The 266,482-nt window shown below is 51.4% G+C and overlaps 13 protein-coding genes and 1 pseudogene across 26 annotated transcripts; 6 read left to right on the top strand and 8 right to left on the bottom strand.

The window, feature by feature from the left end:
- Nucleotides 1–26,734: 26,734 nt before the first annotated feature.
- Nucleotides 26,735–35,557, top strand: LRFN3 (leucine rich repeat and fibronectin type III domain containing 3). Its single transcript, XM_030820094.1, has 3 exons — nucleotides 26,735–27,949; nucleotides 29,751–31,181; nucleotides 34,914–35,557. The coding sequence occupies exons 2-3, from the start codon at nucleotides 29,767–29,769 to the stop codon at nucleotides 35,383–35,385; spliced, it is 1,887 nt and encodes a 628-aa protein (XP_030675954.1). The 5' UTR covers nucleotides 26,735–27,949; nucleotides 29,751–29,766; the 3' UTR covers nucleotides 35,386–35,557.
- Nucleotides 35,558–41,093: 5,536 nt separating this feature from the next.
- On the bottom strand, nucleotides 41,094–41,267 carry LOC115837180 (annotated as a pseudogene).
- Nucleotides 41,268–47,557: 6,290 nt separating this feature from the next.
- LOC100585475 (LYR motif-containing protein 2-like) lies at nucleotides 47,558–48,138 on the bottom strand. Its single transcript, XM_003280067.3, has 2 exons — nucleotides 47,954–48,138; nucleotides 47,558–47,651 (listed from the first exon to the last, which is right to left on the bottom strand). The coding sequence occupies exons 1-2, from the start codon at nucleotides 48,136–48,138 to the stop codon at nucleotides 47,558–47,560; spliced, it is 279 nt and encodes a 92-aa protein (XP_003280115.1).
- A 36,539-nt stretch (nucleotides 48,139–84,677) lies between these two features.
- SDHAF1 (succinate dehydrogenase complex assembly factor 1) lies at nucleotides 84,678–85,849 on the top strand. The gene has a single exon (XM_003280068.4). It carries the CDS (start codon nucleotides 84,805–84,807, stop codon nucleotides 85,150–85,152), a length of 348 nt encoding a protein of 115 aa, XP_003280116.1. The 5' UTR covers nucleotides 84,678–84,804; the 3' UTR covers nucleotides 85,153–85,849.
- A 6,992-nt stretch (nucleotides 85,850–92,841) lies between these two features.
- On the bottom strand, nucleotides 92,842–98,278 carry SYNE4 (spectrin repeat containing nuclear envelope family member 4). 3 transcript variants are annotated; one of them, XM_003280069.3, is made up of 8 exons: nucleotides 98,056–98,278; nucleotides 97,719–97,869; nucleotides 96,637–96,780; nucleotides 96,259–96,453; nucleotides 95,931–96,179; nucleotides 94,847–94,951; nucleotides 93,146–93,204; nucleotides 92,842–93,053 (listed from the first exon to the last, which is right to left on the bottom strand). In XM_003280069.3, the coding sequence occupies exons 1-8, from the start codon at nucleotides 98,181–98,183 to the stop codon at nucleotides 92,879–92,881; spliced, it is 1,206 nt and encodes a 401-aa protein (XP_003280117.1). In that variant the 5' UTR covers nucleotides 98,184–98,278; the 3' UTR covers nucleotides 92,842–92,878. The 3 variants fall into 3 exon arrangements, with proteins under 3 accessions (XP_003280117.1, XP_030675952.1, XP_030675953.1); XM_030820092.1 differs by lacking the exon at nucleotides 97,719–97,869 and having other exon boundaries at nucleotides 98,019–98,278; XM_030820093.1 differs by lacking the exon at nucleotides 97,719–97,869.
- A 340-nt stretch (nucleotides 98,279–98,618) lies between these two features.
- On the bottom strand, nucleotides 98,619–103,761 carry ALKBH6 (alkB homolog 6). Of its 5 annotated transcripts, none has more exons than XM_003280070.4 (7): nucleotides 103,654–103,759; nucleotides 102,823–102,901; nucleotides 102,500–102,568; nucleotides 100,880–100,940; nucleotides 100,389–100,540; nucleotides 100,063–100,179; nucleotides 98,622–99,054 (listed from the first exon to the last, which is right to left on the bottom strand). In XM_003280070.4, exons 1-7 carry the CDS (start codon nucleotides 103,710–103,712, stop codon nucleotides 98,791–98,793), a joined length of 801 nt encoding a protein of 266 aa, XP_003280118.2. In that variant the 5' UTR covers nucleotides 103,713–103,759; the 3' UTR covers nucleotides 98,622–98,790. The 5 variants fall into 5 exon arrangements, with proteins under 5 accessions (XP_030675950.1, XP_003280118.2, XP_003280120.1 ...); XM_003280072.3 differs by having other exon boundaries at nucleotides 100,063–100,141; XM_030820091.1 differs by having other exon boundaries at nucleotides 98,963–99,151; nucleotides 100,063–100,141.
- Nucleotides 103,762–104,143: 382 nt separating this feature from the next.
- Nucleotides 104,144–122,536, bottom strand: CLIP3 (CAP-Gly domain containing linker protein 3). Its single transcript, XM_030820085.1, has 14 exons — nucleotides 122,366–122,536; nucleotides 121,834–122,057; nucleotides 116,098–116,237; nucleotides 115,920–116,013; nucleotides 115,552–115,713; nucleotides 115,112–115,230; nucleotides 113,357–113,593; nucleotides 108,610–108,745; nucleotides 108,336–108,464; nucleotides 107,295–107,438; nucleotides 107,102–107,225; nucleotides 106,833–106,897; nucleotides 106,354–106,426; nucleotides 104,144–105,694 (listed from the first exon to the last, which is right to left on the bottom strand). Exons 2-14 carry the CDS (start codon nucleotides 121,997–121,999, stop codon nucleotides 105,640–105,642), a joined length of 1,644 nt encoding a protein of 547 aa, XP_030675945.1. The 5' UTR covers nucleotides 122,000–122,057; nucleotides 122,366–122,536; the 3' UTR covers nucleotides 104,144–105,639.
- A 2,069-nt stretch (nucleotides 122,537–124,605) lies between these two features.
- THAP8 (THAP domain containing 8) lies at nucleotides 124,606–146,928 on the bottom strand. 4 transcript variants are annotated; one of them, XM_003280073.4, is made up of 4 exons: nucleotides 146,304–146,928; nucleotides 129,491–129,683; nucleotides 128,870–129,265; nucleotides 124,606–125,214 (listed from the first exon to the last, which is right to left on the bottom strand). In XM_003280073.4, exons 1-4 carry the CDS (start codon nucleotides 146,384–146,386, stop codon nucleotides 125,062–125,064), a joined length of 825 nt encoding a protein of 274 aa, XP_003280121.1. In that variant the 5' UTR covers nucleotides 146,387–146,928; the 3' UTR covers nucleotides 124,606–125,061. The 4 variants fall into 4 exon arrangements, with proteins under 4 accessions (XP_003280121.1, XP_012355573.1, XP_030675948.1 ...); XM_012500119.2 differs by having other exon boundaries at nucleotides 146,318–146,928; XM_030820088.1 differs by lacking the exon at nucleotides 146,304–146,928 and adding an exon at nucleotides 135,732–135,756.
- A 209-nt stretch (nucleotides 146,929–147,137) lies between these two features.
- Nucleotides 147,138–196,810, top strand: WDR62 (WD repeat domain 62). The gene is made up of 32 exons (XM_030820084.1): nucleotides 147,138–147,314; nucleotides 150,971–151,062; nucleotides 152,169–152,231; nucleotides 158,438–158,495; nucleotides 158,738–158,908; nucleotides 159,790–159,927; nucleotides 160,331–160,513; nucleotides 162,374–162,534; nucleotides 164,164–164,353; nucleotides 172,277–172,414; nucleotides 173,900–174,078; nucleotides 175,478–175,569; nucleotides 178,034–178,159; nucleotides 180,445–180,512; nucleotides 180,592–180,713; nucleotides 181,875–181,950; nucleotides 182,620–182,731; nucleotides 182,820–182,883; nucleotides 184,396–184,515; nucleotides 185,742–185,875; nucleotides 188,710–188,762; nucleotides 191,072–191,290; nucleotides 192,447–192,574; nucleotides 192,913–193,016; nucleotides 193,363–193,473; nucleotides 193,713–193,850; nucleotides 194,440–194,554; nucleotides 194,651–194,777; nucleotides 194,859–194,910; nucleotides 195,047–195,685; nucleotides 196,220–196,377; nucleotides 196,470–196,810. The coding sequence occupies exons 1-32, from the start codon at nucleotides 147,138–147,140 to the stop codon at nucleotides 196,728–196,730; spliced, it is 4,569 nt and encodes a 1,522-aa protein (XP_030675944.1). The 3' UTR covers nucleotides 196,731–196,810.
- Nucleotides 196,811–202,997: 6,187 nt separating this feature from the next.
- OVOL3 (ovo like zinc finger 3) lies at nucleotides 202,998–205,697 on the top strand. Its single transcript, XM_012500070.2, has 4 exons — nucleotides 202,998–203,092; nucleotides 203,167–203,231; nucleotides 204,732–204,936; nucleotides 205,424–205,697. The coding sequence occupies exons 1-4, from the start codon at nucleotides 202,999–203,001 to the stop codon at nucleotides 205,630–205,632; spliced, it is 573 nt and encodes a 190-aa protein (XP_012355524.1). The 5' UTR covers nucleotide 202,998; the 3' UTR covers nucleotides 205,633–205,697.
- Nucleotides 205,680–207,316, bottom strand: POLR2I (RNA polymerase II subunit I). Of its 2 annotated transcripts, none has more exons than XM_003280074.4 (6): nucleotides 206,771–207,312; nucleotides 206,632–206,686; nucleotides 206,312–206,385; nucleotides 206,150–206,224; nucleotides 205,988–206,039; nucleotides 205,680–205,788 (listed from the first exon to the last, which is right to left on the bottom strand). In XM_003280074.4, the coding sequence occupies exons 1-6, from the start codon at nucleotides 206,827–206,829 to the stop codon at nucleotides 205,726–205,728; spliced, it is 378 nt and encodes a 125-aa protein (XP_003280122.1). In that variant the 5' UTR covers nucleotides 206,830–207,312; the 3' UTR covers nucleotides 205,680–205,725. The 2 variants fall into 2 exon arrangements, with proteins under 2 accessions (XP_003280122.1, XP_030675943.1); XM_030820083.1 differs by having other exon boundaries at nucleotides 205,682–205,788; nucleotides 207,230–207,316.
- Nucleotides 206,959–217,922, top strand: TBCB (tubulin folding cofactor B). Of its 2 annotated transcripts, none has more exons than XR_004031953.1 (6): nucleotides 206,959–207,652; nucleotides 208,014–208,157; nucleotides 212,683–212,779; nucleotides 213,504–214,154; nucleotides 217,428–217,500; nucleotides 217,645–217,918. XR_004031953.1 is itself a non-coding variant. In XM_030820081.1 (6 exons), the coding sequence occupies exons 1-6, from the start codon at nucleotides 207,539–207,541 to the stop codon at nucleotides 217,757–217,759; spliced, it is 735 nt and encodes a 244-aa protein (XP_030675941.1). In that variant the 5' UTR covers nucleotides 207,265–207,538; the 3' UTR covers nucleotides 217,760–217,922. The 2 variants fall into 2 exon arrangements, 1 of the variants encoding a protein (XP_030675941.1); XM_030820081.1 differs by having other exon boundaries at nucleotides 207,265–207,652; nucleotides 213,504–213,695; nucleotides 217,645–217,922.
- A 14,313-nt stretch (nucleotides 217,923–232,235) lies between these two features.
- Nucleotides 232,236–241,931, top strand: CAPNS1 (calpain small subunit 1). Of its 3 annotated transcripts, none has more exons than XM_030820079.1 (11): nucleotides 232,236–232,406; nucleotides 233,238–233,449; nucleotides 234,536–234,569; nucleotides 234,882–234,971; nucleotides 235,139–235,196; nucleotides 235,294–235,358; nucleotides 237,377–237,445; nucleotides 237,547–237,625; nucleotides 237,767–237,883; nucleotides 241,157–241,215; nucleotides 241,391–241,931. In XM_030820079.1, the coding sequence occupies exons 2-11, from the start codon at nucleotides 233,253–233,255 to the stop codon at nucleotides 241,415–241,417; spliced, it is 795 nt and encodes a 264-aa protein (XP_030675939.1). In that variant the 5' UTR covers nucleotides 232,236–232,406; nucleotides 233,238–233,252; the 3' UTR covers nucleotides 241,418–241,931. The 3 variants fall into 3 exon arrangements, with proteins under 3 accessions (XP_030675939.1, XP_012355519.1, XP_030675940.1); XM_012500065.2 differs by having other exon boundaries at nucleotides 232,284–232,406; nucleotides 233,241–233,449; XM_030820080.1 differs by lacking the exons at nucleotides 235,139–235,196; nucleotides 235,294–235,358 and having other exon boundaries at nucleotides 232,317–232,406.
- A 566-nt stretch (nucleotides 241,932–242,497) lies between these two features.
- LOC100596832 (cytochrome c oxidase subunit 7A1, mitochondrial) lies at nucleotides 242,498–244,468 on the bottom strand. Its single transcript, XM_030820082.1, has 4 exons — nucleotides 244,003–244,468; nucleotides 243,256–243,342; nucleotides 243,050–243,134; nucleotides 242,498–242,612 (listed from the first exon to the last, which is right to left on the bottom strand). Exons 1-4 carry the CDS (start codon nucleotides 244,195–244,197, stop codon nucleotides 242,560–242,562), a joined length of 420 nt encoding a protein of 139 aa, XP_030675942.1. The 5' UTR covers nucleotides 244,198–244,468; the 3' UTR covers nucleotides 242,498–242,559.
- Between the last annotated feature and the right edge of the window lie 22,014 nt (nucleotides 244,469–266,482).

Below are 266,482 nucleotides of genomic sequence, written 5' to 3'. Positions count from 1 at the left end.
TTAAAAGCCTCAGCTATGATGATGATTATTTAATCATCAGAACCTTGTGCTGTTTAAAGGATATTAAAAGAGCCATCAGCATGTGGGCACTAATGACATGCAGGCACTCTGTCCAAAGCGTTAAATCATTCAGTCCCCGCAATGCCCTTCTAGGGCACATGCTCTTATCATCCCCATTGTTCAGAGAGGTAGAGACACTTGCCTAAGGCTGCACAGCAAATCAAGGTGGAAATGGAACCCAAGACCCAAAAGCAGGTTTTTGACTAGGGGAGAGTCAGGGGGAAAAACAAAGATGAAAGATGGGGAAGGAGAAAACAGCGGCAAAGCTGAGAAAGAAGGTGAGAGTAAGGCAGTGACACAGACACAGAGGCGCGGCTGGCGGCTTGGGGAGAGGCAGGTGGCTGGCTCTCCCGCTGAATGAGGAAGTGGCTGGGAGCAAGGCCCAAGGGAGGCCACCCCAAGGAGACGGGGACTTCTAGCCCCCAGCTGGAGCCTGGGGCTGGGGAAGGAGGAACCTGAGGTTAGGGTGCTGGGGGATGAGACAGCTGCAGGAAGCTCCCCTCCCCCATCCACATGTCACCACCACCACCCCACCCCCACCCCCTGCTCCTTGGGCCTGGGCTTAGGAGAAAAAAGGGGAAACTGGATTCTGGTCACAGGGCAGATGCCCAGTGGCCCGTGGGGGAGGGGAGGAGAAGAGATTTGGAGCCTAGAGGAGGGTCAGGTCCCACCTCAGCCAACGGTCACCACTGTTCAGGCCTGGCTGAGTCCCGTCCCTTAAAAACCCAAGCCTCTCCCATTGTGTCTAGAGCAAGCATGGAGGGAACAGACCCTGTAGGTCCTCCTGGGCACACCGGGCCACCCAAGGTGTTGGAGCTGAGTGGGCGAGGGGGCAGTCAGAGACCAGAGCAGGGCTCTGAGCCAGGAGGGCCCTGACCTGACTCAGGGATTCACACGTTTCCTCCGGCCGCAGGTGGGGAGCAGACTGTGGAGGCAGGGACTGGAGCAGGGAGGCCAGGCTGCTGGGATATTTGTGAGGATTTTGTGAGGTCTATTAGAATAATGCCTGGTTGAGTTCAAGACCAGCCCAGCCAACATGGTAAAACCCCGTCTCTACTAAAAATTAGGCTGGGCACGGTGGCTCATGCCTGTAATCCCAGCACTTTGGGAGGCTGAGGTGGGCGGATCACGAGGTCAGGAGATCGAGACCATCTTGGCCAACATGGTGAAACCCCATCTCTACTAAAAATACAAAAAATTACCTGGGCATGGTGGCGGGCGCCTGTAGTCCCAGCTACTCAGGAGGCTGAGGCAAGACAATATCTTGAACCGGGGAGGTGGAAGTTGCAGTGAGCTGAGATCGCGCCACTGCACTCCAGCCTGGGCAACACGGCAAGACTCTGTCTCAAAATAATAATAATAATAATAATAATAATAATAATAATAATAAAGGGCCAAGTGCGGTGGATCACGCCTGTAATCCAGCACTTTGGGAGACCGAGGTGGGCGGATCCCCTGAGGTCGGCAGTTCGAGACCAGCCTGACCAATATGGAGAAACTCTGTCTCTACTAAAAAATACAAAATTAGCCTGGCGTGGTGGTGCATGCCTATAATTCCAGCTACTCAGGAGCCTGAGGCTGGAGAATCGCTTGAACCCAGGAGGCAGAGGTTGCAGCGAGCAGAGATTGCGCCATTGCACTCCAGCCTGGGCAACAAAAGTGAAACTCAGTCTCAAAAAAATAATAATAATAATAAACTTTCACTCCTGCTCTAAAACTTACCTTGGTTTCTCACTCTGCCTTATGCCCCTTGGTCAAATTCTTTTTTGAGGTGGCAAGGATTGAGGTTGCTGCAGACCCCTATGGATTCACTGCTGCGAACATACTTCGGTACTGTGTGACTACTGCTAAAAATTAGTATGTCCAGTCTCAAGTTCTGGGCTCAGTTTGATAAAAATCCTCCCTCGGCCAGGTGCAGTGTCTCACGCCTATAATCCCAGGCGTGATTTTCAATTTGGGGACTTTAGGAGGCCGAGGCACGTGGATCACCTGAGGTCAGGAGTTCGAGACCAGCCTGGCCAACATGGTGAAACCCTGTCTCTACTAAAGATACAAAAAGTAGCTGGATGTGGTGGCAGGTGCCTGTAATACCAGCTACTTGGGAGGCTGAGGCAGGAGAATCGCTTGAACCTGGGAGGCAGAGGTTGCAGTGAGTCAAGATCGCACCATTGCACTCCAGCCTGGATGACAAGAGTGAGACTTTGTCTCAGAAAAAAAAAAAATTCTCCCTCAGTCCTTCAGCATCAGCCTCCTAGTCTCATCCTCCCCACTTCAGCCAGGCCTGGGCTGTCCCCAGAAGATATTCCCCAAGCACCATCCAGTCATACGGATGTGGCCATAGGGGCTGGAGTCAAGGTCCTAGAGCCCCACCTTTAGTTGCTGAGATGTGGGAAAGTCCAGGGGGTCCCCAAGGAATTGACTCGGGTGGTAGCAGACATCTGTGGGCTATGTGGGCTCTTTACTAACCAGAAGTGGAATATTTCAACATTTTAGCAACCAATACAACTGTGCTGATGCAGACCACAGGTGGCAGGTCTGGGCTGGCCTCTGGGCTAGAGGACAGATAAAACACTCTCTTTGGCTGGGCATAGTGGCTCACACCCGTAATCCCACCACTTTGGGAGACTGAGGCCGGTGGATCACTTGAGGTCAGGAGTTTGAGACCAGCCGGGCCAACATGGTGAAACCCCGTCCCTACTAAAAAATACAAAAATTAGCCAGGCGTGGTGGTACACATCTGTAATCCCAGCTACTCAGGAGGCTGAGGCAGGAGAATCGCTTGAACCTGGGAGGCAGAGGTTGCAGTGAACTGAGATCGCACCACTGCACTCAAGCCTGGGCAACAGAGCAAGATTCTGTCTCAAAACAAAACAAAACAAAACAAAACCCTCCCTCTTTGGATGAAGGAAGAAGCTGAGATTCAGGGCACCCAGCAACGAGGCGCTGCTCCAAAACACTGCCAGACTCCTGGAAGCTGAGCTGAGGGCCTCCACACAAGATCAAGAGGTGAGTGTCTCACCTTTCTAGGCGGCAGGCCAAGAGCTGGGGAAGCCAACGCTGACTTTCCCAGAAACCAGGCAGTGTGTCGGCCTGTGACCAGCTCACTTCTGTGGAAGCTACAGTCCCTCCCCACTCTCCCAGCTTCCACACTGGCCCCTCCACAGCCTTTCCTCCTCAAAGCAGCTGGAAGCTTTGTAAAACATCAGATGAATAGAGGCCAAGGCAGAAGGATCGCTTGAGGCTACGAATTCAAAACCAACCTGGGCAACATAGCGAGACCCTGTCTCTAATTCTTCTTGTTTTTTTTTTTTTTTTTTGAGATGGAGTTTTGCTCTTGTTGCCCAGACTGGAGTGCAGTGGCACAATCTCCACTCACCGCAACCTCCACCTCCCGGGTTCAAGCAATTCTCCTGCCTCAGCCTCCCAAGTAGCTGGGATTACAGGCATGAGCCACCACATCTGGCTAATTTTGTATTTTTAGTAGAGACGGGGTTTCTCCATGTTGGTCAGGCTGGTCTCCAACTCACAACCTCAGATGATCCACCTGCCTCGGCCTCGCAAAGTGCTGGGATTACAGGTGTGAGCCACCGTGCCCCGCTCTAATTCTATTTTTAAAAATAGGCCGGGTACGGTGGCTCACGCCTGTCATGCCAACACTTTGGGACACCAAGGCAGGCATATTAAGTGACCTCAGGATTTCAAGGCCAGCCTGGGGGCCAGGTGTGATGGCTCAAGCCTGTAAATCCCAGCACTTTGGGAAGCTGAGGCAGGCGAATTGCTTGAGCCCAGAAGTTTGAGACCAGCCTGAGCAACAGGGCAAAATCCCATTTCTACAAAAAATACAAAAATTAACCCAGCATGGTGGCAGCCACCTGTAGTCCTACCTACTCCGGAGGCTGAGGTGGGAGGATCACCTGAGCCTGGGGAGGCAGAAGCTACAGTGAGCTTTGATTGCACCACAGCAGTCCAGCCTGGGCCACAGAGTGAGACCCTGTCTCAAAAAAGAAAAAAATTAATTAATTAATTTAATTTAAGAATCAGAAAAATAGCCTAATTTTTAAATGGCCAAAAGATTTGAACAGACACTTCACTAAAGATAAGACGTGAAGGCTGGGCGCGGTGGCTCACTCCTGTAATTCCAGCACTTTGGGAGGCCGAGGTGGGCGGATCACCTGAGGTAAAGAGTTCGAGACCAGCCTGGCAAATAGGGTGAAACCACATTTCTATTAAAAACACAAAAATTATCTGGGAGTGGTGGCAGCTTCCTGTAATTCCATATACTCAGGAAGCTGAAGCAGAAGAATCCCTTGAACCCAGGAGACAGAGGTTTCAGTGAGCCGAGATTGCACCACTGCATTCCAGCCTGGGCGACAGAGCAAGACTCCATCAAAAAAAAAAAAAAAAAAAGGCCAGCGTGGTGGCTCACGCCTATAATCCCAGCACTTTGGGAGGCCAAGACGGGCGGATCACCTGAGGTCAGGAGTTCACAACCAGCCTGGCCAACATGGTGAAACCCCATCTCTACTAAAAATACAAAAATTAGCCAGGCACGGTGGCAGGCATCTGTAATCCCAGCTACTTGGGAGGCTGAGGCAGGGGAATCACTTGAACCCGGGAGGCAGAGGTTGTAGTGAGCTGAGATCAAGTAATTGCACTCCAGCCTGGACGACAAAAGTGAGACTCCATCTCAGAAAAAAAAAAAGAAGAAGAAGAGACGTGAATGGCCAGGAAGGCTGTGAAAAAGTGCTCAGCACTATTAGTCATTAGGGAAATACAAACGAAACCTCAATGAAATGTCACTGCACACCCACTCAAATGACTAAAATTAAAAAGACTGACCCTATCAAGTGTCAGCAGAAATGTGGAGCAGTTGGAAATCTCAGACACTGCCGGTGGAAATGCAAAATAGAGCAACCGCTTTGGAAAATAGTTGGTTGTTTCCTTTAAACATTCTGTAGTAGCTCACACCTGTCATCTCAGTGCCTTAGGGGACTAAGGTGAGAGGATCACGTGAGGCCAGAAGTTCAAGATCAGCCTGAGCAACATAGCAAGATACCATATTTACAAAAATTGTTCTTTTTTTTTTTTTTTTTTGAGACAGAGTCTCTTTCTGTTACCTAGGCTGGAGTGCAGTGGCACGATCTCAGCTCACTGCAACCTCCGCCTCCTGGGTTCAAGCAATTTTCATGCCTCAGCCTCCCGAGTAGCTGGGATTACAGGCACCCACCACCACGCCCGGCTAGTTTTTTGTGTTTTTAGTACAGGCGGGCTTTCACCATGTTGGTCAGGCTGTTCTCAAAGTCCTGACCTCAGGTGATCCACCCTCCTTGGCCCCCCAAAGTGCTGGGATTACAGGCGTGAGCCATTGTGCCTGGCCTAATTTTTCTATTTTTCATACAGATGGGCTTTCACCGTGTTGGTCAGGCTGATCTTGAACTCCTGACCTCAACTGATCGGCCTGCCTTGGCCTCACAAAGTGCTGAGATTACAGGTATGAGCCACCCTGCCTGGCCCAAAATTTTTTCTTTTTTTTTTTTTTTTTTTTTTTGAGATGGAGTCTCTCTCTGTCACCCAGGCTGAAGTGCAGTGGCTCGATCTTGGCTCACTGCAGCCTCCCCATCCCAGATTCAAGCTATTCTCCTGCCTCAGCCTCCCGAGTTGCTGGGATTACAGGCATGAGCAACCACACCTGGCTAATTTTTGTATTTTTTTAGTAGGGACAGGGTTTCGCCATGTTGGCCAGGCTGTTCTCACACTCCTGGCCTCAAGCGATCCTTCCACCTCAGCCTCCTAAAGTTCTGAGATTACAGGCATCAGCCACCATGCCCGGCCCCCAAAATTGTTTTAAATTAGCTAGGCGTGGTGGAGCGCACTTGTGGTCCCAGCTACTCGGGAGTCTGAAGCAGGAAGGTTGCCTGAACCCAGGGATTGGAGGTTGCAGTGAGCTATCATGGCACCACTGCACTCCAGCCTGGTTGACAGAAGGAGACCCTGTCTCAAGAGAAAGAAGAAAGGAAGGAGGAAGGAAGGGACAGAGAGAGAGGGAAGGAAAGAAAGGAGGAAAGAAAAGAAAGAAGAAAGAAAGAGAGACAAAAAGAAAGAAAAGAAAAAAGAAAAGAAAAGAAAAAGAAAAGAGGCTGGGGGCGGTGGCTCACGCCTGTAATCCCAGCACTTTGGGAGGGCAAGGTGGGTGGATCACGAGGTCAGGAGATCCAGACCATCCTGGCTAACACAGTGAAACCCTGTCTCTACTAAAAATACAAAAATATTAGCTGGGCGTGGTGGCGGGTGCCTGTAGTCCCAGCTACTCGGGAGGCTGAGGCAGGAGAATGGCGTGAACCCAGGAGGCAGAGCTTGCAGTGAGCCGAGATTGCGCCACTGCACTACAGCCTGGGCAACAGAGTGAGACTCCGTCTCAAAAAAAAAAAAAAAAAAAAAAAAAAGGAGGGGATATGTGATGTGTTCAATGATATTAGGGAACCCACTGAATCTCTAGGAGGGCCAAGAAATCAGTCCCGGAGCTACACAGATCAGATCCTACTCCTGCCTTGGGGAGGAAACACCTCAGCTCCACTGCCAAAGCGATCTGGGACCTTCTGTGAAGACTTCTGTCATTTGCATCAGACACTGGGGGAAGTTTGGCAGTTTCTAAGAAATTTAAACATAAACACACCATACAACCCAACACTCCCACTCCTAGGTATTTACCAAAGAGAAGTGAAAACGTGAGTTTATACAAAAACTAGTACCATATATGAATAGTGGCTTTGTTCATAATTGCCCCAAACTGGAAACAACCGAACGTTCTTCAGTGGGTGAATGGATAAACAAGTTGTTTATCCATTTTTTTGAGATCCACACGGTGGAATACTACTCAGCAATAAAAAGGAATGAACTGTTTTTACTTATCTTTTTATTGGAGAAAGGGTCTTGCTCTGTTACCCAAGCTGGAGTGCAGTGGTGCAATCATGGCTCACTATAGCCTCAACTTATTGCGCTCAAGCGATCCTCCCATTTCAGCTTCCCAAGTAGCTGGGACTATAGGTGCGCACCACCATGCCCAGCTAATTTTCATATTTTTCGTAGAGATGATGTTTCGCTATGTTGCCCAGGCTGGTCTTGAACTCCTGGCCTCAAGCCATCCTCCCGCCTCATTCTCCCAAAGCCCTGGAATTACAGGTATGAGTCACTGCACCTGGCCCCACCAATATTTTTTTCTCCCCTTCTTCTTCTATAGGTGTGAGCCACCACGTCTGGATTTTTTTTTTTTTTTTTTTGAGACGAAGTGGTCTCACTCTGTCACTGAGGCTGCAGTGTAGTAGCAGGAACATAGCTCACTGCAGCCTCGACCTCCCAGGCTCAAACAATTCTCCCACCTCAGCTCTGCAAGTAGCAGGGACTACAGGCAGGCACCACCATGCTGGCTAATTTTTTAAATTTTTTGTAGAGATAGTGTTTCACCACCTTGCCCAGGCTGGTCTCAAACTCCTGAGCTCAGGCGATCCACCTGCCTTGGCTTCCAAAAGTGCTGGGATTACAGGTGTGAGTCCCCTTGCCCGGCCACCCCTTCTTTTATTGAAACAGAATTTGTAGTTGGGCATGAGATTCCCTAGCCAAGAAGGTGTCTCTCATCCTCTTTGGAGCCTGGTAGGGCCATGTATCTGTTTTCTGGCAAATGGAACTTGGGAAGAAGTGATGCGGGCAACTTCCAGATTGTGTCCCTGAAGTCAAAGAGTGTGCTCTCTCCTTTTCTACTCTTCCTATTGGCTGGAATGTGGCCCTTATTCTGGCTGTGGGCACCCACTTTAACCACAACAGCTAACATTTTAAAGGCTTTTTAAGTAGAATCCAAGTAATGTTTGATGGTTTCATCAGTTGTGGTTCATCCATAACATAAATGCAGTCATGGCCAAGGGTGGTGGCTCAAGCCTATAATCCCAGCACTTTGGGAGGCTGAATTAGGAGCCTCACTTGTGGCCAGGAGATCAAGACCAGTCTGGGCAACATAGCGAGACCCTGTCTACGGAAAAAAAAAAAAATATTAGCCCTGTGTGATGGTGCATGCCTGTAGTTCCAGCTACTTGGGAGGCTGAGATGGGAGGATCACTTGAGCCCAGGAGGTTGAGGCTACAGTGAGTCATGATTTGATTGGGCCACTGCACTCCAGCCTGGGCAACAAGGACAGAGCAAGACTCTGTCTCAAGGAAAAAAAAAAAATTAAGAACTTGCCACAGTGGCTCATGCCTGTAATCCCAGCACTTTGTGGGGCCAAGGCAGGAGGATTGCTTGAGGTCAGGAGGTGTAGACCGGCCTGGGCAACATAGAGAGACACTCTCTCTACAAAAAAATTTAAAATTAGCCAAGTGTGGTGGCACACACCTGTAGTCTGAGCTACTCGGGGGGCTGAGGTGAGAAGATCACTTGAGCCCTGGAGGTCGGGGCTACAGTGAGCCAAGATCACACCACTGCACTCCAGCCTGGGTGACAGAGCAAGACTCTCTGCCAAAAACAAGGATTAACATTCACCAAAAGATATCTTAGAATGATAATGTGGCTGTATATTTAGATCCATATTTTGAAAGGTCATTATTACTTAGAGATACGTACTTCCTACAAATTTGAGAGGTGAAATAATAAGACATCTGGAATGTGTTAAAAGCAATCCAATAAAGAAGAAGTAGGTTCAGATAGAGAGGGAATAAGATTAGCCATGAATCAACAATAATCAAAGCTGGCAATAAGTCTATGGGAATTCATCATACAGTTCTCTCTACTTTTGTGTATGTTTGAGATTTTTTATTTAAAATGAAGATAACCATTAGAAAATGGTTACAGAGCAGGAGAAGAAATTTGTAACACATAATACAATGAATCTGAACATATCCTGCAAACATAAGTAACTCCTTAAAAACAAACAGCACCCCCCAGAAGAAAAATTGGCAAACTCTCAAGTAGATACTTAATTAATTAATTTATTTTATTTTATTTTATTTTTTGGAGACAGTCTCACTCTGTCACCCAAGCTGGGATGAAGTGGCCGATCTTGGCTCATTGCAACCTCTGCCTCCCAGGTTTAAGTGATTCTGCTGCCTCAGTGTCCCGAGTAGCTGGAATTACAGGCACGTGCCACCACACCTGGTTAATCTTTGTATTTTTTTTCTTTTTTTTTCTCTTTTTGAGACGGAGTCTCGCTCTGTCCCCCAGGCCGGAGTGCAGTGGCGCGACCTCGGCTCACTGCAAGCTCCACCTCCTGGGTTCATGCCATTCTCCTGCCTCAGCCTCCCGAGTAGCTGGGACTACAGGCACCCGCCACCACGCCCAGCTAATTTTTTGTATTTTTAGTAGAGACGGGGTTTCACCTTGTTAGCCAGGATGGTCTCGATCTCCTGACCTCGTGATCCACCCGCCTTGGCCTCCCAAAGTGCTGGGATTACAGGCATGAGCCAATGCGCCCGGCCTAATCTTTGTATTTTTAGTAGAGACGGGGTTTCGCCATGTTGACCAGGTTGTTTTCAAACTCCTGAGCTCAGGCAATTGGCCTGCCTTGGCCTCCCAAAGTGCTAGGATTACAAGCATGAGCCACTGCATCTGGCCAATTAATTAATTTATTTGAAACAGGGTCTCACTCTGTTACCCAGGCTGGAGTAGAGTGGCATAATCCTAGCTCACTGCAGCCTCAACCGCCCTGGCCTAAGCCATCCTCCCACCTCAGCCTCCCAAGTAACTAAGACCGTAAGTATGGGCTACTATGCCCAGCTAATTTTTAAATTTTTTTAGAAACAGGATCTTGCCCAGGCTGGTCTCAAACTCCTGGGCTCAAGGCGTCCTCTGGCCTTGGCCTCCCAAATTTCGGAGACTGCAGGCATGAGCCACTTCAAGCAAGCACCAGAAAAGAGGAACTCTAAATGGGAATAAAGGTATGAAAAGGTGCTCATCCTCAGAAGGAGAACGAACATTAAAACAATGCAGGGCCTGGTGCGGTGATTCACGCCTGTAATCCCAGCACTTTGGGAGGCTGAGGTGGAAGGATCATCTGAGGTCAGTAGTTCAAGACCAGCCTGGCCAACATGGCGAAACCCTGTCTCTACTAAAAATACAAAAATAGCCGGGCATGGTGGCACATGCCTGTAATCCCAGTTACGAGGCCAAGGCAGGAGAATCGCCTGAACCCAGTAGGCAAAGGTTGCGGTGAGCCAAGATTGCACCACTGCACGCCAGCATGGGCGACAAGAGTGAGACTCCATCTCAAAAAACAAACAAAACTAGTAGCGCAAAACCACTCCACACCTTTCCCTCTACCCTTAGAAATTTCAAAATTTTCAAAATCTGACACTACCAGATGTGGTGAAATGTGGAGCAACAGAAAATCTCATACACTCTGAAGGACGCAGAGGGGTTGAACCACTTTGAAAAACTTCTGCCCCATCTGTATCTGAGAGAGATGGGTGCAACAGATACCAGGAGCCTTGTGTAAGGATTGTCACCCTATTTGTAAGGCCATCCTATTTGTAACACCTTTCAAAGGAAACAACCCAAATGCCCATCGCAGGAGAAAGGATACACACCTTGGGGCATATCACGCAATGGAATACCGTGCAACCATGGGAATACATACCCTAGATCCATTTGCCGCAACATGGACTTATCTCTCAAAGATAATGTTGAGTGGAAGAAGAAAGAAGCAGCGGATGGGCGCGGTGATTCACACCTTTAATCCCAGCACTTTGGGAGGCCAAGGCGAGTGGATCACGAGGTCAGGAGATGGAGACCATCCTGGTTAACACGGTGAAACCCCATCTCTACTAAAAACACAAAAAATTAGCTGGGCATGGTGGCGGGCCCATGTAGTCCCAGCTACCCGGGAGGCTGAGGCGGGAGAATGGCGTGAACCCGGAGGCAGAACTTGCAGTGAGCTGAGATTGCGCCACTGCACTCCAGCCTGGGCGACAGAGCGAGACTCCGTCTCAAAAAAAAAAAAAAAAAAAGCCTCATACAAGAGTATATACAATATGGTTCCTTCTTACCTAGAGTTAAAAAATAGTCCAAATTAGGCTACACTGTTTTAGGAAGCATACATAGGTGGCAACATTATTATTATTATTTTATTTTTGAGACGGTGTCTTTCTATTGCCCAGGCTGGAGTGCAGTGGCTCGATCTCAGCTCACTGCAAGCTCTGCCTCCCGGGTTCACGCCATTCTCCTGCCTCAGCCTCCCGAGTAGCTGGGACTGCAGGCGCCCGCCACCACGCCCGGCTAATTTTTTTTTTGTATTTTTAGTAGAGACGGGGTTTCACCATGTTAGCCAGGACCATCTCCGTCTCCTGACTTCGTGATCCACCCGCCTCGCCCTCCCAAAGTGCTGGGATTACAGGCGTGAGCCACCGCGCCTGGCTTATTATTATTATTATTATTATTATTATTATTATTGGAGACAGGGTCTGGCTCTGTCACCCAGGCTGGAGTGCAATGGCGCAATCACTGCAGCCTCAAATTCCCAGGCTCCAGTAATCCTCCCACCTCAGCCTCCCGAGTAGCTGGTACTACAGGTGCATGCCACCATTCCTGGATAATTTTTTTTTTTTTTTTTTGTAGAGATGAGGTTCTCACTATGTTGCCCAGGCTGGTCTTGAACTTCTGTGCTCAAGGGATCCTCTTGTTTCAGCCTCCCCAAGTGCTGGAGTAACAGGCGTGAGTCACCTCGCCCCGCTATAGGTGGCAAAATTATTAAGAAAATCAGAAGTGTTCCGTCAGAACCAACATGGTGGTTGCTTTTCAGGGGACAGTACACTTTGTGAATAAAAAGGAACAAAAGAGGAATGTTCTAGAATACATCAATTACATTTATTTACTTATTTTTAAGACAGGGTCCCCCTCTGTCACCCAGGCTGGAGTGCAATGGCACAATCTCAGCTCACTGCAGCCTCGACCTCCCAGGCTCAAGTGATCCTCCCACCTCAGCTTTCCAAGTAGCTGGGACTACAGGCACGCGCTACCACGCCCAGCTAATTTTTTGTATTTTCTGTAGAGCTGGGGTTTCTTCACATTGCCCAGGCTGGTCTCAAACTCCTGAGCTCAGGTGATCTGCCCACCTCTGACCTCTTTCTTCATGTGGAAGTAGATGCCTGAATAATTTTACTCAATGATTCACTGTGCTGTGCATTTGCCTTCATCCATAGGCATTCTGTATGTCACAACAGATAAAGTTTAAAAGATCTAGCCAGGCATGGTGGCTCATTACCTGTGATCCCAGCACTTTGGGAGGCTGAGGTGGGAGAGTCACTTAAGCCCACAAGTTCAAGACCAGCCTGGGCAACATAGCAAGACCCTGTCTCTACAAAAAATTTAAAAAATTAGCCAAGCATGGTGATGTGCACCTGAGACATCAGCTATACAGCAGGCTGAGGCAGGAGGATCCCTTGAGCCCAAGAGGTTGAGGTTGCAGTGAGCCATGTTTGTGCCACTGCACTCCAATCTGGGTGACAAAGTGAGACCCTGTCTAAAAAAAAAAAAAACTATGCAAAAATTAGCTGAGCATGGTGGTGTGCACCTGTAATCCCAGCTACTTGTGAGGCTGAGGCAGGAGAATTGCTTGAACCCGGGAGGCAGAGGTTGCAATGAGGCAAGATTGTGCCATTGCACTCCAGCCTGGGCAACGGAGAGACTCCGTCTCAAAAAAAAAAAAAAAAAAAAACACCTAACTAATAATGCTTGCTCATTATAAAAAATTTGAAAAATGCAGCAAAATAAAAAAAAAACACAGAAAAAGAAAATTCACTTACCTCTAAGAGGCAGCTTCTATTAATGTTTCATTATATTTCCTGTCTTTTACTGGGCATATTTGTATGTATTCTGACCATCCTGTATATGCAAATTTGCATCTTGACCGTACTCTATATGCAAATTTGCATCCAGCACATTTTTGCGAACAATTTTTATTAACTTGGAATGAACAGCTATATTTCCTTCAACTGCTCAAATATGACCTGACCTCACTGTTGTACACCACCTTTTTGCTCTGGAAAGTAAACAAAGAGATGATCCTCACAGTCCTTAGGGCAGAATAAATTATGTTTTTTCTTTTTTTTTCACTCTGTTGCCTACGCTGGAGTGCAGTGGTGCAATCTTGGCTCACTGCAACCTCTCACTCCCGGGTTCAAGTGATTCTTCTGCCTCAGTCTCCCCAGTAGCTGGGGTTATAGGCGTGTGCCACCACACCCGGCTAATTTTTGTATTTTTAGTAGAGACAGGGTTTTGCCATGTTGCCCGGGCTGATCTCAAAGCCCTGGACTCAAGTGATCCACCTGCCTCAGCCTCCCAAAGTGCTGGAATTGCAGGTGTGAGTCACCACACCTGGCCAGGGCACAATAAATTTTTTGTTTTGTTTTGTTTTGTTTTTTGTTTTTTGAGATGGAGTATCGCTCTGTTGCCCAGGCTGGAATGCAATGGTGTGAAAGTGGCTCACTGCAACCTCCACCTCCCAGGTTCGAATGATCCTCCTGCCTCAGCCCCGCTAGTAGCTGGGATTACAGGCATGCGCCACTATTCCAGTTAATTTTTGTATTTTTAGTAGAGATGGGGTTTTGCCATGTTGGCCAGGCTGGTCTCAAACTCCTGACCTCAGGTGATCCGCCCGCCTCGGCCTCCCAAAGTGCTGGGATTACAGGCATGAGCCACCACACCCGGCCTTTTTTTTTTTTTTTTTTTTTTTTTTGAGACAGAGTCTCTCTCCGTTGCCAGGCTGGAGTGCAGTGGCACGATCTCGGCTCACTGCAACCTCTGCCTCCTGGGTTGAAGCGATTCTCCTGCCTCAGCCTCCCGAGGAGCTGGGACTACAGGCACATGCCACCACGCCCAGCTAATTTTTGTATTTTTAGTAGAGACAGGGTTTCACCATGTTGGCCAGGATGGTCTCGATCTCTTGACCTCGTGATCTACCCACCTCGGCCTCCCAAAGTCCTGGGATTACAGGCGTAAGCCACCGTGCCCAGCCCAGAATAAATTAAACACTAAAGCTTAGATTTCATTTCTCAGTTCACTTGTATTTAGAAAGAGCTGTGGGGGCAAATCTGTTTCCCTTTTCCTCTTCCCCCTGCCTGGGAGCCATCCTGGATCTTTCAGGCCAGTGCTCTCCCAGGGATAGTAGCACAAACCTGGAAGCCACCTGGATCTCTGACTCCATGAAGCCTTCACACCAATTCTGCGTTCTTTATGTTTGGTCAATTTGTAGGAGAGAAATAAAGTTCGATTTTGCTTAAGCCACTATTATATTGAGTTCTGTTTCAGGGTTCATATCCTACCATTCCTGTATCTTGTCTAACAAACAATGCTCTTGAAACATGATCCATTTCTCATATTCTTGAATCTCTTTAGAAACACCAGTCTTGAGGTTGGGTTCAGTGGAAGGCCAACGCAAGAGAATCACTTGAGGCCAAGATCCCCATCTCAACATACATGAAATAAAAAAATTACGAGGTGGATGGATCATCTGAGGTCAGGAGTTTGAAACCAGCCTGGTCAATATAGTGAAACCCCGTCTCTACCAAAAATACAAAAATTAGCCGGACATGGTGGTGCACACCTGTAATCCCAGCTACTCAGGACGCTGAAATGGGAGAATCGCTTGAACCTGGGAAGTGGAGGTTGCAGTAAGTGGAGATCACGCCATGGCACTCTAGCCTGGGTGACAGAGTGAGACCCTGTCTCAAAAAAATACTTAAATAAATAATTTATGGCGTCATAAAAATTCTTGTAGTGAAATCTTTTCCCACTTGCTGGAGTACTTCCAGAAAGTAAATTCCTAGAAGTAGAAATAGTGGGTCAACAGATGTGCACATTTTCAGGTTTTGGATGAATGCTGCCCAGTTCTTCTTCAGAAAGGTCATCCTTGTTTGCAGCCAGCAATGGGAGTGGGGTCTCCCATGTCCCTGTGCTCTCCTTGGCTATAGGGAACCAGATTTCTAATATCTTTGCTGATTTGACAGGCAAAGAGGAGGGTTTCAGTACTTCAAGTTCAGTTATTACTGGGGGTAAACTTGGCTTTGATCAATTTCAGCTATTTGTATTTCTTTTGTGAATTGTCTTTTCCTGTCATTTGCCCATTTCTCTTTTGGCTGATTGGCTTCTCATATTAAATTTATTAATGTTTTCATTACCTTAAGGATGTTAACTACTTTTCTTCTTTTCTTTAAAAAAAATTTTTTTTTGAAGAGACAGTCTCACCCTATCACCCAGGCTGGAGTATAGTGACAGATCACAGCTCACTGTAATCTCCTGGGCACAAGAGATCTTCCTCTCCCAGCTCCCCGAGTAGCTGGGACTACAAGCATGCACCACCACACCCGGCTAATTTTCGTATTTTTTTTTTAGAGACAGGGTTTCACCATGTTTCCCAGGCTGGTCTTGAACTCCTGAGCTCAAGGGATCCTCTTGCCTTGGCTTCCCAAAATGCTGGAATTACAGGTGTAGGCCACCACACCCAGCCTCTTCCCACATTTTACTCTAGTCCAATTGGAATTTATTTTCATTTATCAGTCTCCAAATTAATATCTGGACTTCAAATGGCTAAGACAGAAATCCAACTGCTGTGACATTATGCTTCTGTTCTACAATGCATTCTTGCTCTTCTGCTCTGTCTTTGGCTAGTCATTCTGGTACATTACCCATCAAGATTGTTCTTACACTGAAACACACTTCAAATTATGTGAGCTTCATGATGTTACTATCTTGTCACCAGGCTCTATCCACAGCACCTAGAGCCTGGCACATGACAGGATCTCAAGAAATATGCAAAAGAATGAATTAGTGAATGAATAAGTGGGAAAATAAATGAATAAATATAATACGCAGATGGGCGTAGTGGCTCACACCTGTAATCCCAGCACTTTGGGAGGCCAAAGCAGGAGGATTGCTCAGCCAATTCTGGCCCAGGTCAACAGCCCAGCTGAACTCGAAACCAACAGCCAGTGACATTGCCAACCATGGACATCTGCCACCTTGGACATCAGCCTGGTTGAACTTTCACATGACTCCAGCTCCCTCCAACATCTGACTTTACCACATGAGTAACGCCAAGCAAGAACCACCCTGCTGAGCCCTTCCTAAATTCCTGACCCAAAAACTCAGAGGGAAACTAAAATAAGCCACTTAACTTGGGGATAATTTGTTACACAGCAATAGACAACTGAAACACTGGGTTTGCAAACTCGACCCTCACTCTAACCCTACAGCATCCAGATGTTTAATGTAAACAGTGAGTTGGGCCTGGTGCAGGTGAGCAGGTGCAGTGGGAGCTCTGAGGCACTGGTGAACCCGTGCGGCACTGCCCTGAGCTGTATGTGTCCCTAGATTTGTTCCTTGCCCTCCCCTTTCTTCCTGCATCCTACGCTGCTATTTCCAGTCTTCCCTCCAGCTGAGATTTGACCAATGGGAAGCTCAGGTAGGAGGTTGGAGGACCAGAACAAGCAGCTGGGGTCATTCCACTCCCCAAGGGTCATTCTCCCCCTTCTCCTGGTAGTTATGCCTCCTCCAGAGGCCCAGCTCCTGCCAGCCAGACAATCCCACTGTGTTCCCAGCTTCTACTAGGAAATCTTATCTCTGGGCTCCGGTGACACCACCTCCTCCCTTTGTTCCTCCAACCTACAGTGGAGGCAGCTTCCCTCTGCTGCTAATTTCCAGTTTCTTCACTGACTCCCACTGGGCCCCTCAGCTCCTCCTTCCCTACTTAACCATCTCCATCTCCAGGTGTTCTTGTCCCTCTGTGTTTTTGTCATTGTTGTTGTTGTTTATTTATTTATTATGGACGGTTTCGTTCAGTTATCCAGGTTGGAATGCAGTGGTGCAATCATAGCTCACTGCAGCCTCTAACTCCTAGGCTCAAGTGATCGTCCTGCCTCAGTCTTCTGAGTAGCTGGGACTACAGGCACAGGCCACCACACCCAGGTATTTCTATTTATTTTACTTATTAATTTATTTTGTAGAGACAGGGTTTCACTATGTTGCCCTGGCTGGTCTCCAACTCCTGGCCTCGAGTGATCCTCCCACCTTGGCCTCCCAAAGTGCTGGGATTACAGGCATGAGCCACCACGCCCAGGCTGCAAATCCCAATGAAGAGGAAGAACAGGATGTGGGACGTGCCATGCAGAGAATGAAAGGCGGGTGCTGTGTGAACGTGGGTACGGGGAAGTTGGGCTTTCATTGGGGTGGCACAATGGCAGCTCTGAGGCGAAGGCATCAGAGCAAAAGAGAAGGAAGAGAGGGAGCCTGCCCTGCAAAGATCTGGGAGAACTGTGTTCTCAGAAGAGGAATGGCTATCACAAAGACCCAAGGCAGGAAAGAGCTGGGAGTGCCTGAGGAACAGGGAGAAGGTTGACGGGGCTGGGGCAAAAAGAGCAGGATCATGGGGAGATGATATGAGGATGGAGAAGTTGCTGTGGTCACAGGATGGAGGACCACGGGGGCCATGGGAACCACGGGCAGGAGTTTGTACAACCAGTTTGTCCATTACCCGATGCACACAGCAAATCAAGACAGCCAGCTGCAGCTGAGAAAGAGGATTAGTTGTAGGGTCAACAAATAAAAACACGGGAGAGAAGCTCAAATTCATCTCCCTCAGGAATCTGGAGCAAGGATTTTTTTTTTTTTTTTGAGGTGGAGTCTCACTCTCGCCAAGGCTGGAGTGCAGTGGCGCCATCTCGGCTCACTGCAAGCTCCGCCTCCTGGGTTCACATCATTCTCCTTCCTCAGCCTCCCGAGCAGCTGGGACCACAGGCACCTGCCACCACGCCCGCCTAATTTTTTTGTATTTTTAGCAGAGACGGGGTTTCACCGCGTTAGCCAGGATGGTCTCGATCTCCTGACCTGGTGATCCGCCCCGCCCCCTCCCCGGCCTCCCAAAGTGCTGGGATTACAGGCGTGAGTCACCGCGTGGGGCAAGGATTTTTAAAGATTTTGGGGTGAGACAAAGTGTGGATATCGTTGTTGGAAGACTGCAGGTTGAAGTTTCGGAACATGGAGAGGAAGAAGCAGTATTCTCATATTACTCGCAGTCCTCTGTGGGGGTCTTCACACTGGTTGCTGGAATTTGGGGGTCTGAAAAACAACTCAAGTGATCTTTTTTTTTTTTTTTTTTTGAGATGGAGTCTCGCTCTGTCGCCCAGGCTGGAGTGCAGTGGCGCGATCAGGGCTCACTGCAAGCTCCGCCTCCCGGGTTTTGCGCCATTCTCCTGCCTCAGCCTCCTGAGTAGCTGGGACTACAGGCACCCGCCACCACGCCCGGCTAATTTTTTGTATTTTTAGTAGAGACGGGGTTTCACCATGTTGGCCAGGATGGTCTCGGTTTCCTGACCTCGTGATCCACCAAAAAAGCCTTAAGATTCTAATGTCAGAGATCCCATCTGTGGGAACAATGCAGATGCAAGTCAATTAAACGATCTTATGATCCTAATGTCAGAAATCCTATCTATAGGCCAGGCACAGTGGCTCACCCCTGTAATCCCAGCACACTGGGAGGCCGAACCGGGTAGATCACCTGAGGTCAGGAGTTTGAGACCAGCCTGGACAACATGGTGAAACCCCGTCTCTACTAAAAATACAAAAATTAGCTGGGCGTGGTGGCAGACGCCTGTAATCTCAGCTACTCAGGAGGCTGAGGCAGGAGAATTGCTTGAACCCGGGAGGGGGAGGTTGTAGTGAGCTGACATTATGCCAATGCACTCCAGCCTAGGCAACAAGAGCAAAACTCTGTCAAAAAAGGAAGGAAGGAAGGAAGGAAGGAAGGAAGGGAGGGAGGGAGGGAGGGAGGGAGGGAGGGAGGGAGGGAAAGAAAGGAAGGAAGGAGGAAAAGAAAGAAAAGAAAGAGAAAGAAAGAAATCCTATCTATGGGAACAATGAGGGTCTAGTACCACCTGACTTTTAGCAACAAGGAAGTGGACCAAAGTGCAGCCTGATTATGTTTAATTATAACTACATTTCTGGGGCTCGATGGCTCACGCCTGTAATCCCAGCACTTTGGGAGGCTGAGGCGGGTGGATCATTTGAGGTCAGGAGTTTGAGACCAGCCTGGCCAACATGGTGAAACCCCGTCTCTACTAAAAATATAAAAATTAGCCAGGCATGGTGGTGTGCACCTGTAATCCCAGCTACTTGGGAGGCTGAGGCAGGAGGATCACTTGAACCTGGGAGTTGGAGGTTGCAGTAAGCGGAGATCGCACTACTGCACTCCAGCCTGGGTGACAGAGTGAGACTCAAAAAAAAAGACAGGCATGATCGACTTGTTAACATGCAGACTGCTGGGTCCCCCAGAGATTCTGGTTCAGTAGGTCTACAACAACAGATAATTTGCATTTCTGACAAATTGTCATGTGATGCTAATGCTGCTGGCAGAGGTCACACTTTGAAAACCACTGGTCTAGAAAAACACCCTTTTTTTTGAGACAGGGTCTTGTTGTCTCACCCACGCTGCAGTGCAGTGGTGCAATCATGGCTCACCGTAGCCTCAATCTCCTGGGCTCAAGTGATCATCCTGCTTCACCCTTCTGAGTAGCTGGGACTACAGGGTGCACCACCCCACCTGGCTAATTTTTTAAAGTTTTTTTTGTATATATGAGGTCTCACTAAGTTGCTCAGGCTGGTGTCAAATTCCTAGACTCAAGCGATCCTCCTGTCTGAGACTCCCAAAGTGCTAGGATTACAGTTGTGAGCCACCGTGTCCAGCCACAAATGAAAGTAATTTAATAAAATATTTCACTTGAACTTAATTATTTTGCTAATAATTAAGAGACATGCCGGGCACGGTGGCTCACACCTGTAATCCCAGTACTTTGGGAGCCCGAGCCGGGCGGATCACCTGAGGCTGGGAATTCAAGACCAGTCTGACCAACATGGAGAAACCTCGTCTCTACTAAAAATACAAAAAATTAGCCGGGCGTGGTGTCACATGCCTGTAATCCCAGCTATTCGGGAGGCTGAGGCAGGAGAATCGCTTGAACCCAGGAGGCGGAGGTTGCGGTGAGCCGAGATTGTGCCATTGCACTCCAGCCTGGGCAACAAGAGTGAAACTCCGTCTCAAAATAATAATAATAATAATAAATAGATAATATTTATATAAACGTATCCAAAATACTATTTCAACATGTTATCAATATTTTATAAATGACTAATGAGCTACTTTCTATTATTTTTTTCTTTTCATTTGAGACCGAGTTGCTCTGTAGCCCAAGCTGGAGTGCAGTGGCATGATCTTGGCTCACTGCAACCTCTGCCTCCTGGGTTCAAGTTATTCTCCTGCCTCAGCCTCCTGAGTAGCTGGGATTACAGGCACATGCCATCACGCCCAGCTAATTTCTGTATTTTCAGTAGAGTCAGGGTTTCACCATGTTGGCCAGGCTAGTCTTGAACTCCTGACCTCAAATGTCCACCCGCCTTGGCCTCCCAAAGTGCTAGGATCACAGGCATGAGCCGCCCCACCCGGCCTACATTCTTTTTTCCTACTAAGTCTTCGAAATACCTGTGTATATTTTATATTTGCAACACATCGCAATTAGGACTTGTCTTCAATAGCCACCTGTGTGGCTAGTGGCTACCATACTGGACAGCACAGGACAGGCCTGGAATGGTGGCTGCTGTTGCGGGGATAGTGAGTTGAAAGTGGAGACTTGCCTCTTGAATTTAGCAACAAGGATTGGCAATAAAAAGTTTCATTTTTGTGAAGTAGAGGGAGAGGAATGGAGAGAGAGTATATGAACACTTCCTTCTTGAAGTTTGGCTGTGGTTTTAACACCAATAGAGAGATCTAACAAAACTCAAAACCAACACCAGATATTAGCAGCACAAAAAAAGACAACTACATATTATGTCCCTTCTGATAGGAGATCTTAATATTATCCCTAAAGTATACTTAACCCCAAACTGAACATGAATCTGACTCAGCTTCTAGATCTACCAGTTTGCAAGACATACAGAGGATGGCAGAACATATTAAAGGACACCAAGAGGGGAAACCAGTCAAATCAGACTGAGAAGAGATTATTTGCAGGTGGATAGTGTCAAAAAGAAAGGAAAAAATTAGAATTTGTAAAAAAAAAAAAATCACACTTTGGGAGGCCAAGGCAGGAGGATTGCTTGAGCTCAAGAGTTTGAGACCAGCCTGGGCAACACAGTGAGACCCTGTCTCTATTAAAAAAAAAAAAAAGTATAAAATTTTGGCCAGGTGTGGTGGCTTACACCTGTAATTCTAGCACTTTGGGAGGGCAAGGCCAGAGAATCACCTGAAGCCAGGAGTTCGAGACCAGCCTGGCCAACATGGTGAAACCCTGGTGTGGTGGCGCGTGCCTGTAATCCCAGCTACTCAGGAGGCTGAGGCAGGAGAATCGCTTGAACCTGGGAGGTGGAGGTTGCAGTGAGCCAAGATTGTGCCATTGCACTCCAGCCTGGGTGACAAAAGCAAGACTCCATCTTAAAAAAAAAAAAAAAGTATAAAATTAAAAAATTAAAAAATTAAACTGAGATGAATGAGAGGGAGAGGGAACAGTTATAAAAGACTTAAAGAGGTAACAAATACAATGCAGGCAGCCTGGTCGGATTCTAATTTGAACAAGCCAACAGTTTAAAGGCATTTCTATGACACTTAGGGAAATTTGGAGACAGGATGAATGTTAAGACACTACTAAGGATTTGTTTTTTTTTTTAGATGCGATAAAAATGTTATAGTAATTTTTTTAAGAACCTATATTTTAGAGATACATAATGGATGAAATCATGTGATGTCTGGGATTTGCTTTAAACTAACTTTGGGGGAGGTGGAATAAATAAAACAAGATTGGCCATATGATGATAATTGTTGAAACTGGGTGATGGGTACTTAGAGGATCATTATATTATTCTATTTCTGTGTAGGACTGAACATTACCGTAATAAGGCTTTAAAAGGGGGACTGCTGTGAAAAAGAGAAAATAGTAGGGAAATTGTGTGTGTTTTTTCCCCCAAGATCGAAGCGCCTTTAACAGGATCCAGAGCTGACAAGGACGTTGGAATGCAAGAAAGTGAGAAGGCACCAGGGTGGCTGCAGGGCACATTCAATAGTCGGTCTCGCTCTTGCTCCCGCGGCTGCCTTCTCTGCAGCTCCGGAGGCTGCAGCTTCTCGTCCTGGACCCGGACTTGGGTCCCCCCTACGCGCTGAAGTCGTGCGGACTCAGCGGCCTCCCGCGCCTGCGCAGCACCGCCCTTTTCGGGCGCGGCGCCCAGTCCCTTCACCCCACAATCCCTCGCGCCGTTCCGGAGGCGCGCTAGGAGTGGGTGTGGCCTCTGCTTTCACATTGGAACAAGGTGAGGCAGAGGGTGTCGCGTCGTCTTCTGGGAAATGTAGTTCGTCTGTCAGGCCGGAACCACCGCTCACTGGCTCGCGAGACTATGCACCCCACAATGCGCCGCGCGCGCAGCGGCTGAGCGATGCGTTGCTGCCTCCACGTGGTGACTGAGCGATCCTGCTCCGGTTTGGGAATGGTGCCCAGAAGGGTAGGGGTAGGGGCGGGGACGGTGCTGGGGATGCTGAGGGTCGCCCTGGAAACCTCTGGGAAGATTTTCCAGAGGGTAAGTCCCCTGGACCTGGCCCAAGAAAGGGTAGTAGTAATGAAGAAATTGGAGGTGGGGCCCGCTATGAGGACTGAATGACAGAGCAGCACCTGTTGGCTGCATATGATAATCAGGCTACTGTTACACCTAAGACTTACACAGTAGGCACTTCCTAGGCCACGTACCGCTCCCTGCAATTCAGGTGTCTTAGCCTATTCAATCCTCCCAGCCACCATTCGAGATATTATCAGCCCTCCTTTCTAGGAGTGAAGCTGAAGCCCAGAAAATCGAATCACTTGCTCAGAGTTATTCAACATGTCAATGGCAGAGCTGGGATTTGAACTAGGCTGTCGGGCTACCAAGTCTGTGCTCTTCTTCATATGAATATCTGATCGCCCTATTCAGTTATCCTAAAATTGTAATTAGCACATGAATCAAGTCAAGATGGTCATTAACGTGTGAATCTCTTTGAGTCGCTGATTACCAGCGCTTGTTCCTGCCCAAATTTGTGACTTAGACCTGCTTCAGGACAAAGTTGACAATCAACATAGATTTATAGTTAGCACATGAATCAGCACAGGTTTCTGTTCACAGGGATCAGATTTCTGATTAGCACTTGAATCAGCAGTGGTTTGTGTCAAGAGCTGGAGTCTTTAGGTTCCTGATTTGCACCGGGATCTCCACCCAGGGATTATTTTCTTGCCTAAATAGGCCTGTTCCTTTATGTCCAGGTGACCTTCTCCTCAAATGTTGTCCCAGCTGGGTGCAGTGGCTCACACCTGTAATCCCAACGCTTTGGGAGGCTGAGGCAGGAAGATTGCTTGGGTCCAGGAGTTTGAGACCAACCTGGGCAACATAGCGAGACCCCCTGTCTCTATGAAAAATAAGACAATCAGCCTGGCATGGTGGCATGCTCCTGTAGTCCCAGCTACTTGAGAGGCTGAGGTGGGAGGATCCCTTGAGCCCAAGAGTTTGAGGCTGCAGGGAGCTATGATTGTGCCACTGCATGGCAGCCTCAGCGACAAAGCAAGATCATTTCTCTTAAAGAAAAAAAAAAAGAAAAAATGGCCGGGCGCAGTGGTTCATGCCTGTAATCTCAGCACTGTAATCCCAGCCTGAGGTGGGCGGATCAACTGAGGTCAGGAGTTTCAGACCAGTCTGGCCAACACAGTGAAACTTTCCATCTGTACTAAAAATTTTTTTAAAAATGGCCAGGCATAGTGGCTCACGCCTGTAATCCCAGCACTTTGGGAGGCTGAGGTGGGTGGATCATCTGAGGTCAGGAGTTCGAGACCAGCCTGGCCTACATGGTGAAACCCCGTATCTACTAAAAATACAAAAATTAGCCAGGCATGGTGTTACATGCCTGTAATCCCAGCTACTCGGGAGGCTGAGGCAGAAGAATCACTTGAACCTGGAAGGTGGAGGTTGCAGTGAGCCAAGATCGCACCACTGAACTCCAGCCTGGGTGACAGAGCGAGACTCCATCTCAAAAAAAAAAAAAAAATTAGCCAAGCGTGGTGGTGCATGCCCGTAATCCCAGCTACTCAGGAGGCTGAGGCAGGAGAATAGCTTGAACCCAAGAGGTGGAGGTTGCAGTGAGCTGAGATCGTGCCACTGCACTCCAGCCTGGGCAACACAGCAGGACTCTGTCTTAAAAAAAAAGAGATGGGGGCCAGGCGTGGTGGCTCACACCTATAATCCCAGCACTTTGGGAGGCTAAGGTGGGGGGATCACCTGAGGTCAGGAGTTCAAGACCAGCCTTGCCAACATGGCAAAACCCCATCTCTACTAAAAATACAAAAATTAGCCGGGTGTGGTGGTAGGCGCCTGTTATCCCAGCTACTTGGGAGGCTGAGGCAGGAGAATCACTTGAATTAAGGAGGCAGAGGTTGCAGTGAGCCAAGATTGTGCCACTGCACTACAGCCTGGGCAACAAAGTAAGACTCTGTCTCAAAAAAATAAATAAATAGGCTGGGTGCTGTGGCTCACGCCTGTAATCCCAGCACTTTGGGAGGCTGAGGCGGGCAGATCATGAGGTCAGCAGATCGAGACCATCCTGGCTAACATGGTGAAACCCTGTCTCTAATAAAAATACAAAAAAGAAAATTAGCCGGGCATGGTGGCAGACGCCTGTAGTCCCAGCCACTCGGGAGGCTGAGGCAGTAGAATGGCGTGAACCCGGGAGGTGGAGCTTGCAGTGAGCCAAGATCACGCCACTGCACTCCAGCCTGGGCAACAGAGCAAGACTCCATCTCAAAAATAAATAAATAAATAAAATAACAATTAAATGGGGTTATTTGTTTTTTCCTTGTTGCATTGTTTAAGTCCCTTATAGACTGAATTCCTCTTTATGTCTCTAAATACGTTTATCTCTTTGGTACACATCTGGGGTGCTACATCCCCTCAACCCACAAGGTGTTAGCATAGCTGTTGCGGTAGACAGTTCCATGTGCAGTGCAGATAGTCCTGGTTTAGCCCAGCTGTTCTCAAAATGTGGTCCCTGACTGGATGTAGTGGCTCATGCCTGTAATCACAACACTTTGGGAGGCCTGGGAGGGAGGATTGCCTGAGGCCAAGAGTTCAAGACCAGCCTGGGCAGCATATTGAGACCCTGTCTCTACAAGAAATTTTAAAAATTAGCTGGATATGGCGACGCATGCCTGTAGTCCCAGTTACTCTGAAGCCTGAGGTGGGAGGATTGCTTGAGCCCAGGAATTTGAGGTTGCAGTCAGTTATGATTACACCAATGTACTCCAGCCTGGGTGACAAAGAAAGACCCTGTCTCAAAAAAAAAGTGTGGTCTTTGAAACATCACATTAGCATCACCTGGGTACTTGTTAAAAATGCAAATGTTCGGGTCCCACCTCAGACCCACTGAAACAGAAACTCTGAGGTTGGGACCTGGAGATCTATGGTGCCCCCGGGTGATCCTGGTGGGCTACACTGCAAGGACACCTGGCCTGGCTCCTGCAAGGCAAGGCATCCCTCTCTGCTTTTCTTTCTTTCTTTCTTTCTTTCTTTCTTTCTTTCTTTCTTTCTTTCTTTCTTTCTGTCTTCTTTCTTTCTTTCTTTCTTCTTTCTTTCTTTCTGTCTGTTGTTCTTTCTTTCTTTCTTTCCTTTTCTTTTCTTTTCTTTTATTTTCTTTCTAAGACAGAGTCTCACTCTGTCACCCTGGCTGGAGTGCAATGGCTGGATCTTGGATCACTACAATCTCCACCTCCTGGGTTCAAGCAATTCTCTTGCCTCAGCCTCCCGAGTAGCTGGGATTACAGGCGCCCACTACCACACCCGGCTAATTTTTGTATTTTTAGTAGAGACGGGGTTTCTCCATGTTGGCCAGGCTGGTCTCCAACGCCTGACCTCAAGTGATCCGCCCGCCTTGGCCTCCCAAAGAGCCGGGATTACAGGCGTGAGCCACCGCCCCCGGCTGTCAGTGTGTCTTGAGGTCTTTCCCTAATCCCAGATGGCACAAGTTTTCCCTCTTGCAGCCAGAGAAAGGAGCCTTGGGAAGGAGCCCCTCTGGCCTGAAAGGTCAAGCCTGTTGCTGGGCATGGCCAGGTGAGGAAACTCCAACCGTGGAAAGGACATTCCAGGGAGGTGGTGCTGAGATAGGGGGGAAGAAAGAGACACGTTTGGGGGGCGGTGGCTCTGGAATGAAGCGCTACACTCGAGGCTAGGAATGGTTACTGAATGCACATACACACACACCATTCTCACAGCCCAGGTGCTGCGTCTTAGAGCGTGTGAGTGTGTGTGTGTCTGTGTGTGCGCGCGCACGCACGTCTCTATCTCTGTCTTTCTCTGACTTGTCCTTATCTCTTGTCTCTCCATAGCTCTGTGTCTCGCTGTCTCTGTGCATTTCCATGCCTCAAATATGTGTGTGTTTCAATCTCTCTCTCTGCCTCTTTCCATTTACTCCTCTCTGTCCATCAATCTAAGCCTGCCCATCTTTTTGTCTGCCTCTCTGTATCTCTGTTCTTCTCTGTCTCTCTGTCTCAGTCTCTCTGTATCCAGGGATTCTCGTTCCCAGCACCGCCAGGGCGACTCCATGGGAGGTGGGGCCGGGGCGCGTCTTTGAGAGAAGGGGCGGGTGCCTACGCCTTTAAGCGCGGGTGCGCGCGGAGCCTGCGCCTTTAAGCGCGGGTGCGCGCGCGGCCCTGGGTTCCCGGCGAGGAGGCCGCGGGAGCGCCTGGACCCGGCCCGCCAGCCCGGCCCCCGCCTCGGCCCCGGCGGGGGAGGGGTCTCTGAGCGCGGCCCCTCCCCCCTGCGCCCCCGCCTGCGCTGCGGTGCCCCCATCCCGCGTGTCCCAGTCTGTCTGTCCGTCCCTGCGCTCCCAGGCCTCGCCCCACCCGGCCCTGGGGCCGCCCGGTTGCCCCCCTCCCCACCGCAGCCGGTCCCCTCCCTCCCAGTCAGCCTCCGCCGCAGCCCAGGAAGCCAGCCGGGACGCCGCCGCCCCGGACCCCGCGCCCTAACCTCCACCTCGGGGGCCTGCACCCCGAGATTGAATCGGGAATTCCGGAAACCCGAGCCTGGAACCCTGATCTGGGACCAGCACCCCGAGATCCGGCCGTGGAACCCCAAGATCTGGAGCCTGAACCCCAATATATGGGGCTGGAATCTCAACATCGGTCACTGGGACCTCAATATTTGGAGCCGGAACCCCACAATTTGGAACACAGACCCCAATATTTGGAGCAGAACCCCAAGATTTGACATCTAAAACCTCAAGCCTGGAGCTGAACTCTGAATTCTGGGCCTGGGACCTTGAAATCTGGGACTGGATTTCCAGTACTGTACCCTGGAACCCACTCTTGGGGACCTGAACCCTGGGATTGAGTCCTCAAATTCCAAGATCTGGACTGTGAGATTCCAAAGGGCCTGAACCCGAGTTTGGGCCTGAAGTCCTTGCTGCAGACCTGAATGCTTAAATCTGGGGCTTGAGACCTCCCAATCTTGACTCAGCACCCCAATATCTGAATGCAGAACTCTGGGATCGGATCTCAGACTCTAAACCCCACCATTTGGCTGCTTAGCATCCCAAGACTGGACCTGAGAGACCCTGACCTGAGAGACCCTGACCCTGAACAATCCAAACTGGACCCCTAAAACTGGACCCTAGAGGCCCAATATTTAGGTGTCTGGAACCCCGAGTATTAAGGTCTGGAGACTCCGTTGCCACAGATTTGAGCCGAGTCAGGACACAGTCCCTCTACAGAAGCCTTGGGGACAGGAAAGGCATGACCAGATGCTCCCTCCAGAACCCTGACCTCTGACTCCCCTGGAGCTAGAACTCTGCTCCCTGGGGCTGCTTCTAGCTCAGGTAAGGCTGCTGAAACCTCAAGGTGGGGAGGGGCTGGGAGGAGCATTGTGGCTTCGGGTTACAGTACCAGGTACCCTTTGGCACTCTTGAGATTTCTCCAGAAAAAAAGACATTCCCCCATGGGTCTGCCTTCAGCTCCTGCTCTGCTCCAAACACCCTCTGGACACTGGCCAGCCCTGCCCCTCTCTGACCTCGCCTGCCCCAGTTGATGGGACCTCCAGGTCTCTGACCCCTGCAACCCTTACAGCCTCTTGCTGTCTATCCTGTCCGACCGTCTCCACCACCTCTCTTGTCTACCACTCCTCTCTCTGGTCTCCTTTCTCCACCTGTCCTCTCAATGGCCATCTCTGTTCCCTTTTTCTCTCTCTGATCATCTTTGTGACACCCCTGTCCACAGGTCCTCTCTCCAGTCGCCTCTGCCTGCTGCTTCTCAGTGACCATCGCTGATATCTGTGTCCACTGTGCCTCTCTCTAATCATCATTCACCAGCTCTCTTGCTCTTTCTCCACCCCTGAATCTAAGCCTGGGTCTGTGACCGTCCCCATCCATCTTTGACATTGCTGTCCACCACTCTTCTCTCCAGCAGCCTCTGTCCATCTCTCCTCTCTAGCTTCCTCTGGCCACCTTTCCCTTTCTCTGGCCATCTCTCCCACTGCTCTTGCCCTCCTCCCACCCCTGACCCTAACTCCCAGTCTGCAACCGTCTGACCATCTCTGGCCACCTCTCCTCTCTCTCTCACTCACCGATGCCCTCTGATCATCTCTGGCCACCTCTTCTCTCTCTCTCACTCACTGATGCCCTCTGATCATCTCTGGCCACCTCTTCTCTCTCTCTCACTCACTGCTGCCCCCTTGATCATCTCTGGCCACCTCTTTTCTCTCACTCGCTGATGCCCTCTGATCATCTCTGGCCACCTCTCCTCTCTCTCACTCGCTGATGCCCTCTGATCATCTCGAACATGTCTGCTGCCTTTCCTCTCTCCGATGACCTCTCCCCGCACCATCCTCCTGAGCAGCTGTCCTGGGCTCCCACTGACTCTGCCATGTCTGTCCTTTTCCTCCTCTCTGACCACCTTGCTGGCTTTGGGCCGTTTCTGACCACGTGTCTCTGACATGGTCATCTCCGCCAGATCTGAGTCCAACCCATGCCCTCCCTTCTCTTTGTCTACCGCTCATCTTCCTGACCATCTGTAACCCCTTCTCTTCTCTAGTCATATCTGACCACTTCTGATCATTGTTGCCACCCTGGCTGCCCCGTCTCCCCATGGCCAGCTTTGACCATCTCTGACCACATCTAAAGCCCTCTGGTTTTCCTGCCACTCACCCAGACCAGCTGTCATTTCTCTGACCATTTCTTTTTTCTTTTGGAGAGACAGAGTTACGCTCTGTTGCCCAGGCTGGAGTGTGGTGGCGCAATCATAGCTCACTGCAGCCTCAAATTCTTGGGCTCAAATCGATCCTCCCACCTCAGTGTCCCACGTAGCTAGGACCACAGGTGGGTGCCACCATGCCCAGCTAATTTTTAAAAATTTTTGTATAATAGATACACGGTCTCACTTTGTTGCCCAGGCTGGTCTTGAACTCCTGGCCTCAAGCCATCCTGCTGCCTCAGCCTCCCCAAATGCTGGGATTACATGTGTGAGCCACCGCGCCTGGCCTTCCTCTGGCTTTTGGTCACATCTGATGGTCTTTGACCAGCCCTTCTGCCCTCAGCCCACTGTGACCTTCTCTCCTGGTCTCAGACCACCCCCAGCCCCTGTGGAACCCCTCTTCTGCCCTCACGCCTCCCCTCTTCTCCACAGGACACCCCTGCCCGCGATGGCCATCCTCCCATTGCTCCTGTGCCTGCTGCCGCTGGCCCCTGCCTCATCTCCACCCCAGTCAGCCACACCCAGCCCATGTCCCCGCCGCTGCCGCTGCCAGACACAGTCGCTGCCCCTAAGCGTGCTGTGCCCAGGGGCAGGCCTCCTGTTCGTGCCACCCTCGCTGGACCGCCGGGCAGCCGAGCTGCGGCTGGCAGACAACTTCATCGCCTCCGTGCGCCGCCGCGACCTGGCCAACATGACGGGCCTGCTGCATCTGAGCCTGTCGCGGAACACCATCCGCCACGTGGCTGCCGGCGCCTTCGCCGACCTGCGGGCCCTGCGTGCCCTGCACCTGGATGGCAACCGGCTGACCTCACTGGGCGAGGGCCAGCTGCGCGGCCTGGTCAACTTGCGCCACCTCATCCTCAGCAACAACCAGCTGGCGGCGCTGGCGGCCAGCGCCCTGGATGATTGTGCCGAGACGCTGGAGGACCTCGACCTCTCCTACAACAACCTCGAGCAGCTGCCCTGGGAGGCCCTGGGCCGCCTGGGCAATGTCAACACGTTGGGCCTTGACCACAACCTGCTGGCTTCTGTGCCCGCCGGCGCCTTTTCCCGCCTGCACAAGCTGGCCCGGCTGGACATGACCTCCAACCGCCTGACCACAATCCCACCTGACCCACTCTTCTCCCGCCTGCCCCTGCTCGCCAGGCCCCGGGGCTCACCCGCCTCTGCCCTGGTGCTGGCCTTTGGCGGGAACCCCCTGCACTGCAACTGCGAGCTGGTGTGGCTGCGTCGCCTGGCGCGGGAGGACGACCTTGAGGCCTGCGCGTCCCCACCTGCTCTGGGCGGCCGCTACTTCTGGGCAGTGGGCGAGGAGGAGTTTGTCTGCGAGCCACCCGTGGTGACTCACCGCTCGCCGCCTCTGGCTGTGCCCGCAGGTCGGCCAGCTGCCCTGCGCTGCCGGGCAGTGGGGGACCCAGAGCCCCATGTGCGTTGGGTGTCACCCCAGGGCCGGCTGCTGGGCAACTCAAGCCGTGCCCGCGCCTTCCCCAATGGGACGCTGGAGCTGCTGGTCACCAAGCCGGGTGATGGTGGCATCTTCACCTGCATTGCAGCCAATGCAGCTGGCGAGGCCACAGCTGCTGTGGAGCTGACTGTGGGTCCCCCACCACCTCCTCAGCTAGCCAACAGCACCAGCTGTGACCCCCCGCGGGACGGGGATCCTGATGCTCTCACCCCACCCTCCGCTGCCTCTGCTTCTGCCAAGGTGGCCGACACTGGGCCCCCTACCGACCGTGGCGTCCAGGTGACTGAGCACGGGGCCACAGCTGCTCTCGTCCAGTGGCCGGATCAGCGGCCTATCCCGGGCATCCGCATGTACCAGATCCAGTACAACAGCTCAGCTGATGACATCCTCGTCTACAGGTGCAGGGTCCAGGCACTGGGGTAGCTTGGGTGGGGGAGTGAGGCAAGGGGAGGGTTCAGGGTACACCTACTAATACCCTACACCAAAGCACAACTGATAAGTGATGCTGGAAGGTTCCAAAAGAAATCAGAGAGCAAAAGTAAAAGAAATCAGGCAGCAAGGATAACAAGAATATGGCAGAAAGGGTCAATGAAATCTGACAGCAGTGATAAAAAGAAGTCAGACAAGAAGAACGAAGTAAATGAGACAGCAAATGTTAAAATATATCAGGCTACAGGGCTAAAAAAGATCAAGCAATAAGGATAAAAGAAATCAGCCTGCATGGGTAAGAAGAAATTAGGCAGCAAGAATAAATAGTAGTAGCAAACATAAAAAGGAAACCAGGAAGCGGGAGGAGAAAGTAATCAGGGCAGAAGAATAAAATGTTAATGGGCAAGGGTGGGTGGGGGAGATAAGGGAATAAAAATAAATTTAAGTTGTAAAGATAAAGAGAGAAACACCAGCTTTTCCAGATGACAGGACTAGATACTAGCTGGGCCGCAGGAAGAAAAGGAGATCAAACAGGAAAGCACAGGGAGCCCAGAAAAAATGAAATAAGCAGCTCTGTTAGAAAAAGAAATCAGGCCAGAGGTTAGAAGGAAAATTGCAGGGAGGAGGTTCGATGGAGACTGGGCGTTGGGTGTGTGTGGTGTGAACTATTCCACGTTTCAAGTTCTAATATAGTGACATCCAGATTTTTTTTTTTTTTTTTTTTTTTTGAGACAGGGTCTCATTTTGTCGCCCAGGCTGGAGTGCAGTGGCGCATCTCGGCTCACTACAACCTCCACTTCCCTGGTTCAAGCGATTCTTCTGCCTCAGCCTCCCGAGTAGCTGGGATTACAGGCGTGCACCACCACGCTCAGCTAATGTTTGCATTTTATTTTTAGTAGAGACGGCGTTTTGCCATGTTGGCCAGGCTGGTCTCGAAGTCCTGACCTCAGGTGATCCACCTGCCTCAGCCTCCCAAAGTGCTGGGATTACAGCTGTGAACCACCGCACTCAGCGTAGATTTTTTCTTTTCTTTCTTTTTTTTTTTTTATTTGAGACAGAGTCTCGCTGTGTTGCCCAGGCTAGAGTGAGTGCAGTGGCTCGATCTTGACTCACTGCAAGCTCCGCCTCCCGGGTTCACGCCATTCTCCTGCCTCAGCCTCCCAAGTAGCTGGGACAAGTAGTGGTGCCCGTCACCACGCCCGGCTAATTTTTTGTATTTTTAGTAGAGACGGGGTTTCACCATGTTAGCCAGGATGGTCTTGATCTCCTGACCTCGTGATCCGCCCGCCTCAGCCTCCCAAAGTGCTAGGATTACAGGCCTGAGCCACTGAGCCCGGCAGATTTTTTATTTTCTAAATCAAATCAAACCTAGTTCAGGTTCCTTTTGTCAGGTGAACAGAAATATCCAGTTTGCCACACTTGTGGGGGATTCTCTTCTCTCTCCTGTTGTTGCAAACACAGAACCTGGGGTTTACACACTCCAAGAGGTGGCTCAGTCCAACTTGTCCCCCCAAGCTGGAGAGCACTCAGCACATCTGCGGTGACCGCATGTGGTCAGCAGTGGTGGCTGCTGACCCAGGTGCTGTTGACACCTCTTACCAAAGTCCAACCTTGCATGGATGGACTGCGGCTGTGGGTGAGTCCCTGTCCTCACGGCCAGGCTGGGCCAAGGGTGCAGTCCCAAGGCTGACTGTAAAGACTGGACCTCCCCAGGGCTGAGGACTGTGCCTTGGGGACCTAGTAGTATCTGGATGTCCTTTCCCTCCCTTGGGGCCAACACCTCAAGAAAAGGCCACTTGATTTCCATTTCAGTCCTGACAACCCACTGAGCTCATTCTACTCCCTTTCTCAGACATGACTCGGAAGATTCCACGGAATTCCTGCCCCTGACAATCACACAAGTCGGCTGGGCATGGTGGCTCACGCCTGTAATCCCAGCACTTTGGGAGGCCGAGGCGGGTGGATCACCGGTTCAGGAGTTTGAGACCATCCTGGCTAACACAGTGAAACCTCATGTCTACTAAAAATACAAAAAGTTAGCCGAGTGTGGTGGCACGCGCCTGTAGTCCCAGCTACTCAGGAGGCTGAGGCAGGAGAATTGCTTGAACCTGGGAGGCGGAGGTTGCAGTGAGCCGACACTGCACCACTGCACTCCAGCCTGGGTGACAGAGTGAGACTCCATCTCAAAAAAAAAAAGTCACACAAGTCCTGGCCACCTTGCCAGGTGGGGAATGGGATGAATGCTGTCCTAGACAGTCACCCTGCCCCAGGCGGCCACGGAGTTCCCTGTACCTCTCTCATTAGAATAGCCTAGGAATAAAACAGGTGATAAGACCAGTCAACTCTCCAACAGCATGCCTAACTACAAAAGAAACTATAGTGAAATTGGGTGGTAAGGATTAAAAGGAAACAAGAAAGAAAAAGATAAATAGAAACCACCCAACAGAGATAAAAGAGAAGCAGGTGACAGAGCTGGAAAAAAATAAGGCAACAGGGAGATAAAGAAAGCAGTAGTGACGGAGACACATTAGTTTAATGAAAAGGGAATCAGATGACAGGACTCATTAGAAAACAGGCTATCGATAGTCATAATAATAGGGCAGTAGGGCTAGGGGGACATTTATTGGCAGGTTACAAGGAAATTGGGCAACAGGGGTACAGGGAGATCAGGTGGTTTGATTGGAGAGAATCCTAGCTGTACGCTAGAGGAAAATCAGGCAGCTGGAAAAGGGAAATTTGGCATAGGCTGCAGGAAATAGGGGAACCAGAGGGAAATTGGCAAGGGTCTGGAGGAGACTGGGAGGTAAAATATGGGGGAAATTGGATGGGGGTGGCTAGAAGACAAAAGGATTAAATTAGAGGGAAATTGGACAGGGTTAGAGCAGAATTCGGTGGCGAACTGGAGAGATGACTGGCAGTGGGGCCGGAGTGAAATCAGGCAGAGGACTGGGGCAGAATTGGGCAGGGAGGCTACAGCAGAGCTGGGCTGCAGTCTGGAGGGAAATTGAGTGGGCAGTGCAAAAGGGAAATTGGGCAGTTAGGTATAAAATGAAACCAGCAATGTGTGGTGGTTTACGCCTGTAATCCCAACACTTAAGGAGGCCAAGGCAGGAGGCTGGACTGCCTTGAGGCCAGGAGTTTGAGACCAGCCTGGGCAATATAACAAGAGCCCGTCTACAAAAAATTTTAAAATTAGCTGGGCATGGTAGTGCACGCCTGTAGTTCCAGCTACTCAGGAGGCTGAGGCAGGAGGATGGCTTGAGTCCAGGAATTAAAGGCTGCAGTGAGCCGTGATCATGCCACTGCACTCCAGCTTGGGCAACAGAGCAAGACCCTGTCTCTAAGAAAACAAAGAAAGAAAGAAAGAAAAGAAACAGGATGGATCGGAAGAACTCACGTGGTGAGCTGTTAGAGAAATTGGGTGGTGGGACTAGAGTGAAATTGGGCAGCAGGCTATGAGGACGTGTGAGAAGGTGGGCTAGAGTGAAATTGGCCAACAGACTGGAGGGGTATCAGTCAGGTGGCTGAATGGGATGTCAGACCAAAGGGAATTGGGATGGTGGTGAGAGGGAGCTCACTGGGTAGAATGAAATGAAGCAGTGGACTGGTGGGAAGTCTAGCCCCGCAGGGAGTTTGGTGGGGGAAGCACAGGATGGGGGCTGGGCAGCCTGAGACCTGACCCCCACCTGCCTGCCCTGCAGGATGATCCCGGCGGACAGCCGCTCGTTCCTGCTGACGGACCTGGCGTCAGGCCGGACCTACGATCTGTGCGTACTCGCCGTGTACGAGGACAGCGCCACGGGGCTCACGGCCACACGGCCTGTGGGCTGCGCCCGCTTCTCCACCGAACCTGCGCTGCGGCCATGCGGGGCGCCGCACGCTCCCTTCCTGGGCGGCACGATGATCATTGCGCTGGGCGGCGTCATCGTGGCCTCGGTACTGGTCTTCATCTTCGTGCTGCTAATGCGCTACAAGGTGCACGGCGGCCAGCCCCCCGGCAAGGCCAAGACTCCCGCGCCTGTTAGCAGCGTTTGCTCCCAGACCAACGGCGCCCTGGGCCCCACGCCCACGCCCGCTCCGCCCGCCCCGGAGCCCGCAGCGCTCAGGGCCCACACCGTGGTCCAGCTGGACTGCGAGCCCTGGGGGCCCGGCCACGAACCTGTGGGACCCTAGCCAGGCGCCCCCCCTCTAAGGGTCCTCTGGCCCCACGGACAGCAGGACCCGGACACCCTGTGGGACCTGGCCTCAGACTCACCAAATTGCTCATGGTTTTTAAAACACTGATGGGGAGGGTGTCGGGGACACCAGGGCACAACAAGAAAGTCCTATTTTTCTAAGCTTGGGCCTAGACCCTTGCCCTCGTCTCTGTCTATGGGGGTTGGGGGACGGAGCAGGGGTCTGGAGCTGGGGAATGCCTCCTTTGGGGAGACACCCCCTCCCCGCCCAGTTCAGTCTGAGGACCCTGGAGGAGGCTGAGGATGGCGATCCATTCAGACAATAGATGTTCCCTGCGTGTCGGCTCTGGGCATCCCCTGGGTTGGGGGATGCTATGGTGATCCAGATAGCCCTGAGCCCTGCCCGCAGGGGCCTAAAGTCAAATGGGAGACAGACACATCCCCAGACAGTGATAGCACAGAGTGACCAGGGATGTGGGGATGAGGGAAGCCTGGGGGATTGTGACAGTCCAGAAGAGGTACCCTGCTCAGCCCCAGGTGTGGTCAGGGAGTGCTTCCTGGAGGAGGACACATGTGATCTGAGAATGACATATGAAGGAGATAACTGGGCAAAGAGCAGAAGGAAAGCTCTTTCAGGCAGAAGGCACAGCACAAGCAAGGTGGTGGTGTGCCCTGGGCACTGGGGGTGCTATGGTAGAGGTGAGGCAGGAGGGTTGAGCAGGGTCTAGAACTTCCAGGCTGAGGAGCTCAGACTATGGCCTGATGGTACTGGGGAGCCATGGAGGGTTGTATGCAAGGGAGGGATGGGGTCAGGTTGGGGCTTTAGGAAGATCCTTCTAGTGCTATGAGGAGGGTGGACCCAAGGGGAAGACTGAAGCTGGGAGCCCCAGGGGAAGCTGGGGCAGGGACCTGGGTGGGTGAGGACAAAGTTGGACCAGCTGGGCTAGGGAACAAGAAAAGGGAGTGGGTTGATAGAGACACTCGGGAAGCCGTGGGAAGCTGAGGCGGTGGGTTATGGAGCTGCGGGGCCATGGGGTGGGGCGGGAAGATGGTGGGGACTGCCCTGATATAGGACCAGGGAGGAGGAGCAGGTTTGGGAAAGATGATATGGCCAGTGGGGAGCTTGGTAGGTGTAGGGGGCCCTGAGGATGTCCAGGATGTGGCATTCAGGAGGCTGCAGGACCCCTGGTCTGAGGCTGAAGCTGGGAATAGAAATGAGGGCTTTGTCAGCAGAGATGGGAACTGACGCTGCTGGGGTTAAGATGGCTTCTAGTGGGGGGTGGTTCCAAGTCCCCACTATGGGACATTTTTTTCTTTTTTCTTTTTTTTTTCAGAGATGGGGTCTCGCTATATTGCCCAGGCTGATCCCAAACTGGCCTCAAGTGATCCTCCCGTGTCAGCCTCCCAAAGTGCTGGGATTACAGGCGTGAGCCACTGCCCCGGCTAGGGACTTTCCATATTTAAGGGTGACGCAAAGAAAAACCTAACGAAGACTAACAGGAACAGCAGGCAGAGGGGCAGGGGGAAGAAGACCAAGCAATTCAGACCCAAGAGACTCTTGTGTTCGATGATATAAATAAAGGCTGTGGTGACCCCCCAGAGAGCAGTGTTAGGGGGTCAGTTGGGGCAGATGGCAGATTCAGCTGATTTGAGAGGAGGGGGTAAGAAAATGTAGCTAGAGGGTGCAGCCCCTGTCAACTTGTGGACCTGGAGTCTGGGCTGATCTGGAACTTTTGGCCCCATGTCTCTGCAGGGCGGGTCCTTACTCTGTCTTGGGCTGCCCTAGGCCCCATGAGACACCAAGCCTGGAGGTTTGTAGAACCAAACCCCGGTCTAGGAGATGTTGAGCCTCCTTGGAGATCCAGGAACGGGGTTGGCAGTAAGAGGAATAGCACCCTCTGAACTCAGGGCTTCACTAATGATGTCCCCAGAGGCAGGAGAGTGCAGGGAACCTGGGTCCTGTCACCTGGAAGGACCCTGGTGTGAGGGCATGGTAGAGAGAGCCCAAGACTGAACTGGCCCTTCTCATGACCTGGGGGCACATGACTGTGACCTCATGGGATGAGAAATCCTAGATTCTGCCACAGCTTTTCTGGGGGGTCTAGGCCTTGAATATAGTATGCCATGAGTCATGGGACCAGCCTGAGTCCTGGGGGATCTGGTCTGACCACACCCCACTCCCCAAGTCCCCAGCAGCATCATGAGGTCCTTCTTTTTGTTCATTAGCCTTGGGTAGCTGAAGTCAGGTGAGGTCATCAAGAAGAGTGAGGGCATGAGTCTTGGGGAAAGGGGCCTAGGAGCAGGGGCATGGTGGCTCAAGCCTGTGGTCCCAGCTACTCGAGAGGCTAAGGCGGGAGGATCGCTTGAGCCCAGGAGTTCGAGGCTGCAGTGAGCTAGGATTGCACCACTGCACTCCAGCCTGGGCCACAGAGCGTCACCCTGTCTCCAAAAAAATAGTAAAGGAGCCTAGGAAGTGAGGATACTGGGGGCCTAGTGCTGGCTACAATTATCAGTTGCTCCCATGAGGGGGAGCCAGAGGGCACTGTTCCTAAATCCTCTTTTTTTATATATTTTTATTTTTTTATTTTTTTTGAGACGAAGTCTCGCTCTTGTTGCCTAGGCTGGAGTGCATGGCGCGATCTCAGCTCACTGCAACCCCCGCCTCCTGGGTTCAAGCGATTCTCCTGCCTCAGCCTCTTGAGTAGCTGGGATTACAGGCACCTGCCACCACGCCCAACTAATTTTTTTATTTCTCCATGTTGGCCAGGATGGTCTTGATCTCTTGACCTCGTGATCCGCCTGCCTCAGCCTCCCAAAGTGCTGGGATTACAGGCGTGAGCCACCACGCCTGGCCCTAAACCCTCATTTTTAAATGTGAGCAATCCTTGCTGTGTGCAGTGTGCTGGGGATTCATTGCGGAACAAATACAGCACAGGTGCTGCCTTCACGGGGCTCACCATTTGGTGGGAACACAAATGTTTTCTGAGTTTTTGTTTTTTTTTTTTTAAGACACAGTCTCGATGTCACCCAGGCTGTAGTGCAGTAGTGCAATCATGGCTCACTGCAGCCTCCACCTCCCAGGCTCAAGTGATCCTCCCACCTCAGCCTCCCAAGTAGCTGGGATTACAGGCATGTGCCACCACACCCAGCTAATTTTTGTATTTTTGTAGAGATGGGGGTCTCACTGTGTTCCCATACTGGTCTTGAACTCCTGACCTCAAGTGGTCCTCCTGCCTTGGCCTCCCACAGTGCTGGGATTACAGATCTGACCATAGATGTTAAATAATCACACCAGCAAGTGTAAGCATCTGCAGTGACCAAGGGGCGCCATGCAGGAGACACAGAAGTGCTCGACCCTGTAACCAGGGGCCCTGACCCAACAAGAGAGATTGAGGAAGGCTTCCTAGAGGAGGGGAGGCCTGGCGGAGACCTGAAGGATGTGCAGGTTGGAGTTAACCACGAAAGGAGTGGGAAGGATATTCCGTGCAAATGGAACAGCCTGTGCTGAGGGAAGCATGAGTGAAAGAGCTGAGGCCAGGGGGCTGAAGTAGGGGAGAGAAGGGAAGAGAGTGATCTTGGGTTGAGGCTGGAAAGCAGGAAGGGAGCTGATGGCGCAGGACCCCATAGGCTGCTGAGAGGAGTCTGGACTGTCCTCTAAGTGGCATGAGAAGCCGTTGAAGGGTTTTTTGTTTTTGTTTGTTTGTTTGTTTGTTTTGAGACGGAGTCTCGCTGTCGCCCAGGCTGGAGTGCAGTGGCACAATCTTGGCTCATTGCAACCTCTGCTACTTGGGTTCAAGTGATTCTCCTGCCTCAGCTTCCCGAGTAGCTGAGATTACAGGTGCCCCGCCATGACGCCCAGCTAATTTTTGTATTTTTAGTAGAGACTGCTTCACCATGTTGGCCAGGCTGGTCTCGAACTCCTGACCTCGTGATCTACCTGCCTCGGCCTCTCAAAGTGTTGGGATTACAGGTGGCGTGAGCCACCCCGACTGGCCCATTGAAGGGTTTTGAGGTCTAATGAGAGTAGCAGTCCCTGATCTCAAGGAGGCTCTGGGGGGGAGGAGGATACTGCAATAGTCCAAGCAAAAGGGCGATCTGGACCAAGTTAGGGCCTGAAGTGGTTGAAGAGAGATTTGAGATGACCTTACCAGAGGCCTCCACCTCCCACCCAGCAGACAATGTGCCCTACTCTACAGCTACCCAGTTCTCCAGCAAGATTGCGGAGACGGGAAGAAGAGTTGTAAGACACTGGGCTCTGATATTCATGGCTCCACCCCTTAGATGGGGGAGGGACTTCTGTGTAGCAAGGGAATGACGGACCTTTTCCAGGCTCAAGTAGCAGGCAGACAGTGGATGGAGGCTGGGAGGCAGTGGCCGTGGGTGGTCAGGGGGAATGTGGACACAGGAAATGCAGGGCTGGAAGGGGGACACACACTTGGTAGTAGCTTATTACAAATTTGGAAGCAGGAAGGATGGGAGGAGGGCAGGCTGGTCTCTCTAGCATGGGTCCCCCATGTTCCCCCACAGCGTGCCTGGACCACCCCCACGCCTGCAGAAACACACAATCACATGTGTCTAGGATTTAAAGTTAAAATTTTGCTTGTCAGCCAGGCACAGTGGCCCATGCCTGTAATCCCAGTGCTTTGAGAGGCCACCCTCAGGGAGGATTGCTTGAGCCCAGGAGTTCAAGACCAGCCTGTTTTCAATTCCGTGGACCTCTGAGGCACACTTCACTCTCCCCAGCCCTTTGGATAAAACAGCAGTTCCTTAGGAACTTTAACTTCCCCCAAAATGCTGTGGCCTCCCAGGCAACATAGCCATACCCCATCTCTACAAATAATAGTAATAATAATTAGCTTGTCCAGCTGCCCAGCTAAGTCCATCAATTTCCTGAGCTCAGGGAGTACGACGACTACTGCTGTCAATTCCTCATCAATTCCTCATCTGCCTTTGGCCCCGCACATTTTTTAGACCAAAGCTCCGGCTGCTGGAGCATTTTCTTGATGTGACTGTAGTCCCGATACTAGGATTCTGCCCTGTCTGTGTACTGCCAGGTCCAACCCATGTGTCTTGGGGTGGCTAAATCTGACAAAGGCCCTGAGTGTCTGGGGGCATCTGTGATCTCCTGCAAGGCTGAGGCTAATGCCATGCTTTTGTAGCTCTTTGCATGGGCACATATGTGAGAGAATCAGATAAAAGGTGTTCCCAAAAAGGATGTTTCTGTTTAGGGTGGAACCTGGGCCTGCCTCCTGCCTTTGGGTCCTCCCTGATGGCTGTACCCTCTCATACCTCGCAAAAGCAAGGATAGGTATCAGTGCTTCCTGTTGTCCTGACCTGTGCGGAGTGACGCTGGGAACATTGTGGTGACCAACACAGCCCTCGCCCTTGCCCTCAGAGTTCTAGTTCAAGGCTGGGAGCAGTGGCTCGCGCCTGTAATCTCAACACTTTGGGAGGCCAAGGCAGGCAGGTCACTTGAGGTCAGGAGTTCGCAACCAGCCTGGCCGACATGGTGAAACCCCAACTCTACTAAAAATACAAAAATTAGCTGGGTGTGATGGCGGGCACCTATAATCCCAGCTACCTGGAAGGCTGAGGCAGGAGAATCTCTTGAACCCGGGAGGCGGAGGTTGCAGTGAGCCGAGATTGGGCCACTGTACTCTAGCCTGGGCAACAGAGCGAGACTCCGTCCCAAAACAAGCCAACAAAAAAGAGTTCTATTTCTAGTGGAGGAAATAGATAATCACCAAACAATGGCATCCCAGAGTGGTCGGGGATGGGAAAAGAACAGGCAAGAATGATCAGGGCTTTTGCAGAAGCCCAGGGGACTCCCAGAGCCAGAGGATTCTACACTTGATCTTAGCCAAAAGGCCAAGAAGCAATCTGAGGGGTTCTAACTGGGCCTGGGATGGGAGGTGGGGAGACAGTCCAAGATTTCCTGAGGCAGGGCCAGCTTTATGGCAGTGTGACTGTGGGGTTGCACCATGCCCCAAACTTAGAAGGACTCTATGCTTGCTTTAATGCCCTGCTGTCACTATCTTGAAATTATTAATGATTTTTGAACAAGGGCCCCACATTTTGATTTTGCACTGTGCCTGGCAAATTATGTAGCCAGTCCTGCCTGGAGGAGCAAACACTTGAGAGATTTACAGAGAGAGCCGAGGCAGAGAGGATCTTCCCAGGAGAGAGAGCATTGGGTACAAAAGAGAGGGCCAGGCGCAGTGGCTTATGCCTGTAATCCCAATACTTTGGGAGGCTGAAGCGGGCGAATCACCTGAGGTCAGGAGTTCGAAACCAGCCTGGCAAACATGGCAAAAACCTATCTCTACTAAAAATACAAAAAATTACCCGGACATGGTGGCAGGAACCTGTAATCCCAGCTACTTCAGAGGCTGAGGCAGGAGAATCGCTTGAACTTGGAAGGCGGAGGTTGCAGTGAGCCCAGATCCTGCCACCGCACTCTAGCCTGGCTGACAGACTGAGACTCCATCTCAAAAAAAGAAAAAAAAGAAAAGAAAAGCCAGAGGAAGGGAGAGGACTGCACGCTCAAAGAATGAGCCAGAGTTCAGTGTGGCTGGAGCACCATGGGAGAAGGGCACTGTGGGGCCATGGAGGGTGAAGGGTGATAAGGTGGAGAGACAGGGTCAGGTTTGCACTTTAGAAAAATCCATCTGGCAGCTGGGCGCAGTGGCTCACACCTGTAATCCCAGCACTTTGGGAGGCTGAGACGGGCGGATCACCTGAGGTCGGGAGTTCGAGACCAGCCTCACCAACATGGAGAAACCTTGTCTCTACTAAAAACACAAAATTAGCTGGGCATGGTGGCACATACCTGTAATCCCAGCTACTCGGGAGGCTGAGGCAGGAGAATCGCTTGAACCCAGGAGGCAAAGGTTGCGGTGAGCCAAAATTGCACCATTACACTACAGCCTGGGCAACAAAAGCGAAACTCCATCTCAAAAAAAGAAAGAGAAAGAAAGAAAGAAAGAAAGAAAGAAAGAAAGAAAGAAAGAAAGAAAGAAAGAAAGAAAGAAAGAAAGAAAGAAAGAAAGAGAAAAAAAGAAAGATCCATCTAGCTATCATGGGGAGGGTGGATGGGGGCACATGGCCAGGGAGAAGATGGGGGACTCGGCTGCCTGTGGAAGGGGCTGGGAGTGTCGGTGATTCTGAGGAGGAGAGGCCAGCATGGGCAGGTTTACCAGAACCTTAAATGCTTGAGTGATAGACATCCCAATGCCGGAGACGGGCTGGGAGACCCCAAAACCACGGAATGAACCCAGAGTCTCATTTTCACTTGCAAATTTTTACCGTGGCTGGCGGGGGATGCAGAAGGGTAGGTTACAGAATGTCACTCACTGGTAAGTACTTGAAAATCTTTTTATATGAAAACTCGCATGGATAGACTGATGGAGGTGAATGCAAAATTGGCAAGAATTTCGAGTATAAAATGTGAGATTTCAAAGGACTTTCTTCTGGGTATGTTCTGGCTTCAACTCCATAGATCCCCGGAGCGCACTTCACTCTCCCCAGCCCTCTGGGTAAAACGGCAGTTCCTTGGGAACTTCCTCTTCAGCTTCCCCCTAAATGTTGTGGCCTCGGGGAGCTGGGAATGAGCCCCTTCCTGCCTCTCTACTCACATTCAGGGACATCGACCCCTAACACCTGTTTTTTTTCTCTGTTGGCAACCTTCATATTTCTTTTCTTTTCTTTTTTTTTTTGAGATGAAGTCTTGCTCTGTTGTCCAAGCTGGATTGCAATGGCGAGATCTCGGCTCACCACAACCTCCACCTCCCTGGTTCAAGTGATTCTCCTGCCTCAGCCTCCCGAGTAGGTGGGACTACAGACGTGTGCCACCACGCCTGGCTAATTTTTGTATTTTTAGTAGAGACGGGGTTTCACCATGTTGGCCAGGGTGGTCTCAAACTCCTGACCTTGTGATCCACCCACCTCAGCCTCCTAAAGTGTTGCAATTACAGGCCTGAGCCACCTCACCGGGCTACAACCTCCATATTTCCATCCTCAACCCCAGCATCTCTCCTAAGTCCAGACCTGGCTTACCTCAGCTTCCCGGATCCCTCTTCCTGGACATCCCCCAGGGCCCCTCACACCCACTGGATCCCACACCCGCCTCAGCTTCTTCCCAGACCCATGCCTCCTCCTAGGTCTTGTCTGGGAGAGCAACCCCCATTCAGCCTCCTGAATGTCCCCCACCTCCCCTTCCTCCTTGCCCCAGCCCCATCCTGGGCTAGCTCTGGCCTCACCCATCTGGGTCCTTGCACTGGGCTCCTGGCCTCAGTCACTTCTCTGGTCCAGGATCTTCCTAAAGCCAAACCCTCCTCTGCATAGACACCCCCATGGCTCCCCAGGGTTCCTGGGACAGTCTGAGCTCCTCAGCCTCTAGCGTCCACAGCCCTTCCCACGCCATCCCTCTTCCCCAGCTCTGTTTCTAGCACATATGTTTGTTCCCCACCTCAGGCAGGAAGGAAACACTAACCACATCCTCTGCTTGTGATGAAGGAGGATCTTAAGCAAGTGACAGATGAAGCTATTGAAGGAAAGTGGGTTCTGGCTGGGCGTGGCGGCTCATGCCTGTAATCCCTGCACTTTGGGAGGCCGGGTTGGATAGATCACTTGAGGCCAGGAGTTTGAGACCAGCCTGGCCAACATGGTGAAACTCTGTCTCTACTAAAAATACAAAAATTAGCCGGGCGTGGTGGCACGTGCCTGTGGTTCCAGCTACTCCGGAGGCTGAGGTAGGAGAATCGCTTGAACCCAGGAGGCGGAGGGTGTAGTGAGCCGAGATCGCCCCATTGCACTCCAGCCTGGGCAACAGAGTGAGACTCTGTCTCAAGAGAAAAAAAAAAAGAAAGAACATGGGTTCCTTCTTGAATGCTCCCCTTATTCCCCCCACCAAGGGTAACGTTCTGGGGGAGAAGGAGACCTGGGTGCAGCTCCTAGCATCTGGGGGAGAGGCAGTTGGAAACAGTACCCAGGGTCCCTTGCTTCTCCATTTCTGGAAATCCAGCCTGACCTCCTCTCCGAGATCCTCCTAGAAGGCTGTAGCTCCATTGTTCTCAGCTTCCGGGAAGCTGAGAGGACGTTCTGGGAAGAAGAAAGTGATGTATAGGCCATTGTTTTCCCACGAGAACCTCCGTACCCAAATCCTCCAGACCTCCACATCCGGGCACCTGGCCCTCTCCTGCCTCTGTCTCTGGTCACTTCCACAATCCAGGAGCCCAGGCCTCTAGCTTCCTCCTTCCCCAAACTCAGGAGTTCAAGTCTGCAGTCCCCTCCTTCCTCAGGCACAGAAGCCCCATCTCCACTCCCCTCCGTCCTCAGAACACAGGCTCCCGGCCCCCTTCCTAGGATCCTCAAGTTCAAAAGAGACTGAAAACCTCTCTCGGCCAGGTGCGGTGGCTCACGCCTGTAATCCCAGCACTTTGGGAGGCCGAGGCAGGCAGATCATGAGGTCAGGAGATCGAGACCATCCTGGCTAACTCGGTGAAACTCTGTCTCTACTAAAAATACAAAAAAATTAGCCGGGCGTGGTGACGGACGCCTGTAGTCCCAGCTACTCCGGAGGCTGAGGCAGGAGAATGGCGTGAACCCCGGAGGCTGAGCTTGCAGTGAGCGGAGATCGCGCCACTGCACTCCAGCCTGGGCGACAGAGCGAGACTCTGTCTCAAAAAAAAAAAAAAACTTCTCTCTCAGCAGGCTCAGGAGTCCTGCCCCTCCCCCCACTGGCCCAGCCGCCTCTTTTCTAATTTATTTATTTTTTATTTTTCTTGAGGCAGAGTCTCGCTCTGTCACCCAGGCTGGAGTGCAGTGGCACAATTTCAGTTCACTGCAACCTCTGCCAGGTTCAAGCAATTCTCCTGCCTCAGCCTTCCTAGTAGCTGGAACTACAGGCACCTGCTACCATGCCCGGCTAATTTTTTTGTATTTTTAGTGGAGACGGGGTTTCACCATCTTAGCCAGGATGGTCTCGATCTCCTGACCTCATGATCCACCCGCCTCGGCCTCCCAAAGTGCTAGGATTACAGGCGTGAGCCACCACGCCTGGCATTACTTTTTTATTTTTAGAGACTGGGCCTCACTCTGTCACCCGGGCCAGAGTCCAGTGGCACCATCTCAGTTCACTGCAGCCTTGATCTCCCTGGGTCAAGCGATCCTCCCACCTCAGCCTCCTGAGTAGCCGGGACCACAGGTGTGTGCCACCACACCTGGCTCTGCCCCTCTTGTCTTAGGATGGTCTTCAGGTCTCAGCTTCTCCACCTTGCGCCTTCAATCCCTTATTCTGTCTGAGAAACTTAGATCCCTCACTCTCTCCAAATACAAACACTTCCTCAATATTCAAAGGGCTTCTTCCGATGCTGGGCGCGGTGGCTCATGCCTGTAATCACAGCACTTTGGGAGGCTGAGGAGGGTGGATCACCTGAAGTCAGGAGTTCGAGACTAGCCTGGCCAACATGTGAAACCCCGTCTCTACTAAAAATACAAATATTAGCTGGGCATGGTGGCACCTGCCTGTAGTCTCAGCTACTTGGAAAGCTGAGGCAGGAGAATTGCTTGAACCCGGGAGGCAGAGGTTGCAGTGAGCCGAGATTTCGCCACTGAACTCCAGCCTGGGCAACAGAGCGAGATTCCATCTCAAAAAAAAAAAAAAAAAAAAGATCCAGGCGCGGTGGCTCACACCTGTATTCCTAGCACTTTGGGAGGCTGAGGCGGGCGGATCACCTGAGGTCAGGAGTTCGAGACCAGCCTGACCAATATGGAGAAACCCCATCTCTACTAAAAATACAATTAGCCAGGCGTCGTGGTGCATGCCTGTAATTCCAGCTACTCAGGAGGCTGAGGCAGGAGAATCGTTTGAACCCGGGAGGCAGAGGTTGGGGTGAGCTGAGATTGCACCATTGCACACTCCAGCCTGGTCAACAAGAGTGAAACTCCACCTAAAAAAAAAAAAAAAAAAAAGGCTTTCCTGTAATAAATTACTTTCTTGTCTGTCTTTGGTCTTTTTTTTTTTCACCTTTATTGAGATACAATTCTATGGATTTGAGTATATTCAGAGTCATGCAACCTAACACCACAAGCTAACTGCAGGATATTTTCATCACCCTGAAAAGAAACCCTACACCCATTAACAGTTAATCCATTCCACCTACAGCCAGCCTAGGCAACCGCTAATCTTTCTGCCTATTCTGGACACTTCATATGAATGGAATCATCATGTGATCTTTTGTGACTGGCTTCTTTCACTTAACGTTTTCAAGGTTTATCCATGTTTAGCATACATCAGTATATCAGTCCTTCCTTCTTTTCACTGCCAAATAATGGTTATGGGCCTAGGGGTAGAATTGCTAAATCACGCAGCAGCTGTGTTTCATCTTTTGAGGAGCTGACAGTCTGTTTCCTGAAGTGGCTGCACCATTTTACATTCCCACCAACAATGTATGAGGGTTCCAATTGCTGCACATCTTCACCAACACTTGTTATTATTTCTCCTTTTAATTACAGCCATTCTAGTGAATGTGAAGTGATATCTCACAGTTTTTTTGTTTGTTTGTTTGTTTGTTTGTTGTTTTTTGGAGACAGAGTCTCACTCTGTCATCCAGGCTGGAGTGCAGTAGGCACAATCACAGCTCACTGCAACCTCCGCTTCCTGGGTTCAAGTGATTCTCCTGCCTCAGCCTCCCGAGTAGCTGAGGCTACAAGCATGCACCACCACACCTGGTTAATTTTTGCATTTTTGGTAGAGATGAGGTTTCACCATGTTGGCCAGGCTGGTCTCTAACTCCTGACCTCAAGTGATCCACCTACCTTGGCCTCCTAAAGTACTGGGATTACAAGCGTGAGCCATTGTGCCTGGCCTCATAGTAGTTTTGATTTACACTTCCCTAATGATTGTGTCCAGCATCTTTTCATGTGCGAACTGGCCATTTGTTAGTGGTTTTTGCTTCTTTTAAAAACTGCTGAACCATCTATAAACATTTTCAAAATGCAGGGTATGTTTTTCAGTGTTAAGGCAACTGTTTTGATGTGTTTTCCTTTGCTCTCTATCACCAAATACTGTACATACAAATAGTAAGACTGGGCTTTGTGTTGTCCATTGTTAATCCTAAATGCAACAAAACACATGGAGACTTTGAAAATCCTTCAGAATAATGCTGTAGTTAAGATTTTGCTAAAGCAAGTGTTTTTTCTAACTCCTTGAGCTGCATATTGCCTTGAGTAATCATCATCCGAATTGTATCCTCTTTGGTGGCACTTTTTTTTTTTTTTTTTTGAGATGGAGTCTCACTCTGTCACCCAGGCTGGAGTGCAGTGGCATGATCTTGGCTCACTGCAAGCTCTGCCTCCTGGGTTCACGCCATTCTCCTGCCTCAGCCTCCTGAGTAGCTGGGACTACAGGCGTCCACCACCACACCCGACTAATTTTTTGTATTTTTAGTAGAGACGGGATTTCACCGTATTAGCCAGGATGGCCTTGATCTCCTGACCTCGTGATCCGCCTGCCTCGGCCTCCCAAAGTGCTGGGATTACAGGTGTGAGCCACTGCGCCCGGCCACTGCCTAGTGGCACTTTTGTTTCTTTTGAATTCTTCCCTTGCCCAATCCTTTAGGTATTTGCGATCAGAATCATTTGGAACTTGCTGAATTGTTTGGAAAATCCTTCTGTAGAGGAGAAGAACTTGTTGCCTTCTGATGAACTGTTTTAACATTAGTGTTGCTGGGGGTAAGTGGGGAGCGGCCATGTGTGCCAGCGTTCCGCCAGAGCCTCAGCTGGTCTTTTTCCTTCTCTCTCTCTCCATTCCTTACCCTGTATGTCCCTCTCCCCTCGTCCATCTCTTCATCTCACCATAACCCCTTTTTTTTTTGAAACGGAGTTTCGCTCAGGCTGGAGTGCAATGGCATGATCTCAGCTCACTGCAACCTCCACCTCCCCGGTTCAAGCAATTCTCCTGCCTCACCCTCCAGAGTAGCTGGAGTAGCTGGGATTACAGGCGCACGCCACCACGCCTGGCTAATTTTTGTGTCCTTAGTAGAGATGGTGCTTTACCATGTTGCCCAGGCTGGTCTCAAACTGCTGACCTCAGATGATCCACTCGCCTCGGCCTTCCTAAATGCTAGGCGTGAGCCACTATGCCTAGCCTTCACTGTAACTTTTGTGTATCTTTCCCTCTCCCACTTTTACTCTCTGTGCAGATCTCTGTCCCCACCTCCCCATATCTGTCTTTCCTTTCTCTGTCCCTCCATCTGCCCTCTTTTCCCCAGCCAGCACCCCCATACTTAGGCCTCTGTATGATCAGTGGCACCAGGTCAGGCTGGAGCCAGTACTAATGAGCACATCTGTGTGCAGACCCAGGGTGGGTGCTGAGGGCCAGGCCCAGGCACCTAGGACTATAAATGCCCCTGCAATGTGGCTGGCCTCAGCCCTGCTCTGGCAGGTGCCCCCCGGGCCCTGGGCTCTGAGGCCGATCCCTTCTCTGAGGTCTCCCTTGTGCCCCCTACTGCCCCTGCAGTGGGAGGCCTGGAGGGAAGGCTAACAGGAGGAACCACACTAACCAGTCTATCTCCGTCTACCCCCAGCTGTGCCTTGGTGCCTTGGGTTTCCTATGGGGTAAGTGCCCCAGAAGGAACTCAGAAAGCTGGTGAGTTGGTCTGGATTTGCAGCAGAGTGTAGGGTAGGGAGGGGCTGGTTGTGCTGGCTCAGGTTGGGAGGCTGTCTGGCATGGCTCTGTGACAGGGGATTGGCCACACTGGAACTTCTTGGGACAGGGCCCTGGCCAGCTGGGACAAGGGGCTATTTGGGCAGACTGTGTGCCAGGAGATTGGCAAAACTAGTTCTGAGGAGGCTGGGCAGGCCTTTGGGGACAGATGGTGCAAAAGAAGCAAGTTTAAGCTAATATTGATATAGCTGACTTCATGCCATGGCTTTGACATCAAGCTCGCCATCGTTCTGTGAAGTGTGCACCAATACCCCCTTTACAGACACAGCAGCTGAAGCCCCAAGAAAGGAGGTGACTTGCCCAAGTTCACTTGGCTAGAAAGTGGCCGAGTAGGCTGGGCAAGGTGGCTTACGCCTGTAAGTAATCCCAGCACTTTGGGAGGCCAAGGTGGGAGGATCGCGTGAGCCTGGGAGACCAGCTTTGGCAACAGAGTTAGTCTCCTCTCTAAAACAGAAAAAGAAAAGGAAGGAAGGGAGGGAGAGAGGGAGGGAGAGAAGGAGGGAGAGAGAGAGGGAGAGAAAGTGGCAGAGTCAGAATTAGAATCTGACGCATTTAGCTTCCAAATCCACTGGATTATTCTTGACTGCCTCCTCTGGGCTCCTGGTTCCCTCAAGCCCGACGGACGTCTGCGTTTTATGTTTCCAGGGCTGCCGCTTCATCACGGCTTTCTCGGAAAACGGGGGCGCTGAGAAGCCCGACTTCCAGCTATATATGTCGCCACCGCCCACGGGGCCCCCGACGGCGATGCTGGTGACAGCGCTCCCTGCGTGGGCGCCACTCTCTCCGTGCGCCCCGAGCCTGCAGCCAGGCACGACGGTGTGGGTGCGCCCGCCCAGCGCAGAGGAGCTGCAGGGCTCGCGGCAGGCGGCGCTGTGTAAACAGCGACGTCGCGACCCAAGGGAGTGGAGGCGGTGAACGCACGTGGGCGCGCCTCCCGGGACACGGCGCTGGCTCTGCGGCGCTACCTGCTGGGCACCCCCTACTCGATGGTGACGCCGTCGCTGCCGCCTGGCGACCGGCACAAGGAATTTGCGGTGGTGGCGGGCGCTGGGCCCACGCTCTTGAGGCGCCTCACGCCCTCTGAGCCTGTTCTGCCGGACCGCGTAGACCACCCTGCCCGCTGGCCCCATCTGTTGAGCCTTGAAGGCTTCTAGACGCGCTGCAGTTGCAGAGAGCAGGAGACCTATCCGGCACCCGCGTCGTGGCCGCCCATCCTGTCGTGCTGCTGGCTGGCCTCAGTTGTCTGCAAGCGAGAAGCAAGGCCTATGGCCACGCGTTCGGACAACCGCCACCCCAGGATCCCTGGAGTGTTCTCCACACGGTGCCCCACTTTGCCCCCAGAGCATCCCAGGCGCCGAGACTGCGTGTTCCTGGAGGCTAGTGGCCCGGGTAGCCTGTGCTTCTGGTGCTGCGACGCCGACGGGGCGTGGGCTCTGCGCCCTGGCACGGTGCTGCGCTCTGTCTGTGGTGGACCAGTGCACCCTCTGGCTTTGCGCTTTTCGGCTGGCGTGCAGATGTTTTTCCCCCACACCGAGGCCGCCGCGGCCCACGGGAGTTGACACCTAAGATCCCTCCTTTGCGCTTATGCCATGGTGGGCGCGTTCAGCTGCAGCTTCGCAAGCATGGCGCAGCCAAACTTTTCCAACGTGGAATTTGCACCTGCCCCGGTGCTCCTGGACTGCCGGCCACTACCCGGCCTGCACTGGCGCCCAGTCCCTGCTGGCCCCGAGCGGCGTCATGAGCAGCATTCTGACCAAAGGCTGGTCCCGGCTCAGGGCTTCGCCTGGACTGAGGTGGCGCAGGTGCAGGGCAGTGCACGACCTGGAGAGGAGCGGGGCGCTCATGGGCATGTTTAGCTTCGGTATCGCCCAAGGCGCAGGCTTCGGGACCCAGGCCGTGGGGCAGCCAGCGGCAGATGAGCAGCCCTGAGGGCCCAAGGGTTTGGGGAGGTGAACCGGCAATGGGATTCATGGATATTAGAATTGGAGAAAATCATAACACTACATTCCATTGCTTATATAACAATCAGAGAGGCAGTTTATTTTTGTTTTTGTTTTTGTTATTGTTTGGTGGTTTTTTGTTGTTGTTGTTTTGTTTTGTTTTGTTTTGTTTTTGCTTTGCACCCCACCCGACACCCAATTTTTGTATTTGTACTAGAGACGGGGTATCACCATGTTGGCCAGGCTGGTCTTGAGCTCCTGACGTTAGGTGATCCACCTGCCTCGGCTTTCCAAAGTGCTGGGATTACAGGCCTGAGCTACTGCGCCCGTCCCAGAGAGGTAGTTTTAAAATAAAAGTCTGTCCCTCCTCCACTCAAAATCTCCTAGGCAATTGTCCCATCTCCCAGCAAAAGCAGTCCTTACAGTGGTTTAAGAGTTCCTACATGATGTGTTCCCAGCACACTGCTCACCTCGTCTCTCTCCCCTGCCTCACTGTACTCCAGCCACACTGGTTGCCTTACTTTCTTTTTCCTACCCCAGGGCCTTTGCACTGGCTGTCCCCATGATATCCCTGTGGATCACTCTCTCACCTCCTTCAAGCCTTTGCTCAAATGTCACCTCTCACTGAGGCCAACCTGACTGCCCAATTTAAAATTGCAATCCCCAGGCCACACATGGTGGTTCACGCCTGTAATCCCACCACTTTGGGATGCCGAGGTGGGTGAATCACTTGACAAGGTCAGGAGTTCAAGACCAGCCTGGTCAACATGGAGAAACCTCATCTCTACCAAAATATATAAAAATTAGCCGGGTGTGGTGGCACGTGCCTGTAATCCCAGCTACTCGGGAGGCTGAGGCAGAAGAATCACTTGAACCCAGGAGGCAGAGGTTGCAGTGAGTAGAGATGGTGCCACTGCATTCCAGCCTAGGTGACAGAGTGAGACTCCGTCTCAAAATAAAATAAATTATAATCCCCCACCCCCAACATTACCTAGCCCTTTCCCAGAATTTTTTCACAGACTATATCACTTTCTGTATAATTACTTTTTCTATTATCTGTCTACAACGCATACATTCCTCAAGGGCAATGATTTTTTTTAACCGTTTAATAACCTTTAAAAAAAAAAAAACTGAGGCAGAGTCTCCGTATGTCACCTAGGCTGATTTTGAACTCCTGGGCTCAAGGGATCCTCCAGCCTCCTCCCCCAAAAGTGCTGGAATTTCAGGTGTGAGCCACCGTGTTTGGCCTGTTGTCAAGTTTTTGTTTGTTTGTTTGTTGTTATTTTGTGATGGAGTTTTGCTCTTGTTGCCCAAGCTGGAGCGCAATGGCGTAATCTTGGCTCACTGCAACCTACGCCTCCCAGGTTCAAGCGATTCTCCTGCCTCAGCCTCCCAAGTAGCTGGGGTTACAGGCATGCATCACCACACCTGGCTAATTTTTTGTATTTAGTAGAGATGGGGCTTCACCATGTTAGTCAGGCTAGTCTCGAACTCCTAACCTCAGGTGATCCACCTGCCTCGGCCTTCCAAAGTGCTGGGATTATAGGCGTGAGCCACTGTGCCCGGCCTGGCATGTTGTAAGTTTTAAGATACAGTTAACTGAACAATTTAAAGTTTCCAACCTGAATGAATTTTCACATATATTCACCTGTGTAACCCTCACTTAAATGAAGCTATTAGAACACTTCTATCACCCCATATAGTTTCATGAGGTCAGATTCTTACAAAAAGATTTTGTGCACTATTAAATCTCCAGCACCTGTGACAGTGCCCAGCTCTCAGCAAACATTTGTGGAAGGAATAGTAATGGTTGTAATTTGTTAAATGTGCACCACATCATATGCCAGGCACTGGGCTCAGAGAGGAAATTATTGCCCAAGGTCACACCTTTTTATTACAGTGTAAAATGTGAACAGTGGGGTGGGAGAAGGGATAAAATAATAATAGCTAGTACTGAGTGCATAACTCTGTGCATTATTTCTTTTTACCTTCCCGCTTGTCTTTGAGGTTGACTGTTTAATAATATTGTGGGTGGTTTTTTGTTGTTACTGTTGTTGTTGTTTCCTTTCTTTTTTTTTTTTTTTTTTTCTGAGAAGGGGTCTCCCTCTGTCACCCAGGCTGGAGTGCAGTGGCACTATCTCAGCTCACTGCAACCTCAGCCTTCCAGGTTTAAGCGATTCTCCTTCCTCAGCCTCCCGAGTAGCTGGGATTACAGGCGCATGCCACCACGCCCAGCTAATTTTTGTAGTTTTAGTATAAACAGGGTTTTGCCATGTTAGCCAGGCTGGTCTCGAACTCCTGACCTCAGGTGATCCGCCCACCTTGGCCTCCCAAAATGCTGGAATTACAGGCATGAGCCACTGCGCCCGGCCTGCTTTTTGTTTTTGTTTTTTTTCTTTTTAAGACATAGTCTCGCTCTGTTGCCTAGGCTGGAGTACGGTGGCGTGATCTAGGCTTACTGCAACCTCCGTCTCCCAGGTTCAAGCGATTCTTGTGCCTCAGCCTCCTGAGTAGCTGGGATTACAGACGCGCAGCACCACCACGCCTGGCTAATATTTTTGTATTTTTTTTTTGGTAGAGACAGGGTTTCACCATGTTGGCCAGGCTGGTCTCGAACTCCTGACCTCAGATGATCTGTCCACCTCAGCCTCCCAAAGTGCGGGGATTATAGGTGTGAGCCACTGTGCCCGGCCAATTTATTTTGTTTTGTTTGAGACAGGGTCCTTTTCTTTCACCCAGGCTGATGTGCAGTGGCGCAACTGTGGTTCACTACAGCCTTGACCTCTGGGCTCCAGTGATCCTCTAGCCTCAGCCTCCGAAGTACCTGGGACTACAGGCATGCACCACCATGCCTGGCTAATTTTTATTTTTTATACAGATAGGGTCTTGCTATGTTGCCCGAGCTGGCCTCAAATTCCTGGGATCAAGAAATTCACCTGCCTCAGCCTCCCAGAGTGTTGGGATTATAAGTGAAAACCACCACCCCCAGCCTATAATAATATTGTAATGATAGCTTTTCCCTGGGGAGAGGGGCCGAGCCCAGAGCTCAAGTCTCTTGCCAAGCTCACACAGCTAGAAAGTGGCAGCGTCTGGATTTGAACCTAGGTCTGTCTGCGTCCACAGTGCAAGCTTTTAGCCACCTTTTTGGTTGTGGGGGTTTTGTTTTGTTTTGTGTTTTGTACCACCTTACAAAGACTTATAAAGTAGTCTAGACTTATGTGCTAAGTGGCAAGTGCTTTTATAAATAATGTACATACATTATATAATGTTCTCCTTACAGTCATCCTGGAGATGGGTCTTAATGTTATCCTCATTTCACAGAGAAGGCAGTTGAAGGTTTAAGGCGTGAAATCACTGCCCAAGGCCACACCCTGAACAGATGTCAACTTTGAATCCCAAGCCTGCTTGGGCTGCTGGGAAACAGGCATGTTGTCTCAGAGGGCGCCGCGTTTGACGAAGACTCAGCAAAACTGGACGCTGACCATGGTTCTGAACACACTGCCGTGGGACCTGGGCTTTTCCTGTAACCCTGAAATCCCATTCAACCTCTTCCGGTCCTGAGAAACAGTGGGAGACCAGGGAGATGAGAGAAAAGTGAGGGAATGCTCAGAGAGAGAGGCTGGGTTTCTTAGAAATGAAGACAAGGACTTCAATTCATTTATTTATAACAGGTCAGAGCTGGACTCTGGAGCCAAGAGTCCTGGATGCAAATCCTGCTCCAAGCTGTGGGATTCTGCACAAGTCACTTCATTTCCCTGACTATCTACTTCCCCTCTATTAAAGGTTGATAATAGTATGAACATCATAAGGTTGTTGTGGCATTTTAAATTAAATTATTTATTATTCCTATTATTATTTAATAGACATAGAGATGGGGTCTTGCTATGTTGCCAGGCTGGTCTCAAACTCCTGGGCTTAAGCAATCCACCCACCTTGGCCTACCAACACGCTTGGATTACAGGCATGAGCCACCACACCTGGCTCTAATTTTTTATTTTTATTTATTTATTTATTTTATTATTATTATTTTTTGATATGGAGTCTCACTCTGTCGCCCAGGCTGTAGTGCAGTGGCACAACCTCGGCTCACTGCAACCTCTGCCTCCCAGGTTCAAGCAATCTTTCCATTTCAGCTTCTCTAGTAGCTGGAACTACAGGTGCCTGTCATCACTCCTGGCTAATTTTTGTATTCTCAGTAGAGATGAGGTTTCATCATGTTGGCCAGGCTGGTCTTGAACTCCTGACCTCAAGTAACGCACCTGCCTCAGCCTCCCAAAGTGCTGGGATCACAGGCATGAGCAACCGTGCCTGGCCATTTATTTATTTATTTATTTATTTTGAGATGGAGTTTCATTCTTGTTGCCCAGGCTGGAGTGCAATGGCAAGATCTTGGCTCACTGCACCTTCACCTCCCAGGTTCAAGTGGTTCTCCTGCCTCAGCCTCCCAAGTAGCTGGGACTACAGGCACATGCCAGCACACCCACCTAATTTTTGTATTTTTAGTAGAAATGGGGTTTCCCCATGTTGGCCAGGGTGGTCTTGAACTCCTGACCTCAGGTGATCCGCCCACCTCAGCCTCCTAGAGTGCTGGGATTACAGGCATGAGCCACCACACCTAGCTTTTTTTTTTTTTAATTAAAAAAATAAAGTAGAGATGGGGCCTCACCATCTTGCCCAGGCTAGTCTCGAACTCCTGGGCTTGAGTGATCCTCCTGTCTTGACCTCAGAAAGTGCTGGGAGTACAGGCGTGAGCCACTGCACCCTGCCAGCACTTTTTAGATGATTTAATAGAACAATGTCTGGCATGCAGTAAATATTTGCCAGTATTATTTTGCAACAATTTTTTTTTTCATTTTCTTCAGGCTAGGCCTGTTCTAGGCACTGCAGATGCAACAGTGAAACAACACAGACAACATCCCTGCCCTCAGGGAGCTGACACTCTAGCTCAGTCCATACGAAAACTCTATATTCCATCTTTTTTTTTCTGTATTCCATTGTGATAGAAAATATGCAAAGCTCTACAGAACACAAGATTATTCTTAAAAGTTCACTTTGGGGTCAGGTGCGGCGGCTCATGCCTGTAATCCCAGCACTTTGGGAGGCCAAGGTGGGCAGATCACTGGAGGTCAGAGTTCGAGACCAACCTGAGCAACATGGCAAAACCTCATTTCTACTAAAAATACAAAAATTAGTCAGGTGTGGTGGTGCATGTCTGTAATCCCAGCTACTTAGGAGGCTGAGGCATGAGAATCTCTTGAACCCGGGAGGTGGAGTCTGCAGTGAGCTGAGATCACACCACTGCACCCCAGCCTGGGTGACAGAGCAAGACTCTGTCTCAAAAAAAAAAAAAAGTTCACTTTGTAGGTGGCTAGCTTCATGCACTGATAGCAATGAATAAATAACATCCCTTCCTGGGAAGAAGGAAGGAATATATGTCTCCAGTTCCCCACAGCATACCAGCATACACACATGCGCGCGCGCGCACACACACACACACACACACACTCTCTCTCACATCCTACCCTCAAGTCTGCTTAATGTGGCCAGTTGAAGTCCTCGATGGCCAGAATCAATGCATGGTACATTTGCACTGGCATAGAGATACTCACATAATTGAATCTGGCTGTCTTCAGATGCAGCCTGTGCTCTTGAGCTCCCTGCAGACCTATTCTACACCCAGGCTGTGCTGATCATTTTGTCCCTCAGTCCCACTCTTTTCTTTCTGCTGATACATACAGACTCAGTTTATTTTAAATTGGGAACACTGATAGCTTCTGAATGTTGAGTTTCCAGTGCCAGGGACCCTGGAGGCCTGGGGTATGAAGGAAGGTCGGGGATGAGGCTAAATTCCAGGATCCAGTTATAGTGCATCCTTCCCTCATCTCATCTCCAAATATTCTGACTGAGGAGGAAGTGAGCCCTTTCACAGAGTCCCATCCCCTCCTAGAGTCTTCTCTGGTGATGCCACTCCAGTTCCAGGTCTCCTGTGAGGGCCATACACGCTCTGGTGGGACCACATGTCAGCTTGTGAAGCACAGACTTAAGTGTGTGGCTGGGAACAGTGGCTCACACTTGTAATCCCAGCACTTTGGAAGGCAGAGATGGGCGGATCGCTTAAGCTCAGGATTTGGAGACCACCATGGGCAAAATGGCAAAACCCTGACTCTACAAGAAATACAAAAATTAGCCAGGTGGCATGCACCTGTAGTCCCAGCTACTTAGGAGGCTGAGGTGGGAAGATGGCTTCAGTCCAGGAGGTGGAGGTTGCAGTGAGCTGAGATCACACCACTGCACCTCAGCCTGGGCAACAGAGCCAGACCCTGCCTCAAAATAAAAAAGAAAAAGAAAACAGAAAAAAACAAAAATTTAAAATATAAATAAATAAATAAATGAAAAAAGTCTAAATGTGTGCCCACCACTCAGGTCACATGTGAGTCTGAGACCTCGTCCAGTTCCAAGATGGCAGGACTCCAAAACACCGTCCATCTGCAGCTCTAAGACCATGGCAGTGGCTGCATCAGGACCAAACAACACACCTGAAGCTGAGCCAAGGCTTGTGCCTGTGCTCCTGGGGGGACCTGAGCCTGAACCTGTGGCCGTGGCTCATCTGGGGCTTGCACAAGTGACCATAAATGAACCCTGCCCTGAACCTGTAGCTGCAGCCGCACCAGTGCCTCGACTTGTGACTGTGAAAGAACCACTTCCTGCAGCTCTGGCTGTGGCTGAACCAGCACCTATACCACCTACCGAACCCATAACTAAACATTGTCTACAACCATGTCCAAAACCAAGACAGTATCTGTGTCTGGGTCAGAACTGTCTCGTGGCCAAGCTGGGGCTCAAGGTGGTGACAGTGACTAAACCAAGCTTAAAGACTCTGGCTGTGGCAAAATTAGGACTTGTCTGTAGCAAAGGACAGGGGGCCATCACAGGGGCCACCAGCTGGGCCTCTGGGCTACCATGCATCTAGACTTTTTTTCTTTCTTTCTTTCTTTTTTTTTTTTTTTTTTGAGAAGGAGTTTTGCTCTTGTTGCCCAGGCTGGAGTGCAATGGCTCGATCTTGGCTCATTGCAACCTCCAACTCCCGGGTTCAAGCAATTCTCCTGCCTCAGCCTCTCGAGTAGCTGGGATTACAGGCATGTGCCATTACACCTGGCTAATTTTGTATTTTTAGTAGAGATGGGGTTTCTCCATGTTGGTCAGGCTGGTCTTGAACTCCCAACCTCAGGTGATCCACCCACCTCAGCCTTCCAAAGCTCTGGGATTACAGGCATGAGCCACCACACCTGGCCTGATTTTTTTTTTTTTTTTTTTTAAAGACAGGGTCGGGCCTGGCGTGGTGGCTCATTTCTGTAATCCCAGCACTTTGGCAGGCCGAGGCGGGCAGATCACAAGGTTAGGAGTTTGAGACCAGCCTGGCCAATAATGGTGAAACCCCGTTTCTACTAAAAATACAAAAAAATTAGCCGGGCATGGTGGCACATCCCTGTAATCCCAGCTACTCGGGAGGCTGAGGCAGGAGAACGCTTGAACCCAGGAGGCGGAGGTTGCAGTGAGCCGAGATCACACCACTGCACTCCAGCCTGGGCGACAGAACAACACTGCATCTAAAAAAAAAAAAAAAAAAAAAAAAGACAGGGTCTTGCTGTCACCCACACTGGAGTACAATGTTGCAGTCTCAGCTCCCTGCAGCCTCTGCCTCCCAAGCTCAAGCAATTCTCTTGCCTCAATTTCCCGAGTACCTGGGATTACAGGAGTGTACCACCGCGCCTGGCTAATTTCTGTATTTTTAGAGACAGGGTGTCATCATGTTGGCCAGGCTGGTCTCAAACTCCTGGCCTCAAGTGATCTGCTTACCTCAGCCTCCTAAAGTGCCAGGATCACAGACGTGAGCCATCGTTTCTGGCCAGTATACATCTAGATTTTCAATGGCCACTCGTTCCCCATGCCTGGGATCTGCACCTACATGCTTAGCTGATGCCCCCAGTCCCTCCTCAGCAGCCTCCCTGCCTCCTAACTGTAGGTTCCCTGTCCTGAAGGGAGGCAACCCATGTGTTTTGTCACAGGGTGCATCTTTGGTATTACCGTCACTGCTGTCAAGCACGAGTGTGGCTCTATCCAGATAAGAATCACAATGTATGGGATCTTGGGAGAACCCATCCTTCTCTGTCCATCAGTTTTGGGAGCTTTTTTCTTTTTCGAGACAGGGTCTTGTTTAGTCGCCCAGGCTGGAGTGCAGTGGTGCCATCATAGCTCACCGTAGCCTCAACCTCCTGAGCTCAAGTGATCCTCCCACCTCAGCCTCCCAAGTAGCTAGGACAACAGGCACACACTACCATGCCTGGCTCTTTAAATTTTTTTGTAGAGACAGGGTCTCGCTATGTTGTCCAGGCTGGTCTCAAACTCCTGGCCTCAAGCAATCTTCCATCCTCAGCCTCCCAAAGCACTAGAATCACAGGCATGTGAGCCACCATGCCTGGCAGGTCATTTTTGTCACCTCTAAAATAGAAGCAATGATATAGGCCGGGGCGGTGGCTCACATCTGTAATCCTAGAACTTTGGGAGGCCGAGGCAGGTGGATCACCTGAAGTCAGGAGTTCGAGACCAGCCTGGCCAACATGGTGAAACCCCATCTCCACTAAAAATACAAAAATTTGCTGGGCCTGGTGGCGCTCACCTGTAGTTTCAGCTACTAGAGAGGCTGAGGTGGGAGGATCACTTGAACCCAAGAGGCAGAGGTTGCAGTGAACAGAGTGTGCCACTGCACTCCAGCCTGAGTGACAGAGCAAGACTGTGTCTCAAAGAAAAAAAAAAATTGTTTACCGGGCATAGTGGCTCATGCCCGTAATCCCAGCACTTTGGGAGGCCAAGGCAGGCAGATCACCTGAGGTCAGGAGTTCAAGACCAGCCTGGCCAACATGGTGAAACCCCATCCCTACTAAAAATACAAAAATTAGCTGGGCGTGGTGGTGGGTGCCTGTAATCCCAGCTACTGGGGATGCTAAAGAAGGAGAATCACTTGAACCTGGGAGGCAGAAGTTGCAGTGAGCTGAGATCGCACCACCGAACTCCAGCCTGGGGGACACAGTGAGAGTCTGTCTCAAAAAAAAAAAAAAAAGATGCAATTATACAGGTCCGAAGTCCCTTATCTAAAACGTCTGGGGCCAGGTGCATTTCAGATTTTGGAATTTAGAATGGTCATACCAGGCAAATGCCACATATTATATAACACTCCCAGTGTGTGTTACATAATCACAAACATTAATATCTCTGCAATGAAATGTCTGAATAGTCACACAAAGCAGGATAAATTAAGACTATAGCAGCCACACATGAGTTCAGGTTAGCTTTTGCTAATAATTGAGTTTTAACATCAAACACACAAAACATCTTCAGTCTTCAGGTCTTTTTGTTGTTGTTGTTGTTTGCATTTGTAGATGGTAGATAAGGGATTGTGGCTCTCTAGCTCCTCCCTCAGCAGGTTCCTGTGAGGTGAGAATGAGTTAACACAGGAAAAGCATTTGGAACAGAGTCCAACTCATGATAAGTGTCATATGAGGGGGTGTTTGCTGTGTTTATCATTTCCTGACACAGGCATCTGAAGCTTCCAAATTCCCCATATCCTAGGACCACATGCAGCCACTAGCATGTCCCAAATCTCTCCTCCAGGAAGGTTTAGGGGCTCTGCTCTGGTTAGAAGGTTGTGGGGGCTAGAGTATGTTTAATCCGGGTTGCTGGTTGAGGGGACCTGATGAAGGTTATGATGTACTAGTGTACCCAGACCAAACCGAGGGTTGGGCTGCTTATTCTCACAGCCTAATAATGAGATGCAAATAAACTGGGAAAGAAGAGAATTTTTATTTCTGTAACTGATTACAGGGAGAAGGCTTGGAAATTATCCCCAGATCAACTCAAAATTATAAAGTTTTCCAGAGCTTATATACCTTCTAGGCTATATTAGAAGAAATTAGTCACTTATGTCTTTAGATGAATGCACACTTACATGAGTAAATTTACTTCATCTAAATGAGTCCAGGTGCTGGGGTGATTACCCTTATCTTGTCTCCTGCTAAATCATGGAGGCTTGGGGAGTTCCTTTAGTCTCCAATAAAGCTTGTTTGTGAAGGTCTGAGGAGTTCCTTCAGACCCCCAATAAAACTTGTTTAATCTTAAATGGGAACTGTTAAGGATTCCTTCGTGAGGCTTGGCGTGGTGGCTCACGCCTGTAATACCAGCACTTTGGGAGGCCAAGGCGGGAGGATCACCTGAGGTTGAGAGTTTGAGACCAGCCTGACCAACATGGAGAAACCCCATCTCTACTAAAAATACAAAATTAGCCGGGTGTGGTGGCGCATGCCTGTAATCCCAGCTACTCGGGAGGCTGAGGCAAGAGAATCGCTTGAACCTGGGAAGTAGAGGTTGTGGTGAGCTGAGATCGTGCCATTGCGCTCCAGCCTGGGCAACAAGAGTGAAACTCTGTCTCAAAAAAAAAAAAAAAAAAGGAATTCCTTCATGATCTTGTCATGCCTCAAGACCCAGGAAAGGCCTGGCCTAAACTCTTGGTGGGCTTTTGTTACATTCCAGCCTTTGTATGGACGCCGGCTCTACTAGCGTTTTTGTTTGTTTGTTTGTTTGTTTTTTCGTTTTTGAGACGGAGTCTCATTCTGTTGTCCAGGCTGGAGCACAGTGGCGCCATCTCAACTTACTGCAACCTCCTCCTTCCAGGTTCACTCTCCCAAGTAGCTGGGATTACAGATGTGCGCCACCATGCCCAGCTAATTTTTTTTGTATTTTTAGTAGAGATGGGGCTTCACTATATTGGCCAGGCTGGTCTCGAACTCCCGACCTCAGATGATCCTCCTGCCGCAGCCTCCCAAAGTGCTGGGCTTACAGGCGTGAGCCACTGCTCCTGGCCTCTATCAGCTTTTAGTATTTAACCCAACCACACAGTCAGTGCTAAAACAGTTGTTATGGAGGCCTGCGTTCGTGAGACGTGGCTTGCCACACTAGGCCACCCCTCAGCACCGCTATAGAAAAACAATGGTGGCCTGGGTTCAAATTCCAGTTTGGCATTTGATATCTATGTGACCTTGGATAAATTATTTAACCTCTCTGGGCTTCAATTTCTTCATATGTGAAATGAGAATGATGAAAAGATCTGATTCATAGGGCTGCAGTGAGGATTAAATGAGCTAATATATAGAAAGCACAGAAAATATGCGAAGCTAGGATCCAAGACACGAAGCCGTGATGCTGCATACCCGCCTCCACACTGCCTGGGAGCTCACCCTGCCACTCAGGGGTCAGGACGCCCCCCAGTGCTCTTAAGGCTCCCCAGCATCCAGCAACCCCCACCCCAGGTATCCAGAACCTTCAGATTCTCAGGGCTCCAGACTTACACTCTCACCAACATGATCCCTCTTTTCCCAAGGACTTGACACTCCTGTGTTCCTTCCTCAATTAATTGGAATTTTATAAATTTTTTTTTTTTTTTTTGAGATTCAGTCTCGCTCTGTTGCCCAGGCTGGAGTACAGTGGTGAGATCTTGGCTCACTGCAACCTCTGCCTCCCAGGTTCAAGCAGTTGTCCTGCCTCAGCCTCCCAAGTAGCTGGGACTACAGGCATATGCCAACCACACTTGGATAATTTTTGTGTTTTTAGTAGACACAGAGTTTCACTATGATGGCCAGGCTGGTCTCGAACTCCTGACCTCAGGTGATCCACCTGCCTCAGCCTCCCAAAGTGCTGGGATTACAGGCATGAGCCACCGTGCCTGGCCAAGATTTGGGCAGGGACAAATAGCCAAACTATATCAGACACTAACAAGATCCCTGTGGCTGCCAGTTGAGAACAGATTACAGGGCTTGTGAAGGAATGAGGCCTGGAGGAACAGTGAGGAGGCTGCTGCAGTAGTCCCGGCAGGAGATGCTGGGGCTTGGGCCAGGGTGGGGGCGGCAAACGCAGGAGAAACGTGGGCTGGGAACCACCAAGTGAGGCAAAATAAGGAAATCATGGACTGGGAGAAAGGAGGTACCCCTTGATCTGGAAGGACAGGTGGAGGCTCTTGGTAATGGGGGAATCCCTTGGGTCCTGTCTGGAGGCTCTCCTGCTTACTGGATGAGGTGGGCACACCTGGCTCCTCGGTAGGATTACTCATCTAGATTCCTGAGAAGAGGACTTGCAAGTACTGTGTTAGGACAAATCTGGATATTGGAATCAAGACTCCCAGTTTTAAAAAAAAAAAAAAAAAAAAAAAAAAGGCCGGGCATGGTGGCTCACACCTGTAATCCCAACACTTTGGGAGGCCGAGGCGGGTGGATCACGAGGTCAGGAGTTCAAAACCAGCCTGACCAACATGGTGAAACCCTGTCTCTACTAAAAATACAAAAATTAGCTTGGCCTGGTGGTGCACACCTGTAATCCCAGCTACTCAGGAGGCTGAGGCAGGAGAATCACTTGAACCTGGGAGGTGGAGGTTGCAGTGAGCCAAGATCTCGCCACTGCACTCCAGCCTGGAAGACAGAGCGAGACGCTGTCTCAAAAAAAAAAAAAAGATTCCCGGTTAGAGGCTGGGCATGGTGGCTCACACCTACAATCCCAGCAATTTAGGAGGCCAACAAGGTGGGCAGATTGCTTGAGCTCAGGAGTTCCAGACCAGCCTGGGCAACATGGCGAAACCTCGTCTCTACTTAAACACACACACACACACACACACACACACACACACACACACAGAGAGAGAGAGAAAGATTCTTGGTTAGCTGGGCGCGGTGGCTCACACCTGTAATCACAGCACTTTGGGAGGCCGAGGTGGGCGGATCATGTGGTCAGGAGATCGAGACCATCCTGGCTAACACGGTGAAACCCCATCTCTACTAAAAATACAAAAAATTAGCCAGGTGTGGCCACAGGCGCCTATAGTCCCAGCTACTGGGGAGGCTGAGGCAGGAGAATGGCATGAACCCGGGAGGCGGAGCTTGCAGTGAGCTGAGACCGTGCCACTGCACTGCAGCCTGGGCAGCAGAATGATACTCTTTCTCAAAAAAAGAAGAAAAGAAGAAGAAGAAGAAGAAGAAGGAGAAGGAGAAGGAGAAGGAGAAGGAGAAGGAGAAGGAGAAGAGAAGAAGAAGAAGAAGAAGAAGAAGAAGAAGAAGAAGAAGAAGAAGAAGAAGAAGAAGAAGAAGAAGAAGAAGAAGAAGAAGAAGAAGAAGAAGAAGAAGAAGAAGAAGAAGAAGAAGAAGAAGAAAAAGAAGAAGAAAAAGAAGAAGAAGAATTCTTGGTTAGTAGACGAGGGTGGGGCATCCTAGATCTGCAAAGGCCCCACTCTCAATATCCCAGAATCCAACCCTCTAAACCTCCTTATCGTCCACCCCTCCCCAGATGCTCAGGAATTCAGCCCCTCTGGAGACCCCAGCTCTTGGTCACCCCTGCAGGTGAACCCACAGCAGCTGGGCCTGTCAGTTATCCTGGGCGACAGATGGCTGTGGTTGTACTTCCGCACCTCAGAACCATGGGCAGAGGCAGGTCTGGAGCAAGAACCTCCCACACTGCATCTCTTTTACAACCAGCAGCACGCACGTCACTGCACGTGGCTGAAGGTTGCCACTTACACAAGGCAGACTGTGCAGTGACGTCAGTCAGGCAGGACCATGACATGGGCAGTCCAGATCCACTGGTCTTCATGCATTTGGGTCCCGCAGCCACCTGATACCCTGAGCCAAGCCTTAGTCCCCACAGGAGACTGGGGGACCTGTGCTGTCCCTGTAGCCCCAAAAGGGCCCCTTAGCCACTGCCACCAAGTGTGACACCTACATCCTTCGAGGCCAGCGCTGTGCCTGGATATGCCCCTTCCCCAGCTCCCTGCCTGCGCTTTGGGTGTGCTTCCATGTCTGTGAGCACCCTGTCAGGCCTCAGTGTCAACACTGAGCCCTCGAGCTCCTGGGCTGGTGGCTGTGAGTGACCCTTCAAGGGAAAGGATTACAGGCTGCTGGGAAAAGGGGATTCTGGGACTTAGGAATGACACTCCTTAGTTCTGGAGGCTGATTCCTGGGGCAAGGGTGTAGGGTCCCTGGAATGGGACAGCCTCTGGGTCCTGGGGGTAGGACTGCTGAGTTGGGGGGTGTGGGGAAAATAATTCTAGGGCCCGGAGACAGGGCTCTTTGGGTCTGGGGCCAGGGCTTCTGGGTCCTGTGCATGGGAACAACTTGGCTATAGGGCTGGGACTGCTGGGTTCTCAGGTTCTAGAGACTAGAGCACCTAGGTCCATTCTAGGTGGTGACAACTCCAGTATCTGGGGTGAGCGCTCTGAGTCCCAGAGCCAGACTTATTTATTTATTTAGACAGGGTGTCACTCTGTTATTTATTTAGACAGGGTATCACTCTGTTGCCAAGGCTGGAGTGCAGTAGTACTATCATAGCTCACTGCAGCCTCAACCTCCCAGACTCAAGCCATCCTCCCTCCTCAGCTTCCCAAGTATCTGGGACCACGGGCATGTGCCACTATGCCCAGATAATTTTTTAATTTTTTTTTTTGTAAAGATGAGGTCTTCCTATGTTGCCCAGGCTGGTCTCTAATTCCTGAGCTCAAGTGATCCTCCCACCTTGGCCTCCCAAAATGCTGGGATTACAGATGTGAGCCACTACGCCTGTCCCAGAGCCAGACTTCTATGTTCTGGGGAGTGGACTTCTGGTTTCTTAGCACAGAGACTTCTTTACTCTGTGAGGCGGGGATTGCTGGGTCTGTTGCTTGGAGAGCTCCATTCTAGGGGGTGAGGACCACAGGATACTGGTAAGGATTCCTGGAAGCTGAGAGCAGGGACATTTGCATTATAGGGGTGGCCAAATGCTTGGGTCTCGGAAAACAGACCTGGGAGTCCTGATGTGAATACCTTCTCCTTCCTGTCTTTCTCCATCCCCACTCCTGCCCCTGCAGCTATTGAGTGCCCCAAAAACAGTCACTATGAGCCATGTGGCTTATCCTGTCCAGAGGCCCACCACAGGCAGGCCCACTGGGGGTCACCACTGCCCTGCAGGCATACTTTTGCTTGCAACACAGGCTGCTTCTTCCTTTTTTAAGAGACAGGGTCCTGCCAGGCACGGTGGCTCATGCCTGTAATCCCAGCACTTTGGGAGGCCGAGGCAGGCGGATAATCTGAGGTCAGGAGTTTGAGACCAGCCTGACCAATATGATGAAACCCCGTCTCTACTAAAAATACAAAAATTAGTTGGGTGTGGTGGCAGGTGCCTGTAATCCCAGAATCTAGGGAGGCTGAGGCAGGAGTATCACTTGAACCCGGGAGATGGAGATTGCAGTGAGCCGAGATTGTGCCACTGCACTCCAGCCTGGGCGACAGAGCAAGACTCTGTCAAAAACAAAATCCTAGAATCTCGAGGGCAAGCCCCAGTATACCAGAGGTGTCAGACTCTGGGATCTAAGAACCCAGTTCTGAGCTAATAATTCCATTTCCTCATTCAACAACCGTATATTGAGTATCTACTGTGTTCCAGGCACTATTTGAAGTGCTTCTTTAAGTATGTTAACTGAATTTCAGAACACACTTTCAGTCCAGGTCCTGGGCACCCCCATATAGGATCCAGGAGTTCTAAAGTCCCAATCCCCAATGTTTGCAAACCCTCACACACCCCCAAATCCTAGATGCCAAACACAACTGCTGTGGACAACAACGATCAGAACCATGGACAGCAGTTCAGGTATTTGTAGCTGCTGTGGGCCCACCCCCTGCCCAGTACCAGTCACCACAGTACCCTGGAACCCCTGCCATTACTTAGAAAGTCCAGCATCCTTGGAATGCTTATAGCCCAGCATCACCTATGAACCTCATTCATTTATTCATTCATGCATTAGTTAGACAAATATTTATTGAGCACCAACTATGTGCTGAGAACTGTTCTATTTTATACGTGTGTGTGTGTGCGCGCGTGTGTGTGTGTGTGTGTATTTGAGACAGAGTCTCACTCTTGCCCAGGCTGGAATGCAGTGGTGAGAAAACAGCTCACCGTAGCCTCGACCACTTGGACTTAAGCAATCCTCTCACCTCTTGCCCCTGTAGCCTCTCTAGTAGCTGGGACTACAGGTGCAAGTCAATATGTATGTTCATTTTTTGTAGAGACAGGGTCTTACTGTGTTGTCCAGGCTGGTCTTGAACTCCAGGATTCAAGCAATTGGCCTGCCTTGGCCTCCCAAATTGCTGAGATTAAAGCATCACCTACTGCACCCAGCCTATTTTGCACATATATTATATCAATTCCAATTCAGGAATACTATAGCCCCAACCTCCAGAATCCATAATTCTTACCCCTCAAGATTTGTTGAAAAGGGTGGTCAGGGTCATCAACAGCAGTCCAAGCATTTCTAGGTGTTGTGGACAGACCCCTAGCCCCTCAACCGGCCCCCCAGAACCCCTGCTAAAAGCAGGGATCCAGGCATCCTTGGTACTGACACTGGGCCCCCAAGCTCTAGCTTGACCTGCCCTCTCCCCACAGGTGAATGGTGACTGCAAGAATCTGCACTTCCAGGCTCCAGGCAACAGTCTTCTGCCAGGGCTGGGACTCATCTTCTGCCTGGGCTGGGACACCATGGCCGGCTGCTCCTTTGACCCGTGTGGGACCTACACCCTGGGATCCATGCGACACTGACACTACCAGCAGCAATAGGGGCGGGGCTAGGTGCTAACTACACTGGAGGGTCCCTGGGTGCTCAGAGTTGAGGCAAGCACCAAGCTGCCTGAGGACATATTGGCTTGGGCCTGTGGCTGCTTGGTGGGCTGTCTGGGTGTCCAAATGCTTCTGGCAAGACGCCATCATGACCACCATCCTGTGCCACCCTGCCAATCACTAGCACCCTGGCCCACTTTGTTCACATCCTCCTGGATGCCCTGGGGCCCTTCCAGCTGTGTCATGAGTTGCTGGCACCAGGTCCCTATTTCCAACACTGAGTGATGGAGATGTGTCTGGGTGCTGGACCCTGCCACATGCTCATCCAGGTTTGCTCATCTGGGGAGCCTGGCTCCACTCCCGACTGGAGTTCAGCTCCTCAGCTCTTGCCTATCCCAGGATGGCAGATCTTCACTGCACCATTTAATCCCTGAGACCTTGTACTTCCCATGATGCCGGCCTCACCCCCTCCCCAGTCATGGTCCAGACTTGACCTCGACCATTGCCCATCCTAAAGTGTCAGCCCTACTCTGATTAAAGCCAGCCCCCAGCTCATATGCTTCCCCAATCTCAGCCCTGATTATGGCCCAGCCCTTCAGCCCTTATCTCTTCAGGGACTCAGAACCTGATCATGGCCCAGCCCCCAAGCCCTCACCCATCACAGAGACCCATCAGTGCCTCTGAACCACGGTCAGCCACCTGGGCTTTACTGATCTGAGGTTCCAGCTTCAGTTCTGTCTAAGCTGAGCTCTCCAGCCCCACCCCTGCAGTGCACCAGATGACAGATCCTAGCGCCCCCTGCATGGAGGGTGGGCCCACGGCAGCCACTTGCCCGCCATCTGGTGCTGCTGCCTACCAATGTTGGTGGCTTGCAAACCCTGCCACATCCCCTAGGAGGCCCCAGGCCTCTGCACAGCCTCAGGCAACTCCATGATAGCACCTTTGGGAGCACCACATTTGGGCTCCTGGGTGTCTGCATAGTTTTGGGCTGCCTGTGGGGTGTGCGGCCCTTCGAGGTGGTGCTGGAGAGAGACCTGGGACCGTCCGGCCTCTGCCGTGTGCTGCTGCTGTGTGTGCATGGCCACCACTTTGGTGTGGACCTCGGTAACCAGGGACAGTCAAGAGAGCCCTTGTCCTGTCATTCACCTCATTTTAGCACCTTCGTGGCTCTGTTCTGGTGGGCAAGATCTCTGTATATGGCTCTCTGATGGCCTCCTTCCCTTCCCCTTGCCAACACCCTAATTTCCACTCTTCTCCTCCCTTCTCCCGTCTGCACTTCTGTATCTCTCTCCTTCCCTTTCCCTTTCCTTATTTCTTTCTTTTTTTTTTTTCTTGATGGAGTCTCACTCTGTTGCCCAGACTGGAGTGCAATGGCATGATCTCGGCTCACTGCAACCTCTGCCTACTGGGATCAAGCAGTTCTCCTGCTTCAGCCTCCTGAGTAGCTGGGATTACAGATGTGCACCACCACACCCAGCTAAGTTTTATATTTTTAGTAGAGATGGGGTTTCACCATATTGGCCAGGCTGGTCTCAAACTCCTGACCACAGCTCATCCACTGGCCTCCCATAGTGCTGGGATTACAGGCATGAGCTGCCGTGCCTAGCCCTCATGGTCCACATTGGACCTTAACCTATCCTAAAGTGCCAGCCCTGCTCTGATTAAAGCCAGTCCCCTGCTGGCCGCACCTCCTGCTCCATGCAGCCCAGTCTCACTGTGTCTCCCCCACTCCCCTCCTCCCTCGCTTCACCACGCCAGCATGCCCCACCACTCTCTCCTGCCCCAAGTCTTCATCTCCCCGTTCTTTCTCCTCCTCTTAGATCTGGAAGTGACCCCTCTCCCCAACAGCTGCCATTGTCTCCTCCCCAAACCCTTCCCTGCCTGACCCTCCCTCACCACCAACTCTTCCTCTCAGAATAGCCCCTTGTCCTCTTAGTCTCTCCAGACTCCTCCCTGGCTCTAGATCCCTCCCCTGTCCCTAATGCTAATCCCTGTTTCTCCCCCACACCGCCCTGCCCACCCTACTACTCTCTCTCCTCCTCCCTTGGTCTCCATGCCCCTCCCCTGTCTTCCTGCCGTGGTGCTGGTCATACTCCACAATGCCCATCCTGAGTGTTGCCTACAACTCCCTCACCCCGGCTCTCCCCTCCTCCACAGTCCCGTGTCTCTTCATACCTCACCCCCAAGTTCCTTCTCACATGCATCTGATCCCCCTCCACTCTTCCCGCACCAGTCCTGGCACACCGCCTCTGACCTCTGATTCCCCGTGGCCTCCATGGCAACTGCAAAGGTAAGACAGCAGCTGGATGATTTGGCAACTGCTGAGGCCCGAGCCCTGCGCCCCGCCACGTCCTTGCCCAAGGTCAGGCTGTCCGGTGGCCACTGAGGACCCTGGCACAGACACGATGTGGTCCAGTGCCTGCAGCCTCTTGCCTAGCCAGGGACCCACTGGCACCCTGTCACACACACCTGTCACCAGACAGCCCTTCTTCCAGGCCTGCATGGCCGAAGTGGATCACATCCCTGGGGATCACAAAGTGCCCCATGCCTGCCTGTGAGCTGATGGCTGGTACCAGTGTGCTGTGCTGGAGGGCCTGGGCCTCTGCCATGAGTCTCCACCCAAGAGCAGACAGAGCCAGCATGAGGCAGGGCCCGCAAGGGACCTGGGTCTGGTCTGTCGTGACTCCACAGGTATGGGTTGAGGACCTACTAAGTGCTGGGCATAGGCTGGAGATAGAGCACCAACAGAGTAGAGTCCTGCACATATCTTTTTTTTTCTTTTTTTTTTTTTTTTTTTTGAGATAGTCTTGCTCTGTCGCCCAGGCTGGAGTGCAGTGGCACAATCTCGGCTCACTGCAACCTCCACCTCCTGGGTTCAAGTGATTCTCCAGCCTCAGCCTCCCGAGTAGCTGGGACTACAGGCACTCACCACCACGTCTGGCTAATTTTTGTATTTTTAGTAGAGATGGGGTTTCACCATGGTGGCCAGGCTGGTCTCAAACTCCTGACCTCAGGTGATCTGCCTGCCTCAGCTTCCCAAAGTGCTGGGATTACAGGTGTGAGCCACTGCGCCCAGCTGAGTACTGCACATATTCTTGTGGGGAAGACAGATTTGATTTTCTTTCTTAGCTAACACTTACAGGGCACATAACCTACCTCAGGGGCTATTTGAAGACAGCATTTCTTAAAGTCCCCCAGCAGCATTAGCAACCCCCAGAGCTTATTGAAAATGCAAAATCTGGCCAGGTGCAGTGGCTCATGCCTGTAATCCCAACACTTTGGGAATTGCTTGAACGCAGGAGTTCAAGACCAGCCTGGGCAACATGGCAAGACCCTGTCTCTGCAAAAAAATTAAACAATTAGCCAGGTGTGGTGGCGTGTGCCTGTGGTCCCAACCACAGCTCTGGAGGCTGAGTAGGGAGGATCACTGGAGCCCAGGATTTGGAGGCTGCAGTGAGTTATTATGGCACTACTGCACTCCAGCCTAGGTGACAAAGTGAGACCCTGTCTCAAAAAAAAAAAAAAGGTCAGGCACAGTGGCTCACACTGTGATCCCAGCACTTTGGGAAGCCAAGATGGGTGGATCACAGGGGGCCAGGAGTTTGAGACCAGCCTGGACAACATGGCAAAACCCTGTCCCTACTAGAAAGATAAAAATTAGCCAGAGGCCGGGGACAGTGGCTCATGCCTGTAATCCCAGCACTTTAGGAGGCAGAGGCGGGCGGATCATGAGGTCAGGAGATCGAGACCACGGTGAAACCCCGTCTCTACTAAAAATACAAAAAATTAGCCGGGAATGGTGGCGGGTGCCTATAGTTCCAGCTACTTGGAAGGCTGAGACAGGAGAATGGCATGAACTCAGAGGTGGAGCTTGCAGTGAGCCGAGATCGCGCCACTGCCGAACTCCAGCCCAAGTGACGGAGCGAGACTCTGCCTCAAAAAAAAAAAAAAAGAGGGTGGGGAAGGAAGGCAAAAAAGGCATTCATTACTAGAGATCCCTGGCAGGTTCCCCACAGACCCATGATGCTGGGTGGGACCACATGGCTCCCTGTCAGCAGAGGCTGGGAATAGTAGGCAAGACCCCTCCAAAAAAAGAGCAAGGAAGCCATGTTTATCATATCCAGGGCACATGAAAGTAGCTAGCACACTGCATGGTATGCAGACACTGCCCAGTCAATGCCGGTTGTTATTATTGCTGCTATAATTAATCCAAGGTGGAGGGTTCCTGGGAGGATGCCGTCTGGGGGTGCTGGTTGAATAGAGGGTTGGTTCCTGGCTTGCTTGAGCCTCTCAAGCCACCTCTCCAAAGCCAGGCTGTGTTCCTGGCACAGCCACCACAGCCTGTGTGTGAACCCAGGTGTGCAAGAGGTGATAGGGCTCCCCACTCCCCATGCTGAGGGCTACAAGTGTAAGGATGGAGTTTTCCCGGCTGGGGGTGACTGCATCCCTGTTCCTGCTTCTGCAATGGCCAGTACTTCCCTGCAAGCATTCTCTCTGGTCTTTGTTAAGAGTCTCGCTTGGGTCATCCCACTGATCCCCCGTACTCATCCTTATACGGGTCTTATCTCAGAACCCATAGCTGCACCCTCCCTCAATGACCACCTCACCATCCCCACACCATCCCCAACCCCCGTTCCTCCTCAGCCTGTCCAGACCATCCTCATCAAGGTCCTTTCCTCCTCCTGTACCTGCTGGCTAGGAGAGGCTATGACCCATGTCCCTGTCGGCTGCCCTAGAGGGGAGGTATGTGGCATCACAGATGGAGTCCTAGGCTGTCAATTCTGAGGTAACCATGGCTGTGGCTTTGGTGCAATTGTGTGGTCACAGAAGCGGAGTCAAAGATTGGGGCATGAGGCCGGGCATGGTGGCTCACACCTGTAATACCAGCACTTTGGGAGGCCAAGGCAGGTGGATCACTTAAGGTCAGGAGTTCAAGACCAGCCTGGTCAACATGGTGAAACCTGTCTCTACTAAAAATACAAAAATTGGTCAGATGTGGTGGTGGGTGCCTGTAATCCCAGCTATTTGGGAAGCTGAGACTGGAGAATCACTTGAACTCAGGAGGCAAAGGTTGCAGTGAGCCGAGATCGCGCCATTGCACTCCAGTCTGGGCGAAAGAGTGAGTCTCTCTCTCTCTCTCACACACACATACTCATGCACGTGCACACACACACACACACACACACACAGATTGGGGCGTGACTTCTGGATTCTGAGAAAGAAGGGACTGAGGACCTTGTCTTCATGGGTCCCTGATCCCTCTTCCTCTGACAGTCCCCCGCCTCAACCCCTGCCCTGAGTCCTGTGACCCCACCACTTGTTTTCCCACCTTTGTGTCCCAGCCCCAGTCCCCAGTGCCCAGAATACTCCTGCTTTGTTGCACATGGCTCTGCATGTCCAGCCACATGTGCCAACCTCATCAGCCCCAGTGTACTGCAGCCACCCTGTAGCGCTACTTTCAAAGCCTGACTGGCTGCCTGCTGCAGAAGGGCCGCTGCCCAGCCCTTGGGGCCCTGGTAACCAGGGTGCCCCAGTGCTGACCTGACAAGTGCCAAGATCACTGCAAGGCCTCCACAGGTAGCTGGCACAGCTGCCTGTCAACCCAGTCCCCGTCCAGCCCCATTGTCCTGGAGGAATCACTGGTCTGCACTGCCATGGGAGCTGTCTGTTTCCACACATTTGGAGGAGCTCACTATGAATTCCTCATCTCTTGTGTCCACCGCCTAGCGCGTCTCTGTGGCGCAGCCCATGCCTTCAGCCTGGATCCGCTCCCACTTCTGTGGCCACACAGCTGCCCCAAGGCCTTGACCCTCTCAGCCTGTGGCCCGAGGACATGAGCCCAAAAGACCTCGACCACAGCCAGGTGAGGCTCCAAAGGCCACACTGACCCACTCTTCCTCACTGTCCCATCTACTCCCCAGTCACCCATGATGACTCATCTTTTCCTACTGATGCCCCCTCTAGTAGCTCTGCCCCTGGCCCTTAAAGATGTCCACTCCAATTTCCTAGTGACCCTGCTCACTAGGCACTGCTAGCTACTCAGCCCCTTCCCCTTGACTTGTTTGTTGATCCCTCCCCATGACTCTCCACTTCTCATTATTATTATTATTGAGACAGAGTCTCACTCTGCTGCCCAGGCTGGAGTGCAATGGTGTGATCTCAGCTCACTGCAACCTCCACCTCCCAGGTTCAAGTGATTCTCCTGCCTCAGCCTCCCAAGTAACTGGGACTACAGGCACGTGCCACCACGCCTGGCTAATTTTTGTATTTTTAGTAGAGACGGGGTTTCACCATACAGCCCAGGTTGGTCTCTAACTCCTGACGTCAAGTGATCCACCTGCCTCTGCCTCCCAAAGTGCTGGAATGACAGGGGACCACCATGCCCGGCATCCACTTGTCATTATTAAGCGCCATTGAGATTCCACTTACCCTCCCATTGACTCTCCACTGAGTCCTCAGTAGTCATCCTATTAACTCCCTAATTGAATCCCCTCAACCCACAGGCTCAGCCCTCATCTCTGCATTGACCCTCCCTGTCATTGGACATCCCATTAATTATTTCATTGAGTCATCCATTGCCCTCCCCCAGCTGATCCCACTATGTTTGTTTGTTTTTTTGTTTGTTTGTTTGTTTGTTGAGACAGAGTCTCTCTGTTGTCCAGGCTGGAGTCCAGTGGCGTGATCCCAGCTCACTGCAGCCTCAACCTTCTGGGCTCAAGCAATCCTCTCACCTCAGCCTCCTGAGTAGTTGGGTCTATAAGCACACGCCACCACACCTGGCTAATTTTTAAAATTTTTTGTAGACAGGGTGTCTCGCTATGTTGCCCAGGCTCGTCTTGAATTCCTGGGCTCAAATGATCTTCCTGCCTTGGCCTCCCAAAGTGCTGGGATTAGAGGCATGAGCCACCATACCTGACCAATCCTACTGCTGTTATATTGACTTGCCCATTAATCCCATTTACTGTCCTATTGACCCCACCCGCCACTGTCCCGACCTCCCACACTGATGCTTTCTGAGCAGTCTGTTGACCTTCCCAGTGATCCATTGACTGGCCCATTAATGTCCTCATTTACCCCCTGTGGACCTGCCCATCAAGCCCCCACCCCTGCCATCTACTGATTCTCTACTGAGCTTCCTATACTGGATATGACTAACTCCTGCACTGTATTCCCCTGCTTTTCTATTATCCCTCTAATTGAGCCTCTCTTTCACTCATGTTCTCACCCTGTTGAGTTTTCTATAGAGTGTCCCATTCATTCATTGGCACACCTTCTCCTAGAGCACTGTCCAAGTCTCACTAGGCCGTCATTGATCACAGAGGCATCCTTCCCAGTAGGATGTTGCCCATTAACCTTGAACTGCCATCCACAAACCCAGCAGTGTTTGTCAGTCACTGACTACCCTTCTAACTCCACCCCCATTTACTTTCCAGAGGAGCCCCCATTATCGCCCAAAGCCACTAAGCCTTGGTCCTCAGTGATCCACAGAATTGTCCATCCCTTCCTCCATTGCCCTTTTCTAGATCCTCCCCTTGCCCCCCGCTGCTGGCCCCTCTTCACTGACTCTTATCCATTCTCTTATTGCCCCTCATTGAACTTCCACTGACCTCTCATCAACTCTGGCCATCCAACCACCCTGCCATGGATCCCCCTTTGAATCCTATACTGACCCCCATCGAGCCCCAAGCTTACCTCCCACCAAATCCTCCTATGATCCCTAATGACTCCCCCCATTAGCCAGCCACTAAGGTTCTCTTTGACCCCTCTCTGATCCTTTCTGCTGACTCCCCCACTACTCAGTGACCATCTCCTGCTGCTGTTCAACCTGCCTGCATGCCCTCTGTGAAGGCAGATGGAATTTGGGAATCGCTGCCCTTCTCTTATGGCTCCACACCCAACTTTGGGGCTGCCAGCTGTACATGGACACAGACTTTGGCCTCTTGCTATGACTGGGACAGCCTGGCACTTGTGATGCTGCCATGGCCATATGGACCCTAGCTGTGTAGACTCTGGCCCCAGTGACCCTATTACATCCTTGCCCAATGCCCAGAAGGTTGCTAAGTTGCCAGGTTGCAGCCAGGTCTGTGGGCCCCTCTGCCCTGGATTTTGCCAGATGGCCATGCATGCCCTATTCACCAGGAATGGGCAGTGAGTGTGGCTGGCACTGGCAGTAGATCCCTTGGAGCCCGGCTATGCAGCACTGTGACCAGGCCCATTCCTCAGCAAGTGCCTGGCCCACTGTGTGCCACCATCACAGTGCCCACTGAACCATATACTGGGCCCTGGCTGCCTATACTGTGGCTTGCAGGGCTCTGGGCATCTGCCTTCTGTCGTGAGTGTGCTTTCAAGAGAGGAGTAAGCTCTGAAGAGCCCTGACTTGGGCCACCAGGGGAGGTCGTATCAGGACCAACAGAGTTCAGGCCTGGGCAGTGGAGCCAGGCGAGCAAGGGTGGGTACTGGAGAACAGCTAGGATCAGATTAGATGCGGCAAGACAGGCAAGTGTATGACTTGATTTGATTGGTCCGGTTTGATTAATAAGGTCTTTTTAAAATTTTTAACAATTTTTGTAGAGACAGGGGTCTCACTATGCTGCCCAAGCTTGTCTCGAACCCTTGGGCGCAAGCTACTCTCCCTCCTCAGCCTCTTAAAGTGCTGAGATTACAGGCGTGAGCCACAGCGCCCGGCCTGATTAACAAGGTCTTTCTGTCTTTTATGCCTCTTTTTTCAGTGTCTCTATGTCTCCTCCGTGCCGCTGGCTCTCTGCATGTCTCTCTTTCTGGACCTCCCTCTGCCCCTCCCCTTCCCCGTTCCCCCGTTCCCCTTCTCTCGGTTCCTCGTTGTTTCTTCCCCGGGCACCCCCCGTGCTGCTCTCAGCGGGCATCCTCCATCTCCGCCTCCCCCATCCGACCCTGGCTATGTCTCCCCTGCCTCTCTCTGTCTCTGTCCCTGACCCTCCACCCCCGCGGCCCGCCCCAGCTTTGCGGTGCCCGCTGCGTTCGCGCTGAGCTGCGCACCACCTGGCCACATGCGCGGGTGACAGCCCTGCCGGGAGCGCTGAGTATGTGGCCAGGGCTTCCCGCTGAGCGGCGCCTCTGAGTGCCCGCAGCCGAATGCGGCTGCTTCCTTGCAGGCGGACACCAACCGCTGGGCACCGTCTGGTACCCTGCCCCTGCGCCGCCCCCACCTCCGCTCCCGTGCTCTCCCTGGACTTGCTGGGCCGCACCATTGCCGGGCTCAAAAAAAAAATTAAAAATTAGGGGGCGTGGTGGTGCGCGCCTGTCTTCCCAGCTGCTCAAGAGACTGAGGTAGGAAGATCCTTAAGGAGGTCGAGGCTGCAGTGAGCCATGGTGGCGCCACTGCACTCCAGCCTAGGCAACAGAGCCAGACCTCGTCTCTAAAAAAAAATTAAATAAAATTAAAAAGTGTATGTCTTTAAAAGATAAGGGTGTTTAGGCCAGGCACGGTGGCTCATGCCAGTGATCCCAACACTTTGGGAGGCCGAGGCCGGCGGATCACTTGAGGTCAGGAGTTCGAGGACAGCCTGGGCCAACATGGTGAAACCCCGTCTCTATTAAAAATACAAAAATTAGCCGGGAGTGGTGGTGCATGCCTGTAGTACCAGCTATTCAGGAGGCTGAGGCAGGAGAATTGCTTGAGCCCAGGAGGTGGAGGTTGCAGTGAGCCGAGATCATGCCACTGCACTCCAGCCTGGGCAACAGAGCAAGAGTCTGTCTAAAAAAAATAAGAAAAAAGAAAGAAAAGACAAAAAAAAAGATAAGGGTGTTTAGCAGAGTTAGCTAGATGGTGGGGATGGAGTATAGGAAGGACAGGCATGGCTGAGTAGAGACAAGATAAGGGGTTATGGCCTGGTGCAGTGGCCCACGCCTGTAATCCCAGCACTTTGGGAGGCCGAGGCAGGTGGATCATGAGGTCAGGTGTTCAAGACCAGACTGGCCAAGATGGTGAAACCCCGTCTCTACTAAAAATACAAAAATTAGCCGGGCATGGTGGCGCGTGCCTGTAACCCCAGCTACTTGGGAGGCTGAGGCAGAGAACTGCTTGAACCTAGGAGGCGGAGGTTGCAGTGAGCCAAGACTGCACCTCTGCACTCCAGCCTGGGCAACAGAGCGAGACTCTGTCTCAAAAAAAAAAAAAAAAAAGATAAGAGGTTATTAGCGGGGTCAGGAAATGAATGATGGCAATCTAGACTCTTGATGGTTACAAAGCAGAGATAAGTGATCATTTAAGCAATAGAGAGAAGATGGAATTGATACTTTGGTAAGTCATTCCTTTCTAGAGGAATTCTAGAATGTTGGACACATATTACCAATGTGCTAGTGACTGGCTACGATGTTTTTTGTTTGGTTGGTTTTTGTCTTGTTTTGTTTTTGGAGACAGAATCTTACTCTGTCACCCAGGCTGGAGTGTAGTCATGTGATCACAGCTCACTGCAGCCTCAAATTCCTGGGCTCAAGTGATCCCCCCGCTTCAGCTTCTGGAGTAGCTGTGACTACAGGCGTGCCCCACCATGCCATGCTAATTTTTGTAGAGATGGGGTCTCAGTATGCTGCTCAGGCTGGTCTCAAACTTCTGGGCTCAAGGGATCCTCCTGCCTCAGCCTCCCAAAGTGCTGGGATTACAGATGTGAGCCACCATGCCTGGCCAATTTAGTGTTTTATTTAGTGCTTTTCGTGTGCTCAGCACTGTTCTGAGCAATTTTCATGAATCATCTCATCTAATCTTTATTGCAACTGTATCAGTCAGCTAATGCTGCATAACAAACAACCTCAAAATCTTAGTGACTTAACCCCAGGCAGCTTCCTAACTCATGTGTCTATGGGTTGGTTGGCATTGGCCGATCTTATCAGGGGTCATGAAGCACTTACCATATGCCTAGCATAGGTACTCTTAGGTACTCTTTTTTTTTTTGAGATGGAGTCTCGCTCTGTCGCCCAGGCAGTGCAATGGCACCATCTTGGCTCACTGCAACCTCCGCCTCCCAGGTTCAAGCGATTCTTCTGCCTCAGCCTCCTGAGCAGCTGGGACTACAGGCCTGCACCACCACACCTGGCTAATTTTTGAGTTTTTAGTAGAGATGGGGTTTCACCATGTTGGCCAAGATGGTCTCGAACTCCTGGCCTCAAGTGACCTGCCCACCTCAACCTCCCAAAGTGCTGGGATTGCAGGCACGAGCCACTGCACCAGGCCTGAAGTAGGTACTCTTGTCCTTCCATGTTACAAACACAGAAACTGAAGTTCAGAAAGGCTAAGTCCCTTGTCCAAGTCTCACCCTCATTTGTGGCACAATGAGGAGGGACATCCGGGTTTCGGGGAGGCACAGGAGCAGGTTCAGCCTCCTCAGCCCCGGTCCTGACCCCTTACATCCACCTGCAGGTGGATGGTGAGCACTGCTGGCTGCCCTGGGCACTGCCAGGCGGCTGGGGTTGGCCGCCTTGGAGGGCCACCATGCCATGGTGCACATGGCCTGTGGGCTGTATCTCATGTACACCTGGGGAAGCTCATGGTGCCTTCTGAATTCTAAGGCCAGCTGGTGGGGCTCCGTGGGTCCTTTGGAGGCAATGTTGGCCTACTTGACCTGCCTCTGAATACCATGTCCTGGTCCAAGGGCCTGATCACTATCCACTGCCCACTGACCCAGCCCAACCATGGCTTTCATGTCAGCTGCCCACATGACTTGCCCAGATCTTCAAGGCTCCCAAACTGAACCTAGGAGGCGGCCTCCTGCAGGTGCCGGATGGCCCCTTTGACCACTGTGTGGCCCACATCAATGAGCCCTTCCTTAGGATATGCCTGCAGGATACGTGTCATCCCAGTGGCCAACACCGTGGTCTCTGTGACACTCTCACAGCCCATACTGCAGCAGCCAGGAGCCTGGGAACCCTGTGATGCCCTGGAAGGGCCCCAAGCATTGCCATAAGTGCTCTAGCTTGGTCTGGGATGCAGGCAGGGCAGACTATGGGTTGGCTGGAAGAGCCCCCGCCCCTGGTGGGAGTCCAGGAAGAATTCCTGGCATAGGTGGAATTGGTGGAGGAGAATGCATGGGAACAGGATCCAAGGGAAAGGAAACTGCAGCTACAAAGGCGTGGAGGTGGGGAAATACCAATGGGAAGCCAGGTTGACTAGGGGCAGAGGCGATGAGATTGGAAAGAAGAATTTGAGGCCGGGCGCGGTAGTTCCTGCCTGTAATCCCAGCACTTTGGGAGGCTGAGGTGGGTGGATCACCTGAGGTCAGGAGTTCAAAACCAGCCTGGCCAACACAGTGAAACGGTGTCTGTATTAAAAATACAAAAATTAGCCGGGTGTGGTGGCACACACCTGTAGTCCCAGCTACTCGAGAGGCTGAGGGTGGAGAATTGCTTGAACCTGGAGGTGGAGGTTGCAGTGAATGGAGATCACGCCACTGCACTCGAGCCTGGGAGACAGAGGGAGACTCCATCTCAAAAAAAAAAAAAAAAGAAGAAGAAGAAAGGAAGAAGAAGGAAGAAGGAAGAAGAAGAAGGAGGAGGAGGAGGAGGAGAAGGAGGAGGAAGGAAGAAGGAGGAAGAACAAGGAAGAAGAAGAAGAAAAGAAATTTGAGCCCTAGGCATTTATCTTTGCCAACTGCCTGCAGCACAGACCTGCCCACCCCAAGGCCATTACAGCATCTGTAATACAGACGTATGATTGGGGGTGTGTCCTGCCTGCCAACCTCGCTCACTGTTCCTCCCAATGCTATGACAGCTATGAGCGTGGCCTCACCATTGATGGCACAGACTGTGTGTCCCAGGACCATTGCTTCCACAATGAATGCTACCTTCTGGTGAGAGGGATCTCCAGGCCTGGAAGGTGAGGACAAGTCTCCCAAACCTCATCATAAGATGTTCCCTGAATCACCAGTATATCAGTCAGCATTTTCAGTTGTAAATGACAGAAAATGATGCCAGCTGTCTTAAATACAGATGAGAATTTGTCTACTTTTACTTATCTGTAAAGATGAGGCCTTCGGGTCTGGCTGGTTCAAGGACTCAAATGATGTTGCTAAGAACTTAGCCTCCCAAGTAGCTAGGACTACAGTTATGTGCCACCATGCCTGGCCAATTTTTTTTTTTTTTTTTTTTTTTTTAGAGACAAGGTCTTGTTGTGTTGCCAGGCTGGTCCTGAACTCCTAGGTGCAAGCAATCCTTGCATCTCAGCCTCCCAATGTGCTAGGATTACAGGCGTGAGCCAATACGCTCAGCCTACAGTGGCTTAAACTTGATAGAAGCTTAATTATCTCTCACAGGCAGTCCAAGTATAACCAGTTTGCCTCCTCCAACACAGGCTCCATCTGTCATGTGGCTCTGCCTCCCCTGTGGTATTGCCCTCATCTCTTCCTCACCGCAGCTACATTCCTACAAGTTGGAAGGAGAAAAGAGGGGACAAAGAGGCTAGGCCTCCTCCCTTTAAGGACAAAACCCAGAAATCACACACATCACATCCATTCACTTCCCAGTGGCCGAACTTTATGGAAGGGCCCCATCTGGCTGCAAAGGGGGCTGGAAGATGTATCTTTAGCTAAGTGGCCATGTGTGCAGCTAAAGATTCTAATTTGGCCAAGTGCGGTGGCTCATGCCTGTAATTCTGGCACTCTGGGAAGCCAAAGTGGGAGGATCACTTGAGCCTAGGAATTTGAGAACATCCTGGGCAACATGGTGAAACCCTGTTTTTATAAGAAATACAAAAATTAGCCAGACATGGTGGTGAGCGCCTATAGTCCTAGGCAACTGAGGTGGGAAGATCGCTTGATCCTGGGAATTTGAGGCTGCAGTGAGTCACAAGCATGCCCCTGCACTCCAGCCTGGGCAACAGAGCAAGACCCTATATCAAAAAAAAAAAAAAAAAAAGACAAAGAAAAAAGGCCAGGCATGGTGGCTCACACCTGTAATCCCAGCACTTTGGAAGGCCAAAGCGGGCAGATCACCTGAGGTCAGAAGTTCTAGACTAGCCTGGCCAATATGGCGAAACCTCGTCTCTACTAAAAATATAAAAATTAGCCGGATGTGGTGGCGCACCCCTGTAGTCCCAGCTACTCAGAAGGCTGAGGCAGGAGAATCGCTTGAACCTGGGAGACAGAGGTTGCAGTGGATGGAGATCGCGCCACTGCACTCCAGCCTGGGTGACAGAGCGAGACTCTATATCAAAAAAAAAAAAAAAATGCTAATTCTAGGAAAGAAATGGAGAATGGGTATCTGAAACTGCCACAGCCTCATTTTCAAACCACCCCTCTGTCTGCGGGCAGAGTGATCTCCCACCACTCCAGGTTGATGATGTACAGTCTAGCAGTCCCAGTGGGGAGACAGCACTTCTTTCTTCACAGTTTCAACAGAAGTCCTGGGTCTGATGCTCATTGTCCCAGTGGAGGTCATTTGCCCATCCCTAAACAATTACAGGGGTCAGGGGATGGGATATTCTGATTTGTCTCTAAGTAGCCAGGCCTGGGCATGTAACAGAGCTGGAGCCAGAGCCAGAGGGCAGGGATATTACTTAGGAAACCCCCTAGAATGAGAGTGGGCCAGTTCCCCAAAGGCAAACTGAGAGACTGTAATCAGAAAACCATTGACAGGCCCTGGGCAGGAAGCAATAGTATTCGCTTTGAGGTTTTGCAGCTCCTTGAGTCCACTGGAAGGTAAAGAAAGTCCGCCAGGCTGATTGACATAGTTGTCTTGGAGACTAAGGGTCACTTGACAGGAAAAAGATAGATGTTTAAATTCCAGAGTACAAGCCGGCATGGTGGCTCATCCCTATTATCCCAGCTGCTTGGCAGGATGAGGCCGGAGTTCAAGACCAATCTGGGCAACATAGCAAGACCCTGTCTCTAAAAACAAAACAAAAAATAAATACTTAAAATTCCAGAGTGAAGCCTGGGCAACATAGCAAGACTCTGTCTCTACAAAAAACAATAAAAGAAGAATTAGCCGGGTGTGGTGGGATGTTCATGTAATGCTAACTACTGGGCATGTTGAGGCGAGAGGATTGCTTGATCCCAGGAGATCAAGGCTATAGTTTCACCAATATGGTGAAACCCCGCCTCTACTAAAAATACAAAAATTAGCCCAGTGTGCTGGTACACATATGTAATTCCAGCTACTGGGGAGGCTGAGGTACAGATAATCACTTGAACCTAGAGGCAGAAGTTTCACCATGTCGATCAGGCTGGTGTCGAACTCCCGACCTCAGGTGGTCCGCCCGCCTCGGCCTCCGAAAGTGCTGGAATTACAGGTGTGAGCCACCGCGCTCGTTCTAGGACATGTATTTTTGATAGATACATACACCTGCCAGGCGGGATTCACAGTGGTTTGTGATTCTCCCCTGACTCCGAGACTCCAAGCCCAATCCCCGCCCCTGACCAGCTTCTCCTCTCTGAAGGGGAATGGACCCCCAGCTGGTTGCCCGCCCAAGTGTGCGGAGCCGCGGTTGCGCGCTGGGTGGAGGGGTCTGGGGTTGTCACCGAGCGGTCCCCCAAGCTCCGGTGCTGGTGGGGACGGAGGATGCCGTGTCCTTGCGGGCTTCCCTAGCGCTACGAGGACGCCTCCAGGCGGCCCGCGGGGACAACAACGGCATTGCGGCCTACGACCTGAAGCTCCTGGGAGGACAACGGGGTTCCAGTATAGACTGTTCAGGGGGTCCCGGACTCCGGGCTTTAACAGTCGGTAAGGACCCAAACACTGCTGCCCAGTGCCCCGACTCCCACCGCAGAGGGCGCGACCAACCCAGCTCCTAGAGCTACACACTGCCTCTGGGGGCTTGGCGCCCACACCTTCTTTGCTTGTCTTCCCCTAGCAAGGAGAAACCTGTCCAACCGGCCGAGAGCCATTTCCCTACGGGGTCTCGTCCCTCTGCACATGCCCAGGGCTGGGACCCCAGACACAGACCTGCCCCGGACGAGAGAACGCACGGAGCTTCCCAAGATGGTTTGAATCAGTAACTGAAGGCAAAAGCACGCTTGTGCCTGGAGTCTCTCCCAGTGCCCCGTGCCCTTGGGACCCAAAGTCCGAACCCGTAGCCGGGCGCGGTGGCTCACGCCTGGAATCCCAACACTTTCGGAGGCTGAGAATCGTTTGAGCCCAGGAGTTCGAGGCCATTCTGGGCAACATAGGGAGACCCATCTCTGCAAATAATAATAATAATAATAAATAAATAAAGAGCGGGCGCGGTTGCCTGCGTCTGTGGTTCCAGCTACTCGGGGAGTTGAGGTGGGAGGATCGCTTGGGCCCAGGAGTTCGAGGCTGCAGTGAGCCAAGATCGCGCCACTGCACTCCAGCCTGGGCGACAGAGCGACACCCCGTCACGAAAAAACAAAAACAAAAACAAACAAAAACCCTAGCTTCCTCTTCTCCCAGGATGCAGGAGTTAGGTGAGGACCCTCTGTTCCCTCCGACCCAAGACCTAGGAGTCCGAACACATAACGCCCTCCTCCTATGAGACGCAGATGCCAGAATCCCCAGAACTGCTGTCCCCTCAAGAACACACGTTCCGGCCGGGCACGGTGGCTCACGCCTGTAATCCCAGCACTTTGGGAGGCCGAGGCGGGCGGATCACGAGGTCAGGAGATCGAGACCATCCTGGCTAACACGGTGAAACCCCGTCTCTACTAAAAATACAAAAAATTAGCTGGGCGAGATGGCGGGCGCCTGTAGTCCCAGCTACTCGGGAGGCTGAGGCAGGAGAATGGCGTGAACCCCGGGGGGCGGAGCCTGCAGTGAGCCGAGATCGCGCCACTGCACTCCAGCCTGGGCGACAGCGAGACTCTGTCTCAAAAAAAAAAAAAAAACAAAAAAAAAAAAAAAAAAAGAACACACGTTCCCTACGGCGGAGGCGGTGACCAGCGACTCCGCCCACTTCTCCCAGCCGGCTGTGACGTAACTGCAACGACAGCCAATCAGACGCGGCAGCGCCGGATGGCGGGAGGTGGGAGTTGGAAGCCAAGGGAAGCGCTGGGCGGAAGTGGCTGTGGCTTTGCCCTTTGGTCTTTGCTGGCTGTGTGGCGGCTCCGCCGTTCGCAGGGCGTTCGCTGAGCGTCTCTGCTTAGCCGCGGTCATGAGCCGGCACAGCCGGCTGCAGAGGCAGGTTCTGAGCCTGTACCGCGATCTGCTGCGCGCCGGGCGCGGGAAGCCGGGCGCCGAGGCGCGAGTGCGGGCAGAGTTCCGGCAGCATGCGGGCCTGCCGCGCTCCGACGTGCTGCGCATCGAGTACCTGTACCGCCGCGGGCGGCGCCAGCTGCAGCTGCTACGCTCGGGCCACGCCACCGCCCTGGGCGCCTTCTTACGCCCGCGGGCCCCGACCGAGGAGCCTGGCGGCGTGGGTTCCCAGCCTGACGACGGCGACGGTCCAAGGAACCCCCACGACAGCACGGGGGCACCGGAGACCCGGCCCGACGGACGTTGACAAGCGAAGAGCCGAACTCGCACGATGGCGTGGTGGAGCCAGGAGGCTCGCCTGACTGCGTGGGGGGACTGGGGAACCCGCCTAAGGTGAGAGGTCTTGAGAGACTAGCTCGACGAATTGGGGATGTCAGAGACTCCCCCTTGGCGACGCAGGGGGCCTAGAGAGCCCCCCTGATGGACGGCAAGAGAGGCCCACCTTTTCCCAATGCTTGGAGACAGGTCGGCGCTCCTCCCCCATGAGGGCTTGGGGCGGCCTGGGACGCTGGCGGGCTGGACGGTGTCAAGCCAAGAACTACTTGCCCGAAGGTACGGGGAGCCAGGACGCCCCCCGGTGGACAGGGAGAGCCTGAGACACCCTTCTCTTGACCCCTGAGAACATACCCACTTCTGGCTCCTCAAGGAGTCTCCCCTCTCCTGTATTTAACTCTGAGAAGTGCAGACTTTTTGCTGAGAACGTTTTGGGAAGGTGCCCTGATGAGTGGTGAGAAGCCCGGAATCCCCTTTTGGAAAACTTTCCCCCATTAATTGTGACAAACCAGGACCTTGAGGAAGGGGCTAGGGGCCTATCACCCTGGTTGATCAACTGAAGACCCCTAAAGGCCCCTACTTGATGGTTTTGAGAGGCAACATTGACTCATTTGCCCCTTCCCTCTCAGAATGTTGGACAAAGGGAATAAAATTGGGGATATGCCTAATTCCCTGTTAGTGGTCTTAAAGCTTTTATATATTTGAGGATTTTTGAAACACCCCGGCCCTCCCCACCACACACACACGCACATGGACACCCGGAAGGGACCATCCCGGAGCTGTTAGGTGTGGGGATCTGACTCCTTCTGGAGCCCTGTAAACTGGCACATTGATTGAAGCGGCATAGTTTTCTCTCCTGGGCAGATCTGTGGAGGGGGCTTATCCTGGCTTAACCCCCAAAGATACCCCAGTTGGCTCCCTAATGGAGGGCAAGTGATTTAACATTTTTGTGTGGAAGAGGAAATGGTGGAGCTGAGAACTGGCTCAGAGCCCCTGAGGCAGTAGTGAGGGTCTCAGACCTGGAAATTTCTCAAACCTGGCTGAAGGGTCCAGCCTCAGATACAATGAACGACAAGGCCCTGGGGCAGGAGAGGGGAGATGAACCCCATAGATCACAGTTATACTCCCTCCTGTGTCCCCGTATGGGCCTGCCCTAGACATTCTGGAGGGATGCATTTTGCATCGTTGAGCTGTATTTGCACCCATGTTAGTTAAATAAGTGGAAATGAGTTCTTGTGGATGTAGCTGTGGGGAGGAGGACCACAGGTAAGGAGCATAGACCTCAGACCAAAGGGAGGATGGACAGAAGAGAAACAGTCACTGCCCTAATCCCGGTGGGGGAGCCACATGCCCAAATGGTTATAAAGTGGAATTGCAGTTTGAAGAATTAATTGCCAGGATAGGCTTCTAGGCAAGAAGACCAAGGCTGGGCACGGTGGCTCACGCCTGTAATCCCAGCACTTTTGGAGGCCAAGATGGGTGGATCATGAGGTCAAGAGTTCCAGACCAGCCTGGCCAATATGGTGAAACCCCGTCCCTACTAAACATACAAAAATTAGCCAGGCATGGTGGCGGGCACCTGTAATCCCAGCTACTCAGGAGGCTAAGGCAGGGGAATCGCTTGAACCCTGGAGGCAGAGGTTGCAATGAGCCAAGATCACGCCATTGCACTCCAGCCTGGGCGACAGAGCGCTGAGACTACGTCTCAAAAAAAAAAAAAAAAAAAAAAAAAACAGTGTGGGGAAAGGCCTGGAGGGGGCAAAGGGAAGAAATTCAGGGTCTCAGCTGGGGCTGGAGTGCCCCAGGCACAAGGCTATGGGTTTACTTGATTGTGGCTTCTACTTCAGCTTTGTCTCAGGTTTGTCCTCACCATGGGACTTCAGCCACCTCATTCATCTCTCTCAGCCTCAATTTCTTCCATCAGGGTGATCATGTTAGTTTCCTGGCTCCATCTCAAAAGCCAAAGACCCATAGGGTCCTACCCATCCAGCGCCCCCATTACATCTTCAGCTGCATCTCCTGCCACCTCCTCACTCCTGGCTCCATGATCTTGAGCCCTGACAAGCCCCAGGATTGGAGCTCCTGGCAGAGCTGCAGGCAGGGATCGAGTTTCCAGTGGGGCCAGGCATCCTGGGTCAGGAGGGAAGACACATGAATCTGGGTGTTGCAGATGAGTGAGATTTTCCCGGTAGAGAGGATGGAGGAATGCCTGATTTGAGGGAGGAGCTGTGCAGGTGAGCAGTAGCTAAGAGCACGGACCCAGGAATGGGAAGGCAGGGTTTGAATCCCAGCTCCCATGCTTACTGATTATGTGATCACAGACGAGTGATTTAACTTCTTTTTTTTTTTGACAGGGTCTCTGTCACCCAGGCTGGAATATAGTGGCACAGCTTACTGCAGCCTCGACTTCCCAGGCTCAGGTGATCCTCCCACTTCAGCCTTCTGAGTAGCTGGGACTACAGGTGTGCACCACCACACCCAGTAGTATTTTTATTGTTTATTTTATTTATTTATTTATTTATTTTTGAGACAGTTTCGCTCTTGTTGCCCAGGCTGGAGTGCAATGGCGCGATCTCAGCTCACCACAACCTCCGCTTCCCAGGTTCAAGCCACTCTCCTGCCTCAGCCTCCTGATTACCTGGGATTACAGGCATACGCCACCATGCCTGGCTAATTTTTGTATTTTTAGTTAAGATGGGGTTTCACCGTGTTGACCAGGCTGGTCTTGAACTCCTGACCTCAGGTGATCTGCCCACCTCGGCTTCCCAGAGTGCTGGGATTACAAGTGTGAGCCAGCACGCCTGGCCTATTCTTTATTTTTTGGAGACAGGGTCTCACTATGTTGCCCAGGCTAGTCTCAAACTCTTGAGCTGAAGCGGTCCTCCCACCTCAGCCTCCCAAAGTGCTGAGATCACAGTCATGAGCCACCATGCCCAGCCTGATTGAACCTTTTTTTCCTCAATGCCCTTATCAGTGAAATGGGCTTAATAAGAGCCTCCCTGATGTGGCCATTATGATGGTATAGTGAATTAAATACCTGTTGTGAGGCCAGGCGCGGTGGCTCACGCCTGTAATCCCAGCACTTTGGGAGGCTGAGGTGGGCAGATCACCTGAGGTCAGAAGTTCGAGACCAGCCTGACCAACATGGAGAAACCCTGTCTCTACTAAAAAATACAAAATTAGCCAGGCACAGTGGCACATGCCTGTAAGCCCAGCTACTCAGGAGGCTGAGGCAGGAGAATCGCTTGAACCCGGGAGGCAGAGGTTGCGGTAAGCCAAGATCGTGCCATTGTACTCCAGTCTGGGCAACGAGAGTGAGACTCCATCTCAAAAAAAAACAAAACAAAACAAAAAAAAACCCTGTTGTGACAGCAGATGATGAGGCCTGACCCCCACCTATGGCCTTCCTGCCCTCTTGGGTTCACTTGCAGCTGTAGAAGCAGGTTCTCAGGAGGCTGCAGCCTCCTCCCCTGAGCCCCTGATTGTCTGTTGCTCTGCCTGAGGGCTTCCTGGGAGTCCTGGCAGGTGGGTTAATGTCCTCAGAGGCAACCCTCAGCCTGTTGGGGGCAGCAGTCACTGGATGAGCGCCCTGGCCCACCTCTCATCTGGTGGGACAACATGTGTTCTGCAGGGTTCCTCAGGGGCACCCCATGGGATGGAGCCCCAGTTGCCCACAGTGGTGTCCACTCCGTGAGCACCTTTTTTGGCTTTTCCCCTGCCCTGTCTCACTCTTCCCCATTCCCGCTTCCTGGGATCACATCCCAGGTAAATCATCACCCGAGTCCTTGGCTCCAAGAATGCTTATGTGTCAAGCATGGAACAGTGCCCAGTGCTCTGCTGATCTTCTGTGTGCATCTGCTGCTCTGTTTTTTGTTCGTTTTTTGAGAGAGTCTCACTCTGTTGCCCAGGCTGGAGTGCAGTGGCGCAATCTTGGCTCAATGCAACCTCCGCCTCCCAGGTTCAAGCACTCCTCCTGCCTCAGCCGCTGCCCCTCCAATCCCGCCTACCTCGAGTAGCTGGGATTATAGGCACCCACCACCATACCTGGCTATTTTTGTTTTGTTTTGTATTTTTATTAGATATGGGGTTTCACCATGTTGGCCAGGCTGGTCTCGAACTCTTGAAGTGATCTGCCCACCCTGGCCTCCCAGAGTGCTGGAATTATATGTGTGAAGCACTGCGCCTGGGCTGCTCTTCTGTTTTTTACTCTGCTAAGGCACAGGGTCAATGTTTCTCAATCCTTGACCCATCTGTTAAACGAGAAATCCCCTGATCTAAGAAAATGGCTATAAAAGACATACAGGGATTAGAGTAATTTAGACTACAGATTGAGTTAAAAATAGAACTGAGTTGTTAAATTTTCGGATTTTGATAACTACTATAATTGTGTGAGAGAATGGCCTTGTTCTTAAGGCATACATGCTGAAGAATGTAGGAGTAAAAAGGCCTTGTGTCTGCAACTTACTCTCAAATGGTTCCAAAACATATGCACTGACATAAATATATTAGCAAGGGTATGGATGGTAAATCACATGAAGCAAAGTGTTAACCACTTTGAATCTGGGTAAGGGCATATGCGAGTTTGTTCTAGTTTTAAAAAGTTTCCCAACACTCGGGGAGGCTGAGGTGGGCCGATCACTTAAGCCCAGGAGTTTGAGACCAGCCTGGGCAACATAGGGCTTGAGCTGCCATGCTCGGCCTAAATTTTAAAATTGAAGTATTTTAAATGTAAATGTAATATGAAAGTATTTTGAATGTAAAATATTTTTTGTTACACGAGTTCATTGTTTTAGTAGGACTATTGCATTTTATCTGTTAAAAATTTGGCATCTGAATTAAGATGTGCTATAAGTGTGAAATACACACTAGATTTCAAAGACTTAGTAAGAAAAACAGATTGTAAAAGACCTCATTATTTTTATATTGACTACATATTGAAGTGATAATATTTTAGACATGTCAGGTTAAATAGAATATAAGTTAAATTATTAAAATTAATCCATTTTTACTGTTTTAATGTGACTGCTAGAAAATTTGTAACTACATTTGCAGCTCACATTCTATTCTTTTTTTTTTTTTTTTTTTTTGAGACCGTCTCATTCTATCACCCAAGCTGGAGTGCAGTGTCGTGATCTTGGCTCACTGCAACCTCCGCCTCCCGGGTTCAAGTGATCCTCCTGCCTCAGCCTCCCAAGTAGCTGGGATTACAGGCACCTGCCACCATGCCCGGCTAATTTTTGTATCTTTAGTAGAGACGGAGTTTTATCATGTTGACCAGGCTGGTCTTAAACTCCTGACCTCAAGTGATCCGCCTGCCTTGGCCTCCCAAAGTGCCAGGATTACAGGCGTGAGCCACCACGCTGCCCAGCCTCACATTCGATTTCCACTGGACAGCACCATTCTAGGAGTTCCCATGGCCTGTTTCCTCACTACAGTCTGCTCTCATGGCAAAATTTTAACACAGTAGCTCCATTCTACTGACGCCCTGATGCCTTCTTCAACCACATTGTTTGAGTTGTGCCCCCTTCCTCTTGCTCACTTTATTTTTCTCCTCAGCACTTACCACCCTGTGACCCACTACATATTTCACTTATTTCTTTTAGTTATTGTCAATTTCCCCAAGTAGAATGTCAGCTCCAGAGGCACCAGAGGCACCGTCTTGTTCACTGTCCTGTCTCTGCTCCTTGACCGGGACCTGACACATAGCAGACAGTCAATATTTGTTAAATGAACGAATGACACAGATATGCTCCATTACCGGGCCTGTTGGGTCAATATTGCCAAGACTGCTCCCCCTATTTGCTGGTGATCTCAGGAGGACCATGCCTCCTCTTTGGTTGATGCCAGAGTCTCAGCCTGGCCTTTGAAACAGGACAAATCCGGTTTGCATCCTGACTTTTCCCTGAACCTGGAGTCTCTCCCAGAATCTGCAGCTTCCCCCACCCCATCAGTGTCTGTTCCCCTCTTCTAGTAGCAACAACTTAATACTCTTTGGAGACCCACCCTTCTGCCATTTTCAGTCCACATGGTTTAGGTGGGGCTGACCACAGCCCCCAGCAAAGGTGGAGCATGTGACGGAAGCCAGAGGAGCCAACCTTGGGACTTTGGTTGGAACTACAAAGGAACAGTGACTCTACTATTGGCTGCTAAATTGGTGGGGTGTGTGTGTCACAGTGGAGGGAGGCTTAGCATGACTGACTCCATTTTGCCTCGACACCCTGCAGTAACATCCTTTAGGTTAAAAGCTTCTGCTTAGTTTTGTGTGTAGATCAGCTAATTACAGGAGGAATTTAGTTTATAGCTCAATTTTAGAAAAAATAACAGTCCCTTTCCCAAAACTAACCACCCCACCAAGAGATCAGAAAACTGTACACACAAATAACAATGTTATACTAGAGATTTACAAGAATATTGTGACCTGACCTGTATCATCAAAGAAGTTTTCTTCTGGACTCTTGCTGGCGTCCAGATGTCTGCAGTCGTTGGTCACCTAACCTCAACCCCCTTCCCTTAGCATAAAAAGAAACCTAAAATTTATACTAACTTGAGATGGTTCCTTTTTTTTTTTTTGAGATGGAGTCTCGCTCTGTCACCCAGGCTGGAGTGCAGTGGCGCAATCTTGGCTCACTGCAAGCTCCGCCTCCCAGGTTCACGCCATTCCCCTGCCTCAGCCTCCCAAGTAGCTGGGACTACAGGCACCTGCCACCACGCCCGGCTAATTTTTTGTATTTTTTGTAGAGACAGGGTTTCACTGTGTTAGCCAGGATGGTCTCGATCTCCTGACCTCGTGATCCGCCCGCCTCAGCCTCCTAAAGTGCTGGGATTACAAGCGTGAGTCACCGCGCCCTGCCGAGATGGTTCTTTAGGACACTAGTCTGCCATCTTCTTGGTTTGCTGTCTCTCCAAATGAAGTTGTTTGCTTTCTTTTTTTTTTTTTTTTGAGACGGAGTCTTGCTCTGTCCCCCAGGCTGGAGTGCAGTGACACAATCTCGGCTTACTGCACCCTCCATCTCCCAGATTCAAAGGATTTGTAAAAATACAAACATTAGCCGGGTGTGGTGGCGCATTCCTGTAGTACCAGCTACTTGGGAGGCTGAGGCCAGAGAATCGCTTGAACCCAGGAGGCAGAGGTTGCAGTGAGCTGAGATCACACCACTGCACTCAAGCCTGGGCAACAGAGCGAGACCCTGTCTCAAAAAAAAAAAAAAACTAGCCTGGCATGGTGGCACACGCCTATAATCCCAGCTACTCAGGAGTCTAAGGCAGGAGAATTGCTTGAATCCTGGAGGCAGAGTTTGCAGTGAGCTGAGATTGTGCCATTGCACTCCAGCCTAGGCAAGAGTGAGACTCTATCTCAAAAAAAAAAAAAAGCCACAACTTCTTTGTCCCTAGGGTACAACCAGCAATGGGATGACACCCCAGGTGCCCAGTGCAGCAACCAGTAACTCACCCAGTATTGGCTTTCTCCCTTGCTGAGCTCACGTCCTGGCTCCCCTGCCATGCCTGAATAAGAACTGGTGCTTGACTCTTTGTGTCAGGGTCTGGGGCAGCCCCACCCAAGATGGGCTGATGCAGTTCTGTGTTCTGTTCTCAAGGCAAAAGGGTCCATCCAGACATATCCAGGCCACATCCTAGATTCAGGGTATGAAGGCACCTAGTATCCTCACACATCCTTTGACAGTGACCATTTATTACACACATCAGACTGGGGGAAGACCATTGACATAGCTGAGCACCAGGTAGGGTGTCCTGGGTATTCGGGCGTTAGAGCAACAGGGGCCTCCTGACACTGGCAGGAGAAACATGGCACCCACCAGGAGGAGGAAGAGGATAAGGAGGAAGGTCAGGGGCCGCCTGGATGCAGGATCGGGGGCCCTGTGAAGGGAAATGCAGTGTTAAACATACAGGTGGGCTGCCACTAGGAGCTCTGTCCCCCACACCCTAGTCCCATCTCTCAGGCATCTCACCCTGGATTCCCCTCCAGCCTCACGTCCTGGAGATGAGGAGATGCTTGCCTCTTCTTGTCCTAAGGAGGGAGAGCAGCCAGCAGCAGAATGGATAGAAATGACACTTTATTTATTTATTTTGAGATGGAGTCTACTCTTGTCACCCACGCTGGACTGCAATGGCTCAATCTCAGCTCACTGCAACCTCCACCTCCCGGGTTCAAGCAGTTGTCCTGCCTCAGCCTCCCGAGTAGCTGGGATTACAGGTGCCACCACGCCCGGCTCATTTTTGTATTTTTAGTACAGATGGGGTTTCACTATGTTGGCCAGGCTGGTCCCAAACTCGACCTCAAGTGATCCACCTGCCTCGGCCTCCCAAAGTGCTGGGATTACAGGCGTGAGCCACCATGCCTGGCCGACACATTATTTTTTAAGACAGGGTCTCGCTTAGTCACCCAGGCTGGAGTGCGGTTTCACAATCACGACTCATGGCAGCCCCAACCTCCTGGGCTCAGGTGATCCTCTTACCTCAGCCTCCCTAATAGCTGGGACCACAGGCACATACCACTGCAACCATTTACTTTTGTTTAATGATTTGTAGAGATGGAGGGAGGGGGCAGGTCTCACTATGTTGCTCAGGCTGGTCTTGAACTCCTGGCCCTTAAGCAATCCTCCTGCCTTGACCTCCCAAAGTGTTGGGATCACAGGCGTGAACCATGGTGCCCAGCCAGAAGTGACACTTTGTGTCGCCTTTACCCTACTACTGTAGACCTACAAAGCTGGTCTTATTTCTTCTCCTTTCCTGGCACCTCCTCATCCCCAGGACCCCACACAGACTTGGAATATCTCCAAGTGTAGTGGATGTCTGGTTGTGTCTGTCCTTTATCCAATACAATCCCCCTTTTTCTGATAACAGTGCCTTAATTGGAGGTGGGCGGCTGTTATGCCTTCCACTCCCAGAACTTCAGATTCAAGTGAAGCTGACACCCACCTCCCCAACTTCCATGATTGGTGTGACCCAAACCTGGCCAATCCGAGCACTCTGGTTTATTCAAGGTGCAGCCCATGACACCAGCCAGTAAGTGGGAGTCAGCCCTGGGACTTTGGCAGCTGTCAGTAGGGTCGGAGGCACGCTCCCTCCCCTGGGGTGGATAAACCAGTGGGAGTGACCGTGTAGCCACTGGCGCACCCATTTTGCTAAGAAGGAAGCCACCTTGGGGACTTAGAGCCCAAGAAAGGGAGGGACTGAGCCCTGATGTTCTTTCTTTCTTTTTTTTTTTTTTTGAGACAGGGTCTCACTATGTCGCCCAGACTGGAGTGCAGTGGTGCGATCTCGGCTCACCGCAACCTCCGCCTCCCGGGCTCAAGCGATTCTCCTCCCGAGTAGCTGGGATTACAGGCATGTGCCACCACGCCCGGCTAATTTTTGTAGTTTTAGTAGAGACAGGGTTTCACCGTGTTGGCCAGGCTGGTCTCGAACTCCTGACCTCAGGTGATCCACCCACCTCAGCCTCCCAAAGTGCTGGGATTATAGGCGTGAGCCACCGCTCCTGTCCTGGCCCTGGTGTTATTTCAGGCTCTGAATTCAACAGTGCCTGGACCATTCCCTTACTTTTTTTTTTCTTTAATAGCATTCCCTTTTTTGTGCCTTTTGATTTCTTGGGTTTCTGTCACTTGCCATCAAGATTCCTGAGTGCTACACCTGGTTGAGAACTGGCTCACCTGAGGCTTCCGGAGCAGGGAGTGTCTTTGGTGACCTGCTAAGTGTTTCTGGTGGCTGAGGCCAGACTCCAGCATGTCCTGTTGGGAGTGAGAGGTGTGTGCGTCCTGGAGAACCAGCAACAAAGAGAGACGTGGTTGCAGGAGGGCCAGGATGGGGTGTCATAGAGATGAGATTCTGGGGGAACAGAGAGATCTCACGGGACAGACAAGGGCAGAGCCAAAGAAACCAAGAGAGGAGAGACATTATTTATTCATTCATTCAATAAATGTGTAATGAGTTTCTATTACAAGCCAGGAACTGTTCTAGGAGCTGAGGACACAGTGGGGATGGAAATAGGCAAATTCCTGGCCTCCATGGGGCTTATATTTGACAGGAGAGAGACCATAAGTTAATAAGTAAATGAGGCCTGGTACAGTGGCTCACGCCTGTAATCCCAGCACTTTGGGAGGCCGAGGCAGACGGATCACCTGAGGTCAGGAGTTCGAGACTAGCCTGGCCAACGTGATGAAACCCCATCTCTACTAAAAATACAAAAATTAGCCGGGAATGGTGGTGCACACCTGTAATCCCAGCTACTCGGGAGGCCGAGGTAGGAGAATCTCTTGAACCTGGGAGGCAGAGTTTGCAGTGAGCCAAGATTGCACCACTACACTCCAGCCTGGGCGACAGAGTGAGACTCCGTCTCAAAAAATAAATAAAAATTTTTAAAAATAAGTAAATGTACAAAGTCAAGCTGTGGTGAGTGCTGTTAGGAAATAAGGTAAGAAGACAGGAGTGCTCATGTTTGGAGGTCAGGACAGGCCTCCCTGAAGAGGCGGCACTTCAGGAGAGACTGGGACAGTCAGGAGGTGAGCAGGGCATCATCTGGGGGCCTCAGGATAGGAGTGAATTTGAGATGGGGCTTGAGGATGTAGACAGAGACAGACAGGAGAGAGAGAAGCAGTGAGATAGAAGGAGACACCAAGAGATAGAGGGGGAGACAGAGCCACTGACACCTCCTTGGAAGGGCAGGATCTTGCTAGAAGGTACACAGATGTCCCCAGGGTGCCTGACAGAAGGTCCCTCGAGGGGGTCTGCTCTCACCTCAAGGCCTTGTCCCCTGCCCTGGGGGCCCCTGTGGCAACACAGCTCACAGGGCACTCCTAGTGTCCGGGCTGTCTTTTGTCCCAAGGGCCCAAGGCCCCCAATGTCCCCTGCTGGATCCCACTCCAACTCTGCGGAAGTGGGGAGGCTACTGGGTGCCCAGGGCCCCCAGACCCCACCAGGTCCTGGCCAGTCCGAGTCTCCCTCGACCTCCAAGTCCTGGTCCAGTGTGTTGGCCTTCTCGAACACCTGGGTGAAAGGACAGAGGTCATGGAGGCTATGAGGTTGGGGCCTGGGTTGGGTGGGGGGGTATCAGGATGGGCCCTACCAAGCTGTAGCTGACCAGCTGGGCCTGCAGCTGCCAGAGCCGCCGGAAGATGGAGTCTCGGTAAGCTCCCAGGGCCTGTAGGATCTGCTCCAGGGCTGCCCAGGCCCTGGGCTCACTCCGCTGTGCCAGCCCCTCACCAAACGCTAGCAGCGCCTCCACACGCTCAGCTGCCCCTCGTAGGTCCGCCTGGAGGGCCTGGGGACACATGGTTGGACATCACCCCACACACACACCAGGGACCCAAAACCTGGAGTTACCCCCTCCCCCATTTCCTGTTCAAAGGCCTGGAACATGCACTCAACCCATTTCCCATCCCAGAAAGCTGGCACCCACTGCTGAGGCCCTGCCCACCCCCACATCCTGGCCTCTCCTGCCTACCTGCAGCTGCACCATCCCACTCTGGGCCAACGCCCAGCGCCCCAGGCCTTGCTCCAGGTCCTGCAGCCGGCGGCCCAGCCCCAGTAGGCACAGGTGCTGGCTGTTCTGCTCAGCCTCTAGTACCTCCAGGCCAGAGATGGGGTGCTGGGGAACACAGGAGCCAGGTCAGGGCCAGTGGGCCAATCAAGATTATCACCCCTGCTCCCATCCCCACCCCTCTTCTGTAAGCTTCTGGAAACTTCTCTGCAGCACAGTCCATCTCCGGGTCTGTCTGCACCAGGGTCGCTCCCACTGGGGGGCCTTCCCAGTGGAGCCAGGCCTGAGGACAGATATCTAGATAAAGGTCTCCAGGTTTTCAAAGCTCCCGGAAACTTGGATGTGTGAGGCCCGGGGGGTCTGGACAGGGAGCGGGGCTGGGTACCCCCCAAGAAGAATGAGGCTACGCCAGGAGCAATGATGAAATGCTTCTCAGCCAGGCGCAGTGGTTCACACCTGTAATCCCAGCACTTTGGGAGGCCGAGGCCCGAGGATTGCTTGAGCCCAGGAGTTCAAGACCAGCCTGGGCAACATGGTGAGACATCGTCTCTATTTTTTTTTTTTTAATAAAAAATATGGCTGGATACGGTGGCTCACGCCTGTAATCCCAGCACTTTGGGAGGCTGAGGCGGGTGGATCACCTGAGGTCTGGAGTTCAAGACTAGCCTGGCCAACAAGTTGAAAACCCATCTCTACTAAAAATACAAAAGATTAGCCAGGTATGGTGGCATGTGCCTGTAATCCCAGCTACTCAGGTGGCTGAGGCAGGAGAATCACTGGGACCTGGGAGGTGGAGGTTGCAGTGAGCAGAGATCTCACCACTGCATTCCAGCCTAGGCGACAGAGAGACTCCATCTCAAAAAAAAAAAAAGAAATACATCTCCCCGGTTGGTCAGATATTGAAACACTTTTCCAGAGGGTCCCTCCCCCTACAGACACCCAACACCTTTCCAGAATCATCACCTGGTCCTCAGTGTGGAGGTCAGACTCCGGGGGACAGAGAGGAGGTGGGGCTAGCACAAGGGGTCTGAGTCACCTCAGCTCACCTCACAGCGTTTGCCCCCAGCTGGGTCCTCGCAGGAAGAGGGTGTTGGCCGTCTTGGGGGGTGAGTGGCAGGCTCATTGCCCCTTGGCCCACCCTGGAAGTGCTCAGGAGGGCTCAAGGAGTCCTGTCCCAGGGTCTGGGCCTGCTCTGGGCTAGGAGGCAGGGGGCGGTGACTGGGTGAGTCTCGACACCTCACTTTTCAGCCTACCCTCACCCCAACCCCGGTGGCCTCTCCTATGTCCCCAGGCGATCACAGCCATGGCACCTCCTACCCTCACATGGCCCCTGCCACCACGCCTACCCTTTTGGGAACAAGCTTCCAAAGCCCCGGCCCCCACCTCGTGCTCTCCTCTCGGGATGCGGGGCAGACGGTGCATCCAACAATGTCCAGCTCCCTAGGTGCTCCCGGGGGGTGGTTGAGGGGCTCTGAGCCAAGTCTAGGGCCCAGAGGCAGGGACAGGGCCATGGCTGGGTGCCTGGAGACACAAAGTCAGGTGAGGGCAGCCAGTAAGACCTCTTCCCTAGACAAGGGTGTCCCAGAGCTCCTCCGCTGGAGTCACCCGGGCCTGAGGCTGCAGGAGAGGCCCAGGACAGGTCTGGCTCCGCCCCTTCCAAGAGGAACCTGGACCCAGCCATTTGATGCCCAGCTCAGGTGACAGAAGAACCACTTAACTCCTTCCTCCCTAGCAGGCCAGTAGCTAAATCTCGCAGCATCACTCCACGCCATCCAAGAGGGTTCCAGATAGAACCCCTCCCCCACCTCCTCAAGAGCCCTGGATTCTGCCCCACTGGGGACCCAGACATCTGACCTCCAGGGCCTACCCCATTCATTTAAGACCCTAGATGCTGCGCCCCTCAGGAACCCAAGGATCTGGCCCCTAAAAAATAAAAATCTAAAACCAAGTTAAGATTTTCTGTTTATTTGGTATGGGGTCTTCGGTAGTTCACACACAATTATTGGGAAAATAAATTACCCAGGGGAGCCCCCTCTGCCCAAGGTTCCAAGGTCGCAGAGTCACAGCAGCCCCAAGGGTGCAGGAACCCGGGAATCCGAGGGGTCCCGGTCCTGGCGGTCACTTGCCCAGCAGGAGGCCGGCGCGCAGCACGCGGGGCACGCGGCGGATGGTCAGCGAGACCCGGGTGCCGCGCACCAGGCAGGCTCCGGGCCGCGCCGACGGGCAGACTGCCGCATTGGGCGGCGGGGAGGCGGTGTCCAGCGCGTCTACGCGGGCGGCGGCGATGCCGTGGAGGAGGCGCGTGTAGGCGGGGCCGCGGAGCACCAGCAGGCTGCGCGGTTCCAGCAGTAGCGAAGTGGTGGGCCGTGGCGGAGGCCGAGGCTGCGGGGCAGGTTGAGGGTCAGCGGGGCTCAAGAAGTCGGGGGGTGGGCGAGAGGTCGGCAGGCTCCGGGGGTCAGCGAGTCCCCAGGGGCAAAAGCTGAAGAGCAAGTGTGCTCACAATGATGGAGGCTTTGGTGGTTCAGGAGTGAAAGTTGCTGGGGCCTGGGCTGGGGCTGCTGGGAAGGAAGGGCGAGGGCTCTGCAGTCCCTCGGGAGGGGGCAGGATCTAGGCGGCAGATGGGGGCGTCAAAGGGTCAGCGGACAGTGGGAGCTGCAGCTGGGATCTCCAAGGGGCTGGGGCTGGAGCTGGGACCCAGGAATCGGCAGTCCCCAGGAAATACAGGTAGAGCTGGGCTGAGAGAGCATGGCTGAAGCCAAGACCAGGTAAGGACAGAGTGAGGCAGAGGTTAGAGGCAGTGGGGGGTCCCCAAGGACATCAGGACATTAGAGGACAACCACACAGCTGAGGGAGTATCAGAGCATCCAGGAGCATGCAGGGCTCGAGGGCAAGCCTCAAGAAGGAGTGGGTCAGCGTGTTCAGGGGCATTTCTGTGAACACTGGGGTGCTAGAAATGCATCACTCAGAGAAATCATGTCAAGGGTCCAAGGAGAACCTGGGGGTGTCCTGTACCCCAAATCACATTCCTAGAGTAGCAGGACGTCTGGGGCACCCTGAGCAGGGGCAGATAGGGCATTTGGGAGGAGGCGAGGCCCCCCTGAGTTAATGGCGGTGGGGTATCTGAGGATATCAGGGTCTGCTGGGGAGTCAGGGGCATCCACTTAGCAGGCTGGGGCATCGGGGAGCCTGTGGAAATCATGGCATGTGAGGCACCCTGTAAGCAGATGGGCTGGGTGTCTGGGAGGAAGTGGGTATACCCCATGAGGAGACAAGGGAAGGTATCTGGGAGAGTGCCAGGAGTACCCCGAAGGCACGTGGGACCAGGTCATCTTGGAGGATGTGCGAGGTTGAAGTGCCTACAAGCAGTTGGGGCAGTGTCTGGGGGCCCACCTGTTCTGTAGGGTCATCGTCCTCTGGCCGCCGTGGCTCGTAGAAGTCCAGCACGGTGTGGGAGCCCAGGCTGATGGTGCTGACAGTCGGGTAGTATAGTGGTCCGTCCTCGTGGGGCTGGGGAGTGGGCACCAGGGCTGGGCAGGGCAGGAGTCCACAACCCCCACCCTCTGGGTCAAAGGGGGGCTCCCAAGCCAGGGACAGGGAGGTGAATGCCTGCTTGGGAGATGTGGCTGCCTAATGAGTGAGGGTGGGTACAGGGTCCCCTGCCCCAGCATGGCTCAGAAGTCTGAGTGGGGGAACACGGGCTGAGGGTGTGTGGTTACCATGATGCCCTCCCCAGGCAGATACTGGTTCACGAGGACATGGTTAGCTGGGAGGCCTCCAAAGAGGCTGAGGTCAGATACTTTGTCCACGTAGCGCTGGAGCCATGGGGGCAGCCGCTCAGGAACCATCCCCCGGGGATGGGGAAGCCCACCTGGGGAAGGCAGTGGGGTCCTGAGGGCTCCCCCATAGCAATAGATCCCCCATTAGGGATTCCACAGTGGCTGGAAGCACCCTGATCCCCTCAGGGACCCCTGACCCTTTGGAGATAGCCACTGGGTCCTTCAGAGGTTTCCTCACTTCTCCAGACCACGGGCCCCTTTCAGATACTCCTAGCTCATAAGGAAATCCCTAATCCCTCAGGACCTCCACTAACCCCTTCAGAATCCTCCTGGCTCTTGGGGCCCCTTGAGTTTTCAGGGACCCTCTGATGTCTTAAGTCTACTGGACCTGAGTCTCCTGCCCCAGCCTACATCCCGCCAGGGATACTTACCCCAGTTCTGTAACTTTCTCCCAGAGAGCTGGGTCCACTTTGGCTTTGGGGCATTAAAAACCTAGGAGGTGGGAAGGGGGTCACTCCTTTCTCAGGATCACCCCTCTCTGATTCTCCCACCTAGGCCAACATTGGGGCCTTTACCTCCGGGGTGGAAATGGGTCATTTCAGTGTCTGTGGGACCATTCCCTGGGGCGGTGGGTTCCTAGGATTTTGTGATTTGCCTTCTTTTCCTGGGAATGCCTTTGGCCCAAAGCCCACCCGTGTCTACCAGGATTTAGGAATCAGGGCTGCACAACCATGGTCTGAGAGTTGTAGGTCTCACAATCTACTCAGAGTTCTGGGGCTGGACAGGGCTCGTTCAGCCCAGCAAATAGTCTGCATTCTAATTTCCTGATTCCGTGCCAAACCCGGTGGCTCATGCCTGTAATCCCAACACTTTGGGAGGCTGAGGCGGGCAGATCACTTGAGGTCAGGAGTTCGAGATCAGCCTGGCCAACATGGGGAAACCCTGTCTCTACTAAAAATACAAAACTTAGCTGAGCATGGTGGCATGCACCTGTAATCCCAGCTACTTGGGAGGCTGAGGCAGGAGAATCGCTTGAACCTGGGAGGTGGTGTGGTGGCACATGCCTGCAATCCAAGCTACTCAGGAGACTGAGACACAAGAATCAGTTGAACCCAGGAGGCGGAGGCTACAGTGAACCCAGATCACACCACTGCAGTCCAGCCTGAGCGACAGAGCAAGATTGTCTCAAAAAAACAAACAAAAATTCCTGATTCCTGGGCTCTCTGAGGACAGTTTGAGTTCTGCAACCTCCTTGTTCCTATTGCCTGGGGGAGGGAGTATGCAAAGCTGAGCTATCTCAGCACAGCAAAGAAAGTACTTTGAAAATCTTCCACTGCCAAGATCCTAGTGATCTAGAATGGGCTATCCCAGTCCAACAAGTCTATGCTCTAGTTGATAATCTACTCATTCCCTTCATGGTCATGGAGCTGTACTGGGCTATCTCAGCCCAGGAATTCTATAATATGTAGATTTTTCAATGCCAAGAATGCAAAAGTCTGGAATGGGCTATCTCAGCAAAAAAGTCTGTGTTCTGTAGCTAATTTTTTCCTGGACTCAAGATCAGTGGGTTACTCCAACACAGGGAAGATATGTGCTCTGTAACTTAGGCTCTGGGGCTGCAAAGGGCAGGAACTCTGAACTTTGAAAATTCTTCTTTCCCCAAACCTTAAGAACAGAATGCAGACTGGACCATCTCAGCATAGATGTTCTGTGTTTGGTCACCTTATTCCTAAGGCTCTCGGCCTATGCTGAGCTACTTTAGCACAGGAAAGAGTTTACTGGGCTATCTCAGCACAGAAATCTGAATACAAAATTCTTTACTCCCCAGTCTCAATGATCTGAACTGGCTATCTCAGCCTATGTTTATAACCCCCTATTCTCTAAGCTCGCAGGATTGGGCTATCCCAGTAGAGGGAGTATGAGCTCTGTAACTTCCTTGTTCCTTTTCTCGGGGTCTTCACTGCAGCCTTGGGGGCTCTCATACAGAGGATGGGCATTGGGGAGGAATATGGGAAGAGTGGGAAAACAGACCAGAAGGGCACTGAGGTCACCTGTCGAAGCAAATACTCCTCCTCTTCTTTGGAGATGAAGTCAGGGACATAGTAGATTACAGGTGGTGCCTAGGATAGAGAGACCCCCTGAAGGTGTGGCCCTTCAACCCACACAGAGGACATATCATCACAGAGCAACCCCTATGCCTGGAGACAGGCTCAGGATGTCCTCAGACAGGTCAGGGTCTGAAGTCAAGGGTCCAGTGCCATTCCAGAATGGACTCTGACAGTAAGAATGAATTTGGTGAAAGGGGGCAGTCCCAACCCAAGAACTCAGGAAGCAGCCTGCCTCCTTCACCCTCTGCACCCCGAGTTCTGACAACCTGCTCCACTCTGAATGGTTCCAGGGCTGGGACTCTGGCATCCTGCTCCTCCATCAACACCAACTCCTTGCACCCAATCCTGTAGGGAGGGGAGGACATGCTGAAGTCACTGGGCCTCCCACCCTAACACCATGATGCAGCCTTCCACCCCATCACAGGCCAGGCCTCACCTCAGCCCTCTTCTGAAACTCACTTGGTCTCTAAAAGCTGAGCCTTCAGCATCTTACAAGCCACACAGAGAGCCCCTAGGCTCCATGCCCAGACACAATGAGCCCCAAGAATAATCTCCCATTACTCTGTCCACTAAGGGCCCATCAAACTACACATATGCCTTCTCAATCCTCCCACAGAGAACATTCTCTGGCCCCACACACAGGGAGCCTTTCTCAAAAGCTCTACACATAGCCCCCAGGGCTGCACTCCAGAGCCCCTTTAAACACCTTGAGACCCCGCTTCAGACCTGCAACTGTGAGCCCGGCTATCAACACTCAGCGACCCCCGCCCCCCACCGAATCCCATTCTGTGCACCCCTGTGACCCCAATCTGAGCCTCCTCAGACATGTCCACCCTCAGCCTCCTCGGATCCCCCCATTTGGACGCCCCTCGGATTTCCCTTCCTGAGCGCCCCTTCACTCCAGCACCCTGAGATCTTTAGCTCTGAGGCTGACTCCCAAATCTTCTTCCCTCCCTGAACCCTTCAGACCCCCGACTCCGAGCCTTTTAGGACTCCAAGCTCTGGGCCTCCTTGGACTCCTACTCTGGGCTCCCCCGGATCCCCACTTTCAGCCCTCTTGACATCCATCTCTACCCCCAGCACTCCCCAAAACTGACCGTCCACGAGCGTCCCCTCCAATTTCCAAATTCAACATCCCCATCCCCCTCCCAGCCATTTCCGCCCCACATTACAGACGCAGAGTCCGCAGGCCAATGGGAGCTCCCAGAGGCCTCAAGGGCCCGCCTTCCACCCAGTCGGCGCTCTCACTCAGTATTCGCCCGCCCCCTTCATCCTCGCCCAAGGATAGGCCGCGCCTCCTGGCCTCTGAGCCATTGGCAGGAGGGCGTGGGCGGGGCATCGTCGTCTGGCACTGGCCGCTCAGAACTTAGGAACTGAACCCGGCCATCGGCGGAGTGGACGCCAATGGGTGGGACGGGGGTGGCAGCCGTTACAGCCGCGGGAAGACACGAGAGGCTGCTAGAAGGACTTCCCGCGGCCAGCGCCATCACATGCCCACGCCGCAGGGAGGCGAGACTGAAGGAAGCACTTCCTTTCCCGCCTTCTCCCAGCAAGGGAAACCCCCAAACAATGACCCGACACAGAGAGGCCATAGAAACGTCTTTATTGAAGAGGACAGGAGTCATGCTGAGTTTGGGGACATGCAGTGAAGGGGCAGTCGTGAGCTGTCCTTGGTGGTCGGGGCCCCAGGTCCGCCCTGGACCCCCTGGGCCTTCAGGTTCTCCCTCGAGCTGTTGGTCTGGCCCAGGTGCCGTGGGGTCCTTTGAGGCCAGTGACTAGAACGTAGATTGAAATCAGGGTTCCAGGATTTGGGATCCCCTCAGGGCCTTGGGGCCTTCCATTTATTAGAGATGGAGGCTTTAGGATTTGGGGTTCCCTTAGGGCTGGGGCTCTTGGAATTTGGTGTCTTGAAATCCGTGGACTCGGGGCATTGAAATTCTCCAGTTTCCAGTGATGGGAATTCCTGTGTGGGGTTTCCTGGTGCCTGTGAATAGGGCTTGAGGTGCCTGGGAGCCTGGAATGCATATCCTGACTGCAGTCTCCTCCATACCAGGCACAAGGACCTCATGATTGGGTTTCCTGGGGGCTTGGGATTGGATTCTCAAACTGGGATTCCCTGGGGATTTGGGATTCCATGATTTGGGGGTCCTAGGAGTTAGGGCATTGGGGTCTTCTAGGGGCTGTAGGACTTGAGGGCACAGGGGAATTTGGGACGTGTGTACTCTAGGGTTTGGGATCCCCAGAGTCCTAGAATGGGGCCTCCAAATTTTGGGGTCCCCCAAAGGGGGAAGTCATTACTTAAAAAATAGAGAATTTTCTGGGAGCCTGGCCAGCACAGGAGCTATGGGCCATGTGGGGTGGGCTTCATACAAGGCACTGGGGGTTTCTTGAGGGTACAGAGGGTAGGAAGACTTGGGGGTCCTGTAATTAGCACTTCCAGGACTGTTTTGGTGTCTGTAAATTAAGGGTGACAGTGGGCTGGTTATGGTGGGTTTCTTCTTAAGGGGTAAGAACAAGGGTCTTTGTTAATGAAGGAAGTCTCTGATTGAGGGGTTGGAATCTAAGGGCTTCAGGGTGACCATGGGGTCACGACATCTTGAGGGGACTGATGTTAAATGGGGGAACAATGACATGAATGTCTGTTACTCTTTTGCTTTGGGGGTGTGACCTATGTTTATTTCAAGAGGACTTAAGGGGCAGTGTTTGTTAATGGGGAGGTTTCTGATCCAGGGTTGGGTGACTCAAGAATGTTCTGTTGTAATGCCTTATGTGGAGAGGGTCACCATCATTTGGGATGATGTGGAAATCTGTTAATCTAGGAATCTGCTCTGAGGGGTTGGGGATAGGGACTAGCCTGAAGGTGCTACTCAGGGAATCTCTTTCTGGGTGACATGGGGTCTGTATTTGGGGGTTATTATGGGAGTATCTGTTAATAATGGGGCCTCGATGATCGAGGGCTGGCTAACAGGGGTCTCTACTCTGGATGTGTTACTGGGAATCTCTATCTCAGGGTGACTCAGGGCTCCTCGGGTGTCAGGAGATGCTAGTGGGGACTCTGTCTCTTTGTCAGGTGTCCAGGGCCTCTAAGACTGCATCTCCGCCCTCAGCATCCAGGGGAACCAGCAGCAGAACAGCAACCTGGAAAGGAGGATGACAGGGTCACGCCCTTAGGCAGGCAGCGAGGACATCTGCACCCATCACCCCCAGCCTTTCCCCCAGTGTTTGCTATTATGGCTTTCTGGATTCTGCCTCTACCTCTCTGGCTGTGGTTTGTTTGTTTGTTTGTTTTCTGAGATGGAGTCTCACTCTGTCACCCAGGCTGGAGTGCCGTGGCACGATCTCGGCTCACTGCAACCTCTCCCTCCCAGGTTCAAGCAATTCTCCTGCCTCAGCCTCCTGAGTAGCTGGGACTACAGGTGTATGCCATCGTGTCCGGCTAACTTTTGTGTTTTTGGTAGAGATAGGGTTTCACCATGTTGGCCAGGCTGGTGTTGAACTCCTGACCTCAGGTGATCCGCCTGCCTTGGCCTCCCAAAGTGCTGGGATAACAGGCATGAGCCACCCTGCCCGGTCTCTAGCTGTTGCTCTGAGGCTCGTGTGGAGTGAAGGGTGTTCTGCTTCCTTTACCGGCCCCCCCGAAAGTGGAAGTCACTAGAATTCAGTGCGGGGCCCTACACCCTAAAGACTTTCTGGGTATCCTTACAAGTCACAAGTTTTCCTAACCTCTCTTTCCAGCCCTGACCAGAGCTCCAGACCTGAATGTCGCATAGGAGAGGGGACAGGGGTTGGCCACACACCTGGAAATGGAGTTCTCTGATGCAATGTCCTTTGGGGTCCGGACTGTGGTGAAGGTGCGTTTGGGCTGCGTCACTGAAGAGGAGGGCAGGATGTCAAGTAAGGGGATGATAGACCACCCGTGTCCTCAATACCTATCCAGACCCCTTCTCATTAATATCTCCCCATGTCTCCAGTCCCCACCTGGATCTCACATTCCCAATACCCATCTGGGCCCCTTGTCCATAATTCCCACCAAGTCCCCCAGTGACTATCCCTGTCCCCAGTATCTGCTCAACCTCATGTCCCCAAAGAGCCTTGTTGCTAATTTCCTCATACCCTTTAGCACCTATCTTTTTGGAGACCTTGTCTCATCATTTTCCTGGACCCTGTGTCCCCAATTAAATACCAGACACTGTCACCAGTATATACCTGAGAACCCATGACCCTTCCTCCCATCCCCAAAGTTATACTCCTCCCCGCATATCATCCCCCAACTCACTTGTCACTTGATGCACTTTTTTGGCTCCAACGCTGTCCCCGGGGCAATCAGTGGATCCGCCAATCCTGAGGAGACACAGGGAGGGGGAGAGGTCAGAGCCACAAGAGGCCAGGGTCTGACTGAGAGCTGGGCCCCAGGGATCTGTGAGGAAAGGGCTGGGGACTCAGGGGTGTCCACACTGTCCTGCTGGTCTGGGAGGAGGAGGCCATCTGAGGGGGCATCAGGGCTCCAGGTGGTGCCCTGGGTTGGGGCTGGAAGTTTGGGCTCACCTCTGAATACGGGATGCTGGTGCGAAGACCCCATGCCTCGGGGGGCAAGTGAAGTACCGGACGCCGAAGACAGAGCCGTCATGCTTGCCTGTGGGCTGGTCCAGCTCAATGCCATACCAGTAACCTGCAGCACGAGGGTGTCAGGATTTCTCAAGGCCCTGCCTGCCTCCCGGCCCAGAGTCCCCATCCTCACCTGGGGCAAAGTCTGTCTTCCCGTAGAAGCGCACAATCCCCTGCTTCTGGCCCGCGACAAGGACCTGGTCTCCAACCTCAGCCTTTGCCCCGTCACGCTGCTGCAAGCTGCCCAGAGATGGGGATGATGGGGTCTTCTTCTTGCCTAAGGGTAGAAAGTGCAGGAGGTGGGTAGGGGGGGTGAAGCCAGCTTTGGGAACCCCGTGCCACCTGGAAAACCCCAAGGTAGAAACCCTATTCTTCGTTTGAAGCGAAACTGAATCCCAGATGACAGAGAATTAGGAAGGGGCTTTAGGCCTGAAGGGAAACTGAGTCAGAGAACCTGAAGAACCCCAAAATCCTTTCTCAAAGCTGCGGATATGTTGGATAAGGAAAAGCTGAGTCAGAAGTCAGGAACTCAGAAACTGTCCTTTTAAAATGAAGGGAGAATTGGGTCCAAGAGTAAATCAGGCCGGGTGCAGTGGCGCAGGCCTGTAATCCCAGCATTTTGAGAGGCCGAGGTGGGCGGATCACTTGAGGTCAGGAGTTTGAGACCAGCCTGGCCAACAAGGCAAAACCCTGTCTCTACAAAAAAAATACAAACATTAGCTGGATGTGGTGGTGGGCGCCTGTAATCCTAGCTACTCGGGAGGCTGAGGCACGAGAATCGCTTGAACCCGGGAGGCGGAGGTTGCGGTGAGCCAAGATCGTGCCACCACACTCCAGCCTGGGCAACAGGGCGAGACTCTTGTCTCGAAAAAAAAAAAAGTAAATCAAATGACAAAAGACAGGATCTCCAAGGATTCTTCCCTAAAACTTGGGGAGACCTTTGGGCCTGAGAGGAAACTAAGTCACAGAGAGCAGGGAACTCACAGGTCCTTCTAAGAACTAGGGGGGGCCAGTACTGAGCCAAAGGGGAAACTGAGTCACAGAAGTCAGGAACTCAGAGCTTGTCTTCCAAAACTGGAGTTTGGGCCTGAGGAGAAATTGAGTCACAGAAGCTGAGCTACCCACACAACATCCCCAAACTGGCTCTTCCCACCGCAGGGATCCCCTCTCTGACCTTTGTGTTCCCTGCGGCCTTTGCCGGTGACACGGGAGAAGTCCATCCGGGGGGTCCGGGGCGTGGAGGTGACAGAGGAGGGGGGTGCGTCCACTGCCTTGGAGATCTTGGACACGGAGGCAAAGAGACCTAAGGGGTACAGAGTCCGAGCCTGGTGTTGTCTAAGCCTCTGCCCTTGGCCCCCATCCCCCATCCCCTATTTCCCAGTCAGCAGCATCAGAACTGCTGAGTGGACCCCCAGCCGCACCCCTCTTGGGCCCAAGGTGGGACTAACCCTGCTTGGGGGGGCAGATGAAGTACCGAACGCCCCCAACGCTGCCATCGTTCTTGCCCTCAGGCTCGTCCAGCTCCACGCCCACCCACTGGCCGCTGGCAAACTCTGTGGTCCCACAGAACCGCAGTGTGCCCGTCTGGGGAGAGAAGGGAGGCGATGGCTGAGGAAGGAATGCTGGGAAGCCAACGTGGAGTGCCCACACACAGGCAGCAAGGTGGGGTGCATGAGGCCGCCCTGGGCCCAAACCCCAGGTCACACATCACCATTTGCTGGCTACATGACTTAACCTCCCTGTGCCTCAACTTCCTTTGCTATGAAATAGGAACAGAAATTATACTCACCTTATAGGATTGTTAAGAGAGTTGCCCTGTCTCATATAGTGAATAGTGACTAGCCACATAGGACAATTTAAATTTATTTATTTATTACTATTTTTTTTTTTTTTTTTTGAGACAGAGTCTTGCTCTTTTGCCAGGCTGGAGTGCAGTGGCATGATCTTAGCTCACTGCAAACACCACTTCCTGGGTTCAAGCAATTCTCCCATCTCAGCCTTCCAAGTAGCTGGGACTACAGGCGCATGCCACCACGCCTGGCTAATTTTTGTATTTTTAGTAGAGACGGGGTTTCACCATATTGGTTAGGCTGGTCTGGAACACCTGACCTCAGGTGATCCACCCGCCTCAGCCTCCAAAAGTGCTGGGATTACAGGCGTGAGCCACCGTGCCTGGCCAACAATTTAAATTTAAACTAAGGCTGGGTGCGGTGGCTCACGCCTATAATCCCAACACTTTGGGAGGCCGAGGCTGGAGGATCACTTGAGGCCAGGCATTTCAGACCAGCCTGGGTGAAAATGGCGAGACCCTCATCTTAATCTGTTCCAAAAAACAAAGGCAGCAAGACCCTATTCTCTATAAAAGAAAGAAAAAAGGTAGCCAGATGCAGTAGCTCAAGCCTGTAGTCCCAGTTACTTGGGAGGCTGAGGTGGAAGGATTGCTTGAGCCCAGGAGTTCAGGGCTGCAGTGAGCTATGATCATGTCATTGCACTCCAGCCTGGCCAACAGAGCAAGACCCTGTCTCAAAAATAAATACACACCTTAGGAAGAAGATTCAGATAATTTTTTAATTTAAAAATAAATAAATTTAGTCTGGGCGCAGTGGCTCACACTTGTAATCCTAGCACTTTGGGAGGCCGAAGTGGCAGGATCACCTGAAGTGAGGAGTTCGAGACCAGCCTGGCCAACATGGTGAAACCCCCATCTCTACTAAAAATACAAAAAGTAGCCAGGTGTGATGGCACACGCCTGTAATCTCAGCTACTCTGGAGGCTGAGGCAGGAGAATTGCTTGAACCCAGGAGGGTTGCAGTAAGCTCAGATAGCGCCACTGCACTCCAGCCTGGGCAACAGAGCAAGACTCTGTCTCAAGAGAAAACATAAATAAATAAAAATAAAAATCAATAAATTTAAACTAAATTAAAAATGCATTTCCCCAGTCACACTCGCCATATTTCAAGTGCTCAATTGTCACATGTGGCTTGTAGCTACTTTACTGGACAGCACAGACACAGAATATTTCCACCATTACAGAAAGCTCTGTTGGACAGGGCTGTCATAGAGAAATTAAAACCCTCTGAACAGGGCTTGATATTAAGTAAAGGATCAGCAAGTATTCGTTATTGAAAAATTTTTTTTTTCTATTTTAGAGACAGGGTCTCACTCTGTGGCCCAGGCTGGAGTGCAGTGGTGCAATCATAGCTCAGTATAACCTTGAACTCCTGGGTTCAAGCAATCTTCCCTCCTCAGTCTCCTGAGTAACTGGGACTACAGGTGCACACCACCAAAGCCTGGTTAATTAAAACAACAACAACAACAACAACAAACTTTTTTAAAAAATAGAAATGGAGTATCCCTATGTTGCCCAGGTTGGTTTCAAACTCCTGGCCTCAAGCAATCCTCCCCATCTTGGCCTCCCAAAGTGCTGGGATTATAGGTGCAAAGCCACTGTGCCCAGCCTGTTAGCTATTATCATGCTGTAACTTTGGTCAGGGGACTTCTTGAGCCTTAGTTTCATCTGTAAAATAGAGATAGTAAGCCACCTCATGGAATGATTGTCTGGTGGAGACATATTTTTTTTTTTGAGACAGGGTCTTGCTTTGTCGCCTAGGCCGGGGTTGCAGTGGCATGATCCCGGCACAGTGCAGCCTCAAACTCCAGGGCACAAGCGATCCTCTCATTTCAGCCTCCTGAGTAGCTAGGACTACAGGTGTGTGCCACCACGCCTGGTTAATTTTTTCATTTTTAGTAGAGATGAGGCCTCACTATGTTGCCCAGGCTGGTCTCGAACTCCTGAGCTCAAGTGATCCTTCTGCCTCAGCCTCCCAAAGTGCTGGGATTTATGGGCATGAGCCACCACATTGGCGGAAACATTTTTTTTTTTTGAGATGGAGTTTTTGCTCTTGTTGCCCAGGTTGGAGTGCAATGGCGCGATCTTGGCTCACTGCAACCTCCGCCTCCTGGGTTCAAGCGATTCTCCTGCCTCAGCCTCCCGAGTAGCTGGGATTACAGGCACATGCCACCACACCCAGCTAATTTTGTATTTTTAGTAGAGACAGGGTTTCACCATGTTGGCCAGGCTGGTCTCGAACTCTGACCTTAGGTGATCCGCCCACCTCGGTCTCCCAAAGTGCTGGGATTACAGGCATGAGCCACCGCGCCCAGCCAAGAGCAGAAACATTTTTAATACATGTAAAGTTGCTTAGGTGCAGTGAGCCTTTAGTGAGTGTGGTTATTATCATTATGGGAGGCTCATTCACCTCTCCATGCCTCAGTTCCTTGTCCATATAAAGGGCTAATTAATTAGTGCTGATCTTAAAGGGTTGGTGGAGGGACTAGAACAGTGCCTGGCACATACAAAGAGCATTTAGTATGCACTGGACTCTGTTCTAATGGCCTTTCGCGTTTTAATTAATTTAAACCTCAACCAGCCCCCTAAGGTAGGTACTATTATTATCTCCATTTACAAATGAAGACATTGATGCCCAGAGAGGCAGAATGACTGGCTCCAGGTCCCACAGCTGGGAAGTTGCAAAGCTGAGATTTACCTGGGCAAGTCCCTGAGCCTGAGCTCATGACGCTGTGCTATGCTGCTTCTCTAAGGGGCCATGATTGGTATTCCGTGTCTTCAGATAAAGGTTTTCACCTGTTGGAGCCTCTTATAGTCTGGCTTGTAAAATGGGAAGAGTCAACCCAACCTTCTTTCAGAATTGTGCAACCGATAGGATTAGATCATGCACAGCAGAATGCTTTCTGGATGGGGCCGGGCGCAGTGGCTTATGCCTATAATCCCAGCACTTTCGGAGCCAAGGCGGGCAGATCGCTTGAGGGCAGGAGTTTGAAACCAGCCTGGCCAACATGGCAAAACCTGTTGCTACTAAAAATAAAAATAAAAAATTAGCCAGGCTTGTTGGCACACACTTGTAATCCCAGCTACTCGGGAGGCTAAGACATGAGAATAGCTTGAATCCAGGAGGTAGAGGTTGCTGTGAGCCAAGATTGCGCCACTGCACTCCGGCCTGGGTGACAGAGCAAGACCCTGTCTCAAAAAAACAAAAATAAAATTCAAACTCCTTCCAGTAGCCTACAGGTCAGCTGTGACCCAGCCTTGCTGACCTCTCCACCTCACCGCCCTTCCCATAACCCCCTCGTCACACTGCCCCTTCCTGCCTCTGGGTCTCCATACCTACTGCATCCTCTGCTTCCTTATCTTTGCAGAGGAGGTTCTTTCCTATCTCAGTTTGGACATCACCTCCTCAGAGAAGCCTTCTCAGAACACCCCAGCTAAAACCACTCCAGCATTCAGCCAAGGACAAGTTACTAAATCCAAACATGTAATGGTGTTCACAGCCCTTGTTGCTACCAGAAATTACCTTTTTTTTTTTTTCAGTAGAGGCGGGATCTCGCTATGTTGCCCAGGCTGGTCTCTAACAACTCCTGGCCTCAAGTGATCCTTCCACCTCGGCCTCCCAAAATGCTGGGATTACAGGTGTGAACCACCGTGCCCAGCCCAGAAATCATCTCAACCATAGGTTTACTTTCTTGACTGTCTCCCCTTCATTACAAGTGGAGCTCCATGAGAGCAGGGTGGGGACAGATACAGCCTTCCCTTCCTAAGACAGAGTGGGTCCCGTATGGAGCCCGAGGGACACTGGGAAATGAATGAAGTTGGAGTCCCTGGATAAATGAAGATTCTCTCTGCCCTCTGGGCTGTGATACCCACTCCCCCAAGCTGAGACTCCTTTCTCCCTTTTTTTCCCTGGCTTGCTCCTCCACATCTACAATTTGGGTGCATTCCCCATCACACCCAAATCACTCTGGCCTGGACTTGCCTAGCCAGACTTGCCTCTGCGAGCAGAGGGGCTGATGGAGGACCACAAGACCTGGGGGAGCCACAGGTGCACAGAGCTCCGCAGATCGCTCTGCTTGCCCCTCCCCATGGCAGCCATGACCGCTCTTGGCCATCACTGTCAGATAATGGGTTGTTTCCCCCCTGGATGGAGAGCTCAGCACAGGGTGAGGCTCAAAGGGACACCCACGGAACAACTGAGATTAAATCAAGTACTGGGTGGATAGTTAGGGTGGCAAGCAGACAAAGGGGAGGGACTGCACTCTGCCCAAGGACACAGCTCTGAGGGATTAAGGGGCTGAGTCCCACCCCCACCCACCACGCAAACACACACCCCAGCCCCTGACCTTCTGGCCATCCAGCAGCACGCGGTCTCCCAGGCGCAAGCCCAGTGCGCTAAGCATGAGATTGCCTGGGACGTTGTCATAGTTGGGTAGCGTGACCTTGGGGAGGGCACAAGATAGTGGCACTGCCTCTTCCAGAAGCGTCCGCAGCTCCTTGGCCACCAGCGCCGCCTCTGCCTTGTCCAGGGACATGTCCATAGGATCTGGGACCACCTCCGCCGGCACCTGTCCTTTTCGATTCTGGGGGCCAACGGGAAGAGGAGGCAGGGACTCAGTGGCACTGTTCACACCCCCATGGAGGCCCTGCCCCTAGAGACCACCAGTCTGGGTGATGCAGGGGTAGGACTAGGTCATACCCTGGGCCAACCTGGGAATAAGAAGGGTCAGGGCAAGGCCGGGTAAGGTGGCTCATGCCTGTAATCCCAGTACGTTGTGAGGCCGAGGCAGGCAGATTGTTTGAGGTCAGGAGTTCAAGACCAGCCTGGCCAACATGGTGAAACCTCCTCTCTACTAAAAATACAAAAATTAGCCGAGTGTGGTAGCGTGTGCCTGTAATCTCAGCTATTTGGGAGGCTGAGGCAGGAGAATCGCTTGAATCCAGGAAGTAGAGGTTGCAGTAAGCCGAGATCATGCTACTGCACACCAGCCTGGGTGACAGAGCGAGACTCCGTTTCAAAAAGAAAAAAGAAGGGGCAGGGCAGAAAGGTGCAGACCACATCCCCAGGGAAACCTACCCCTGAGACCCAGGGCTGGGGGTGTGTCAAGTAATTGAGGGTGGGCCTGGGGGTGTAGGCAATAGGGATGAGGACCACACTTCAGTGCTGTAGGTCATGCCCCCAGGGAAGCAATCTCTGGAGACCCCAAGCCTGTTAATGAGAACATGTGGGAGATGAACATTGAGAATGGGCTCCTGTGGGCTGGGTGCAGTGGTTCATGCCTATAATCCTAGCACTTTGTGAGGCCGAGGTGGGCAGATCACCTGAGGTCAGGAGTTCGAGACCAGCCTGGCCAACATGGTGAAACTCCGTCTCTACTAAAAATACAAAAATTAGCCAGGTGTGGTGGCACGTGCCTATAATTCTACCTACTCGGGAGGCTGAGGCAGGAGAATCATTTGAACCTGGTAGGCAGAGGTTGCAGTGAGCTGAGATTGCACCACTGCACTCCAGCCTGGATGACAGAGCCAGTCTCTGTCTCAAAAAAAAAAAAAAAAAAAAAAATTAGAGAGAGTGAGAGTGGGTTCCTGTGGTATAGAGTCAGGAGTCAAACTCTGGGCCAGTGGGAAATGGGGAGAGGCAGGGTCTCAGGGGCACAGGCCATGTTACCCCAACATACGTGTGCCTGGACGGCTGCAGGGTACTTAGCATTGTGGATGGAGCCTGGTAATGCATGGGTCGGAGGTCAAAGATCATATTGAGGGCTTAGGAGAGGACCAACCCTCTCATTCACAGAGGGCCTAGCTCGACTTTCCTCATGACCTTGAAATGCTGTTATGCACTGCCACGGGGTAGGCTGGATGACCCTGGGCAGATACCTTAATCTCTGCCTCAGTTTCCCCATTGTAAAACAAGGCTTATAATAGACTTCACCTGACATGTAATGAACACTAGGCATATTTCAGCTGTTATTGCATTTGCTGAATGTACAGATGGCATTTGTAATATCTGGGGAGTCACGGGAAATGCAGAGACCTGCTGGAGGGAAGTGGGGGAAGAAGGGAGCAGGAGGGTAATGGGTTCTGGGCAAGGGTGGCAGTACCCTCAGCGCAGGGTTGGCGCCGTGCTCCAGCAAACATTTGGCGGCGCCCAGGCACAGGCTGGAAGCAGCGATGTGCAGGGCTGAGCCGTGGTTGAAGTCACTGCACGTGGAGTTCACCACTGGAAGTGGGCAAGAGGAGGGGTTCCGGGTAAGCGCCTGTGGGACCCCAGCCCTCCTCCCACCTCGGGGCTCATCTCTTAACTTGCAGGTCCCAGAGCCTCCGACGCACAGCCCCGCCCCCACCTTGGAGCCCCCCTCTCCCTTCGCGGCCCCGACCCTCCCTAGAGTGGTAGTCCCCTGAGCCCCCTCGCCCACGCCTCCAACCTCCCGCTATCTACTCAGATCACCGTCCTCCTTCCCCTCGCAGCCTGGCCTTACCTGGGTCTCTGCGTCCCTCACCCAGGTCCTTGCCCCCTCCCAGCCAGGGCTCTCCTCCTCACCTCGCGGCCTCGCGCCCTTCAGCAGCACACGCACGAGGTCCGGCACATCAAAATAGGCGGCGTAGTGAAGCGCGTTCATGTTGGTCCAGCGGCTGCGCAGGGTCACATCTGCGCCCAGCGCCAGCAGCTGCTGCGACAGGCGCACGGCCGCCGCGGGGTCCCCTGCGCGATAGGCCGGGTCAGCTTGGAACCCCCATTCCAGAGCATGGGCCCAGTGCACGGGGAGAGGGCCCTGGGCTTCAGGGACTATAGTTTGGGATCTGAAGCTTCAGGTTCCAGATGGGGCCTGAGTTCTGGGTGGTTTTCAGCGTGTTGGGTCTGAGGGCCTAGGCTTTGGGGCTCATGACTTGGGGGTGGCGGGCCCTCACCGACTCCGTGGGCCCCAGCCTTGCACGCATAGTGGAGCAGTGTCATGTCGGTCAGCCCGTCACGATCGTTCACATGGCAGCCTCGGCGCAGAATCTGTGAGTACCAGGGGAGCAGGGAGGGTCACCCACACGTGGGGAACCACATCCCCTCTCTCCCTGGTTTCCCCAGTGTTCTCACCTCATTGCCGATGACGTCTATCTTGTGCTGGACTTGGGGCACCCACTGGCGCACAATGGCAAACAGCTCGGGGATGGTGGTCTGAGGGTCAAATAGGATCTCCTGGCACGCCGGGTCATTGGGATCGAAGAAGGTGAAAGCTGGGGTGGCAAGAGGTCCAAGGTCACCCCACGCAACTGACCCCCTCCTTCCAGCCTCAGTAGGGGAGCTCTAGGTCTTTGCCTTTTAGAGCCTCTAATGCAGGGTCTCAAGCTGGTGGCACATGGGTCACAGTCAACCCACAGGCATTTTCTGCGTGGCCAGCATGAGGTTTCAAACTCAGGTGGATTCACATAAAAATCTCGATGCCCAGTGTGTCTTGAAAAATTGGAAGATCAGGCAATTCCCATATAGCAGCGAACTCCACCCCCTGAAACAAAGGCGCGACAGAGAGTGCAGTACCTTGGAGTCTGCATGTCCAGGGGGATGGTGTCAGGCCTCTGAGCCCAAGCTAAGCCATCATATCCCCTGTGACCTGCACGTACACATCCAGATGGCCAGTTCCTGCCTTAACTGATGACATTCCACCACAAAAGAAGTGAAAATGGCCTGTTCCTGCCTTAACTGATGACATTGTCTTGTGAAATTCCTTCTCCTGGCTCATCCTGGCTCAAAAGCTCCCCCACTGAGTACCTTGTGACCCACACTCCTGCCCGCCAGAGAACAACCCCCCTTTTTCCTTTACCTACCCAAATCCTATAAAACGGCCCCACCCCTATCTCCCTTCGCTGACTTTCTTTTCGGACTCAGCCCGCCTGCACCCAGGTGAAATAAACAGCCTTGTTGCTCACACAAAGCCTGTTGGGTGGTCTCTTCACATGGACGCGCATGAAAGACGGCTACGGACCTCACCCACTGTTGCCCTGTGAGAGTATGAGTGAAGTTTGGCTGAATCTCCAGAGCAAAAATAAATAAAGCCAGAAGTCCTGGTTTTTAATAAAACTCTCTCAATTGTTTCAAATACCATGCAGTCCACATAAAATGTATCCATGACTGGGCACAGTGGCTCACATCTGTAATCCCAATGCTTTGGGGGGCCGAGGCAGGAGGACTGCTTGAGCCCATAAGTTGGAGTCAAGCCTGGGCAACATAGCAAGACCCCTGTCTTTACAAAAAGTTTTAAAATTAGCCAGGTGTGGTGGTACGCATTGGAGCTACTCAAGGAGATTGAGACAGGAGGATTGCTTGAGCCCAGGAGTTCAAGGCTTCAGTGAGCCATGATTGTGCCACTGCACGCCAGCCTAGGCAACAGAGCAAGACCCTGTCTCTGGAAATATAAAAAATAAAAATAGAGGCTCTGCACGGTGGCTCACGCCTGTAATCCCAGCACTTTTGGAGGCCAAGGCTGGTGGATCACCTCAGGTCAGGAGTTTGAGACCAGCCTGGTCCAACATTGTGAAACCTTGACTCTACTAAAAATACAAAAATTAGCCAGGCATGGTGGTGGGCGCCTGTAATCCCAGCTACTCAGGAGGCTGAGGCAGGAGAATCACTTGAACTCGGGAGGCAAAGGCTGCAGTGAGCCAAGATGGCACCACTGCACTCCAGCCTAGGTGACAAAGAGTGAGACTCCGTCTCAAAAAAAGTAAATAAATAAATAAATAAATAAAATGTATCCATGAGCAGGAATCAACCTGTGCCCAGCCAGGGTGGTGCCTAGAGGCACTCTGTTTCCTCCCACTCGACTCTAAGGAGTACTGCTCTCTGTGACATCAGCACCCAGCACAGGGCCCTGGCACGTGGCAGGAACTCAGTGCGTGGTGAATGAACAAGTACATGAATGATCAGATTATACACAGCCCAGGGAAGTGCCACATGGAAGGTGTCTCCAGGAATCAGCTGGCATGCTCCTTTTAGAACTGCAGTCACATCATAGCCCTTCTTGGCTTAGAACCCTCCTCCAGCTCCCATCCCATCCAGAGTACAGACCAAAGTCTTCCCCACAGCCCTCAGGGCTCTGCACATCCAGCCCCTCAGTTCTCAGCCCTCTCCCCTCACTTATTCCCCTTCCCTCATTTCCCACACTGGGCTCCCTCTGTCCCTCCCACGTGCCAAGCAAATTCCTGTCTCAGGGTCTTGGCACTTGCTGTTTTTCTCACTCAGGATAGACTTCCCACACATCTTCACAAAGCTTCATAAATCTTTGCTCAAATGTTATCTCCTCAGAGAGGCCTTCCCAAACCACACTGTCTAAATCGGCACCCGCCCTTCTCCATCTCCTACTCTTTTTTTTTTAGAGATAGGGTCTTGGCTGGGCATGGTGGCTCATGCCTGGAATCCCAGCACTTTGGAGGCTGAGGCGGGCAGATCACGAGGTCAGCAGTTCAAGACCAGCCTGACCAACATGGTGAAACTCCATCTCTATAAAAATACAAAAATTAGCTGGGCGTGGTGGTGGGTGCCTCTAATCCCAGCTACTCAGGAGGCTGAGGCTGGAGAATCACTTGAACTCGGAAGGCGGAGGTTGCAGTGAGGCAAGATCACACTATTGCACTCCAGCCTGGAGTCTGTCTCAAAAAAAAAAAAAAAAAAGGATAGGGTCTGTTGGAATGCAATAGTGTGATCATAGCTCGCTACAGCCTTGAACTCCTGGGTTCAAGTGATCCTCCTGCCTCAGCCTCCCTGGTAGCTAGGACTACAGTATACACCACCATGCCCAGCTATTTTTTTTTTTTTTTGTAGTGACAGGGTTTTGCTATGTTGTCCAGGCTGGTCTCGAACTCCTGGGCTCAAGCGATCCTCCCACCTTGGCTTCCCAAAGCACTGAAATTACAGGTGTGCGCCACCATGTCCAGCCCTTTATTTATTTATTTATTTATTTATTTTTATTTATTTATTTTTTTTGAGACGGAGTCTCACTCTGTCGCCCAGGCTGGAGTGCAGTGGCGCAATCTCGGCTCACTGCAAGCTCCACTTCCTGGGTTCACGCCATTCTCCTGCCTCAGCCTCTCTGAGTAGCTGGGACTACAGGCGCCCGCCACCATGCCCGGCTAATTTTTTTGTATTTTTAGTGAGACGGGGTTTCACCGTGGTCTCAATCTCCTGACCTCGTGATCCACCCGCCTCGGCCTCCCAAAGTGCTGGGATGACAAGCGTGAGCCACCGTGCCTGGCTTATTTATTAATTTTTATCATAGCTCATATCACTACTTGACACGTTTACTCCTCTTTCTCCCTCCTTCATTTCCTCTCTTCTTCCCTCACTAGGATCTAAATGCTATGATTCCATTCTGCCTCATTCGCTCCTTTATCCCCAAGGCCAGGCACGGCACACAGTAGGTGCTCAGTCAATCTCTGTTGAATTAATGTACAAATTTAACAGATACACGATTTCCTCTTGGAGTCCACCTTAGCCTTCTCCCTGTCCTCAACCACATTTCCAGATTTCTTTACATTCTGGGACAAAACCCTCTCTGGCTCTACAAGCAAGACTGCTTGGAGGGCTCAGCCTATACCCTCCGACCTCCCACTGAGTCACAGGCCCCAGACACCTACAGCCGCATTTCCAAAGGAGATTTTCCAGTTTTCTGAGGTATAGCCCCCCCACACCTCAGGCCCCAGATAACTTTCTTTTTCTTTTTTCTTTTTTTGAGACCAGGTCTCACTGTGTCACCCAAGCTGGAGTGCAGTGGTGCAATCCTAGCTTACTGCAGCGTCGAATTCTCAGGCTTAAGTGATCCTCCCACCTCACCCTCTGGAGTAGCTGGGACTACAGGTACTCACCATGCCTGGCTAATTTCTAAATTTTCTGTACAGATGGGGTCTTGCTCCATTGCCCAGGCTGATCTCGAACTCCTGGCCTCAAGCGATCCTCCTGCCTCGGCCTCCCAGAGTGCTAGGATTATAAGCCAGAATCACCGTGCCTGGCCAACTTTCTTATTTTTCTATTAGACTGAAGTCAACTTGTAGTCTCCCTGATCCACCTCTAGTGGGTGACATGTCTATGGATGCCATCTCTCTTGCTCTATCCTGGCAACGCTGACTCTCTGAACCTAGTTTCTGAACCTCACAGCTGCCGGGGATTCCCAGCCTGCATATCTTCCAAATTCCCCTCCTACATCCAACTCTGGCTGCACTCCATCCCCTTTTACCCAGTACCCAGAGGGAGCTTTCAAACTATAAATCAGACCTGCCACTCCTCTGCTTTTAAACACCCTCCCCTTGCCACTCTTCTCCCCCGTCCCACTTAGAATATAACCAAAGTCCTCACTGTAGCCTTGAAGGCCCTTCCAGATCTGGCCTATGCCAACCTCTCACCTCAACCTTGATCATTCCCTGAATGCAGCTCCAGGATCTTTCTGTTCCAAGTTCAATTCTGCCTCAGGGCCTTTGCACTTGCTGCTGTCTACCTGGAACACTCTTTTTCCAGCTCTCTTATGGCTGATTCCTCCCCATGCTCTGGGTCCCAAACTAAATGTCACCTACTCAGAAAGACCAGCCCTGACTACCCCTGCAGGTAGCTGCCCCCTAGTCATTATTGTATCTCCACCTTTAATTTCTTCTTTTTTCTTTCTTTCTTTTTTTTTTTTTTTTTTTTTTGAGACAGTCTTACTCTGTCACCCAGGCTGGAGTGTAGTGGCTCGATCTTGGCTCACTGCAACCTCTGCCTCCCAGGTTCAAGCGATTCTACTGCCTCGGCCTCCTGAGTGGCTGGGATTACAGACATATGCCACTATGCCCAGCTAATTTTTGTATTTTTAGTAGAGATGGGGTTTCACTGTGTTGGCCACGGCTGGTCTCAAACTCCTGACCTCAGGTGATCCGCTGGCCTCAGCCTCCCAAAGTGCTGGGATTACAGGCGTGAGACACCGTGCCTGGCCCACCTTTTCTTTCTTTCATAGCACTCACTTCAATCTGAATTTATCTGATTTCTGATTTAGTTATCTGTTCACTTGCTTAGTCTCTCCTTCTCTCCTGCAAGGGAGGATCATGCCTGGATCACTTACAATTAAATCTCCAGCACCCAGCATAAGGCTTGTCACAGAGTAGCAGCACTCGATAAATATCGCTCGGTCAATGATTAGACACTTTCAGTTTCTCCAAGAGGCCGCCCTCTCAGCTCCATACCCTCCTACCTCAGATCCTTTACCCAGCGGTTACCTCTCCTGGGACCCCTTTCACCTGACCCTTCTCTTAGTTAACCCCAACTCACCCTCCAGTCTTCTCAAATGTAACCTCCTCAGGGAAACCATGTCTTAAAAAACTCTTGCAGCAGCTTGTTTATGGTAAATACAATTTTCATAATGTCTTGTAATTACATATTTATTTTACAATATATTTTTCTTTCTTGCATATAAACCTAAATGTGAACTAAATTACATTATGGCTTAATACCTATTTGTGTGGCTGTTACTGAGGCCTGTGAGTTGTCTCAGGGCAAAGACTGGGTCTCTCTTGCCCCCTGCTGTGGCCCCAGCCCCTAGCATAGAGCCAGGTCCACAGCTGCTTTCAATAAATGATTGTTGAATGACTAAATGATGGAATGATGTGTCATGAATCAAAGACTAGGAGTATTACAATTCCGTTCTCCAATGGGTGAATGAAATTAATTAACAAGGGGTGCTCTGCAGCCAAGATTCCTCTGGACCACCTTCAAATTCCCCAGAATTCTCCCACCATCACCACCATCAGAGCACAGCCCACCCTCCCCGGCCACCCAACGCTCCAGGCCAGATTCCAGGGTGGGGACAGTGGTTACCGTAGTCCTTAGGGAGGGGGGCAGGTGCCGAGGGGTGCACAACAGGCTTCTGCCGGCGCTCCTGGGTGGGGCTGGGGGCCTCGGGGACGGGTTCATCTTCCTCCTCCTCTTCTTCCTCCTCTCCTCGGGGCGGCGGGGCCATCGGGGCAGGATCTGTCTTAGTCATGGTCCTCGGTGGCCCTCGGGGGGCGGGTGCAGAGTTGGGGGCAGCCTTCAGGCAAATCCTGGAGGCAGAGGTCAGCTGGAGAGGGTGCCCCGCAGGCTCCAGGGTCCCAGCCCCTAGGAGCTTCCAGGGCCCCGGGTGGCCTCCGCGCAACTGGATCTTGGGCAACCATAGGGACCCCCGTTACCCATAGAGGGCCCCGGTGTGTGCGCCCAGCGCCTGCCACCTCCCCCAGGCCCAGCCCCCCATTCTTCTCCTCCCGCGTCAGACCCCTCAGTCGCGGCCGCCCCCTCCCCGGGTTTGTTTATCTCGGGATGCAGGATGCTTCGCCCCTCCCCTTCTCCGCGGGCCGCCCCCTCCCCATCTTACCTCGGGCGGACAGCGCTGGGGACCAAAGTGGAGACTGGAGAGACTGTGGGAGCAATGGGGTGTCGGTGTCAGGGGACGTGATGGGGGAGGCGAGGGAGACAGAGAGAAGAGGACGAGGCCCAGACGCCGACAGGGGTGGGGGCGGAGAGGGAGGGGCGCAACTGCGCATGCGCCTGCTGCCCCCCTACCGGCGGCGGGGGAGGAGGAACCAGGAGGAGGGACCGGGAGGCGCTCGCATTGATGGAGGGGCCAGAGGCGGGGACTGAAAGGGGAGAGCCTCCGAGCACTGGGAGAGGAAGAGATGGCTACGGAAAGGAGCGAGATGAGCAGATACAACGGCAAAAGAGAGGGCTGAGAGGGCGGGCACAGATCTTATCCATCCTCTTCCCTCCCCCAAGCCTGCAAACCTGGCCGGTGAGGGCAGTGGTCTTGGGGCGTGGGGACGATGGGTGTTCTCTCTCTCTAGGACCCTAGACCGGACCCCTTCTCCAAGCTCACCATTCATAATGGGTGCCTCAGAGGAGTGATTTCCTAGAGACTCCTATCATGATCATCTCATCCTTACCATCATAATGCAAGGCTCACACACTGGGGCCCACAGAGGTTAAGCAGTTTGCCCAAAAGTACATGAGCAGGTGATGGAGCGAACATTTGAAACCGGACAGTCTGTAAAGTCTGATTTTTATTTTTGTTTTTTCCTAGACAGGGTCGCCCAGGCTACAGTGCAGTGTTGCGATCTTGGCTCACTGCAGCGTCAAACTCCCAGGCTCAAGCCATCCTCCCACCTCAACCTCCTGAGTAGCTGAGACCACAGGTGCATGCCACCACATCTGGAGAATTTTTTTTGAGACAGGGTTTTGCCATGTTGCCCAGGCTGGTCTTGAACTCCTGACCTCAAGGGATCCTCCTGCCTCAGCCACCCAAAGCGCTGAGATTACAGGCACCAGTCACCGTGCCCAGCTTTGATTCTTAAAATCACCATGCTACATGCCTATAGCAGTGTCTGGGAAACAGATCTGCCGATTGACCCCTCCAAGTCTCTCGGAACCTGTATCTCCCCCATGGAGGCCTCCTGAAGCCAGCCCAGAGTCCTGGCTCCATTGTCATGGCTTGGCTTCCCACCTGGAGCTGTAGCCTGCTCTGCCTCAAATCATCCCAGCCTGGATGGGGCTGGGTGACAGCCTTGAACACCTCATCCTTCCAATGCACAGGTCCAGTAGCTCCGTCTCCAAAAGATTTCCAGGATCTCACTCTCCCCACCGCCTCCCTCGGCCCTCATCTTGGTCCATCCTTCATCTGCCACCAGCACTATGGCAGCAGCCTCTTCCCTGCTGTCCCCGTCCTCCTCCAACATGCAACCACAAGGACCCATGAACACCTGTCACTTTGGAGCCTTCCTTCCCTCAGAGGGGTCTGCCTGCTGCACCTCACTCCAGGTAGAAGCCAAGGCTCTCAGCCGTGGCCCACAAGGGCCTATGTGAACCTGCCCCATCATCTCTGCACTCACCTCCTCTCACCCTCTTTTGTTCACTCCACCCCAGCCACACTGGCCTCCTTGCTTCTCCCTACCCCAGGACCTTTGCACTGGCTTTTTTTTTTTTTTTTGAGATGGGAGTCTCACTTTGTTCCCCAGGCTGGAGTGCAGTGGCATGATCTCTGCTCACTGCAACTTCTGTCTTCCAGGTTTAAGCGATTCTCCTGCCTCAGCCTCCCGAGTAGCTGGGATTACAGGTCTGTGCCACCACACCCAGCTAATTTTTGTATTTTTAGTAGAGACGGGGTTTCGCCATGTTGGCCAGGCTGGTCTAACTCCTGACCTCAGGTGATCTGCCCACCTCAGCTTCCTAAAGTGCTGGGATGACAGGCGTGAGCCACCGTGCATGGCCTGCAACGGCTCTTTGTGATGCCTGGAATGCTCTTCCTCCAAATCCCTACATGGCTCCCTCTCTGCCCTGTTTTAGGATCTTACTTGTTGGTTTCTTTTCACTTTCTCTGCTCTAAAACTGCACCCCTTCCTCCCTTCCCTACTATGGTTTTCTCCATAGCAACACTGCCTCCCAGACCTGACACACCCCAGACAGTTAGCTCTCTCTGCAGGGGTTGTTCGTCCTCTGGAACCTGAGCCTGTAGTCCTCCAGGCCAGCCCTGTCTGATTACCCACGTTTCTGCTAAAACATGGCCTTAGAGGGCCCTCCCCCAGGCCCAAACCAAATTTTTGTTGTCTTTATAGCACTCATCGCTCATGTCTGCAGTGTTCTTGTTTATTTGTTTACTAGTTCATCGTCTACTCAAGTAGAATGAGCACCATGAGGGCAGAGATTTTCTCAGCTGTGTCCACCATGGTATCGTGAACTCAGTACCAGGCTTGACAAAAAGCATGGGGCTCCTTAGAACCAGGTATGATTCTCCCAAACAACCCTTGCTCTGCTCTCAGGCTGTTGTACTGATTTGCAAAGATCTGAGCTGGGGGTGGCAGAAGCCTGGTACCCAGGGGATTGGGGGCTGATGAGAGACTTGGGCCCAGGTCACCCCTAAGGTTCAAGAGATCCCTAGGAGTGGGGTGGTAGAACCCAGGCCCTTGAGGGAGGCACTGCTACTACCCAGGCGTGGGCGGTGGGGCTGGGCCAAGCCCATGTGTAATGTCTTTCCTCCTCCATCTTCTATCTTCTGTCCCTCGACATTGTCTGTCTTGATCCTTATGCACTGGGGGTCCGAGTGTCCAGGAGCTCCGGCTTGGCATCCACTGTGGCAGGTGCAGGGTCCTGGGCAAGGACCACAGCTATGTCAGGCCCTCCACAGATGATGGTGAAGGTTTGGGATTCCTCAGGTCCAAGGGTCTCGGCTGTTGTCTAAGGCAAAGAAGTGGTAGAGATGGGGAACATTACGGAGCAAGTTGCGGGAGAGACAGACAGATACGGTGAGGAACAGGGAGGCAAAGGTGGGAGGAGGGCATGTCAGGAAACAGAGAGATGTGGGCAGAGATATAAGAAGACAGGAAAGCAGATGTGAGGGCCAGAGAGACATTCATGGGAAAGGAAAGACGGGTGGGAAAATGGGAAGAGAAATGCAGGGGCACAGACACAGACACGTGAGGGAAAGAGATGTGAAGGCAGACAGACGTGCAGACAGGGTCAGAGATATGGGGGAGACAGAAAATATGCAGATGAAGAGAGACATAGGGAGGTGGGGAAACAGGTGGCGGACAGAGATGATGGGGAGAAAGACAATGTTGGCGAGGGAGGAGATCTCGAGAGATGAGTAGGAGACAGAGATTGAATGACGGGAGGGAGAGGCAGTCAGCTCAGGGGATCTGGCAGGCTCCACAAAGAGCCCCAGGCCCGAGTCTGAGCTCTGTCCCTGCCCCACTGTCCCTCTGTGCCCCAGGCCACAGTCTCAAACTTCAAGCCCCCAGAGACAGCCACACTGTAGCTCCAGCCGACTGCTATCGCCTGAGAATCCAAGCCCAGTGCTGCTGGATCTGCAGAGCCTTCAGGAAAGACAAGACTTTTTTTTTTTTTTTTTTTTTTTTTTGAGACAGTCTCACAGTGTCACCCAGGCTGGAGTGCAGTAGCACAATCACAGCTCACTGAAGCCCTGACCTTCTGGGCTCAGGCAATACTCCCACTTCAGCCTCTTGAATAGCTAGAACTATAGGTGCAACACTTGGCTAATTTTTTGTATTTCTTGTAGAGACAGGGTTTCACCATGTTGCCCAGTCTGGTCTCAAACTCCTGGGCTCAAGTGATCTAACTGCCTCAGCCTCCCAAAGTGCTGGGATTACAGGTGTGAGCCACTGCACTCGGCCATTATAAGTTATTTTAAAGCACTGCGGAGGCCAAACAAATTGTGTCTGTGGGTCATGTCCAAACCACTGACTATCAATCTGAGACTCCTGGCCGGGCGTGGTGGCTCATACCTGTAATCCCAGCACTATAGGAGGCCGAGGTGGGCTGATTACCTGAGGTCAGAAGCTCAAGACCAGCCTGGCCAACATGGCAAAACCCCGTCTCTACTAAAAACACAGAACTTAGCTGGGCATGGTGGCACATGCCTGTAATCCCAGCTACTTGGGAGGCTGAGACAGGAGAATCGCTTGAACTAGAGAGGCAGAGGTTGCAGTGAGCTGAGATCGTGCCACTCCACTCCAGCCTGGGCAACAGAGCAAGACTCTGTCTCAAAAAAAAAAAAAAAAATCTGATACTCCTTAACTCCAGCGGTACTGTGGGGGCTCCTTCCTGAGCCCCTTCAGTGAGTCTAGCATTCAGAGCTTTGTGTGGGCACCTCTCTCATCCAAGCAGGGCTCTGAAAGCCATGGGGGCTAGGCTGGGCACCTCAAGCTTGGCCCTAGGGTTTTAGACAGGAGAAAGCCTTGGTCAAACTGTGATTTTCAGAGACATAACACCATTCCTCATCTTCCTCCCCCCGCCACCCCACACACACACAGACATAACACCCTTCCTCAACTTCCTCCCCTACACACACACACAGACACACAGACACACACACACACATACACACACACCTTCCTCAACTTCCTCCCCTACACACACCCAGCAGTAAAATATAGAGGCAAAAGGGATTCAGATAGGGCCTGGGGGACACTATTACAGAGATTGCAAACTCCAGCTCTATAGGGGCCAGGCAGGAAGCTCTCACAGGCCTCTTCTGCAGCCAGACACCTGGGTTTGAATCCTGGCCCTGAAACGTGTTGGCTGCCTGACTGTGGGCGCACTACTGGACTGCTCTGTGCCTCCATTTTTTCATCTGGAAGATGGAGACAACAACAGTATTAAGACTATAATGAGTTTTTTGTTTGTTTTTTGAGATGGAGTCTTGCTCTTGTCGCCCACGCTGGAGTACAATGGCACAATCTCGGCTCACTGCAACCTCTGCCTCCCAGGTTCAAGCAATTCTCCTCCCTCAGTCTCCTGAGTAGCTGGGATTGCAGACGTGTGCCACCACGCCTGGCTAATTTTTGTATGTTTAGTAGAGATGGAGTTTCACCATGTTGGCCAGGCTGGTCTCGAACTCCTGACCTCGTGATCTGCCCACCTCAGCCTCCCAAAGTGCTGAGATTACAGGCGTGAGCCACCGCACCCGGCCTTTTTTTGTTTTTGTTTTTGAGATGGCGTCTCGCTCTGTTGCCCAGGCTTGAGTGCAGTGGCGCCATCTCGGCTTACTGCAACCTCCACCTCCAGGGTTCAAGCGATTCTCATGCCTTAGCCTCCCAAGTAGCTGGGATTACAGGCACGTGCCACCATGCCCAACTAATTTTTGTATTTTTAGTAGAGACAGGGTTTCTCTATGTTACCCAGGCTGGTCTCAAACTCCTGAACTCAAGCAATCTGCCTGCCTTGGCCTCCCAAAGTGCTGGGATTACGGGCATGAGCCACCGCACCCAGACCATAGTGAGTTTTTTGTTTGGTTGTGGTTTTTGTCTTTTGAGACAAGGTCTTGCTTGGTCACCTGGGCTAGAGTGCAGTGGTGCGATCTTGGCTCACTGCAGTCTCTGCCTCCTGGGCTCAAGGGATCTTCCTGCCTCAGGCTCCCAAGTAGCTGGGACCACAGGTGCCCACCACAATGTTAATTTTTGTGTTTTAGTGAGACACAGTCTTACCATGTTGTCCAGGCTGGTCTTGAACTCCTAGGTTCAAGCGATCTGCCTACCTTGGCCTCCCAAAGTGCTAGGATTACAGATGTGAGCCACTGCATTTTTAAAAAATTAACCTTGTAGCGGTTGGGCACGGTGGCTCACACCTGTAATACCAGCATTTTGGGAGGCCAAGGCAGGCAGATCACGAGGTGAGGGGATCAAGACCATCCTGGCTAACACGGTGAAACCCTGTCTGTACTAAAAATACAAAAAATTAGCTGGGCGTGGTAGCGGGCACCTGTAGTCCCAGCTACTTGGGAGGCTGAGGCAGGACAATCGCTTGAACCCAGGAGGCAGAGGCTGCAGTGAGCTGAGATTGCACTACTGCACTCCAGCCTGGGCAACAGAGCGGGACTCCGTCTCAAAAAAAAAAAAAAAAATCAACCATGTAGCTCCAGCTCAAAGGATCATAGTGAGTTTTCAACTCACTATGTTATAACTCTGTGTCTGGCAGACAATAAGAGCTTCTCAAATATTAAGTATTTAGTATTAGTAAATGGAGCAATCATTACTCAGCTCCAACCAATAGTTGCTTGGCATTGCCAGATTTTGTTTTTCAGGAAAACCTGGAAATTTGTTTTAATTTTCTGTAGAGACAGTGCTTGCTTGCTTTTCTGTAGAGACAGTTGCCCAGGCTGGTCTCGAACTCCTGGCCTCCAGCAAGCCTCCTGCCTTGGCCTCCCAAAGTGTTGGGATTACAGGCGTGAGCCACTGAGCCTGGGAAAGCCAGAAATTTGGAATCACAGGTGAATGTTCTGATTTTTGAATAGGGGATCCTAGACAAAATGAAAACACACTGCAGGCCAGGCCACCGCCCATGGATGGGGCTGCCAGGCTGGGGTGCCACTCACCAGGTGCTGCAGACCCCGGCGTGCCCGTGCCAACAGGCTCTCCCCATGCAGCTGCTGTGCCAGCCGTTCCAGGGCCTGCAGCTGCGCCTGGTGCCGCTCCTGGCACCGTTGCAGCCTCCGCACCCGGCGTTGCAGCGCTCCCAGCACTGCGCCCAGACCGGTCCGGGCCTGTTGGGCAGGGACTTCAGGTTGTGACCCCTGGGGAGTTGGCGCAGGGGCCAGGGGGGTCAGGAGCACGGTGGCCGCAGTCTTGGGGCTCCCCGATGTGGGGCCCAGCACCACTAGGCGCACTGGGCCAGAGACTGGGATGGCAGGGCCCTGGGGCAGGGGTGTATTCTCCTGTAGGGGAGGCAGCAGCGAGACTGGCTTCTGGGTGCATCGGGTCCTCCGCTGACTCTGGAAGACAAGGCATGGGGTGCAGGGGTGCCGTGGCCAGACTTCGACTCAGGAGGAAAGGGATGGAGGGTGTGTTTCCAAGGAGGACTTGCTTAGGTAAGGCCGGACCTCAGGGAGGTAGTGTAGTCAGGAGGGGAGGGCCAAAATTCAGACTCAAGGAGGGACTTCCCTTAGGAGGGGAGGTCTGGGGGTTGGATTCCAGAAGCAGGACCTCCCGGCACTCACCTTGGCAGGTGGTGCCCGGGAGAAGATGGAGGGCACTGCATCAGGCCGCAGGTAGCGCACACCCCAGCGCCACTGGAAGCAGGAGGGTGTGAAGTGCTCACTGCACAAGTGCTGGTGGCAGCTGGGCACCCAGTGCTCACGGCCCATGTGCCGCAGCCAGGCCTGCAGCCGGGGACCATCCTTCAGTGGGAACCTGCATGGGTGGTTGGGGCACTGGGTCAGTGCTACGAGGTTCAGACTTATCCCTCCCAGATGATACCCACCCTGGAGGTCTCTAGGCTCCAAGCCTGTGCCTCCCTAGGGCCAGCAAGTAGACCTGTCTTGTGCCCAGGCTTTCTCTATCTCATACACACAACCACAACCCTTTCTTCAGCTTCATCTTTTAGTAGTATTATTTTGTGAGACAGGGTTTCACACTTGTCACCCAGGCTGGAGTGCAATGGCACAATCTTGGCTCACTACAACCTCCGCCTCCTGGGTTCAAGCGATTCTTCTGCTTCAGCCTCCTGAGTAGCTGGGACTACAGGCGCACGCCACCACGCCTGGCTAATTTTTGTATTTTTAGTAGAGACGAGGTTGCACCATGTTGGCCAGGCTGGTCTTGAACTCCTGACCTCAGGTGATCCACCCACCTTGGCCTCCCAAAGTGCTGGGATTATAGGCATGAGCCACCACACCTGGCCTTTTTTATTATTATTATTAATTTGAAAGCTCCACCTTTTAAACACCCAGCATCAGCCCACTTCTGCCCCCTCCACTGCCCCTCCTTCCAGCCTCCTTCCTGATCTTCCTGCCCACAGTCTCGCCCCTCCATTCCCAATTTGTTCTTCCACATCAACTTGTTGGAGCAGTTTATAAAATCAGACATTTATGATGTGGGAGATCGTGCAGCCAAGCGAAAACGTTTCTTCCACAACCATATAAATGGGGGTGTGGGGTTTCTGGATTAAGAGAAATTTAAGAAACATCAGCACAAAGGCAGGATGTGGACCTTGCCTACAACAAACAATTCAGTAAAAAGACATTTTAAGACAATTGGGGAAAACTGAACATGAACTGGGTATAAGATAATTGTTAAGAAACTGGTCGGGCGTGGCGGTTCATGCCTGTAATCCCAGCACTTTGGGAAGACGACAAGGTGGGAGGATCGCTTGAGCCCAGGAGTTCGATACCAGTCTGGGCAACATAGGGAGACCTCGACTCTACAAAAAAAAAAAAAAAAAATTAGCCATGTATGGTGGTACATGCCTGTGGTCCCAGCTACTCGGGAGGCTGAAGTGGGAGGGTCACCTGAGCCTGGGAGGCAGAGGTTGCAGTGAGCCGAGATTGCGCAACTGTACTCCAGCCTGGGTGACAGGCCAGACCCTGTCTCAAAAAAAAAAAAAAAATTCATTTTGCTAGGTGTGATAACTGTATTGGTTTATGCTTCTGAAACAGTCTTCTGTTAGGAAATCAGTCTGAAATGATTATGAATAAAAGATCTGATGTCTGGGATTTACTTTAAAATAGTGTAGGAGCCGGGCATGGTGGCTCACGCTTGTAATCCCAGCACTTTGGGAGGCCGAGGCGGGCGGATCACGAGGTCAGGAGATCGAAGCCATCCTGGCTAACATGGTGAAACCCTGTCTCTACTAAAAAAATACAAAAAATTAGCTGGGCGTGGTGGCGGGCGCCTGTAGGCGGCTGAGGCAGGAGAATGCTGTGAACCTGGGAGGCGGAGCTTGCAGTGAGCCGAGATTGCGCCACTGCACTCCAGCCTGGGTGACAGAGCGAGACTCGTCTCAAAAAAATAAAAATAAAATAAAATAAAATAGTGCAGGACAAAAACTTAGAAGTGTGGGCAGGGCAGTGAAGAAGATTGGCAAAGTGTTGATAACTAGTGACACAGTGATGGATCCCGAGGGTGCTACTTTTTGTGTATGCTTGAAAACACCCACTAACAAGTCTTTAAACAACTCAACAATAACAATAAAACACAAATAACCTGATTCAAAAATGGGCAAAGGACTTGAACAAACATTTCTCCAAAGACATGCAAATGGCCAATAAGCACATGAAAAGATACTTGACATCTCCAATCATTAGGAAAACGCAGTATCAGAACCCTGATGAAATATCATCTGACAAACACCACAACAGCTACTATTGAACAACAACAAAAAAGAGGCCGGGCACGGTGGCTTATGTCTGTAATCCCAGCACTTTGGGAGGCTGAGGCGGGAGGATCTCCTGAAGGCAGTAGTCCAAGACCATCCTGGGCAATGTAGCAAGACCTTGTCTCTATGAAAAAATATTTTTTAAATTAGCTGGGTGTGGCGATGTGCATCTATAGTCCTATCTACTTAGGAGGCAATGTGGGAGGACTGCTTAAGCTCAGGGGTTTGAATGCTGCAGTGAGCTATGATCACACTACTGCATTCCAGCCTGGGTGATGGAGGAGGGGAAGGGGAAGGGGGAGGGAGTAAGAGGGGGAGGAAGAGGAGGATAAGAAAAGTGTGTGTGAGGATGTGGAGAAACTGCTGGAACTCTGGTACACTGCTGGGAATGTAAAACGGTGCTGCCACTGTGGAAAACAATATGGCAGTTCCTCAAACACTGAAAAATAGAATTACCATATGACCCAGCAATCCACTTCTGCTTATATAACCGAAGGAACCGCGAACAGTGTCTCGGAGAGATATTTGCACACCTGCCTTCATAGCAACATAAATCAGGCCTGGCGTGGTGGCTCATGCCTGTAATCCCAGCACTTTGGGAGGCTGAGGCAGGGGCATCACTTGAGCCCAGGTGTTCAAGACCAGCCTGAGCAACAAGTGAAATCTTGTCTCTACAAAAAATACAAAAATTAGCCAGATGTGGTGGCGTGTGCCTAGAGGCCAAGCTACTCAGGAGGCTGAGGTGGGAGGACTGCTTGAGCCCAGGAGGTTAAGGCTACAGTGAGCCATGATCACATTACTGCACTCTAGCCTGAACAAAAGAGTGACACGCTATCTTAAAAACAAACAAACAAACAAACAGACAGACAGAAACATAGCAGCATAAATCACAACAGCCAAAAGGTGGAAGTGTCTATCAACAGATACATGGATAAGAAAAATGTTACATATACATACAATGGAATTTTATTTTATTTAATCTTTTTTGGGGGGGGTGGGGGAGATGCAGTCTCACTCTGTCACTCAGGCTGGAGTGCCATGGCACAATCTCAGCACACTGCAACCTCTGCCTCCTGGGTTCAAGTGATTCTCCTGCCTCAGCCTCCTGGGTAGCTGGGATTACAGGCTCCTGCCACCATGCCCGGCTTATTTATTTATTTTCGCGATGGAGTCTCACTCTGTCGCCCAGGATGGAATGCAGTGGCGTGATCTCGGCTCACTGCAACCTCTACCCCCTGGGTTCAAGCGACTCTCCCGCCTCAGCTTCCCAAGTAGTTGGGATTACAGATGCCTGCCACCGCACCTGGCTATTTTTGTATTTTTAGTAGAGAGAGGGTTTCACCATGTTGGCCAGGCTGGTCTTGAACTCCTGACCTCAGGTGATCCACCCGCCTCGGCCTCCCAAAGTGCTGGGATTACAGGCGTGAGCCACCGCACCTGACCTGGAATTTTATATAGTCCTGATCTGATACATGCAACAACACAGATGAACTCTGAGGGCCATTAGGGTAAGTGAAATAAGCCAGTCAAATACTGACGATTCCACACATGAGGCAGAACAGTCAAATTCCTAGAGACAGACAGTGGAATGGTGGTTGCCAAGAGCTTGGGGGAGAGGGAAAGAGGGAATTGTCCAATGGGGATAGAGTGTTTTAGGAGAGGAAAAAGTTCTGGAGATTGGTTATACAACACTTAACATTAGTGAATTGTACACTTAAAAATGATCAAGATGGTAGATTTTATGTGTATTTTGCCACAATTAAAAAAATTTTTAATAGGCCAGGCACGGTGGCTCACACCTGTAATCCCAGCACTTTGGGAGGCCGAGGTGGGCAGATCACTTGCAGTCAGACCTCAAGTGATTTTGAATTCAAGTTCAAGACCAGCCTGGCCAACATGGTGAAACCCCGTCTCTACTAAAATTACAAAAATTAGCCAGGCCTGGTGGCGTGTCCCTGTAATCCCAGCTACTCGGGAGGCTGAGGCAGAAGAATTACTTGAACCTGGGAGGTGGAGGCTGCAAGTGAGCTGAGATCATGCCACCGCACTACAACCTGGGCGACAGAGCAAGACTGCATCTCAAAAAAAAAAAAAATTTTGTTTTAAGTTTTAAAAAATAAAAGCTTTCTCAATGGTTGTGGGTGGGGATTATCTGATGAGGGACCCTCTAAAGGTACCCCACTTCTCCGGTTTCCGGGTGCCACTCATTCCCAGCATCTGCTCTTACCCTCTTAGATGGTAATACACTCTCTATTTAGACCTGGGCTCAAGGCTACCCATAATAAAGACCTCCTTTTCCAGCCTTATTTGCAGCCAGGGGTGGCCACATGATCACGTGCTGGCCAGTTTGTCCTTAACAGCTGCCAGAAACTCTGAGACTGTAAATGTTTATTTCAAGCTGCTAAATTTGGGGATAGTTTGTTATACAGCATTAGATAACTAAGACACATCTCATGCATATCCCATCTTCACAATGTTTTCCATATCTGTGATATTACTTATTTCATATTTTTCTTAAAACTAACCAATTTTAACTATTAAACAAAGATACTTAAAAGAGAAACTTTACCTCACAATTGAAAATGGAAAATCAGTATCAATTCCATAAACAAAAGCTAACTACAAAAACATCAGATGCCATTACCTACTGAGGGCTATGAGCCTGAGGCCTGCTCTTTTTTTTTTTTTTTTTTTTGAGACGGAGTCTCGCTCTGTCGCCCAGGCTGGAGTGCAGTGGCGCCATCTCGGCTCACTGCAAGCTCCGCCTCCTGGGTTGACGCCATTCTCCTGCCTCAGCCTCTCTGAGTAGCTGGGACTACAGGCGCCCGCCACTACGCCCGGCAATTTTTTGTATTTTTAGTAGAGACGGGGTTTCACCGTGGTCTCGATCTCCTGACCTCGTGATCCGCCCGCCTCGGCTTCCCAAAGTGCTGGGATTACAAGCGTGAGCCACCGCGCCCGGCCTGCTCTCTCTTTTCTTTTCTTTTTTTTTTTTTTTGAGACAGGGTCTTGCTGTGTTGCCCAGGCTAAAGTGCAGAGGCATGATCATGGCTCACTCTAGCCCTGAACTGCTAGGCCCAAGTGATCCTCCCACCTCAGCCTCCCGAGTACCCGGGACCACAGGCATGTGCCACCACACCTGGCTAATTTAAAAATTCTTTTTGTAGAGACAGAGGTCTCACTATGTTGTCCAGACTGGTCTTGAACTCCTGGGCTGAAGTGATCCTCCCACCTTGGCCTCCCAAAGTGCTGCGATTATAGGCATGAGCCACTGCACCCCACCCCTGCTCTCTCTTTGTTGAAAAGAAAGACTAGGGAGTGCTAGAGAATTAGGGACAAAATTCCTACAGGAGAGAGGGTAAATAAACATAAGCACATCCACACAAAATAATACAATGCAGCTATAAAACAGAATGTAGAGGTACTCTGTGAACTGACATGCTATTGTCAGGCACATGTTATGTGAAAAAAGCAAGGTTCTAAATAGACTATCTCAGCTTTTAGTCATTGTGGTAGCCCCCAAAAGCTATCCATGTCCTAATTCCTGGAAACTGTGACTATTTATTTATTTTATTTATTTATTTATTTATTTTGCATTTTTTTTTCTTTTTTTATTATTTTTTTTTGCACACAAAACAAACATTTTCTAAAAATACATTCAAACAAAAAGATGCATATCAAACATATTAGGAAGGTTGCACATGGGAAGACGGGGAATAGAAATGGGGGGTGGGAATTAAAGAAAATAAATGAGAGGAACTTTGTATGGATCAATGATAATAACTCAATCCTCTATTTGACAAAGAAGAAGGAGAAGGAAGAGGAAGAAAAAGAAAGTGGGATAAAGGATCAGAAAGGGAGGAAAACAGAAAAAATTAGAGTATGACTCCAGGGTAGACCTGTTTTGTTGTCGCTGGGTTGGTTGGTTGGTCTGTTGTATTTTTCATGTTTCGCCATGTTGGCCAGGCTGGTCTCGAACTCCTAGCCTCAAGCAATCAACCCGCCTCGGCCTCCCAGAGTGCTGGGACTACAGGCGTGAGGCACCACGTCCAGCCCCCACATTGCTTCTGGCCTCCGTGGTAGACCTCCCAGACGGGGCGGCCGGGCAGAGGCGCTCCCCACATCCCAGACAGGGCGGCCGGGCAGAGGCGCTCCTCACTTCCCAGATGGGGTGGCCGGGCAGAGGCGCTCCTCACATCCCAGACGGGGCGGCCGGGCAGAGGCGCTCCTCACATCCCAGACGATGGGCGGCCGGGCAGAGCAGAGGCGCTCCTCACTTCCCAGACGGGGCGGCCGGGCAGAGGCGCTCCTCACTTCCCAGACGGGGCGGCCGGGCAGAGGCGCTCCTCACATCCCAGACGATGGGCAGCCAGGCAGAGACGCTCCCCACCTCCCAGACGGCCACCGGCGGCCGGGCAGAGGCTGCAATCCCAGCACCCTGGGAAGCCAAGGCAGGTGGCTGGGAGGCGGAGGCTGCAGCGAGCCAAGATCACGCCACTGCACTCCAGCCCAGGCAACACTGCAGACTCCGTCTGCAGTCCCAGCACCTCGGGAGGCCGAGGCGGGCAGACCACTCGAGGTCAGGAGCTGGAGAGCAGCCTGGCCAACATGGCGAAACCGCGCCTCCAGCCAAAGGAGAAAAAGCAGGCAGGGGTGGTGGCGCGTGCCGGCAATCCCAGGCAGCCCGCAGGCCGGGGCAGGAGAGTCACGGGAGCCGGAAGCAGGCAGTGTGCAGCGAGCCGACTATACTCCAGCCTGGGCCACAGAAGGAAGAAAAGGAAAGAAAGAAAGAAAGAGAAAAGAAAGAAGAAAGAAAGAGAGAGAAAGAGAGAGAGAGAAAGAAAGGAAAGGAAAGGAAAGGAAAGGAAAGGAAAGGAAAGGAAAGGAAGAAGGAAGGAAGGAAGGAAGGAAGGAAGGGAAGTTTATTTATTTTTTTAAGATGGAGTCTCGCTCTGTCACCCAGGCTGGAGTGCAGTGGCGCAACCTCGGCTCACTGCAAGCTCCGCCTCCCAGGTTCAAGCCATTCTCCTGCCTCAGCCTCCCGAGTAGCTGGGACTACAGGTGCCTGCCACCATGTCCGGCTAATTTTTTTGTATATTTATTTATTTATTTTGAGACAGGGTTTTGCTCTGTCACCCAGGTTGGAGTGCTATGGTGTGATCTCGGCTCCCTGAGGCATCAAACTCCCCAGGCTCAGGCAATCCTCCCACCTCAGCCTCCCAAGTAGCTGGCACTACAGGCATGTGCCACATGCCCAGCTAATTTTTATATTTTTTGCAGAGATAGGGTTTTGCCTTGTTGCCCAGTATGGTCTCAAACTCCTGGGCTCAAGCAATCCTCCCACCTTGGCCTCCCAACGTACTGAAATTACAGGCGTGAACCACCATGCCAGGCCTGAATATTAACTTATATGACAAAAGATGTGACTAAGTTAAGGATCTTGAGATGGGGAGATTATCCTGGGCCATCCAGGTTGGCCCTAAATGCCACTACAAGTACCTTTTTAATAAGAGGGAGGAGAATATATTACCACAGAAAAGAAGAGAGGGCAATGCAACCATGGAGGCAGAGACTGGAGAGATGTGGCCACAAGCCAAGCACTGCCTGCAGGCACCAGGAAACGGAACAGGCAAAGAAGAGATTCTCCCCGAGAACCTCCAGAGGAGTACGGCCCTGCCGACACCTTGGTTTTGGCCCAGGAAAGCCAATTTGGACTCCTGGCCTCTAGAATTGTTAGAAAATAATTTGTCTTGTTTTAAGCCACCAAGTTTGTTAGAGCAGCATGGGAAACTAATAGTGTAATAAAGGGAGAAATAAGAACGTCTTTCACATTTGCTGGTATTTATATATAAAGAAACTATGGTGATGTGGTTTGGCTCTGTGTCCCCACCCAAATCTCATCTCGAACTGTAATCCCCATGTGTCAGGGGAGGGACATGATGGGAGGTGACTGGATCATGGGGGATGTTTCCCCCATGCTGTTCCCATGACAGTGAGTGAGCTCTCATGAGATCTGATGGTTTAAAAGTGGCAGTTCCCCTCTTGCTCTGTCTCCTGCCCCCATGTAAGATGTTTGCTTCCCCTTTGCCTTCCACCATGATTGTAAGTTTCCTGAGGCCTCCCCAGCTATTCAGAATGGTGAGTCCATTAAACTTCTTTCCTTTATGAATTACTCAGTCTCAGGTAGTTGTTTATAGTAGTGTGAGAACAGACTAAGACACATAGGAAGGACACACAAGAAACTAAAGAGGCTACCAGTGGGGAGGAGGTGGATGGGATGAACAGAGATGGGGAAAGCCAAGACTTCTCAGACAAAGGCAGATGGAGGTGGAGGGGGCGGGTAGCTGGTGAAAGAGCATAGAAAGGCTGACTCAGAGAACACCAGTGGCACCCAGAGAGCAGAACCCCAGGGCACACAGCCAGGGAGTCTGGCTGGTGCAGTCAGCCTCCCTCTAAGATCCCAATGTTCTCAGCGGCCCCATTCTTCCGGGACACAAACACAAGATCTATTGCAACAGCATTCCCCATTCTTATTGCCACCATCTCCCAGGCAGAATCTGCCAATGGACTACTCGTATCTACTGTCTGCCTCTTCCTTACTAACAGAACTCCAACTTTCTTTGAGGCCACAATGTGTCCTGCTAAAAGACTATGTTTCCCAGGATCCTTTGCAGCTGGGTGGGGCCATGTGACTACCTTCTGGCCAAGGAATGCTTTAGTGTTGTGTGGGATCTCTGGGATGGTGCCTTAAATGGAAGGGACGATCAACAGGAATCAGCAGCTCAAAGAGCAAAGGAAAAAAGTCAATATCCTAAGAAAGGTCTCCTTAATTGGTCTTACTCTCTCTCTTGTTCCTCTGGATAGCAGCATTTGTGATGGGCAATATTGCTTTCTAAAAAACTACCTTAAGCAGACAACAAGTGTTCCCCTTTGTATGCAGTCAAATGCTCTACCACTGAGCTATACCCCCATGTTCCCCTTTGTATAAACTATTTTAGTCTTGCTGGTCATCTTGCCCAGAGCATGGGGTGGATATACTGCTAGAAGTCCTTTTTTGCTTTCTTACTAATGTAACTCAAAATTTCTTCAGGCTGATTAAATGCCCAGCTTTTAAAGACCACAATTCCCAGCCTCTTTTCCAGTTGGGGGTGGCCAATGATGAAAAGGTGCCATTGAACGGGGTTTCTGGGAAGGCCTTATAAAGGGAGATGATTCAGTTTAGACCTGAATCCTTTTTGCTCTTCCTCCCTTCCCTCTTCCTCCTATAAGGAATGGTGGCAATGGTGGCTGGGGCACTGGCAGCCACCTTGGATGGAAGCCACAGGCTAAGGATGACAGGGCAGAAAGAGGCCGGGCACGGTGGCTCACACCTGTAATCCCAGCACTTTGGAGGCCAAGGTGGGAGGATCATTTAAGGCCAGGTGTTTGAGACCAGCCTGGCCAACATGGCAAAACCCTGTCTCTACTAAAAATACAAAAATTAGCTGGGTATGGTGACATGCGCATTCCAGCTACTTGGGTGGCTGAGGCATGAGAATCCCTAGAACCCAGGAGGTGGAAGTTGCAGTGAGCTGAGACTGTGCCACTGCATTCCAGCTTGGGTGATAGAATGAGACTTTCAAAAAAAAAAAAGGAAGAAAGAAAAATAGAGATAGGACCCTCATTTCTCATGACTGTGGAGCTACTATCCCAGTGCTGGTTTGCCAACCTCTGTACTTGCTCTATATGAGGGAAAATAAACCCTGTAATAGAACGTATGCTGTCTCTCTCCACATGAGGATTACACATGCCCACTCCATTGACTTGAAGCTTGCTATATACTTGCTCCAGCCAAAAGAATGCCAGTGAAAGTGACACAGGCTGGGGGGAGGGGGGAGGGACAGCATTAGGAGATATACCTAATGCTAAATGACGAAATGACGAGTTAATGAGTGCAGCAAACCAACATGGCACATGGATACATATGTAACAAACCTGCACATTGTGCACGTATACCCTGAAACCTAAAGTATAATAATAAAATAAAATAAAATAAAATAAAATAAAAAAAAGAAAGTGACACAGGCCACTTCTAAATATGAAATTGGCCAAGAGCCACTGGGTGATTCACTCCAGTTTCTCTTTTCCTCCTCCTGTAAGACCAGCAATATTCCAAATAGGGATAGTTTCTTCAGTGTGAGACCCCAATTAAGATACTGTAGAGTAGGACCACAAATGACCTGCAAAGGACATAGTGTGAGCAAGAAATACACCTTTGGGCCAGGTGTGGTGATTCATGCCTGTAATCCCAGCACTTTGGGAGGCTAAAGCAGGAGGACTAATTGAGCCCAGGAGTTCCAGCCTGGGCAACATAGTGGGACTTCATTTCTTTTTTTTTTTTTTTTTTTTTTTTTTGAGATGAAGTTTCATGCTTATTGCCTAGGCTGGAGTGCAGTGGCACAATCTTGGCTCACTGCAACCTCTGCCTCCCAGGTTCAAGTGATTCTCCTGCCTCAGCCTCCCGAGTAGCTGGGATTACAGGCACCTACCACCACGCTTGGCTAATTTTTTGTATTTTTAGTATAAACAGGGCTTCTTTCTTTTTTTTTTTTTTGAGACAGAGTCGCTCTGTCACCCAGCCTGGAGTGCTGTGGCACGATCTTGGCTGACTGCAACCTCTACCTCCCAGGTTCAAGTGATTCTCCCATCTCAGCCTCCTGAGTAGCTGGGATTACAGGTGCGTGCCACCACACCTGGCAATTTTTGTATTTTTAGTATAAACAGGGTTTCACCATGTTGGCCAGGCTGGTCTCGAACTCCTGACCTCAGGTGATCCACTCGCCCCGGCCTTGCAAAGTGCTGGGATTACAGGCATGAGCCACTGCGCCCAGCCCAATGGGACTTCATTTCTACAAAAATTAGGAAAATTTGCATGACAAGGTGGTGTCTGCCTGTAGTCGCAGCTACTCAGGAGGCTGAGGTGGGAGGACTGCTTGAGCCCAGGAGTTTCAGGCTGCAGTGAACCATGATGGTGCTGTACTCTAGCCCAGGTGATAGAGACCCCTTCTTAAAAAAACAAACAAACAAACAAGCAAAAAAAACACTTTTGTTGTAGTAAGCCACTGAGATTTGAGAAGTTTGTTCGTGCAGTATAACTTAACCACACTGATTCCTATAGACCCCATAATTTGTTTAAGCAACTCTTATTGCAGGACTTTGCTACTACCAAGCAGATAACAATTCTAAGTGATAGGTCCCCCATAAGAGATGACCCCATTGCCACTGTCCCTGAAAGGGCCTAAGACAGAGCTAATGAAAGCTAGCCAGGCATGGTGGCGCATGCCTGTAGTCCCAGCTACTCAGGAGGCTGAGATGGAGCTGGTCCGAGTGTTGTGGGTTATTGTTAAGCTGATTTAACATTGTCTCCCCACACGACCATGCTTGACTAGCATAAAAATAAAATGAAAAATGAAAAAAAAGAAAAAGGAGGCTGAGATGGGAGCACTGCTTGAGGCTGGGAGGCTGAAGCTGCATTGAGCCATGATCGCACCACTGTACTCCAGCCTGGGTGACAAAGCAAGATCATGTTTCAAAAAAAAAAAAAGAGAGAGAGAGAGAGAGTGAACTAATGAGTGTTCCCACTGGCTGCCAAGCAGGATTTCAAGTTATTTCCTGGCCACTTCCCTCAACGTGTCTCACCTTCTCTCTCACCTGGCATCCATGGCCTCTCCTAAGCCTCTTTTGGAAATTGCTTCTCATCTAACTTGTAACTAAGTGGCTCCTGCAAGACTGACTCAGGGGTAGGCCCTGAGGCGGAAATGGGCTAGTCACTAGTGGGTGCCAATGAAGACATGAAGTGATTTTTATACAGTCATCTGGCTGCTGTAAACAGTCGTCATCATTTTCCTCCTTATTATTACATACAAAGCACTTAGAACAGTGCCTCGCATAAGGTAAATACTAAGTAACTATTGTTGTTATGAGGGAGGTAAGAGTGGAAACAGGCTGGGCATGGTTGCTCACACCTGTAATCCCAGTACCTTGGGAGGCCACGGTGAGTGGATCACCTGTGGTCAGGAGTTCGCGACCCACCTGGCCAACATGGTGAAACTCCACCTCTACTAAAAATACAAAGAATTGGCTGGGTGCGGTGGTGTGCACCTGTGGTCCCAGCTACTCAGGAGGCTGAGGTAGGAGAATCGCTTGAACCTGGGAGGCAGAGGTTGCAGTGAGCCGAGATCATACCACTGCACTCCAGCCTGGGTGGCAGAGGAAGACCCTGTCTCAAATAAAAAAAAGATGATGGCAGCCTGGCCTATGTGATGACAGTGGATGTGATATGTGATGAGAAGTAGTCTGGGAATGTGTTTTCCTTATTTCTTATTTATTTATTTTGAGACAAGGTCTCACACGGTTGCCCAGGCTAGAGTACAGTGGCTCAAATCACAGCTCACTGCAGCCTCGGCTCCTGGGCTCCAGTGATTCTCTCACCTCAGTGTTCTGTGTAGCTGGAACTACAGGCATGTACCACCATGTCCAGCTAATTTTTTACATTTTGTAGAGATGGGGTTTTGCCATGTTGCCCAGGCTGGACTCAAATTGCTGGGCTCAAGCAATCCTCCTGCCTCGACTTCCCAAAGTGCTGGGATTACAGGTGTGAACCACCACACCCAGCCTATCTTTCCTTATTTCTTAATGATTTATTTAGGACTTTCTCATTTGTGTTTATAACTGTCTTGTTAAGGTGTTAAAGAGGTTTTGTTGTGGTTGTTGCAGGATGGAGACATGTCTTGAGGGTAGAGCCAAAGGACGGTTTAATGGACTAGTGGTGGATGAAAAGGAAGGATCATGGGTAACTCCCAGGTCACATACTCAGTTCCTCAATGTTTGACCCCTCACCTATCCATGAGCTCTGTCATGGCAGAAACAAGATCTGTCAGGGTTCTTTGTGTCCAGCAGGGTCTTACTTGCTTCTCCAAGAAATACTCAAAAAGTTGCTGAATTAATCAGCAGTTGCCAGAGTCATATACAGGCTTAAAGTCCCCCCTGAATCCCTTTGGCCCTACACCAGGGTCCCTCAAAGGATCCGTGAGACATGGACTGCTGGCTTTCCTGGAGAGCCCATCTGAAATGCATTCATCAAATCCACCCAACGAATCTTTACTAAGCACCTACAATGTGCCAGGCAATATTCTGGAGGTTGGAGACACAAACAGGAGGAAACAAGAAAAAGAAAGATAAAACCTCTGGCTTGATTGAACTGACATTCTAGTAGGGTGAGATAATGAATGAATACGTCGAAAACACGATATGCAGACAGTGATGTGTTAAAGAGAAAAATAAAGCCGGAGACAGAGAGAATCGTGTGTGTTTGGGTGACAGTTACAGTTTTCCATAGGGTGGTAGTCATAAAGGCAAGAACTTTGAAATCAGAAGGAATGGCACAGGCAAAGTCCCCAGGGCAGCAACATGCCTGCCACACTACAGGAACATGAAGTAGGCCAGTGTCACTGGTGTGAAGGGCAGGAGGAAAGAGATGAGGTCACACTGGTATCAGGGAACCAGCTCTGTAGGACTTTGCAGGCTTGCTTTCTACCTGTTCCAGCCTCACTTTATTTTTTATAGTGAGGTGAGAGTCACGGAAGGGATCTGGGCAGAGGAGGGCGCTGATCTGACTCAGGTGTTCACAGGCTCCCTCTGGCAGCAAGCCGGAAACAGACTGAGGGTGACGGTGGGAGCAGCGAAACCAATGAAGAGGCTGCTAAAATAGTCCAGTCTGGAGGTGATCATTGCCAGGAGCAGGATGCAGGAAGAGGAGAGGGTTAGAAGTGATCAAATTCTGGACAGTTTGTAAAGGGAGAGCCAACTGGATTTGCTGAGGGACTGGATGAGCAATGTGTCCTAGCCCACTTAGGCTAAGACCACCAGGGACAAACCTGTAGTCCAACACAGTCAGATTTATTTACAGTGGCAATGGGGGAGTCTGCACACCAGAGATACCATAGGCCAGGGGTCCCCAACCCCCAGGCTACAGACCGGTACCAGTCTATGGCCTATTAGGAACAGGGCCGCACAACGGGAGGTGAGCAGCGGGCAGGTGAGCGAGTGAGAGAAGCTTCTTCTGTATTTACAGCCACTCCCCAATGCTCGCATTACCACCGGAGTTCTGCCTCCTGTCAGAGCAGCAGCAGCATCAGATTCTCACAAGAGTGTGAATCCTATTCTGAACTGGGCATGTGAGAGATCTAGGTTGCCCTCCATTTTTTTTGTTTGTTTTTTGGTTTTTCGTTTTGTTTTGTTTTTATTTTTTATTTTATTTTTTTTTATTTTTTTTTTGAGACGGAGTCTCGTGCTCTCACCCAGGCTGGAGTGCAGTGGCGTGATCTCGGCTCACTGCAAGCTCCGCCTCCCGGGTTCACACCATTCTCCTGCCTCAGCCTCTCCGAGTAGCTGGGACTACAGGTGCCCACCACCACGCCCGGCTAATTTTTTGTATTTTTAGTAGAGACGGGGTTTCACCGTGGTCTCGATCTCCTGACCTCGTGATCCGCCCGCCTCAGCCTCCCAAAGTGCTGGGATTACAAGCGTGAGCCACTACACCCAGCCCTTGTTTTGTTTTTAGATAAAGTCTCACTCTGTCGCCAGGCTGGGGTGCAGTGATGCAATCTCGGCTCACTGCAACCTCCACCTCCTGGGTTCAAGTGATCCTTCTGCCTCAGCCTCCCAAGTAGCTGGGATTACAGGCGCCTGCCACCACACCTAGCTAATTTTTGTATTTTTAGTAGAGACAGGGTTTCACCACATTGGCCAGGATGGTCTCAATCTCTTGACCTCGTGATCTGCCCGCCTTGGCCTCCCAAAGTGCTGGGATTACCGGCATGAGCCACTGCGCCTGGCCGGTTGCCTGCTTTTTGTGAGAATCTAATGCCGGATGATCTGAAGAGTTTCATCCCAAAACCATTCCCCCAACCTCATCCCATACGTGGAAAAATTGTCTTCCACAAAACCAGTCCCTGGTGCCACAAGGGTTGGGGACCGCTGCCATAGGCCCTATGGGCCTTTGTTTGGTGAGGGAGTCTCAACAAACATAGTTATTTTTTAGGTGAAATGTAAACGAAGCGGCGTTCAGATTGCCTCAAAGCAAATCAGAACTGTGCGTAAAGGGATCAATATCAGGTCTGGATGGTGAAGTGGGCCCAGGGTTTGTCTTCTCAGAAGCAATAAAGTTTACATAGATGTAGAATATTGTGTCCTTATCTGAAGCTCCAAACCTGGATTGTAAATAGGGACTGCTTTTCTGTGTCAAAGTGACTTAGCTCCTCCAAGCAAAAGTGAGATGTTTCATTCTTACTTGACATGATTTCAAACAGCAAAGTTTGTGATCATCTCTGACTTTAGACAACCAAAGTTTCCTACTAAGAAAGCAGTAGACACTCAAAGGATGGGAATTCTGCCACTTTACATCTGCAGTATGTCCAAGAGAAATATTTTTTCCTGGCTGGGTGCAGTGGCTCACGCCTGTAATCCAAGCACTTTGGGAGGCCGAGGCAGGACGATTGCTTGTGCCCAGGAGTTTGAGACTAGACTGGACAACATACGGTGATCCCATCTCTCTTTAAAAGCAAAAAATTTTTTTTTGAGACGGAGTCTCACTCTTGTTGCCCACGCTGGAGTGCAGTGGCCTGATCTTGGCTCACTGCAACCTCTGCCTTCCGGGTTCATGCGATTCTCCTGCCTCAGCCCAAGGAGTAGCTCGAACTACAGGCATGAGCCACCACGCCCAGCTAATTTTTGTATTTTTAGTAGACACAGGGTTTCACCATGTTGGCCAGGCTGGTCTCGAACTCCTGACCTCAGGTGATCCGCCTGCCTCGGCCTCCCAAAGCGCTGGGATTACAGGCGTGAGCCACCGCGCCTGGCAAAAAAAAAAAAAAAAAAAAAATTAAATTATCCAGGTATGGTGGCGCGTGCCTCTGGTCCCAGCTACTTGGTAGGGTGAGGTGGGAGGATCACTTGAGCCCGGAAGGTCGAGGTTGCAGTGAGCTGTGATCGTTCCACTGCATTCCAGCCTGGGCGACAAAGCGATCTTGTCTCAAAAAAAAAAAAAAAAAAAGCAAAGAAATTTTTTTTCCCTAGTAATTCTTCCACCAACTGGCTTATATCAGCCAGATAAATAAGAAGACAGATCTTTTACAGTCGAAGCTAATTCTGACTTTCCCAAGTATGACGAAAGATGTAAGGATGACATTTTTTAAACCTAAGCAACAAGAATGAAGTACGCTACTAAGATAGGACAGACTGGAAGGTTTTGGGGGAGACACGATCGCAAGCTCAGTTTCAGATGCTTTGAGTTTCAGATGGCTCAAATGCGTGGGGAGGGCCAGTGGGCATCTGCAGGCTCTGTAAGGAGCCTGCACCGACTTCACTTCTAACATCCCTTTCACTCTTCGGCTCGCTTCGCTCGCTATCTGTAGTTAATCGTCTACTCCTGCTGTTTCCCACGCCTGCACCTTTGTATGTGCAGTGGACACTGCCGGGAAGGCCATCTCCTCACGGTTTAACCCCACTTCCTAACACCCTCAAGCAAGACCAGAAGCCCCGCACAGCAGCACTAATGCTCGGGCCCCGCCCCTCCCAGGGTCCCGCCTCCCTCAAGCCCCGCCCCGCGCTGCGCTCACTTGTAGAAGCTCACAGGGCGGTTGTCTGCGCCCAGGCGGCCCGCAGTGTTGGAGCAGTTCGGCGCCCTGCAATACTTGGGCATGGCTGTCCAGCCCCGCTGAGTTTTGCCGGGTCAGCGGCTGCACTTTGGTTCTCGCGCAGCGCCGCCGAACCCCGCCCCGCCCGCGCGCTCGCCGCCTGCCTCACGTGACGTCCGTGGAGTCTCGTCACGTGCCGGGGAAAGAGCTGAGAGCGGCTGCCTACTAGGCGCCCCTCCACAGTGCCACAGTCACGCCCTCGTCATGTGACGAATGGGCCATAGCGAGTACTGTGCGCCTGCGCAAAGCCGGCCCTTGGCCACCCCGATTTTCATCACTTGTTGGGGGAAGGGCGGTGTCAGGCGTTTCTGAGCCTGCGCCAACCAAATCAACTGGCTAGTCAATCTCTTACGGCTCCACCCTACGCCTACATCCGGGCGACCGTTGGGGCGCACATAGTTCCTCTGGGTGGCGGCAAAAACCGAGGTGAGGCGGCCGTTGGCCTTAGCCTCTTAAAAATTAAAAACTGTATGTTTTAGCGAATAACGAAAACGCAGTCTGGATGAAAGACCCGACGCTTGATCAGGCATCCAGTACACTAGCTGTGGCCCCGCCCCGCCAGGCACTCGCTCCGCCTCTTCGCCCCCATTGGTCTTAGGCACCGCCCGGCATCCCTGCGATTGGCTAGACCGGGCCTGTCGCGTCCAATAGGCTGTGGCGCCGGCTTTCCCGCGGCTGTTCGCTGTTCCAGTGGGTCGTGGCGGTGGCGGCAGCGGCGGTTAGGGGATGTAACGGTCGCCCGGCTCCGGCGCGACGATGGCGGCCGTAGGGTCCGGAGGCTATGCGCGGAACGATGCAGGGGAGAAGCTGCCCTCTGTCATGGCAGGAGTTCCGGCACGGAGGGGCCAGTCCTCCCCGCCCCCCGCCCCACCGCTCTGCCTCCGGCGGCGGACGCGACTCTCGACGGCCTCCGAGGAGACGGTACAGAACCGGGTGAGAAGCTGCTCGCCATGTCTACCCCAGTTCCAGGCTTCCTAGGTTTCCCCTAATCCCGTCCTGAGAACTGTGGCCCCGACATCAGCCCCCGGCCAGTCCCCTCAGGTTGTTCCCTGCCGTGCCTTGTCCCCTAATCCCCGCCCCTTTAGCCACGGCCCCTCCCACTTTCTCCTCGCTGCCTTACCGGCTCCACCCTCAGCGTTGGAGCAATTCCGGGGTTCCTCCCAGGTTCCCACCCGTGGAAATGCATTTTGCTTCTGCAAATCACAGCCTAGTCCTGCTATATTTTAACCCCCGTTCTATCGCCTTTAGACGTCACGATCATAGCTCACTGCAGCCTCACTGCCCTGGCCCCCGCTGAGTCATTAAGGTCCCTTCGAGGGTTCGTTCGGTCCAGAGTGTTACTTGCCCCAACTCTTCCTCGCTTCTACCCCTCCTTCTCTCACCTTCTGCGGTCTCTATCCTTTTTCCTCACCAAGGTGGGATTATTAATCCATATTGTCACTCAAAACTGAGAAAGACGTGAGCAGTTATTTATAAAATCTCTGCATTGCTGCCTGGGGAGGAGGGCGTACAGAACAGTTCCCTAAATCCTGAGACAGAAACACGGAAGGAAATGATTTCACAGTAGGTAGAAGGAATTCCATTAGCACAGCGGCAATTAAAAACAATTGTTTTCCAGCTCTGTAGGCACAAAATCTGTTTTTATAAAATGGAGATGATAAGAACCATACTACTGGTAGGGTACGGTGGCTCACGTCTGTAATCCCAGCACTTTGGGAGGCCGAGGTGGGCTGTTCACCTGAGATCAGTTCAAGACCAGCCTGGCCAACATAGTGAAACCCCGTCTCTACAAAAAGTAGAAAAATTAGCCCGGCGTGCTAGCGCGCGCCTGTAATCCCAGCTACTCGGGAGGCTGAGGCGGGAGGAATCGCTTGAAGTCGGGAGGCGGAGGTTGCAGTGAGCTGAGGTCATGCCACTGCACTCCAGCCTGGGCGACAGAGTGAGACTCTGTCTCAAAATAAATAAATAAATAAATAAATTATACTGTTGCATTGGAGCGAAATGAAATTTTAATTGTGATCTTCTTGGCACAGAGTCCAGATAAAGGGAGGATACCTGGTAGCTGCTGGTGGAGCTTGTTCCTGCCCCATGACTTTCTCCTGCACTGTGATTATACCGCCCACTCCTGGCTACAAGGCTCTGGCTGTACCTCCCATGTCCTCTCTGTCACCAAGGTTCAGCCACACTGGCCTGCTTTTGGTTTTCCTGAGGCTCCATATTCTTTTCTGCCTCCTGGCCTTTGTGATTGGTGAGTCCTCAGCCTGGGCTTTTTGTTGCAATCTACCTGGCTGGCTCCTTCCCATCCTTCAAGTCTCAGGCTGAATGTCGCTATCTTGAAAGGCCTTCTCGAACCCCATTCTAAAGCAAACACCCACCTTCATCTCTCACCCAGCACCCTATACTTCATAGCCTTTATCTTATATGTTCCTGAAAGTGCCCTTTGAGCTATTAAACTACATACAACAATAGCAAATTCAGAGAGGCGTTATAGCAAGGTGGCTAAGAGCACAGACTGTTGCTGATGGTATGGTTGGACCCAGGCAGCCTGAGCTTAAACTTTAGTCCTGTTCTTCCTGGCAGGTTATGAACTTTTCTTTTTCTTTTTTTTTTTTTTTTTTTTTTTTTGTGAGATGGGGTCTTACTCTGTCATCCAGGCTGTAGTGCACTGGGGTGATCTTGGCTCACTGCAGTCTCAGCCTCCCTGGGCTCAGGTGATCTTCCTACCTCAAGCCTCCTGGGTAGCTGGGACTACAGGCGCATGCCACCATACCTGACTAATTTTTTTGTGTTTTTTGGTAGAGTCAGGGTCTGGCCATGTTGGCCAGGCTGGTCTTGAACTACTGAGCTCAAGCGATCTGCCTGCCTCGGCCTCCCAAAGTGCTAGGATTACAGGCGTGAGCCACTGTGCCCTGCCAAGTTATGAAGTTATCTGTGCCACAGTTTTCTTATCTGTAAAATGAGAATAATGATGTAGAAATCTCTCATAGGGTATTTGTGAGGATTCAATGAGGTCACATATCCTAGGCACTTAGAACAACACTGGCACATGGCAAGTTGTTAGCTAACTCTATTCATGTTAGCTAATACTGATACTATGACTGTGTATTTGGGGTAATATTTATTTTGTTTGTTTGGCAGCACAGAGTTGATCTGTCTTGCAAAGACCTAGTCTAAAAGTAACTATTCATACTAGTGCCCAGTAATGCTGATCGACAGATAAGACAACATGAGTGCCATGGCTTGGTTGTTTGTGTTGGAATCCTGGCACTACCCCTTCCTGGATGGGTAGCTCCTCTTGGCCTCTATTTCCTCATGTTTCATTCCCCCTTTTTTTTTTTTTTTGATGTGGAGTCTCACTCTGTCACCCAGGCTGGAGTGCAATGGTGCCATCTTAGCTCACTGCAACTTCTGCCTCCTGGGTTCAAGCGATTTTCCTGCCTCAGCCTTCTGAGTACCTGGGATTATAGGTATGGGCCACCACACCTGACTAATTTTTTTGTATTTTTAGTAGAGACAGGGTTTCGCCATCTTGGCCAGGATGGTCTCAAACTCCTGACTGAGCCACCACACCCAGCCTTGTTTAAATTTTAAATATTACTGTTCATGTGGTTTTTTTTACTTGTTGAAACCGCTCAAATTTCTGGACTGTGAATCTGATGTGGGGAAACTGTCTACCTTTGGTCACTACTGTGTCTCTCCTGTACAGCCCAAAGTGCTAGCTTTGGAGCCATACTGCCTGGGTTTGTATATCAACATTGCCACTCGCAGATGTAGGATCTTGGGCCTCAGACTTCTTACCTGTAAAACAGGGGTGATAATAGTGCCTTCTTCGTGGCTTGTTGTGGGGGTTCAAGTCTTTTATACATATGAAAGTACTAAGAGGCTGGGCGCAGTGGTTCATGCCTGTAATCCTAGCACTTTGGGAGGCCGAGGTGGGTGGATCACCTGAGGTCAGGAGTTCAAGGCCAGCCTGGCCAACATGGTGAAACCCCATCTCTACTAAAAATACAAAAATTAGCCGGGCATGGTGGCATGCGCCTGTAATCCTAGCTACTCAGGAGGCTGAGGCAGGAGAATCGCTTGAACCTGGAAGGCGGAGGTTGCAATGAGCCGAGATCTCACCACTGACTCCAGCCTGGGTGACAGAGCAAGACTCCATCTCAAAAACTAAAAAAAGTACTTAGAAACTTATTCAAAGGTCACCTTCTCACCGCGGCATTCTCCCCCTTCCCCTGCACTCCTAATCTCCTTACCTGCTTTCTTCTCTCTTGTACCCATCATTACTTGGCATCTATTTCACATATTTGTTTTGCTCCTTTTCTATGTCCTACATACCCATCACCAGTAGAATGTGAGCCCCACAAGGGCAGGGATTTGTCTCCTTCTCACCACTCTGTGCTTTTCACCTAGCGTTGTATTTGTCAAAGGAATGTTGAGAGACCAAGTGTTAGCTGCTGGTGGATGGCGTGGCCACAGAAGCTCAGTGAGTGGGTGTTGAATGTAGCAGGACCTGAATGGGTGGCCAAGGCGGCTGCACCATCTGGCGCCGGCTAGGGCGGGTGCCTCTGACTTGGGCTTTTTCTTTGCAGGTGTCACTCGAGAAGGTGCTTGGCATCACAGCCCAGAACAGCAGTGGCCTAACCTGTGACCCCGGCACAGGCCATGTGGCCTACCTGGCAGGGTAAGCAGATAAGGGCCTCCACGCTAATCATTGCTAGGGAATTTGGAGCTTGGAACCCGAAGCTATCTGTAAATCGCTCTGAGCCTCATCTTTCTCACCTGTAGAATGTGGATAATGGGGCCTGCCTCTGAGAGCTGTGGAGAGGATTCCATAGCCCCCTCTCTGTCTAGAACAGTTCCTGGCATGTAGTGAGTGCAATGAAAATCTTTATTATGACTACAGGGGAGAGGTGACAGCGATTCTGGGAAAGACAGGTGATTAAAGTCCACGCTGTGGTGTCAGGTAACCTGGATTTGTGTCCCAGCTCTGCCATGTGTGCTGCTCTCTGAGCCTCTTCCTCTGCAAAACAGAGCTAGTGACCCCCTCTGCTTGCATAGTTGAGAAGACTGAAGAAGATGCTACAGCTGTTCATTCCATAAATACTCATGTAGCCTGGCACTGTGCTAAGGACGTCCCCTCTCTGGGTTTGTTTCCTTATCTATAAATGGGCCTAAAGAGTCCTGACCTGACCTGGCAGTTGTGAGAATTTAAAACAATTACATCTGTCTCTCTCTCTCTTTTTGTTTTGTTTTGTTTTTTTGAGACAGAGTCTGGCTGTGTTGCCCAAGCTAGAATGCAATAGTGTGAATAACAGCTCACTACAGCCCCAACCTCCTGGGCTCAAGCAATCCTCCCATCTTCACCTCCCACGTAGCTGGGACTACAGGCACATGCCACCACGGCCAGCTAATTGTTTTTAGTGGAGACGAGATCTCACTCTGTTGCCCAGGCTGGTCTCAAACTCCTGAGCTCAAGTGATCCCTCCCCACCCACCCCCCTCCCCCCTCCCCCCCCCCCAAAGTGCTGGGATTATAGCCAGCTTAAGGTCTTAACTAGCCTAGGGCCTGACAGACATTACCTCAGAGGAAGTGTTGGTTTCTATTTAAGAACATAGTAATGTTAAAGTGCCCTAGAATTCTCAGCGTAAACACCTGGAGGAGGGGGAGGAGGAGACCAGAGAGAACCGAGGGAGCTTGTTTATTTGTGGGCTTTTCTGGTGGGAATAGAATCATCCCAGGACCCCAACACTCCCCCCAGTTGAGGCACATTTTCCTTTTTTTTCCCAGCTGTGTGGTGGTGATTTTGGACCCCAAGGAGAACAAGCAGCAGCACATCTTTAACACCGCCAGGTAGGCTGAGGCCTGGGCCCAGGGGCAGGGGTGGAACCAAGGGCTCAGCACGCCTCCCCTCCCCCACACATACCTCCCCCATGAGCCTGGAGGTACTCATGGGTAGGTGCTCACTCATTCACTCACATGTTGGCTCAGTAGCATTCGCCTGTGCTGGGTGCCGTTCCGTGTGCTGGGTGCTGTTCCGTGTGCTGGGGACACAGCAGTGACCAGAGGAGACGAGAATCTCTGCTTGCTAGAGCGAGACCGACTGTAAACTAGTCAGCAAATTACTGGCTGATCATGATCAGTGCTATGGAGGAAATGATGGAGGATGTCTTCAGGCAGGTTTGTGGGCAGAGAATAGGAGGAAAGCCTTATCAGAAGGCTCAAGGAATGCCGCCTTGACTCTGAGACCTGAAGGAAGTGAGAGGGTGACCCATAAGAAGCTGTGTAGGGAGAGCGCTTCAGGCAGGGGGCACAGCAAGGGCAAAGGCCCTGCAGTGGTTAAGAATCTTGGGTGCTTTAGAAGCAGCCAGGGATCTGGGTGCCTGGAGAAAGGGAGCAGGGGAGATGAGGCTGGAACAGGCAGAAGCCACATCCCGTAGGCCTTGCAGCCTTGTAGAGGGGCTGCATAGCATGCTGAGTGCAGAGAGCAGCCACAGGAGGGCACCACAGGCCAGGGATGTGCTTTTCACCCCCAGCCCTCCAGCAGCTCTATTCCCTGCTTTGTTTTTCTCCACAAAATTTGCTCCCATCTCTGATAATGCTGTCCAGTTTCCTCACTGATGGTATTCACTGTGGGTCTCCCCTCCTCAGTGTGAGCACTCTGAGAGCAGGGACTTTCTCTGAGTTCATTTCTGTGTCCCTAGCACCAAAGAGCACTATCTGGCACATTGATGGCTATTTTCTAAGAGAAAGACTGAACATGATTTGGGTTTTAGAAAGATCCCTTCAGCTGTAAGTTTACTAGGGAAGGACCCGCTCCTCTGCCTTGGGGCTAACTGATCACTGTTACCCTGGGGATGTGGTCCCAATAGGGCTGTGACCTTTGGAAGGCACACCATGTCCCTCGTTGGCATAGCTCAGGCTCAGCTTCTTTGGCCCAGTTCTCCAGGTGGATGGATAAGGAGTGGGTTTTCTCCTGCCCTTATGGTCCCTAAGATACGGTCCTTAAGCTACGGCAGGTTCTTGTTATCTGGCAGAAGTGCATTCCCTCTTGAAAGTGGCTTTTTGGACCTTTTGCTCCTAACTGTGGGTTCTGTTACTGGTGATAAGGGCAGAGCTGGGTTCCATTCCTAGCTCAAGCGTCTATTCACTGTGGAATCTCAGGTGAGACACTTCTTTCAGAGCCTTGGTCTCCTCTGAAAATAAAATAGCTGCCTCCAACTGGGAGAGCATTTGTAAGGCAGCAGCTACAAACCAGAGTCACACAGACTTGCCCAATACAGTGTGTTTTAAAGGTTGGATAAGTGGACAACATTTCAAGTTTTTTAACACAAAAATCCAAATGTCCCTCTTGTTTGGAGAAGTGAGAAATTCTCTGGCCTCTGGGGCCCAAATTCCCCTGTGGCAGTGATGGGCTGAGCTTAGTGAAATTTATCAGGCCCGTTGTGGCCAGTTCCTCACACCTGTGTTGCCTCCGTAATCCCTGTAGGCAGTGGAGTGGGTGGCCTGGATCTGTAGTAGATGGCACGCAGGTGCCCGCCCTTGGCCACCAGTGGGTGTGCATTAGGAGATGGTATGGCCAGTGTGGGGATTTTCACTCCGACTGCATATCAGAATCACCTGGTCCCTGTGCCTCACCCCAAGAGAAGGCCAAATCAGTTGATCTGGGATGAAACTTGGGCATTGGCAATTTGGAGACTTTTTATATTGAAATAATTTCAGACTTAGAGTAGTACAAAGAGCTCCTATATACCTATGTACCTTTCACATATTTCACAAATGTTAGCTTTGTTTTTTTTTTTTTTTTTTGGACACAGAGTCTTGCTCTGTCACCCAGGCTGGAGTGCAGTGGCACAATCTCAGCTCACTGCAACTTCCAACTCCTGGGTTCAAGTGATTCTCATGCCTCAGCCTCCCAGGTAGCGGGAACCACAAGTATGCGCCACCATGCCCAGCTAATTTGTGTTTTAGTGGGGATGGGGTTCATCATGTTGCCCAAGGTGGTCTCGAACTCCTGAGCTCAGTCTGCCTATCTCAGCCTCCCAAAGTGCTAGGATTACAGGTGTGAGCCACTGCACTTGGCCAAATGTTAGCATTTTACCACATTTGCTTTATCATTTTTTGTCTATATACATATTAATTTGTTCTGAACTGTTTGAGAATCAGTGGTAGACATGATGCCCCTATATCTCTAAATACTTCATGCCAGGCACGGTAATTCACACCTGTAATCTCAGCACTGTGGGAGGCCTTGGAGGCAGGAAGATCACTTGAGGTCAGGAGTTTGAGACCAGCCTGGGCAACATGGCAAAACCCTGTCTCTACTAAAAATACAAAAATTAGCCAGGCCTGGTGGCAGGCGCCTGTAATCCCAGCTACTCGGGAGGCTGAGGCAGGAGAATTGCTTGAGCCTGGGAGGCGGAAGTTGCAGTGAGCCAAGATTGTGCCACTGCACTCTAGCCTGGGCAACAGAGCAAGACTTCGTCTCAAGAAAAATAAAGTAAAATAAAATAAATACACTTTGAGAGGCCGAGGCAGGTGGATCACCTGAGGTCACAAGTTTGAGACCAGCCTGGACAACATGGTGAAACCCTGTCTCTACTAAAAATACAAACATTAGCTGGGCGTGATGGCGGGTGCCTGTAATCCTAGCTACTCGGGAGGCTGAGGCAGGAGAATCGCTTGAACCCAGGAGGCAGAGGTTGTAGTGAGCCAAGATCACGCCACTGCACTCCAGCCTGGGTGACAGAGCAAGACTCCGTCTCAAAAAAAAAACAAAAAAACTTAATAAATACTAAAGTGTGTATTTCCACACACACACAAAAAAAATGACAGTCCTTTTAAACTGTAATACATCCAGCAAAATCAGGAAATGAAAATTGGTACATCACTCTCATCCACTCCCCAGAGGGCTCCATTCAGGAGTCAGCCTTTGTCCCATGAATGTCCTTTATGGCCAAAGGATTCCGTCTAGAATCACACATTGCATTGAGTTGTCCCCTCAGTCTCTTTCAGGCTGATGTGGCTCCTCTGTCTTTTCTTGACTTTCAGGATCTTGACACTTTTTTTTCTTTTTGAGATGGAGTCTCTCTCTGTCAGGCTGGAGTGCAGTGGCGTGATCCTGGCTCACTGCAACCCCTGACTCCCTGGTTCAAGTGATTCTCCTGCCTCAGCCTCCCGAGCACCTAGGATTACAGGCATATGCCACCACGTCCAGCTAATTTCTGTATTTTTAGTAGAGCCAGGGTTTTACCATGTTGGCCAGGATAGTCTCGATCTCCTGACCTCGTGATCCGCCTGCCTTGGCCTCCCAAATTGCTGGGATTTACAGGCGTGAGCCACAGCACAGCACCCGGCCACTTTTTTGTGTGTGTTTTTTTTGAGACGAAATCTCACACTGTCGCCCGGGCTGGAGCGCAGTGGGGCAATCTTGGCTCACTGCACCCTCCACCTCCCGGGTTCAAGCGATTCTGTGCCTCAGCCTCCTGAGTAGCTGGGACTACAGGCACGCCCCACCACGCCTGGCTAATTTTTTGTTTTTTATAGTAGAGACGGGGTTTCACTATGTTGGTCAGGCTGGTCACGAACTCCTGACCTCGTGATCCACCTGCCTCAGCCTCCCAAAGTGCTGGGATTACAGGCGTGAGCCACTGCGCCTGGCCGATCTTGACACTTTGAGGATTGTAGATGAGGTATTTTGTAGAGTGTCCCAGCATTTGAGTTTGTCCGATGCTTCCTCACGGGCAGACTGAGGTTCTACATCTTTGGCAGGAACAGATCAGAAAGGGTGCTGTGTTCTTCCTGGTGCCTCCTCTCAGGAGGTCTCCCATGACTGGTGGTGTTCACTGGGAGCACTTGGCCAAGGTGTTGCCTGCCAGATTCCTGCACTTCAAAGCCTCTCTTTTCACCTTTGTGATTAGCAGGTATCCTAGGGACATCTTTTCTGAGACTGTGCAAATATTAACCTGTTCCTCACCAAAGTTTCAGTCAACTAATCTTAGGCTTTGACACTTTTCAGATGCTCCCCAGGGAATTCTAATGTACAGCCAGGACTGAGAACTACTGGCTTAGAGATCAGGGCTCTGCCCTGTCTGGTTAGGTAACTGCAGGCAGGAGACTTCCCTGTGTTGCAGTCACCTCATCTGCAAAGTTGGTTCATGAGAGCCCTGACTCCATGAAGCATGCTTGAGGAATCAGTGCACTGATGGCCACACAGCATTTACCAGAGGGCCAGGCACAAGGTCAGGGCGTGCGACAGGTTAGAGGTGGCTACAGACAACAGAAACCCCTCCACAGCGTGGCTTAAAACCCAAGGGCATGCTCTTCCTGCATGTCATAAGTCCGGAGGTGGGCCCCCAGGGGCTGTGTCTCTGAACACCACATTTTTTTTTCTCTCTCTCTTTTTGAGACAGAGTCTCACTCTGTTGCCCAGGCTGGAGTGCAGTGGCGCGATCTTGGCTGACTGCAAGCTCCGCCTCCTGGGTTCACACCATTCTCCCTCCTCAGCCTCCAAGTAGCTGGGACTACAGGTGCCCGCCACCATGCCCAGCTAATTTTGTTTTTGTATTTTTAGTAGAGACAGGGTTTCACCGTGTTAGCCAGGGTGGTCTCGATCTCGTGACCTTGTGATCCGCCCACCTCGGCCTCCCAAAGTGCTGGGATTACAGGCGTGAGCCGCTGCACCCAGCCCCACTTCATTTTTTTTTTTGAGACAGAGTCTTGCTGTGTTGCCCAGGCTGGAGTGCAGTGGCACGATCTTAGTTTACTGCAACCTCTGCCTCGGGTTCAAGCAATTCTCCTGCCTCAGCCTCCCGAGTAGCCGGGATTACAGGCTCCTGCCACCACACCTGGCTATTTTTTGTATTTTTAGTAGAGCTGGGGTTTCGTCATGTTGGCCAGGCTGGTCGCGAACTCCTGACCTCAAGTGAACCACCCACCTCTGCTTCCCAAAGTGCTGGGATTACAGGCGTGAGGCACCGCACCCAGCCCCCATTCCTTCTCTCCTGTTCTACCCCATTTATTGTGAGGCTTCTGGTCTTGAAGTCACTTCATGGCCCAAGATGGAGTTCTGGCTATCGTGTGCATATTTCAGGAGGGGAACTGGTGGGAAGCAGGGCAAAGGGTTCCCTTTGACAAGTATTTCAGGAAGTCCCACACAGCATGTCAGTTTACTTCTCCTTGGCCAGACTAAGTCATGTAGCTGTACCTGCATAGTTGCAAGCATAAAACTGGGGTTACGTCAGTGAGGAAGGAGAGGCGAGTGGATATCCAGGAGGCAGCTTGCCCTGTCGCAGTAAGGAGCCACGGGAAGCCTGGGAAGCAGGTTGACTTGATGAATATTCCATGAAGTTGCCAAAGTCTCACTTAACGACATTTACTTAGTTATCTGCACACCAATTTACCATCTCACGTAGGGAGACATTTATTAGATGGTTAAGGAACAAAGGTGAAAACAAGATTAAAAGAGAGAGGGGAGAAGAAGGAAACCATACAATCTGGGAACAGTGAATCTTGCTGCCAGAAACCTGCGAGCTAGCCTGTTCATTCAGTCCTTGTGCAGGCTAGCTAGGAGTATCAGAAACATTTTGGCTGTTTATGGATTTTCCAGAATACGTTGAGTATTTAGCAGTGGAGCACACGCTACAGGCTACCTTGATGTGATGCCTGCCAGGATCCTCCCATCAGCACCACCCGTTTAGTTAGGCCAGGCCTGTACCATTTCCTGCATCTCTATTTCTCAGTGTTATAGGGTGGATAGAGTCTTAGGGTACCCACTGCGGCAGAGGGAGAAGAAAGCAGGGTCCGTATACAGTGTCTACTCCATTTGGGTTTGGTGTCTCAGGGTAGAAGGGGCCTTTGCATTTACCCCCATTTCCCTGTGTGCTTTGCTGGGCACACCAGCAGCACTGGCTCTGTGGGAGCTGCTTGAGCTCACCTCTCCTGGCCTCTTCCGAGGCTTGGGAAGCAGGAGAGGGCAGAGTCCTCTCAGAGTCGCCAGGATGGGGTCTGGCTGGCCACCCTCAACAGAACCAGTGATCATTTCTTTTCTTTATCCCCAGGAAATCTCTGAGTGCTCTGGCCTTCTCCCCTGATGGGAAGTACATAGTGACAGGGGAGGTGAGTCATGATCGTGATTGAGTGGGAGTTGGGGACTGGGGGGTCTTGGAAGCCATTCCTTCTGCTCCTGGCAGGCCTGTGAGTCCCTGGAATAGCTCCTTCCTGGGCCAGAACAGCCCTGTAGCAGATGGGGGAGGTGGCTTTTGGGCACATCCTGTGGCAATGCCATCTTTGGCCTTGACAGCCCCTCTAGCCCTGCCCAGTACAGAGCCCAGCAGCAGTAACGACCCCACCTTCCCTAGAATGGGCATAGGCCTGCCGTGCGCATCTGGGATGCAGAGGAGAAGAATCAGGTGGCGGAGATGCTAGGCCACAAGTATGGTGTGGCGTGTGTGGCCTTCTCACCCAATATGAAGTACATCGTGTCCATGGGCTACCAACATGACATGGTGCTCAACGTCTGGGACTGGAAGGTAAGAGCCAACCAGCAGGCCTGTGGCAGGCAGCCAGCTGCCAGAGCATCCTATGTCTTGGGCACAGGGAGAGCTACATGAGAGGATGCAGTAAAGTGCTCACTCACCCAACAGATAACAGCTATTGAACACCTGTGACGTGCTGATACCTTATTGTCGGGCACAAGACAGGTTCCCAGCTAGAAGAATTATAAATATTTTTATATTGACCAGCTGTGACCTTAGGCAAGTGACTTAACATCTCTGTGAGTCTGTTTCCTCCTCCTCTGTTAGATGGATATAGTAGTACTTTTCTTGTTGAGTTGTGAGACTTTAATGAGTTGATAAGCACTGGAAGTCTGGGCTTTGGAACAGCTGTGGAGCTGGCAGAAGTGGGTACCAAGTCCTGGCTCTGCCCATAACCCACTATGTGACCTTGAGCACATGACATCTCCCCCTCTGAGCCTGGTAGGGTTGGGGAGAAGCACCTCCCTCATGGGCCTATTGAGAGATTGAGGGAATTTCATGGGTTATCCTGTGAAGGGTTCAGGGCAGGGCCCAGAGCAGAAGCCCCATCTGTGACAGCCATAGATTGTGTTGTCCTTACATCCCAGCCATGACTGTCCACAATACCATGTGTGGGCTGCAGAGCTTAGACCCTTGGAGAGAACTCTGGAACATACTGTCCCATGGGGACCACTCCAAGCCTCTGTCCCCTCCTCTGGCGGTGAGGAATGAGCAGGGTGCCCCACATAGGTTTCCCCATACAGCAGCTCCCTGGAGGGTCCTAGGAAGACAAACTTGGAGCGGGGACGAGCAGAGAGTTCCAGCCTGAGGGCAAAGGCACAGACAGTCCAATGGAGTGAGTGCTGGCATGAGCTTCTCTGCACTTATTCTTCCAGAAAGACATCGTAGTGGCCTCCAACAAGGTATCTTGTAGAGTCATCGCCCTCTCCTTCTCAGAGGACAGCAGCTATTTTGTCACTGTTGGGAACCGGCATGTGAGGTTCTGGTTCTTGGAAGTCTCCACTGAGACAAAGGTGAGTTTCTGTCCCTGCCCCTTCAGCCAGGCCCTGAGGGAGTCACCATCCGTGGCAGCATGGGCTCCTTTTTCTCCCTGAGATTTGAGGGCAGCAGTCTCCGGCCATTTGGCCTCTCAGGGGCCCAGCTGCAGCTTCTGGGCCTACTCTCAGGGTGCTGATGCACAGGCCCTGCCAGGAACCCCCTGACCCTAGGACCAGCTCTCATTCTTGGACTGCTGCTGTCCAGCCCTTCTGTCCAGAGTGGTAGAGTTCTAGTGTTTTCCCTTCTCCTCCATTTGGAAGAGCTTCTTAGAGTTCTGTTTCGTTGTGTCCTATCATCTGGTCATGCAGGTCCCATCGTGGCCCTGTTGGGGGCTCAGCTATGTGGACAGTATCCCACTCTGCCCTCTTGTGTCTCCAGGTGACGAGCACAGTGCCCCTTGTAGGGCGCTCAGGCATCCTGGGTGAGCTGCACAACAACATCTTCTGTGGTGTGGCCTGCGGTCGGGGCCGGATGGCGGGCAGTACCTTCTGTGTGTCCTACTCGGGCCTCCTCTGCCAGTTCAATGAGAAGAGGGTGCTGGAGAAGTGGATCAACCTGAAGGTACCACCTCCCTCTCTGCCATCAGTTGGACAGACTCTTTCTCATGATATATGTCTGCAGGGGTGCCCATCAGCATTGACCACACAGGTTCTGCTTATGTGACTAGTGGTGAATGACTCCCCATCTCTGAGCTTCAGGTTCCACATCTGTAAAATGGGAGTACTGCTGTCCTCCCCACAGAGCTGATAAGGAAGTCAGATAATATAGGCAAGGCAGTGAGCACAGTGCTTGGTACCCTGAAGTGGGCTCAAGGTGACAGTTGTTTTCCCATGACTATTTGATCTACTTCACATTTCTTTTCTCCTTTAAGCACTCTGGCTGGTAGAGGATTGCATTTTTTAAAAATCAGAGGTACCATTGATTTAATAACTTTTCAGTCAAAAAAGACTACACAAAATACATAAACTTTTATTTATTTTTATTTATTTTTACTTTTTTTTTTTTTTTTTTGAGATGGAGTCTCACTCTGTTGCCCAGGCTGGAGTGCAGTGGCGCAATCTCAGCTCACTACAAGTTCCGCCTCCCAGATTCAAGCAATTCTCCTGCCTCAGCCTCCCAAGTAGCTGGGATTATAGGCGCCTGCCACCACGCACAGCTAATTTTTGTATTTTTAGTAGAGACAGGGTTTTACCATGTTGGCCAGGCTGGTCTCGAACTCCTGACCTTTAGTCAAGATCCACCCGTCTTGGCCTCCCACTGCGCCCGGCCATAAACTTTTAAACTAAAGCGTGATCTGTTGATACAGTGGGGAGCTTCTTTACTTTAGTATCTGAAGGTTTGAGTCCAAGCTGTTTTCCCATCTGGAATCAGTTGCCCATTTGGCTATCCGCCTGAGCGTTGTGGTTTTCTCTCCTGTTCCTGCCCTGCCTTTGTGACTCACTCAGGAGATCACCTTCGAGGTTATTGGCATGTGGAAGAGTTCCAAGTTTTATCTCTGTCCTAGTTGGTTAAACATAATTTTCTCTTTTTCAAGCAAGTGAAAAGCTTTCAATAGATAGATGTTTAGTTCCTAAGCACTAAATGACTCATAAATTAAGTCCCTGTAGATTGGGAAAAACTCCTTAAACTGTGTCTAGAGGTCTAGCACTTCCTAGTAGGATCGACAGTCCTTTCTAGATACTGTAACTTTTTTCTGTACCACTTTGGAGTACAGTCTTTATGAGTTGTTTGTAAGCAAAAGGGAATAAAATTTAAGCCTAAAGCCTGGGCGCGGTGGCTCACATCTGTAATCCCAACGCTTTGGGTGGCCGAGGCAGGTGGATCACCTGAGGTCAGCAGTTCAAGACCAGCCTGACCAACATGGTGAAACCCCATCTCAAAATACAAAAAATTAGCTGGGTGTGGTGGCGGGCACCTGTAATCCCAGCTACTCTGGAGGCTGAGGCAGGAGGATCGCTTGAACCCAGGAGGTGGAAGTTGCAGTGAGCCGAGATTGTGCCATTGTACTCCAGCCTGGGAGACGACAAAAAAAAAAAAAAAAAAAAACACACACAAAAACTCCATCTCAAAAAAAAAAAAAAAATTTAAGCCTAAAATTCAACCCTGTTACTACAAGTGACTTACCTGAAGTTGCAGTCTGCTGAACAGGTATTTTCCGTACACAGCTACGTTTCTCTGTAGACAGCAGTGACAATTCTGTTTCCGTTCATGCCTCTGCCTATCTGCTGGCCCATGTCTTTCAATAGCAGCAGTATACTATATCCTGATTTCACAAATCTTAAAATATGCTAAAATGGGTGTCTTAGACCCAAGGAACTATAAGTCTTCTCTGGAGGCCTAAGCCTGCTCTGTCAGTCCCCATATCCCTGGGCCAGGCCACGTGAAGCACCAAATCCACTGGGGTCCCTTTTGCCCCTACAGGTCTCCCTGTCTTCCTGCCTCTGTGTCAGCCAGGAGCTCATCTTCTGTGGCTGCACAGATGGGATAGTCCGCGTCTTCCAGGCCCACAGCCTGCACTACCTCGCCAACCTGCCCAAGCCACACTACCTTGGGGTAGACGTGGCACAGGGCCTGGAGCCCAGGTACTGACCTGTGGGGAGAGGGAATGGGAGGGGCCCACCCAGAGTCTGTCCACTGGCATTCATCCATGCTTCCAGATCCATCTATCTGTGTGTCCATCCCACAAATACCCATCGTGACTCTCAGCCCTGGGCATTACAAAGCAGAAAAGTCCTTGCCTTCTGAGGCAAGCCTCACAGTGAGAAGTGAGGCTTGGTAGGGGGAAGAAACGGCGAGAAAACAAAGGAATAAACAATATCATTTCAGATAGCGGTCAGCATGGTGAAGAACAGTGCAGAGCAGGTGTGAATGTGGTGGAGTGTTTCTATCCACATGGCTGACCCCTACTAAGCGGCTGCTAAATGCCAGCCCTGGGCTGGAAGCAGGACACACCTACAATGAAGCAGCAAAATCTCTGCCTCTGTGCAGTATAGCAAGGGGGCTCGATGATAAGCAAGTAAACAAAAAAGATAATTTCAGATAGGCATCAGTGCTTTGGGGAACACAGCAGGGACTCGGGAAGGAGAGTGCCCGGGGTGGGCTGTGCTGATTGGGTGTCTGGTGAGAAGGAGCCACTGTGTGGCGAGCTGGGTCCCAGCAGTTGAGGTGACAGCACACTGGGCTTGTCATGTTGCAGGAATAGTAAGGAACTGTGTGGCCAGAGCCCAGTGTGCCTGGGGAGGATGGTGGGAGATGAGGCCAGTGTGGGGCGCCTGTAGTCTATCCTCAGGTCAGTGGGCAGTTGGCTGGGGGTTTCGGGCGTTGGGGTAAATGACCAGGCCTTACATGTTAGGTCCCTCTGCTGCTGTGTCAAGAGTGGATAGAAGCGCTAGGCTGTGGCTTTCTTCTCCTTTGTTGCAAGTCTCTTTTATGGAATCGGGGGCTACCTAACCAGGGGGTGCCAGGTGCCTAGGGCTGCCTCTTTGTGGATTTCTGGATACTAGCTCCTGGGTGCCTTTTCCACGACAGGGCCTGAACAGGGGAGCTGGGTGTCATGAAGGAAAGGAGGGGGCGAGCAACCCACAGGCAATGTTGTGTTGTAGTAGCCGGGCTCACAGCTCTGCTGTCTTCTGTTGTGCTGTGTGACCTTGGGAAGGTGACTATACCTCCCTGTGCTTCCGTTTTCTTATGTGTAAAATACAGTACCTAGCTCCTATCATGGTTGTGAGAATTTATTGCAGGTAAAACTCTCGGCCTGGCACAGTGTAAATGCTCAGTAAACTGTAGCCTTCATAGGGAGACCCCAGGCCAAGGGACAGCTCCCCAGCCTCCTTAGGACACAGAGGCTTTTTGATCATGCATTGGTGAGGCCAAGAAGAGGTGGGACCTGAGATACATGTGTATTATCTTTCTGTGCTCAAAGAGAGAGCAGGAGCTTGGGTTGGGTGAAATGATGGGCGATGAATGTTCATAGGAATCAAAAACTCAATTGCTCTCAGGGCCAGGCAAAAATTTCTGGTTTGTATCCTCTATGTGAGAAGCAAAGCAGAGGAAGAGGGAAGAGGGAGAAGTAGAATTGGAGTAGGAGAGATGGATGGCCACAAATACGATAAGGGATGGCATTGCCGGGGAGGCAGCTCCACTGTCACTAGAGGTGGCTGTCACTACTCAGTGACATTGATGGTGATTGATTACCCATGTGGCCTTGTTAGCTTCCTCTTCCACAGGAAGGCAGAAGCAGTCTACCCAGATACAGTGGCACTGACCTTCGACCCCATCCACCAGTGGCTGTCCTGCATGTATAAGGACCACAGCATCTACATCTGGGATGTCAAGGACATCAACAGAGTGGGCAAGGTTTGGTCAGAGCTCTTCCACAGCTCCTACGTTTGGAATGTGGAGGTGAGCCCCCCCACCCCTTGCCCCTGCTCAGCCTCTGCACAGTTCCCCACAGTTTGGGAACCCATTCAGTAATTCCTTCAGAAGACTCCCTCCTATGCATCAGGCCCTGTCCTAGGTGCTGAGGACACAGACACAAAAACCCTGCCCTTAACGAGCTCACATTTGGATGGGAAAGGAAACCTGGAAACATCATCAGCGAATAACACACCAAGCAGCAGTAACCCTCTGAAGAAAAACGAGGCGGGGAAGGGGAAGGGGAATCCAGGTGGTATTCTAGAGAGGAGAGGGGTCAGGGAAGGCCTCCCTGAGGACATACGAGCAGAGACCTGCAGGAAATCGGGGAGTGAGACCTGCAACGGCTGGGGAGAACCACAAGCACAGTGCAGCAGGAACATGCACTCCGCAGAGAGCTTTGCTGTGGAGGTCGTTTATGTATTTCACTGCTTTTTTTAAAAAGGAGTTGAAGACGGGACATGATGGCTTACGCCTGTAATCCCAACACTTCGGGAGTCTGAGGCGGGAGGATCACTTGAGCCCAGGAGTTTGAGACCAGCCTGGGCAACACAAGACCCTGTCTCTACAAATAATTTTTAAAAATTAGCCAGGCATGGTGGCACACAAGTGTGGTCCCAGCTACTCGAGAGATGGAGGCAGGAAGATCACTTGAGCCTAGGATGTCAAGGCTGCAGTGAGCTGTGATTGTGCCACCACACTCCCACACTCCAGCCTGGGTAACAGAGTGAGACCCTGTCTAGAAAAAAAAAAAGTTTTGAAGTTTTTATTTTCTGAGAATGAATTTGTGGGTTTTAAAAAATTCTCTAAAGTTAGCCAGGCACGGTGGCTCATGCCTGTAGTCCCAGCACTTTGGGAAATCGAAGTGGGCAGATTGCTTGAGTCCAGGGGTTCGAGATCAGCCTGGGCAACATGAGGAAACCCCAGCTTTACAAAAAATACATAAAAATTAGCCAGGCTTGCCTATAGTTGCAGCTACTCGGCAGGGGCTACGGCAGGGGGGCTGAAAATTTCTTACTGGGAATGTTCGTCCTAGAGAAATTGTGTTTTCAGTTCCCAGATTCAGGATCGTGAGAAAGAACTTTGTCCTTTTGAATAGGCAGCATTTAGCCTTATGACTCTGGTTGAATCTGTCTGCCTTCATGGGGCTGATGTTTTTGTTGACAGCACTTTTTTTCCACTCAAAGAATGTTTTTTAATACCTTTTAAAATTTATATATGAAATTTTAAAAAATTTGGGATAATAGGTGAAATATTAGAGATAAGGCTATAGTCTACATTGATGACTTCCCTGCCCGTAGTTCTGCTCTCTCTCGCCCTCACCATTATCAATTTTATTATGGGTGTCTTCAGTTGATTTTCTTTGCATCTCCTTATTGTTTATGTATATAGCTGTTCAGCAACAGTATCTGTGGATAGATCTTTTCATCAGTTCTAGAAAATTCTCAGCCAATACTGCTACCCTCTTCTGTTTTTTTTTTTTTTTTTTTTTTTTTTTTGAGAGGGAGTTTCGCTCTTGTTGCCCAGGCTGGAGTGCAATGGTGTGATCTCGGCTCACCGCATCCTCTGCCTCCCGGGTTCAAGCGATTCTCCTGCCTCGGCCTCCCGAGTAGCTGGGATTACAGGCATGCGCCACCATGCCTGGCTAATTTTGTATTTTTAGTAGAGACAGGGTTTCTCCATGTTGGTCAGGCTGGTCTTGAACTCCCGACCTCAGGTGATCCGCCCGCCTCAGCCTCCCAAAGTGCTGGGATTACAGGCATGAGCCACCATGCCCGGCCTATTCTCTCTCTTCTATAACTCTAAGGTTCTATCTGTATTCTTCATGTTTCTGAAAATAAACATAAAAATCACACAAAAGATACGTAGAGTTTATCAATTATTATTAGCAGCTCCCCCCCGCCCCGCAAGACGGAATCTTGCTCTGTTGCCCAATCTGGAGTGCAGTGGCACAATCTAAGCTCACTGCAACCTCCACCTCCTGGGTTCAAACAGTTCTTCTGCCTCAGCCTCCTGAGTAGCTGGGATTACAGGCAGCCGCCACCTCGCCTGGCTTATTTTTGTGTTTTTAGTAGGGATGGGGTTTAACCATGTTGGCCAGGCTGGTTTCAAACTCCTGACCTCAAGTGATCTGCCCGCCTCGGCCTCCCAAAGTGCTGGGATTACAGGCGTGAGCCACTGTGCCTGGCCTGTTAGCAGCTATTGATGTGCAATGCCTGGACCTATTTATTTATTGAGGGTTGCAATATGGTGATATTCTAATTCTATAATTTATTTTTATTAGTTGGACTACTTACGTGAAGAGATATTTGCTCTCATCTGCCATTTGGTCACCCAGTGCTATACTTCATATAGGACAGGCAGGAGAAATACTTGATTCTTTCCCTTTATTTACCAGTTTTCAAGATAATGAAATGGTTCCCTATCCTCTAAAGGTAACTAGTTTTATTTAATATCATTATAAACTCATATATATTTAAATATATCAGATATGTTTTAATCTATTGTAATTATTAACTTTATTGGAGCTCATATCATCCCATCTTTGGCCAGTGAGAGCCTCTTCACATTGGCTCTTGAGTCCTTTGGACATGAACCTAGTATTTCTTGATAGCCACCTTGCTGCCTGGGATGCCAATATGTTCCAGTCTCATCTTGTACATTTCCTGTCCCACATCAGGAATCAACCATTTCTTGAAAAGACCGTGTTTATTTTTTTGGGCTGGGTGCAGTGGCTCATGCCTGTAATCCCAGCACTTTGGAAGGCTGGGGCAGGGGAATTACCCGAGCCCAGGAGTTTGAGACCAACCTGGCCAACATGGTGAAACCTTGTCTCCACTAAAATACAAAAAATTAGCCGGGCATGGTGGCAGGGGCCTGTACTCCCAGCTACCCGGGAGGCTGAGGCATGAGAATTGCTTGACCCGGGAGGCAGAGATTGCAGTAAGCCGAGATCAAGCTACTGCACTCCGATCTGGGTGACAGAGTGAGATTCTATCTCAAAAAAAAAAAAAGAAAAAAAGAAAAAAGAGAAAGAAAAGGCCAGGTTTATTTTTTTAGTGCAAATTGGGACTTCAGAATCACAGGTTGGGTGTTAGGGATGCTCATAGCTATTGGGTTGATGCTTCCAGAAGCCTAGTTCTTAAGGACACAGGGGATGGTGGAATTAGAATATCCCCAGTAACTCATTTGCTTTTTCCCACATTATACATGCAACAGTCTGAGAATGGACAGCTCTTCAATTCTGAAGACAGTTAAAACAATTGTAATGCATATGTTCTCTCTATTCTCTCCAATTTTTAAAATAATTAATACTATATTTACAGGATCTGAATATGTAGCCATTATATACTATAGTCTCTCCCTTTTGACCCCTGTTTATTTTGGAATGGGGAATTATATATGTGTGCATATATGTATGTGTGTATGTGTGTATATATGTGTATATATATGTATATATACACACACACAAAATGATAAAATATACATGACATGAAATTTACCATTTCAACTATTTTAAATTGTACCATTTGGTGGCATTTAGTACACTTACAGTGTCATGCAGCCATCATTACTCTCTAGTTTCAGAACATTTTCATCACCCACCCACCCAAAAAAATCCTGTATCTGTTAAGCAGTCCTCCCCATTCCCCACTCCCCCCATCCATGGAAATGACTAATCTGCTTCTGTCTTTATGGAATTGCCTGTTCTGAATCTTTTCTTTTCTCTCCTTCTTTTCTTCCTTCCTTTTTTTTTATTTTTTTATTTTTGAGACTGAGTCTCACTCTGTCGCCCAGGCTGGAGTGGTGCAGTGGCATGATCTTGGCTCACTGCAAGCTCCGCCTCTCAGGTTCATGCCATTCTTCTGCCTCAGCCTCCCGAGCAGCTGCGACTACAGGCACCTGCCACCACACCCAGCTAATTTTTTGTATTTTTAGTAGAGACGAGGTTTCACCCTGTTAGCCAGGATGGTCTCGATCTCCTGACCTCGTGATCCGCCCACCTCGGCCTCCCAAAGTGGTGGGATTACAGGTGTGAGCCACCATGCCTGGCTGTTTCCTTTCTTTTCCACTTTCTTTTTTTTTTTTTTTTTGATGGAGTCTCGCTCTGTCACCCAGACTGGAATGCAGAGGCACAATCTTGGCTCACTGCAACCTCCACCTCCCGAGTTAAGCTATTCCCATGCTTCAGTCTCTAGAGTAGCTGGGATTACAGGCACATGCCACCACGCCTGATGAATTTTTTGTATTTTAGTAGAGACAGGGTTTCACCATGTTGCCCAGGCTGGTTTCAAACTCCTGAGCTTAGGTGATCTGCCCGCCTCGGCCTCCCAGAGTGCTAGGATTACAGGTGTGAGCCACCATGCCTGACCTGAATATTTCTTATAAGTGAAATCATAGAATATGTGGGCTTTTGTGCCTGGCTTTCACTTAGCATAATGTTTTCAAGATTTATCCATGTTGTAGAATGTGTCAGTATTTCATTCCTTTTTATGGCGGAATAATATTTCATTGTATGGATAGAACACATTTTGTTCTCTGTTATCAGTTGACGGCCACTTGGGTTGTTTCTACCTTATGGCTATTGCGAATACCACTGCTATGAACATGTAAGTACAAGTTTTTTTTTTTTTTTGAAACGGAGTCTCACTCTGTCGCGCAGGCTGGGGTGCAGTGGCACGATCTCCGCTCACTGCAACCTCGGGCTCCCAGGTTCAAGTGATTCTCTTGCCTCAGACTCCTGAGTAGCTGGGATTAACAGGTGCTCACCAGCATGCCTGGCTAATTTTTGTTTTTTTAGTGGAGACAGGGTTTCGCCATGTTGGCCGGGTTGGTCTCGAACTCCTCACCTCAAGTGATTTGCCCACCTCGGCCTCCCAAAGTGCAGGGATTACAGGCATGAGCCACTGCGCCTGACCTAGTTCTTTCAGTTACATCACTTTGTTTCTGAGTTTTTCTAGGTTGTTTTTCATATCTTGGATCATTTTTTAAATATCTTTTACCTTCTTTTGAAACAGTGGCCCGGTGTGGTGGCTCACGCCGGTAATCCCAACACTTTGGGAGGCCAAGGCAGGTGGATCACCTGAGGTCAGGAGTTTGAGACCAGCCTGGCCAACATGGCAAAACCCCGTCTCTACTAAAAATGCAAAAAATTAGCTGGGCGTGGTGGCGGGTGCCTGTAATCCTAGCTACTTGGGCGGCTGAGGCAGGAGAATTGCTTGAACCGGGAGGCGGAGGTTGCATTGAGGCAAGATCGAGCCATTGCATTCCAGCCTGGGTGACAGGGTGAGACTCTCAAAAAAAAAAGAAAGTAAGTTATAGTTTTCATCTTTTTTTGTGAAAATATGTTTCTGGTGTGCTTTTTTTTTTTCTTTTTTAAGAGTAACTATTGGATTTGACCTTGGTCCTTTCCTGTTGTTCATTTTTATGTGATACCAGTTTTTCTGAAATTTTAGAAGTTGGTGTGCTTCAGGACAGATTTTCCAACTTCACAAGAAGAACTCTGTCTTCTCTTTTTTTTGTGGGGGTGGAGTGGCATGTTTTGTTTGTTTTCGAGGAGTCTCACTCTGTTGCCTAGGCTGGAGTACAGTGGCACGATCACAGCTCACTGAAGCCTCAACCTCATAGGCACAAGCAGTCCTGCCTCAGCCCCCTGAGTAGCTGGGACCACAGGCATGCACTACCACAGGCATGCACTACCATGCCCGGCTAATTTTTTATTTTTGGTAGAGATGGGGTCTCACTATGCTGGCCAGGCTTGTTTCAAACTTGGGCTCAAGCAAACCTCCTGCCTCAGCCTCCCAAAGTGCTGGGATTACAGGCTTCTGTTATTTTTATACTGTGTTAAAATATGGCAGCCTGCTTTCTGATACTTCCTTTTTGTGGTCCTCTTTATCTGTTATGTCTCTTCTTCCATCTCAGTCTCCTCTTTATTTCTTCTGTCCCTGTTGTGATTGATCAATTTTGTTTCTACTCTCAGCAGTTTCTCTTCAGTATGGAGCTTTGTCCTGGAAGAGAGCCCTGGCAGCTCAGTTTTGAGAGTTCACAGGATCTTCTCCAGTCCTTTTAGGCCTTACCCCTTGCGCTCAACTGCTGCTGGGGTGGATGAAACCCTCCCAGTTTCAGCTGCTGTTCATTTTGGCCCAGTGTGCTTTCCAATGAACACCTGTTGGCTACTTTGGAATTATCCTGTTGCTGGGTCTGTCAGATGCCTCGTTACTTCTCATTACTTCTCTGCATGCTGATGATATGTAGGTCTTGTGACTGGTGGTAGTTTGTCTCACTCACTTGTATTTTGGGGGTTATGGGAGTATTTTGTCACTGAGTTTTGCTATAAATGTTTGTAGGTTTGGGTTTTGCTATCTGGTTGATGTTTCTCTTATGTCAGGATTTGGGGAGATTAAAAAAATTAATGCCGCTACTATCATCTTCCCAGTTCTCAATCTTCCATATTTTGAAATCTCTTTATATGGTGGCTCTTTGTCCTTCTCAGCTTCATTCTAAATATCTTTAGTTCTGTCTTTAACTTAATTTTCTCCTCAATTATATCTAATCTTTGGTTTTTAATATGTTTTTATTTTATTATTATTATTTTTTTTTTTTTTTTTTTTTTTTTTTTTTTTTTTTTTGAGACGGAGTCTCGCTCTGTTGCCCAGGCTGGAGTGCAGTGGCGCGATCTCGGCTCACTGCAAGCTCTGCCTCCCAGGTTCACTCCATTCTCCTGGCTCAGCCTCCTGAGTAGCTGGGACTAAAGGTGCCTGCCACCACGCCCGGGTAATTTTTTGTTTTTTTGTTTTTTTTTTAGTGGAGTCGGGGTTTCACCGTGTTAGTCAAGATGGTCTCAATCTCCTGACCTCATGATCCTCCTGCCTCTGCCTCCCAAAGTGCTGGGATTACAGGCATGAGCCACCATGCCCGGCCTGTTTTTTATTTTTTTATTTTTATTTTTTTGAGATGGAGTTTCACTCTTGTTACCCAGACTGGAGTGCAATGGCACGATCTCAGCTCACTGCAACCTCCGCCTCCCAGGTTCAAGCAATTCTGCTGCCTCAGCCTCCCGAGTAGCTGGGATTACAGGCGTGCACCACCACGCCCGGCTAACTGTGTATTTTTAGTAGAGACGGGGTTTCTCCGTATTGAGACTGGTCTCAAACTCCTGACCTCAGGTGATCCGCCTGCCTCAGCCTCCCAAAGTGCTAGGATTACAGGCGTGAGCCACCACGCCCAGCCAATATTTTTTTATTATTCATTTCTAGAAGCTGTTCTGTTTTGCTCTTTTTCAGCCCTGCTTGGTTAATCTTTATAATTTCTGGTTGGCTGCACACTTTTAATCTTGTCAAAATTATCTTTCAGTTCTTCAAACATATTGAACGTAGTTATTTTATATTCTGTCTGATAATTCCAATTTGGGTTTATTTTGTTTTTGGTTTGTCTGTCTGTTTGTTTTGAGACACAGTCTCATATGTTGGCCAGACTGGACTTGAACTGCTGGTCTCAAGCAATCCTCCTGCCTTGGCCTCCCAAGTAGCTGGGACTACAGGCATGCGCCACCTCCCCTGATTTAATAATTCCAGTAGTTAAAGTCTTGCTAGACTCTGTTGCTTCTGCTGCTTCTTGCTGATGGTACATTGTTTTCTTTTGTGCTTAGTGATGTTTGACTGAGTTCCACATTTCCCTTGAAAGTTTATTTGAGGGTATGTGTTAAGGCCTAGGCTGAAGGTGGGACGTGGACGATATATGAAAGCATTTTGTGTCCTTTTTTTTCCTGTTTATTTTTAGCATAGAAGGTATTGCACGATACCTGTTTATCTTTAACTTACTTTTTTTTTTTTTTTTTTTTCATGAAAATGCAACAGTAAGTCATAGTGCTGTCATTGAGTCATCCTTTGCCTTGCCCTCTGGGAACTGTAGGTGTATCCTGAGTTTGAAGACCAGAGAGCTTGTTTGCCATCAGGATCCTTTCTGACTTGTTCTTCAGACAACACCATTCGCTTCTGGAACTTGGACAGCAGCCCTGATTCTCACTGGCAGAAAAACATCTTCAGCAATGTGAGTGGTTTCCTTTGTGAACCATCTTTCAGGAGGAACAAAGACCTACTGTAAGCTTGAATGCAGAGGCAGGAGGGAGTCTGATGGACCCTAGATGTTAGGTTCCATGAGGGCAAGAGCCAGCAACCAAGGCAGGTCCCTCTGCGTCGCTGCCTCTTGTTTCTCTTTCTCCTGCTCCCTCTCTGAAGTGGCACGGTCTGTCCTCTCTGATTCTTTGCCAGTTGGCTCCTGCTCTGCAGATGTGTGGACATGGCCACTCCCAGCAGCCCAACACACCCAGCAGAGGTGAAATTGCTTCCTAAGTCTTGAGATGGAATTCCCTGGGAGAGCACCTGATGAGCCAGGCCATTCAGCTGCCACACAGTGAGGCCTCAGGCGGGTGTGGGCAGAATGCTGGCAAGAGCCATGATGGGAGGCTGGGAAGAAAAGTTTGCTGAAGAAATTCTGGTTAGTATTGCGAGGCCAGTGAGAGGGCGTTTCTGGGGAGCTGAGACCTGAGTCATGCATTCATTTATTCTGCGGACACTTACTAAGGTCCATGCCAGGTGCTTTGCTACATGCTAGGGACGCAACAGTGACTAAGACTCTTCTGTCCTGTGGCACACAGAATCTAGTGAGGGCAGACAGTGAACTGACAACCATCCATGTTAATGCACAATCACAAGTGCGACAAGCACCATGAAGGAAAATGTGCAGGGTGCTAGTAGGACATAGAGCACCAGCATGTGAACTTATCTGGGACATCCGGTGCAGCTTCCCGCGGAAGGGACAGCTAAGTTGAGATTGGGAAGAGTAAAGAGGGAAGGGGAGAGGGTCTATACTTAGGGAATAGCCTGTATGAAGGCCCTGGGGTGGGAAACAGTTGGGTGAGTTGGAAAACCTGAAAGAGGCCAGTGTGATTGGAACCAAGAAGACCCTCCATGCAGGAGGCTGTAGCAGGTGCCCCGCAGGTACACCTTTATTACTCCCCTCATTCCTCACCCAGTGCTACCATCCTCTGTACCTGTGACATACATGCTGTTTTTGGCTGCACGCAATAGAAAAACTCAAAACACGAGGTAAAAGTTAGGTTTCTGACTCATAAAAGTAGTCTGGAGGTAACCAGTTCAGACCGTTCTGCAGGAAGCCCTTAGGGATCCAAGGGCCTTCCAGCTCTCTACTCTGTCATTTGAGGGAGTAGGCTATATCCTCATGACCCAGTGTGGCTATGGGGGCTCCTGCTATCATATCTGAGTTCCAGGCTGCAGGATGGAGAAAAGACAGCAGAGGAATACGTGCTTGCTTTATATTTAATTGTTCAGAATTTATTCACATATTCTTATCTAGCTGCAGGGGAGGCAAGGAAGTAATTGTTCTGATTGGTGAAACTCTCAGCTCAAAATTAGAGTTGTATTACTAACGAAGAAGAGACTGGCTATGGAGGGACACGATTTCAGAGGTGCTTCTGAGCTGCTCGTGCTGACCTCAGCCCTGTCCTTCCTGCAGACCCTGCTGAAGGTCGTGTATGTGGAGAATGACATCCGGCACCTGCAGGACATGTCACACTTCCCAGACCGGGGGAGCGAGAATGGGACGCCCATGGACGTGAAAGCCGGGGTGCGGGTCATGCAGGTCAGTCCTGACGGCCAGCATTTGGCTTCAGGCGACCGAAGTGGAAATCTGAGGCAAGTGGGCCCTGGCAGTGTCCAGTGTACACCTCCCAGCTCCAGCTCAGGTTCTCAGAGCAGTGGGCAGGAGCCCTGGCCTTGGCACCTCCTGCTGCCCATTGGGAATGAGGGGCTGTGAATAGTAATCCCATAAACAGCCCCCATTGGGAACTTAAGCTCGTAAGAGGCTTTCAGAAGGGCTGAGAGCAGGGTAACTACCAGGACCTCAGCAGCTGGGGTGTGCAGATTTTGCCCATAGAGTGTACAGGCAAGCTCACATGACTCTAGGGCAGAGTGACACTTTCACCAGCGACATGGTACCAGTGCTGAACTGTCAGTGAAGATGCCAGCTGGGGGAGGGTCCTGGTGGCCCTGGGAGAGGGACTCTGAGGGTGGGATAGCTGAGAGTTCAGGCTGCTTATGTGCCCTGTTGAGGTTTGGCAAGATGTTACCAACCCAGTAGGTGCTAGTGGGACATAGGCCCTGTTGCTGGGACCAGGTTTAAGATGACAAATGACAGCTGTGACCACCTGGGTATTGGAGCCACTGGGGAATGGAAGAGAGCTGGGGGAAACTAGAGGGGACATAAAGGGGCAGCAGCCACCAGGCAGCCCCAGGAGAGTAGGCTACAAGTTTTCACACCTTCCTGTTGTCAAGAAGAGCAGAAAGTGCTGATTTTTTGTTCTGTGAAATTCTATAATTTTTAAATATTGGCACCTGTTTTGATATCAGTCACTGTATGAGGCCAGCTCAGTGTGTCAGTGAGCTGCTCACATTGACATGGCACTGTCTGGAGTGGCAAAACGGTACCAAGAGCTAACATGGGGATAGTGCTCTTCCCCCTTGCTGGGTGCTGGCCTGAGCACTGTGTTGACTGATTTAATCCTCTCACTGACCCTCTGATGTAAGTGATGTTATTGGCACAAGGTGTCTGGAGTAAGATCACACAGGTAGAATGGAGAAGCTGGGATGACTTGATGACTGATTTCATTTGGGGAGAATGAGGAAGGTCTAGATTGAGACTCTTTTAACAATGAGAGACTGGAATCAAATGTTCTCATCCATAGCTCCTATCCTGGACTATGACCTCTGGCCCCTGTCCTACGCCAGGGACCACCTCTGATGCAGCCCTGCGTAAACAGCTGCCCCCCTAGAGGACTGTCCTAGATCCCTGGGGCTATGTTCTGGCCCATGCACCACAAGGGGCTGCTGCCTGCTGAGGTGCTCCCTGGCTCAACACGGCTCCCTTTACGATGGCAGGTTTCTAAATAAGAAAAGTGGTTGTGCATCTCTAGAGTATTTGGCCATGATAAGGGGTTCTCATTGTTGCCGGGTTGGCCATTCTGACCTGTTCTAGAAGTGTTAGAGCACATGGGGCTGGGGTGTGGGGCTTCAACGGGTGGTGTGTGTCTCCCAGGATCCACGAGCTGCACTTCATGGATGAGCTGGTCAAGGTGGAGGCCCATGATGCTGAGGTGCTGTGCCTGGAGTACTCCAAGCCAGAGACGGGTGAGCCTACAGCAGGGGTGGAATGGGGGTCAGGCAAGGAGGCAGCCCCCCTGGCAGGGCCACAGAAAGGGGTAGTTGGTGTCTGGTGGGACTGTGGATGACAGCTGGGAGTCTTGTGTTCGGTAAGGGCCCCTGTAGCTGGATCCTGAGACCAGAGTGGCTGGGACTCCAGAAAGCAAGACACCTGCAGGCAGGACTCAGCTTGACTTGCCCGCTGCTGGTGCCAGCACCCAAGCCAAAGGGGTGGATATATGAATGAGTGAATTGTGAATGAGCTCATCTTCTGCTGGAGAAGATAGATTGATTGTTAGGCATTATTTTCAAAAAGTTTGAAGCCTATAGAAATATTGAGAGAATATTGTAATGAACACCCCATAGGCTGTTCATTATCCAAACAAGTGAATACAGTATCTGTGTACAGTATAAAGAATAATGACTGGGGCCGGGTGTAATGGCTCACACCTGTAATCCCAACACTTTGGGAGGTCGAGGAGGGTGGATCACCTGAGGTCAGGAGTTCGGGACCACCCAAATTCCTCATGACCTTTTTTTTTTTTTTTTTTTTTTTTGAGATGGAGTCTCGCTGTCACCCAGGCTAGAGGGGAGTGGCGCCATCTCCGCTGACTGCAACCTCCACCTCCCGGGTTCGAGTGATTCTCATGCCTCAGTCTCCCAAGTAGTTGGGATTACAGGTGCCTGCCGCCATGCCTGGCCAATTTTTTTTTTTTTTTTTTTTTTTTTTTTTTGAGACGGAGTCTTGCTCTGTCGCCCAGGCTGGAGTGCAGTGGCACAATCTCGGCTCACTGCAAGCTCCGCCTCCCGGGTTCACGCCATTCTCCTGCCTCAGCCTCTCCGAGTAGCTAGGACTACAGGCGCCCGCTACCACGCCCGGCTAATTTTTTGTATTTTTTTTAGTAGAGACGGGGTTTCACCGTGGTCTCGATCTCCTGACCTCGTGATCCGCCCGCCTCGGCCTCCCAAAGTGCTGGGATTACAAGTGTGAGCCACCGCGCCCGGCCCAATTTTTGTATTTTTAGTAGAGATGGGGTTTCACCATGTTGGCCAGGCTGGTCTCAAACTCCTGACCTCAGGTGATCCGCCCGCCTTGGCCTCCCAAAATGCTGGGATTAGGGCATGAGCCACCACACCCGGCCATTTTTTTTTTTTTTTTTTTTTGTGAAAAGAGTCTCACTGTCACCCAGGCTGGAGGGCAACGACGCGATCTCAGCTCACTGCAACTTCCGCTTCCCGGGTTCGAGCGATTCTCCTGCGTTCAAGAGATTCCCCTGCCTCAGCCTCTCGAGAGTAGCTGGGATTACAGGCATGCCCCCACCACATCCGGCTAGTTTTTGTATTTTTAGTAGAGACAGGGTTTCACCATGTTAGCCTAGGCTGAAGGCTAGGACCATAGTAGGGTCTCCAGACCTCATGGTCCTCTTCATTAAAACAACAGAAAATTCCTTCTGGGCCATCAGATGAGATCATGAGATAGGAGAAGATTTCCAAGTGAAGATTTCGTTTGTTTCAAGACAGAGTCTTGCTCTGTGACCCAGATGATATATGGATGATATATGGTGGCATTTCGTGTCCTTTTTCTTGTTTATTTTTAGCATAGAAGTTATTGCACAATGCTGGTCTCAAACTCCTGACCTCAGGTAATCCACCCGCCTTGGCCTCCCAAAATGCTGGGATTACAAGCCGTGAATCACCGCGCCTGGTTCCTCAAGATTTTTTCTAGGCTGGGCACGGTGGCTCATGCGTGTAATCCCAGCACTTTGGGAGTTATGGAGTTGGTGGAGTTATATCCTGATGTGATTTTCCCCATGCTCTTCTTTCATCCTCCCATCCCCCATGCCACCAACTTGTCTTTAAACAAGTTGCACTTGTGTGCCCCACCAACTTGTCTTTAAACATCTCTTCACTCGGTTCGCCTCTCCTGGTCTCCCCTCTGCCTCAGGTCATGTTGTTAGGCCTCAGACATAGCAAATGACCAGAGCAGGGAAGGCTGGTGGCAGATGGGAGTCTGGCCACAGGCAGTCAATAGGACCTGAACAAGGCTCAGGTAGCCAGACCTCAGAGGGTGAGAGGACATTGGTTTTGGAAGAGGCTGAGAAGTTCCCAGGGCTTTACCCAGCATGCCAAGAAGTCGGACCCAGCAGGCAAGAGCGCTGGGCTCTGCTGGGGCGTCTGCTGTGGATGTCCCTAGAGGAGTGTCCATGCACCCATTGAGACTCATCCTCCCTGAGCTGGTGGTGAGGAGGTGAAATGCCAGGGTTTGGGGGCTCTGGGAAAGACCACACAGAGCTGAGGGAGTGGCCCTCGCCAGGCTTAGGCCAAGTTGGCTACAGTTGAAGAACCAGAGACCCCTTCTCCGGGGACTGGGCAGCTTGGTCACACTGCCCTTCTGGGAGGCCAGGGCACCCACGCAGCCTTCAGGAACCAGTCTTATTCTCTCCTCTCACAGGGCTGACCTTGCTGGCCTCAGCCAGTCGGGACCGGCTGATCCATGTGCTGAACGTGGAGAAGAACTACAACCTGGAACAGACGCTGGATGACCACTCCTCTTCCATCACTGCCATCAAGTTTGCTGGTAAGCCCCTTTCTTCCCGCTCCCTGCGCCTTACTAGGTACCCTGCTAAAAAAGGATTCATTCTTTCAACTCTCCTGTAAAATATATATCCAAACAAGTGAACACAGTATCTGTGTACAGTATAAAGAATAATGACTGGGGCCGGGTGTAATGGCTCACGCCTGTAATCCCAACACTTTGGGAGGTCGAGGAGGGTGGATCACCTGAGGTCAGGAGTTCGGGACCAGCCTAGACAACATGGTGAAACCCCGTCTCTACTAAAAATACAAAAATTTGCTGGGCGTGGTGGTGTTTCTATAATCCCAGCTACTCAGGAGGCGGAGGTGGGAGAATTGCTTGAACCTGGGAGGTGGAGGCTGCAGTGAGCCAAGATCGTACAACTGCACTCCAGCCTAGGCAACACAGTGAGACCCCATCTCAAAAAAAAAAAAAGAATAATGGCCAGGTGCCATGGCTCACACCTGTAATCTCAGCACTTTGGGAGGCCAAGGCAGGTAGATCATGAGGTCAGGAGTTTGAGACCAGTCTGGCCAACATAATGAAACCCCATCTCTACTAAAAATACAAAAAAATTAGCCAGGCATGGTGGTGTGTGCCTGTAATCCCAGGTACTCGGGAGGCTGAGGCAGGAGAATTGCGTGAACCCAGGAGGCGGAGGTTGCAGCGAGCCAAGATTGCACCAGTGACTGCACTCCAGCTTGGGTGACAATGCGAGACTTTGTCTCAAAAAAAAAAAAAAAAAGAATATAGGCCAGGCGTGGTGGCTCACGCTTTTCATCCCAGCACATTGGGAGGCTGAGGCAGGTAGATCACCTGAGGCCAGGAGTTTGAGACCAGCCCGGCCAACATAGTGAAACCCCGTCTCTACTAAAAATTAAAAAAAAGTAACTGGGCATGGTGGTGCACACCTGTAATCCCAGCTACTTGGGAGGCTGAGGCAGAATAGCTTGAACCCGGGAGGCCTAGGTTGCAGTGAGCCAAAATTGTGCCACTACACTCCAGTCTGGGTAACAAGAACAAAACTCCATCTCAAAAAAATAAAAATAAAAAAATAAAAATAAAAAAATAAAAAATAGGCCGGGCATGGTGGCCAAAGTGAGTATCCACTTCACAGTTCTTAGGAGCAAGGTTTGAACTAGGACATTGTTGATAGCAGAGACTGCTCTAATTGCTTATGGTCATAATATTGTTAAATACGATACTTGGATTCACCACGTGCAGGTTAAGAAGCAGAACATTACCAGAGGCTTACAGGCCTTCTCTGGGTCCCTCCCGGGTTACACTTCCTCCCTTATATGGGGCTCACTCCCTTCTGTGAGCCAATGACTCCTTGAGCAACATCTAATACTTGTATGTCAGGCCTGGACCCTCTCAAATGTCCTGTCATGAAGGAGCACGTGTGATGTGCCGAGACTCTGAGAGATTTATATTTGTTCTGTCGTTTCATCCTCACCAAACTGTTATTCTGTAAAGAAACGAGACGCCGGGGGCATCTTACGCCCCCGTCTGGGCACTCCAGTCTGGGCAACAAGAGTGAAACTCTGTCTCAAAAAAAAAAAAGAAATGAGAATAATAAAAGCAAGAATGTTTCTAGTGCTTACCATATGGCAGTCCCTGTTCCAAGGGCTTCACACCACTCTCCAGGGAAGGGACTGTCACCATGCCCACTGTACGGACCAGAAGCTGAGGCTCAAAGGGGAGGCCCAGGTTCAGAGCAGTGTTTAACAGCTTTGACCTTGGCACCAGAGAATGCCTGGGTTCAGTCCTGCCCCGTCCTCTCTATGTGCCTTGGGACAAGGACTCTGTGAACCTCTGTGTTCACGCTTGTCCAGTGGGATGGGTGGTGAGCATTCAGGAAGACCCGCTATATGCATGGGGCCTGGCTCAAGGCGCGTGTGGATCTTGCAATTGATCTTGATGGCACGAGCCTCCCAGCCTGTCTCCACTGGTCCCTGCTACAGTCCTGCCTCTACTCCGCTACTCAAGTCACCTATCTCAATCCCAGACTGGAGAGGGTGTCCCTTCTTTGTCCCCAGCCTTTGTTTCTCTATATACCCTTGCTCTGCAGAGCCTGCCTTGCCCACAGCTCCACCTGTGCCCCCTCACACACACAGCTCATATCTTACAGAGTCCCACCCAGACCCAGCACCTATCTCACCACCTTTAGGGAGCCTTCTTTGATCCCAGCACAGTTGATTGATGGCTCTTGCAGTGGAGTTCCCCAGCTAGGGTCCCCTGCCCATGTGGCCCAGCCCTGCCTAACACACAGCGTCCTCCTCCCCCAGGCAACAGAGACATCCAGATGATCAGCTGTGGGGCCGACAAGAGCATCTACTTTCGCAGTGCCCAGCAGGTAGGGTGGCATGGCCTCCTTGGGGGCTGGGGTGGGGGGTTGTCGGGGCATTCTCTGAAGGTCCTGCCGGCCCTGCCAGGGTTCAGATGGACTACACTTTGTCCGTACCCACCACGTAGCAGAGAAAACCACTTTGTATGACATGGACATTGACATCACCCAGAAGTACGTGGCCGTGGCCTGCCAGGACCGCAATGTGAGGTAAGGGGTGGCCCTGGACTCTTAGCTGGCCTGGTCTGCCTTATCCTAGGCTGTCTGCTTTCCTCCCTCTGTTCTTCTGGTCCCCAAGAAGCTGGGAAGGAATCAAGGGACCCAGCAGGTGTTCCTTCTTGGGTTTTTTTTTTTGGTTTTGTTTTTGTTTTTTTGAGGCAGAGTCTTGCTCTGTTGCCCATGCTAGAGTGCAGTGGCACCATTTTGGCTCACTGCAACCTCCGCCTCCTAGGTTCAAGTGTTTCTCCTGCCTCAACCTCCCAAGTATCTGGAATTACAGGCGCCTGCCACCGCGCCTAGCTAATTTTTTGTATTTTTACAAAAATACAAAAACCTCGTAGAGACGAGGTTTCGCCATGTTGGCCAGACTGGTCTCAAACTCCTGACCTCAGGTGAGTCGCTCACCTCAGCCTCCCAAAGTGCTGGGATTACAGGCGTGAGCCACCACACCCGGCCACCAGCAGGTATTTCTTAGATGCTGGGCTCTCCCAAGCCTGGCCTCCAGGTCAGCAGAGGGCTTCCTTCTGGCTCTCCCTAGAGCCGGTGTGGGATGACTAAGGTGCTGATGTGGCATATAAACTCCCTCATTCACCCGTATTCCCTGGGCACCTAACTGGGCTGGATGGTGCTGGGATCATGGCAGTGGCCAGGACAGCCCCAGGCCCTCCTTCATGGAGCTCACAGTCCAGTAGAATGGACACGGCCACCCCACAGCCAGACAGTGACAGAGTGGTCAGAGATGGGGGAGACCAGGGGCCCTGCGGAGACACCTGACTCCACCTGGGGATCAAGCAGGACTTCCTGGAGGAAGAGACACCTTAGCCTGGGGAGAATGTGTAGGAGCGAGCCGGGGGGAGGCAGAGAGTGAGTGTGCAGAGGGCAAAGCAGTGCAAAGAGGCTCTGCACCCTTTCCCGGTTCTTATGCGGTGCCAAGCACTGAGCTTGCAGTGTGTGGGGGAGATAAACATTAACTCAGTGGATACCCCAGGACACAACCTCAGCTTGAGATGGAGTTTCAGTTTCGGTCTAGGCATCAGACGGGGACAAGAGGTAGCAGGGGGCTTCCGGGGAGGGGAGGACAGCAAGAGCCAGAGGATGAGGTGGTGGGGTAGGCGGGGCCCTGTTGGCTGCAACATGCCCCTACTTCCCCAGAGTTTACAACACTGTGAACGGGAAGCAGAAGAAGTGCTACAAGGGCTCCCAGGGTGACGAAGGGTCCTTGCTGAAGGTGAGGAGTTGGAGACCCCTGTCTGTCTGCTGCCCTGATGGGCCACCTATTGTGATGGCCTACACCTGAGACCTGTGCCCTTGGTCCTTCCTCAGTGCACCACACTGCCCAGCACCTTCTCAGGCCTGGTTACTTGTGAGAGGGTGGGAGGGTGGGGAGGGTGACCCCAGCTGTGTTTCCTTTATTTACAGAGCCCTTCCCCAAGTGGGGCATCTAAGTGGGTTCCATTTTGAGTGGCAGCAGGGTATGGTGGGAAGAATCAGAGGCATGGACTCCCCTCCTGGCTTGCCCACACCAGCCATGGGTCACTCAGGACAAGGGGGGACCTTCTCAGAGCCTCTGGTCTGGGACAGTTATGAGTTCAGGCTCTGCCTCAGGCTGTGTGACCTTGGGCAAGCATCATCTCTTGAAATGCACTTAGACAGCTTGTCTCATAGACTTGTTCTCTGGAGGAGTTCAGTTTGCACATGTTCAGTGCTTAGCACAGGGCCTGGCTACTGTTGTTATTGCTGTGGTGGTTGTTAATTTCTTCACCTGTCCAATGGGAGCGGGAGCTCCTGCCCTGCCAGAGTCCCATGTGCTGTGCATCCAGCATGGGGGAGGGGCCCAGGCCTCATCATAAGGAAGAAGCAGGCAGCTGGAGTGACATGTGGGTCCCTTTCCTGGCAGGTCCATGTGGACCCCTCAGGCACCTTCCTGGCCACCAGCTGCTCTGACAAAAGCATCTCAGTGATTGACTTTTACTCGGGAGAGTGCATTGCCAAGATGTTTGGCCATTCAGGTGGGTGTGCCTCTCTGCTTGGGACGCCTCCCCACCCGCCCACAGCCTCTGACTCCAAAGGCAAGTGCAGCCTCTGCTTTGTTTGCAGAAATTATTACCAGCATGAAGTTCACCTATGACTGTCATCACTTGATCACAGTATCCGGAGACAGGTGAGACATGGACCATTGGAAGAGTTGTGGCTCAGATACCATGAGCACTGCACTCAGCCTGCCTATGTAGAGAGCATTTCTAAGCTGCCTAGTTTGGATTGTGGGAGTCTTGGTGTCACACCCAGCCCTGAGTTCAAATCCCAGCTCTAAGCTGGTCATATGGCTCACGCCTGTAACCCCAGCACTTTGGGAGGCTGAGGCGGGTGGATCACTTGAGCTCAGGAGTTCGAGACCAGCCTGGGCAACATAGCAAAACCCCATGTCTACAAAAAATTAGCCGGGTGTGGTCGTGTACACCTGTAGTCCCAGCTACTCAGGAAGGGGAAGATGGCTTGAACCTGGTAGGTAGAGGTTGCAGGGAGCACAGATCATGCCAGTGCACTCCAGCCTGGGTGACAGAGCGAGACTCCATCTCAAAAAAAAAAAAAAAAAAAAACCACTAAAAAAACATCCCAGCTGGGCGCGGTGGCACACGCTTGTAATCCCAGCACTTTGGGAGGCTGAGGCGGGCAGATCATGAGGTCAGGAGATCGAGACCACGGTGAAACCCCGTCTCTACTAAAAATACAAAAAAATTAGCCGGGCTTGGTGGCAGGTGCCTGTAGTCCCAGCTACTCAGAGAGGCTGAGGCAGGAAAATGGCGTGAACCCCGGAGGCGGAGCTTGCAGTGAGCCGAGATCGCGCCACTGCACTCCAGCCCCGGCGACAGAGCGAGACTCCGTCTCAAAAAAAAAAAAAAAAAAAAACAAATCCCAGCTCTGCCATTTATTTTCTTGTCACCTTGAGCAGGTTATTTCCCCTGAGCCTCAGTTTGCTCCCCTGTAAAAGACAACACTGTTTACCTTAAAAATGATGTGATGAGGCCGGGTGCAGTGGCTCACGCCTGTAATCCCAGCACTTTGGGAGGCCTAGGTGGGTGGATCACCTGAGGTCAGGAGTTCAAGACCAGCCTGATCAACATGGAGAAACTGCGTCTCTACCAAAAATACAAAAATTAGCTGTGTGTCGTGGCAGGCGACTGTAGTCCCAGCTACTTGGGAGGCTGAGGCATGAGAATGACTTGAACCTGGGAGGCAGAAGTTGCAGTAAGCCGAGATGGCGCCACTGCACCCTAGCCTGGGTGACAGAGCAAGATTCTTTCAAAAAAAAGAAAATTGTATGTGAGAAATGAATGAGATGATATACATACATTCTTTAGCACATGGGTGGTGCTTAAGGAAGTCCCTTTTGTCACTCCCTTTGATTTACCCCACTTCTTCCTCACAGCCCCCTTCCTCAGGTCTCGAGGCCTCCAGAGCAGGCTCTGGTTTGCTGGGATGTCCCAGACCTGGGCCCAGGGTGTGGATGTGGCGAGTCTAGCACCCCTGCAGTAAGCGGATAGGGGTGTGTTTTCCAGGAGCATCTGGAGAATGGGGTCCAGGCTGTGGTGTGGGTGGCTTCAGGGTCAGCCACGGCAGCGGCTCCCATGCTCACTCTTCCTCTGCCTTGTGTGTCTCTCTTTGGCCTCCACAGCTGCGTGTTCATCTGGCACCTGGGCCCGGAGATCACCAACTGCATGAAGCAGCACTTGCTGGAGATCGACCACCAGCAGCAGCAGCACACAAAAGACAAGAAGCGGAGCGGCCATCCCAGGTCCTGGCAGCCCCTACCTGTCCACCAGAGGGATGAGTCCCTGCCGGGGCCCCATGGAGTGATGCTGGGGACACAGTGGTGGCCAAGACAGCCCTGGGCCCTGCCCTTAGCACACTCAACAGCTGGGTAGGGGAGACAGACTTTGAATATGCAGTTACAGTAATAGATACAAAAAGGTTTTGTGGTTTTTTTTAATTTTCACAAATAATAGAGATAGAGTCTTGCTGTGTTGCCCAGGCTTGTCTTGAACTCCTGGGCCCAAGTGATTCTCCCACCTTGGCCTCACAAAGTGCTGGGATCACAGGTGTGAGCCACTGCACCCGGCCATGAGAAGGGTATTGAAGTGGAAAAGCGAAGTGTTTGGCGAGCCTCTCAGCACTGTGATGGGGGATGCCCCAAGCGGCTGTGGGAACAGAGCAGTCCCTGACTGGCCAGCCAAGGGGAGGGTTGGGTAGGGAGGGGATATGAGGGGAGGGCTGCAGTGGGGCCGCGTGTCCTGTTACTCCCACATGAAAGCTGTAGCTTCACTTACTTCTTTGAATCTTCTAAATATATTTCTTTCAAGTCTTTATGTAGCAAAGCCAGTTTTATTTGCAGGGAACTCATGTTCTAGTTTTTGATTTTAGGTTTTGGTTTGGGTGTTGCTCATTTTGAGTGGGAGGTTTTTTGGTTTTTCTTCTCTCCTGCTGCTGGGTGTGTCTGTTTTTGCCATTGGCTCCATGTGGCTCCCAGGGCACTGTGGAGACCAGGCCTTGACATGGGCCACTGGTCCTGAGGTCCTGAGGTGGTATTAGAGATATCATCTTGGTTTTGAGGCTCCCACTCCACCTCCAAGCTGTGAACCAGGGCCCTGGCTTCAGTGCCTACCTCATGCCAAGGGTGTTTTAGTTTCCTGTACTTGGGAGGAGCCACCATCATTGCTACCACCTACAGGGGGCCCAGCACAAGACTGCAGCCCCGCTGTCTGCTTGGCTTTCCATCCCATTGCTGTGGCCCTGAGAGAGTTTGTGTTCGTTTGTAGCCCAGCCTTTGTTAGTCTCATCTATTGTGGTGATGTGTTTCTAGTGGGGAGGCGGCATCAAGTGAGAGACTTGCCAGCACCATCTTGACCAGCAGCCAAGAATATGTTCACATGGAGCTTGGCACAGGGCCTGGCCCTAGGCAAGTCCCCACCACCAGCCCATTTGCCTGTATTCTCTCCTTACCATCCTCATTCCTGGCTTTAGACAAGATACATATGTGTCCACACCTAGTGAGATTCGCTCCCTGAGCCCTGGAGAGCAAACAGAGGATGATCTGGAGGAAGAGTGTGAGCCAGAAGAGATGCTGAAGACACCATCCAAAGACAGCTTGGATCCAGGTTGGAAAAGGGGCCCTATTTTGAACTATGTCAGTGTAGGGAATCATTGCTGGGTTTTGCCCATGACCTTGTTTACAGGGCCTGGCACATATTAAAACTCAGGAGTCGACCGGGTGCTGTGGCTGATGCCTGTAATCCGAGCACTTTGGGAGGCCAAGGTGGGTGGATCACCTGAGGTCAGGAGTTCGAGACCAGCCTGACCAATATGGTGAAACCCTGTCTGAACTAAAAATACAAAAATTAGCCGGGCGTGGTGGCATGCAACTGTAGTCCCAGCTACTAGGGAGGCTGAGACAGGAAAATTGCTTGAACCTGGGAGGCAGAGGTTGCAGTGAGCCGAGATCGCGCCACTGCACTCCAGCCTGGGCGACAGAGCAAGACTTCGTCTCAAAAATAATAATAATAATATAAATAAAATAAAACACAGTAATCAGGCTTAGTGTGGTGGCTCACACCTGGAATTTTAGCACTTTGGGAGGCTGAAATGGGAGGGTCCCTTGAGGCCAGGAGATCGAGACCAGCCTGGGCAACATAGCGAGAGCCCATCTATGCAAAAAAAATTTTTAAAAAGAAATCAGCCGGGCATAGTGGCACACATCTGTAGTCCCAACTACATGGGAGGCTGAGGCAGGAGGATCACTTGAGGCCAGGAGTTCGAGGCCAGCCTGGCACATACCAAGACCCCGTTCCTACAAAAAGAAAAAAATTAGCCAGGCCTGGTGGTATACACCTATAGTCCCAACTACCTGGAAGGCTGAGGCAGGAAGATCGCTTGAGCCCAGGAATTCCACGTCATGGTGAGCTATGATTGCATCACTGCACTCCAGCCTGAACAACAGAGTGAGATCCTGTCTGTAGAAAAAGAAGAAACTCAATAATCATATCAGTCAAGACTCTTTCAGTATAAAAGCAACCAGGCTTAAGTCAGGAAGAGAATTTTTTGGTGCCTGAAAATTGGAGAGGATTAGCTTTTAGCATGGCTAGATCCAGATAGACAGATGATGTTAAAAGGAAGATTTTTTTTGTATCTTTTGGCTCTGCTTTTCTTCATGTTGGCTTTGCTGATAGACAGACTCTCCCTTTACTAGGGGAAAAGATACCCCAGCAACTATAGGCTTATAGAAAAACTCCATAGAGAATAGAACACCTCTTTCCTATAGTAGCTCAAGCAGAGTCTTAGGGTTGTGTGGCTCATGTTTCTGGTATCTGCTGTACCCACTTCTGAGCCAGTTGCTGTAGCTGTCCATGTCTCAGCATGTGATCACTTCTGAGGGCAGAGACTGTAGTCAGCTCCATCCACTCACACCACCTGACCAGGCATCAAAGATGTGTTTGAGGCGGGTGGCTCACACCTGTAATCCCAGCACTCTGGGAGGCCGAGGCGGGTGGATCACCTGAGGTCAGGAGTTTGAGACCAGCTTGGCCAACATGGTGAAACCCTGTGTCTGCTAAAAATACAAAAATTAGCTGGGCGTGATGGCGTGCGCCTGTAACAGCAGCTACTTGGGAAGCTGAGACAGGAGAATTCCTTGAACCTGGGAGACGGAGGTTGCAGTGAGCTGAGACTGCACCACTGCACTCCAGCCTGGGTGACAAAGCAAGACTCTGTCTCAAAAAATAAATGAATAAGTAAAAATAAATTGAATTATGTTGTGGATATTGTTCGGAATCTTTTTCCTCTGCAAAGTCTCTCATCTACCTGTATGTTGATGAATACAAAGCAGAGGCCTCCGAAATTTTAAGTTATTCTCCTCCAGGTGGCCATTTAGGTTTTTCCTGATTGCACATCACTGTTAATGAGGCTATGGAGACGGAGACCACTCCTAGGCCTCCTCGAAATGTGAGGATTTCTCCAGGACAGAGTGAGGAGTAGCACCACTGGATCCTGGGGTTATTTTATTTTACTTTAAAAAAGTTGTTTTATTATTTTATTTCACTTTTTTTGTTGCCCAGGCTGGAGTGCAATAGCGCAATCATAGCTCACTGTAGCCTTGACCTCCTGGGCTCAAGCAATTTTCTCTCCTCAGCCTGTGGAGTAGCTGGGACCACAGGCTCAAGCTCCCACACCCAGCTAAATGTGTGTGTGTCACGGGATGGTGTGTGTAGAGACAAGGTCTCACTGTGTTGCCCAGGCTGGTCTCAAACCCCTGGCCTGAAGTATCCTCCCACCTCGACCTCTCAAAGTGCTGGGATTACAGGCTTGAGCCAGTATGCCTGGCCTTTATTTTAAAAGAGAACCCCGGCCGGGCGCAATGGCTCACACCTGTAATCCCAGCACTTTGGGAGGCCAAGGCGAGCGGATCACGAGTTCAGGAGATCGAGACCATCCTGGCTAACATGGTGAAACCCTGTCTCTACTAAAAAAAAAAAAATTAGCTGGGCATGGTGGCGGGCACCTGTAGTCCCAGCTACTTGGGACGCTGAGGCAAGAGAATAGCGTGAACCCGGGAGGCAGAGCTTGCATGAGCCGAGATCGCGCCACTGCACTCCAGCCTGGGCAACAGAGCGAGGCTCCGTCTCAAAAAAAAAAAGAGAACCCCAGGGGTTCTCCAAACCCAGTTACTGCCCCACCCTGCATTGCATTAGGCTCTCCATTGTCCCCACACTTTCCCTGCCATCCTTTGGTAGTATTAAGCTTTTTCACCTTGGTCAGTCTTGTGAGTCAAATATCGCATTGCACAGTTTAAGTTTGCATTTCCCTGACACCCGGTGCTGTTGAGCCTTCTGACCTCTGGGTTGTGGTGTTGCCTCTTTGGGGACTGCCCGGTTATGTATGTGGCCTGTTTGTTGGGTTGTTTTTCCTCTTTTCATGGATTCTGTGTGTGTCTCTCCAGATCCTCGGTGCCTGCTAACCAATGGCAAGCTGCCACTGTGGGCAAAGCGGCTGGTAAGTCTTCAGGGAGAGGGTTGCTCAGGGGCTGGCAGATGAAACGCTTCCCCAGCTCTGCCTTCTGGAAGCCCTTTTTCCTTTCCATGTCCCTCTTTTCCCTGGAGAAGCCCTGTCATCCTTCCAGGCTCAGTGAGACAGCCCTTTGTTCATGATCAGTGCTCTCTGCCAGGCATTGTTCTGGATGTCAGGGACACAACAGTGAGCAAGGGAAACAAAAGCCTCTCGCTTCACAGGCTCACTTGCCTGTGTGGGCGAGGAACAATATCCCCATTAAATAAGTAAATGACGTAGTATGTTGGGTGCTGATAAGTGCTGTGGAGGGAAAAGAATCAAGAAGGAAAATACGTCAGCCAGGTGCAGTGATACATGTCTGTGGTCCCAGCTACTCAGGAGGCTGAGATGGGAGGATCACTTGAGCCCAGGAGGTTGAGGCTGTAGGGAACCGAGAAGGCACCGCTGCTACACTGCAGCGTGGGCAACAGAGTGAGATCCTGTCTCAAAAAAGAGAAAAAGAATAGGGGCCCAGCACGGTGGTTCACACCCATGGTCCCAGCACTTTGGGAGGCCAAGGCAGGTGGATCGCTTGAGCCCAGGAGTTCAAGACCAGCCTGAGCAACATAGTGAGACCCCATCTCTACAAAAAATAAAAAAATTAGCCAGGCATGGTGGTGCATACCTGTAGTCCCAGGTACTCAGGAGGCTGAAGTGGGAGGATTGCTTGGGCCAGCGAGGTCAAGGATGCAGGGAGCTGAGATGGCACCACGGCACTCCAGCCTGAGCAACAGAGCCAACACCTTGTCTCATAAAAAAAATAGAAAATAAGGAGTGTTGGGGGGTGGCAGTTTTAAGTAAACAGGAAAGGCCTCATTGGGAAAATGATATTTGAGCAGAGTTGAAGCAAGTGAGACAGGCAGATACTGGGACAAATGTTCTGGTCATAACAGCCTATACGTGTAAAGGCCACGAGGCCAGGAGCTCGACACCAGCTTAGGCAACATAATGAGACCCCCATCTCTACAAAAGATTAAAAATAGCCAGCCATGGTGGTGCACACCCATAGTCCCAGCTACTCAGGGGCCTGAGGCAGGAGGATCACTTCAGCCCAGGAGTTGGAGGCTGCAGTGATCGTGCTACTGCACTCCAGCTTGGACGGCAGAGTGAGACCTTGTCTCTTAAAAAAAAAAAAAAAGAGACCGGGTGCAGTGGCTCACGCCTGTAATCCCAGCACTTTGGGAGGCTGAGGCGGGTGTAATCCGAGGTCAAGAGATCAAGATCATCCCGGTCAACATGGTAAAACCCCGTCTCTACTAAAAATACAAAAATTAGCTGGGCATGGTGGTGCATGCCTGTAGTCCCAACTACTGGTAAGGCTGAGGCAGGAGAATCACTTGAACCCAGGAGGAAGAGGTTACAGTGAACCGAGATCGCACCACTGCACTCCAACTTGGCAACAGAGTGAAACTCCCTCTCAAAAAAAAAAAAAAAGAAAAGAGAAAGACAATGTGGATTATAAGAGGGAATAAGAGAGGTGAATGAAGGATGATCCTAAGGTTGGGGCCTGAGCAACTGGAAAAAACAACTGAAACAGGGAATCTCGGAGGAGCAGGTTTGTGCGGAGGAAATGAGTTGAGCCGTCAGCATGTTAACTTTGAAATACCTACCAGACATCCATACAGAAATGTAGAGCAGTCACATGTGCAATTCTGAAGTTTCAGAGAAAAGTTCATGAATCCCAGCTGGGCATTCCCAGCACTTTGGGAGGCCAAAACAGGATTGCTTGAGCCCAAGGGTTTGAGACCAGCCTGGGCAGCATAGTGAGAGTCCACCTATACCAAAAACCAACAAAATGGGCTGGGCGCAGTGGCTCATGCCTGTAATCCCAGTACTTTGGGAGGCCAAGGCAGGCAGATCACTTGAGGTCAGCAGTTTTGAGACCAACATGGCAAAACCCCATCTCTACTAAAAATACAAAAATTAGCCAGGTGTGGTGGTGGGCACCTGTAATCCCAGCTACTCTGGAGGCTGAGACAGGAGAATTGCTTAAAACTGAGAGGCAGAGGTCGCAGTGAGCCAAGGACACACCACTGCACTCCAGCCTGGGAGACAGAGCAAGACTTCGTCTCAAAAAAAAAAAAAAAAAAAAAAAAAAAAAAACAGAAAGGTTCATTCTGGAGATACGTACCTGGAAGTTATTTCTGAATGGTATTGACAACCAGGAGCCCGGATGGGCTGTGTGAAATGTCCGTGTCGCTCCCTGCAGTGAGTGAGCACTCAGCCAGGTGCCTGACTGTCCCATATCCTTCAAGCTAGGGGACGATGATGTGGCAGATGGCTCGGCCTTCCACGCCAAGCGCAGCTACCAGCCCCACGGCCGCTGGGCAGAGCGGGCCAGCCAAGAGCCCCTCAAGACCATCCTGGATGCCCAGGACCTGGATTGCTACTTTACCCCCATGAAGCCCGAGAGTCTGGAAAACTCCATTCTGGATTCACTGGAGCCACAGAGCCTGGCCAGCTTGCTGAGTGAGGTACGCACTTCCACCCCAGCCTGGCCTGTAGCTCCGGCACTGTGATGGCCCCAGGGCCTGGTGCCTCAGGCTGACTCCCACTCCATGGGGGCAGGGAGGATTACATGAGATGGTGAAGGGCAGGAGGGTGAGCCCCAGGTTTGTTGCACAGCAAGACTTCCCAGGGCAGACAGGGAGTCTTTGGAAAGTGGGTCACTTGGGGGTTAAGAGCTTGGATGCTAGAGCAGGCTTGTACCCAGGTGGGGGACATTTGGGTACATCGAGCCCTGATCCTACCCATTCCTGTTGTGTGACCTGGAGTAAGAAGCTTACCTCTCTGGGCTGCAGTCTTCTAGAAAGTAGTCATAATGGGGTCAGGGGCAGTGGCTAACACCTGTAATCCCAGCATTTGGGGAGGCCAAGGCAGGAGGATTACTTAACGATCACTTGAGGAGTTCAAGGCCAGCCTGGGCAACATAGCAAGATCCCACCTCTGCAAAAATATTTTTTAAATTTTTTTGTTTGTTTTGTTTTGTTTTCTTATTAAAAAAAAAAACTTTTAAATGGTAATAACAATCTCTTCTGCCTCAGAGGGCTTTTACAGGAATCCATGCTTAAGTATAGGGCCTGGGCTCTTAGAGGTGCCCGAGCAACTTTAACTCTTTCTCTACTATTTTCCAAACAAAATTCATTTTTATCCTACCTTATAATTTGTCATCTTTATTGTGGTATAATATACATCCAGTAACATGCACAGATTTGAGGTATACAGCTTGATGAACTATCTGTGTAATTCATATGTGTCCACTACCCTGGGCAAAATCTGGAGTGTTTTCTACCTCCTAGAAACCCCCTTCTGCCCTTCCCAGTCAGGTCCCCGCACCAGGATAACCAGTGTTCTGACCTCTCACCAAGGACTGAGTTTCCTATTCTTGAACTTCATATAAATAGACACGTAGAGGGTTGGGCCTCCTATTTTTGGTGCCACACCTCTTCCTCATCTATAAAGGGACTGATAATGCAGGGGCAGACCAGGACAAGCTGGTTGCAAGCAGAGTGCATGGCACAGGCCCTGGGTCACAGCCTCCAGCAGTGGGGCTGCTGGCACGGTTCCTGGCGCACCATTGGTGGCCCCAGCCATGGCTGCCTCAGAATGGCTGTGCTGTCTTCCCCATAGTCAGGGAGTCCCCAGGAAGCTGGTCACGGGCACCCCTCCTTCCTGCCCCAACAGAAGGAATCATCTGAGGCCAGTGAGCTCATCCTCTACTCTCTGGAGGCAGAAGTGACAGTCACAGGGACAGACAGGTGGGTGTCCTTTCCATCAAGGGAGCCTTAGCTGGAGGAACCTCCAGCTGATAGCTGCATCCTGGAAGAACTGCTCTCTGCCTTCCCAGTGGGCTTGTGGGAGTGGGGACAGTTGAGGCCTGGATGGGGCAGGAGCCCAGCCTTAGTTCCCTGGTTCCAGGTGGGGTACAGGAGGGCCTGACCTGGGGGAAGGAGGGGACATTTGGAGGAGGCGGGGAGGCTGTGGCAGTGCTCCTACAGGAGCAGCGGGTACAGGTGCCTAGGAGCTCCGGGTGGGGCTGGCAGTTGAGTCTCCAGCTGAAGTCCTTGTTCCCTCTCTGCCCCCACTGACACTGCAGCCAGTATTGCGGGAAGGAGGTGGAGGCCGGGCCTGGAGACCAGCAGGGCGACTCCTACGTCAGGGTGTCCTCCGACAGCCCAAAGGACCAGAGCCCACCTGAGGGTGAGTGCAGGGCAGGCAGGGACCCTGTGACAGTCTGTGCGTTCAGCCAGGTCCCTTTCTGGGCACCGATGGTGACTTTGACCCAGTACTGAAGCTCAGAGTCTGTCAAGGAAGACACATGTGGTCCCTGCTGCTGCCTGAGGATTCTGGGCCCAGCTGCCTACAGCTGAGAGCCCAGCTCTGCCACCTCCTTCATGTGGAACTTCCCTTATTCATAAAATGGGGGGCAGGTGCTCTTATCATCCCTCCTCCAGATGGGGCAACTGAGCCCAGGGAAGGGTAGCCCTGGCCCTGGCTCACCAGAATGGTCAGGCTGTGGGCTCCTGACCCCGACTCTCTCCTTCAGACTCAGGGGAGTCAGAGGCCGACCTGGAGTGCAGCTTTGCAGCCATCCACTCCCCATCTCCTCCTCCTGACCCCGCCCCTTGGTTTGCCACATCTCTGCCCCATTTCCCAGGTAAGCAGGGGCCAGACATGCAGGGGACTCGCTGCTCGGGCCTGGCTTAGGGCCAGTCACAATATCTAAGCACAGGCCTTGCAGTTGGAGCCCACTGAGCCTGGAAGACGGGGATCCCTGCTTCTCAGCCTGTGGGCAACAGGGCAGGGATGGGTTGGGCCCGCTTTCTCCATTTCAGGTGGTGTCTGCTGTGACTCATGGTGTTGGCTTCTCTTGTCCCTCCCCTCCTTCCCTGTCAGGATGCACAGGTCCCACAGAAGATGAGCTGTCCCTGCCCGAGGGACCCAGCGTCCCCAGCAGCTCCCTACCCCAGACTCCGGAGCAGGAGAAGTTCCTCCGCCACCACTTTGAGACACTGACAGAGTCCCCCTGCAGAGGTAGGGCCCTGCCTCACCCACACCTGCCAAGGCCGTCTGTGCAGCCTGGGCACAGCATTGGCGTCCCTGGAGTTGGCTCCCCAGCAGGGCCAGGAGGGTGAGTGGAGAGCACCTGCTTCGTTTTTTTTTTTGAGACGGAGTCTCGCTTTGTTGCCAGACAAGAGTGTAGTGGCCCAATCTTGGCTCACTGCAACCTCCAACTCCCTGGTTTAAGCAATTCTCCTGCCTCAGCCTCCTGAGTAGCTGGGATTATAGGCATCCACTACCACACCGTGCTAATTTTTTGTATTTTTAGTAGAGACGAGGTTTCGCCATGTTGGCCAGACTGGTCTCAAACTCCTGGCCTCAGGTGATCTGCCCGCCTTGGCCTCCCAAAGTGCTGGGATTACAGGCGTGAGCCACTGTGCCCGGCCCACTGCTTCACTCTTGACCTGAGCCTCACGATGCCTCCTGGCCCACTGCCCCTGCTCGTACCCTGTGTCTGTACATAAGGGTTTCTGGGGATTGCCCTGCTGGGCTGTGGGTCAGCCTGGGGCCAGGGCTGCTCGGCAGGAAGGGTTATGAGGGTCCCCTCGGGATCTTCCCCTAGAGCTCTTCCCCGCGGCTCTGGGAGACGTGGAGGCCTCTGAAGCTGAAGACTACTTCTTCAATCCACGCCTAAGCATCTCCACGCAGTTCTTCTCAAGCCTCCAGAAGGCATCCAGGTAGAAGCTAGCCAAGCACTGCCCCCCCTCTAGCTCCTCGATAGTGCCCCAGGGCAGGCTGAATGAGAATCATCCCCCCTGCTCTCCTCCCCACAGGTTCACCCATACCTTCCCTCCCCGGGCAACCCAGCGCCTTGTGAAGTCTCCAGAGGTCAGGCTCATGGACCGAGGCGGAAGCCAGCCCAGAGCAGGTACTGGCTACGCCTCCCCAGACGGGACCCATGTGAGTATTGGGGCCACCTCCGTCAGGGCACGGGGCTGGGAACCCCGAGGCCTTGTCCTCACCTCAGAGCTGTGCCTGCAGGTCCTCGCTGCAGGGAAGGCTGAAGAGACCCTGGAGGCCTGGTGCCCACCATGTGAGTGCCCCAGTCCCAGACGGACAGCCCTGGGTTTCTCGGCAAGTGGCCGGATGTCCAGCCTAGCTGTGGGGTGTGGGGGGCCCTAGCCATCAGTTCTGTGTGGTGGAGTCAGTGCCATCTGCTTTCGTTACAGCTCCCTGCCTTACGAGCCTGGCGTCCTGTGTCCCTGCTTCCTCCGTGCTGCCCACAGACAGGAAGCTCCCGACGCCCACATCTGCACCCACCCCAGGCCTGGCTCAGGGTGTCCACGCCCCCTCCACCTGTTCCTACATGGAGGCCACTGCCAGCTCCCGTGCCAGGATATCACGCAGCATCTCCCTCGGTGACAGCGAGGGCCCTATTGTGGCCACGCTGGCCCAGCCCCTCCGTAGGCCATCGTCCCTTGGGGAGCTGGCCTCCTTGGGCCAGGAGCTTCAGGCCATCACCACTGCAGCAACACCCAATTTGGGCAGCGAGGGCCAAGAGCCTGCCTTGCATTCCTGGGGCAACCACGAGGCCCGGGCAAACCTGAGACTGACCCTGTCAAGTGTCTGCGATGGGCTCCTGCTGCCCCCCATGGATGCCCAGCCTGGCATCACCATCCCGGCAGTGAGCTTCCCAACCCCTAGCCCCGTGGAAGAGAGCGCCCTGAGGCTCCATGGCTCTGCCTTTCACCCAAGTCTCCCAGCTCCTGAGTCCCCTGGCCTTCCTGCCCACCCCAGTAACCCCCAGCTTCCAGAGGCTGGGCCTGGCATCCCTGGCAGCACTGCCTCCCTCCTGGAGCCCGCCTCTGGTGAGTACAGCCCTGGAGCAAGGACTGTCCCCTAAGCTCATCCTGTGTGCTAGCTGGCTCAGCTCCAAAGATGGATACTTGACCTGGCCACAGGGACTGTGCCATTCATTCATTCATTCATTAACTTAAATATTTAATGAGCATTACATGTTGGGCTTTGTGCTAGACCCTGGCACATGGGACATGGTGGTAAACAACACAGAGAATTGACAGCTTCAATGGGGGCAATGCCCAGACTAAACCTTTAAGGAACCCGTCATATGTATCACGAAGTGACGCATGCTTAGGAGGGACAGGAGGGCGAGGGAGTGCAGGGTGGGGACAGGGGTTGGGATTACAAACCAGAAGATGAGAAGAGGCTTCAGGGAGGAGGCTGTATTGGAGCAGAGACCTGTAGGAGTGAAGGGGAGGGTGCCTTGGGGACCCAGAGAAGTGTTCCAGACAGAAGGACAGCATGGAGTCCACCCAGTTGCCCTGGCCGCTCACACCAGTGGAATGCAGCTCGTCTTGCTCATTCCCTCCTCTCTACCCCAGGTGCACTCAGTCTGTTCCAGGGCAGCCCTGCCCGCTGGAGTGAGCCCTGGGTGCCAGCTGAAGCCCTGCCCCCGTCCCCCCTTGAGCTGAGCAGGGTGGGGAACATCTTGCACAGGCTGCAGACCACCTTCCAAGAAGCCCTCGACCTTTACCGTGTGGTGAGCCAAGCCCCAGAGTTGGGAAAGGGTTGAGGGGTCTCTCGGGACCGCCCGGCCTTGGTGGCCCCTGACAAGGCTGGCATCCCTTGCAGTTGGTCTCCAGTGGCCAAGTGGACACCGGGCAGCAGCAGGCACGGACTGAGCTGGTCTCCACCTTCCTGTGGATCCATAGCCAGCTGGAGGCCGAATGCCTGGTGGGGACTAGTGTGGCCTCAGCCCAGGCCCTGCCCAGCCCAGGACCCCCGTCCCCACCGATGCTGTGCCCCCTGGCCAGCCCAGACCTGCAGGCCCTGCTGGAACACTACTCAGAGCTGCTGGTGCAGGCCGTGCGGAGGAAGGCACGGGGGCACTGAGGGCGCAGCCTCTCCACCACAGCCCTGCTGCTTCTGAGGACTTAGGTATTTTAAGCGAATAAACTGACAGCTTGGAGGAATGGTTCGTGGTGTCTGTTTGGGCCTATCCACAAAGCCCTCTTCAAGTGGAAGTGGGGAGGGAGGGTAGAAGGTGATGCCCAGAGGACTCATGTCTGTCAGTGGAGAGCATGGGACCAGCGCTCCCAAGAAGTTCAGGAACTGCAGCCATGACCTCAGGGCCAGTCCTCCCACACTGCCTACAGAGCTGCCACAGACCAGTGTGAGGTGCTTACCCAGTGGGCCCCATTTGTGCCCCAGGGAGGAGCCAGCCCCTCTTACCTGCCCCCTGCCAGTGCCTGAGAACTCAGTGGGGCTGTTGTGATCACCATATGCCTACCTTGCCCAGCAGTCCACGCTTTGCCATATCATGGCTCAGGGCCTCTGGGCCAAGGCCACACTAGATCCCATAAAGTCCAGGGTGATGATGTCCCCATCTGCAACAGGGGAAACTGAGGACCCGTGAACAGGCTTGCCCAAGGTGGGTATGGTGGCCTGCACCTATAATCCCGGCTACTCAGGAGGCTGAGGTGGGAGGATCGCTTGAGGCCAGGAGTTTGAGACCAGCCTGGGCAACTTGGTGAAACCCCATGTCTTTATTTTATTTATTTATTTATTTTTGTTTTTGAGATGGAATCTTGCTCTGTCACCAAGGCTAGAGTGCAGTGGTGCGATCTCGGCTCACTGCAACCTCCGCCTCCTGGGTTCAAGCGATTCTCCTGCCTCAGCCTCCTGAGTAGCTGGGATTACAGGCGCCCACCACCATACTCAGCTGATTTTTGTATTTTTAGTAGAGACGGGGTTTTGCCATGTTGGCCAGGCTGGTCTCGAACTACTGACCTTGGGAGATAACGCCCACCTCGGCCTCCCAAAGTGCTGGGATTACAGGCATAAGCCACCGCACCTGGCCAAAACCCCATCTCTTTAAACAAAACAAAATAAAACAAGAAACCCAGGCAGGCTTGCCCACTGTATGATCCTGGCAGCAGGCACAGGCCACCAGCAGCTGGGACAAATAACTGCTTCCCCTTCAGAAGTTCTACATTCCATGAGCTCCCAGCACTGGTGCCAGCTCCCCCAGGCAGCAGGCATCTGTCCACATGGGGTGTCTGCTAAAAAAGCCACTCTTGGCTGGGGTGTGGTGGTGCACACCTGTAGTCCCAGCTACTCAGGAGGTTGAGGCAGGAGAATCGCTCAAACCCAGGAGGCAGAGGTTGCAGTGAGCTGAGATCACGCCATCATTGTACTCCAGCCTGGGTGACAGAGCAAGTCTCAAAAAAAATAAAATCCTGCCAGTTCCCACCCAGGTGCCGGGCACTGTAGCGGAAGGAACATCAGGCAGCGCACCCGCCCTCATGGCCACTCACCTTCTATACAGTGAAACGGATGCAGGAATTAGAGCTCTGTGTAATTCTAGATAGGCTGGGGAGATCCATTGCTGGTGAAGGGTCAGGGAAGGCCTTTCGAGGTGACGTTTAGGCCGAAGCTTGATAGAGGACATCTCAGGAACACGTCCAGGCCGACAGCACAGCCAGTGCACAGGCCCGGGGCAGCCACACATGATCTGTGTGGAAGGAAGAGGAGCGAAGCCAGGACAGCTGGAATGGAGTGAGCAAGGGGAGGGCAGGAGATGAGGTGCAAGGAGGAGCAGGGCCCCACCAGGCAGGGCCTTGTTGCTTCATGACATTTAAGTCCAAGGAATATCCAGAACAGTTTTTGTTTTTTGGGTTTGTTTCTAAATTTCTGCTCTTAATGTTTGGCGGATGTCCAGTGTTGCTTATTTCTCACGACTCCTTGCCTCAGGGAGTCCAGGTGGTCCAGAACTTGGACCACCTGCCTAGGCCTAGGCCCATCTGCCTAGTTCGGCCACCATTGCCCAAAACCTTGCCCAACATCCCTGGGCAAAGCTTGGTGTCCAGCCCCCTATGCCTCGGACACCCAGGAGACCACCTTGGGACTCTGTCATTTGTGGAATTACCCTTCCAACCCGTATCATAGCAAAGTCTTCCGCTCCAAGGAGTAAACACCTGGCTTTCAGGGCCCAAGATGGAGGGACGTTGGTTACCCTTAATGTCATCATGCACCTGGCCTCTTCCTCTCCTGCTCTGTCATCCTCTGTGAGCAAACTTCAGTCTCCAGCTTATGGCCTCATGGTTGCAACATGGCTGCTGTGGCACCCAGCAGCACACCCTCAGGTGGTGTCTCCATTTCGCAATTGTTGGCTTTCCTGCAGCCCTGACTGGGGTGCCTGGCACAGGCCTGGAAGCGCAAGACCTAGGAGCTGCCCCGATACTACTGCTATGGGGAGGCTGAGGTTAGATGTGGAGTGCAGGGGGCTCACAGAGGGTGACAGCAGGAGAGGAAGAGGCCAGGTGCACAATGACATCAAGAGTAACCAACATCCCTCCAGCTTGGGCTCTGTAAGCCAGACATTTACTCCTTGGAGTGGAAGCCTCTACTATGATACAGATTGGAAGGAAGGGGAATTCCATGAGGGTCAGAGGCCCAAGTTATTGGTCCCAGCTGCTGGGTGGCCTGGTCCAACCAGGAGCAAAGGCACAGAGCAGGGCACCCTCTAGGGCAGCAGAAAAGAAATGCAGATCTCTCCCAGGGGTCTCCCTGGGAGACTCATCTGGGGTCAGATGAGTCCCAGGCAACAGGAATGGAGATTGCTTTGATGTGTTTGGACCATCTCTCCTGTCCTGGGCATGTTGCAGCTCAAAGAGGTTCTCTCAACAAGAAAGGCAAGTGGGCTGGTAATCAGAGAGGATCCAGCATGTCTGCCACTTCCCTCTTCCAAATGCCAGGCTCTGTCCTGGAAGGACCATACTTTCTCCTTGGACAAACCACCTGGTTAAGAAGCCACTGCCGGTGGTGCAGCGTGTGTGCCTGTGGTTTGTGAGCTGACAGGGTCCCAGCAGGAAGATGACAGCATGCTTAGATGGGATATTCCAAAGAGTTTAACCAAGGGATCATTTGCAAAGGAGCAGCAGGGACTGGGAAACCACGGGGGCTGGTGCAGAACCCCAGGACTGGCACCCTGGGAGCTGTTATCACCCCCAGGCCACAAGGCACAAAGAGAAGGAACAAGAACCCAAAAGAGCAAATCCCAGGGAAAGGGTACTGCTGAGGGAACTGCGGCCCTGACTCCCACACAGGAGGGAGTGAGAATCAACACCCTGACCTTACTCCCCTCCTGCAGGGCACCCCATTGTCCAAATCCTCCTGGAAGCCAGAGTGCATAGAAGCCCAGGTGACCCCGCCTCCCAGTCAACCTCCTAGGTCACGGAGCAGGGCAGAACAGAACTGAGAGGGTTCCTGGAGAACTGGGTCCCTGGAAGGAGAACAGTTCATCTTTCACTGCAACTCTCCTCCTGCTTCTACCCACACATCTACCCTTGGCCTCCCCATAGCAGTGCCATCAGGACAGCTCCTGGGTCCCGAGCTGCCAGGCCCGTGCCAGGCATCCCAGTCAGGGCTGCAGGAAAGCCAACAATTGCAAAATGGAGCCACCACCTGAAACCCCATTTTGCAGATGACCCAGCTGAGGCCTGAATGATTGCCCAGAGGAGGGATTCTTCAGCGGGATGCGGTGGCTCATTCCTGTAATCCCAACACTTTGGGAGGCCAAGGCGGGCAGACGGTTTAAGCTCAGGAGTTCGAAACCAGCCCTAGGCAACATAGCAAGACTCCGCCTCTACAAAAAATTTTAAAATTAGCTAGGTGTGGTGGTGCCCTGTAGTCCCAGCTACTTGGGAGGTTGATGTGGGAGGATCACTTGAGCCAAGGAGCTTGAGGCTACAGTGAGCTGTGTTCACTCCACTGCACTCCAGCCTGGGTGACAAAGCAAGGCCCTGTCTCAAAAAAAAAAAAAAAAAAAAAAAAGCCTTCCTAACCAATCCCTGCTTATATGTCTGCCACATGCCAGGCCCCATGCTAAGCATTCTCTCCATGTGAGCTACATGGATCTTCAATACAAACCGGGAAGAGGGAGATTCCTTAGTCTCATTTTCCAGATGAAGAAACTGAGGCCCAATGAGAAATGACTTGCTCTGAGTCCTCCAGAGAGCAAGTGGCAATGCATGGCCAGCAGACCCTCAGCACTGCCACCCTTGCTTCCCCACATGAATTGGCACAACTGACTCTTGGGCAATGTGAAGAAATGAAGAAATATTTCTCTCACCAGAAGCCTTGTACAGATGTCCCCCTCTGACTAGAACACCCTCCCCTTTCATCTGAAACCTTTCAGGGCTTATCCAGGAAGCCATCCCTGCACCCGTAGCCTGGATCAGGAGCCTGTTCAGGTCCCCAGGTACCCCTCTTTTTCCCATCGTGGCTGGGTCTCTGCCTCACTTGCCTCTGTCTTGGTCATTCTGGGCTGTCACTGGTGTGCCTCCCTCATGGACTTACGCGATCATTTTCAATAAGCTGGGTCTGGAGCTTAGAAAATTGTTTAGTTGCCAGGCGCAATGGCTCACGCCTGTAATCCCAGCACTTTGGGAGGTTGAGGCAGGTGGATCACTCGAGGTCAGGAGTTTGAGACCAGCCTAGCCAACATGGTGAAACCCCATCTCTACTAAAAATACAAAAATTAGCCAGGCGTGGTGGTGCGCACCTGTAGTCCCAGCTACTTGGGGGGCTGAGGCAGCAGAATCGCTTGAACCCAGGAGGTGGAGGCTGCAGTGAGTGGAGATCGTACCACTGCACTCCAGCCTGGGCAACAGAGTGAGAATCTGTCTCAAAAAAAACCCCAAAAAAACAAAAAAATAAAAACAGGCTGGGTGTGGTGGCTCACGCCTGTAATCCCAGCACTTTGGGAGGCTGAGCCAGGCAGATCACCTGCAGTTAGGAGACAACCAGCCTGGCCAACATGGTGAAACCCCATCTCTACAAAAAATACAAAAAATCAGCTGGGTGCAGTGGTGTGCCCCTGTAATCCCAGCTACTTGGAAGGCTGAGGCAGGAGACTCACTTGAACCCAGGAGGCGGAGGCTGCAGTGAGCCAAGATCACGCCATTGCACTCCAGCCTGGGCAACGAGCAAAACTCCGCCTCAAAAAAATTTTTTTTTAATTTAAAAAACAGAGCTTGGATTGCGTCTTAAGTCTTCTGACTAAGAATCAAGTGTAGAACAGAGCTTGGCCAGTGTGCTGAGGTAGGGTCCTGGGAGCCCCTGGCTGTGTCAAGAGACCCCCTTTGGGCCAGGTGCGGTGGCTCATGCCTGTAATCCCAGCACTTTGGGAGGCTGAGGCAGGTGGATCACTTGAGGTCAGGAGTTCAAGACTAGCCTGGCCAACATGGTGAAACTCTGTCTTTACCAAAAATACAAAAATTAGCCCGGTGTGACGGTGCATGCCTGTAGTCCCAGCTACTCAGGAGGCTGAGGCAGGAGAATCGTTTGAACCTGGGAGGGTTCCAGTGAGCCAAGATGGTGCCACTGCACTCCAGCCTGAGTGACAAGAGTGAAACTCCGTCTCAAAAACAAACAAAAAAAAGGAGACCCCCCCCCCTTTTACTTTCCAGACTGTGGGAGGGAGGGAGAGTGTTGTCCCAGGCAGTAACTAGGGGCTAGATTATTAACAAACTAGTATTTTAGTGCCTGCTACACCTGAACAGTGCTTCTGGCTGAATGTTAGCCCTGGGAATCTGAAGATCAGAGAGGTGGGGCATCCTGCATGAGGATGCACAGCCTGGATCCTCATTTTGCCCTGACTTATCCAGATCTGCTGTCCTCCCTGCACCCTACAGAGCAGGGCAATCACAGCAGGGGGCCCCTTCAGTGTCCTCAGACAACTGCTGTGATTTGAATAACCAGGCAGGCTGCTGGATGTCCCCTGGTGACTGATTTGCCTGGCAAACAGACCCTCAACCCCTGGGAGACAGTCCCCCTGGGGCCTTGTTTCTTCTTCCTATCCTCAAAAGCTCCCCAGGCCCATCTCCCCTTGCCTGGCCCTGCTTGGTGGTCCTAGTGCTTGTCCACCCCTGGAGGCTGGATGGTTCCCTCCAAAACCTGGGCGAAGATGGGCAGGTCCTCAGGTAGGGGTAATCCGAGCCAGCTTAGTCCACTCCCAGGGCCAGTCAGGAAATTTGCATGAAGAGAATGAGGTTCCTCAGAGGCTTCCCCTCCTTTCCCACCAGGGATAGTCATCCTGGGGCTGCGGTCTGACAGCAGGTGGAAGCAGCCCCTGTGTGTGGAGAGCCTTCCAGAGGGCATGCCCCGCGCCTTCCTGGTCAGGAGTCGGCGTCCACAGCCCCCCAACTGGGGCCACCTGCCTGACCAGCTCCGGGGAGATGCCTATATCCCAGGTGGGCCCCTCACCATGCCTGGAGGTAAGGGGCAGGAGAGACGCAAAGTGTCACCATCTGGCTTTTCTCCTCAGACTGCAGCAGCCTGGGGGGGCCACCGGCACAACAGTCATCCAGTGTCAGGGATCCGTGGACAGCGGTGAGTGTGTAACTGGCCAGCAAAGCCAGCTGTTTCGCTCCTGCCTGCTCTCAGCCTTAATGAAGCTGACAGCCCCTTGCTCCCCCGACCCATCTGCACATGCCCTCCAGCCTCAGGACCTGTCCACCCCTACTTCTCTCTGTTGGGAATGCCTTTCCTTTCCTAGTAGTGAGCTCTCTACTGTTAGGTGCCACCCCAGCCACCACGGCCGGAAGCCACAGGGATCTCTCTGTCCAGCCGGGCAGAACAAGATTCAGCCCCACATGTGGATGATCCGCTTTATGTCAGAACATGGGACAAGGCAACAGGAGTGCCATGGGAGATAAGGGTTATTTCAGCTGTGCATGCATTGGAGGAAGGAAAGCGCCAGCTGCAATGTAGTATGTTCATGAAAGCTAGGCACTGTTCTAGGCATGGGCCATTATATTCAGCGGGAATAAGACAAAAATCCACAATTTTATGGAGCTTATATTCTGGTTGGGGCTGCAGGTATAGACAATAAAATTAGCCTGTAATTCCAGCACTTTGGGAGGCCGAGGAGGGTGAATCACTTGAGGTCATGAGTTCGAGACCAGCCTGGCCAACATGTTGAAACCTTGTCTCTACTAAAATTACAAACATTAGCCAGACACGGTGGCACGTGCCTGTAATCCCAGCTATTTGGGAGGCTGAGGCAGGAAAATTGCTTGGACCCGGGAGGCAGCGGTTGCAGTGAGCTGAGATTGCGCCACTGCACTCCAGCCTGGATGACAGAGCGAGATTCTGTCTGAAAAAAAAAAAGAAAGAAAAGAAAAACCAGGCATGGTGGCACGTGCCTGTAATCCCAGCTCCTCAGGAGGCTGGAGCAGGAGAATCAGTTGAACCTAGGCGGCAGGGCAGAGGTTGCAGTGAGCCGAGACTGTGCCACTGCACTCCAGCCTGGGAAACAGACCTTGACTCCATCCCCAAAAATGAATAAACAAATAAAATTAGAAAAGTAGACCGGGCATAGTGGCTCATGCCTGTAATCCCAGCACTTTGCGAGGCCAAGGTGGATTGCTTGAGGTCAGGAATTCGAGACGAGCCTGGCCAACATGGTGAAACCCCATCTCTACAAAAAATACAAAAATTAACTGGGCATGTGGTGCATGCCTATAATCGTGTAATCGTGGGGAGGCTGAGGCACCAGAATCGCTTGAACCCAGGAGGCAGAGGTTGCAGTGAGCTGACATCATACCACTGCACTCCTGCCTGGGCGACAGAGCAAGACTCTTGTCTTAAAAAAAAAAAAAAAAGTGTATGTTACATCAGAAGATGGGACTTGGCATAGAGAAAGTAAGGGCCATGGGATAGTGAGGGAAGGCCCTGGAGAGTGACAGGCACACACACTAATCACCCTCTCCCACCTGCCTTCTTAATCCTTCATGGTGGCTCGGGGCACTCTGTAAATACTCATTTGCAGAGTAACAAAGGGTGGGTGGGGTCCAGCCAGAGGGGCTAATAACTCCTGCATCCCTCCAGCAGCCCAGACAAGGCAACCTGACCTCTGCTCCCAGGGGCCCAGGGACGTTGGGCTGCCCGCTCTGCCCTAAGGCCTTCCCTCTGCAGCGCATGCTGACAAGGCACCTCAAGTGCCACAGTCCCGTGCGCCGCCACCTGTGCCGCTGTTGTGGCAAGGGCTTTCACGACGCCTTCGATCTCAAGCGCCACATGAGGACTCACACTGGTGAGCAGTGGCAGGGACAGGGAAAAGTTGCTCGGCCCCAGGTGGGGATGGAAGGAAATGGAAAGAGGTGCTGGGCTGTGGAGTGTCCAGGGTTTGTGTATGTGGGGCATGGGGAATCAAGACATGATGTCTCTCGGACCCCAGTGGGTGGGTGTAAGGTGGCACCAAAATAGGGGCCTGTCAAGGAATGCAGAGTGCAGACGGATGCCGGTTATACGATTCAGGCTCCAGATCGAAAGGCAAGGGAAGGCCTCCCTCTCCATCCCCCAGGGGAGGGAGCATCCTGGTGAGAGAGGGTGGAGACACAGGTGTTTGGCCCATGTCTGCACTGGGTGAGGGTAGCAGATGGTGGGTCATGGGTGGAAGAGTCTGAAGAGCTTGGAATAGGGACCAGAAATGCTCAACACTGGAAAGCAGGGTGGCGGGCTTTAGTCCAGAGCCCATTGCCCTCTCTGTCCAGCCCTCCCCTCTGTGCCCATCTGTGCAGGGATCCGGCCCTTCCGCTGCAGTGCTTGCGGGAAAGCGTTTACGCAGCGCTGCTCCCTGGAAGCTCACCTTGCTAAGGTGCACGGACAGCCGGCCAGCTACGCTTACCGTGAGCGCCGCGAGAAGCTGCACGTGTGCGAGGACTGCGGCTTCACCAGCTCCCGGCCCGACACCTACGCACAGCACCGCGCCTTGCACCGCGCAGCCTGATACGGTGTGCCAGCGTCCTCCCCACGAGGCAAATAAACACAGCAAACTCACGCATGGAATCTGGTGTTTATTACACTCGGGGGAGAGGGGAGGTCACTCGGTCCAGCGGTGGCCGCAGTGTGGGGCCGTGCACACGTAGTACAGGCGCATGGCGTCCTAGCAGAAATGATGCATGGTTAGGAAGGGTTTGGACCCAGCAGCGCCTTACCCCAAAAGAACAGGCAAGAGAACTTCACCAATAGTTAAGGGCCCGGCACAGAGTTCCAAGAAGCGCAGGGTCACCCATATTGATATCCCCGCCCCCGGAAAGGAACAAACAAGCCCCAGATACTTAGGAAGCCTTCGTGCCACTTACCTCGGCCCGGGCACTGTGTGACTGGAAGAACACAGCCTCCTTGTGGCCGCATCTGAGGAGGTGGGGGCTCGGTCACTGGAGGCTTGACACCCTTCCCTCCTCCCTTCGCCCAGTGAGGAGATGAGCCTCACTTTACCTCCCCAGTACCAGCTGAGCGCTCACTTTTGGCACGGGTGGTCCTCGGTCCGCGGCAACGTGGGGTCCTGGGACACGTCGGCGATAATCTGGGTCAGTTCGCTGCAGGGACGCGGGGGTGCAAAATTACGCTCAGACCCAGCCTCCAGAGCCAACACCCCCGCCCCCAGCTCAGGGCCCGCCACTCACTCCACTTCGTGCGTGATCTTGTTGACATAGATGCAGCTGTTGTCGGCCTCCTGCTGGTAATCACAGTTCCGGCACTGCGAGAGGGCGAGTGTGGGGGAAAGGGGGTCACGGAAGGATTCCAGCTAAGATTGGGAGGAGAGGGCAGGGTGATCCCGGAGGGTATGACGACAGGACTGTCTTTGAGGATGGGCAGGACATGAGAGTCAGGATCACTTGAGGTGCAGCGGGGGGCGAACAAGGAGTCCGGTCACAGAGGCAGGGGGCAGGGTGGGGCCACGCTGGGAACAGGTGGACCCGCCGGGGAAGACCCCGGCGCTCACCGCGTAGAGCAGAATGCGGTTCTCCTTGTCTTCCTTGGGGTACAGCATGTTGTTACTGTGGGGAGGGGGAGGTGCCAGGGGTTAGTCCTGGAGCCATTCCTCGCCCGCCTTCTAACATCACCCGCTCCCTCCGCCTCACCATTCCTGGCAGAAGCGAATACCCACAAAGCCCGGCTCGTAGGTCCCGTCGGGCTCCATGGCGACGCGCAGCCCGCGCAGCCCTCTCAGCCTACTGCACTTACTCCGCCGCGCTACAGGTCGCGAGAGGGGCCAGGCCTAGGTGCTTCGCCAAAAGAGGGCGGAGCTGCGCACACGTGCTGGCTCCCCGCAGCCTTGGGCTCGGCTCTGTCCGCGGAAAGATTTCATGGCTTGCTTCAATCTTTTGATATCTTAGAGTAATTGCTTCCAATTTTTGGGCATCGCCGCCTCAGTTTACAGAATAGTATGGATGTGGTGCCAGAGCCAGGAAAACGATGCGCATCGTAAGCCGCAAAACAATGAGCGTCCAGAACAAGCCACGGCGCTTGGCTTGGCTGAAGGCCAGTGCGCATGCGCGAGTTTACCCTTCGCGGACTGAGCGAGCTCTTGCCAGTCCTACCTCCGGGCTTCAGTCTTCGCCGCCTGTTCTGGTCCTTTCCCGGGCCGCTATTGGAAGAACCGTGAACTATGGAAGGCCTCTCTGGATTGGCTGGGCTGGCCCAAGAGTAAGGAGAGCCTTCTTCCTGGCGGGGGAAGGGACGGCGGCGATTGGCGAATGCTCCTGGCAGGAGAGCGCGGATTGGTCAGACTCGGAGCAGGAGGCGGGGCTGATAGCCCAGCAGCAGCAGCAGCAGCGGCGGCGGCGGCGGCTGCGGAGCGGGTGTGAGGCGGCTGGACCGCGCTGCAGGCCTTGGCAGGGCGCGGCAAGATGGACGTGACGGGGGTGTCGGCACCCACGGTGACCGTTTTCATCAGCAGCTCCCTCAACACCTTCCGCTCCGAGAAGCGATACAGCCGCAGCCTCACCATCGCTGAGTTCAAGGTGTGGCCATGGGGGCGGGGTCCGGAGGGGCGGGGCGAAGAAATTGGGGGGTTCCCGGAAGGGGGAGGTGGGGAGGGGCCGGGGAGCGACTGGGCGGGTCCGGAGGTGATCCCAGGCTGCGGAGGCTGGGGACCCGGTCGCGGCGGGGCGGGTCCGGAGAGAACTCGAGAGTGCAGAGACGAGGGCCGGGTCCAGCGAAAAATCCGACGGTCCAGAGGGCGGGGGCAAGAGGCGAGGGGCCGGGTTGCGGCCCCGTGCGTCCTGACTGGGGGGTCTTTTGGAGGAACAGGGACGTAGCGATGGTCATTGATGCAAGGGGCGGGGCCCCTGGCCGCCTTCTCACCCTGCCTCCTCCTCGCAGTGTAAACTGGAGTTGCTGGTGGGCAGCCCTGCTTCCTGCATGGAACTGGAGCTGTATGGAGTTGACGACAAGTTCTACAGCAAGCTGGATCAAGAGGATGCGCTGCTGGGTTCCTACCCTGTAGATGATGGCTGCCGCATCCACGTGAGGACTCTCTACCTGGGACACTCCCCCGCCCCACCTTTCATTTGGTTATTCAACAGGCACTTGCTGGGCTTTGCCCTCAGTCATACCCAAGATAGGTCCTGCCTCCATGGAGCCTCCAGTGCAGCCTGACGAGAGACAGAACCCATCATTAGACAGGGACAGCCTAGAGTGGTCTGGGCTGGGATCAGGAAATCCCAGCGGACTGGGGCCACCCAGAAGAGGTGCGTCACTCCACCTGGGAGAATCAGAGAGGGCTTCCTGGAGGAAGGGATGTCTGAGCTGAGGGATGAGGAAAGGGTGACTTAAGAGAAAGAGGTGGAAAGGAAGGAGCAGGGTGTACAGAGGCCTAGAATGTGAGGTAGGTCACGGTGAGCGACCAGGCTGGACAGCTTGGGAGAAGCCAGAACATAGAGGATCTCTTTGTGCATCCACTCAGCACGTCCTTTCTGTCTTTTTTTGAGACAGAGTCTCACTTTGTTGTCCAATCTGGAGTGGAGTGCAGTGGCACTATCTGGGCTCACTGCAACCTTCACCTCCTGGGTTCAAGTGATCCTTGTGCCCCAGCCTCCCGAGTAGCTGGGATTACAGGCGCCCACCCAGCTGATTTTTGTATTTTTAGTAGAGACGAGTTTTCGCCACGTTGGCCAGGCTGGTCTGGAACTCCTGACCTCAAGTGATCAGCTCACCTTGGCCTACCAAAATGCTGGAATTACAGGCGTGAGCCACCAAGCCCAGCCCCTTTCTGTCCTTATTCCCTCCCCACCTCACTCAGTCTGTAGCAGCCACATTGCTCCTTGCACAGCCCAGGTGAGCTCGGCCTCTGGATCCTGGGCCTGAATGGTTCTTTTGTCATATGCCTGCGTGCCTCACCTTTCCTCCCTGTCTTAATTTAAAGGGTCAGCATTCTAGTGAAGCCTTCACCGGCCTCAGTGTTAACGTTTACCTCATTCCTTTCCCCTTCTTTGCTTTATTGTAGATTTTTGTGTTTACCAGTAATTCTCCTCTGACACACTCTGGATTTCTCTCATCTGGTTTATTTACTCTTTGCCTCCCTGGATTCGAGTGCCCTGAGGGCAGAAATTTTGATCACTATAATTCACTGCTGTGTCCCCAGTACTTGGAATAGTGCCTGGGACAGGGCGAATAGTCCGTGAATCGTTTTTTGTTTTGTTTTGTTTTGTTCGAGACAGAGTTTTGCCCTTGTTCCCCAGGCCGGAATGCAGTGGTATGATCTCAGCTCACTGCAACCTCTGTCTCCTGGGTTCAAGCTATTCTCCTGCCTCAGCCTCCCAAGTAGCTGGGATTACAGGTGTGCACCACCACGCCTGGCTAATTTTGTAATTTTGTATTTTAAGTAGAGATGGGTTTTCACCATGTTGGTCAGGCTGGTCTTGAACTCCTGACCTCAAGTGATCTGCCCACCTCAGCCTCGCAAAGTGCTGGGATTACAGGTGTGAGCAACCGCGCCAGCCCTGTGAATCATTGTTGAATGATGAATTGAATCCATAAAGTAAGACTGCAAGGATAATGTAATTATCCCCATTTTGCAGAAGAGAAAACTTAGCTTCAGGGTGGAGTTTATTTATTTATTTATTTTTTGAGACGGAGTCTTGCTCTGTCTCCCAGGCTGGCATGCAGTGGCGTGATCTCGGCTCACTGCAACTTCCGCCTCCCCGGTTCAAGCGATTCTCCTGCCTCAGCCTCCTGAGTAGCTGGGATTACAGATGCCTGCCACTATGCCAGGGTAATTTTTGTATTTTTAGTAGAGATGGGGTTTCACCATGTTAGTCAGACTGGTATCAAACTCCTGACCTCAGGTAATCTGCCCACCTCGGCCTCCCAAAGCTCTGGGATTACAGGCATGAGCCACCGCACCCGGCCCAGAATCTACTTTCTTAAGGATGAACTGTCAGTAGCATTTTGGCCCCAGTCTGCATGACTCTAGAGAGAACTGCTTCTTTTTTCTCTGGTTGATTAACTGTTCATTGCCCATCTGTGTTGTGCCAGGGGTTTCATTATGACTGCATCTGAGAAGTTCTGGTGTGTGAGGCAGATGTTGGCTAAATGATCAGAGGACTGAATATGAAGGGTCAGGGGAGACAAGGGCTGTGTAGGAGATCATGAAGCTGGGAGACCCTATCCTGGGGTACCTGATGCATCAGTGAGGTCTGGGAGGACATCCTGGAGATAGTGCTACTGGAGCAGAGACAAGAAGAATAAAAAGAATTGGTCGGGCTTGGTGGTTGACGCTTGTAATCGCAGCGCCTTGGGGAGGCTGAGGTGGGCAGATCACTTAAGGTCAGGAGTTCGAGACGGTGAAAACCCATCTCTACTAAAAATACAGAAATTAGCTGGGCGTGGTGGCAGATGCCTGTAATCCTAGCTACTCAGGAGGCTGAGGCAGGAAGATCACTTGAACCCAGGAGCTGGAAGTTGCAGTGAGCCGAGATCACACCACTGCACTCCAGTTTGGATGATAGAGCGAGATCCTATCTTTAAAAAAAAAGTTAACTAAAGATGGGGAAGGGGTGCCTTAGGAGTGGGGCACAGCCCAGCAAACACTTCAAGGTGGGAAGGAGCACGGTGGGGATTAAGACAGGCCACTTCTGTGGCCAAACAGCGTGGAAGCTGGGGAGGACCCTGACCTGGCTCGCGTGTTCACAGGCCCCCTCTGGCTGTGTGTAGGGAACAGATGGTGGAGGACAGGAAGAGTAGGGAGACCAGGAGGGGGCTGCTGTGAGAGTCCAGATGAGGGGACGAGGCCTGGAGCTGTGGGTCAGGCCTCTGCTGGGTGCACAGGACTGAGCCTTTGGGCCACCCTGGGCAGCTGAAGCTGAGGGGTACGGGTGTTCATAGGCACCTCATAGGCAGTGGCATCTTTGAGCAGGTTTCATACTGGGTGGTTCAGGTACACACAGACCTCCCAGGCCACTCAAGGAAGGTGTTCCAGAGTGGAGCCACTGGGGAATTTTTACGTTTTCTAAAATTCTTTTTCTCTTTATAAATATCACCCATATTCATTGTTTAAAATAACAGAACTTCACAAATTTGTGAAAATTCTCAACATAGCAGAAATTCTCAGTGATGCTTGATCCAGAGATAAAGGCCATTCCTATTTTGCCATGTTAGCCCAGTGGCTTAGGCCAGACACCTCAGGGTGTTCCTTGGGCCTGCTGTCTCCCTCACCCCCACATCCACTCTCTCATCAAATCCTCTCTGCTCCACCTACGAAAACTTCCCTGACCCTGGTCCAGCCTCCATCCTTCCCCCAACCTCGCCATCCTGGCAGCTTCCTCCTTGGCCTCCCCACTCCCCATCTCAGCCAGAGGGAGCCTGGTACCACCTGAGTCAGGCCAGGGCCCTCCTAGCTCAGAGCCCTGCCCTAGCGGCACTTTGCTCCAGATAAAAACCAAAGTCTAGGCCAGGTGCGGTGGCTCATGCCTATAATCCCACCCAGCACATTGGGAGGCTGAGGCGGGAAGATCACTTGAGGTCAGGAGTTCTAGACCAGCCTGACCAGCATGGCGAAACCTCATGTCTACTTAAAAATACAAAAATTAGCTGTGCGTGGTGGTGCATGCCTGTAGTTTCAGCTGCCCGGGAGGCTGAGGCAGGAGAATCACTTGAACTTAGCGGGAGGCAGAGGTTTCAGTGAGCTGAGATCATACCACCACACTCCAGCCTGGGCGACAGAGCAAGACTCCGTCAAAAAACAAAAGGAAACCCAAAGTATCCGGCAGTCCCTTGTGTCTTCCACTCTCCCTCTGGCTCGCTCCACCCCACCCATGCCACCCACTCCAGAGCATGAAGGACATTTCTACCTCTGGCCGTCTGCACCTGCCGTTCTTGCTCATCCTTCCGGCCTTGGCTCAAACATCCCCTCTTGGGAAGCCTGCCCTCCCATGCTCCTTAAGCCTCTTCCCTGTCGTATTTTTCTCCATAGCCATCCTCCGGTGTTTCACAGGTACCTGTTCCTTTGTTTGTGGTTGGCCTTCTCCCTGCACAATGAGCACAGCCTGAGGGCAGAGTGTGTCTGTGTTTACACTGAGTTCCCAGCATGAGGCCCAGCTGGGCCCCTGGGAGCTCAGAAACCAATGAATGAATGAATACTGGGAGCAGAACAGGAAGAGATGCTCTAGGGCCTGAGGTTGGTGCCAGCTTAGGAGAGTCCCAGAGGCTCAGGGAGGAGACGCGCCGTGCACAGGGCTGTGGGCAAGGCCTGAGCTCTGCCAGTTGGACTCTGTGACTTTGGGGCCCTTGGTGATGTTGATGCCAGCAAGCGGGGAACTTCTGGGGACAGAGGCAGCCTCTGGGAGCTTGGATGGGGCTGAGGAAGGGGAGGTGGCCAGTGTACATTGCTACTTCTCCCTTCCGCCGGGCTCAGGAGAGGAGAGAAGGCTGCAGTACAGACGAGGGAGGGAGATGCGTTTTTCCCAGGTGGGAGACACTGAAGTCCCTGCACCCAGCACCCAGGCCTCCCTGGCCAGACCCTGATCCCCACGGAGCCCCTCCCCTCACACAGGTCATTGACCACAGCGGCGCCCGCCTTGGTGAGTATGAGGACGTGTCCCGGGTGGAGAAGTACACGATCTCACAAGAAGCCTACGACCAGAGGCAAGGTACGGGCAGGTGGGCGTCGAGGGGCGCGTGGGGGCCAGAGGGAGTATGTGCAGGTGTGAGGGCGGGCAGGGTAGACAGGGCCCCTGCAGGGAGGCCAGTGGTGTAGGAAGGGGGGGCCGAGAGCTTGGGAGGATATAGGGGTGAGGCTGGGAGTAGGGACAGACGGGTGCCTGGGGTGGGAATGAGGGCCGCGAGGCGTCGGGGTGTGGGCAGTCAGACGTGGTGGGGGGAGGGCTGGGAAAGTGGAGGGAGTTGAGGGGTAGGTGTGGGGGCTGGGTGTTGTCAGGGTCAGATGGGGGCATGGGGCGGTCGGACGGGGTGTGGAGGGCAGGACAGGTGGAATGCGAATGGCCAGGGTGGCGGTCAGTGAGGGCACCTGGGACGGATCAGAGTGTGGGGGAGACCGGGGGCCTCAGGCCCGGAGGAAGGCAGATGATGAAGGCAGATGTGTGCTGAAGGGGTGAGAGACCATGGGTCCGAGACCACGGGTCCTGTGGTGAGGGGTGCAGGCGGCACCCCTTCCATTTCTGATTGTGGCGGGGGGGGTGCCCTAGGAGTCCTGGGAGAGGCTAAGGCTGTGGTGGGATACCTGGGGCTTGGGTGACAGCCCTTTGTCACCTGGAAGAGAGAGTTCCTCCGTGAATGTGGGCTCCTTGTGGGTGGAGCGTCATCCTGTTAGGCCCGGCTGATACCCCAACTGACCCCAGCCCCCTCTGCCCACAGACACGGTCCGCTCTTTCCTGAAGCGCAGCAAGCTCGGCCGGTACAACGAGGAGGAGCGGGCTCAGCAGGAAGCCGAGGCCGCCCAGCGCCTGGCGGAGGAGAAGGCCCAGGCCAGCTCCATCCCCGTGGGCAGCCGCTGTGAGGTGCGGGCGGCGGGACAATCCCCTCGCCGAGGCACCGTCATGTATGTAGGTGCGTGGCCCGCAGGCCCCGGGGTCCCGGGCTCCAGGGCTCCAAGGCCGGGAGGAAACGTTGTGGACGCAGTGAAGCCTCGGAGACCACGCTCTGCCTTGGGGCGCGGGGTGGGGGGACTCAAAAGAATCTCAGTCCCTGGAGGTGGCGGAACCATCGGCCAACACTGAGAGCCGAGAGTGTTTGTGGAGGGAAGTGGGAGGCACAGGCGGAGTGATCTGTCCAGCGAGAGAGGAAGCAGAAGCCAGAGTCACGCGGCCTGTGCGCTTCGAAGCGTGGAGCACAGTGCCAGTCGCAGTGGGGAAACGGGCGGTGTGACCAGGGCAGGAGTGAGGGGAACACAGGGGGCTGTGTGAGCCCAGAGGAAGCACCTGGAGGCTGGGAGCATCTGAAGGAAAGGAGGCAGCAGCCAGGTGAAAAGGGAGGAAGAGTTCTCGCCAGAAGGAGTAGCGGGTGCAGGTGAGCAGAGCGCAGGAGGTCCACCTGGGGAAAGGGAGCGGGAGGAGAGGTGAGAAGTGTAGTCAGAGGCATGGGCAGGGCGGCGTCACAGTGGAGAGCAGTGTGGATTTTTTTAAAAAGAACAGGCTAGGCATGATGGCTCACGCCTGTAATCTCAGCACTTTGGGAGAATAAGGTGGGAGGTTTGCTTGAGCCCGGGAGTTGGAGGTTACAGTGAGCTATGATTATGTCATTGCACCCCAGCCTGGGCAGCAGAGAAAGACCCAGTCTCAAAAAAAAGGCTGGGTGCAGTGGCTCACACCTGTAATCCCAGCACTTTGGGAGGCTGAGACAGGAGGATCACTTGAACCCAGGAATTTGAGACCAGCCTGGGCAACATAATGAGACCCTGTCTCTACAAAAAAAAAAAAAAAAATCCCACAAAACTTTAGTCAGTTGTGAGCACCTATAGGTGCCCTAGCTACTTGGGAGACTGAGGTGGGAGGATGGCTTGAGCCCGGGAGTTGAGGCTGCAGTGAGCTATGATCGCACCACTGCACTGCAGCCTGGGTGACAGAGGGAGACCCTGTCTCAAAAAAAAAAAAAAAGATTCAGGGGGTACGTGTGTGTTGTTACATGGGTGTGTTGCCTGCTAGTGGGTGGGGACCAGGCTTCTAGTGTACCCATGACCCAAATTGTGAACATCGTACCCAGTAGATAATTTTTCAACCCTCACCACCCTCCTGCTTCTGGCGTCCCCACTGTCTGGTATTTCTGTCTTTATGCCTGTGTGTACCCATCCCCCAGTCGTCTGCAGCCACTAATTTACATTCTGTCGCTAATTTGCCGATTCTGGATGTTGCATAGGAATAGGATCATGCAATCTGTGGCCTTTTGTGACTGGCAGCTTCCACTGAGCAGAGTGCTTTCAAGTTTCATCCATGGCATGCCTGTGTCAGTGCCACACTGTTGCCAAATAGTCCTGCATTGAGCGCATAGACTACATTGTATCCAGTCACCAGTTAGTGGACGTTAGGGTCATTTCCACTTTTTGGCTATTATGAATAATGCTACTATGAACCTTCTTCTTCTTCTTCTTCTTCTTCTTCTTCTTTTTTCTAATTTGAGACAGCATCTGGCTATTGACCAGGCTGGAATGCAGTGGCGCAATCTCGGCCACTTCAGCCTTAACCTCTTGGGCTCAAGCCATCCTCCCACTTCGGCCTCCTGAGTAGCTGGGACTACAGGTACTCATCACCACCCCCAGCTAAAGTTTTGCGGTTTTTTTTGTAGAGGTGGGGTTTCGCCATGTGGCCCAGGCTGGTCTCAAACTCCTCCCACTCAAGTGATCGTCCTGCTTCAGCCTCCCAAAGTGCTGGGATTACAGGCCTGAGCTACCGTGCTCGGCTTGAACATTCTTTTATAAATTTCTTTCTGGCCTGGCGCGGTGGCTCATGCCTGTAATTCCAGCACTTTGGGAGGCCGAGGTGGGCAGATGACCTGAGGTCAGGAGTTTTGAGACCAGCCTGGCCAACATGGTGAAACCCCATCTCTACTAAAAATACAAAAATTAACTGGGCGTGGTGGCGGATGCCTGTGATCCCAGCTACCCGGAAGGCTGAGGCAGGAGAATCGCTTGAGCCTGGGAGGCGGAGGTAGGGAGCCAAGATCACGCCACTGCACTCCAGCCTGGGTGACCATGCAAGACTCCATCTCAAAAAATAAAAAATAAGTTTTTATGGGGACATTTGTTTTCATTTCTCTGTGCCTAGGAATGGAATCCCTGGGCCACATGGTAACACTGTGCTTGACGTTTTGAGGACCTGCCACAATGCTTCCCACAGCAGCTGCAGCATTTTTCATTGCCGCCAGCAGTGCACAAGGATCCCATTTTGTCCTCGTCGTCACCAGCACTTTAGTCTGTCTTTTGCTTACAGTCATCCACTGGTGTGAAGTGGAACATCATTATGGTTTTGATTTGCACTTCTTTGGCGGCTAATGATGTTGAGCATCTTTTCGTGGCCATTTGTGTATCTTCTTTGGAGAAATGTCTATTCAGATCCTTTGCCTTTTGTTTTTTGTTTTTTGACACACAGTCTCACTCTGTCACCCAGGCTGGAGTGCAGTGGTGCTCTCAGCTCATTGCAACCTCTGCCTCCCGGGTTCAAGTAATTCTCATGCCTCAGCCTCCCGAGTAGCTGGGATTATAGGCGAGCGCTACCACACCTGGCTAATTTCTGTATTTTTAGTAGAGACAGGGTTTTGCCATGTTGGCCAGGCTGGTCTCAGACTCCTGGCCTCAAGTGATCCACCTGAGCTGGTGGATCTCCCAAAGTGCTAGGATTACAAACATGAGCCACCGCGCCCAGCAGTATGTCGGGTTTTTTATTTTTCTTTTGAGACATAGTCTCGCTTTTTGCCCAGGCTGGAATACAGTGGCATGATCTCAGCTCCCTCGTTGCAACCTCCACCTCCCGGGTTCAAACGGTTCTCCTGCCTCAGCCTCCCGAGTAGCTGGGGCTACAGGCGCCCGCCACCACACCCAGCTAATTTTTTGTATTTTTAGTAGAGACGGGGTTTCACCATGTTAGCCAGGATGGTCTCGATCTCCTGACCTCGTGATCCACCCTCCTCGGCCTCCTAAAGTGCTGGGATTACAGGCGTGAGCCACCGCGCCCGGCCAGTATGTCATCTTTTGAGAAGTGTGTGTTCATGTCCTTTGGCCCTGATCATGGCTCACTGCAGCCTCAACTTCCTGCTGCCCACTTTGGAATGGGATTTCTTTTTTTTTGCAGGGTGGGTGTTGAGTTCTTTGAGTTCGTTGTATATTCCTCTGCCCAGTTTTTCACTGGGATGCTGTCTTTTGTCACTGAGTTGTGTATTAGTTTGGTAACAAAGTACCACTCAGTGACTTAAAGTTATTTCTCACAGTAATGGAGGCTGGAAATTCAAGATCAAGCTGTCAGCAGGTTGGATTTATTCTGAAGCCTCTCTCTCTGGCAAGGCAGCAGTGCCATCCCCCTTAGGTTTTTACAAAGCCCTCACTGGCTGGTGTCTTCACCCAGTGAATGGGGGACAGAGGTGGGAGCAGGGACACCAGTGAAGTGGCTACCATATTAGTCCGGGCGGGAGATGGAGGTGGTCCTAGTGGTAGCAGTAGAGGTAGCAAGAAATGGCTTTCACCAAGACAGGCTTCTACTCAATGGGCAGGCATGGATCCAGGGTGATCCTGAAATTTCATGGGGATTTCTTCTATGTCCAGAAGCTTCACAGGGATTTCTCTTCTGTTGGCAGGTCTCACAGATTTCAAGCCTGGCTACTGGATTGGTGTCCGCTATGATGAGCCACTGGGGAAAAATGATGGCAGGTAACAAGAATTCCCACTCAGGTGTCTGTGTGTGCGTTTGTGTGTAAGTCCATGCGTGCTGCTTGCTGAGCTGCCCATGCCAGCATCTGGAGTGGAGCCATGTGAGGGTCCTCTGACCACACCCACCCCCATCCTGTCCTGCAGTGTGAATGGGAAACGCTACTTCGAATGCCAGGCCAAGTATGGCGCCTTTGTCAAGCCAGCAGTCGTGACGGTGGGGGACTTCCCGGAGGAGGACTACGGGTTGGATGAGATATGACACCTAAGGAATTCCCCTGCTTCAGCTCCTAACTCAGCCACTGACTGCCCCTCCTGTGTGTGCCCATGGCCCTTTTCTCCTGACTCCATTTTAATTTTATTCATTTTTTCGTTTGCCATTGATTTTTGAGACTCATGCATTAAATTCACTAGAAACCCAGAAAGTATTTAGAGGACTTGATAATTTGGGGACCCACTGGGTAAATAGTGGCCCTTCTGTATCAGGGGCCAGCCTCTGTCTCCTTATATCTTGTTCCCCCATCTTCTCATCATTCCCGCCTCATCTGCTGTAGCCACCAGGAAGAAGGGGAAGGGAAGGGAGGGGATATTCTTTGCCTTTAAAAATGATGTACAGCCTGCCAGGCACGGTGGCTCACGCCTGTAATCCCAGCACTTTGGGAGGCCGAGGCGGGTGGATCACGAGGTCAGGAGATCGAGACCATCCTGGCTAACACGGTGAAACCCTGTCTCTACTAAAAATACAAAAAAATTAGCCAGGCATGGTGGTGGGCTCCTGTAGTCCCAGCTGCTGGGGAGGCTGAGGCAGGAGAATGACGAGAACCCGGGAGGCGGATCTTGCAGTGAGCTGAGATCACACCACTGACTCCAGCCTGGGCGACAGAGCGAGACTCTGTCTCAAAAAAAAAAAAAAAAAAAAAAAAACGATGTACAACTCTGGCTAGGTGCGGTGGTTCACGCCTGTAATCCCAGCACTTTGGGAGGCCGAGCTGGCAGGTCGCTTAAGCCCAGGAGTTTGAGATCAGCCTGGACAACATGACAAAACTTCATCTCTACAAAAATACAAAAAATGAGTCAGGTATGGTGTGACGCATGCCTGTAGCCCCAGCTACTTGGGAGGCTGAGGTGGGAGAATCACTGAAGCCCAGAAGGTCGAGGCTACAGTGAGCTATGGCACCACTGCATTCCAGCCTGGATAACAGAGCAAGACCCTGTCTCAAAACCAAAAAAAGAGGCCGAGCACAGTGGCCCACGCCTGTAATCCCAGCATTTTAGGAGGCCGAGGCGGGAGATCAAGATCATCCTGGCCAACACAGTGAAACCCTGTCTCTACTAAAAGTACAAAAATTAGCTGGGTGTGGTGGCACGTGCCTGTAATCCCAGCTACTCAGGAGGCTGAGGCAGGAGAATGGCTTGAACCCAGGAGGTGGAGATTGCAGTGAGCTGAGATCGTGCCACTTCACTCCGACAGAGTGAGACTCCGTCTCAAAAAAAAGAAAAAAAGCCAGGCATGGTGGCTCATGCCCATAATCCCAGCACCCCGGGAGGCAGAGGAGGGCAGACCACTTGAGTTCAGGAGTTCAAGACCAGCCTGGGCAACATGGCAAAAACCCTGTCTCTACAAAAAATACAACAACAACAAAAATTAGCCAGGTGTGGTGGCACACACCTGTAGTCCCAGATACTTGGAAGGCTAGGTGGTAGGATCACCTGAGCCTTGGGAGGTAGAAGCTGCAGTGAGCTGTGTTCACACCACTGCACTCCAGCCTGGGTGACACAGCGAGACTCCATGCCGACACCAGCATGTGGCATGCCACATTATTAAGGATTATATACAGCCAAGAGTTACTGGGCTGGTTTCCTTTAATCCTCACAGCGGGCCCTGTGCGCAAGTCTTTCACCGTTTCCCGTCAACACCCCATTTTTCCTGCCCAAAGTTTGGGGTCGGGAGGGAATTCCCAGGGGTTCCCAGGACTTGGGCTCGCCTCCCAGATCCCGCAACCTTAGCGTGCCTAGCCTCGGCAATGACCGCCCATCTGCCACGAGGGGGCAGCAGCGCACCGTTCAGACGCTGTGCCCCTGGTGCGTAGTCTCAAAGGCAGCGTAAGCATCCTGGAACGCAAACGGCATTTCCCAGAAGACTACGCGACAATCAGCCTGGTCTTGCCCAGCGCTGGAAGCTGAGGTCTCGCCCCTCCCGGCGTTGCGGGGGATTGTGGGATGTAGGCATTTGGCTCCGCGCTCCGCGAGGGGCGGTGCAGTGCAGCGCAGGCGCGGGCATCCGGTGCAGACAGCCGAGCTTAATCCGAGGCGGGGAACCAGCGTCCCGGGGGAGGTGCTGAAGCTGACTTTCTGCCGCAGTGGAAGTGAGGCGAGCGAGCTCCCTTAGTGGCTGGAGCCGGCTGGGCCTCCTTCCTGTCCTCCTGCTTTCCTGCATCTCTACTGGTCCCTTTCCCGGGCTCCTGGTTCGCTCCCAAGCCTGTTCAAGCACGAGGTGTTTCCATCTAAAAAAAGAAAAGAAATCTCTTTTGCCGGGCAAGATGTCAGAGCCCCAGGAGCGAAAGTGTTGGTAATGTTAGACAGAATGAGTTCCTCTTCAAAAATCTAACTTCCAGGCCGGGCGCGGTGGCTCACGCCTGTAATCCCAGCACTTTGGGAGGCCGAGGCGGGTGGATCACGAGGTCAGTAGATCGAGACCATCCTGGCTAACACGGTGAAACCCCGTCTCTACTAAAAATACAAAAAATTAGCCGGGCGAGGTGGCGGGTGCCTGTAGTCTCAGCTACTCGGGAGGCTGAGGCAGGAGAATGGCGTGAACCCCGGGGGGCGGAGCCTGCAGTGAGCCGAGATCGCGCCACTGCACTCCAGCCTGGGCGACAGCGAGACTCTGTCTCAAAAATAAATAAATAAATAAATAAATAATCCAACTTCCTTGTCCTTTGTTCTATGAACTGCCCTTCCTGCAGAAACTGCCCCTCCCCGCCGCTGCAAACCATACCCCGCCTCTATTTGAAATAGGCAATCGGAATCAGCTTAGATTGTGAGGTCCAACCCTAGCCAATGGGGGTTGCAAACCCCTGCTCTCCTTTATTAGGTGTGCGTTTGGTACAGGTCTGGGCAGCACGCTTCTGCAGACGTAAACTTTGCCTTGCTAAGAAACTTTTCTCCGAGTGCTGGTCTCTGTGGCACTGAGAACTTATTTCTAACAGTAAGAAGAATTTACTGAGGACAGCGTAGGCTTGAAAAAGAAAAGTTTTATTAGAAAGAATGCTGCCAGGCACTCATGCCTGTAATCCCAGCACTTTGGGAGGCCGAGGCAGGCAGATTGCCTGAGCTCAGGAGTTCGAGACCAACCTGGGCAATACAGTGAAACCCCATCTCTACTAAAATACAAAAAACTAGCTGGGCATGCCAGCTTGTGCCTGTAGTCCCAGCTACTTGGGAGGCTGAGGCAGGAGAATTGCTTGAACCCCTGAGGCGGAGGTTGCAGTGAGCTGACATCATGCCACTGCATTCCAGCTTGGGTGACAGAATGAGACTCCATCTCAAAAAAAAAAAAAAAAAGAAAGAATGCTGCAGGCCAGGCAGGGTGGCTCACACCTGTAATCCCAGCAGTTTGGGAGGCCGAGGCGGGCGAATCAGCTGAGGTTGGGAGTTCGAGACCAGCCTGACCAACATGGAGAAACTACTAAAAATACAAAATTAGGCGGGCATGGTGGCCCATACCTATAATCCCAGCCACTTGGGAGGCTGAGATAGGAGAATTGCTTGAACCCAGGAGGCGGAGGTTGTGGCGAGCCAAGATCACGCCATTGCACTCCAGCCTGGGCAACAAAAGCGAAACTCTGTTTCAAAAAAAAAAAAAAGAGCTGATTTTTTTGTTTGTTTTTTAGACAGGGTCTTGCTCTGTTACCCAGCCTGTGTGTGATCCCAGCAGTGTGATCTGAGCTCAATGTAGCCTCAACTTCCCGGGCTCAAGTGATCCTCCCACCTCAGTAGGCCCCATGAATAGCTGAGACTACAGGCACATGCCACCACACCCAGCTAATTTCTGTATTATTTATAGAGGTGGGGTTTCGCCATGTTGCTCAGGCTGGAGTGCAGTGGCACAATCTCGGCTCACTGCAGCCTCAAGCTCCTGGGCTCAAGCAATCCTCCCACCTCGGTCTCCCAAAGTGCTGGGATTCCAGGTGTGAGCCACTGCGCATGGCCAAGAATAAAGATTTTAATAAAGTAATGTGAAATTAACATGAAAAGCCAATAAGGTAACTGGGCAAATATTTGAAAAGACAATACACAAAAGAAACACCAATAGCCAAAAAACCATGAAAGCCAAGTTCACCACCATTCATATTTGAAGAATGTTACATAAAATACTGAGACACCACCTTTTGCCTGTCAAATCAGGAAAGATGTTTATTTCTTTTTTTTTTTTTTTTTTTTTTTGAGACAGGGTCTCTCTGTCATCCAGGCTGGAGTATGGGGCACAATTTCGGCTCACTGCAACCTCAAACTCCTGGGCTCCAGCGATCCTCCCACCCCAGCCTCCCAAGTATCTAGGACCACGGGCACACCACTATGCCCGGCTAATTTTTTTAAAACACTTTTTTGTAGAGATGGAGTCTTGCTATGTTGCCCAGACTGGTCTCAAACTCCTGAGCTCAAGTGATTCTCCCACTTCAGCCTCCCAAAGTGCTGGGATTATAGGCATAAGCCACCATGCCACCAAATTTTACAAGAAAATTTCAGCCAGCATTTGACAAGATTCCAGGGGACATGAATGAAATACCTAAAGATAAAAGAGTTGCTTGAGGCCGGTTAAGGTGGCTCATGCCTGTAATCCCACCACTTTGGGAGGCCGAGGCGGTGGATCACAGGGTCAGGAGTTCAAGACCAGCCTGGCCAATATAGTGAAACCCTGTTTTACTAAAAATACAAAAATTAGCCTGGCATAGTGGCAGGCACCTGTAATCCCAGCTACTCAGGAGGCTGAGGCAGGAGAATCGCTTGAACTTGGGAGGTAGACGTTGCAGTGAGCCAAGATCACAACAGTGCACTCCAGCCTACAGAGCGAGAGACCCCCTCTCAAAAAAAAAAAAAAAAAAAGAGTTCCTTGATAAAAGAAAGGTGGAATTTGTTTGCTGCCTTGAACTAAGTTAAATTAGCTGCTTTGTTGCAGGAATTTTCATTAATATGCTAGTCCATGATAACCTGTATAAAAAGATCCTCTTGGGCATTACTTTCTGGGTTTTTTGTTTGTTTTCAGAAACAGAGTCTTGCTCTGTCATCCAGGCTGGAGTGTCGTGGTGTGATCATATATCATATCTCACTGCAGCCTCGAATTTCTGGGCTCAAGCTATCTTCCAACCTGAACCTCCTGAGTAGCTGGGACTGCAGGTGTGTGCCACCATGCCCAGCTAATTAAAAAACTTTTTTTTGTACAGATGAGGCCTCATTATGTTGCCTAGAGTGGTCTCTATTCCTGGGCTTAAGAAATCCTCCCCTCTTAGCCTCCCAAAGCACTGAGATAACATGTGTGCCACTGTGCTTGGCCTGAATTTTTAATTTTAAAATATATTTTGTGGGCTGTGCTTAGTAATGTACACCTGTAGTCCTAGCTACCTAAGAGGCTGAGGCAGGGGGATTGCTTGAGCCTAGGAGTTTGAGACCAGCCTGGGCAACACAGGAAAACCCCATCTTTACAAATAATCAAAAAGTTAGCCAGTACTCGGGAGGCTGAGGCATGAGAATCGCTTGAGCCCAAGAAGTTGAGCTGCAGTGAGCCATGATTGCGCCACTGCACTCCAGTCTGGCTGGGTGACAGAGCATGACCCTGTCTAAAAAAAAAAAAAGGAAAAAAAATTATTCAACAATAGTTGTTAAAGCACAGGAAGGGCTGGGCACAGTGGCTTCCGCCTGTAATCCCAACACTTTGGGTGGCTGAGGCAGGCGGATCACATGAGGTCAGGAGTTCGAGACTAGCCTGGGCAAAATGGTGAAACCCCGTCTCTACTAAAAACACAAAAATTAGCTGGGCGTGATGGCCCACGCCTGTAATCCTAGCCACTGGAGAGGCTGAGGCATGAGAATCTCTTGAACTTGAGAGGCAGAGGTTGCAGTGAGCCGAGATGATGCCAATGCACTCCAGCCTAGGCAACAGAATGAGACTCCATCTCAAAAAATTTAAAAAATAAAATAAAATAAGGCACAGGAAGGGAAGGCTTTATTCAGAGCCATTACAATAGAGAGAGGGGCCACAGTGGCAGGGGCTTGCAGTGAGGGAGGCAGGTTGGGCTCAACTCCAAATACTGCATGGGGAAGTGGGAATTCATAGCTCAGGATCAGGGTGGGGGCGCAGTGGATGGAAAGTTACTAAGAGGAAACATCAGGGGTAAGGGGGGATTCTGGCTAAACCAACCTAACAGGATTCTTGCTGAAGACAGGCCCAGGTGATCAGACATCACATGGGGGCTGGTGGAGGATGAGGAACCGATCAGATGTTGAAAATGGGAGAGGGTTCTTGCTAAACTGACTTAGCAGGGTTCTTTGCTAAAACTGGATTTGACAAGGAAGTACACAGATGAGCCTAGCAGAAAATTCAGAGGCTTGACTAGTTTGGCCATGCAAAGAATTTCTTTTTTGTTTTGTTTTTTTCTGTTTGTTTTGTTCGGCTCACTGCAACTTCCACCTCCTGGGTTCAAGAGATTCTCTTCCCTCAGCCTGTGGAGTAGCTGGAATTACAGGTGCCTGCCACCACATCCGGTTTTTGTGTGTGTGTGTATTTTTAGTAGAGATGGGGTTTTGCCATGTTGACCAGGCTGGTCTCGAACTCCTGACCTCAAGTGATCCACCCACCTCAGCCTCCCAAAGTGCTGGGATTACAGGTGTTGAGCCACAGCGCCCGGCCCAAGCAAATAATTTTTATCAGGGAATTGACTCCAAAGAAAAACAATAGGAGAGGAGATCCTGCAGGGTCACAGCCCGTACAAGAGCCTGGCGGCAAGGAAGCCTGGTGAGAGGAGAGGGAACAGGGCGGTGCTGACCTGCTGAAGGGAAGGCAGAGGTCGGACAGGTACCCGGATTAGTCATCACATAACAACTTGGCATCAGCCATGCTCTGCCATCTACTGTGTGGCCTCAGGCAAGTGACTCACTCTCTCTGAACATCCACTTCCTCTCATGTTAGTTTCTTTCTCAGAGGGTTTTGAGAGGCCTTGGCAAGCCATGGCCATAAAGCAATCACTGGCTGGGCATGGTCCCTCATGCCTGTAATCCCAGCACTTTTGGGGCACTGAGGTGGGAGGATCACTTGAGGCCAGGAGTTCAAGACCAGCCTGGGCAACATAGTGAGACCTGGTCCTTACAAAAAATAAAAAAATGATTCAGGTGTGGTGGTGCACACCTGTAGTCCCAGCTACTCTGGAGGCTAAGGCGGGAGGATCCCTTGAGCCTAGGAGTTTGAGGTTGCAGTGAGCTATAATTGTGCCACTGCACTCCAGCCTGGGTAATGAAGTGAGACCGTGTCTCACTTTTTTTTTTTTTTTGAGTCGGAGTCTGGCTCTGTCGCCCAGGCTGGAGTGCAGTGGCGCAATCTTGGCTCACTGCAAGCTCCACCTCCCGGGTTCACGCCATTCTCCTGCCTCAGCCTCTCGGAGTAGCTGGGACTACAGGCGCCTGCCACCACGCCCGGCCAATTTTTTTTGTATTTTTAGTAGAGATAGGGTTTCACAGTGGTCTCAATCTCCTGACCTCATGATCTGCACGCCTCGGCCTCCCAAAGTGCTGGGATTACAAGCATGAGTCACTGCACCCGGCCTCACTTTTTTTTTTGACATGGAGTCTTGCTCTGTCACCAGGCTGGAGTCCAGTGGTACGATCTTGGCTCACTGCAACCTCTGCCTCCCGGGTTCAAGTGATTCTTGTGCCACAGTCTCCCGAGTAGCTGGGATTACAGGCACGCACCACCACACCCAGCTAATTTTTGTATTTTTAGTAGAGACGGGGTTTCACCATATTGGCCAGGCTGGTCTCCATCTCCTGACCTAGTGATCCACCCACCTCGGCCTCCCAAAGTGCTGGACTTACAGGCGTGAGCCACTGCACCCGGCCAAGAAAAAAATTTCTTGCTCATACGAAGTCAGCTGTGGGTCTGGGTGACTATCGAGGGCAGAAGTACTCGATGCCAGGGCTCAGCCCTCTTCCTTCATGTGGCACCTCCAGGTTTGCTCAGCTCCCAGTGTGGCCCAGGCAGGAGAAAACAGAGCATGGAGCATTTTGCACTGTCTTCCCCTGCTCCCGCCACAAACACAAGGTCTTGCTCTGTCCACTGGGCTGGAGTGCAATGGTTGCACTGTTTTTAAATGCTTCTACAAGGAGCATTTAAAGTGTTCTACATCCAACACTTCTACTTACGTTTTATTGGCCAAAGTAAGTCACATAACTCCTGAGTTCAGCAGAGCCTGGGAGATGGCGGAGGGCATTAGTAATGTTTGCCCTAATGTCTCACTGCTGGGGCTGAAAATCCAATGAGAAAATACACACAGAACATATTCATTCATTCAACAAATGTTTACTGGGCACCTATGATGTGCCAACCACTGTTCTAGGAACTGGATACATACCTATGAGTGAGTACATAGCAGTGAACAAGACATATAGAAATCCCAATCCAGCTGGGCGCGGTGGCTCACACCTGTAATCCCAGCACTTTGGGAGGCCAAACGGATGGATCACCTGAGGTCAGGAGTTCAAGACAAGCCTGGCCAAGATGGTGAAACCCCATCTCTACTAAAAATACCAAAATTAGCTGGGCGTGGTGGCACCCGCCTGTAATCCCAGCTACTCGAGAAGCTGAGGCAGAGAATTGCTTGAACCCAGGAGGTGGAGGTTGCAGTGAGCCGAGACTGAGCCACTGCACTCCAGCCTAGGCGACAGAGTGAGACTCTGTCTCAAAAAAAAAAAAAATAGAAACCCCAGTCCGTGGCAAGCTCACATTCTAGCGGAGGAGACAGAAATCTGGATCAATATGTAAAGTACACAGAGCTGGGCACGGTGGCTCATGCCTGTAATCTAAGCACTTTGGGAGGCTGAGGTGGGTGGATCACCTGACGTCAGGAGTTCGAGACCAGCCTGGCCAACATGGTGAAACCTTGTCTCTACTAAAAATAAAAACAAATTAGCCGGGAGTGGTGGTGGACACCTGTAATCCCAGCTACTTGGGAGGCTGAGGCAGGAGAATCGCTTGAACCCAGGAGGTGGAGGTTGCAGTGAGCCAAGACCATGCCATTGCACTCCAGCCTAAGCAACAAAAATGAAACTCCGTCTCAATAATAATAATAATAATAATAATAATAAAATTTAAAAAAAGTACACAGTATGTGAGCGGGTGATAAAAGACAGGACCTTCCCGTGATCACTAGATGTGTAGACTTGAAAGATCTGCTCCCCAGACCTGGGGCTGGAGAAGGTCTTGGTAAGGCAGTGGCAGCCTCATGTCTTTATGTGTGCCCTGAGAGAGGCTGTTTGGATGCTGCTGTGCTTGCAGGGCCTCCATGCTGAGTTTTGTCTGTGTTCAGCTGGGAACATGCAGGTGACCTTGCCAGGCAGGCATCTTCTTACTTTCTCCAGGGCAAAGAGATGAGGGCAGGGAGGTGATGGGACGGATCCCTAGGGACTTGGTGGCTGTCACGAGAACCCTTTTTTTTTTTTTTTTTTGAGACAGGGTCTCGCTCTGCTGCCCAGGCTGGAGTGCAGTGGTGCAATCAAGGCTCACTGCAGCCTCTACCTCCTGGGCTCAAGTGAACCTCCCACCTCAGCCTCCCGAGTAGCTGGGACTACAGGCCCATGCCACCATGCCTGGCTAGTTTTTGGTACTTTTTGTAGAGATGGGGTCTTGCCATGTTGCCCAGGCTGGTCTCAAATTCCTAGGTTCAAGCGCTCCTCCTGCCTCAGTGTCCCAAAGTGCTGGGATTCCAGGCATGAGCCACCGCACCTGGCCCTGTTGTGAGAACTTTTGACTCTTTCCTGGAGTGGAGTGCAGCCAGAGCAGGGCTCTGAGCCAGTATGGCCTTGACCTGACTCAGGTGGTCTCAGGCTTCCTCTGGCTCCACAAGAGTTGCAGACAGTGGGGAGCAGACAGAAGGGAGCAGGGAGGCCAGGGAGGAGGCTGTGGGGTGTCCAGGTGGGAAAGGATGGAGGCTGTGAGCAGGGTGGGGGTGGAGGGGAAGAGTTTAGTTTCTGTAAGTGGAGCCAATAATATCTGCTGACAGGTTGGAGTGGGTGTGAAGGACCACCCAGGAGTGTTTGGCCTCAGTCACTGGAAGGACAGAGCTGCCACTGACCTAGGTGGGGAAGGTGGTGAGGGAGCAGTTTCTGGAGGAAGGTCAGCTCAGTTTAGAATACATAAAGCTTAAAATGTCTCTAAGGGCCGGGTGCATTGGCTCACGCCTGCAATCCCGGCACTTTGGGAGGCCGAGGCGGGTGGATCACGAGGTCAAGGGATCGGGACCATCCTGGCCAACATGGTGAAACCCCGTCTCTACTAAAAAATACAAAAATTAGCTGGGCATGGTTGCGCATGCCTGTAGTCCCAGCTACTCGGGAGGCTGAACCTTGGAGGTGGAGGATGCAGTGAGCCGAGATCGCGCCACTGCACTCCAGCCTGGTGACAGAGCAAGACTCCGTCTCAAAAAAAAAAACAAAAAAAAAAAGGAAAAAAATCTTCTGAGATCTTCCATCCTTTCCCATGGAAATGGTGAATATGATGCAGGATGTGGGAGCCTGGAGTTCGCAGGAGGTGTCTGGGCTGGAGATAGAAATTTGGGGGTTAGGGTTAGGGCCAGGTGCGGTGGCTGACGCCTGTAATCCTAGCACTTTGGGAGGCTGAGGTGGGAGGATCACTTGAGCTCAGAGTTCAAGACCAGCCTGGGCAACACAGTAAGACCTCATCTCTACAAATAATTAAAAAAGAAAAAAGATAAGGGAAATTTGGATGTTTGCCAGGCATGGTAGCTTGCGCCTGTAGCAGTAGCTGTTCAGGAGGTTGAGGCAGGAGGAGGATTCCTTGAGGTCGGGAGTTACAGGCTGCAGTGAGCTACATCACATCACTGCATTCCAGTCTGGGTGACAGAACCCCTGTCTCTAAGAACAACACAAAAAACTGGGCATTGTCTGGGTGCGGTGGCTCATGCCTGTAATCCCAGCACTTTGGGAGGCCAAGGCGGGCGGATCACAAGGTCAGGAGATTGAGAACATCCTGGTTAACACGGTGAGCCCCATCTCTACTAAAAATACAAAAAATTAGCCAGCATGGTGGTGGGTGCCTGTAGTCCCAGCTACTCTGGAGGCTGAGGCAGGAGAATGGCGTGAACCCGGGAGGCGGAGCGTGCAGTGAGCCGAGATCGCGCCACTGCACTCCAGCCTGGGCAACAGAGAGAGACTCCGTCTCGAAAACAAAACAAAACAAAAACTGGGCGTTGATAGCCTAGAGATGGGATTTAAGCTGTGCATGTAGGGGAGGCACCCCATGGCATGAGCAGTACAGAGAGGAGGACAGAGACCTAACACCTGGGGCTGGCTGGGAATAAGGGGTTGGGGGCCAGAACTAGATGACAATATGGTTACAATTGGCAGTGAATGCCATGAGAAAGTACAAGTCATTTTGAAAGCATATAACTGGAAGCCTCACCTAGTCTCAGGTTGGGTGGAGACAGGGAGGGCTTTCTGGAAGAGATGACTCCTGAGATGACACCTGCAGCCTCAGTAGCTACACAACCAGGCCAGAAAAAAACAGGTGGCAGGAGAGTTCCTGGCCAAGGGCATGAGGGCTGGCAGCAAGTGAGCCTCAGGAGAGGGCAGAGAGCTAGAGCAGTCAGTCTGGCAGGGAAGGGTGTGGTGAGAAGGGAATCTGGATTAGTCATCACTAAAAGATCTGTCATCAGCCAAGCCCGGGTTCAGATCTGGTTCTGCCACCCTCCGTGACCCTGCCTTTCAGAATCTCCATTCTCTCTCCTGCCCTGCAGAGAAGGCTTGTGTAGCAGTTACCTTGGCCTGGCCCCAGCAAGGCCTCAGGAAACATCAGCCACAACTAGTTTTGTCTGTTGTGATCTTGTTATTTGAGCTATTATATTAATTATATTATTAACGCATAAGGGTAGTGGTTAAGGATACAGGCTAGGGAGAGTGGCTGCCTGGGTTTAACCTCAGAGTCGGTTTACTTATCTGTAAAATGGGGATAATAAATAGCATCTATGTCACAGGGCTGTTAGGAGAACAAGGGAACTGATGGATGTCAAGCACTTGGAGGAGTGGTTGACGGTTACTGGGTTTTGTATCTTTTTTTTTTTTGAGACAGTTTTGCTCTTGTTGCCCAAGCTAGAGTGCAATGGCACGATCTCGACTCACTGCAACCTCTGCCTCTCGAGTTCAAGCAATTCTCCTGCCTCAGCCTCCCGAGTAGCTGGGATTACAGGCACACGCCACCACGCCTGGCTAATTTTTTGTATTTTTAGTAGAAACGGGGTTTCGCCATGTTAGTCAGGGTGGTCCCAAACTCCTGACCTCAGGTGATCTGCCCGCCTCGGCCTCCCAAAGTGCTGGGATTACAGGCGTGAGCCACCATGCCTGGCCTGTTTTTGTATTATTTAAGGAAGATTAAGAGTCTACCAGCTGAGGAATACAGGTGGCCTCCAGGCTGAGGGAACAGCATGGGCACAGACATAGAGCTAATAGGGGGCATTTACAAAGCATTTATCTCTATTTATTTATTTATTTATTTATTTATTTATTTTTTGGAGACGGAGTTTCACTCGTTGCCCAGGCTGGAGTGCAATGGCGCAATCTTGGCTCACTGAAACCTCTGCCTCCTGGGTTCCAGTGATTCTCCTGTCTTGGTCTCCTGAGAAGCTGGGATTACAGGTATGCACCACCATGCCTGGCTAATTTTGTATTTTTTAGTACGGACAGGTTTGTCCATGTTAGTAAGACTGGTCTCGAACTCCCGACCTCAGGTGATCTGCCCACCTCGGCATCCCAAAGTCCCGGGGTTACAGGCGTGAGCCACTGTGGCCGGCTATTTATTTATTTGAGACAGAGTCTCGCTCTGTTCACCCAGATTGTAGTGCAGTGGCATGATCTCGGCTCACTGCAACCTCCACCTCCTGGGCTCTGGTGATCCCCCGACCTCAGTCTCCAGAGTAGCTGGGACTAGGTGCATGCCACCACGCCCCGCTAATTTCTGTATTATTTGTAGACACAAGGTCTCACTCCATTGCCCAGGCTGGAGTCGAACTCCTGGGCTCAAGAGATCCTTCTGCCTCAGCCTCCCAAAGTGCAAGGAATACAGGCATGAACCACCGCACCCAGCCACCACTTAAGTTTTTTTTAATAATCAGTATTGCTGCAGATATCATTTAATTTTGATAGGGGGCCTAGTGGTATGGAGCAACCCATGTTCCCATTTTACAGATGAGAAAATCGCTGCTCAGGAACATCAAGTCACTCTTTTGGGGTTGTGCAGTTATTACAGGGCACAGCCAGGATTCAACTCAAGCCTAGCCAGCCTCCAGGGTAGGGGATAAGAGCCAGCCAGGCTGCCTGAGGGCCAGATTTAGCTCCCCCTGATGAGTCCTGAAAAAGTACTGGACACCCGTGGCTCACGCCTGTAATCTCAGCACTTTGGCAGGCCGAGGCGGGTGGATCACCTAAGACCAGGAGTTTGAGACGAGCCTGGCCAACAGGGCAAAACCCCGTCTCTACTAAAAATACAAAAATTAGCGGGGCGTGGTGGTACATGCCTGTAATCCCAGCTACTCGGGCGGCTGAGGCAGGAGAATCGCTTGAACCTGGGAGGCGGAGACTGCAGTGAGCTGAGATGGCGCCACTGCACTCCAGCCTGGGCAACAGAGCAAGATTGCTGTCTCAGAAAAAAAGAAAAAAAAAGAAACCAGGCTACGTAAAAATATTATTGTTAAAAATTAAATTAAATCAAAAAAAGGCCAGTAGCCCATACCTGTAATCCCAGTACCTCCCAGTACTTTGGGAGGCCGAAGCAGGAGGACGGCTTGAGGCCCGGAGTTGAAGAGCAGCCTGGGCAACATAGCGAAACCTCCGTCTCTATTACGTAAAAACAAAAATATTTTTTAAGTAAATAAAGAAACCAGGCCGTGGCCAAAGGAATCTTCCTGTGTCTGGGGCCTTCTTTAGAGGCTAGCATACTGAGGACACCCTTTGGGCCAGTCCAGGAAGGAATGATTCTGGTGGCCCCTGACTGGGGCGGGGGCGTGGTAAGGTTCGCCTGGGAGGCGGCGCAGGCGCTGCCTGCGGTTTGACTGCCATCCGGGCTGCTGCAGGCACTGGGAAAGGCAGTCCAGCCTCAGTACTCGCCACAGACAAGGGCGATTGTCCCCCAGCGTGTGAGTCAAACCATACTCCAGGCCTCCAGGAGGTGCTTGTCGCGACAACACCTGGAGAGGGCCCGTGCGGAGTCCCTTAGTGAGCGGACCGAAAACCGCCACCCTGGAAGGATATTGGCAGGCCCTAGGGTGAAAATTCACACTACGACACTCGGGGGTGGGTTCCCTCCAAGTTCTCCTCCGCGGGTGCCTCCACCCAGACCTGAGGGGTGTCGGGAACACCCCCGCCTACCGAGTCAGGGCGGGGTTAAGACCTCCGGCGCTGGAAACGCGTAGGGCGGGGCCCAGACCTGGATCCGGCCAGCGGGGCTGTGTGGGTGCGCATGAGCAATGTCCGCTTCGGCTCTAGGACCGCGCGGGCGACAGCAGGACCGCGGTGCAGGGTCCGACCCGAGAGTTGCGGCCTGAGTCACCGGCCCCGCCCTCCGGAGCCGGACGCTGCGGGAGGCCCGGGAGCGGCAGCGGAACGGACTCCCAGACCTCTGGACGTGTGCGGTGGTAAGCGCCCGGCCCGTACCCCCTCCGCACTCCGCAACTCCGACTTTGGCGGCCCCCAGACCCGGCGAAACCGTGAAGTCTTGGCCTCAGGAGCCCCCAGATCCATGGTCTCAGATTCGAACCCTCAGACCTGTTCGATCTCCTTTTATGCCGTCCCGGGGACCCTTCTCCACCCTCTGTCTCATGATCCAAAATACAGGCCCATAGGTTTCAGAGATACCCTGTGAATTCTTGCTTGGGGTGTCCTGAACCGCGATCGTAGATCTGTGCCCCCAGTTCCAGCGGGGAACCCCATTGTCGGGGAACCCAGGGCTCACAGCCACGATCTTAGACCCCGAGCCCACAGAGCCAGAGGTGACACTGGAATCCTGCCGCTGGGAATACCTAAATTCTCAAGCCCACATTTGGGATTTCTTAAACCCCGCCCTGGGGCCCTTTAGGCCGTGGATGTTTGCTCCGCGCGCATGACCCGCCAAGGACCTCTACGTTCAGGCTGGGCTCTGGATCTCACATTCTAGCGCCCAGACACGTCGGGCACACCTTACGCCAACTTGGGGTCCCCACCAAGAGAACCCCCACCAGACCTGCACCCTCCCCTTAACGCGTGCACCCAGTCCAGGCTCCCTCAAGCCCCACGGGTGCCTTTTAGACCAGAGGAGGTTGCAAACCTGATCCCTGTACCTGCCCCACCCATCCGAGGACAACCTGCCCTCGCAAACTCAGACCCCCACCCGGAGGCCTCCTCCACGTCCAGCTGCCGGAAATGCGTGTTTGAGGGGAGAGTGTGGGCTCAGGGACGAAGCACCCACTGGTCCCCTTTTTTCCCCCCAGCAGTGAGTCGCAGCCATGTTCCTGGTTAACTCGTTCTTGAAGGGCGGCGGCGGCGGCGGGGGAGGCGGGGGCCTGGGTGGGGGCCTGGGGAATGTACTCGGAGGCCTGATCAGCGGGGCCGGGGGCGGCGGCGGCGGCGGCGGCGGTGGTGGTGGAGCCGGAGGCGGTGGAACTGCCATGCGCATCCTAGGCGGAGTCATCAGCGCCATCAGGTAAGGCGGGGACTATCGGAGGGGCGGGGCCTGGGAATGGTAATGGGAGGAGCCTCAGAGAGGCGTGGTCTGGGAGGGGAGTGGTCTAACAATAATAGAATAGGATTAACCTGGAGGCTAACCTGGGTACCTGAATTAGGCCGGGGAAGCCTGGTTTGAGAGTCCTGCTATAAGGGGGTGGGCCCCAGTGAGGCAGATATCAGTCCTTGGGGGCGGGACTTGACATGGGCGTAGTCTGATTGTGTGGGACCAGGACAATGTGGTCCTGAGGGGACGGATGTAGAGTTTTGGGGGGTGGAGCTTATGGGTCTGGGCCCAGCCTGCATTGGCTAACCTGGAGATGAACGTTAAAGGGGCGGAGCCAATGCGTCTGAGTGACATTTTACGGACGGGGCTTGACTTACGAGTGTGGTCAGAGGTTTTAGGTGGGTTAATGAGGAGGTGAGACCAGGAGAAAGCAAGACCTAATGGGATAGGGGAAATGGCCCAGAATGGGCTGGGCTTGCTGGGAACTGGCTGGATTAATGGAGAAAAATGCCCCAGTAGGGGTAGGGCAGGTTGGCTTAATTAGCCATGGCCACTTAGCAGTGATCCCTTGAAGGGGCGGGGACCAATGGCTGGGGTAGGATGTTGGGAAGGCGGGCATTTAGGAAGGGGGCCAAGGAGTAGGGTCTTGGGCAGATGGCACCTAAGGAGGATAAGGCCTTGGAAAGCTGGGGCAGAGCCTCTATGAAGTGAGCCCTCCAAGGGGTGGGGTCTTTTGATTCGCGTGGGATTTTTAGGTTGAGGGTGGCCAAGATAACTGGAATCTGCCACTAGGTAGGTGTGCCTGGCAGGAGGGGAGCCTCCCAGGGGACGGGTCTCTGGGTTTCCTCGAGGGTGGGGTTGGCCTGAGGAAGGGAGAAGAGGGGCACGACCAGGGCAGTGTGGATTGGGACAGTTGAGGACAAGAACAGATGAAGGGCACAGCAACCAAGTAAGGAAGATAGCGGCTGAGGTCTGGAGCGTTGGGGCTGATGGTTCTGTAGTGCTGCCCGTTGGAGGCCCCGCCCCCGGCACTAACCCCTCCCCCTTATCTCTTCGCAGCGAGGCGGCTGCGCAGTACAACCCAGAGCCCCCGGTAAGCCCCCTCTGCAACCAGACCCCCTTCTCCTGCCAAGGCCTCTTCGAGGTCCCATCCCTGTTCCTGTAGAGAAGCCCCACCTTCCTCGCCTTCTTGTGAAATTCTTTGCCGGTTCCTCTCATGCCATGTCCGCAGCTTCGCCATGGGTGTTAGCCCCACATACGCGCACCCCATTCACTGCCACCCCTCATTCTTTTTCTCATCAAGCTGCCCAGCCCACTCTGACTTCCCCATCCAGGGTCCCTGGGTGTGGGGAGCCGTCCTGGCAGGGTTCCCCTCCCCCTGCTCTGAGCTCTCCTCCCTTTGCAGCCCCCACGCACACATTACTCCAACATTGAGGCCAACGAGAGTGAGGAGGTCCGGCAGTTCCGGAGACTTTTTGCCCAGCTGGCTGGAGATGTAAGTAACCTGGGGTCCCTGGCCCCGTCCTAACCCTTCCATCCCTTCCCTTGTGGCTGCCCTTGCACACACACCCTTGACTGTGACAATCCCAGTGTTCCCATTCTCCATGACATTCTCAGACCCCTTTCAGTCATCCCTGACCTGCCCCTAACTTCCGCCTGCAGGACATGGAGGTCAGCGCCACAGAACTCATGAACATTCTCAATAAGGTTGTGACACGACGTAAGTGACCGGGGTCCAGGAATAGGGTAGGTTTAGCAGCAGAAGGGCCAGAATGGATTTGACCTCTGGCCTCTGACTTTCAACCTGTTGCCCACAGACCCTGATCTGAAGACTGATGGTTTTGGCATTGACACGTGTCGCAGCATGGTGGCCGTGATGGATGTATCCTTGGGGGCAGTGGGAGAGGCCCTGGGTGCACAGGGAGTTTTTTGAGAGTATGTTTGGGAAGCCAACGTGTAGCTTTCATACCCACAGATGTGGAAATGCATTCATCAGAACACACTCACCTACAGACATGTGGCAGTAAATCATAACAATGCCAGCTGTCACAGCTGGCACTTTAATTATATAAAGTGACCGAACCGTCACAACCACCCTGTTGGACAGGCACAATTATTATATTCCATTTTACAGATGAGGAAACTGAGGCTCAGTTTCCTGGAAAAAGCAGTCATTTGTCTCAAGTTATAGATAAAGGTCAGGCGTGGTGGCTCATGCCTGTAATCCCAACACTTTGGGAGGCCGAGGTGGGCAGATCACCTGAGGTCAGGAGTTTGAGACCAGCCTGGCCAACACGGTGAAACCCCATCTCTATTAAAAATACAAAAATTAGCCGGGCGTGGTGGTGCGCACCTGTAGTCCCAGCTACTCGGGCGTCCCAGCTACTCAGGAGTCCCAGCTACTCAAGCAGCAGAATCGCTTGAACCTGGGAGGCGGAGGTTGCAGTGAGCAGAGGTTTCGTCATTGCACTCCAGCCTGTGGACTCAGGTCTTTTGGGCTTGAGAACCCACGTTTATAACAGCCACATGCACATATACACACACATACACCTAAAAGCACACCCACATACGTGAACATGTATGAGGCAGTGCACACAGGAACACACGTGTATCTGTACATGGGCCAACCATTAGCTGATCTTGGATACATGCATATTTTTATTTATTTTTGTTTTAAAAACTATTTTATAGAGAAAAGCTTTCACTATATTGACCTGGCAAGTCTCAAACTCCTGACCTCAAGCAATCCTCCCGCCTTGGCCTCCCAAAGTGTTGGGATTACAGGCTTGAGATACTGCGCCTGGCCTCATGCACATTTAACACATAGGGCAAACAGACACACACATATATACATGTCATGTAATCATAGACATATTGCATAGAGTGAAGCAATCCCAACTCTACCTCTTAACGAGGTTATTGAACCTCTCTGTGCCTCAATTTCTGTATCTGTAAAATGGGTGAGTGATAATGGTGATACTGAATTGGAACTACATGCAAAAGATTTAGCACAGTATATAGTGCATAGTATGTGGTCAGTACACGTTAGCTCTTAACTATGATCTTGGGTAGAGTTTTCAGCTTTGAATGTTTTCTTCTCTGGAAATAGTCCTGGTAGAATTGGTGTCCCAAGGATTTAGTGAGAAAGTGATGTTCCTGAGTTCAAGCGATCCACCTGCCTTGGCTTCCCAAAGTGCTGGGATTACAGGCATGAACCACCATGCCTGGCCACATACTTGTTTTTCACGTCCTAACATTTATGAAATTGAGTTACTGTCAAGAATTTTCTTTTCTTTCTTTCTTTTTTTTTTTTTATTTTGAGACAGTCTTGCTTTGTTTCCCAGGCTGAAGTATAGTGGTGCCATCTTGGCTCACTGCAAACTCTGCCTCCTAGGTTCAAACAATTCTCCTCCCTCAGCCTCCCGAATAGCTGGGATTACAGGTGTGCGCCACTACGCCTGGCCAATTTTTGTATTTTTAGTAGAGATGGGATTTCATCGTGTTGGCCAGGCTGGTCTCGAACTCCTGACCTCAAGTGAACCTCCTGCTTCGGCCTCCCAAAGTGCTGGATTACAGGCGGGAGCCACCATGCCCAGCCTATTAAGAATTTTCTGAATGAGCAATTAACAACTCGTCAGGCAAGGAATTTGTACTTTAGAGTAGTTGAATATAATTCCTCATGGTTATGTTTAAAGAGAATTCTTATTTAGAAATACAAGTGACAATATGTATGGATAAAATGAAAAATAAAACCGCACACCAGGTGATATGACTAGGACCAAGCAGGAACTGGAGTTTCAGCCCTGGCTGCCCTGCTTGCTGTATCACCATCGTGTCCACAATGCATGTGATGCGTGCATCTGGGTGTAGCTGTCACTCTTCTTAACACCCTCCCACCAGAGCGACACCACAGGCAAGCTGGGCTTTGAGGAATTCAAGTACTTGTGGAACAACATCAAAAGGTGGCAGGTGTGTAGCAACCTCTGAAATCCCTGGCACCCAGACCCCCAAGCCATGGAGACACCATGCCCCACAATGCTCACTTGGACCCAATCTCTCTGTCCCCACAGGCCATATACAAACAGTTCGACACTGACCGATCAGGGACCATTTGCAGTAGTGAACTCCCAGGGGCCTTTGAGGCGGCAGGTATGGCTGGCAGGGATATGCTGGGGCTGGAAGTTGGATGGGTGAGAAAACCTCTACTCAGCTGGTCTGGGCCTGACTCCTGGGCATGGGAGTGGGTTGGGCCATGTGGCCCCCACACCTGAAGAACTAAATCCATCTCAGGGTTCCACCTGAATGAGCATCTCTATAACATGATCATCCGACGCTACTCAGATGAAAGTGGGAACATGGATTTTGACAACTTCATTAGCTGCTTGGTCCGGCTGGACGCCATGTTCCGTGAGTGACACCCCAGCTGTCTTCCTGGGTGGGGATTCCTACGACCTCTATGGGCCAAGGCCCCTCTAAGCCTGACTTTGAGGCACAGTGGTGACCGAATCAGTTCCAGTTTCTGCCCTCATGGAGCTCACAGTCTGATGGAGGAGACACAAGTTCCCAGACAGTGACAGTTCAGACTGGTGATGGCTGGGAGAGGGGAAGCTCAGGGCAGAGTGATGGGTTGTGATGGGGGCAGTGCAGGCCGAGGGTCTAGGACTCTGGTGAGGGGAAGAGTGAGCAGAGCGTGCTCAGATTGTGCTTGGGGAAGCCTAGAGGGCAAATCCAATCCAGGAGGAACCTGATGCAGCCCAAGGGGTCAGAGAGGGCTCACTGGAGAGGGAACATTGAGACCTGAGGGATGAGGAGAGAACTTAGTGAGAAGGTAGGGAATACTGTTGCAGGCTGAGGGAACAGCCCGTGCAAAGGCCTAGAAGGGAAAGATGGGGCTTCTGATGCTTTTTTGGTAGATTTCTTTCTTTCTTTCTTTTTTTGAGACAGAGTCTTGCTGCTCTTGTTGCCCAGGCTGGAGTGCAGTGGCACGATCATGGCTGACTTCGCAGCCTCAACTCCTAGGCTCCAGCAGTCCTCCTGCCTCAGCTTACGGAATACCTGGGAGTACTGGCACGCACCACCATGCCTGGCTAATTTTTAAAATTTTTTGTAGAGACAGGGTCTTGCTATGTTGCCCAGGCTGGTCCTGAACTCCTGGGCTCCAGCAATCCTCCTACCTCAGCCTCCCAAAGCTTTGGTGTTATAGGCAGGAGCCATTGCATGTGGCCTTCTGAGTGTTAGTGTACTGAATGCTGAAGACGTGGCTGGGAAGTGGGGATTACTGTCCTTATTTTGTGAAGGAGGAACTTAGGGTTCAAGGAGGCAAATTTTCATGCTCATAGTCACCCAGCTAGGAAGTTGTAAAGCCAGAATTTGAACTTGGATCTATCTGAGATCTGAGCTAAGTAAGAGAAGGTAGGAGCAGTGGGCATGATTAGGTCATGCAGGATTGTGGGTGCCAAGTTTGGGGGTGCTCAGACTCTACCAGGGACATTGGGGAGCCATGACAGGTTCTAGGCAGAGGGAGAGACAGGGTCAGGTTTGGCTTTAGAAAGATCGCTTGGCCTCTGCCAGGCACGGTGGCTCATGCCTGTAATCCCAGCACTTTGGGAGGCCAAGGAGGGTGGATCACGAAGTCGGGAGTTGGAGACCATCCTGGCTAACACAGTGAAATCCCGTCTCTACTAAAAATACAAAAAATTAGCCGGGTGTGGTGGCGGGCGCCCGTAGTCCCAGCTACTCAGGAGGCTGAGGCAGGAGAATGGCGTGAACCCAGGAGGCGGAGCTTGCAGTGAGCCGAGATCGCACCACTGCACTCCAGCCTGGGCGACAGAGCGAGACTCTGTCTCAAAAAAAAAAAAACAAAAAAAAATCCCCTGGCCTCCAGGCCAGGTGCAGTGGCTTACGCCTGTAATCCCAGCACTTTGGGAGGCTGAGGCAGGTGTATCACCTGAGGTCAGGAGTTCAAGACCAGCCTGGCCAAAATGGCGAAACCCCATATCTACTAATGATACAAAAATTAGCCGGGTGTGGGGGCATGTCTGTAATCCCATCTACTCAGGAGGCTTAGGGAGGGAGAATAGCTTGAACCCAGGAAGTGGAGTTTGCATTGAGCAGAGATCATGCCATTGCACTCCAGCCTCCAGCAGCCTGGGTGACAAGAGCGAGACTCCATCTCAAAAAAAAAAAAAAAAGAAAAGAAATATCTCTTGGCCTCCAGAGAGCCCAGGGAGGACAATGCATGAAGAGTAACAGAGGAAAAGAAGCAGGTATGTGAGATAGCAGGGAGGTGAAGGGAGTGGACAGACAAGGGAGATGATGCCAAAAGTCACATAAGAGGGACCAGGAAATAGCCACTGGATCCACCAGCAAGAAGACTGATAGTCAGGAGGATCATTTGAGTGCAGGAGTTTGAGACCAGCCTGGGCAACATAGTAGGACCCCATCTCTACAAAAAAAAAAAAAAAATAGCTGGGCATAGTGGCACATGCCTGTGGTCTGTTACTCGGGAGGCTGAGGTGGGAGAATCACTGGAGCCTGGGAAGGTGAGGCTGCAGTGAGCTATGATCTTGCCACTGGACTCCAGCCTGGGCCACAGAGACACTGTCTCAAAAAAAAAAAAAAAAAAAAAAAAAAAGGGCTGGGCATGGTGGCTCACTCCTGTAATCCCAGCACTTTGGGAGGCCGAGGCGGGCGGATCACCTAATGTCAGGAGTTTGAGACCAGCCTGGCTAACATAGTGAAACCCCATCTCTACTAAAAATACAAAAAGATTAGCCGGGCGTGGTGATGCATGCCTGTAGTCCCAGCTACTCAGGAGGCTGAGGCAGGAGAATCATTTGAACCTGGGAGGCAGAGGTTGCAGTGAGCCAAGATTGTGCCACTGCACTCCAGCCTGGGCAACAGAGTGGGACTCTGTCTCAGAAAAAAAAAAAAAAAAAAGAAAGGCAGCCAGGAGTGCAGGACGCTGTGGTTGTGGACACCTGAGGGTATTGGTGAGCGGAGATAGTGTAGTTATCATGTCTAGATTCCCTGTGGGTGGGGAACATGGAGTCAAGTTTCAGGGCAGGCATGGGGACCTACCTGTAAGACTCTAGGGGCAGGAAGTAGAGTGTGCAGAGCCTCCCTCTAGTAGCCTGTTAGGCTTGGAACTGGAGAGGATGGAGCATAGATGTCAGTAGGAGGCTGGGGCTGGGCAGAGGTGATATCAGTACACAGAGGCCATTATTGAGGAGGGTAACAGTTTGGATTCCAATCCTGATTTCTTCACTTTCTTGCTATGTGACCTGGGGCACGGCCCCTCCCTTCTCTGCCTCATTTTTTTTTTTTCCTTTTTTTAATTTTTAGTTTTTTTAAAAAACAGAGATGAGGTCTCTGTTGCCCAGATGGGTCTTGAACTCCTGGGCTCAAGTGATCCTCCCATCTCGGCCTTCCAAAGTGTTGGGATTATAGGTGTGAGCCACCACGCCCAGCCTGTGCCTCATTTTAAAATGACACTTATCTCACAGAGTTGGATTAAATGAGCTAATACCTGGAAAGCACTTTACACCATGCTGGGCACACAGTAAATACTCAGTGAAGTGCCAGCTGCTATTATTGTCATCCCATATATTTGTGTAATGTTATGCTAAAAACCAGTCTCCTTCCTTCCCTACTCCCAAACCTCCCCATCTCCTCCTCCAGGTGCCTTCAAATCTCTTGACAAAGATGGCACTGGACAAATCCAGGTGAACATCCAGGAGGTAAGAACCCCCATCTTGGGGTATGAGTGCCTGGGGGGACCCCACCCCTCAGCCCTTCATGCCAGCTCTGAGCTGCAGTCCCCTCCCTCCTATTTTGCCAGCAGTTCCTGGGTGAGGGCAGAGGGGCTGGTGCTCTGGGGTTCCCTGTCCTCACTCTCCACCCTCCTCTCCCCAGTGGCTGCAGCTGACTATGTATTCCTGAACTGGAGCCCCAGACCCGCCCCCTCACCGCCTCGCTGTAGAAGTCACCTGGAGCCTCGGTCTCTCCCAGGGCCGATCCTATCTGCAGTCACATCTTTGTGGGGCCTGCTGACCCACAAGCTTTTGTTCTCTCAGTACTTGTTACCCAGCTTCTCAACATCCAGGGCCCAATATGCCCTGCCTGTAGTTCCCCCTGGCTCTAGGACACTCTAACAAACTCTGTCCGAGGGTCTCCCCACTCCCACCAGGCCCTGCACACACCTACTCCGTAACCTCTCCCCTGTACCTGTGCCAAGCCTAGCACTTGTGATGCTTCCATGCCCCGAGGGCCCTCTCTCAGTTCTGGGAGGATGACTCCAGTCCCTGCACGCCCTGGCACACCCTTCACAGTTGCCACCCAGGCAGCCAAGCTCCAGACCGTGCCAGACCCAGGTGCCCCAGTGCCTTTGTCTATATTCTGCTTCCAGCCTGCCAGGCCCAGGAGGAAATAAAGATGCCCCAGTTGCTGATCTCTATGGGATCTGCCTCCTGATCTGACCTGAGAGAGGAGGGGTGGCTTGGGCTCTGGGTCCTGGGAAGCAGGGGAGGTAGTAGAGTCGTCCCCAGGGCTGGATCTGCGGATCTCCTCGTCTTTTTCTCATCTGCATTTTTTTTCTCATCCTGAGCTGTGGAGGCTGAGACAGGACCCAGAAGCCCCAGTGATCTCTGCTTCTGCTTCCAGAGTCCGGGCTGGAGGGAGGTCTCAATGCCACTCCTGGCCCTGTCCCTCAAGGCCATGTTTGCCCCTCTTGCAGCTGCTCCATCCACATTTGGCCTCTGCCTCTGTTGTGTCATGAACCATGCTCAGTGTCTTCCTTCCTACTTGAGGACACCACCTCACGTCCCCAGGTCCCGAGGGGCAGCCTATGGGTGCTGTTTGGGGTACTCAGCAGATGGCCGAGAGGTAGCAACATCCTAGGAGTAGCCCTGGTCCAGCATGAGTCACTGATGACTGGGGGTAGTGGGCAGTCCACAGGGCAGAGATCCCTGGCTGGCGGGAGGATGGGCTTGGTGGGGAGGGGTGGACACACACACAGACACACACAGAGGCCAGCGTTTATTGACACTTGTTCAAGTCCTTCAGGCCCCCGAGGCTTCTTGGTCTTAATTCCTGGGGAAGGAGGCCCAGCCAAGGGAGTACAGGCTGTAGACAGTGCCTAGAAAGGGGAAGCGTTGGAGACAGAATGAGACCTAATCCCCTCCCTGGACATCCCGGGCTTTTAAGGCCTTCTTCAGGCTCCCTGGTTCCCAGCCTGGACCCCAGCTCTAGTTGGGACTCCAGCTCCCTTCCCAGATTGGACTTCTATTGTAAAGCCCCCTGGCGTTGATCTAGACCAAGCTGGGAGCTTTCTCCCCAGCTCCTCCCTGGGCCTCAGCCCTACCACTAACCCAGCCCCTGTTCTGAGACACGAGCCCAAGTCCTAGTTACTCCCCTCCCTACAGGCCGGACTCCAGCTCAGTACTCGACCCCCTTCCTAAACGCCAACCCCCAACCCAGATCCTGGTCAGTCCTGCCCAGAAACCAGCCGCCTCCTACCCTGGGTCCAGCCCCGCCTCCCCCGCAGCTCGGGGCCGGGTCGGGCCCTGCGCTCACCGCCCAGACACAGCGTCATTGTCACTCGGTACAGGATGTTGTCAACGATGCCGCCCTTCAGGTACAACGGGATGTCATTGTCCTCCTGGATGTGGGGGTGTCTGATGAGAAAGGGGTGCTGGCTGCTCCTTAGAGCGCGCCCCACCTGCCCCCGCTCGGCGCGCTCCCGGCTGGCGCGTCGGATTCCCCCCCTCCGCCCCGCCCACCTGGAAGAGCTTCTGTTTCTCGCGCACTCGGTTCTGAAAGCTGTTCCGGGCGGTGGAGCTGAAGGAGCGGATCAGCGCTTGGGACACCTGCGGGGTGGGAGGTGGGCGGGTATTGGAGGCACCTGTTAGGGGTGTCCTGAAGGGGAACCCCGCTCTCTGAGGCCTGGACGTGGGGACAGCCCCATCCCTAGCGAGCATCCCAAAGGCGAGGAGGGTAATAGCTTAGATTCTGTTACCCCCGAACTGCCAGCCTGGGTTGGGAGGGGACTCGCCCTAGAGTCTGGCCTGGAGGTGACCGGGCTGCCTAGAGAGTCCTGGAAGGGAGAGGACCCAGAAGGACTTTGTTCTGGGGGGTCTAAGTCCTGAGATTTTTGTAGGGGGAGGGTTTCCTTGATTAAAAGGAGGAAACCAGGTCCCGGGAACGTGGGGACCGGAATGGAGGTCCCCGGGAGCGTCCAGGCTGCCTGAGAAGCCCCGGGTGAGGCCAGGGTGTTACGTTCCCAGTGTTAAGGGTTCCCGAGATGTTAAGTTCAAACCCGGGGCTTTGGGCCCGGGTAGGGGTCCCCAGTTGTCTCCGAAGAGTGGATTGTGGGGGAGGGGACCCAGGCTGTTTAAAGGGGAGTCCCAGGCCCTGAAGGGGGCTCACGTTCCAAGGCCCCAGATGCGGGGGCACTTGAAGAGTCGCGTATGAGGGCGGGGTTTTCTGGGTGGGGGGCTCCGGCCCAGCCCAGCCCATGGGGGCCTCACCCTCAGGGCCTGCATTCTGCCTCGTCCTCTTCCACCGAAGTCACCTCCCCTCTCCGCCCAAGGACACGCGTGGCCCTCCCCTGTCCAGGAACCCCAGGCCCCACCCGCTGCGCGCAGCGTGACAGCTGGGGACGCAGCGGGGCTGGGGCTGGGGCTGGGGTGGGGGGAGTCCTGCTCCTCGGATTCGTCCACCATGGAGGAGGCGGTCCTGACCCTCACCCTGGGCCGCAGCGCGCATCCATTTCGGTCTCGGAATTTCGGTTGGTCCCAGCGGAGCCGAAAGCGGTACCAGGGAATACATTTTTGCAGATTTTTGGAGATTTCCGCCGGGGGCAAGTGCAACTCCTCCCCGGATCTCTCCCTGCCCGCTGGTATGTGAGAGTGAAGAAAGGCATAAGGCGGAGTTCCAACTGCCTATTCTGTCTACACAGCCAGAGATTGCACCTCCGAGCCTGGTTCCGTATCTGTAACGTGAGGGCTAAGGCAGGATCTTTCTCAGAGATTTGTTGAGACATTAAATGACCTTGTTTTTAGGAAACACAAGTTGAAGTCTCTGGGAGTAAAACGGTATTTTATGTTACCCTAAGAAACACATCATATCTATTTATAGCTCTCTAATTCTGGCAGGCAGCGGGGTGCAGCACAGTTGTCCTAATGGTTTTAGCAACCAGGAAAGATCCTGGCCTAGTCTACAAGGTTTTCTTTTGCTTTTTTTTTAGACAGAGTTTTGCTCTGTTGCACAGACTGGAGTGCAGTGGTGCGATCATAGCTCACTGCAGCCTCAAACTCCTGGGTTCAGCGATCCTCCTGCCTCAGCCTCCTGAGTGGCTGGGACTACAGGCGCCCACCACCATGCCTGACTAATTTTTGTATTTTTTGTAGAGGCTAGGTTTCACCATGTTGCCCAGGCTGGTGTCGAACTCCTGAGCTCAAGAAATCTGCCGGCCTCAACGTGAGCCACTGCACCCAGCCAATAGACAATGTTTGTTTGTTTGTTTTTGAGGCAGCGTCTTGCTATGTTGCCCAGGGTGGTCTCCAACTTCTACAAGCAATGTTCCCACCTCTATCTCCCAAAGTGCTGGAATTAGAGGCGTGAGCACTATACCCAGCTTGTAAAAGGTTTTAACAGTCTCTTGTTTACTTATTTAATTTATTTTTTTTAGACAGAGTCTTGCTCTGTTGTACACGTTGGAGTGCAGTGGTGTGATCTTGGCTCCCTGAAACCTTCTGCCTCTCGGGTTTAGGCAATTCTTGTACCTCAGCCTCCTGAGTAGCTGGGATTACAGGCACCCGCCACCACACCCAGTTAATTTCTGTATTTTTTAGTAGAGATGGAGTTACACCATGTTGGCCAGGCTGGTCTCAAACTCCCAACCTCAGGTGATCCACCCACTTTGGCCTTCCAAAGTGCTGGGATTACAGGCCTGAGCCACCACTTCCAGCCACAGTCTCTTTTAAAGAGGGCTTTTATAATTATTAAATTCCCTTAACACTTTCAAACTATGCTTGTAAATTTATTTATTTATTTATTTATTTTTTTGAGATGGAGTCTCGCTCTGTCGCCCAGGCTGGAGTGCAGTGGCGCAATCTCGGCTCACTGCAAGCTCCGCCTCCCGGGTTCACGCCATTCTCCTGCCTCAGCCTCTCCGAGTAGCTGGGACTACAGGCGCCCGCCACCACGCCCGGCTAATTTTTTTGTATTTTTAGTAGGGACGGGGTTTCACCGTGGTCTCGATCCCCTGACCTTGTGATCCTCCCGCCTCGCCCTCCCAAAGTGCTGGGATTACAAGCGTGAGTCACTGTGCCCGGCCTATGCTTGTAAATTTAATGTTAGGTTTTTCCATTTAAGAGCCACAAGTAGGGCCGGGCGTGGTGGCTCACACCTGTAATCCCCGCACTTTGGGAGACCAAGGCAGGTGGATCACTTGAGGCTGGGAGTTTGAGACCAGCCTGGTCAACATGACAAAACCCTGTCTCTACTAAAAATACTAAAATTAGCCAGGTGTGGTCATGGGCACCTGCAATCCCAGCTGCATGTGGGGCTGAGGCACAAAAATCGTTTGAACCCAAGATGCAGAGGCTGCAGTGAGCCAAGATTGCACCACTGCACTCCAGCTTGGGTGACAGAGTGAGATTCTGTCTCAGCAAAAAAAAAAAAAGCTGACTTACCAGATGAACAGATGACTCTTTCTTCAATTCTTAAATAACTTTTATGAATAAAAAGCTCATAAACTGTACATAAACAGATTTCAAGTAAGTCTTAGTCACCAACTGAATTCCATATTTTACAATGGAATTACAAGATTGACCTGTCATTTGAATAGGCCAGTTTACCTTAAATATTACAAATTCTTAAAATACCAAGTATTCACAGATTCTCTAACACAAAGTTAATACCATGGGGGCCGGGCACTGTGGCTCAATGCCAGTAATCCCAACACTTTGGGAGGCCGAGGCGGGTGGATCACCTGGGGTCAGGAGTTCGAGACTAGCCTGGCCAACATGGCGAAACCCCGTCTCTACTAAAAATACAAAAATTAGCCAGGCGTGGTGGTGGGTGCCTGTAATCCCAGATACTTGGGAGGCTGAGGCACGAGAATCACTTGAACCTGGGAGGCGGAGGTTGCACTGAGCGGAGATTACGCCATTGCACTCCAGCCTGGCCAAGAGAGCGAGACTCCATCTCAAAACAAAACAAAATAAACAAACAAACAAAAAAGTTAATACCATGGTTTTGACTATCTTAACTTTCTTTTTCTTTTTTTTTTTTTTTTTGAGATGGAGTCTTGCTCAGTCTCCCAGGCTGGAGTGCAGTGGCGCTCTCTCTGCCCACTGCAAGCTCCACTTCCCGGGTTCACGCCATTCTCCTGCCTCAGCCTCCCCAGTAGCTGGGACTACAGGCGCCCACCACCATGCCCAGCTAATTTTTTTTTTTTTTTTGTATTTTTAGTAGAGACGGGGTTTCACCATGTTAGCCAGGATGGTCTCAATCTCCTGACCTCGTGATCCACCCGCCTCGGCCTCCCAAAGTGCTGGCATTACAGGCGTGAGCCACCACTCCCAGCCTCTTTTTTTTTTTTTTTTTGAGATGAAGTCTCATTCTGTCGCCCAGGCTGGAGTGCACTGGCACAATCTCCGCTCGCTGCAATCTCCGCCTCCCAGGTTCAAGTGATTCCCCTGCCCCAGCCTCCCGAGTAGCTGGGACTAGGTGCACGACACCATGCCTGGCTAATTTTTTGTATTTTAGTAGAGACGGGGTTTCACCATGTTGGCCAGGCTGATCTTGAACTCCTGACCTCAGGTGATCCATCTGCCTCGGCCTCCCAAAGTGCTGGGATTACAGGCATGAGCCACTGCGCCTGGCCTCTTTTTCTATTCTTTATTTTCTTTCTTTCTTTATTTTTGCCTGTTGGTTCAGCGACACAAGGACCTCAAAATGTTCAGGTGGAAGTCTTAGCTCCCACTTCTTGGATCCACTGTTTTGTGCCCAGTGGAAGCATTCCTCTCCATGAGGACCAAAATCTCTGAACTAGCAGAGCTCAAAGCTGTTGAGGAGAGAAGCAATTCTTCAAGTTATTGTGTGTAACAGAGAGAGGAACCATTTCTACTCACTTTCCCCCTGACTCCCAGTCCCATAAATTCTCATTATGGGGCAACATGATAGAGTGGTCTCTCATTCAAAGCACAGGCCATGTCCTGTAAGACAATCCCATTTTTTGGGTATTGTTTCCCAGTTGGTACTTTAATGGAGTCATTGCTGACTCATTCTACCTTTCAGTTAGGCCAGTTGCTTCTGGGTGATGGGGAAGATAGTAAGATTCTATAAGATTCCATGGGCAGGAGCCCATTGCTGCACTTCCTTCACTTTCAAATGAATTTTTTTTTTTTTTTTTTAGAGATAAGGTACTTGGTCTGTCACTCAGGCTGGGGTGCAGTGGCACCATCATAGCTCACTGAAGCCTTGATCTCCTGGGCCAAAGTGATCCTCTCACCTCAGCTTCTTAAGTAACTGGAACTACAGGTACCTCCCATTATGCTTGGCTAAGTTTTTTGGTGTTCTTAGTAGAGACAGGGTCTCACTGTGTTGCCCAAGCTCGTCTCAAACTCATGGTCTCAAGTCATGCTCCCACCTCAGCCTCCCAAAGTGCTGGGATTACAGGCGTGAGCCGCCGCACCCAGCCTCAGATGGATTTCTTGTTCTGACGCAATGCTGTGTGGAATGCCATGATGGTGGATGAGCATGCTTTGAGTCTGCAGATGGTGGTGACAGCAAACGCATTAAAGGCAGGGAACCAAGTTCATGTCCAGGATATCTGTCTATTCCAGTGAGGACAAATCTTTGCCCTCTTTATGACGGAAGAGGTCCGAGGTAATCAACTCGCCACCGGGTAGCAGGCTGATCCCCAGGGAATGGTGCCATACTGGGGCTCAGTGTTCGTCTCTGGTATTGGCAGATTAGGCACTCAGCAGTAACAGTAGCCAGGTCAGCCATGGCAAGGGGAAGTTGATGTTGCTGAACCCATGCATAGCCTCCATCTCTGCCACTATGGCCACTTTGTTCATGGACCCATTGAGCAAGCATTAGGGTGGCTGGGAAAAGAGCCTGACTCTCATGCACACAAGTATCATCTTGTCTGCCTGATCATTAAGAATTTTTGGGCAGGGGCCGGACGCGGTGGCTGACGCCTGTAATCCCACCACTTTGGGGGGCCGAGGCGGGCGGATCACGAGGTCAGGAGATCGAGACCATCCTGATTAACACGGTGAAACCCTGTCTCTACTAAAAATACAAAAAATTAGCCAGGCGTGGTCATGGGCACCTGTAGTCCCAGCTACTCGGGAGGCTGAGGCAGGAGAATGTCGTGAACCCAGGAGGCAGAGCTTGCAGTGAGCTGAGATCGTGCCACTGCACTCCATCCGGCCTGGGTGACAGAGCAAGACTCCGTCTTAAAAAAAAAAAGAATTTTTGGGCCGGGCATGGTGGCTCACACCTGTAATCCCAGCACTTTGGGAGGCCGAGGCGGGCAGATCATGAGGTCAGGAGATGGAGACTATCCTGGCTAATACGGTGAAACCCTGCCTCTACTAAAAATACAAAAAATTAGCCGGGTGTGATGGCAGGTGCCTATAGTCCCAGTTACTCAAGAGGCTGAAGCAGGAGAATGGCGTGAACCTGGGAGGTGGAGCTTGCAGTGAGCCGAGATGGCACCACTGCACTCCAGCCTGGGCAATAAAGCAAGACTCCATCTCAAAAAAAAATTTGTGGCTGGGTGCAGTGGCTCACTCCTGTAACCCCAGCACTTTGGGAGGCTGAGGCAGGTGGACTGCCTGAAGTCAGGAGTTCGAGACCAGCCTGCCCAACATGGTGAAACCCCGTCTCTACTAAAAATACAAAAATTAGCCGGGTGCGGTGACAGGTGCCTGTAATCCCAGCTACTTGGGAGGTTGAGGTGGGAGAATCACTTCAACCCGGGAGGCGGAGGTTGCAGTGAACTGAGATTGTGCCATTGTACTCCAACCTGGGAAACAGCGCGAGATTCCATCTCAAAAAAAGAAAAAAGGAATTTTCACTTCAGTGGCTGCCCTTGGGTGGGCACTCCTATGGGACACAAATATCTTCACAGTCTGTGCAGAGTCTGAGAGGCCCATCCATATGCTTCTCCAAGCTTCCTTGTCATTAATTTTTCAGTCTTCTTCCTTCCACGTACTTGACCATCCACCCAGACCATTAGCAACTGCCCACAAATTAGTATAGATCTATACTTCTAGCCACTTCTCCCTCCAGGCATACTGGACAACTAAATGTGCAGCATGAAATTCTTTTTTTTTTTTGAGACAGAGTCTCGCTCTGTCGCTCAGGCAGATTGCAGTGGCACAATCTCAGCTCACTGCAACCTCCACCTCCCAGGTTGAAGCGATTCTCCCACCTTAGCCTCTGCAGTAGCTGGGACTACAGGTGTGTACCACCACACCCGACCTACATGAAGTTCTGACCACTGCCCTGCAGGTTCATCCCTAAGGGAGGTTGTAATGCTGCCATTGTCCACTTTCAAATGGTACCAGCATGATGTACAGACTAGCTGTAAGCCAGGCTCAAGTTTATTATTTTTTTTTTTGAAATGGAGTCTCGCTTTGTTGCCAGGCTGGAGTGCAGTGGCACGATCTCGGCTCACTGCACCCTCTGCCTCCTGGGTTCAAGAGATTCTCCTGCCTCAGCCTCCCGAGTAGCTGGTACTATAGGTGCCCGCCACCATGCCCAGCTAATTTTTGTATTTTTAGTAGAGACGGGGTTTCACCATGTTGGCCAGGATGGTCTCAATCTCCTGACCTCGTGATCCACCCACCTCAGCCTCCCAAAGTATTGGCATGAGCCACCCCGCCCAGCCAAGTTTCTTCTTCCTCATTTCATTGGTCATAAGGAACACGCCAGAGGACAAGTTTGGCTTGAAGTCTAGGAACCAATGCAACAGAGGTTGGTGTTGAAGGACTCTGACCTTGTTAATGGTAAAGCAGCTTCAAAAGCCGGGCGCGGTGGCCCTCACCTGTAATCCCAGCACTTTGGGAGGCTGAGACGGGCAGATCACGAGGTCAGGAGATCGAGACCATCCTGGCTAACACGGTGAAACCCTATCTCTACTAAAAATACAAAAAATTAGCTGGGCGTGGTGGCGGGCACCTGTAGTTCCAGCTCCTTGGGAGGCTGAAACAGGAGAATGGCGTGAACCCGGGAAGCAGAGCTTGCAGTGAGCCGAGATCGCGCCACTGCACTCCAGCCTGGGCAACAAGAGCGAAACTCCGTCTCAAAAAAAAAGAAAAGAAAAGAAAAGAAAAAATATCTTTCTTTCTTGCCGGGTGTGGTGGCTCATGCCTGAAATCCCAGCACTTTGGGAGGCCCAGGCAGGCGGATTGCCTGAGCTCAGGAGTTCGAGACCAGCCTGGACAACAAAGTGAAACCCCTTCTCTACTAAAATACAAAAAATTAGCTGGGTGTGGTGGTGTGTGCCTGTAGTCCCAGCTACTTGGGAGGCTGAGGCAGAATTGCTTGAACCCCAGAGATGGAGGTTGCAGTAAGCCGAGATCATGCCACCGCACTCTAGCCTGGGTGACAGAGCGAGACTCTGTCTCCAAAAAAAAAAAAAAAAAAAAAAAGTAAAAAAGATATCTTTATTTCCCTCCCTCCCTCCTTTCCCTCTTTCCTTCCTTTTTGAGACAGGGTCTCACTTTGTCATCCAGACTGAAGTGCAGTGATACAATCACAGCTCAGCAGCTTCAACCTCCTGGGCTCAAGCGATCCTCCAATCTCAGCCTCCTGAATAGCTGGGACAGCAGTTGTGGACCACCATGCCCGGCTAATTTTATAGAGATGAGGTCCTACTCTATTGTCCAGGCTGGTCTCTAACTCCTGGGCTCAAACAATCCTCCCGCCTGAGCCTCTGAAGGGCTGAGATTATAGGCATGAGCCACTGTGCGGGGCCTGAAGATAATTTTAGATCCTTATCAGCCTGCAGATGGTACCAGAGGAATCTACATTAACAAGTTTTCTTTTTTTTGTTGAGACAGTGTCTCACTCTGTTGCCCAGGTTGGAGTGCAGTGGTGCAATCTTGGCTCACTGCAACCTTCGCCTCCCGGGTTTGGGTTCAAGCGATTCTCCTGCTTCAGCCTCCTGAGTAGCTGAGATTACAGGCGCCACCACCATACTTGGCTAGTTTTTTTGTTTTGCTTTTTTTTTTTTGTATTTTTAGTGGGGACGGGTTTCACCATGTTGGCCAGGCTGGTCTTGAACTCCTGACCACAGATGATTTGCCCGCCTTGGCCTTCCAAAGTGCTGGGATTACAGGCATGAGCCACCGTGCCGGGCCAACAAGTTTTCTAACTAGGCTTCCTCTGCTTTTATTTGGCTTCTCACAAGTTACTACCCCTTTTCCTTTGTTCTATAATTTCTCTAAAAATTTTCTGTTTTTTGTTGAAGACGCTATATAAACTGGAATTCGAAGCCATCTCTTTGAGAACTACTTATTCTCTGGGTGTCTCCCATGTGTATAAGAAATATACATGTTAATAAGCTTCTGTTTGTTTTTCTCTTATCTTTTGTTACAGGGGTACATTCCAACTAGGAACTTACGAGGATTAAAGAAAAAATATTTTTCAGGCCAGGCACCATGGCTCACGCCTGTAATCCCAGCACTTTGGGAGGCCGAGGCGGGTGGATCACCTGGGTCAGGAGTTCGAGACCAGCCTGGATAACATGGTGAAAACCCATCTCTACTAAAAATACAAAAATTAGCCAGGTGTGGTGGCACACACCTGTAGTCCCACTACTTGGGAGGCTGAGGCAGGAGAATCACTTAAACCCGGGAGGTGGAGGTTGCAGTGAGCCGAGATCATGCCACTTCACTCCAGCCTGGGCAACAGAGTGAGACTCTGTCTCAAAAAAAAAAAAAAAAAAAAAAGCCAGGCACGGTGGCTCACACCTGTAATCCCAGCACTTTGGGAGGCCAAGGCGGGCATATTACAAGCTCAGGACTTCGAGACCAGCCTAGCCAGCATGGTGAAACCCCATCTCTACTAAAACTACAAAAAATTAGATGGGCATGGTGGCACACGCCTGTAATCTGAGCTGCTCGGGAGACTGAGGCAGGAGAATTGCTTGAACCTGGGAGGCAGAGGTTGCAGTGAGCTGAGATTGTGCCACTGCACTCCAGCCTGGGTGACAGAGTGAGACTCTGTCTCAAAAATATATATGTATTTTTTTCTTCCCCTATAACCCCCAAAACTTCACTGAGGTGGGGGGGTCGCTGAATTTTGATGGTGACTTTCTCCCATTTTCTCATTCATACATACCTTACTAAAGCATTGCTCATCAGGACCAATCAGCATAATGTCATTCTTGTAGCAGACCGATGTGATGGCTTGTGAAATGTCAAAATGATCAAGATTTAGTGGACAATATTGTGGCAAAGAGCAAGAGAGCTGCTGTAGCCTGGAAATACCACTCTGAAAGTATACTGTTGGGTCTGCCCATTAAAAGCAAACTGCTTCTGGTGGTCCTTGAAAATTGATATGGAGAAAAAGGCATTAGGCAGGTTAATAGCTGCATACCAATACCAGACTCTGTTGATTTGTTCCAGCAAACATATTACATCTGGTACAGCAGCTACAATTAGAGTAACTACCTGATTACGTTTATGATAGCCCACAGTCATTCCCCAAGATATTCTTTTTTGACACACTTTATTTTTATTTATTTATTCATTTTTTTGAGACACGGTCTTGCCCTGCCGTCCAGGCTGGAGTGCAGTGGTGCAATCTTGGCTCACTGCAACCTCCACCTCCCGGGGTCAAGTCACCCTCCCACCTCAGCCTCTCAAGTAGCTGGCATCACAGGCATGGGCCACCACACCTGGCTAACTTTTGTATTTTTTTATAGAGATGGGATTTCGCCATGTTGCCCAGGCTGATCTCGAACTCTTGAGCTCAAGTGATCTGCCTACCTCAGCCTCCCGAAGTGCTGGGAGAGAGCCACCTTGCCTGGCTATGATGCTTATTATTTTAAGCCACTGTTTTGGGTGGTGGTGTTTTTGAGACGGAGTTTCGCTCTTGTTGCCCAGGCTGGAGTGCAGTGGTGCTATCTCAGCTCACTGCAACCTCCACCTCCCGGATTCAAGTGATTCTCCTGCCTCAGGCCTCTCGAGTAGCTGGGATTACAGGTGCCTGCCACCACGCCCGGCTAATTTTTTGTAATTTTAATAGAGACAGGGTTTCATCATGTTGGCCAGGTTGGTCTTGAACTCCAGACCTCGGGTGATCCACCCGCCTCAGCCTCCCACAGTGCAGGGATTACAGGCGTAAGCCACCGTGCCAGGCCTGTTTTTGTTTGTTTTTTGAAACAGAGTTTCATTCTGTCTCCCAGGCTGGAGCGCAGTGGTGACGTCTTGGCTCACTGCAACCTCTACCTCCCAGGTTCAAGCAATTCTCCTGCCTCAGCCTCCCGAGCAGCTGGGATTACAGGCATGTGCCACCATGCCTGGCTAATTTTTGTATTTTTAATAGAGATGGGGTTTCACTATGTTGGCCAGACTGGTCCCAAACTCCTGGCCTCCAGTGATCCACCCGCCTCGGCCTCCCAAAGCGCTGGGAATTACAGGGGTGAAGCACCGTGCCTGGCCTTGGGTGTTTTTTAATATAACAAAAGCTAATTGACATAGGGACATGCATTTCTACTTCACGAAAGTCTCCACCAACCCCTATTGTCTTCCATCTACTTCACTTATTCCTATTTCTTGCTTGGTCCTTGTAGGCATTTGAGTTTGCCACTCATGGATAGGGCCTGGCATGACAAACTGCCTGGACCTTCAGCACTGCTCCCTACCATCACCCTCCAATCCCAGTTGCTGGGAGGGAATCCCGGGTCTCATTCCACCCACTTCTCCTCCCCAGCACCTTCCCCAGGTCCTGCCCACCATCATCTCACTTCTGGCTCACTGCACCTGTCTCTTCTCTGTTCTCCGTGTGTACAGCTGTAATCATTATCTAGTTAATTGCTCCAACTCATGAGAGTAATAAAATTTCTCTTATCTCAACACAAAGTCTTTGGTTACAGCCTGGATAAGGTTCTTGGATTAAGCCCCAAGGTGCCAGGAAGTCTGGAACAATATCTCCATGTCAAAAGCAATGAGGCAGCTGGCACAGCAGCTCACGCCTGTAATCCCAGCCTGGGCAACAGAGCAAGTCCTTGTCTCTAAACAAAACAAAACAAAAACTGCTGCTGCCATAGCACAGGTCTCATTTAGGAATGGTTTTGTCAACTTGTGGGACAAATGAGCTCAAACTCAGTATAAATGGCCAGCTGGGGGATGTCATCTCTGCTGCTCTGTATCGGTTTACATGAGGACTTAGCTGTTAGAACAAAAAAGCACCAACATACGTGGTTTAAAGAACACAGAATTGCCAGGCGTGGTGGCTCATGCCTGTAATCCTAGCACTTTGGGAAGCTAAGGCAGATGCATCACTTGAGGTCAGGAGTTCAAAACCAGCCTGGCCAACATGGTGAAATCCTGTCTCTACTAAAAATACAAAAATAGGCCGGGCGCGGTGGCTCACGCTTGTAATCCCAGCACTTTGGGAGGCCGAGGCGGGCGGATCACGAGGTCATGAGATCGAGACCACGGTGAAACCCTGTCTCTACTAAAAATACGAAAAAAAAAATTAGCCGGGCGTGGTGGCGGGCACCTGTAGTCCCAGCTACTCGGAGAGGCTGAGGCAGGAGAATGGCGTGAACCCGGGAGGCGGAGCTTGCAGTGAGCCCAGATCGCGCCACTGCACTCCAGCCTGGGTGACAGAGCGAGACTCCATCTCAAAAAAAAAACAACAAAAAAACCACAAAAATATTAGCTAGGCATGGTGGCAGGTACCTATAATCCTAGCTACTCAGGAGGCTGAGGCAGGAGAATCGCTTGAACCTGGGAGGCGGCGGTTGCAGTGAGGTGAGATCAAGCCACTGCACTCCAGCCTGGGCAAGACTCCGTCTCAAAATAAATAAATAAATAAATAAATAAAAACAGAATTTACATACCAACGGATCTCAATATAGGGGTCTTATTTGGATCTTGATATAAACAAATATTTTAAAATTTATGCTTTTTTTTTTTTTTTTTTTTTTTGTTTTTTTTTGAGACGGAGTCTTGCTTTTTCACCCAGGCTGGAGTGCAGTGGCTCAATCTCGGCTCACTGCAAGCTCTGCCTCCTGGGTTCACGCCATTCTCCTGCCTCAGCCTCTCCGAGTAGCTGGGACTACAGGTGCCCGCCACCACGCCCGGCTAATTTTTTGTATTTTTAGTAGAGACGGGGTTTCACCGTGGTCTCGATCTCCTGACCTCATGATCCGCCCGCCTCGGCCTCCCAAAGTGCTGGGATTACAAGCATGAACCACCGCGCCCGGCCACCTTTTTTTTTTTTTTCAAGACAAGGTCTCACTCCAGCCTGGGTGACAGAGTGAAACTGTCTCTCAAAAAAAAAAAAAGAGTCCTTATATTTTAGAAACACATAAACACATATTCATTTTTTTTTTTTTTTGGTGGAATGGTATAATGTATAGTGTATTAGCTATCTATTGCTAAGTAACAAATTTTACCCCCAAATGTAGCAGTTCAAAACAACTGAGTTTCTCTTGAGAGGGAGTCTCATTCTGTCACCCAGGCTGGAGTGCAGTGGCACGATCTTGGCTCACTGCAACCTCCGCCTCCTGATTCAAGCGATTCTCCTGCCTCAGACTCCCGACTAGCTGGGATTACAGGCGCCCGCCACCACGCCCAGCTAATTTTTGTGTTTTTAGTAGAGACGGGGTTTTGCCATGTTGGCCAGGCTGGTCTCGAACTCCTGAATTCAGGTGATCCGCCAGCCTCACCTTTTCAAAGTGCTGGGATTACAGGCATGAGCCACGGTGCCCGACCACGCAGTTCAGAACAATATGTATTCATTATCTCAGTTTCTGCGAGTGAAGAACGTGTGGATGGTTCAGCCCTGCCACAATCACACAGCGGGTGGGAAGACGCAGGAGTTGCGGGTTGTGGGTGGGAACGGGACCTGCCCTCGGGCGGACTTTGGTGCCGCTCTGCTGCCATCTTGTGGCGGGCACAGAAACAACTGCCCTTTTCACCTGGACCTTCCCATACCCTAACCATTCTTGGTATTTTAGAACTTGCTTTTCAAAATTTTTAGTTTTTATTCTCCCAGTTGCTGAACAGATGATAAAGTCACATGGTTTACAATTCATGAGGATAAACAGGGTCTTCTCCCTAGGGACTCTAGGTTTCTTTCCAGGGGAACTATTCTATGTTATTTCTTTTTTTCTTTTCTTTTTCTCTTTTTTCTTTTTCTTTTTTGAGATGGAGTCTCGCTCTGTCGCCCAGGCTGGAGTGCAGTGGTGCGATCTTGGCTCACTGCAACCTCCGCCTCCTGGGTTCAAGTGATTCTTCTGCCTCAGCCTCCTGAGCAGCTGGGATTACAGGTGTGCACCACCACACCCGGCTTTTTTTTTTTTTTTTTTGTATTTTTAGTAGAGAAGGAAGTTTTACCACGTTAGGCTGGTCTCGAACTCCTGACCTCAGGTTATCCGCCCGCCTCAGCCTCCCAAAGTGCTGGGATTATAGGCGTGAGCCACCGCGCTCAGCCACTTACTTGTTTCTTGTGTATCTTTCTGGGAAAAGTTCATGTATATACAAAAGCAAACAACACACACATACACGACCAACAACAACAAGAACACCCCCCAAAACATGCCCAGCCTTTCCCAATAATAAAAGGATAATTTGTTCCCGGCCAGGTGCGGTGGCTCACACCTGTAATCCCAGCATTTTGGGAGGCTGAGACCAGAGGACCACTGAAGCCCAGGAATTGGAGACCAGCCTAGGGAACATAGTGAGCTCCCTTCTCAACAAAGATAAAAATAAAAAATTTAGCTAGGCGTGGTGGCCCACGCCTGTGGTCCCAGCTACTGGGAAAGGCTGAGGTGGGGGAATCACTTGAGCCTGAGAGGCAGAGCTTGCAGTGAGCCAGGATTGCACCACTGCACTCCACCCTGGGTGACAGAATGTGACCCTGTCTCAAAAATAAAAAATAAGGCCGGGCACGGTGGCTCACGCCTGTAATCCCAGCACTTTGGGAGGCCGAGGCGGGTGGATCACGAGGTCAGGAGATCGAGACCATCCTGGCTAACACGATGAAAGCCCGTCTCTACTAAAAATACAAAAAATTAGCCGGGCACCTGTAGTCCCAGCTACTTGTGGGGGCTGAGGCAGGAGAATGGCGTGAACCCAGAAGGCAGAGCTTGCAGTGAGCCGAGATCGCGCCACTGCACTCCGGCCTGGGTGAAAGAGCGAGACTTCATCTCAAAAAATAAATAAATAAATAAAAATAAAATAAAATAAAATAAAAGGTTAGTTATTATGCTCCTGCCAGCATCTCAGCTACATGAATGGGTGGAGTTTTTCAATATTGTTCCCTGCTGATCTCCAGTGTCTGGAACAGTGCCTGGCACACAGTAGGTGCTCAGGAAATATATTTCAGTTCATAATTATGGAAAATGTCAAACACACAAAAGCACAGCAAGTAGAATAATGAACCCCCCGTACCTATCACCGAGCCTCAGCAAACTTGCCTCATCTACACCCCACCCACCTTTTCCCCTCAATGGATTTTTAAGCCAAGGCATCATCATATCCTTTCATCCATGAATACTTCAAATTCTATCTCTAAGAGACAACTCCATATCACACCTAAACAATTAACATGAATTCCTTAATACAACTAAATATCCAGTCAGGGTTCAATACCCAGTTTTTTCCATTGGGTCATATATATTTTTTGTTTGTCCAAAACATAAATATATTATTTGATTATTTGTTCAAATCAGTATCAATAAATACTGTTCCAGGCAAAGTGGCACATCACGATAGTCCTAGCCACTCAGGAGGCTGAGGCAGGAGGACTTCTTTTTTTTTTTTTTTTGAGACAGGGTTTTGCTCTGTTCCCCAGGCTGGAGTTCAGTGGTGCGATCATAGCTCACTGTGGCCTTGATGTCCAGGCTCAAGTGATCTTCCCCCCTCAGCCTCCCTGTTAACTTGGACTACAGGTGCTCATCACCATGCCTAGCTAATTTTTTTATTTTAATTTTTGTAGAGATGGGGGTCTCACCATGTTGCCCAAGCTGGTCTTAAACTCCCAGGCTCAAGTGATCCTCCTGTCTCAGCCTCCCAAAGTGCTGAGATTACAGGTGTGAGCCACTGTGCCTGGTCAAATGTGACTTCTTCTTTTTTTTTTCTAGACAGTCTCACTCCATTACCCAGGCTGGAGCACAGTGTTTCGATCTTGGCTCACTGCAGTCTCTGCCTCCTGGGTCAAGCAATTCTTGTGCTTTAGCATCCTGAGTAGCTGGAATTACAGGTGTGTGTCACCACACTCGGCTAATTTTTGTATTTTTAGTAGAGACAGGGTTTCGCCATGTTGGCCAGCTGGTGTCGAACTCCTGACCTCAGGTGATCTGCCTGGCTCGGCCTCCCAAAGTGCTGGGATTAGTGGTGTGAGCCACCACATCTGGCCCAAATGTGATTTCTTGAAGCTCTCCCTTACCTCAAAGAACAGAGTCTGGCTCTTCCATTCTGGCAGTAAGCACAGGTTTATCGTTGCCTTCAGTTGCCTTCAGGACCACTGGGGTCCTGTTCCAGTCACTTTAGGGGATTGAGTCTTTGGCCACCTCTAAGAGTCCTTGAACAGTCTCAGCCCGCTGCTTAGGTTGAATGATCAAAGCAGAAAGTCCTGGCTTCACTGAACCAAAAATGTCCCTTCCAGAATTGGAAGCTGTTCTGGTGTTTTCTGCACGAAAGTGTAAACATAGATTCAAGTTCCAGTGCTTTCTGCATCCAACAGAATTCCATACAAGGCCCTGGCTCCGACCTCGACGGAATGCGTGGAAGACAGGAAGATACTCTTAAACCCAGCCTGCTGCAAACACAGGTTACCACCAGCATGAAAAAGTTACACCCCAGGAAGTGGCCATTCTCTTCTCAAGAGGTGGTGAGTCTAGGCCCTTTTTGCAGAAGCAGAGCTGCACATACACATTATTATTTTTTTTTTTTTGAGACGCGGTCTTGGTCTATGGCCCAGGCTGGAGTGCAGTGATGCAATCTCAGCCTTCTGGTTTCAAGCAGTCCTCCTGCCTCAGCCTCCTGAGTAGCTGGGACTACAGGCGCATGCCAGCATGTCTGGCTAATTTTTGTATTTTTTGTAGAGACGAGGTTTTGCTGTGTTGCCCACGCTGGTCTTGAACTCCTGGGCTCAAGCTGTCTGCCTGCCTCAGCCTCCCAAAGTGCTGGGATTACAGACGTAAGCCATCATGCCTGGCCAAATTCCTTATCCTTATCTCTTTCTGTCTCTTTTTCTTTTTCTTTTCTTTTTTTTTTTTTTTTTTTGAGACAGGGTCTCACTCTGTTGCCCAGGTTGGAGTACAAGAGGCAGGATCACAGCTCACAGCAGCTTCGAACTCCTGGGCTCAAGTGATCCTCCCTCCTCAGCCTCCTGATTAGCTGGGACTACAGTTGTGCCACTACACCTGGCCAATTTTTGAATTTTTTGGAGATAGTGTCTTGCTGTGTTGCCCAGGTTGGTTTCAACTCCTGGCCTCAAGTGATCCTTTCACTGGCCCCTCCCAAAGTGCTGGGATTATAGGACTGAGACGCTGCACCTGACCTCCTTATTATTCTTTTTTTTAGACGGAGTCTCGCTCTGTCACCCAGGCTGGAGTGCAGTGCTGCGATCTCGGCTCACTGTAACCTCTGCCTCCCAGGTTCAAGCGATTCTCTTGCCTCAACCTCCCAAGAAGCTAGGATTATAGGCGCATGCCACCACGCCTGGCTAATTTTGAATTTTTAGTAGAGACAGGGTTTTACCATGTTGGCCAGGCTGGTCTTGAACTCCTGACCTCAGGTTATCTGCCCACCTTGGCCTCCCAAAGTGCTGGGATCATAGGTGTGAGTCAGTGCACCCAGCCCCTTCTCTTTTAAATTAGAAAAAAAAAAGCCACCCACCAGAGACATAAATGGCAATGCATGCATCAGGCATGGTGCTAGGAACTTTATACACATGTAATCCTTTCAAAAATAGCTCTTTTAAGTAAGAAAAATATGACCCCTCCCTATATTAAATGAACAAAGGATATGAACATACAAGTAATTTATTCAATTAATATTTATTGAGCACCTACTATGTTTTAGGCACTGTGCTAAAATCAATTCCAGTGGTAACAAATATGTGAACAAATGGTAATTTAATCATTATTGAAGGAATGCAAATGTAAACAAAAGTGACTTTTCCATTTTTCACCTATTCAATGGTCTATGTTCAAAATAAATGATTCTCCAGGATTGGATGAGCGTGGTTTTGGGATCTCTTCTACTGTAGGTAGATGCACAGGTGCATAATCTTCCTGAAGGCACTTGAGCAATGTCTATAGAATGGCTTAAAATGTATAAACATCTTAAAAATGGCCAACCAGGAGCAGGAAGCACTCCTAACAACCTGATTGTGGTTTCCAAATACCATTTGGGAAAATATCAAAATACCAAAAGGAAAGAAAGGGGCTCCTTGGAAAATGGCGACTTAAAGGTGAGAGACAGGAAATGAACAAGATGAGCTTGGAACATCTTGTGGTGGCAGATAGGGGGCAAATGATCAAAGACGACTGGGTCATAGCAAAAGGACACAGGAGCCAACTGGAAGAGGCTCTTCCACACCCAACATGGAGGCATTTGAGTATCACTGAGGCTGCAACTTAAATGGATTGAAACACATTAAACATCACACACACAGGCCTGCATCTAAATGCATCAGCTACCATGGCAGAATGCTGGGGGAACCAATTCGTTATTGTTATTATTTCTGAGACAGAGTTTCGCTCTTGTCACCCAGGCTGGAGTGCAGTGGCACGATCTCGGCTCACTGCAACCTCCGCCTCCTGGGTTCAGGCAATTCTCCTGCCTCAGCCTCCCGAGTAGCTAGGATTACAGGCATGCGCCACCATGCCTGGCTAATTTTTTATTTTTACTAGAGATAGTATTTCACCATTTTGGCCAGGCTGGTCTCGAACTCCTGAACTCAAGTAATCTACCTGCCTCGGCCTCTCAAAGTGCTGAGATTACAGGCATGAGCCACCCTGCCTGACCTCAACTCATTATTATGAAAACCAGTAAACAGAAAGAAGCATTTATCCGCATTTCTTTTCTTTTCCTTTTTCCTTTTTTTTGGAGACGGAGTCTCGCTCTGTCGCCCAGGTTGGAGTGCAGTGGCGCGATCTCGGCTCACTGCAACCTCCACCTCCCAGGTTCAAGTAATTCTACTGACTCAGCCTCCTGAGTAGCTGGGACTACAGGCGCACACCGCCAAGCCTGGCTAAGTTTTTGTATTTTAGTTGAGATGGCCATGTTGCCCAGGCTGGTCTCGAACTCCTGAGCTTATGCAATCTGCCCGCCTTGGCCTCCCTAAGTGCTAGGATTACAGAGGTGAGCCAAAACGCCCAGCCTCCTGCATTTCTTTACTATATCATTGGGTACCAAATAGTAGCTGAAGGAAAGTTTTTCTTTTATTCTTTTCTTTTTTTTTTTTTTTGAGATGGAGTTTCACTCTTGTTGCCCAGGCTAGAGTGCAATGGCACGATCTCGGCTCACTGCAACCTCTGCCTCCCAGGTTCAAGCAATTCTCCTGCCCCAGCCTCCCAAGTAGCTGGGATTACAGGCGTGCGCCACCATGCCCAGCTAATTTTGTATTTTTAGTAGAGACGGGGTTTCACCATGTTGGTCAGGCTGCTCTCGAACTCCTGACCTCAAGTGATCCACCTGCCTCGGCCTCCCAAAGTGCTGGGATCACAGGTGTGAGCCACCGCACCAGGCCACAAAGTTTTTCTTCATAAGAATATTCTAGCTAATAAAGAAAGAATGAATAATAAGATCACCATTTTGCAACCTCTAATGAACAGATTTATCAATTAAACATCAATGGTTGCCAACATCACAAAAAGAGCAACACCTAAATATTATGGCACCTAATATTAACCACTTATAAATAATCTTAACAAAAAAAGAACCTCAATTTGACCAGTCCTCTCAATCTCAACTACTAATTTATAGGAAATACTAGGGATAGAGAAGCATGTTAAACTACACCATGCAGATGCAGCCAGCAAAAACCAGACTTGGAGAAGCTCTACAAGGCAAATTATCTAGTTTCTTCAAAAAACAAGAAGTTGCAAAACAAGCGAATAAAGGAGAATAGATTGAGAATAATAGATTGAGAAATATGAGACATTATCAACTGCAATTTGAGGACATCATTTGGATTCTGGGAATTTTTTCTAAAACTGACATTTATGAAACAAAAATTTGAACACTATCATACATGTAATGGCATTAAGGTGGTAACATCATTTTTTTTTCTTTTGAGATGCAGTTTCGCTCTTGTCACCCAGGCTGGAGTGCAATGGTGCAATCTCAGCTCACTGCAACCTCCACCTTCTGTGTTCAAGGGATTCTCCTGCCTCGGCCTCCCAGGTAGCTGGGATTACAGGCTCCCACTACCATGGCTGGCTAATTTTTGTATTTTTAGTAGAGTTGGGGTTTCACGTTGGCCAGGCTGGTCTCGAGCTCCTGACCTCAGGTGATCCGCCCACCTCGGCCTCCCAAAGTGCTGGGATTACAGGCATGAGCTACTGCACCTGGCCTATTTTTTTTTTTAAGGAGTGAAAATATTTTCTAATGTTGTCATGTGTTTTAGAGATATGTATGAAATGTCTATGGATGAAATCATATATCTGGTATTTACTTCAAAAATAACAGAGATGAGAAAAGTGGGTACACAGACAAAGCAAGATTGGCCATGAGCTGATAATTCTTGAAGCTGGTAATGAGGCCGCTGGGGTTCATTATAAGATTCTGTGTATTTTTGTATATGTTCAAATTTTTTCATGATAGAAAGTTTAAAAAAGTTACTTTTTTTTGAGATGGAATCTCGCTCTGTTGCTAGCTGATTTTTTGTATTTTTAGTAGAGATGAGGTTTCACCATGTTGGCCAGGATGGTCTTTATCTCTTGACCTCGTGATCCCCACGCCTCAGCCTCCCAAAGTGCTGGGATTACAGGTGTGAGCCACTGCGCCCAGCCAAAACTTTACATTTTTATCTAGCATTTCCACTTCTAGGAATTTACCTTAAAGATATATTACACATGTACAAAATAATGTATGTGCAAGGGAAATATTATGGGATTGTTTGAAAGAACAAAAAATAATGGAAAGTCCAGGCACGGTGGCTCATGCCTGTAATCCCAGCACTTTTGAGAGGCCAAGGTGGGTGGGTCACTTGAGGTCAGGAGTTTGAGACCAGCCTGGCCAACATGGTGAAACCCTGTTGCTACTAAAAATACAAAAATTAGCTGGGCATGGTAGCAGGTGCCTGTAATTCCAGCTACTCAGGAGGCTGACAGCAGAATTTCTGGAATCCAGGAGGCAGAAGTTGCAGTGAGCCAAGGTCATGCCACTGCACTCCAGCGTGGGCAACAGAGTGAGACTCTGTCTCAAAAAAAAAAAAAAATGGCCTTGTGAGGTGGCTCACGCCTGTAATCTCAGCACTTTGGGAGGCCGAGGTGGGCGGATTACCTGAGGTCAGGAGTTTGAGACCAGCCTGGCCAACATGGTGAAACCCTGTCTCTACTAAAAACACAAAAATTAGCTGGGCGTGGTGGCACACACCTGTAGTCCCAGCTACTTGGGAGGCTGAAGCAGGACAATTGCTTGAACCTGGGAGGTGGAGGTTGCAGTAAGCTGAGATCACAACACTGCACTCCAACCTCGGTGACAGAGCGAGACTCCGTCTCAAAAAAAAAAAAAAATTGATAGTTAAATAAATAATGAAACACACAGATGATGAAATCCTCAGGAGTTGTTAAAAAAAATAAGGCAGCTATATATGTACCAATATGGTCTAACCTTCAAGATGTTTGCATAAGCAAAAATAGCAATGTGTTGAAATTTGCTATCACCTGTGTAAAATATTTTTATAAAGAGTACATTATGCTTATGCAAATATTAATAATAATTATTATTCAGACGGAGTCTCCACTCTGTCGCCCAGGCTGGAGTGCAGTGGCAGGATATTGGCTCACTGCAGCCTCTGCCTCCTGGGTTCAAGTGATTCTCGTGCCTCAGCCTCCAAGTAGCTAGGACTACAGACATGAGCCACCACACCCGGCTAATTTTTGTATTTTTTAGTTGAGACAAGGTTTCACCATGTTGGCCAGGCTGGTCTCGAACTCCTCACCTCACATGATCTGTTTTCCTCAGCTTCCCAAAGTGCTGGGATTACATGCTTATGCAAATTAAAAATCACAAACTATATACAGGAACTTGGTGTTAGTGATTGTTCCATAAAAGGTAATAGGGTGGGAAAGGCATAGAGCTATTTTATGAAGATTCACTTAAGTCTGCATACCATATTGTAACTTTAGGCCAGGAAGTGGCTCTAACCTTAATCCCAGCCCTTTGGGAGGCTGAGGTGGGCAGATCACTTGAAGTCAAGGAGTTTGAGACCAGTGTGGGCAACATGGTGAAACCCCATCTCTACTAAAAATACAAAAATTAGCCGGGCGTGGTGGTGGGCGTCTGTAATCCCAGCTACTCGGGAGGCTGAGGCAGGAGAATCGCTTGAATCCGGGAGGCGGAGGTTGCAGTGAGCTGAGATTAAACCACTGTACTCCAGCCTGGGTGAGACTCGGTCTCAAAAAACAAACAAAACAAAAAAACCCAACAACAACAAATTGTAACTTTAACAATTTTATCCTATGATTGTGCTTTAACTATTCAGAGTGACAATTTTTTTTTTTTTTTGAGACAGGGTCTCACTCTGTTGCCCAGACTGGAGTGCTGTGGCACGATCTCGGCTCACTGCAGCCTCCGCCTCCCAGGTTCCAGTGATTCTCCTGTCTGAGCCTCCCGGGTAGCTGGGATTACAGACATGCACTACCACGCCTAGCTAATTTTTGTATTTTTAGTAGCAACGGGGTTTCACCATGTTGGCCAGGCTGGTCTTGAACTTCTAACCTCAGGTGATCTGCCCGCCTTGGCCTCCCAAAGTGCTAGGATTACAGGAATCCTAGGAATCAATTTTGATATTTTTATAAAAATCCATTCTCTCCAGATTTTAAAACAGAGTAAAGTCATGCATAGTAAGGTATTCTTAAAAAATCTTTACCCCCTTTCTCATTCATAATATTTTTTCCCTAGTTCACACTTGTAAATAGTCTTATTGTATTGTTAAACAAACAATCTTCAGATGAAATCTGTTTTTCCAATCTGTTTTTATTTTTAATAATTAATCTTACTGCTGACTTTGGTTTATATTGTAATTTTTTCCTAACTTTGAGAGTTGACTACTCATTCACTCAACATGTTTAGTATGTGACTGGCAGTGATGAGGTGCTGGAGATCTACACATGGAGAACAAAGCCGCTAGCTTCAATTCTTAGGTTCTGATGGGAGTACAGCTTTGGCTACGCTAAACCAGTTTTTTTTTTTTTTTTTTTTGAGACAGGGTCGGCACCCAGGCTGGAGTGCAGTGGCACAATCTCAGCTCACTGCAACCTCCGCCTCCCAGGCTCAAGCAATTCTCCTGCCTCAGCCTCCTGAGTAGCTGGGACTACAGGCATGCACCAATCCACCTGGCTTAGTTTTGTATTTTTAGTAGAGACGGGGTTTCACCATATTGGCCAGGCTGGTCTCAAACTCCTCGTCTGAAGTGATCCGCCTGCCTTGGCCTCCCAAAGTGCTGGGATTACAGGTGTGAGCCACCTTACCCGGCCACTCTTCTGTTAATTTCTAATCTTCTGAATTTCTAACCTTTTGATTGAAGGCCTCATAATAATTATGCTTTCCCACTATTTTTCAG

Source organism: Nomascus leucogenys, chromosome 10, assembly GCF_006542625.1.
Source record: "Nomascus leucogenys isolate Asia chromosome 10, Asia_NLE_v1, whole genome shotgun sequence".
In the NCBI taxonomy this organism is placed as follows: domain Eukaryota; kingdom Metazoa; phylum Chordata; class Mammalia; order Primates; family Hylobatidae; genus Nomascus; species Nomascus leucogenys.
The sequence above is the reverse complement of the archived record's forward strand: the minus strand, read 5'-3'. Positions and strand labels throughout refer to the sequence as shown.

Bases quoted from the DNA above. Each gene is read 5' to 3' on its own strand.
- LRFN3 (XM_030820094.1), top strand. From the start codon at position 29,767: ATGGCCATCCTCCCATTGCTCCTGTGCCTGCTGCCGCTGGCCCCTGCC. The intron at 31,182-34,913 runs GTGCAGGGTCCA...CCTGCCCTGCAG, and splicing joins GATGACATCCTCGTCTACAG to GATGATCCCGGCGGACAGCC.
- LOC100585475 (XM_003280067.3), bottom strand. From the start codon at position 48,138: ATGGCCGCTCCCCACTTACCCCCAGCAACACTAATGTTAAAACAGTTC. The intron at 47,652-47,953 runs GTGGCCGGGCGC...AAAAAAAAAAAG, and splicing joins AACAAAAGTGCCACTAGGCA to TGCCACCAAAGAGGATACAA.
- SDHAF1 (XM_003280068.4), top strand. From the start codon at position 84,805: ATGAGCCGGCACAGCCGGCTGCAGAGGCAGGTTCTGAGCCTGTACCGC.
- SYNE4 (XM_003280069.3), bottom strand. From the start codon at position 98,183: ATGGCCCTGTCCCTGCCTCTGGGCCCTAGACTTGGCTCAGAGCCCCTC. The intron at 96,180-96,258 runs GTAGGGCCCATC...CCTTTCACCCAG, and splicing joins AGCTGGTCAGCTACAGCTTG to GTGTTCGAGAAGGCCAACAC. The intron at 94,952-95,930 runs GTGAGAGCAGAC...CTGGTTCTCCAG, and splicing joins GCAGGGGACAAGGCCTTGAG to GACGCACACACCTCTCACTC.
- ALKBH6 (XM_003280070.4), bottom strand. From the start codon at position 103,712: ATGGCTGGGAGGGGGATGGGGATGTTGAATTTGGAAATTGGAGGGGAC. The intron at 100,941-102,499 runs GTGACCTCAGTG...CCCACCTCCTAG, and splicing joins AGGAGTATTTGCTTCGACAG to GTTTTTAATGCCCCAAAGCC. The intron at 100,180-100,388 runs GTAACCACACAC...CCCACTCCCCAG, and splicing joins TGCCTGGGGAGGGCATCATG to CCCCACGAGGACGGACCACT.
- CLIP3 (XM_030820085.1), bottom strand. From the start codon at position 121,999: ATGACTAAGACAGATCCTGCCCCGATGGCCCCGCCGCCCCGAGGAGAG. The intron at 116,238-121,833 runs GTAACCACTGTC...TTGCCACCCCAG, and splicing joins CCCCCTCCCTAAGGACTACG to CTTTCACCTTCTTCGATCCC. The intron at 105,695-106,353 runs GTGTGTGGCCAA...CCTCCTTTCCAG, and splicing joins TCAGAGAACTCCATTTCCAG to GTTGCTGTTCTGCTGCTGGT.
- THAP8 (XM_003280073.4), bottom strand. From the start codon at position 146,386: ATGCCCAAGTATTGCAGGGCGCCGAACTGCTCCAACACTGCGGGCCGC. The intron at 129,266-129,490 runs GTGAGTGCCGGG...CTTGTCTTCCAG, and splicing joins CCCGGGCACCACCTGCCAAG to AGTCAGCGGAGGACCCGATG. The intron at 125,215-128,869 runs GTGAGTGGCACC...TCTTTGCCTTAG, and splicing joins GCCGGGGTCTGCAGCACCTG to ACAACAGCCGAGACCCTTGG.
- WDR62 (XM_030820084.1), top strand. From the start codon at position 147,138: ATGGCGGCCGTAGGGTCCGGAGGCTATGCGCGGAACGATGCAGGGGAG. The intron at 180,714-181,874 runs GTAAGGGGTGGC...CTACTTCCCCAG, and splicing joins TGCCAGGACCGCAATGTGAG to AGTTTACAACACTGTGAACG. The intron at 182,732-182,819 runs GTGGGTGTGCCT...CTTTGTTTGCAG, and splicing joins CAAGATGTTTGGCCATTCAG to AAATTATTACCAGCATGAAG.
- OVOL3 (XM_012500070.2), top strand. From the start codon at position 202,999: ATGCCCCGCGCCTTCCTGGTCAGGAGTCGGCGTCCACAGCCCCCCAAC. The intron at 203,093-203,166 runs GTGGGCCCCTCA...TTTTCTCCTCAG, and splicing joins GGGAGATGCCTATATCCCAG to ACTGCAGCAGCCTGGGGGGG. The intron at 203,232-204,731 runs GTGAGTGTGTAA...GCATCCCTCCAG, and splicing joins TCAGGGATCCGTGGACAGCG to CAGCCCAGACAAGGCAACCT.
- POLR2I (XM_003280074.4), bottom strand. From the start codon at position 206,829: ATGGAGCCCGACGGGACCTACGAGCCGGGCTTTGTGGGTATTCGCTTC. The intron at 206,687-206,770 runs GTGAGGCGGAGG...CCCTCCCCACAG, and splicing joins ATTCGCTTCTGCCAGGAATG to TAACAACATGCTGTACCCCA. The intron at 206,040-206,149 runs GTGAGCGCTCAG...CCACCTCCTCAG, and splicing joins GAGGACCACCCGTGCCAAAA to ATGCGGCCACAAGGAGGCTG.
- TBCB (XM_030820081.1), top strand. From the start codon at position 207,539: ATGGACGTGACGGGGGTGTCGGCACCCACGGTGACCGTTTTCATCAGC. The intron at 207,653-208,013 runs GTGTGGCCATGG...TCCTCCTCGCAG, and splicing joins TCACCATCGCTGAGTTCAAG to TGTAAACTGGAGTTGCTGGT. The intron at 208,158-212,682 runs GTGAGGACTCTC...CCCCTCACACAG, and splicing joins ATGATGGCTGCCGCATCCAC to GTCATTGACCACAGCGGCGC.
- CAPNS1 (XM_030820079.1), top strand. From the start codon at position 233,253: ATGTTCCTGGTTAACTCGTTCTTGAAGGGCGGCGGCGGCGGCGGGGGA. The intron at 234,972-235,138 runs GTAAGTAACCTG...TTCCGCCTGCAG, and splicing joins TTGCCCAGCTGGCTGGAGAT to GACATGGAGGTCAGCGCCAC. The intron at 241,216-241,390 runs GTAAGAACCCCC...TCCTCTCCCCAG, and splicing joins TCCAGGTGAACATCCAGGAG to TGGCTGCAGCTGACTATGTA.
- LOC100596832 (XM_030820082.1), bottom strand. From the start codon at position 244,197: ATGGTGGACGAATCCGAGGAGCAGGACTCCCCCCACCCCAGCCCCAGC. The intron at 243,343-244,002 runs GTGAGGCCCCCA...CCCACCCCGCAG, and splicing joins GCAGAATGCAGGCCCTGAGG to GTGTCCCAAGCGCTGATCCG. The intron at 243,135-243,255 runs GTGGGCGGGGCG...CCCCACATCCAG, and splicing joins AGAAACAGAAGCTCTTCCAG to GAGGACAATGACATCCCGTT.